Here is a 268,982-nt window from a genome sequence, read left to right as displayed (position 1 = left end):
CACGAATTAAATTGCAAAAGTCCTAGTAATAAATGTTCTAATAATTTCAAGATTGAATCCAGATGGAAAATCCAAGATGGATGATGATTATGTATGCTGTAATCTGTACTGTGTTGTTTTTACAGTTCCTTGTAGAAATACAAATAATGACACTCCATTGTTGGAAATCCAAAATAAATTTGTAAGCAATGTCTTTCCAAAATTTCTGTGTGAGCACTCCTTAAAATATTTCCAGAGAAAAAAGAATTAATCCTTTTGAAATCCAACTGATCTGAAGAAAATTATAACTCAGAATCTGGCTACAGCAAAATAATTGACATCAGTGTAAAAAGCCCAAAACAGAAATCTCTCTCTACGCATGTCTATTAAAACAAACAAATGCGCAGTAATGGAAAAACCAGAATAGCGAAATCAAAAAGGGGGTCACATGATCATGTTTATGTCACATACACCGAAAAATGACCCTGACAAAAAACAATCATTTTAAAATAAAATAGAACTTGTTTACAAAGGTTGCTACAAATTCTGAAACAAGGTCAAGATTTAGATCAACACCTGGTGTTTACAAAAGAATGATTCAGGTCAAATGATTTTCTGGAAAAATATCTCCAGTGAATAAATTTACATTATAATAGCATATAATAGAATTAAACAATTTAAAACTGACAAACAGTTAAATTAAAATAAATATGAATTAAATCAGATATATGTAACATTGTCTTAAACTAGGTAACAGACAAAGTGAAACCGACAAGTTTAAAAATGCTGATATACCAATATCAACTTGATGTATCAGTGTTATAATCCAGAATGTTTTTTGAATTAATTCACAAAAATCCCCGAACAGTGTTTTAGTCCAGCACATTATAATTCTGATGGTTAACTGAAATAATTCCTCTCAGAATTATGACTGAACACAACTAAAAGTGATTTCACACTGATATTAAAATAGGAATTACTTGGTGTTCCTTATATACAGACTCTCATCTGACTTACAACTATATACACACACACACACACACACACACAATATATATATATATATATATATATATATATATATATATATATATATATATATATATATATATATATATATAGTTTAACAAAATTCAGTGTAACTTGAATTGCACAGTAAGGAACATATTTGTTTAATATAGAGGATATTTGCTTGTCTTGAGCAAAATATATCTTTCATCAAGTGGGTGATATCCATGATTCGCTCAAAACAGGCAAATTTTATTTTTATTTTATGCTCAAATACAGTGGTACCTCGGGTTACGAACTTAATTCGTTCCAGAACTCGGTTCGTAACCCGAAATGTTCGTAACCCGAAACATTGAAATCAATGAAATAGAGACAATCCGTTTCAAGATGAAAGAATCGTTCTTTTTTATTAACATCCGGTCGTTTACCTGACAAAACGCAAAGAATACATGTACTTCACGTATTAAATAAAGAGAAAGAAAACAACCAAATAAATTAAATGTAAAATAAAAAAAGATTTAGTCCATCTTTCTTACCAAGAAAACGATCATGGGAAATTTGTCACTTTGTTTGCTATTCTGAATCATTAGTTTCAGGAGTTTCTTGTCGCTGTTTCTTGGCAGCCAACTGGGAATCTTTTTGCTCCAAGAAACTATCAAGGGAAATTTGTCGCTTCCTTTGCTGGAGAATCTTTCTGAAGTGGGCCATCACGTTATCATTCATCAGGTTTACTGCCCTGTTAGCAACAAGTTTGTTTGGATGATGGTTCAAATTGAAGTCTTCGACGTCTGCCCACTTGCTGAAAATTTCTTTAATCCTGGCAGCTGAAACGGTCACTGGCTCCTCATCATCGGACGACTGCTCCTCCTTTAATGTCTTTAGCTGTTCATTCTGAAGATCCACAAGCTCATCTGTAGTGAGCTCTCCACTGTGGTCCTCAATCAGTTCCTCCAAGTCGTTGCCATCGACTTCCAGGCCCATTTTTTGCCCAAAGACACAATCTCATCCACTACAGTTGTTGCGTCTGCCTCTAATCCTTCAAACTCTTCTCTCTCTGGTACACACGATGGCCAAACTTTCTTCCAGGCAGACTTCAAGGTACGGGTGGAGAGATCATTCCAGGCCTTGTCAATGAGGTTGATGCAGTGGAGGATGTTGAAGTGGTCTTTCCAGTAATCTCTCAGAGTCAATTCGGTGTCATTAGTGACCTGAAAACACCTTGAGAAGAGCTCCTTTGTGTACAGTTTCTTGAAGTTGGAGATCACTTGCTGGTCCATGGGTTGAAGCAGAGGAGTGGTGTTGGGAGTTAGTACTGCGTGGCCTTCGTTTGTACTGTACGCGATCGTTTGTCTCCAACGTTATACCTTGCTCTCTCTCTCTCTCTCTCTCGCCTTCGTTCGTAACCCGAGGCAATGTTCGTTACCCGAGACAAAAATTTTTTGAAGTTGTTGTTCGTAACCCGAATTGTTCGTGACCTGAGGCGTTCGTAACCTGAGGTACCACTGTATGTTTGCTATCAATATATATAACAGATTAGCATATTTCTTAAGGAATCCACACAATAATGTCATCTGTTTACTGGTTAGATTCAGATTTTTTGTTTATATTCACACAGAAAACATCAGTAGTAATATAACTATCATGCATAATTCAAGGTATAAAAAAGGCACATTAAAAAAATGAAAATATTCCTTAAAGATAAGCACATTGTGAGATTTAAACTGGAATCTCCTGCATGATATTGAATTACATGTACCACTAGACCATACCTACATCCAAATTGTAAATCAAATTTCTTTCAAATATGTTTATCAAGGTCTACTGATTACGGTGAAAAATAGGTTTGATAATTTGCCCATGTAAATAATCCCATGTATTTCTCTTACAAATCCAGTAATTTATGGTCCAGCATATGGGACTTTTCAAGAGATGAGTCTATTTTCAGTAAGAAAAGCAGGACAAGATTTTGAAGAAATTGTCCCTTAAATTGCAGTGAAAGTAAAGCAAATATCCAAGTATTCAAAACCGGAAGATAAAATTACCAAGTTAAAATTTAACACTTCAGATTGTAAATCTTATCCTTGCACGGTTATGTTAGAGACCTAAATGCTTGAATATTGACTGTTATCCTGATTTATTCAGTTTGATGATTTATGAACCTGATTTTGTTTCATGGCTCAGTTTATTTTGAGGGTGCTGTGGAATGAAAGAGGATGGTTGGGGCTCCACCAGATCATACAAATTAAAATTGAAGGTTTACATAACCACAAGTCCAGCTGGACAAGATTGACATGTCCTGGAGGGCCACGCTGCAATGCTAAGCTGCAGTTAGGTGATAAAGAGCTCCATGGGTGTCATCCTATTATGTTGATGGTCACCCAGACCAAGCACTTCCAAGTAGCCTGCAAAGCCAAGCACGGCATATACTTTTAATCTAATAGTTATGGAAAAAGAACATGACTTTTTTATTTACTGTTACCTCTTCTACCTTCCCTGGCAGTTATTGCCAGTATGGCAGTAATCCCATCCATAATGACTGCAAGTAAAGCAGTGACTCTAGGTATGGCTGGTAACCTGGATGCTACAAATGCATGGGAGATGCTGTCTCGAAGGTCAGAGCTTCCAATGGTGGTGGCAAGTGTCCTTTCAAATTTTGTCCTGCTTCAGCTGTCCAGTTGTATAAAGTTATCCATGGTTGTCAGAAGACAGATGAGTTTCAGCATCTGCCTGGGTGCAATGGACATGAGACCAGCATCGTTAACACCTCACAGTACTGCAAGACTCATTCGGTAGCATTCCGGGCAACCTATTGACTAACTGCTTTACTTTGTCCTGTATCTGCTTGTGTCACTACCCGAGGTCGTTGATTACCTCATTGTGTCAATCTATTGACCCTTCCAGACACTCTACTCAAGCCTCCCTACCTAGAAAAAAATAACAGGACAATTTGGGGCCACACATTCATCAAGGTGTGGAATCGCGATCCATGCACGCAGCTTGATGCCACGCTGCCACTGACCCATTGGTTTTGTTTAGTAACAAGCTGGCTGTGGTAATATACATCATGCCACTAGACATCTTCAGACATTCACAAAAAGACGAAGATGTACCCAGGGACTGTATGCCACCAAGGCAGAGCTGGCTGAAGCTTACAGCAACTGTGTCAGTACCTCTGAGCAGAGGGGACCCGAGTGGTCTGTTACAGATCACTGCCATTTCACCTTTGTCTGCATGGTTTCAAGTTTCGGATTCAGCCAATGTGGGTATGTGAGAAAGCTTGTCAGCAGCTTCTTGTGGATCAGTGGTTCTTTCTGGGGTTTTCCCGGGTTCTTCCTCCACCATTAATACTGGCCACCATGTATAGCCTGAAGGTAAAGATGCAGAGACACCCAACAATCAGGGTTCACCCAGGTCTCACTAAACACCCCAAGACTCTCCAAGAATACATTAAGACTTTACAAAATACTTAAAGTTTCAACAACAAATACAAACAAGCATACAAAAAGTATGAATATATCGTGATTGTTTGTGTAAAAGGAAAAGTAGTGAGGTCTAGAGTTGCTAAGGGAAATAACTCGCGTTTTGAGGAAGAGTAGCAGCAGGGAAGGCAAACGCACCTTTTTTGTAGGAGCATCCAAAACCAAAAATAAACCCTTTTATCTTTATATTATATCTTAAGCAAACATATTTGAAACAAAAAGTATTAACCAACTCGAGGAAGCCTTGAATTGGTTAAATATAATTTTATCCGTGTTGATAGCAATCATATTACAAAAAAATTGACTCAACTTGAGGTTGCGTCCTTCTGCTGTTATTAATTTATCCAAATATCTTACCAAGACCTACACGATATCGGGATCTAGGATCATATAAATTTATTGTTATAAATCCATGTGGAGTAGCTTGCGCTTGTGAAAAGAAATTTCTAAATTTAATTATATCCATATCTCCGTTGCACCAAGTTTGATGAATATTGCGCAACGTATGTGTGTCTACGCCATTAAACACAACTAAAACATTACAGTTATCCCTGATTACTTTCGGAATCTGTACGTATCGCTGAGTAACATATATCACATCAGTGTTTTTATGTCTTCCTCGAGAAAATATTCTAGCTGGATTTGATTTTTTGTGTAGCATCACATCATCATATAGAACTAAATTATTAATAAATCCATCTAGATCATCAACAGATGGTGCTTCATCAATATTGGTTATAAATTTAATGACATCGACATCCAGTAATCGCGCGTTTTCATTAAAATCTTTAAGCACATCGTAGCATCGTTGATCATCAACTGATGGTGCTACTAAATACAACTTATCCCATTTCAACCATCTCATTATAAGATTAAGTAATAACTGTGTCTTACCTGATCCAGATGGTCCTATTATTATCATTCTGGTCGAATTTGGCAACGCAGGATGGTGTTAAATTGGCTCTTGTTTTCGAGTCTCTGAGAAATCAATTATATATATATTATATAAATACATGAATCTATATTGTTTACGCTGTAGAACTAAAACCCCAACTAATAATCTATCCACGGTTACAACAAAAAATGCAAGAATAGCATATGGTGGAAGATGTGCAGTATGTAACAGAAAAAAGTTTTCTTTTTTACCTATAAAAGATGGTGGTGATATTGCTACATTAATGTCAAATTTCCCAGGAACTCCGTGGGCTAAATACCAAGGAGAAAAACATCTACCAGGATATAATTATTGTGGTCCTGGTACTCGACTTGATATCAGACTTGTCAATCAGGATCAACCAAACCCAGGCGAGGAACCAATAAACACTATTGATAAAGCGTGTCATGTTCATGATGTAGCGTATAAAAGCAGAAACCTACAACACAGACATATCACAGATGTGAAATTAATTCATGCGTTAAATTCTATAAAAAATAAAAATATAAGAGAATCGCTAGCTAATTGGTTAATAAGATCCGCGATGAAAGGTAAATTAGCGATGGGTGCTGGTAATTAATTATAAATGGAAAAGATTTATTATTCCCCAAGAGGATACTGGAAAGGTAATGCAGCAATTAGTAAACTCGCTGATGCAGCAAAAGTCACACGTGTTACCACTAAAAAATGGTTATCTAAACAGGCAATATGGCAAATTTACCTACCACCACCGAAACAAATTCAGTACATGTATTTCGATGTCAGCATCCCTAATGAAGTTTAACAAGCAGATATCTTATTTTTACCACATGATACTATACGTAGAAAAACGTACAAATACGCGCTGTCGTTGATGTTGCAAGTAGACATAAAGAAACAGAACCATTATTGACAAAGCTGCAGCTTCTGCGTTTAAACGAATTTATCAACGTGGACCCGGACCACAAGGTGGTCTACAATGGCCACAGCTGCTACAGGGTGATCCTGGCAAGGAATTTCTTGGTCCAGTATCATCGTTGATGAAGCAATGTAATGTCAAAATACGACGAGGACACACTGCAATTCATCGTGATCAGGCAATTGTTGAGCGATTTAATCGAACACTCGCTGAGCGGTTATTTGGATATCAATACGCGAAGGAATTTATTCAAGACATGAGATCTCGTGAATGGGTTGCAAGATTACCAAGTGTGATAACTGCGTTAAATAATGAAGTAACTCGAACGACCAACATGAAACCTATTAATGCAATTAAAAAAAAAAAATATACCAATACAACGACGTGATTTTTCAATGCAACCAGGATTAGGTAATACCACTGTAAGGTATTTATATGAACCCGGTGAACTCGAAGGTGGTAAAAAAAGAGCGACTTATCCTATTTGGAGTGTTACCACACATAAGATATCCACTGTGACAAGATCCTCAGGTAGACCTACAATCTACAGATTAGATTCAACTGCTCCTCAACGTGGATTTACACGTGAACAATTACAGGTGATTCCTGAGGATATGCAATTACCACCGCGATCACTTGACTAGCACCCCTACGTCGATTACACTGGTCAACAGTGAAATCATTACTGACTTGAAAAGGCCCTAATCTGTAGTATTTTGGTGTGCCGAACACGAATATAACCGTGAAAAATTTGTATTGGCTCTCGTTTTGAAGATATTCATATACCTCATTTTCTATGTTTCACTGTGTAAATTTCTCCAGTAGGACTGCAGCAACATCCGGAATAATGATGTAACATTGCATAATACCATCATGCTCACATCATCCACAGTTGATTGCATCATTTTCTGATGCAATGCAATACTAATGCCATGCGGCTGCTGAAGTAAGTTGACGTCAGCAGTGTACTATACATGTGTAGGCCTATTATACTAATGCCAGGCGGCTGCTGAAGCTGACGTAAGCAGTGTACTATATAAAGCCCAATCAGATAGGTTCAGCATTTAAAATGTTTTAGACGTTGTGCGAGACAGTTCAAGCTACTGTTACATAAAACTTATTATTTTATCCATTTACGTACAATAAAGAACAGTAATGCCTCGAAAGTGTGTTAATACCGCGGACAATTTTTGCTATATTTGTGGGGAAGTGACATTTGCCAACCAGAAGAAAAGTATCAATTCTCAAGTGAAGAAGGCATATCATCTTTACTTCGGATGCAAGGTTGGTGACCAAGACAAGCCTTGGGCTCCGCATATATGCTGTGCTACATGTACAACACAGCTTTCACAGTGGTTGAATTGCAAAAGGTCATCAATGCCGTTTGCAGTCCCAATGGTGTGGAGAGAGCCAAGCAACCACCTAAATGACTGTTACTTCTGCTTGGTTCCTCCTCTTTCCGGCGGAATAACGAAGCGAAAGAAGTCGAGAATAGTCTACCCAAACATTCCGTCTGCATTGAGACCAGTTCCACATGGTGAGGGACTTCCTATTCCAGAACCTCCAGCAGAATATTCTCTTGATTCATCTGACGAAGACAAAGGTGAGTCGACCTGTTCTTCTCCTGGTCCATCAGCATGCAGTGATCCAGATTTTCACTGTGGTGCATCATCAACCCCACACAGAATAACACAGGAAGAACTAAATGACCTGATTCGTGATTTGGACTTATCAAAGAACAAGGCAGAATTGCTAGGATCAAGACTCCAACAATGGAATCTTCTAGAAGAAGATGTCACAATTACTGCATATTGAAAGCGCCACCAGCAATTGGAGCCTTTCTTCAGAAAGGAAAGTAATCTGATATTCTGTTCCGATATTGAGGGCCTCATGAATGCTTTAAAAATCACTCATGACCCACAAGAATGGAGACTATTTGTGGACTCTTCGAAACTGAGTCTCAAGGCTGTGCTTTTGCACAATGGAAACATTCTTCCATCTATTCCAGTAGCGTATGCTGTCCACATGAAAGAGACATACGATAACTTAAGGCAGCTACTGAATTCCATTGAGTATAACAAGTACAGCTGGCACCTCTGTGGTGATTTGAAGGTAGTTGCCCTTTTAATGGGACTGCAGCAAGGATATACAAAATACATGTGTTTCTTATGCGAGTGGGATAGCCGAGCAAGGGAAATGCACTACATGAGGAAGGAATGGACTCACAGGCAGAATGTAGCCATTGGAGAGAAGAATATCCAACACCCAGCTCTGGTTGAGGCTCAGAAAATCTTGCTACCACCCCTTCACATCAAACTAGGTTTGATGAAGAACTTCGTGAAAGCCATTGACCGGACTTTGCCAGCATTCCGATACCTGCATGAAAAATTCCCTCGACTCAGCGAAGCAAAGATTAAAGAGGGAGTTTTTGTGGGTCCTCAGATTCGAGAGCTTTTCAAAGATGACCGGTTCAACAACTTGCTGGAAGGTGACGCGAAACAAGCATGGAATGCTTTTCGCCTAGTTTCTACAAACTTCCTCGGAAATGTTAGGGCAGAAAACTATAAGGAACTAGTAGAAGACATGTTGATGAAGTATAAGAAACTTGGCTGCAATATGTCTCTAAAGATTCACTTCCTTCATTCCCATTTGGATTTCTTTCCTAGCAACTGTGGTATTGTTAGTGATGAACACGGCGAACGTTTTCATCAAGATATCGCAACAATGGAACAAAGATACCAGGGAAAATGGTCCACTACAATGCTGGCTGACTACTGCTGGACACTCCTCAGAGATGCTCCCGAACAGCTGTACAAGAGACAGGCGAAGAAATCTAAGATGTAGTCAATGACTTGATTTTTTATAGGTAGGCTATTACAGTTGACCTTTTACTATTGGAATGCATTTCGTTATGTAAACATTAATTTCTTGCAGATTACAAAAAAACTAGAGCCAATTTTGCAATTTGACTGTCATATTCGTGTTCAGCACATAAAAATTGATAAGAATTGACTAATTTTATTTCAGTAACATGACTTTTGTAAAAATTTGTTGTCCAGTGTTACACTCAAGACAGGTCAACATTACATTTTCTCGTGTATGACCGCGACTGTTATCTTTTCTATCCACGGTAAATTGTCTTGGATTATTATTTGAACATCTTCATAACATCACACAATTACAACTTGTACAATGATTATTCTGCTGTTGTGTCAACGTGTTGATAAATTCAACGTCGAGATCAAAATCGCGTTTATTTTTTTGTCAGATTGTTTATAACCAGCTAATATTTTTCTTATTATATCATTGTCAATATCATCACTAATCACTGACTCGTCCAAGACAATTCTTCGCAACTGAGATATTCTTCTGACTCGAGACACTGCGAGATAAACTAAGTTTGACGACTCGATACGATAATCTATAATCGAAACAACTGTGTCAGAAATAGTTAATCCCTGAGATGAGTGAATCGTCATTGCATACCCTAGTGTACACGGAGATTTGTTCAACGATAATGCATCTTCAACAGCGTTGATATCAACTGTGATAATATCATTTAATACTAAATTCTGTTTCTCGGTCTGTCCCGGTATATCAACGTCATTATTTTGCCGCCGTGTATCAGCTGGTCGATAACATAACGGAAATGGCAATGTTGGAAATTTTTCTTTATGTAAATGAAACAATTCCCGTTGAAGTTTATCACGAACTATTTTTCTACTCGCAACTATCAGATCATTCGGTTTCCACGTCTGCAGAAAGTTGATCATAGAGGTTTCTGGAATTACTCCACGCATTACTTCACATTGAATTTTATTCGGCTGTAGTCTGATTAATTTTTTAAATTCTCTTAATTCTGCATCAAGCGCTCTATGATCATCAGTTATTTCTTTATAGTAATCAACGAAATTTTTCAACCAATCATGTGGAAATTATCCAACAAACTGTGGTGGTTGACCGTGATCGCCACACATTATTACAGCAGTATTTCTTGCCAACAAACAATCGAGAAATATTTTTAATGTTTCTGATGATACTGTACACATTTCATCCCATATTATAATCCTTGGAATATATTTTTCTCCCATCCTCGAAGAAGTCCATGCATCACCCTTCCATCGGAAGGAGCTATGATAAGTACATGATTGTACTCCTCGTTGTTTCATCTCTCGCGCGAGTCTATGTGTAGGTGCCAGCACGATCATGTCTGAGCTCTGAAATAGTTCGATCGCTCGAGTGGTTTTACCAGAACCCCAGGTCCGTTTAGATAAACCGTTCTATTTCTAGTTATTGATCGTACACCGATGGTGCAGATGATCTTAAATGAGTATACTGAGGTGACTCACCGTCCACATAACTTACAATTGTACCTAATTTAGTTCCATTTGACAAGAAAGCTATTTCTTGACTTATAAACGTATTTCTGTTCGTTGTATCAGCGATTATAAAATCTAACTCAGCATCATCCATGATCAATCTTGTACAATGTCGTCTGTGATCATATACCCTTCCCTGAGTGAACTTACCGATTATTTTTCTACCGAGATCTTTTGTAATTTTATTCTCGTAATAGGTTATATCGGGATTTTCATCATCAGAATATTTGTTTTGTTGTGGTAACCAAACTTCGGTTTGTTTCCGGTATGATATAATTGCTTCACTTACAATCAATAGTGTTAATATCGCACAATCGAGCATATACCGAAACAGTACTGTTGATGCCCACATTTTTTCTGAAAAATGTTTTCCAAACCAAGTATAACAAATCGCATGGAGGTCTTTAGACATTTCAAATGACTCGATACAAGCAAATCCAGTTAGGTCAAAATCCGGTAATGGTCCATTTATCGATACTCGTGTCATGTCGTGCGTCGGATGACCGAATCGCTCAAAATACATAGAACAATCTCCGTATCCAAGAAAACTTCCAGGATAACATGCAACCATATCAACTGAAATAACATCTTTATGATCGTATTTAGTATTCCACAATCCACCGTGTCCGTATTCGACACAACTTGATATTATATCATCAAGAAAATTAGACCGAGTTGGTTTCCACGAATTTTTCTTTCTAGCAAAATGAGCCGCAACTGAAGGAACAGTAAAACAGTTGCTCAATAGTTCGTCAGTATCATCAGTATATTGCAGCGCAAGATTTTTCATTTTTTCATGGAGAAGATCTGTACGGTAAATAACACCATTTGGTCTTACAAACTTATCGAACTTGATTTTTTCTTCCATATCTGATTCGTCGTTAGAACTCTGAAACAACCATACTGACACAGGATCGTTTTTATTTATCTCGTTAATAAAATCAAACATGCCTCCATCAGAATTATCTGGGGGGTAAAATCTTACAGTTCGATCTCGTGGAAACACTGTTATTGCGCTGGTCCACGAGTGAGCGTTATGATCAATGATATTTTTTGGAGCTCCTCCTTTTTTATAATGTTTCGAATAATATAAAATCTCCCCTGTTATAGTTTTTACTATTATTGGGAATTTTAGTGTTTTTTCCAACTTAGCAACATCGTTTATTGTAGCTCCAGTATCCTTCACTAAATCAGCCATTTGTTTATTTTTTCACGTCTTTTATCTGTTAAACCGCTTCCGCGCATCGTGTTTGTAAAATGCTCCGTTACTCGCTCGGCTACACAATTTATTTTTGAAACTTTCATTGGCGCCAGTTTATTAATGCTGGGTTTTTCATTTATCACATAAATTCCATAAATAACCGCGGTCACAGGATATGCTCGTTCATAATAAGGTTTGTCAATACCAGTCAGCGCTCCTGGCTTGGAATTTCTACTCAGTATGACAATTTTTTTTTATTATGGTGGACAGGATCATATTTGTCACGGATAATTCAGTTATCTGCTTCTGTTAACACGACAAATTTTATTCTGAAAAGATAACTTCTATATCGAGCTGCTCGGTAATAGCTGCCGCTCGTTTGTCATTCATCGTAGCGTCGATGATATCTTTTGTCGCGTATAATCTTGAACGTTGACCAGACATGAGATGCACCATCTGCATGAAATGCTCTCTTGGCGTCGTGAATTTTATTGATCAAACTTTTAATTTTCTTACCAACTAGATATTTTATTGGTAAATCAGAAGATATGCTGTCGAGGTTGAATTTACTTGTTTTCCAAGGCTTGATTCTGGATAATCTCTCAAACTCATCTATATTATATTTCAGACAAGTATTTAAATAAAAAATATTGTATATACAATGTCTCCACAGAACAAGTACAAATGGTTGATGATCGGATCATTAACTCCCTGCAATAAATCCTGCAGGAAGGAATTATGCGGGATTCACTTACAGAGCGTTCGTAGAGGTTGTTTAGGACCAATACCATGTCTGCCATGTGGTGTTGGAGTACGAGATAAAATAGAGTTATGTGCGCGTTGTGATGGAAAAAATATCGCGGGCTTAAAAGATACTATGATAAAAAAATGATGTCAGTGACGGAGCTATAAAATCCGTGGAGGATTATTTAACTAAGTTTTCAGACAAATTGTGACTTAAACAAATGATATCATTATACAATGGAGCAAATGAATTTGTCCCACATCCTATAATAACAAATTACGAATCAAATCGTGATGGTATGATCAGAAATTGTAGGTTGAAAAGACCAGTTGGTTTTGTTACTAATACTGGCTATCTAATGTTCACGTTTGGTGCCGATGAAAAGAAAAGTTATCTCTGTCACCGTTTCGTATACGAGTGTCACAAGGGGTTGGTCAAAGATGGTCTTGTGATCGATCACATCAACGGTGTGAAAACCGACAATAGTTTATCCAATCTTCAAGCTGTTACACAGAGTGATAATTCTGCACGGGGAGGGACTGGTAAATATGAAAAAGCAATTGCAAGGAGGGTAGTTAAATCTACATAGAAACTGGTGAAGAGAAAACGTTTCAATCAATGAACGCGGCTGCGAAATACTTTCATATTAACTCGCGTATGGTAAAAAACATCGCAGATAATATAACAAAATCTACCTTATCAAAAAATATAAGCAAAAAATTATTTTCCAATATTGTTAATGAGATAAACTATCATCACTAGCAAGTAATTACGTAGAATTATATTTATTAACTATTTATTTAATTTTATTTATTTTTGGCTCTGTATTGTACTCGTATACTACTTATTTTTTCGATTTACCTCATAATTAGTCAATTAACCATCTACGTCGTAATAGAGGTTCATGTGGGGATTATATGTTGTGCTGTCCCTGAAACATCCTCCTGAACTCGCTAAAAGACTCGATTAGGGTTCACATGGGGATATATTTTTTTGATTTAAATAAATATATACCGTAAAATAATGAATCACGAAAATATTAATGATATTATTTCTGCTATAAAAAAATTGGAAAAAATGGAATTAATATATCTGATGAACTAAATCCTGAAAAAATAATTTCTGATTTTGAAATTTTACAAGAACGTAAGAACCAAGGAATACACACACTATCATCCGAATACAGGTTCATAAAACGAATTCAGGCTGCGATGTTTCAGTCGCTAGCTGCTATAGAAGATGATGAAGTGAAGGAATTCGTTCCTCATTCTGCTGCAGTAGAAAAAATTAGATCGGAGTTATCCCACGAATACGAGGCAAAAAAATAATTAGTACTCGTATAAGACAATTAAGAAACATGTCAGCGAGTAACTTCCTTACTGATCAAACGACCGAGCACGTGTAATATTTTATCAGAAATATCTTTTTCTGAAATATTTCATTTTATATTATTCAGAAACATTTTATTTTGTTCTGAAATATTTTATTTTATTTTATATTATTCAGAAACATTTGATTTTTTTTTGAAATATTTATTTTTTTCTGAAATTTTTATTTTATTTTATCAGAAATATTTCTTTTATTTCAGATCAAAGATCTATGATCAAAATTCATTACTATAAAAGTCTTTAAGACAGAAATCTTAAGATGAACATCTACGATCTTACATGTAGATTCACAATCAATTCTCCCCACGCAGGTCAATTAATCGTCCTTTGTATACGGTGAGTTTGAAATTGATTCGTGACAAATACTGATGATGTGTACGTAGATAAACAGGATTGGTTGGCTGTTGCACGATCAAACTCACTGGAGATACTTGTGGTGTGAACGTGTATAAAATATATCCTTGGTGAGCCTGATTTGACTTTCCAAGATCGATTTGATAGCTGCCATCGATTACGTCACAAACAAGATTGCGATCGTTGATGTTATATTAACGATTCCTGGTGAAACATGTCCACCACCTCCGTACGGGTCATTGTTGTGTCTGAGAACAGTTGCTGGTGATATCATCTATCTCCATGCCTCAACAATTTCATGAAAGTTTTCGTTAATAAGATCATTGAGAGATTTTTTTAGTTCATCCACGTTATATCCAGGGAATTTATAATTCGGTAGATCAGCCTCTTTTATTGAATATTTATCTAACCATTTTTTTGTATCAGATCCTTCAGGAAATTTTAAATTAATCATCGCCTGAACTATTCGGTTGTTAAGATATTCCATGTCTGATACAAGCTGATTTAATATTTCCACGCGCGTGATAATTTTTTCGCGTGACATTGTTACATCAGCGATATGTTCTTGAAAATATTGATTTAGTTGATTTAGTTGTTTTCTACATTCTTGATTGATTTCCTGAAACTATTCAATAATTTCACTTCGATAAAAACCTAAAGTAGTTTTTTCTCCGGGATTTTTAAAAGTCCATGACTCAATTTCATCACCGATAATGACAAATCTACTAAACAGTGATTTACTTTTTAATTTACGTAGATGTTCCCGGTATGATGGGGTAATTTCATGATATGATTGCCTATCCGTGACGTAATCAGACTTTTTCGGTTCTGGTGGTATCGGTGGAGGAATTTCAGGCCAACCTAGTACGGATCTTATCGAAGATTGATAAATATCAACGGCGTAATCAGGTGAATGTATTTCAATCGTTGCTGATAAAGTTGGCTCATGAACGTTAATTGATATTTTTGCTTCTTTTCCTGTTATTGATTTTATTCTACGTTGAAATTCTTCATTGATTTCCTCGACCTCATTAATGCCAGTTGTTATTTCAACAACGACCCAGTCAGGTTTTCCATCTGGTTTGTTCTTGTTAGCAAATACAAGCGAATTATTTGCTGGTGTTCCATTAAATGATTTCGATCTGATATTTGGCCAGCTGCAATATACTCGTAATTGTGCTAACGCGATTTCATTTGCACGAATCGCAGTTGGAAAATTAACACTAAATTCAGGATTAGTCGAGCTTACCGAGATCATCGTGGTCTTGTGCGTTATTGTGTTTGTCACGATCTGTTGAAGTAGCTCTACCGATGTCATTATTAATACTCGTACCTTTAACAGCACTGTTATATATTTTAATCACTTCTGAAAACTCAAAATCAGAAATTATTCCATCGCTGAGACTCGCTGATAACAACGAAGATAACTTGGAATATGCGACCGTCGCTGTGTGTAATTTTATTATGTAATCGGATAATTTTTCATTCATGCAGGTGCATATTTTTTTTTGGCTACGATATTAAGAACACCTGCAATTGTTGTTGCTGCTGAAATACAGATTGTTACGGCTACTGATGCCATCATTGTCATTGTTGACAATATAACACCTGTCCCAGCAACAACAGCGGCTACTGAATAAACAATCACGTCGACGATAACCAGTCGTCGTCGATATTTTTTTACTTTTAGTGTATATTGTTCGATGATATCTTTCAACGCTGCTTGCCATTCACGCGCTTGATTGTACCTGTATTGAGATGCATCGTCGATTGAGGTACTCATTATATTTTATGCAGTAACCAATTGAGGTGTTTCAGCTACAAATTCCAAACACCACCAGTAAGATTTTGCGGTTAATTTCTTATCAGCTGCTTCCAGAATAAATATTTCTTCGGTTCCCTTGTTTAATATGATAGTTACAACTCCAGAAAACTTACCAGTTGAATGACGCCATAGATACGTTGTAAATATCTCGAATTTTGCAGCACTGAACACAGATAGCCTGTACACGCCAGTGACTATTGCGGTATATTTATTAGTTTTATTCTGCGTTGACCATGTTGCAAATCCCGATGCCCGGGAGTTATTCCAGGTGGAATTTTAATCAAACTAATTTTGTTAACGATCTCAGGAATTCCCGCTACGATGTCTTCGAGTGTTCGTTTGATCGCGTCGATGTTAGTTTCGATATCAGAGAGTTTTGCATCAACGGTGGGCAGAGTACCAAAAAATTCCTCTGCGGTTTCGTTAATTTTTCTAAAATTTCTACGGAGATTTTTGAACGCGTTTACGTAAACATCATACTCGACCCGCAACGTGCATAATTTACCATCTACAGTGTTATAGTTGACGTCGACGTATTTTTTCGTTGCTGCGTCTTCGTCGGATGTTGGATCCCTCAACACTACTATCTTATTCCTGTTCATGCTGAGTTCTCCCGTCATTGTGTCGCCAGTGTTTCTTAAACGATTAGCAACGCTTCTTGCAATTTCATTTCTGATGGTTGCAAACAACATACTTGAATCCCTGATTTTTTCGTCATTAGTAAACACAGGGATGTTATCCGTGACCGCACCGAATACTCGTCGAACTATGTCATTCCATTTGATGTTACTCGTTTTTAAAACACCATATCGGTCCTGAAAAACAACAACTTCATCTCGGTCACCTCCAGCCAGGTTCATAATATCAGTGAGTTCATCTTTAGTTGCGTACTTTGACAAGTCGATGTCATCAGACTTTTTCTTACTTTTCTTACTTGTAGAGGAAGATCTTCCGTTAATATCAACTATTATATAAGATCCTTGATCTGTTTAAAACACCTTGCGCGCAACGAAGCGGTTACTCGTATAATCATGCACGACTTTATGTGGCGGTTTGGATGATTTTGATATGGTGTTAAGTACATTAATTGCTTCACGGCCGCATATTGGCGGATCTGTCATTATTTGTATTGGTAGCGTTGAATACCAAACTTTTTTTTGAAGTGGCTCGACATACTTGATAAATTCAACGGGTGGAGCTAATCCGTACGAATCGAAATAAACAATTCCACGTGGATCAATTGCGTATGATACCCAGTGAGTACCGGGTCGTGAATTCGAGTCAAGATTAATAATACCCGTTTCAACGCTGTTTGGCCGTTGTGGTAATTGATCTCGCAAGAAAACACCTCTAAAGGCAGATACTTTTTAGTTGTTTAGCAGCATTAAGTAAATCAAAATTTGATGCTGGAACGTCTAACGGATTGTTCCTGGAAGCCTCAGACCTCTTCCCCAACGAGATCCTGGTAATCTTAGGCCGCGTCCCTTTTTTTGTATCCTTTTCCTGTTGCTTTCTTTAGAGCCATTTCAGCAGCGGTTTCAACAGCACCTAACGCAGCCGCTTTTGCTACGGCTGGAACAGCAGCATCTATTAATGCCGGAATGGCCGCGAGAAGTGGAAAAATACCACCCATTTTAACCATGTCCTTGATGGCGCTCGGAGAAAGATGAAATTGAGCTCCTGTTTTTGATTCTAGGGCTTTATTGAGATGTTTAATCTGGTTATTTGTCAACGATAATTTGTTTGGACCGCCACCTGAAATCTGATCTCGCTTTAGTGATTTTTTTGTTCCGCATTAGTTGGCGTTTTTTGATTGTAATTTTTTCACCTGACCGGGAGTCAGAGTGACATTAACGTGATTGTATGACATTTTTTATATAAATATCTTTTTCTAAATAACACGATTATAGATTTTCCACTGGTGCATCAATGACTCTCATTCGACCACTACCACCTTCAAGTAACATTGCTTTGTCACTAAGTATGACCGCGATTGCTCTGTAATCACTATAAATAACTGGTGGACCAGCTACGGCAACAGGAAATTGTGTTACCTGAGCTCGAAAGTGTATATCAACGACAGATTGTTTTGATAGATCAAGATGCTCCAGCGAAAAATAATAGGATACAAAGTTCTGAAATCATGTTGTGATATTTGCAAACCGGTATCCACATTTTGATCACGTCCCATGAATGACATCAAACGATGATATACACGTCCTATATGATTTTGTCCATAATTTAACGATACATTTTCGGATGGTTCTTGTTGTCCGTTTATCCGTAAAGAAGCCTGAGTAACGCCTAAATTGTCAAATATCATATGTGAACGTTCCTGACTACCTATCCGATTTTTATTTTGCAGCGCAATAAAAATATGCCGCGATGCAGAAACACCTTGTTGTGATGCTATATGCCATGTAAACTGACTGTTAGCGTTACTTTGTATACTATCCGTGCTTGTTGTTAACCATGACAACAGGGATTTACCACCTGTGTCCATGAAAGAAAGTAATTTTTATTCTTCTTCGATTGTTGAAGTCATTAACGGCATCCACAAGGAAAATTTTGTTAATGCTACTTTACCAGAATCACCAGCAGGTCTCCACAGATAATCGTTATAATCACCCTTTCTTACAAAAACAACCGTGTGTCTAGCTCCAAAAATAACTTTTCTAACATTCCTACAAAATCCAAAAATATGCGATAGTGGAATTGTATATGAAAAACTTCTCTTGGTTCCTAGCAACATATTTTTACGCGTTGCAAATCCCAAGTTGAAATCTGGATTAGAACCGTGAACCACCGGCGCCACATCAGCATCAGCATCAGCGGCAGTGTGTTTTTTCGGTCGTATTATATTATACGGATTATCATCGAGTTTACCAGAATTATCTTTTACAAACAACATCGTGGGACCTGCTGATCTTGTATAATCATCAGAATATCTTGCTAATCCTATTATTGTTGTAGCAACGTCGACATCTTTCTGAATCGATTCAATATTTTTTCCATCAATCATATAAGTGGCGCTATGAAACAGTGCCATAATACCATTGTTGACAAAACCAACTTTTACTACATTTTCGTAATCATTATTATTCGTTTTTACAATTGTACCTTCTACCTCAATAAAAGCCTCAGCGGCTAAAATGTATCTACTTGTATCATGAACGTGTAGTTCAATTGCTCCACGTTGATCTGGTAATCGTGCGTCATAAGAATAAAACTGATAATCGCGTACAGACTCATCTTTAAGGACAGGTGCTTCCATGTCAAATGCTGTGTCGGACATGCGCTTGAACATTTTATTGTAATTATTTTTCGTCTAACACGTTTATTACCGCGTTCGGGAAATTCCACTTCGAGAAGTTCCACTTCTGGATATTAAACTTGAGATATTATTTCCCGATTCACCGAGTCCTTGATCTGCTAACGCTGCCAGTTTTTGATTTGCAGCTTGATTTATTATTTTACTGACATCTGCGGGCATCACTTCAGTACTTGGTAATTTTACTGGTTGTCGTTTTCGTCGTATTAATCGTGCTAGTCTATCTTTGATCGCCGAGAACGCCTTACCAGCAAAATTGATAATTGCATCAGGAGCTTTTTCACGAACAACATCGATAGCTTTCATCGATAATTGTATTGCAACAGGTGCTACTTTTGGGGCTATCCTTGTAAATAATCCCCGTACAACATCACCAAGTCCATCTCCGTAAATTGCTCCGTAGACTAGTAGTCGTGAGTTCACTACTCTGACCGGCACAGGTCTGCGATAATTATTGTGTATGATCATCTTATCTTATTTATCATTTATCTAATCGCGGTGATTAATCATCAACGAGATCATCGATTAGTTCTCGGTAAACGCCGATATCCATAATACCACCGCGAAATAATCGTTGACAAATATCAGCTGATTCATTAATTATTTCTGGTGAATTATTTCCGACACGTTTTCCTCTTATGAGAACTTCTAACCGTGACACGTCATTGAGAATATTATCAGGACAAATAATATTACCTCCGAAACCACTACCAGTAGTAGATGCATCATGAAATTCTTCTTCTGGAAATTGTGGTCGAGGAGGTTGTTGTTTTTTTTCTGTCGTTGAGGAATCTGTGATTTTTTCTGTTGCTGCGGTGGTGGAGTTTGTGGTTTTTGCTGTGGTAGGGAAAGTTGTATTTGTGGTTGTTGCATTCGTTCATGATATATATCTATTGCGTCTAATAAGTCAATTAATCTAGGATAAAAGTTTTAAGCTTGATCAAGATCATAGTGTATACGAAATATCCATCTTCGCCAGTTATCACGACTTATAGCATCATCAGCATACTCGGATTTTAAAAAATTTCCTCGCTGATCATAAGATCTTACGATAAACTCAGCTAATTTATTTACGTCTCCAAGTCCCTTTATAGCATTAATACTTTTTCGGTAAATTTATCTTTGGCATCAACCCTATCCCTTGCTTGCTCTGTTTCTGTTTCTGGTACACGATCTTTTATATCACCTATTTCAGCACGAATTTTACCAATACCTTCAAGTATTTCTTCATCGACGGGTGGAGGTTGAGCCGCAGTTATATCAGTTGGAAGATCTCGTAAAATCTTCTTTGTCTGTTTAGCTCTCGCTGCTATTTTTTCAGTTTGTTCTGCGGTTTGTTTTAATACTGGAAAAATAGCCTTTTTCCTCTCCTCCTCGTCCTCCTTAATATCTCCCCATATAGTTTTTTCAACAGTCGCTGAAGCTTTTTCAGTAGCTGCAGTGACTGGTTTAAATAACTTTTTAGTGTCTTCTTCGTACTCAACTTGTGCTTCCTGCTGCGCTCGTAAGTTTTCTCTAAATGAGTCTCTAACAGGAAGAAATTTTTTGATTGCTTCTAATCGTTCTAGAGCTATTCTTGCAGTAAGAGATTCAGAGTGAACCATTATTTTGATATAACAATTTTTTAATTAATAGCAGCAGAAAGGGCCTGACCTCAAGCTGAGTCGATTTTTTTGTAATATGATCGCTATCAACACGGATAAAATTATATTTAACCAATTCGAGGTTTCCTCGAGTTGGTTAATATTTTTTGTTTCAAATATATTTCCTTAAGATATAATATAAAGATAAAAGGTTTTATTTTTGGTTTTGGACGCTCCTACAAAAAAGGTGGGTTCGCCTTCCCTGCTGCTAGAGTGTTTGGGCACAGTAATATGAATATTTATCAACATTTGTCAATAAGTTGCATTACCAAAGAGGAGCGAGACATTTCGATCCCAAGAAAATTCCCAAGACTATCTACCCTCATCTTCGCTAGCCAAGGTTCCGATAACCATACCTACACCTTGGCGGATCGAACAGCTATATTGGTGCCTTGTCCTAGCGACATCTATTGGATTTGATGTGTTGCCTCCCTTAGTATGTAATGCCAAGCAACCAATAGCGTGGTGCATTGTACATCGGCCGAAATGGTGGTGGCAATCACAGGCACTTGATTCCGGGGTAAGCTAATGTGTACACTCACCAATTAATTCGATAGTGTACACATTAGGTTACCCTGGAAACAAGTGCCTGTGGTGGCAATCGATCTAAAAAGGATGCTTCATAAGTTTAACATCGAAAGTATGAGTATGTACAAGAGCGAAGCCATTACATGTGCATTTGAGTGAAAGTTATTTGTGCAAACACGGACCGGTACTGGAAAATGGCTTATCAATCAGTCCATTCAAGTTGAGTGATCACCTTGTCTCGATCACTTAGGAACAGTGTTCAGATTTGAACAACTTAATTTTGATTAAATGCGGTGGATTGCGGCCGCATCTAATGAAATTAACAGACCCAAAGCACAAAAATATCTGCTCGATATCCTTGGCTAGCGAAGATGTTCGACCCCAAGACATTTCAACTCCAGTCATGGGACAAATTCGACCACAATTCGTACATATTTAAAACAATAATTAGCACCATTGCTAATAGTAATTTCCACTAATCACGTAATTATTCATTGATGACAGCTATTACAGAAGATACAACACATCGTTATGTCGCTGAAAAAGATGTCAACAGTTAACTATAAAGTCACTTTTATTAAATTAATGAATTCATGCTAATTTGAATGAAAAGAATTCAAATTTACCGCACACTATAAATTTATGTAAGAAATCCGATTTTTAAAACAATAATTAACACCCTGTTAATGGCTATTCCCACTAATCACACGGTTCTTCGTCGATGTATGCAATTAAAGATTTTAAAAAAAACCGCTAAATCGTCAAAGAAAGATGTAAACAGTTAATTATAATTAAAGTCACTTTTATTAAATTAATGAATACACGCTAATTTGAATGACAAGAAATCAAATTTACCACACAATGTAAATTTGTAGTAACAGGAATCAGATTTTTCAATAACAGTATGTAGCACGCATACAAACCCCAAAATCTACTATACACACAAACGTACGCGAATGCATACAAACACACACACACACCAGAGGAAAGAGGAAAAACAAACTCAAAATATACCATCCACACAAACATACGCAAACGCGTACACACACACAATCTACTATCCACACAGAAGAGAAGGGTAAAACAAAAAACAATATCTACTCTAAAAATTCTCCAATATTTACTATTAAAAACCCAATATCTACTATCCACACAAGCGTAGGCACACACATACAAACACACTATCCACACAGAAGGGAGGGGATAAAAGTCATTATCTACTATCCACACAAACGTACGCGCACGCATACAAAGACAATATCTACTATCCACACGAAACATACGCGCATGCATACCAACACTGTACTATCCGCACAGAAGGGAAGGGAAAGAACAAAAACTAAATAATATCCACACAAGCGTACACACACACACACATAATCACACACACACCACAAAGGGAAGAAGAAAAAACAAACCCAAAATATACTATCCACACAAACTTACCCAAACGCATACAAACACATACTCTACTATCCACACAGAAGGGAAGGGGAAAAACCCCAATATCTACTATCAAAAATACCCCAATAGTTACCATAAAAAAAACCAATATATACTATCCACACAAACGTACACGCACGCATACAAACCCCAAAATCTACTATCCAGACAAGCGTACGCGAACACATACAAACACACACACATACCACAGAGGGAAGAAGAAAAAACAAACCCCAAACATACTATCCAAGCAAACGTAAGCAAACGCATACAAGCACATACTCTAATATCCACATGAGGGGACGGGTAGAAACCTAATATGTACTGTCAAAAATATCCCAATACTCATTATCAAAAGACCCAATATCTACTATCCACACAAACGTACGCGAATGTATACACACACTCTACTATCCACACAGAAGGGAAGGGAAATACACACACACACACACACACAATCACACCAGGAAAGGAGTGCGCTTTGATAGTCCCACTACTCCGCACTTATGGCAATTTGAATAGTCTCTTTTCTAGAGATCAGGGTAGCCCTGAAAAGGGCTGTTTTTTGTGATTGATTAGATATATCCCTTTCGACCTGTATGAAAGGCTATCTCGAGTGGGATTGGACCAAACACGCACTTAAGGTAAATAAATGTCTGTGTGTCGGTATAACTGCAAGACAAGACGTATCACATGATTAGGCACTGGTCTTATGATGTCACCCCGGTTCCGTGCGTACAAGCTCATCGGGGAACCTGATTTATAGACGAGTGGGAATCGGCCCACACGCTCGTCTTTTAATGTCCGAGCAGGGAGGGAGGGGAGGGACTCGGATGGGAGGTCCAAATGTTGCCGGAACATACCTGAAACGCCAAAATTAATATTACAAATTCAACCAAGTTAATTGTTTAATGGGTATTCCCTATTACTAATTCTGTGCCACAATCATAATTAGAGTCTCGGATTTATTTTTAAATCTTAATTAATTCCAAAAGCACGTAGTGTGCATTAACAATTTAAATCAAAAGAAATTTAGATCTGAGAGACCGTAGGAAATTTTTTATGTCAAGTTAGGTATTGTGTTTTTAGTTTAGAAAGGATATCAAATGATCATATTAGGTTTACAATAGTATTATCAAGTCGAGATTTCAAGCCAAATTGAAATCTCTTAATAAGAGGCAATGATTAGACAGCCCTGAAAAGGGCTGAGGTTAATCCTCATCAGGAAATAGTAGACCCATCAGATGCTTGGGTGGTGAAAACTCCCATCTGTCATCTTCTTCTGTCGCCATGAATTTTGGGTAGATGATATCCCCAATGGCCAGGTGTTCAAATTCAGGTGTTCCCTTGAATTTTTGGGTTCCCGTGATATGTACCTTAATCAATTCATTGGCAATCAGTATCACAAGTGGCATTGGAGTCAGATGGAATTCAACATTTAGTTGGTGATGGGAACATGCTGCTTGCATGAAAGGTAGTTCATGTGGTGTAATGAACCTTCCCTAACGTTCTGTATTTTGGTATTTGTCTACCACCCGTGTTAGGTGTTCAATGGAGTTTAGTTTACTAATTTGGTCAGTCATCATATAGCCTATTCCAATTTGTTCTGTCTGGTCAAATATGTAGTTGACCACCTCTGCACTTTGGCTGCAGGTCGGATTTTCCGTCTTTATTGTCTTTTGTTATTGTTGCTTGTGGTGATGGTGGTGCTGCTGCTGTTGCAATTGTCTTGGATTGGCAAGTAGAGAAGTAGGCAATTGTTCTTGGGTTTTCTTTATATTTTGCTGCCCTTTCGTTGTAATTGTAGCTCCATGTGCTCTAGTGGCTACATCAGCTTCAGTAGTTGTTTTGGATGTTTCAGGTTTACATGGTGTAGGTGTCTTGACATTATTTGGTGCCACATTTTCGACTGTTTTTGTTGTTCTTGAGATCATATGTGACTGTATCATTGTTACCCTCGAGTCGACATTAGGTTTCTCGTGTAAATTTTGCCTTGCCATGGCCATGATTGGTTCACCTCAGTCGATGATGATGATGGTGTCATTATTGGAATAGGTAAGTTTAAAGCTGGAATTACTGAAGGAAATGTCCTTGATTCCTTCGGAATGTCTTTCGGTTTTTCGTTCTTATTGTATATGGTGTTTCCTTTGATCCAGGTATCTTCCATTGTCTCTGCCCTGTTAGTTGCTTCTGCTGTTTTATTTTTAACCTCCTTGTCCCCTTGGGGTGCCTCTGCTTGTTGAGTATTGTTTGCGGAGTCAGTTGATGTTGTTGTTGTTACTGGCAAGTTGAGGCGGGCCTCCATAATTGTTTTCCCATTTGGTTTATTGCATTTCTGTTGTAGCAACTTTAGTATGGGTTTAAGTGGTGCTGACGTTACTAGTATATTTGTTCTGCGAATCCCTCATTCGCTCCAATTGTTGAGTATTTGGTGGTCTTCTGTACGTCGGTCTTATCTGTAGGCCACTTCTCCAGTTATTGTTAATTGAACTTTCGTCCCAAATTAGCAGGAATGTCGTCCTTCTTGCTTGGGCTCGAAGGCTCCATCCTGATGCCATATTCAGTCCTAGACCTCGTATCGCATTCAAAGCTTTTTCTGGGATGAGTATTTCCATATCTAACGTCACGTAATAATTGCTGTGCTACTCGCTGCTGCCTTGGTTGAAACTATTCTCACTAGTCAATCAATGAATAAAATTATAGTCACTTACGCAAACTAAGTGCTTTTTCGACTTGTTAATTCCTAATGAGCAGGATACTTAATTGGTAGAGGTTGTAGGAATGGAGCCACTACAATCCCGCGTTCATGTGTGTCACACTTCTTAATTATGATGTCCGGAGGAGGCAAGGGAGGATAGATATCTTCAGGGCGAGCCAGATGCCACCGGAAAGCCAGAAACGCTAAGATCTATTTAACCACATTTAGCCCAGTTGTACTATTGGACAAGAAAGATATGTTCCAATACTGTGTGAGCCACTTGTGTAATTAACATAATCGATTGAGTTTTGTAATTTTGTTTATCGTCTTTTGTAGTAGTTGGAATTTTGTGTACAGAGTGTACTCAGGTTTCGAAAAACAGTGCCAATCAGCTGGGTGTTAGTCGCCCGATTATTTTTAGTCTCGCATTTTGAGATGAAATTGTTAATTTTGAAGACGACGTGGAAAGGATCATGTCTGATTAGGGCCACATAAAATAGAGTTATCAGAAAGAGGTCTTAAATAGCCAAAGGAAGAACCCCCATGTTTTCAGGCAATTGTGGAAGTCTTTGTTCTTGTTGTGCTTTCTTCTATTCTTGAGTGCTCTTCTGGGTTGTTACTTCGTCCAAAGTAAGATTGATTGCTGATGACTTGACTTTCGGGTCGCATCAAGCTTGATGATTGACGACCTTTATTCCTTTGATAGTGTGCTCTTCTTTGCTGATTTTTACCACGATAATGATGGGGTTTTGTTTGTTGTTTTTTCTCGAAAAAGAACATTGTGCCCCCCCCCCCTTTTATGAGCAATTGGTCTGAGGTAATTGCTGAATGGCCATGACATGTGATGTGTTAACAGATTATCGTCTTTGTGTATTTTTCTTTTGGTTCCGCCTTGTGCGGAGGGGCCTGATGACTGGGCTTGAGTCACCTTATAACTCTTAAATGTAGAGGAGATATTAGTGTTTACTAGTTGTTGTAATGTATTTCCCATGGGGCCTGATGGTGGGGTTAGGCACCTTTTAAGCTTTAATTGATGGGGACGGTTGTGATGTTCTGATGTTGTGTTCAGACCTAGGTTAGTGCAAATATTGTTATGGTTAGTTTGTTAGCCACAAGCATCAGTCTGGGGGAAAGAAGAGCGTGAAAACAAATTCTCTCGTTTCTATTATGCATATGCTTTTTTCTACTGAAATATGATTGTTTGGGCTTTTATTGATTGATTTATTTATTTATATATTTATATATTAATTCTGAGTATTCTTGTCCTGAAAGACTTGTCAAAGGCGCCCGTTCTCTTTGGTTGAGACCTAGGTTAGGACTATTTTAGGAGGGTTTATTGGTGGTAGTTTTGTTATTTTTATTATGGTTTACCAGTTATATAGTAATTGAAGGTGGTCGGAATGAACGACCAGCCCGACCCCCCTGGGTTTGCTCTTCAGCTAGCAGCATCCTTGTTTTATCTTGCCACTTTGACTCCAGGTTCAAGCACGGCTTTCATCCTCTCATGTATATTCAGATGTTGTTGTCAAATTTTGCTGCATTTGTCAATTTGTTTTAAGCATGATATTATGTTTTTATATGTTGTTTCTATATTGGTGTTTAGCTTGGTGTCTAGGAAGTCTCGGTATGGGGGGGGGGGTCCAATCCTATTTTGGTATGTCTGAAATTCCAATCTGTGGGCGTGGTATCTGGGACAGTTGTTGATGATATGCTCCGAGGTTTCGATTGCAGTGCAGTGAGGACAGTTCGTATTGTCATTTGGTTCATTACAGAGATGTTTCCCAAAACTTCCCTTTAGTAGGGTTTTTCCGGTTCTTATTCTATTAATAATTTTAATGTCAGAACTTTCTAGGTTCTTTGGTAACGTGATGTTCCTAGTGACATTTTTTGCCATCGATAAAGATATCTGCCTTTGGTGGTATTATTCCATAGTTCTTGCCATTTGTTGTTGATTTTATGGGTAATTTGACATCTCCTGCACACTATACTGTATGGGCACTACTGTGTCATTCATGAGGCTGGATGTTGCGCTTAGGTTAGCTTTGTCATTCCTTGGTAGATTGATATGTGATGGTACCCAGAGGAAGTCGATTATTTGTTGTTTGGTTTCTATTTCCCTGATGGTTTGTAGTGCCTCCTCCATTAGATTTCCCCTGCTTCTGGATATGCCGGATTCCAAGGATCTTAACACACTTAGGGAGTCGGTTATGATAACAAATTGGTGTGCAGTCTGGGGTTTTATCCATCTGAGTGCCTCATGTATTGCCCATAATTCAGCCGTGTAGATTCAGCACTCATCTGGGAGCTTATCTCGCAATTCAATATGGTGCTCCGGGATGACCACTGCCGCACCCGTTCTGTTTAGCTCTTTGGATTTGGATCCATCCGTATAGATTGTTATGTGTGTTGGGTATGTTTCAGCGACGATCTTTTGAACTTCTGCTAAAATTCCTATTGGGTTCTGAAGCTTGGATCCAAGCTATCGGGCGACTAGGTTGACGTTTGCGGTGCTGTTTTTCCATGGAGTGGGATCATTTAGTTGGAGTTGTTCTGCTTGTATACCAGTCTGTCCCATTTCATCACATAGTGCATAAATCATTTTAGCTCCAGGGGCTTTGGGACAAGTTTTATTCTAAATGGGCTCTAGCATTTATTAATCATGGTTTTGTCGGGTTGTTTTCCTTGTGTATTGAATGCCTTGTCGCACACTTGAGGAGGTATTCTTCCCGTCTTAGGTGAAGGGGAAGATCCCCTGTTAAGAGCTATAGTTCTTCTATTGAGATGTTGGGCAGGGTTCCTGTGCAAAGTCTTAGCGCTTTATATTGGATTTTATCTAATTTGTAGAGTAGAGTATTATTTTCCGATGCATATACTTGGCAGCCATAGTCGAGATTAGCCCTAATCATTGACTTGTAGAGCATTAGCATAGTTTGTTCACGAAGGTTATTGGGGTATTTTGTTGATCTAGTTTGGGGTATACTTTGTTGCCCTTGATGGGTGGAGAGAAAAGCATTCCTACTGTTTTAGTATTTGATATTTTAAATCCCCAGTTGTCACCCCATGCGTCGATAGCATTTAGGTTTTGTTGCACTTGATTAATGGTGTTTTGGCTGGTTGGGTTGACAGCTTTCCAAATTCCACTATCGTTTGCGAACTGTGATCTGTTTAGTATCGATACATTTGCTGAGTTTATTAATCCTGATGTTGAACAGAGTGGGGCTAATCCCACTTCCCTGTGGTGTTCCATTGTCCAATGTATACGTTTCGGAGTGTGCGTCCCCTACTCTGAATTTAATTTTGTCTCCCTGTTAAAAAGTTGGAGATCCATCTATGCATGCGCCCTCTTATACCGTACTGGTTTAATTTAGAGATTAAGCCTTTGGTGCAAACCAGGTCAAAAGCTTTCTCAAGGTCTAAAAAGATCGCAACGAGATGTCTATCCCTTTCTCAGTTTGCGTTGAAGGCAATCTTAATGCTAGTCTCTAATCGGATAAGCTGATCTATGGTAGATCGTCTAGATCTAAATCCGCTTTGGGTCTCAGAGATAAAATGATGTTGTTCTAGATGGCGTATGAGTCGATTGTTTATCATGGTCTCCATGATATTTACACATGGTGTTGGTCGGGGACATTGGTCGGAATGATCTGAGGTTTTGGGGGTCTTTTCCTGGTTTGGGTATGGCAATAACAATTGCTTGTTTCTATGATGTTGGGATGCTTCCAGTTTGCCATGTCAGGTTAATTAGATGGAGTATTATTGCTATGTCAAAGCTAAGACAGCAGCAGAGAGGGAGAACAATCCACGCTTATTAGAGAAATTGAGGCTTTCTACGAGAAACTTTGCGCAGGAAGCTCCCAATTTCAAAAATAAAGGCTGCTACGGGACGTTATTTATGATACAAAAATCAACACATGACCACGTGTGTATCACAAAAATATATGTGCGCAGACAAATTTGTTTCGTCATTTAAAGCCTCGCATTGGGGTCCTCCCCCTCTGCTGCTGTACAAGTTAAAATATTTGGTCAGAATTTTTTTATCATTATGAACTAAAATATTTTGTATACTATGAGCGTTGGAGAACCACATTCAGCCAGATTAGCGCGAGAGCAATTAGCAGCATTAAGAAAATATATTCCTGTGAGAGAATCTGTCAAAAGAAAAATACAAGCATATGAGGATGCAAAACTCGGATTTAAAGATTTTTCAACGGAATTATTTGAACCTGTAACTGAAACTACCGAACGAGTTTTGCTTGGAGATGTTAAAGATCCTGATGTGAGAAAACGAGGTATTCTTCCAGTGCTAAAGAAAATTGAAGAACAAACTGCTATACCTGAGCCTGCACCCACGCCTGCGTCTGTAGCTGCAGCTGAACCCGCACGTGGATTCGATCAAAAATTTAGTCAATATGGAATGGCCAGAATTAATCAGTATCTAGTTAATGATCAGGAAGATCTTAGAAATTGTGGTTATGTTGCTTACAGATTATTTGCAGATAAAGAGAAATTTTTAAATCCCGACGTTGACGTTAGGGGACGTGAAAAATTTGCCGAGTGGATGTACAAGGCGAGGTTAGGTATTAACAGAATAACAGATAAACAAAAGGCAGGCAGTAATTTCGATATTTTTATGCAAGGATATAATGAAGCAAAGAGAGAAGCTGCTCCACGGGAGTTTTTACAACAACCAGCAGAAGAATTACCACCTGGTGCTATGTTTAGGGTAGATGCTGCTAAATCTTTGAAAACTTTTTCTAGAACAGCTGAAATTGCCACGTATGATTATGATCAGCAAAGAAAATATCTATTAGAAAGATATGCTAATGAAGTCAGCAAAGAAGATTGGCCATACTATTTATATTCTTTTTATAAAAGCACCAGGACTGATCTAAGTGTTCCAGATTATGATAAATTTCTCGGCGAAGTAAATAGATTAAGACAACAACCTGAGGAAGAACATGCCGTTTCACAAAAAAAACTGGACCTCCATCACCAAACGAAATATTTACCGAAGAAACTCTCAGTAAACTTAAAGATAAAAATAAACTAATTCATATCGCTATTGCTGGCTTTGAAAATAAAGATAGATATTTAAAAAGAGAATTCATCGAAAAATTTGGACAAGGCGACTGGATCCAAGCGGTAAGTTATGCCAGCAAAGGGACAATTATTAATAAAAAAAGATCTAGAATATAAAAAATTTCTTAATGAGTTATCTGAGGCAAGAAAAAGTCAACAAGAACAACCTAAGGAAGAATACAATTTATTTGGTAAACAACCTGGCGCTACCGGCAGCGGTTATAATACAATCTGTCCCGATAGCGTTGTCAACTATGTATCTCGACTAGAGGTTCTTATTGGGGGAAAACGAGCCGGAAATAACTCACGCGAAATAACTAACGAGGCCGCTGATATTTGTCAGCGATTATTTCGCGGTGGTATTATAGATATTCATATTTACAGAGATCTCGTCGATGAAATTATTGACGGATATAGCGATTAGTTGTTAGATAAATAAGATAAATAAATATGATCGTGCATAAACATCATCGTAGACCCGCTCAGGTTCGTGTTGTTAATTCTCGGTTGCCCGTATACAAATACATTCACGGGAACGGACTTGGCGACGTTGTCACGAGTTTTGTTACAAGAATAGCCCCTAAAGTCGGACCAATTGCTAAACAATTAGCGATGAATGCGATGGGATTTGTTCGTGATAAAGCTACCGCTGTTGTTGGTGATTTAGCTGGTAAAGCTTTTAGTGCCGTTAAAGATAAAATTGCAAATTTAATACGCAAAAGAAGACCACCTGCGCCTAAATTACCTAGCACCGCTATAATGCCTAGCGATATCAGCAAAATAATTAATGGCGCGGCTAATCAAAAGTTAGTAGAGCTAACACAGCAGGCAGATAAATTAGTTAGCCAACCGGTAAATACCAGCTTTATATCAGGTAGCGGTCTTCGTTTTAGAAGATAATAATTATTATAAAATGTTTGCACGGACCACCAACGAGGCATTTGACATGGACGAACCAGTAAGCAAAGACACGTCATTGCGCGATTATCAATATTATTCGTATGACGCGGTGACGCCAAACAGCAAAAATCGCGATGAAGTTCAGGTTCATGACACGACCAGATATTTTCTTCCATCTGAGGCGTTTATTGAGGTTGTTGGTGAAATTGTAAAAGAAGATAACACTAATTACGGCGCAGATGTAAAAGTCGGATTTGTAAATAACGGTATTATGGCGTTATTTAAGAGCGCCACATATATGATTGATGGGAAAGAGATTGAATCAATTACTAACGATGTTGATATTGCTACGACAATTATAGGCTTAGCGAGATATTCAGATGATTTTACTAGATCAGCAGGCCCTAGCATGATGTTCGCCAAGGATGATACTAACAGCGCTGATCATGTGCAATTTATTTCTGCTATACCGAGAAACGCTGCTAACGATGCTCCTGCTACTAATGCAGCAGTAGTTACAGGGACTAACGCCGAGTTCAACCTGGGATTTGCAACAGGAAGAGCCATGCTGATAGGAAATAACAGAAGATTTTCATGCGCGATTCCGTTATCTCATATATTTGGATTTTGCAGAAATTTTAGAAAGGTAATTTTCGGAGCTAAGCACACGCTAACTCTTATTCGTAATGGTAGTAATAATGCCATCTGGCGACAAGCTGGTGCTGACGCTAATGCTGATGCTGCTCTTAACGGTAAAGTTTCACTAATAAAATTTACCCTCTGGATGCCAGCGTTAGTTCCATCAGTAATTGAGGAAGAAAAATTACTGTCTTTCATGGATCACGGCGGTAAATCAATAATGTCATGGCTAACAGCAACAACTGACGCTACCACCACCAATATTAATGGTGATTATACCTGGCATATCGCAGCCCAACAAGGTGTCTTAGCACCTAGACACATTTTTATTGCCTTTCAAAATAATAACAGATACAGTCAGTCAAATAGTCATATGATATTTGATCCTGTTGGCGCTACTAATGTATCGTTGAGGATAAACGGACAACAAGAGCCATCTGAAGAAATATCGATAGATTTTGCAACTTATTCAACAGCTCGTGCATATCACCGCTTGCTAAGTTATATGGGGCGAGATCAAAATATTGACACGGGATTGCAAATATCACAGTTAGATTTTAATACTCATTATCCGATCTATTATTTTTCACTAGAACATCTTGATTTGGTAAAACAATCTGTCGTTGATATTCATTTTAAAGCAAGAATTAATAATGCAGCTGGAGTCGACCACAAAGTAATTGCGGTGATACTTAGCGATAGAACCATGCTTTTGGAAGGCATTAGCGGCCGAATGAGAGTTATTGACGCGCCGGTAGAAAAAATGTGAATTTAAATTCAATCTCATAAATATAATGCCATATGATCATGTTAGTGTGACTCTGACTCCTGGTCAGATAAAAAAACGTCAATCGAAGAAAGCCAACTCGGTAAAATTAACGTTAAAAAACGCTCAAATTCATGGTGGGCCAAATAAATTAGCGTTAACTAAAACTCAACATAAACGTTTCAGTAAGGCCAAATCGGCTAATACTGCAGTTCAAGTTAATCTTAGTCCAGGCGCTATCACAGATATGGTTAAGGTTGGTGGAATTTTTCCATTACTAGGATTAATTCCCGGAATAATAGCAAAAATAGCTATTATTGCTGCTCCGTTAGCGGCAAAAGCAGCAGCGGTGGCTCCAGCTATAGCAAAGGCTGCTGCGTTAGGTGGGGTTGATACGCAGGTAGCAAAGTAGCACAAAAAATATCGGGAGGACGATATGGTGAAAAAAAGGTCGCGGCCTGAGATTACCAGGAACTTATCTGGGATACGGCAGCGGTCTGAGATTGCCAGGAACCCTGTAGCAATGTCAAATTTAGATTTATCTAACGAAGTAAAAAACAAGAAAATAAAAAATTTTAGAGGTATATTTATGCGAGATCAATTACCTGCCAAACCAAATTCTGCAGAGACAGGAATAATAAATCTCGATGACAGTGTTGGCCCAGGAACGCATTGGGTTCCTTACGGAATAAATCCACGTGAAGTAATTTATTTTGACTCATACGGATTAGCTCCACCGATTGAGTTTATCAATTACGCGAAACAGTTAAAAACTCCGATTTGGTATTCGACGCTACCAACACAAAAATTAACTGATCCACCGATCTGCGACAGTGAGGTAATTAATGTTCTTAATGCGATATCAAAATCGTCGCTGCCGTATCATAAGTCCGTACTTAAATATACGTCCGATAAATTAAATCAGTCACAAATGAATAATGGTTGATATTTATGGACGGTCCTTAATAAGGGAAGGAAAAATACCAACCGATATTGATTTATCTAAATATGCAACAAAAGATGATCTTAATAATTTATTATCAATATCAGGAATAGATCCTGACGAGGTCGTTATTTTTCAAGATCAACATGGAAAGTTAAAAACAAGCAACGTCAAATTAGCTGACGTAATTCAGCGAGACGAACATCTCGCACACGTAAATGACTTTTCTGGCTTGCGAGAAATTGTTAAAAAAGTTAACGAAGAGGTTACAAAAGCTAACGAAAATATTAAAAATTCTCAAAATGATTTTACTGGTCATATAAATGACTTTACTGGCTTGCGAGAAATTGTTAAAAAAGTTAACGAAGAGGTTACAAAAGCTAACGAAAATATTAAAAAATCTCAAAATGATTTTACTGGTCATATAAATGACTTTACTGGCTTGCGAGAAATTGTTAAAAAAGCTAACGAAGATATTACAAAAGCTAACGAAAATATTAAAAAATCTCAAAATGATTTTACTGGTCATATAAATGACTTTACTGGCCTACAGGAAATTGTTACAAAAGCTAACGAAAATATTAAAAAATCTCAAAATGATTTTACTGGTCATATAAATGACTTTACTGGCTTGCGAGAAATTGTTAAAAAAGCTAACGAAGAGATTACAAAAGCTAACGAAAATATTAAAAAATCTCAAAATGATTTTACTGGTCATATAAATGACTTTACTGGCTTGCAAGAAATTGTTGAAAAAGCTAACGAAGAGATTAAAAAATCTCAGGGTGATTTTACTGGTCATGTAAATGATTTTACTGGCTTGCAAGAAATTGTTTAAAAAGCTAACGAAAATATTAAAAAAGCTGACGAAGAGATTAAAAAATCTCAAAATGATTTTACTGGCCATGTAAATGATTTTACTGGCTTGCAAGAAATTGTTAAAAAAGCTAACGAAGAGATTAAAAAATCTCAAAATGATTTTACTGGCTTGCAAGAAATTGTTAGAAGAGCTAACGAAGAGATCACAAAAGCTAACGAAAAAATTAAAAAATCTCAAGGTGATTTTACTGGTCATGTAAATGATTTTACTGGCCTGCAAGAAATTGTTAAAAAAGCTACCGAAAATATTAAAAAATTTCATGGCGATTTTACTGGCTTGCAAGAAATTGTTAAAAAAGCCAACGAAAAAATTATAAAATCTCAAAATGATTTTACTGGTCATGTAAATGATTTTACTGGCCTGCAAGAAATTGTTAAAAAAGCTGGCGAAAAAATTATAAAATCTCAAAATCATTTTACTGGCCATGTAAATGATTTTACTGGCTTACAAGAAATTGCTAGAAAAGCTAACGAAGAAATTAATAAAATTAAGGAGCGAACTAACCAGGTTGCCAAAAACATCACTAACGTAGTTCAGCGGACCGAATACATCGCACACGTAAATGATTTTACTGGTTTACAAGAAATTGTTAAAAAGCTAACGAAGAGATTAAAAAAGCCAACGAAAATATTAAAAAATCTCAAAATGATTTTACTGGCCATGTAAATGATTTTACTGGCTTGCAAAAAATTGTCAAAAAAGCTAACGAAGATATTATAAAATCTCAAAGTGATTTTACTGGCCTACAGGAAATTGTTACAAAAGCTAACGAAAATATTAAAATATCTCAAAATGATTTTACTGGTCATATAAATGATTTTACTGGCTTGCGAGAAATTGTTAAAAAAGCTAACGAAAAGATTACAAAAGCTAACGAAAATATTAAAAAATCTCAAAATGATTTTACTGGTCATATAAATGACTTTACTGGCTTGCAAGAAATTGTCAAAAAAGCTAACGAAGATATTGTAAAATCTCAAATGAGTTTACTGGCTTGCAGGAGATCGTTAAAAAAGCTAACGAAGATATTACAAAATTTCAAAATGATTATACTGGTCGTGTAAATGATTTTACTGGTTTACAAGAAATTGTTAAAAAAGCTAACGAAAATATTAAAAAATCTCAAGGTAATTTTATTGGTTTACAAAAAATTGTCAAAAAAGCTAACGAAGATATCGCCATGGTGGATGAAAAAATATCAGAAATTATAAAAGGTCTTAAAGAAAGTCTTAAAAAATCTCAAAGTGATTTTATTGGCTTGCAAAATGATTTTGAAATAACCAAGAGAGAAATTACTAAAATTAACGAGGTTAACAGAGATTCGGCTAAGGTCGTCAAAAACATCACTGACGATATCAAAAATATTAATGAATCTGTCAAACGGATTAATGAATCCATCAGGCAGATTAATCAGATAATAACCGAAGAAAAATCGACCAGAACGTTTACTATTGCGCGAATTGATGATGATATCACCAGGGTGGATAAAAAAAATATTAGAAATTGAAACAAAAATTAATAAGGTTAGTACCACTGTTGGTGAATTAGGCTCAATAGTTTCTGCGAATAAAGCGAATTTTAGCAAACTTAAAGCCATCGGGGAAGCGGCCAGCGCAGCTATTAAGCGAGTTGATGATAATATCGCCAAGGCAAATATAGAAATATCAGAAAATAAAACAAATATTAATGAGGTTAGTACCACTGTTGGGATAATTATTAACAAAATTCCACCTTTTATAGCACCACACATTAAAAATTTAACATTTACGATAGCGTCAGGTTTAGGGACCTGGACGCCAGAAAATAACAGCTTCTCCTACACACCGCTGGTTAACGGCATATATCAATTTCATTTTTTCTCCAGAATAAGATTTAAGATATCAACCAGCGCATATGTGCGATATGACAGCGATAAATTTCTGGTTTTTTTAGTTTTTATATGTTTAAAGACTTTACAGAAACGTTTACGCTAGAACCACCAGATCCAACAACAATAAAGCCAATAGATTATTCCTGGTACCTGGAATTTATCGTTGAAACACACAAAGGCAATTAGTTGAATGTAAAATTAATAATGACCGCGTCCGAGTATAGATATAATCAAGCGCGATCATGGCAGGATTCGTTAAAACTCACCATAGGCACGTACCAGGCAAAGATAAAAAAATATCAACGACGATTAGTTATCATTGACGTTGTTGTTTATTCGGTAAGTGCAGCTGTTGCTGGCGCCGGAATGATATTATCCGCGATAACGATGATGGCACCGGTCGCTGTCACTGTCGCCGTTTGCGCAACAACAACCGTCGTTGGTGTTCTTAATATCATTGCAAAAAAAATATCATCGTGCACGAACGAAAAGTTATCTTCGTACGTAAATAAACTCAACGTAGTAACGATCGCGTATACAAAATTATCTTCGTCGTTATCAGAAAGTCTCAACGATGGAGTTATATCTGATCACGAATTTTCCGTGATGGTTAAAATTTACAACCATGTTGAAGTTATTAATAATAATAATATCAGAGCTGGCACAGATCGTGACGAACACGAATCCGCGCAGAACAACAATGATCTCGGCAAGCTCAACTAAACCAGAATTTAGCATTATTTTTCCTATTCCGATCTTCGTCGACGAGATCGCGTTATCTCAATTGCGAGTCTATCATAGCTGGCCCAATATCAGATCAAAATCATTTGGTAGCTTATTGTCAAATAATTCGTTTGTTTTTGCCAATAAAAACCGCGCCGATGGTACTCCAGACTGGTTTGTCATTGGATTACCAACAGGTAGTTATCAGATTGAACAAATTAACAGCGAATTATTACACAGAATGAAGAATATAACAGGCGATAGTGAGCCCGGAATAAAAATATCTGCGCACGATCCAACATTAACCTCAATTATCGAGTTAAAATCACCATATATTGTTGATATTTATCAATCTTCGATTAGAACCGTGCTAGGTTGGCCTGAAATTGCACCAGTTTATCCGCCAGCGTCAACAGAACCTAAAAAATCTGATTTCGTCACAGATAAGAAAAATTACCATGAGCTGGGAAAAAAACACGAGCATATAACATCTGCCTTAATGGCGGCAACAAATATTAAGTTTATCTTTGGAAAAAAAGACGACATAACTTTCCATCTCAACTGGTCAAATACATTTACTGATTTTACTTTAGATTATTTTAATCAATTAACAGGTGCGTATAATGAATTATATAATACATCGCTGCTGAAAAATCTCCGACGATATTTTCAGGAGTGCATAATTGATGTATTAAGCTCGTGTGAAAAAATTATCAGGCAAGTTGAAATATCAAATCAGATTATATATAATATAAATTATATGCATGAGAAAATAATCAAGATGATAATTGATGATAAAACTGATAATAAACAAAAATTTATGGCCGCGTACGGACTAACCGATGCGACGTTGCCAAATTATAAATTTCCCAGCTATAACGTACCTGAATTAAGAAAATCCGTCACTGATACCGTTGATGAGCTATTTTCTCAATTACACGCCGCATGGAGAAAAAAATTACCACCACCATCTATACTTAGGCACAATAATGATCCAGAAGGAAGCGGTAGGCATATTTCTCCAGATATTGTGAATATAACTGACGTCATCGCGGTAAATCTTCACGCGGATATCGTTGACGGTAGTTACAGCGCAGATGCATCAGTATCAAGTCAGGTTCAACAAGGATCTGTTCTTTATTCGTTTTCGCCAACAACACCACCGGGGTCTTTAATCGTAAAATAACCGATTAATCCAGTCTATCTTCGGTGTCATAATCAGTTATTGCCAAGAATTAATTTTAGATTAACTAATCAGCGCGGGGATTTGCTTGATATTCGCGGAGAAACGTTAAATATTAATTTGCTGGTAAAATTCTAGATTAAAAAATTCTCTCCACCGTAAAAAAAATGACAAAAATCAGCAAAAATTAACATTTTTTTAAAATCTTAAAATTTATTCATTTTTCAGATTTTCTAGATTTTAGTGAAAATTTGTTAAATTTCAGTTTCACTTATTAATTTTTTTAGTTGCCTCGTTCGAGTATTAATAATTTTTCGTGATTCGTATTCGTCAGATAATTCGGATCAGATTTTCTCAATGATGTTAGATAGAGCAACAAAATCTTTAATTTGTTCCTCGCTGACAGACGCAAGTGACTGATACATCGCTGTTTGAAGTTTCTTTACGAATTTATATTCAGATGGCAGAACATACCTGCAATCGAGTTTATTTTGCGCTAGCGTGTCAAAGTCATTAATAATTCTGTCAGAATCTAAATCTGCTGATAATTTTATATTTTTCTGCTTTAATTCTTCGATAGCGTCAATCATGTTGTTTATATTCTCTTCGTTCATGTTATAGTAAATATTATATCTTCAATATTTGGTAAAAAAAATATATTATTGCTGGAAAATAATTGCTGTAAAATTTAATCATCTAAAATTAGTGGAATATAGGAAAACTCGATCCATTAATCAAATTTATAAGAAAATGCTGATTTGTAAATTTTATCTGCAGCAAATCGTACTGAACGAGGGTCAATATTAAAATATTTACCAGCAGCGTTCATTGACGCAAATATCATCTCTTCGTTCGTTTCCACGTTAACTGATTTAACAGCTTTGGCGTATTTTGGACCTTTACCGGTATTGCCTCGTAAATTATTTTCGCTTGGTGTGACTGCTTGAAGATTAGATAATTTATTGTTGAGTTTATCCCCGTCGATATGGTCAATTACAAATTTATCTTGGATCGATTCGTTATAACATTCAAATATAAATCTGTGGTTCAGATAATTTTTTTCTCCGGTTCTGAAATGAAAATAACCAGCATTACCAACAGTACCAACTATTTTTTTCGTTCTGATGTGTCTAACAACACCGTCGCATGATGCTTCGTAGTTATTAACGATCGGATGAGTCTCAAATATCTGGCTCATATACAAATTATTATTTGTCTAAATTGATGTTTGCTTGAAATCTATTAAGATAATCCTCTTCGCATTTGATTATTCGATCATCAACGTTAATTTTTTTATCATAATGTCGCTTTAACTCTCGACAGCGTTTACCACCACAACTTAGGCACAATCGAGTTTTTCCTCGTAATCCAATTTGACATTTTATACATCTCTGTGGCCCGTAATTATTCCTGCGTACAGGTTGCATATGCTCGCCGCAATATTCACGCTTGCACGATTTATCGCAACAATTTAACGAACCAACTAGTATCCATTTGCACTCATTCATTATAATTTAAATATTTGTCTAAAATATAATATGAAAATATTTGACATTGACGAGATTAACTACGTTATTCCTGAAACCATCCAAGCGAAGAAAGATTTTACGACGATGGAGCTATTCATGTTTGGTCGACCTGGAAAACTAACTTGATCGATAATACAATGACGGACGAACGAGCCAGAGAAATAATTAATTATATTCGAAATAATCACGGCGAAGAGCAATTTATATTTGGAATAAAATTTATCGCACAAATGAACGATGATGTATGGATTATTCGTGATAAACGTGACCCTATAGTTAAAGAGAAAAAAAATGTGATTTTATCTGCGGGTAGTAGGCACGGATTATTAACAGGCATAGATAAACCTTACTATGCTAGATCTTACCCGGTCAGAGCTGTTGTTTATGGAATCTACCGGTTGAATAATAAGCCTGATGTTGGAAAACTAGCTTTAATGAAAGTTTCTTCAGCGATAAACTGCGTAGCTGAGCGAGTAATGGAACATTTAAAAAACTCGAAACGCGGATCAGGATTAACCTCGCTAAGATTAGCAAAAATAAACAATTGGGCTGAATCGGTTGTTGATGGCGCATCAATAACTGACGTAGCTGCGTTATCGTGCAAGTTAAAATTTCCTATGATAGTAAAGACCATAACAGGTGAGATTTTATACGAATCAGCATATAAATCACGAGGTGCTCCTATAGAAATTATTGATCATAATTCTCATGCTTGGTCAAATGCGGTAACGATATTTCCTCGAGATCGTGTCGTTAAATTTTATCCGGAAAATTCTCTGCTAGATAATTCATTAAACATGTTCAAATTTATTCACGATATAAGTAAATCCGATCCTGTCTCGGTTTGGTTATTTAGCGGCGAAGATAAATATGATCAATGTGTGCGACCCAACAGTGATATTTATCGAATAAAATTTTTACATGACTCAATGACAGAATTAGCGGATAAATATTCGATAAATTCTGAACAATTATTGATTAATTGTTTCACTGTTCCATCTGTTGCTGCTCACGCTGCTAGAGAGAAAAACTCATGGAAGCCAACGCGAGGTGAATTTCTCAAAGATATTCAGGTGAGTTGTCTCGAATACGGCCATGGCGGATTATGGAATACCAAATACGATTATACGAATATGATATCTGTCGATATGGCCGCGTGTTATCTTGGAAGTTTTTTAGGATATGGCGATTGCGCTAAATATTTTGCTCAATTTGGCCATCCCACTAACGAAATGACTCGTGTTGCGATTAAAGGACCGTTACCAGATTTTCCCTTAACAGGATTCGCCCGTGTTGTATCATTTAAATTTGCTGAAGATTTGCATAAAATCTGTTACATTTGGGTTGGGAAACATTTCTCGTGTCAGCGTTGAGTTCATATAGCGTTGCTGCGATATATGTTAGATTCAGCTATGTTAACGTTGCTGACGGTCAGTGAAGCAATTATTTCATATAAAAAACAAACATTAGTTTGGTTGCCAACGAACGACGAGAACGCAAAAGATTTAGGTAGAAAAATTATAGGTAAATTTAATCAAGGTGGCGCTTATGATCACCAACGACATCATTCTAGGTTAATTATGGATGATGCTGAGTTAGATTTTATAATTGCCGATACAACGTTGAAAGGTACATTTTGCGGCCGTGAAACTATCCACGTCAACAATATAAAGTTAGGTACCGTAGTTAACTACGTTGATGGAGAATCACCGCAATATACTCATTTAAGATCATCAATGCTGGCTTACGTAAGCATAAATTTACTTTCAATGATAAATAAATTTCCCAAATACGCGGTCAGAGTAGCCACGGATTCATTTTATATCGATCGTGAAAACGCGTCATTGCTAAAAAATTTAACCGGAGATGGTTGGGGCGCTTGGAGAATAAAGAATGAAAATATTTTAGATTATAATTTATCTGCCGACATTGCTGATGCTGATGAATACCATCAAAATACAATGCCAGATAATTCTTTAGCGCCATCTGTCTTTGATCCAATTTCGCGACATAAATTCGTGTATATAAACGGACCTGGCGGTAGCGGGAAAACAACCCAAGCGATTGAACTATTAAGAAATTCTGATTTAATCGTATTAACGCCAACTCATAGATTAGCAAAGGAAATGAAACAACGCGGCGTTAATTCTTGCACTTATCACAGCTTTTTCAAATACAGCGGAGGCAAGTGGAGTTGCTCACGAATGGGAGAAAAATATATAAACAAAAATATAATTATGGACGAAGTTTGCACGATAAATTTAACAACATTAAAATTATTCCTCGAGTGGTTATCGCTGAAAAACACCGCCGTGATAATGTGCGGCGATCACGGTCAACCAAATCCTATTGATGAAGAATCACCGCATGATTGGTGAAAGAATTTTGTTGATTATTACGAGGAGGTTGATACTGATTACAGATCTCTCGATGAATCACTAACTGAGTTTAAAAAATTAATTCGATTACAGCCAGATAAAATTCAGTGCGACGTTATGAGAAAAATAATCGATGAAACGTCGATGAAAGATTTTTTAAATTTGTGGCAACCAACTCATTTAGTTGTTGCTAGCAGAAAAATAATTCGCGATGATCTTCAACAAAAACTTTTACAACATCATCGAGAGAAATTTCCAACGCTGCCTGTGCCACTTTGTTATCGACCAGCTGATACGCGACGACAAAATATTGACGTTATTTTGCCAGGAGGAGAAATAAAAAATCTGGTTTTAAATGATATTGTCCCCGTTGATATTGATCTTGTTGATGACGCGCTAAATGCGGAAAAATCTCCGTGGAAATTAGGTTACGCCATGACGATTCATTCATCGCAAGGGTTAACTATTGATAATGTGTTTTGGATTGTTGATGACCGAATTATGTGGTCAAATTTAGTTTATTTAGCCGTATCTAGAGTTAGAAAAATATCTCAATTACGACGAATTGTTCTTGATGAAGCAATAATTAACGATGAAACGTGTGAAAATATAATCAAGAAAAAAATATTTAGTTATAATCGATATGACAGGAAAAATAACTATGAATCCGACCTTGATGTGGATTTTATAATGACACTTCGACGACAACAAAATAATCACTGCGCGATTTGTAATTGCGTAATGGCGTGGAAATATCAGAAAAATGATCCTCGACAATTCACCGTTAACAGGAAAAATAACAATATCGGTCATTTACGAAGCAACGTTACATTGGCGTGCCTAGAATGTAATAGACGAGTTATCTAAGTGATTCTGGCGGCAATTGAGTATCAGATGGAATTACCTGTAATTCCTCACGAGTAAATCCGATTTGTGCAGCTAACGAATCAAGAATATAAATCGCGTGTCTTCCCGTTGATCTTGTTACGGCAGAAATTTTATGTGATGTTACGCTCCAATTTGGGTCAGTTGCTCTTTTTCGGCCACCTTCAGCCTCGCCTTGTTTATACAAATATCTAACGACTATACTGCCCAATACAAGCCTTGTTGAAAAATCGCGCCTAATTATCGGTATGGTTGATTTTGTAATTGCCACAGCAGGCTTCATTTTTATAGTTCGCGTTGGCTCATTATTAATCGCGCTAATAACGTCAGGTAATCTTAATACCCATTCCTGAGATCGCTCATCTGAGATAAATTCTCTGGCATATTGATATCCAAATAGTCGCTCAGCTAATGTTTTGTTGAATCTTTCAACGATAGCCTGATTTCGGTGAATTCTAGCGTGACCACGTCGTATATTTGTGTTATTTTTTTTCATTAACGATGAAACAACGCTGAAAAATTCTCTACCTGGATCAACCTGAAGTAAATTTGGCCAAGTTAATGGTCCTTGTTGATAAATTCTACTAAATGCGTTTGCAATCTCGTTGGAAGTTTTAGTCGCTAACGGTTCAGCTTCTTTATATCTGCTAGCGATATCAACAACAGTCAATACATATTTGTAAGTTTTACCTTTAACGGTGTCATGAGGCAAAAACATAATATCAGCTTGATGAACTTCGTTAGGCACGCTAACGTCAAAATGTGCGTGCTCAGTTTTCTTAGGCGGAGGAAGATAAATTTGCCAAACAGCTTGTTTAGATAGCCAGGCCGCCGTTACGTGATTTTTTACTTTGGCAGCCTTGGCTAGTTTGCTAATTGCTGCCTTTCCTCGCCAAAATCCAAGTGGAGAATAATATATCGACTCCATATTAATTACCTTCGCCAAAGATTAATTTGCCTTTCATTGCTGTCTTAATTAACCATGAAGCTAATTTTTCCTTGAAAGATTTATCAGGAATAGAATTTAACGCGTGAATTAATTTTACATCAGCAATGTGTCTTCGCGCTAAATCTCCGCTACGATAAGCTAAGTCATGAACATAACACGCGTCATCGATAGCGTTTACAGGAATTTCATCTTGTTTTGGATTATTATTACCGTTGAGTCTAAGATCTAATCGAGTACCAGGACCGCAATAATTATATCCAGGTAAATGTTTTTCTCCGGGATATTTTGCCCAAGGTAAACCAGGTAGCGATGCTAATCCTGCGGCAATGTCACCGCCGTGCTTTTTTTTCGAAATAAATTTAAATTTTTTTGCTCCACATATTTCACATTTTCTCGTCATCGCTGATCTGCCGTTACGTGTTGTTACTTCATTTAGATCTAATCCTGAAGTTCGTGAACGACATTTAACACAATATAAATCCATAAATATTAATCTATCATGAATGTAATTGATTTTTCAGCCACAAAAAGACGTGAACAGGTTAAACATCACTCGGTGTTACCAAATTCGATTAGAATGATAATAATTGGCCCATCTGGTTCTGGTAAGACTCAATTATTGTTAAATTTGATAATGAGATGGTTGAAATGGGACAAATTATATTTGGTTACGCCATCTGTTGACGATCAGCGTTGTTACAAGGTTCTTAAAGATTTTAGTGAAAATGCATCAGAAATAAGTGAAAATATTATAGAATTTATCACAGATATTGATGAAGCGCCATCCGTTGAAGATCTTGACGGAGAAATTAATAATTTAGTCGTGTATGACGACGTTATGTTGGATAAGCAAGCAAATCCCGCCAGGATATTTTCTCGTGGGAGGCACAAAAACACAGATGTTATTTACGTAACTCAGAGGTACACGCAGATACCAAAAGTAATTAGAGATAATTGTAACATTTTGGCTGTATTTAACGGCGTTGACACGCACACGCTAAGAAATATTCACCAAACCTGGTGCAACGGTGACATGGATATTGTGAAATTTAAAAATCTGTTTAGTCGCGCTCAATCAACACCGCACGGATTTATAACGATAAATTTGCATGATCCGCGATCACGATATCGAATTGGACTTGACCAAATATTTTAAATTCTACAGCAGCAGAGAGGGAGGACCCCAATGCGAGGCTTTAAATGACGAAACAAATTTGTCTGCGCACATATATTTTTGTGATATACACGTGGTCATGTATTGTTATTTGTATCATAAATAACGTCCCGTAGCAGCCTTTATTTTTGAAATTGGGAGCTTTCTGTGCGAAGTTTCTCGTAGAAAGCTTTATTTTACCAAATAAGTGTGGTCTGTTCTCCCTCTCTGCTACTGCAGAGACAAGAATATCTGTCTGAAAACTAAAACAGACTATTGCGAGCTCTAGTCATCTCGGTCTTTTTGTACTCATGCGAGGCCTGGACCCTGACAGCAGAATTACAACGAAGAATCCAGTCACTTGAAATGAGATGCTACAGAACCATCCTTGGCATCTCTTACATGGACCACATCACAAATGAAGAAGTGCGTAACACAATCAGGTGCGAAGTAGGCCACTATGAGGACCTCCTCACCACCGTCAAAAAGAGAAGGCTGAAATGGTATGGCCATGTCACTAGAGCCAACAGTCTATCTACAACAGTCCTGCAGGGCAGCGTCCAAGGTGGCAGAAGGAGAGGTAGACAGAGAAAAAAGTGGACTGACAACATCACAGAATGGACCAAGAAAAGTTTTGCGGAGACACAGGCATTGGCACATGATCGAGACAAGTGGAGGGAACTGGACAGATGTTCAGCAGCACAGTGCCTCGACGGCTACACTAGGTCATGAGACTGATGATGATGATGATGATGATTTGTAGATATCATACCCTAGTTTGTCTTCGCCAGGGGATGTGGGCTTGTTGTGTATTGCTTTTCTCCATTCATTTACGCTAAAGTGATCATGAGCTGCGTGTAGTTGTTAAGTTCGTCTTTGAATAGATGAGGGAATTCACTCTCCAGTGCATGTCGTTGTTGTATAAATTGTGGTGAATGATTATTGTTACTGTTGGAGTTGGCAAAGTGTAGTGCCAGTTATTCGGCTTTGTCTTTTTTATTGTTAGCTCCGGATATTCTTGGTAGTGATATTTTGACTTTTCCTTTCAATGCCTTAACTTTTACCCAGACTTGTTTAGAGCTACTGCCGTGGTCATGTGTGGAACAGTATTTTCGCCATGAGTTGGTTTTGGCCTCTTTTGTTATGGTCCCAGTTATGGCCTCTTTGTGTTTGTAATCTAAGAAGTCAGTAGCTAATTTTGTGCGTTTCAATCGATTTAGGGCTTTCTTTTGTGTTTGACTGATATACGGCATTCCTCTGTCAACCATGGTATGTGAGTTTTATTTATATTGTTTAATGCCGCCTCATTGATTGCCTTAGTTATAGCATTGTTGTACAGGTTGGTGTCATTGTTTTGTAGGTCTGCCAATTGTATCTTAGTATTCGTTGAAATGAGTCCCAATCAACTTTTTCAGTTTTCCACTTTTGTGTGTGTTTTAGTTGTTCGTTTGCACTTTGTATATAGATTTTGATACATATTTGGAAGTGGTCGCCTCCTAGCGTGCTTTGTTGAAGTACTTCCCATTTGCTAATGAGTACGATGCTAGGTGGGGCAGTGTACCAGTGTTTAGTATAACTAGTTGGTTTTCCATGACGTATTTTTCGAGATTTTTCTCTCTGGTATCTATGTGATCACCTCCCCATTCCATACTCTGCGCACTGAAGTCCCCACATATAATGTTGTTTTGTCACCTTTCTTTAAATATTTCTTTATAGCTTTGTATGGGGTTTGCACTTATACTTCCTGGATCATATATATTATAGATGATTATTGTTTTGTACCTAAACCTAATGTTGACTATTTGGTATTCTATGGGGCTCCTATTTACCTCTGTTAGGGTTGACTTCTGTGGCTTCTATAATGGTATTATGGATATAGATGGCTAGCCCCCCCCCCCCCCCCCGACGCCCCTTCTTCCATTGCTGCTATTCTTAAGGAATCTAGTATCATAGCCGGTTATTTTGGGTATGCCTTTGTTTGTGCCGTTTAAATGTGCCTCTAGCAGACATAAGATACTTGGTTTTTGATTAGCATTATTGATATTTGCTATTTGTTCACCATGGCTTTGTTTCAGTCCTCTACAGATCCATTGCCAAATGAGTATCTTCGTTTCATAGTTTATATCAGCGTTTATATCCATTAATATTCGCTATTGTTTATTTATCTGTGTTAATGTTGCGATTTTAATTGGTACTGGGGGAAAATTTGTCCTACTAGTTGGATAAGTAATAGGAAGAAGTCTTGCTTTTTAATTTGACTGTTATTGGTGATTTGTTGAATTCCTTCATGTAATGCACTAATGTAATTGGATATTAAATAAGATCAATGTTGGCATTGATGTCTTCCTCACTGTTATGTAATCCTGTTCCTGTAGTGTAGCTGGTAGTAGCGTTTTGCTTAGTATCATTTGTAGATTTTTTGTCATAATGTTGTTCTCGGTAGGTGTTTGTTGTGGCGTATTTTGTTGATCCGTCGTTCCAAGGTTGCTTCCGTTTTCAAGAGGTGTACTGTTTTTTGTTGATGTAATATTATGGTCCTTTGTTTATTTGGTTGATGTTTGGGCAATAGGTGGCGAGTTTGTTTTCCTAATGTCCATATTCTCTGCTGGGGTCGATTTAGAAATCTTAAACATTTTCTTTGCTTCATTGTAGGAGAGAGCTGGTTCTCATCCATAAGTTGAATAATTTTATACTCTGTTGTGGTATGTGCACATTTCTGAAAGTAGGGCGGTGGTTTCCTCTACAGTTGGTACATTTTTGTGCTTTAGCTGTGCATTTCTGTATATGCTTGCCTCCACATTTGTAGCATCTAGCATAATAACGGCAGCGTGAGGTGAAATGACCCCCACCGTTTGTATTTATTTCAGAATCTGTGTTTGTTCCTGTATTTCTCCAACTTTTGTGTTTTGGTATATGGACCTAGTTTAATGAATTGGGGGGGGGGCATCGAATTCCAGAAGGACTGTCGAGGTTTCATTACCCTAGCTGTTTGTTTTTGACGTATGGCTCGTTTGTACTGTGCTCCATAAAACTCTAAGTCGCATTCAGTATCAGATATGTTGAGCCATCGTTGAGCACCCGTTAGTTTTAGTATGGCTTTGACACAGGTCATAGAATTTCCGCTGGCTTGTTTTCCGCCAGTTGTGATTTGTTGGCCGATATTTGTAATTGTTGTTTTTACGGGTTCTTGCTTGTTTTTAATGTGTTGGTATTGGTTTTGTTGACCGCCTGGTGCCTTCTGACAGCAATTAGAAGTCCTGCAAATCTGCTGATCTGCATCTATTCTGCGAGTTGGTGGTTGGTATTGCACCAAATGACTATATAGTCGGCGTGCGGGCGTATGATTCTGAAGGTGCATCTGTGTTGTTTTGTTAGCAGTGTAGCCAGATTTTTATCGCTGATTAGTAGGAATTTCGGGTTTTTGCTTGTGATGTACAATGTAGCTCGACTGGGTGGTACAGATGTTTTCTTAGTTGTCCTTCCTTGTTAGGGCTTTCTTGAGTTGATGTTGTGGTTCTAGTTGAGGCTGGTTTGGATTGAGCGTTGGTTCCTTATTTCATTTTTGTGTTGTGTTTATATTAGTAGTATTGTTGTCTTGATTACCTGTACTAAAGTTGTCTATCTTATCTGATATAACTTCCTGAGGTGGTTGCATTCCCTTTGGGACATTATGTGTTGTGGTTATGTCCCTTGTTGGTTCGGATTGCAATTGTGGGTGTGTATCTAGGTTTTCTTTTTGTGTTGTGCATGTGTTAGATCTTTTGACTAATTGCTTGTCTTTGATTGGGTTCTTTCCTTTAGTTGTAGTTATTTCTTCAGTCGATCCTACTTCATAAGTGTCTTTATATGTTGTTTCCTGTTCTAATTATCTGTCTCTTGGAGTGCTGTTTCTATATGTGCCAGCTCTGTCAGTGATATGTGTGTAGATGGGCCTGCCTGTTGGCTATCATGGATTGTGTATTGGATTGCTTTGTTGGCTGTTTTAGCAACAGTTGCCCGTTTGGCGGTAGTCGTTGTTGTTGTAGTAGTAGTTGTTGTTTTGGTATTTGATGGTGTAGTTTTGGTGTTGTTGTAGGTGTTGTTGTTGGTGTCGGTGTTGGTGTTGTTTTGTTGTTGTTTTTGTTATTGCTGGTGTTGAGGGTGTTACTATTGTTATGTCAGCACTTTCTTTCCCTGCTATTTTGTCGTTTAGGCTATGATTAGGAGACATTCATCCACCAATACTATTATTTGTTGTGCCGTTGCTATGCTCCATGTCCGTTTGGGTCGTTTGTGTTGGTGGTGGGGTTGGTAACGGTGATTTGTCTTAGATGGGCTCCTGGTGATGTATCATATCTTGCTCTAGATTTGTTTCTGTTTCCAGCTGGATTTTGATATGTTTTCCCCCTTCCGTTTACTGCTTTAGCTTTCACAGTATCATCAATAGTTGTTATTTTGGTTTCATTTTTTATGGATGCTCTTGTAACTCTATTTGGATTGTCTTGTGGGTTGTTTTTGTGAGTCTGTGATTGAACTTCTAGTTCTTGTAGTCTGATTTCCTTGGATGTAGGAGAGTTGAGATATATTCCCATGTTCGTTCCGTTGTTGGGTTTCTATCTGCAATTCACTTGGTCTCGCTTTTGGGGTTTAGATCCTTGACCTTTTCCATTTTGTTTGTACGTCTATTTTACTTGATAGCTTCTTGTCTATTTTTATTGATAAGGGCTACATTACTCCTAGTGTTTTGTGACATTTCGTTAGGTTGGTAAGCTTATTATGTTTGAACACTATAGTATTATATACTTCACTGTTGTGTATTTATTTTTATAAATTTGTTTTGTTGTTGTTATTGTTATGTATCGGCATCCTTTGGATTTGTTTTAGTTTCTCCGGTAAAGCTAGTGTAAGGTCAAATTTGATTGGTAGATAAATGGTTTGGTTTGGTTTATGAGACTGATTTTGTTAATTAAGTAGGTTGATTTTGATTGGACGTTGAAGTTTTCTGTCGTATTTAGTTTGTCCAAGTAGTTTTATAGTGGACTGAATTTGACTGGTGGATGATTTGCTTGATTTCGGTACTTAGTGTTGATTGTGTGGTTTGAGAGAGAACGATTTTGCTTGGTGGTTGAATCTTTCGGCTGTTTTTTGTTAAACCAGCTAAAGTTGGAATTTATTGTACAGAGTGTGCATTCGATATACTAATTAAATACCAATCGGTAAAGTCGAAATGACTTATGAATAGTTTGTATCACGCATAAGAGAAAATAGGAGAATAAAAATATTGACGGCGGTAACGAAACAGGTCAAACTAAGTTATTAAAATAATGATATTATCAAAAACGGTTTTCAGCCAAATGAAAACTATGTAAATTAAGGCAATGGTAGAAATCTTTTTATCCCTCTGTCTTCTCAATGACTGCTATTGAGGTGCAGGCGTCTACCGGATAATTGGTATAAGAGGGCTTCCACATCATGTTTCTCCGGTGGTGTCCCTGGAATTACGTCTTCTTCTTTAGAAGTTGACCTAGTGGTACGCCGTCCAGTTAAACTCCTGTGGTGCCACATCTTTCTTCGGTACAGCTAATATTGGTCTTCACCGGCTAGCAGACATGGATCTGGTGGTGCGGCGTTCACTGACTGCCCTCCTTTTATGTGGGCTGCCAGGTATATACTGCTTCGTACCGTCTCTCTGTGTCAGTTTCGGTGAATTCTATATCAGCAGCATTTGGTGAAAGGTCGTACTCGAGCTATCTTACTCTTTTGCTCATCATGTACTTACCCCGAACTACTGTTATCAAAATAATCATAACCCCAATCAAGCAAATGAGGCCATGCTAGTCTTCTTCAGGGAGATTGATACAATTGGCAAGATATAACCCTGCCTATAATATTCAGACCGGTTTGACATTTCATAAACTGTTTATACCCTATATACCTACATAATGACCACTCATTCAAACCAAACATCCAACCGCTAGTTTCATTCACTGAAACAGGTGGAGAAGTGGAAGCGGAGGTAGTATACGATTTGCCGCCCAATTAGGAGTGTCTACCGCCAAGTGCGGACTGATGCTGCACATGCACCCATCACCCATTACGGCATCCTGGGTGGTTATATAAACAATGCATTATAGCGACAGCTAGAAAAATAGGTCATATCCCAATCCCCACTTATACAACATCTGGTCACTTCATCACCGGACGCCCCTCTTGGAGTGACTGGGATGGTAATTACTTGTGGGGGTAGCATACGATTTACCGCCCAAGTAGGAGTGTATACCGCCAAGTGCGTTCTGATGCTACACCTGTACCTATCACAAACTGCAGCACCATGGGTTGTCCGGATGTATGACCCACTAAGCAATGCAATAGGTGATTGGTAACCAATTAGCCATCAATACTTATACTAACAACATATATCTGCTCTCACCTCCCACTTAAGGCATGATAAATCATTTAAAGCATAAGAATTAAACTGTCCAATAAACCTAGATATTATAAGGTGGCTTAAACCCTAGCCATCAGGACCCGCTGCACAATGCGGCAACGATTTGACTAATAAACTTGTTAAAACTAAAGTAAGAACTTAAAAATTAGATCTATAAGGTGGCTAAAAATCCAAAGCCATCAGGACCAGCTACACAATGTGGCACCAAATTTACATAATTAGGAAATATGTCCCAAAAATTTAGAATTATAAGGTGGCTTAAACCCAGCCATCAGTACCCACCCCACAAGGCGGAAAAAAATAATAATTAGATTTTAAGATCTACTTTATAGCTGCCATGAATTGCATCACATACAAGATCGTTGATGTGATCTCGACAACACCTGGTGATATATGACGACCTCCACCATGAGGATCATTGTTGTGTTTGACGATGTTTGCCGGTGAGGCTATTTTCTTCATGATTCTAATATCACTGGAAAATATTCATCGATGATATCGATGACGGCTTTTCCCAACTCGCAGAAGTTAAATCATGGTATTACAAAATTCGATAATTCTTCTTCGGTTATTTTATAGTGTCCGAGAAATAATTGTTTAAGTGTTGTCGTGTGGAGAGCTCTACCATCAATATCCCTATCGTCGACAATCACTTTTTCGACGATAATCCGATTGACAAACTCAAGGTCTGATTCAACTTGGTTCAGATGTATCGCTGCAATGATCTGTTGTTTTGTATAAACTTCGTAGTTTACCGAGTACCCGTTGTCATTCATTGCGTTGAATAATGTTTTAATACATTTTTCGTCGAGGATCGGACTTCAATTATCATCTTAAATATATAGAGTTATTATTATCTCATGAAGCCTTGTACCATGAGACGCAAAAAACTAAGATTTTCATCGTTTACCCGTGTACTTATATACGATCACGGGTCAGTTTTCCAATACTCTAGAAGTTTTAAAAATATTCGTTTGTCTATGTAGTAGTAATCAGCTCCTTTAGGCCGTGGTATCGCTGCAGTTGCTGGTGGTTCGGATCGACGACTGATATATATCGACGGCATAATCTAGCGAGTTTATTTCTATCGCTGCTCATAACCTTGGTTCGTGAACCGTGATAGCGATCTTGGATTTAATATGTGCTGAAATTCATCGGTGGTTTTTCGATCTGAAAACTGCTCGTTGGTATACGAACAACTTGCCAATCGGGAGTTTCATCGGGTTTACTTTTGTACAGAAATACCAGTGAATTATTTGCTTGCAACCCACCGAATAACTTTGATATAATATTTGACCAACTATGATATATTCACAATTGTTCAAGTGTTATTTCCTTCGCTGAAATCGTAGTTAGAAAGCGAAAATTACACTCTGGATTGGTTGAGCCTGCTGATATGATCGTGGTGTTTGACGGAGTTGTATTAGCGACGATCTGTTGTAGTAATTCTTGCGATGTAGTCATTAGCGATATCATTATTTTTAAAATCCCGATTTTAAATCAGGGGTCTAATATCGTTTTTTGTAGCAATGACTGTGTCAAGGACGTAGATTATACCTTGTCTCATAACAACTGCGTCATTACCTCATGGTAAATCCTAATCATTTCTGTAAATTCCTGATCTGATATTATTCTATCGTTGAGACTTATGCGAGTGTGTTACCGTGTGCAACTGTGTTGTATATTCATGTAATTTATCGGCCGCACACGTGCATATTTTGTTCGATGTTTTTAAGGATACAAGCAATTCCTGTTGAAAATGAAACACCAATTCCTATCACTGGTGCTATCGTGCATGACGCTGACAATGCGCCGATTACCGTTACTGTTCCAGGGATGACCGCGGATACAGAGAACACAATTGTGTCAGCAACAACGACACGTCAACGGTAGAGTTATTTTTGTTTTTCTGTATACTCACCGATGATATTTTTCAGTTGGTTATGTCAAGAACATACCTGATCGTATCTATAATGTTGCGCTTCAACATCGATTGGGGCGTTCATTCTATAAAATGCCAAATTTTAAGTAGGTGGCAGGTTGGCGATGAATTCAAGACACACATAGAACAACACAAGAGTGCCCTTTTCTTCGGGTTTCACCACAAATGTTTCCTCGTCGTTTTCATCCAGTACTATTAACATAGATGCAGAAGATCCGCCTGGCGGAGTTAGGACTGGATAAAGCCGATAAATTGTTGTAGATATTGTAAATGTTTTAACGCCGATTACTGAGAACCTGTATATACTGATAACCTCAGCGCGATTTTGATGAATTTATTCAGTTGTGTCCATAATGCTGATCCAGACGCTACTGTATCAATAATATTTTTTTATTTCAGAGAGCTTAATGTCAGTAACTGCTGGATTTCCAAAAAACTCATTAATGGTTCTACGAACATTTGAAACGCGGTCACATGATTGGCATGTTCAGATCTGAACAATATCAGTCCACTATTGATTGCAATTAACGAGTTAATCATCGAGATGTTTTTATTGTCGACTTGTTTCTTTCTTATAGCGTCATCGCTTGATTCTGGTTCTCCAAGACCAGTAATTTTAGTATTAGCCATAATGAGAGAACCTGTCATTGTATCTCCGGTGGATAGTAAATGATTATTGATCTCAGTTCTGATCGTGGCGTTGTTGCGGTCTACATACGTTTTTGTTGCCACATCATCGTCTGATTTTGGTTCTTTCACATTGGTAATTGTATTTTTACTTATGTTGAGATCGCCATACATAATATCTCCAATTTTTCTGATATGCCCAGTAATCTCTCCTATCAGTGCTAGAATTGATTCCAACGAGTTTAATTTTACCGTTTTTAGCAAACACCGCAACGTTATCTTAAGTCGCCCACGGAAATTGCAGAATAATATATGTCAACGGCATATTGTTCGTCTTTGGTCCACATTTGCGAGACTCGAAAGACCAGCGACTTCATTCTTGACATGGTTTAGGGTTGCATATTTGGATAAATCACCTTGAGGTTCGCCCTGAGCCTTACTCAGAGTAGATCTTTCGTAAATATTTACCATTGTATATTCACTAAGATCTGTTTAAAACGAAGGTGGACCGTCTACTTGTATAACCGTGTACGACTTATAAGGTGGTGTCCCAGACGATGTCAAGGAACTTAACACAGCATTGCGTACAACAATTACTTCACCTCCACATTTTGGCGGATCAGTTATTGTCATTGTGTTGGCCATGTTGAATACCATATTGAAATGCTTTATTTTAAAAATTCATTCTGTGGCGCCAGTCCATATGAATCGAAATAAACAACTCCACGTGGATCAATCGCGTATGCAACCCAATGAGTACCTGGCCCGTAACTTCCATCGGGATGAATGATACCGGTTTCAACACGGTTTGGTTGTTTGCTTTGGTAATTGATCACGCATACAAGCACTCAGAAGTTTTGATGTTTCATTTCTTATTAGCATTAAGTAAATCAAACTTAGACATGGAAAGCATCAACGATTTGTCCCGGACAGTCTTAGACGTTTGCCCGAGGATTGACCGTACCACGAATGAGGGGTTCCTGGCAGTCTTGGACATTTCCCCTTTTTTGGAAGTCTTGATTCCGTGACCTGTTGCATTCTTTAATGCTATCTCAGCAGTTCCAACAGTACCAAGTGCAGCTGTTTTGCAACAGCTCAGGCTTCAGCGGGTATCAACGCTCGGATAGCTGCAAGATGTGGAAATATACAACCCGTCTTGACTACATCTGTAACGGCACCCGCAGAAAGATGAACGCTAAAGCCTGTCATTGTTCGTTTGAAGTCAATGAAGTGGCTGAGTTGACGTTTTTAGTTATGGTTTATTTGTATCACCTGCGATCTGTTCTGATTTCAGCAATATATTTATTCCACAGTTCTTTTTTAATACAGATTGTAGCTTTTTAATCTGACCAGGAGTCAGATTGATACTAACAAGATGATATGACATTATAATATCATGAGCGATTTAATTACATGCTTTCCACTGGAGCATGAATGACTCTCATTCGAACACATATTCAAGCAACATTGTTTTGTCTGAGAATATAACAGCGACCACTCTATAACCGCCAGGAATAGCTGGTGGACCGGCTATGGAAGCAGGAACACGTTCTACATGAGCTCGGAATTGCATGTCAACGACTGATTGTCTGAGTAAATCCAAGTGTTCCAGTGAGAAATAATAGATCGGATATAATGTTGTGAAATCACGCTTAGATATATGCAAACCAGAATCCACATGCTGATCACGCCCCATAAATGTCATCAACCGATGATAAAGCACGAGCAACATGATTGTGTTCAAAATTCAGTAGTTTTGCGGTCCATTTATCCTCAAAGAAACTTCACTAATCCCAAGCGTGTCAAACACTATTGGATTTCCTTTCTGCGAATCCACTCTGGCATTTTCCTGAACAACGATGAATATATGTCATGATGCTGTCACTCCCTGCTGTGATGATATCTGCCATGTGAATAAACCAGCAACATTACTTTGAATACTGTCTGTGGTCATCGTCAACCATGACAATGTTGATTTACCACCTTGATCCGTAAAATAAAGTAACCACTGGTCTTCGGCCAGTGATGGAATCATTACTGGCATCCACAACGAAATTTTTATTAGTATTACTTTACCTGCGTCAACGGCAGAAGCATGTCATATTGCATCATTGTCGGTGGCTTTTCTAACAAATACCACAGTGTGTTTAGCACCAAATATAACGTTTCTAACATTTCTACAGAATACAAATATATGTGATTTTTTGGAATCACACATAAAAATTCTTCATCGCCGTTCAACACTGATTGATGTAATGCGAATCCCAAGTTGAAGTTTTCATTCAATGATGCATCTTCAGTTCCAGCTGCATTAAATGTTACGCTTTTGCTTTCTGGATGATCAGTTGTATCATTTGCAAACATCATTGATGGACCAGCTGATTTCGAGTACCCATCGCTGTATCTTGCCAAGTATCGTCATGGCAACGTCGACGTTTTTTTTTACTCATGATTCAATATTTTGTCCGTCGATGATATACGTGGCACTGTTAAATAACGCCACGACGCCATTATTAACAAAATCAAGTCGAAACCAATTCCGTATGCTGTATCATCTGCTTTCAAAAATCTACCTTCTATCTTGATAAATTCCACAGCAGGCAAGAAATATCTAGTATCCTGAACTTGTAATTCGATTCTTCCACGTGCGTTAGGTACACGTGCGTCATAAGAATAATACTGATAATCACGCACCGATACACCCTTGGGGACTGGCAAATAAATCTTATATATTTACCATCCCTACTTTAGCGTTATTGATGCTTGATTTTTTGTACCATCAGTAGGAAGCTTTATTTCGGTCTGAAAATCTGGTCTGTTCACCCACCCTGCTGCTGGTATGTTTTTTATGGGTCCTCGGGCCCTCAATATTCCATACATTCTTCCTTAAAGGGCTAAAACAAAAAAGAAATTTGCACTGGGTAACTATGGAAGAAGGAGAAATGGAATAATGACATAGTACAAGTAACGGGTATAGGGTCCAACAGTTTCGACTTGGAATGAAGCAGCAAACAGCTCAGTTGTGTATCTCGATTTTGAGACATTTGTAAGGATAGAAATGTAAGTACTTACGTTACCATTAGTAGCGGTAGGTACACACAATATACTTAAATGTAAACGTAATACCTGACCTCGTGGACCTACAAGTCACTAAGAATATATAGGCAAAACAGCGAAACAAACGCATACAACACAGGGGACAGGAAATATTGGAGAAGTATCTTTTTTCTATTACATCAGGGTGGCCTTTAAAAGGCCCATAGAGGGTTAACAATTGTTAACACTGATGACACCACTTCAGTATTCTTCATAACAAGCTTCTCTACACCGCACGTCCATCCTCCACCTTTCTCTTCCCCCTGAAAACATTCGTAGACAAATCTATGACTGAAATAAATGTTTATTCCCTTTAGATGAGATAACTGGTATTAGTGACATTACCACCTGGTTTTTAGTTGACATTTTCTGATAATACCATCACGAGATACTTCATATTCTTGATGATAGGATGTTTTACAAATGTCTTTTTGTTCCTTTTATATAATAATATTATTTGTTTAAATGATTATTTGTCGAAATGTTTATTTGAATTCTGGCTAGGTAATCTTCTGCGCTTTTATAACTGTAATTATTATCAGTGTTTTTTAAAAATCATAATATCTTTTCAGTTCTCTGTATTTTTTACCACCACTTTGCACACAACTGCGTTTTTCCTCTAACGTTTCAAACACGAGTTAGGTCCTAAACTTCCTCTCCATACACTTTGTAATTGAAGTCCACATAATTCGTTTACGCAAGCTTTGTTACGGGGACTTATATTATCTATTATAAGGCATTTGCATTTATCTTTGTAGATTGCAGGTCTACCAATAAATCTTACCACAATGGAAATTGTATGTGTCGTAATACTCCAAATAGGATCGATCGCCCTTTTCTACCACCTTATAGTTTATTAGGTTCATATAAATATCTTGCATTAACATTACCTTGCACTGGTTGTTTTGAGAAAGAGTCAAGTCATTGTACTGGTATATGTTTTTTATAAAATAATTACATTAATGGGTTTCATAGAAATTGCACGAGTATATTCATTATTTAACGCAGCTATCACAATTGGTAATCTTGCAACCCATTTCGCGAGATCTCGTATCTTTCTGAATAATTTCCTTCGCATATTGATATCCAACTAACCGCTCAGCAAGTGTTCCATTAAATCGTTCAACAATTGCCTGATCGCGATGAATTGAGTATGTCCTCGTCTGATTTTGACGTTATGTTTTTTCATCACAGATGATACTGCACCAAGAAGTACCTTGCCATGATCAACTTGTAGCAACTGTGGCCATCGCAAGTGTCCTCGTTGATAAATTCATTCAAAAGCAGATACAACTTCAGCTACTGTTTTAGATGATAGTGGTTCTACTTCCTTATATCTGCTTGCATCGTCAACGACAGTCAACGCCTATTTGTATGTTCGTGATTGACGAATATCAATTATAATAGTATCTTGTGGTAAAAATAAAATATTTCTTTGATGAACTTCATTAGAAGTGTTGACATCAAAATGTGCATGCGGAATTTTGTTTGGTGGTGGTAAATAAATTTGCCAAATTGCCTGCCGTGCTTACCAATTTGCAACAGCAGAACGTGTAACATTTGCTGCATCAGCGAGTTTACTAATCGCTGCTCTACTCCTCCAATATCCTCTTGGGCTATAATAAATCGATTCCTTTATTTTATAATTATCGGTTGAGTAATTGCCAGCTCCTAATACTAGTTTACTTTTCATCGTAGATCTTGCCAATCAATTAGCTAATGATTCTCTGAAATATTTATTCTTTATGGAATTTAACGAGTGAATCAACTTCACATCTGCAAAATGTCGTTGTCGTAAATCTTTACTTTTATAAGCTACATCATGGATTTGACATGCTTGATCAGTCGCGTTTATTGGATACTCTCCAGGTCTTGGTTGATCTCACTCGTCAAGTCGGATATCATAAAGTCGGGTTCCAGGACCACAATAATTATATCCTGGAAGATGTTTTTCTCCTGGGTATTTAGCCCATGGAATTCCTGGTAATTTTTCAAATGAAGCAGCGGTTTCACCGCCTGTCTTCATACGAGATGAAATAAATTTATATTTATTTGTAACACATTTCACACATTTGCCTGTAAGTGCACGCTTTTTGTTCTTGTTATTATTGTTGTTAATCCACTTGTGGGGGGTGGATGCTTTAAATCGAACGCAATATAAATCCATATTATTTATTATATTTGTATAACATGGATGTCATTGATTTCTCAGCGACACGAAAGCAAGAGCCAGTAAAACATCATCCAGCACTACCAAATTCGATCAGAGCAATTATCATAGGTCCATCTGGGTCTGGTAAGACACAATTATTACTTAATCTGATAATGAGATGACTCATATTGGATAAGTTAAATTTAGTTACGATGTACTTAAAGATTTTAATGAAAATTTAAAATTGTTGGACGAGGCTGGTAATGATATTGTTTTTATCACCGATATTGATGAAGCCCCATCTGCAAATGTCCTCGATGTATTTATTAATAATCTGTGGTATACGATGATGTAATGCTGGACAAACAATCAAATCCAGCTAGAATATTTTCTCGAGGCAGACATACAAACAATGATGTGATTTACGTTACTCAGCGATATACACAAATACCTAAGTGATCAGAGATAACTGTAATATTTTAGTTGTGTTTAATGGAGCCGATACACAAACTCTGCGAAATATTCGTCAGACTTGGTGTAGTGTGGACATGGACATGATTTAATTCAAAAACTTCTTTTCAAAAGCACACTCTGCTCCACTTGCATTTATAACAATAAATTTACATGACCATTGATCACGATATTGTAGAGGTCTTGATAAAATCTTTAGATAAAAAGACAGCAGCAGAGAGGTTGCGACCACAAATAAGTCTCACTGTGGGTAAACAAAATTTAGAAAAACACGAACGACAAATATAAAGTAGCAAAAACACTAGCCCAATTAGAGAAACTCTCGATTTTAGTTAGACGCTTCGGTTTGACGTCATTGACCTTTTATTTTCATTTTTCATAGGAAGCTTTATTTTTCAAATATGGACCTTCCAGCAAGATGTCTGTTCACCCTCTCTGCTACTGCGTCTAATAATTACAATGTTGAGTCAAGCAAAGGAAAATAAAGACAATTAAAATTTCCCTTTCACGTGGATTTAACAAGCGATGTAATTTCTACGTATATGTGTGCCAAAGACATAACTCTAAACTCTCAAGAGGATGGTAATTTACGGAATTATCGAATAGGATGAACTACGTCACAATGTTGTCTGAGCAAATCAGCTTACTCATAGTGTACGCAACATGGTGGCGTGTTAGTATTGAAAGTCAGTAAAACATGAAAGGCACAGATAACGCTTGCGTTGGGGTCACTCTGGTCAATTTAGGTTAGAAATTATGAAATAACAAATGAATTGACTAAGCTTTGTGGACTTTTTATCATATTAACATTTTCCGTTATTGAAATCGGTCAGGGGTTACAAACAAACGCGGAGGTATAGTCAGAGTCTAATATGACTAACTCTGGTATGTTTTTGTCTAAGAAATGCAATAAATAAATAACACAACCAAAGGTTACCATCCACACGGTACACTTTAGTTGAGTCTGTCTCAGTGTGATGCCAAACTTTGATCTGTATCTCTTTATAGAGCCATCACTGACACTTAGATAACATGTACAAGTCCAGATGTTTGACATGTGCTTTATGGGGCAGAAAGTTATGTCTTTAACAAGGACAACGGTTCTTTTGAGTTTCCTTAAATGTTTTATTTATTCATATTATTTAATGCACGATGTTAGTCTATAGTTTATAACTGGAATTGGATTTTATTCGGTAAGAAAAACCCACGGAATCTCTATTAAATGTTTTTTTTTCATATTCACATTTAGTTCTCTGTTTTTAATTTGTGTGTTCTTGATTCTGTTTGTGTCCTCCGTGATAAGAGCAGATCAACATAAATTCCTTCCCACATTCTACGTATAGGACACTGCAGATCTGATTTTAATCAGACTGGAGCTTCTGTGTTGAGAGGAAATGGCCACATCCTGTTTCAAACAAAAATGGGTGTAAAAACTATAGTTACTATATCTTTTGCATTTATCGGCATTTATGAAGTTAACTATAATGTCAAATAAAGTAGTGACATTGACGATGAATATGCGGCTCATTTTCCGCATATTTTCTTTAAGTTATCCCAATAGATTGCAATATTTTCAAAACATTAGAAACATTTGAAAATTAATTTAAGCAACAGAGGCATGAATTCTACAGAAGTATTACCTTTAACAAATTCCATTTTGATTACGTTTATCCGGAGCTGACCAAAACCCCACATAATGGAGAACAAATTTATACATTCTGGTCACTGTATACAAAGCAAGAAATATTTCATCTCATGTGCAACGTATGCTAGTGTCCTTCAGTGGCGGATTCACCGGAGATATGAGGTTTTTGAAGAGTGTGTGGCTTGCTTTCTTTATCTTTCCGCTGTAACATAGAGCAGTGTTCAGGTTCTGAATAAGTTTTCCGTGCTATTTGTCTTCCTTACTATTTGTCTGCTCAAAAAGTAATTTATTAACTGATTATACTCTGCCGAAGCTGATTGTATGCCTTTAGAGGAATCTAAGAATAGACCTTGAAAAATGTTTAGAACATGACGCATGACTAATCATATATATATATATATATATATATATATATATATATATATATATATATATATATATATATATATATATATATATAATGACATAATTTAACTTGAAAGCAGCAGGTTGGTCTAAACGACATATAAATCATATATGGATCCGATTTTGTTATTATCCAGTATAGTAATATACTATTATTTTTATTATAGAAGATTTTGAAATCTAAGAAAATAAAAAGACAAAGAAAGAATAATTATATACTGAAGAACTTTTGTTTGCACAGTTATTTTGCTTGTTTTAATATCTTATCATTACTTCTTAAATATAACTTTTATAGTAGTAAAACTACACTGATGTTTAGGGACCACTCCATCGGTTATTGTCGACATGTTGGCTTGCTCTAAAGTAAAACAAAACCTGAAAAATCACCTTATTTGTTTAGTTGTTGCTTGGGGTTTTACATGTACTACAGCAGCACACCTATTAAATAATCAAAAAATTATACGCAAAAGGAATTCGTAATTTGTTGTTGCTTTCTCTTTCGGTCCAAAGTACTCTCAAGAGGTGTGTGAAATGGGGTCCTCCTATTGTATATCATTTGACAGAGATGTATCTCTCCCCTTAAATACCTCTCCCACGTATCTCGATGAAATATAAAGCCAGTCTTCATAAAATATTGATACCAAATATTGATACATGGTCTGGCGTCAAAGCGAACTCCACTATAAGGTTAGAGCACGAATGCTTTGCTTGAGGTTAACCTCCTCATGTATGTAGATTTACAAGGTTTTCCTAAGATATGCAACGCGCGCGAGCGCATGTGTGTAACACGTAAGGGCCGAACATTTGAAAATATTCTTTTTTTTTGGTTTACTTTTCGATTTTTATGATCTTTTTAGAGGGTCTAAAATATTCAAATTTTAAAATCTGTTAAATTTTACAAAATGTGCGCACTTATTTCCAGCAATGTAAACATCAAGATCTTTGGCAAGTCAAGATGAGGAGATCTGATAAGATCGAACTTAAAAAATATAAAATATTAAAAAATATAAAAAAATCAAGAGCAAGTTCCAGATTTTATATTGGTAATAACTGACAGTATTATATGAGGTACAGAGAATTTGTCTTCAGCATATATATCTAATGTATTAAAAAAATCTCGTAGTCCATCTGCTGCTGTTACCTTAATTTCCCTGCACCCATTTTCATTATTTACGTTTAAAAACTAGGAAAGAACAATGGTTCGAAGAATGCGAGTCCTCATTAAAACCAAGGGCACCAACAGAGTTCCATCCCTTTGATAATTCATCACTACAAAGTTACAGACGGTCTTCAAACCACGTCACGGAGAAATTATCGAAATCGAACTGTCACTTGTGTTCTGTGTGTAATACAACCATGTTTGCTTGAGATAAAAGCACCAACAAAATGTTTAAGTCTTGATTTACGGTGTAAATAGTTTTCATGCAAATAAGCAGGTAAAGTATTCTGCCGAAGAAAAGCGACTTAGAGAACTGTCATATATACTGTACTGTAATAGTAATGATGTTGTCATTCAGTTGTTCACAGTTAACGCTTTTTGTAAGTTGTAAAGTACTGCAGTGTCTTTGAGAATAAGACAAAGAGTTTATAATTTATAGTTTCAGAATGAGAAAATAAAGTTAGACTTAAGATATTGTCGAGGATTGCCTAGTTGGTCTAAATTCCATTTGATTCCCTTTTCACATTTCATACACGTTAACACCCACACAGCATATTACAGCATTTGATGCATTAATTGCTAAATATCTTAAGCTTGAAGGTTCATCAAACAACCTTCGTAATTACGCCATTATTTTCGCCATATGTCATAAAATAAGCACAAAAAACTATGCAACTCTAACTGCTGTTAGTACCTAGATTACATTATGGTAATTGCTAGTCGTATAATATAAGACATAGCACATGTTGTTTTTGTTTTAGTGCTATGTCTTACTATCCAAATAACGGCCTTGTATAGCCTGTTCCGATGTCGGTTGACATTGGAATGAGTAGTCAAAGTTTTAGGTATATCTCACAGACTTGGCCACTCTTCCACTAATTTATGTGTAATTAATATACTTACTGTGCTGTATTTATCCTGGTGGAATGCTGAAGTATGTTTAAGTAGGTTCATGTGGTGGATATATTTCTTGAATGAAAGGAAATGTTGCTTACAGTTCCAATAGGCATAATATATTTTTATTCGTTAAAGAATAACATTTCAACTTAACCCGATTAGGGCATTATTGGCTTTCATTGCTTTCCAGCCAACTGAAATATAGGCCAATGAAACTTAAAAACAGGTCCATTTCTTTTGTGAGAATTTGAATTTATTAGTGAAAAGACATCAGGTTAAGTCAAGTTTGTATAAAAGCTTAGTCATTGGTTGCCAGTTGTGCGAGATATTCTTGAAATTTTGTTACACTGTTAGTTGACATCAAAACATGCTACACAGTACCATCAGTAAGACCCTTCCCCCCCCCCCCCCCCCGAACAAAAATATCTTTTGATGTGTCTTACGTTGTAGGACTAGGTCATTACTGATTACAAATAGGTAAAAATATTTAATCAACTGCCACAAGAACAGTCAGTTTTGTTTTTCATTCTAAAACTTCACTCAAAAATTGTTTGAGTCAAAAACATTTAAATACTCTTTTGAACTGTCCTCAAACTGTAGTTGTAAAATACCCTGACATATGTGAACACTACTCAGTATGGGGCCCTGAGTGGTCTAGAGTGCTCTCTGTTACGAACCACTGCCATCTCACCTCTGTCTGTGTCAGTTCAAGTCTCAAATTCAGCCAATGTGAGAATGCTTGCCAGTAGCTTCTCGTGGGTCGGTGGTTCTTTCCGGGGTTTTCCCGGGTTCTTCCACCAATATTAATACTGGCTGCCATGTATAGCCTATCGTGTGCTGAAAAATGGTGTTAAACCCCACAACAACAACAACACACGCAGTATGGCCTGAATTATAGTAGAAGTCACACAGATCATGTAGGCGTTCAGCACCAACTATTTAAGTAATGGGTGTCATTTTTTAGAATTTGATTCTATATTCCTTTAACTGGAAATTATTCACTTCATTTGGATTCACATAAGTCCACATTCGTTTGGAAGGTCATTATTTAAATGCCCCAAGAAGTGGATACAGCAAAATCAATGTTAAAGTATGTAGATATTTTGGGATGAAATGAGCCTAAAGGTGTGATCAGGTACAATTCAGACTGAATGTCACATGCTATGATGTCACAAGGAAAGCTGCGCATATTGATAAACATATTTGTACTACCCTATATTGTGATGGTTCCACTTGAAGTGCCCTTTTCTTGACTGAAGTTTAGCACATGGCCATTATTGTGAAAGACCATAGAAATCGATAATTTTCATCTGGAAGTTTCTTGATGACAGTTAAATCGCAGAGCATTCAATAATCAGGATTGAATAGACTTTGATTAAAGATAATTAGTGTTAAAATTTAAAAGTATTGTTTATATTTAATTTAAAATGAGTAATTGTGCATACATGACCCATGTGACTTGTACTATAGACAAGTAGTGGTGGCGAACTTTGCTTGGCACTATTTGCGCTGGAGTTTTTCACCCAAATGGTGTCAGACTATCTGCCATTCGCTGGTAATTAATACATTTATTTCCTCTCACCTTTGTACGTGCAGGGTAGGTAAAATCCCTCATCATTTCACCAATGGCATTAAATTCTTATGAACACCAACTTTTTAGTATGAATCCCTGTTGGAACAGAACACATCTGTATCCACCATTTATTGACCTGAAACATTTTTATTTGCTGATGTATGCATGGAAGCAAGTGGCCGGTTAGTCCATTTGAGCCAAAGGCTGAAAGCTCCAGCACAAATAGTACCAAGTATTGTTGGTCTCCACTACCAGTAATGTCAGGAAGAAAAAGGCAGGGTTCGCAAAATAAAAGGCAGGGATCACTTGTTAATCTAAGCATAAGTGCATTACCACTAAGAGACTTGTACATGTACTCTCCTGTAAATTTTGATAGGGGTTAAACAAGTATTTCAGTTTGTGACTCAGTAATGCAGAGCTGTAGTTATCAACTATATAGATCATTTTCTATATTCATTCTTCTGTCTTTTAGAGAATGAATCCACTGTATTTTCTATAGGTTAGAGCTTCCTTTGAGACAGTTTCACCTGTGTTGATTTGTTCAGCTAAGTACATTATGAAGTCACAACAGATATATTTTTCAATCCTAAATAAAATTTCTTATTAGAAACTATCAATGTCCGATTGTAGCATTTTATGATTAGTCAAAAAGGAGTCCTTTTTTTGGACATATCTAACATATATGAATGTTTGGAATTTACATTGTTTCACTGGTTAGTATCACTGTATTAGCAAGAAAAGAACTATTTGGTTTCAGATGGAAGCTAGGAGAAAAATTCTAAGTAGTTATGGTTCACACAAGTTTTATGGAATTACTGATTAGTGTTATTAATACAATGAGAGCATTTGTTAACTATACATCCTCTAATTGGGTCCCCGAGTGGCCAAGTGGTCTAAAGCACTCACTGTTACGGATCACTGCCATATCACCTTTGACTGCATGGGTTTGCATATCAGGCTTGGCCTATGTGGATACGTGAGAAAGCTTGCAAGTAGCTTCTCATGGGTCGGTGGTTCTTTCTGGGGTTTTCCCGGGTTCTTCCACCACCATTTATACTGGCTGCCATGTATAGCCTATCTTGTACTGAAAAATGGCCTTAAACCCAATAACAACAACATCCTCTAATTATTTATACTATTTAGTTGCCTCACACACACACAGTGGTGCATGGTTCTCTGCCAAGAAAATATAAAATGTGTAATCAGTGTCTCAGATATTTCTTGTTTAATATGCATTAGTGTAAGTTGTTGGCATCTGTAACTGAAAGCCATAACTTTGTACCCCTGCCCCACCCTGCAGTCTCGTATAGAATAGGATATACACATGTAGTATTTTCTTTGGTCTTAACTGACTTGTCTCAATATTGCATGGTGCATTACATAATGTAGTGTAACTTTGTGGACCCCAACTATTGTGTTAAGTGGTGTTTCACTGTAGTATTGTTTCTATATTAGGTGATCATACATAATCTATAGCTGGCATATAATTGTCTGTGACCATGTTGTAGATTTCATCCAATTGGACCTTTATTGACACAGGGCTAGAATTATTATGATACAGCATGTATTCTGAGTGATCAGTAAAAGTCCCAAGGCAAAACAAATATGTTTTAACTGGAGAGATGCCACATTGTTTCTGTTCTTCTCTTGCTTGGTGAAGAAAATCCAGGGGACATTGTGTAATATTTATCTTAAGAAAATCTCCATTTGATAAGAGCCTGCCACTTGTTTTTCATTCAGAATTTATTGTTATTGGATTGCCTGAGAGACTACCCACTAGGCTAGACATATTGTACACATCTTTAAATCCCATGCAGTAGCAAAAACTTTACTTCCGTTTATTTTGAGGGGATCTCCCATTTGGTAGAGGTGAAAGTATTGTCTTTGTCCTTCATGAAATCTTAAACTTTATGACCTTATTTTGAAATAACGACTATTTTATTTGCCCCCAAAAAATCTTAAGATATTATTAAATTTAAAATTAAATAATAATAAAATGAGCACATTTTGGTATACATAGTAATTTGGATTTGATTTCAAAATTGTGGTCAGTTCTTTTGGGGAACCAAGCTTCCATGTCAAGTCCATGTGAAATTCTCAGCTGATGGACTGTTTCTACAGGTATTATAAACCATGAAAGTAATCGAAGCATTCTCAGATCTTGATTTAGACAATGCTATGCAATCATTAATAATAATAATAATGATAATTGGTACATGTACTTCTAACCAGTTCATGTGATTTCGACTACGTCATTGCAGTATGAGTAGACCTTATTTAAAAGAGAGCAGAAAAGTAATTTATCTCATAATAGTTAGTCTGCAGAATATATTTTTGTTTTTTGGGAAATGGTCATTGTGATGAAAATAATGCAGATGCTAATAAAAGGTCAAAAAATATGTGAAAGTGAGAGCACAGCTGAAGACAACAGTGAAAACTAAAACTTGGCATGTGCATTTAATGCTGACTTCTTCTCAGCTACATTGGATGGTACAAATTATGGCAGAACTATGAACACGAGAACTTAGAGACCCAAGTGGAAGATGCAGTTCTCTTGGACTGAAAAAGTGGAATTAGATGGTATATTAAAAGCAGTTTGTGAGTGGTGCAAGACAAAATCCTTTCAGACAGAATGAAAATACTAACTTGTCGATATCAGCCTTGAGCCATATTGCCATGCTATGCAAGAAAGACAGACAGTGCCATATGCTGTTGAAATAACTCTTGAAATTGGTGTGAATAAAATGATGGGTGCTTTGAGTGGCATAGTGGTACATGTATAAAGCACTCACCTTTATCAATTTCTTCCAACTCATCTCTGTCCATGTGGGTTCAAATCTTAGGTTCAGCCAATGTAGGTTTGTGAGAAAGCTTGCCATTATTGTCGCAGGCTGATGGTTCTTACCAAGGTATTCACAGGTTCTTCCACTAGATATACACACAGGCTGCCATGTGAAGCTTCATGAATGTTTTATATTTCAGTCACAGAATGAATTAAAGTTTAACAGTGTGCATGTAAGAGTGCAAAAGCAGTGAAAAACAAATGGAAGGTAACTGAGATATCCTCTTTTCCATTTCATTTAAATCTGAATTTTGTCCAGCTGAGTAGATTATAATGATTAAAATGTATTCATGAATACCTATATTGGAGACCACTCCTTGTATCAGCAGTCTGTTAAAACAAGTGGTCTTGTAATAGTTTGGTGCATGAAAGCCATTTTTTTTTTCAGTGAGGAAATTCAGCAGTGTTTAAAAGAAGGAACAATACCCACAATGACCATACATATAGTAATATTGTTTCATAGGTTTTGTTAAAATATAACATGTAATCATCTCAGAATAAGTTTATATAGTAATTATGGCACAGCTATTGTGAAGACATTCAGATATCCTTGTGCTAATGACTGAAGCAGTTTTGAGGAGTTGTTTCTCTAACCCTTTGACTCAAATTCTTGTAAACATCTTGTTTACTACTTATAAAGCATGACAAAGTTCAGGTATGCAAAACTCCATTCACAACCCTCAATCATAATCGTGACAGAAGGCAGGTATACAAAAATTAATCCACACACATCTCAAGTCATAGAAAAAAAATCAAACATGCCATATAAATTAAATATCACAATTTTAATTAAAAGTCAAAGTTAACTTGACCACAAATGCAAGCAAAAATATTCAAAGATAAAATCTAAATGCTGAATTTGCCCATAGCCTAAATGGATTGACTTGATTTGCCTATCACATAACTTGGTTAACTCTATGAATAAGGGATGTAACTGACTCAGCTTTCCATTTGGTTTCAGGTTTGGGTTTTAATATTCTTGTGTATATTGATTTACTTTTTATTTGATTTAATTGTTTGATTGTTAGTTTTATTTTTTTATATTCCATTACATGTTATAGTAATGTAATTTTGTTTAAGAGAATTTGACATTTTCCAGAAATTAGTTTGACCTGACTGTTTTTTCGTAACCACCTGCTAATAGAACTTTTTATCTAAAAGCTGACCTTGATACGGAATTAGTAACAGTTGAAGTAAACAATCTTTTTTTATATCTTTTTTATTCATTCTTATTGTTGATTTATAAGGTAGAATTGGGTGTATGTGACTTTACACATTTCAAAATTCTGGTTTTACTGGAATTGCATAGTATTCAGCTAATAATAGTAATGTATTGAGAAATAATTTTAGTTGGGCTTTTAAATACATCGACGTCATGGTGGTGTTTTTTTCTGTGACCATTTGGAGTTTAATTTTTCTTCAGATGTTTTGGATTCTAATAGATTAGTTCTTTTCCTGTGATTATTTAAGTGCTCATACAGAATTTTTTTACAAAGACATTTATTGAAATTTTATTCAGAATTTAAACACTGGAATATTATTGTTTGTGGATCAACAAAGAACTTTTGACATGTCAATAATATACTGGCTACAGTATACGTCATAGTCTTCCATTTTGGATTTTCTTCAGGACTCAAACTCAAATTCATTAGAAATTTTATTATTAGGACTTTTAATTTTTTATTCTTGGATTATTTTTGGATTTGATTCTTAAAACCATAAGTTCTATTTTTCATTTTTACCTTGTTTCTATGGAAATAAATTAGTTGTTAAATTTTACTAAGCTTGTTGTCTTCACTTTTTTCTTGTTACTGTTTATAAGAGTCTAAACATGTAACACTGTAATATCAGTAAGGGACAAACGGTTTGATCATTTAAATAGATAGTTGAACTATTTTACCTAGAAAATGCTGGTAACTTTTAAGAAGAAAAAGGTCTCATTCACCCCAGGCATTATTATGTATCAAGTTCGAAGACCATAAACAGCAGTATATTTGAACAATTAAAGCTGAAGGAGATGTACTCTCATTATCTCATTACAACAATTCGAGCATTCTAGTAGGTTTTCACAACAGATAAGGAAACAAGATAAATCACTGAACTGTGTATAACTTTGCTTCCTTTAAAGAATGAATGGGTAATTGTAGTGGGGTCAGCTCTACAATGGTAGATATTATATATACTTCAGCCTGGTTTACAGTAAGTAGTATACAACACTGTGTTTAAGGAAACCAGGAGCTAGACTGAACTCCTTTTTTATTTGTGTTCAGAACAATCTTTATTTTAACTGCAGACTTTCCTCAGCTACAACAGTAATCGTAGATGAAGGCCATGAGTGTTGAAACATATTTTGCTTGAACATTTGCAGCTGCTTTTTGCATTCTTAGGTTGTCTCTCACAACAGTGCATTAATATAATTCATCGGTGAATGATGATTTTGGTCATAAATGATATTTTGTTGTAGAGGCCATTCAGATCAGTTTATAATGTACCATCAGTTATCAGGCTTGCCTGTATTTCAGATAGCTACTTTGCATGAATAGCCTACATTGCAAAATAAAATAGGAAACTTAATATACGTTCTTGAAATTGTGATGACATTTACAGTTTGCTCAGATGTCAAATTACAGTTGATAACTACAAATCTGGCAGTGTAAAGAAAATAAGATTATACGTTCTGTTTCAAATGCCGTATAATGTGTGAATGTTGTTGTAATATTCTTTCGGGTTGGTTTTTGTTTACTTGATGACATTGAACATTTGAATTCCTTCAGAATGATCTTTTTTTTTCAAACTTGTTCTAGATTTTGATTATTTTACAGCAGGTATGAATTCTCTAAAGAATGGAATCTTCATTGTCCAGGGAGAGATCTCCCTTGTTGTCATGGCCATGCGACGGTCTTCACGATGGACTTCTCATGGACATCAGGTGAGCCAAGTTTTTGCAAGAAATCTGAATAAATTAGAAAATAGGGTAATATTTGCATTTTGAATAGATGGATATTGTGTTCACCATAATGAGATTACAAATAGCTTTTGGAAATGGTTTTTGTTTTCTCTTTTAAGTTTCATAAGCTCATTTGTGCACCAGAAATCTGACTGCTGCAAAACTAAGTATCATTTACATGGAATGGGGACAATATGTGGCTAATGGCTATGATGACAAGCAGCAGCTTTAAGATTTTGTGTAAAAATCTGAGAGTCCTGTGGCACACACACGCAGATATACTTGTTGTTAACATGTGATACATACACATATTATTACAAGTTTTAATGATTAGATTTACTAATAATGACAGTCCGATCGAGAATTCTAGCCATGCATGTATTTTTACAGCACTGAAAAATGGAGAGCTCCAAACAGATTTGTATCTATTTTTAAGAGTCAAGGATGCTCACTCTGTTAAGTTAAAGATTAAAAAATCTATTGTTTTATCTTTTCTTTGGTATCAATTTCTTTATGTCGGTGTCAATATTGGGGGGGGGGTAAAGGACATTTTTGCAGGTACTTGAATTCATGCATTTGCCATTACAGATAACTAACATAAAAAATATACAAAAAAGAAAACTGACCAAAAAATCATGGTCACTTACATGGTTAAAACAATAATATTGCCAGCATGAGCACAAATTAAACGCCTGTCATACACATTGGAATAGACCCATGTTTTCGTTCAAGTGCTTAGTATTAAATGGAGTTGACATGGTCAGTTCGCTGGTACCTAGCATGAATTGGCAATCCAAGATAAGAGGCAGGTAACTAAAAAATCTGTCTCCTGATTTGTCATGTAGAGGTATGCCAAGCAGGAAGCATATTAAACAGGGAACAAGTCTGATGGGCATATTGCATCATGGGTAAATAATGTGGCTATTCAGTACTAAGATGGAGGTTACTTGTTATCTACAGTTTGATGAACACCAGAGGACTGATGCAGTTGTCAATGAAATGCAGCCAGCAACACCATGTCTAGCAGTTATTGAAACATATATCTATGATCTTTTACTTAAACCATACGACCACTCCAGTGGCCTAGTGGTTAGAGCTTCTGCCTCGGATGTGGGGGGTCATGGTTCCATCCCTGGTTGAGTCATACCAAAGACTTATTTAAAAAACGGTACTTACAGCAGCCTCGTTTGGTGCTCAACATTAAGAGGCTAGTGTTAGGACTGGTCGGCCTGGTTTCAGGATAATGTGACTGGGTGGGACATCATGCCACATGTTTGTGGCATGATGCCCCAGTGCTAGACATCACTATAAACTGCCACACTGCAGACATTATAGTGACATGACTGAAAAATTGTTAAAGCTACGTTAAAAATCTAACTCTCACACACACATTTAAACCATACAGTTCCACCATCATTATGTTTTGATGATCATGTTGTGTGGATAATGTTATTATTATATTGTGAACCAAACACATGACCAACTGTCCTTTGTTCATTTGGTCAAAAATGGATGGATAAAATGTGAGGAGGATTTAAATCTTCATTGAAATGTTTTCTGTTTGTAATTTAGAAGCATGCGTTTTTCATTCATCCATGTTTTCCTCCAAAAAAAGTTTTGAGTTACAGTTACCTGTCATTACATATTTCTTTCCTTCAAGTGAAAGTTTTGAGGTACAACCACCTATGATGATATCATTGCATGTTTCTTTCCTTCAAAATGAAAATTTTGAGGTACAACTACCTGACAGTGTGATGATGTCATTACATATTTCTTTCCTTCAAAGGAAAGTTTTGAGGTAAAACTAATTGTGATGATGTCATTATATATTTCTGTCCTTCAAATGAAATTTGAGGTACAACTACCTGTGATGATGTCATTCCATAATTCTTTCCTTCAAATGAAAGTTTTCTGGAACAACTTCCAGTGTGATGATATCATTGCATATTTCTTTCCTTCAGATGAAAGTTTTGAGGTCCAACTACTGGTGATGATATCATTACATTAATGGTAGTTATTAAAATAATTTTTCATCTTTTTTGTAGTGAAAAATTCCAAGATATTGTAAAGAATCTGATCCTGGAATTTCATGCAAAAGGGCTTGGAACATTTAGCGGCAGCCTGAAATACATGTAGATTTTTAAATTGATTTTTGTTATTTGCATTTCATTTTCACTCATCATTCATTGGTCTGGAATTTTTAGTTGTTTTTCTTTTTTGTTTAAGTTGCATGTATCATTTCATTCTGTGTTAATTTATAGGCATTTCATTTACATTCACTCTTCATTACTATTTTATATTAATTATATATTTTTGTATGCATTTGTACTGCATTCTGTTGTTTTTAAGTTTTAATTGCACTGGTAAAATTACCTGTTCCAGGGACTTATTGGTAGATTAATTGACTGATTATTTTTTTTTACAGCTTGATGAATCAGATCCACTGCTTAGCAGCTTTTCCCAGTTGAAAGATGTACTGAACAACATCTCAGGTGATAATGCTTGAATGCTGTATACTGTTATAAAATATGGATTGGCTTTTGTTATCTACTTGATGTATTTTGATTAGTCAAGTTGTTCCATGCACCTGAATTCTATGGGCACAATTGGGATGGGATGATTATCTTTTTTTATGGTGTTTGAAAACAATGGCTTTAGATCATTGGTACAGCTCCATGGGGATGAAATTTGGGGTCATGGGTCAGTAGTCAACAGGGCATAAATAATTTTTAATTTTGTTTGTAACCTGAACTCCGCCTGCATTTTTTGAGAGAAATTGGTTATATTTTGGTATGATGGTTTGATAAGATAATTAAAAAACATTATGGGTTTTGGATCCTGGATGGATCCTCACATGGATGTAAGGCTTGGAAATGGGGAAAGTATCTGCATAACATGCATGACACTAAATAGTGCATTTCAACTGAAATGTGCTCATTTATTTTTATGTTAAAAAAATGCTAATTGTTTGCTGTCACTTAGCTCCATATAAATCCATCAGATCATATTTGGACTTTGTATTGAATATATTTTGTTTCAGTAAAAACCAAATTTTTAAATAATGTTTCCATTATCACGTAAATAATAACTTAACATTTTTTGTACAAGTTTGGCTTCCAATATAATATCTCATTATGCAAAATGCTTTTGTCAGGGGTAGTTTTTGTGGTTTATTACATAATGACCTGCATGTATTGTGATGTATTATGTAATTAAATTTAGTTCATCAATAATATTGCCATAAATTTATTATTTATTGCAGAACTTGACGAGTTGGAGCCCAATGCCTTTTTAAGTCCTTTCCTGGAAGTGATAAGGTCAGAAGATACAACAGGTCCTATAACAGGACTGGCTCTTACTTCAGTCAACAAAATTCTGTCCTATGGACTTGTTGGTGAGTATATGTGTGTGGCTTGGCATTTGTTTTACAAGCACCTGGAGGATGGATTGTACATTACTGCCCACCCACCTTGTGCAAGGAGATTAAGTACCTTGAAAAATGCAACTTGAGATTAGGTGGTTGTCCAGTCAGCAGGCTTTCATGTCAACATTGAATGGAATTGTGAATTCACATTATTTGTGATGCACCAATACTTGCAGATGTTATGGTTGTTTCAGAACACATATTTAAATATGTTACAAAACAAAGGATCAACCTAAAAAGAATCTGAGAACTTCTCCCCTATGGGGTGTATCCTCTAAGATTGGTAAAAAAATAAAGTGACTTTCTACAGACACATGACATAATGACACCCAAAGAAATAAACAATTAACTATATATACCATATTTTCCCCTAGAATTTCAGTAGTAAATATGCCGCTCTCAATACGTGTAAAGGTGAGATACTACTATGGTTTTTATAAGTGTTTTAAAAATTATTGAAATATCAATTTGTTTCTAAGAGACCAACATGTATCAATTCCTTGCACCTTTCAGTTTGAAAGCTCCTTAGATGGTCTTAAATATCTCAGGTAAGCAGCTGACTCAGTGCATTTGTGTCAAATTTAATTAGGTATATGTATGACCTCCCCTTAAAACAACTGCCACCACCCATAATAAAAGGTGTGCAGAGTAGCAATTGAAACTCTTAGAAGGCTGTACACATTCTCTTACTTTCAAAATAACTTATAAGTAAATAATGACTTTTATTCACTTGATACAAGCACACATTCTTTGTCTTTGAAATCATGCAAAGTCATTAAAATAAAATTTGTTTTTAACTTTATTTACTGACTGTTTGAAGCAAAACAAACGTTTGAAGCACTTTAAATATATTTGCACCATTAAAAAATTCAGACTTATGCAACAGCTGGGCAAATGCAGTGTTAATTTTTCTGGTTGGATCACTAGACAATTGCATGTGCAGTTGCTGAGGAACAGGTGCTTTATCCTAAAGCTAATCCCTTGAACAAGTGGTTTTGAACACTGGCATAGCCCTTTGATTTTTTAGCCTCACCAAAGTAATTGTTCTAAATTTAAAAAGTCTTTAACACTTATTTAAAGGTAATAGCTATTATAAAATTGTAGGCCAAAATTATGTAGTTTGTGTTTCAATTGACTGGCTTTTTCGTTTTTTCAAAAGGTACATTTTGTAAGTGGTATTGGAACTCAACGAGTACATTACAAAAGCCATTTATCTGTCAGACAGGTCCAGATTTTCAGTCCTTTTGAATAACATATTATGTTTCAGATCCACGATGTGACTTAGCAGCCCTAGCCATAGAAAATATTGCAGATGCTGTTACACATGCACGCTTTGTAGGCACAGACCCTGGTTCTGATGAAGTTGTCCTCATGAAAATTTTACATGTAAGAAAGAATTGTTATAATTTTGTTAGAATGTGCATATTATCCTTGTATGTCATTTTCTGTATTTCTTTGGTTTGGTTGTAGAGTCTTAGGCAGTTTAGAGTTTGCTTTGCAACACTTGGCATTTACTCCAAAACTTGGTATAATGAAAATATTGCATCACACAGCCCATTCATTTTGTAGTTGTTTTTAGGATTCATATAAAGATAATAAATTTAAGTTTGTAGGAGTCATAAAAAACATGAATTACTTATTGCCATTTATAGCATCGGGCAGAATGACTTGAAAATGTATGGGTCTTGTAGAGATACATCATCTGTAAATTACAGTAGTCATCACTCCCTCTCCTGCTGTGAATTGCAGTTGTCATGTCTTGCTGTCCTGTTGTGAATTGCATTAGTCCTGCTCTGTCATGCTGTGAATTACAGAAGTCATGTCTTGCTGTCCTGTTGTGATTTGCAGGTTATGTCCCTGTCCTGCTGTGAATTGCAGTTGTCATGTCTTGCCGTCCTGTTGTGAATTGCATTATTCATGCTCTGTCATGCTGTGAATTACAGAAGTCATGTTTCTCTGTCCTGCTGTGATTTGTAGGTTGTGTCCCTGTCCTGCTGTGAATTGCAGTTGTCAATTGCATTAGTCATGCTGTCATACTGTGAATTACAGAAGTCATGTGTCTCTGTCCTGCTGTGATTTGCAGTTGTTGTGTCCCTGTCCTGCTGTGAATTGCAGTAAATTTTCTCCATCCTGCTGTGAATTGTAGTCCTGTCTGTCTGTCCTGCTGTGAATTGTAGTAGTCATGTCACTGTCTTTATCTTGCCATAAATTGCAGTAGCCATGTCTCGAAGTCCAGTATGTTTGTGAATTGTGAAAAACATTGTGGAACTAGTCCTGTTTGTGACCATGAACTGTGTTAAAACTTGTCAGTCACAATTGATGAACATGTGCACATCATCTTATTTTGACACTCACTGGATATTTTACAGTGTTAACTTGTTTCCTTTATATCTATAATTTTTGTGTGAATTGCACAAAACTTGGCATACAGTATGGATTGTATGAACATTTGCATACCATTCATTGTTCAGAGTTATGTCCCTTTCTTAATTCCCTTGCTAATGTTCTTTGATATACATGTGTCTAGTCTGTCAGAGTTATTGCCATGTTCTACTTGCAGTACTAAGTTAGGTTTGTGTTATCCAGTAAATATGTTGTGAATACAACTACTACATTGCAAAATCAGCCTTGCTTCCCTAGCTTGTTTTTAGCATCAAAAAGTGCAAGCCGTTATTTCTCATAGTTAGATAAGAGTTATCTCCTAATGGTTAGAGGGATTTCACCAAATCCCATTTGTAAGTCAGTTACTATTTATGCATTTTAGAGGATACAAGCTCTTTTATTGACCTTGTTCAGTCTACTTGTGCCTTTATATCATGCAAGTGATTCTGTGGAATTTTCTCACAGGCAAGTATACTCCAGCTGTTGCTATCATAGACAAAGCATTTATACTTCATTTAACTTTGTCTTCCATATTCATGCTGGCACCATTTTAATAACATGCCCAAAGGTCTATTGTACCTCATTTCAGCTCAGTACTTGAGCTAGTGTATGAGTAATGTCAAGTGATGTCTATTAAAATGTACAGTAAGGTTGGTAATATAATTATATTAGACAGATGTGGGGTTTTTTTTGCTCCCTTCCAGAGGAAGTTCAAGTAACACTTGACAGTTTTCAGCTGTGTATACCTTGTTTTTCCTCTTTATATTTCCTGGATTTCAACAAGATGGGCAAGATTTGGTGCATAAGGTGGAAACATTTGAAGCAGGTGGTATACAAACCTGCCAACTCTTGCGATTTTTGTCAGAAGTCTTACGAAAATTACCCTTAAAATAGGGACTTACAGGATACAAGCAAATACTACGAGAAAATGATCATTGGCGAAAAGCCCTAATAATTGGTTGGTACATGTTTGATTTGCATCCGGGTTTCATATTATAATTAGTGAAATTAGTCGGGGAACCAGACTAACTTTACAGCAGCACCTGAGACGCTTTAAACTGCACCTGTTTGTTCATGTGAAGCATCTGCATGATTAAACTGGTTTTTTTTTTTAATGGCATCCAGAAAGTGATGCATGTTAAAGATGAAAGGTAAAATAAGCTTCTAGAAAAGTGTTAATAATCAATACAGATGAATAAAAAGGAGTATTCAGATTCTTGTGAATGAAAGCTGGAAAGGACACAGTCACGTTTATTGGACATCACATGCTAATTTGAGTATGTCTCAGGGTCGGATATATGATTGCCATTGTCATGTGAAATGAAAAAAGAATTTACATCAAGTTGAGAGACAGCAACAAGCCATTGAGTTGCATTGGGTTTGGAACTAAAGTTTGTGCAACTGTACTAGTGGTAAATAAAGTATACGCGTACTTTACAACATTTTCAGTTGAACATAATGTTTATCGCCGCAGCATCAAACTTTTAATTACGTTTTCCAGCTTTAAAATGGCAGTTTTTGTTATTTTTTTACACCTTACTGAAAACTGGTCAGTCCTGTGGGGAAAAAATCAACTGCCTTACTGAGATGGACTTGTCAGGGTTGGCAGGTCTGGGAACATAAACATGATGCCTATCTCATTTGTATGGGGTGCTGTTCAGGCTATACTGGTCATGTATGCACAGGATGGCCAATTTGTCTTCTCCAAACAAATTGATCAGGTAAGAGAGAAAAAGTGAGGAAACATACTTGCCAAGATGCAGACACCATCAGTATTACAATCACAAAAGTCTTCAGCTGACAGCCTCTAATTAGCAGAGCTGTTGAAGGTGAAAATATCCAGAGGAAAATTAAGCAGTCTAGGTCATAACAAGCTTCACATATAGCAACAGCACTGTCTTTGCCTCCATTACCAGAAAAAGTTTTCATGGCTGTATTTCATGGGCCATTATCATCTTGCTACAGAGTCCCATCTGTACCAGTGATTCGGGTTATGGTGATATTTCCCAGGATAGCCAGTATTGGTTTTTGACACCAGACGTAAAGTGACTACTGATAATACCAGCTCTTAAATGGCCTAAATTTATGTCTGCTTCCAGAATCATATATGCTAATCTTGTTTCCTGTACTGGCTTCAGGACACAAAAACTAGTCACAGTAACTGGCTCTGACTTAACCATGTATTGCTGGCTGATTTTGGACAGACATCTGCACCAGCCTTGGATCTGCAATGAGCAGGTACCATATAAGGCAATGCTCCAGCCTTGGATCTGCAATGAGCAGGTACCATATAAGGCAGTGCTCCAGACTTGGATCTGCAATGAGCAGGTACCATATAAGGCAGTGCTCCAGCCTTGGATCTGCAATGAGCAGGTACCATATAAGGCAATGTTCCAGTCTTCCTGGATCTTCAGTACCACAAGGAGACCATTGATTTGCCCAGTGAAGTTCTGGAGATGTCATATCTTGGCAGAATTCCCAGTCTTAGTTACCTTCTGTCACAGCTAGCTTTGCCAGCTTTATCACATGTGCTGCAGTAGGTGTCATTTCAGTTCCTTTGCATCGTCTTTGAGGACTCACACTTACACATGCCATCTTTCCTGCATGATCGGATGAGATACAGAGAATGCTCAGGCTTCCATGTATCAATAAAACAAATATTTTTGCTTCTGTTACCCAAATATTCTGAGATTTGCCCTCCTTGTCCAATATCTCCATCACTGAGAAGCATGAAACTCCTGCATCTGTTGATCTATTGGCCAAGAAAAACATTCCAACAGCTACCAGAGACTGGTTTTGTTGCCAGTTTATTACACTGTTAAATAAGGAACTTCAATAGACCTTTTGTTTTGCAGCAATGAGTACCGTAAAATTTTAACAAGGACTTTTACTAGACTTGTATGTTTTTCACACTGAGGTCCCAGTCATCAGCAGATTTTGTGGGTCTGGGGATGTTAAAACACTACTGTGTTCATATGGACTGAAAGTGCTTCCTCAAATTTAACAACTGGATTGAAACCCATACTCAGGCTGGTAACAATGGCTATATTTAATTTTTTGAACAAAGCCTAAAATCTTTGATTGATCATCCCACTGGTCATGCATGGGAGTCATTCTCACAGATGGCATATGTTTTTATCTGAGCAGAACAACACATTCTTGCTAATCCATATAATCATTTACAGCTTGTGAAATGAGATGGCTTTTTCAGCATCCATCTTCCCTAAGGAGCACATCATAAGACCACACATAGATTACAGCCACTGACATGCAACCTGATCATCTATGGTCATGTAGATGAAATCAGAAACAGGCTGACAGAGCTATCAAGCCTCATTTAAGTGGAGAGACAAGTGAAACATGAAGGATTTGACAAATGGGAAATGGTCCAATCAGCCTTTTCTCAGATGAGTTCCCAAGGGTCACTGATGACAAAATACCTGGAGATATGTATCATTTCCATCTCAGTTTCTGTCTTCATTGTATTCAGTATAACAGAAAATGATGCAGTCCTCATTACACCCTTTTCAGACATCCAGATGTGGTATAGACTAAAACATGTCACCATGGAAATGGAAAGACTTTGCCCTAAGTACTTGTGGGTCATGAAAATCATCCTGGTATTGACCTACATGGGCATGGATTTCAAAATGTATGTGAACTGGGTTTGCCTCCTAAGAATCATTTTGATGTTGTGTACAGTTCTCTCAGAATCACATCTCAGCCCAGAAATTTAATTTCATATTGGGTCTCATTGTGGTAGTAGATCTAATCACCATGGACCACCTATTTACAAGACTACTGCAGATGATTCTCATGTCCCAGAGAATGGAGCTCTGCCTGCTAGACGAAGAGTTGCTAGTTTCTGGATACATAAGGCCCCATCTTAACAAATGGGAGGACACCACCTGGTTCACAGCAAGTGTTCCCATGTAGGTTCAGTTTCAAGAAATTGTGATCGGCTAATGACCTTGGCGGGGGCCCCGAGTGGCCGAGTGGTCTAAAGCGCTCTTCGTTACGGATCACTGCCATCTCACCTCTGTCTGTGGTGGTTCGAGTCTAGGATTCAGCCAATGTGGGTATGTGAGAAAGCTTGCCAGTAGCTTCTCGTGGGTCGGTGGTTCTTTCCGGGGGTTTACTCGGGTTCTTCCTCCACCATTAATACTGGCCGTCATGTATAGCCTATCGTGTGCTGAAAAATGGTGTTAAACCCTACAACAACAATGACCTTGGCCGCTCCAATCTCGGATCTAAATGTATGGGCAACTTACACTGTCTGTAAACTGTCTGGTTCTGATTGCTCCCCTAAAGTGGAAAAAATCATGGACTTTTCCTTACCAGCTCAGCCAAATACTAATGCAGGTGTTCCATCCAAATCTGGAATTGTTTAACCTATATGCTTGGTTTACATCAAGTGGTCTCTGACTGAAAATAGTGCTCAGAACAAATGGTGGACAGATTCATCTGGGCAAGATGGTCCAATACTTTGAAAGCATATGAAAGTATGTAGAGAGTTTTCTCCCAGTGTTTCATACAGAAACACATTGGTACTACAAATAGCTAACTTTCTTCTATTGCTCTTCAAAGAGAAGAAACTAATCACAATTACGATCAAAGGCTACTATTCCATGATCAGAAAAACATTTTGTAATCATGGAATGGAGGCTATAGGTCAAAACAAAGTCATCTCCAATTTTCTCATATGAACTATGATTAGTCTTGGCAGACAGCTTTGATTTTGTGTCTGGAATGGAATCTTCAATATTTTTCTTAAGTCACTGAATAAAACCTCTTTGGAGCCTATGTATAGAACCTCTTTGACTCACCTTTACAGCAAACCTGCTTCATAGGCATTCTTGCTACATCAGGCAGAATTAAAAGAATAATGCCTGCCAGTTGATCCAGACTATTTTCAATTCCACCATAATGGTTGAATTTCATGTACATATACTTTAAAATATTGATATATATTGATTTTGCATTATTTTCATTTGCAACATATAATATTGATTCTTTATGCACCTCTTGGTTTTTATGTATGCTCTGTGGCATACCAACTTGCTTAGGGTGACTACTGAACTAGTCACATTTTGTCAAAGGAAACATTTTGGTCCTTATTGTTTATCTGTTGCTATCAAGATTCTGAAGTTATTTTATTTTCTGGAAGTTTTGTGTAGAATTGCAGTCAGCAAGATTTCTAAACTACTTTGAGTCAACCTCTGTAACATACGTAGAAGCAAATGCACAAGAGACTGCATACCATACTATTTGTAATAATTTTATTGTGCAGTTGCTGATAAAATATTATTGTAACTACTCACAGACAACACGCTGATGCATTAGTCATTATATGACTGAACTAGAGTGAGTGTATCTGTTTTTAGAAAGAACGATTTCTTAATATAACCATTCACTTTCTAGCTTCCTTACAACAATCCATTAATAGGATTTCAGATTTATGGTTTTATTTTTAGCTTACATACTGGTAGTAATGACATGCATTGGTGAAATCGTATCTGTTTCACTGTCTTTTTCATATTTTCACAACATGAATGGTGCCAGAAAACAAACTTAACAGCGGTTTTTAGAATTCAACAATATAGCATTTTTCTATAAGTTTCTGATTTACATGATTTATATTTAGGCTAAATCTGCAATCACATAATATTTAGACTTTATTTTCATTGAATTATATACTTTCCTTAATCTTTTTTGCCCAATTATTTATGAAAGCAGACAATCTAATGATGTTGTATTTCATAGAATCAGCAATATGTGCCATTACAGGTTCACTTATGGTTTCAAACTGATTTTATAAAGAAAATATAGCAAACATAGCTGCAGTTAAAATCTTTATTTAACAAATATTAAATAGAAAGTGCTCTTCACCAATTATATTCTTAAAAAAGTTACTATTTACATACCAATGTTTAAATTTTGAAACAAAAGTTGGTACATTTTCATCACCAAATAGACAATAGTCCTAGGAATCAATCAGTGATATTGCATGGGAAGGGGTTATAATGGTCAGTTAGCTATTAAAACATGCATGTGAACTTGCAAAAGTTTGTGTAATTGGTTTCAACACCACTTTTTGCCTTCAGCTACAACACTGTCTTAAATTCCTGGCCACAGCAGGGGAACATCTCAAACGTCATAAACTACTGTCATTATATGTCTAAAAATAGCAGGGCATAGCCATTTTCACTTTAACAGAAGGTGAAATTTTACATTTTTCTGGCAGCAGTGTCCCACTGCACCTGGTAGCACAGCCTCTGTAATTTGTGTTAAGTATATATGCTACCCATTTAAAGAATTCTCTTATTTTGTCACATATCATGTGACTTACTGGTTCATGTAACATCGTTACAGAATCCTTAGCAAGCATCCTAATCAACTGTTAACAACTTCTGATCAATTCCATAATTTTTGCAACATAACAGTTTGTCTATAAATTCGTAAATTTGTCAAATGTTGAATATATAAAAATATTTAAGTTTCCTTTATTCAGACTCAATATAAAAGGACTCAACAATTAACATCTTACCATTTAATTTACTGAAAGTATTATGACAGGGCAAGTCATTAATCATCATGTAACCAGTCAGACAGACACATCACATGTGACAGTTGTTGATAAAAATTAAATTGTTTAACATTTTTCCAACCAGCAAGACAATTTTTACAGGTTAGAAATCAGAATACACAAGTTTGTACAACAGAGCCCTATTTTTATGTACTTGCAATGATAAAAAAATATATTGTAATCTTTTTTATGTAGTTGAGTAATGTCCCATTTTTATCTGTTTGGAATATAATGGTTTTGGAAATGACAGGAAATTAATAATTAACTAACACATATTTTATGTCAAATCTGCCATTTGAATATCACATTAGCGCATGAGCATATATAAAAAGTAATATTTGTGAGAAATTAAGGTCTGAAATGCTTTTCACAGCCTCTTTTCAACAGCACTATCATCTGACAGTAGACTGTAGACACGGCCACACTTTATTTTAAAGAAGACAGTGTTGATGAATCCAGCAGTTATGAATTTTTGCATGGGACTACTGTTGTGCCACATTGTAGATCAAGTTGTGGATAAAGTTTCAGCAGATTAGTGTTGGAAGTAGTTTCTTGCTAGCAAATAGGTCATTTTATAATGAATTTTAAAAGAAAGGACTTGAATGCTAGAAGAGACAGTGATAGAATAACTGATATACATGCACAGTTTAAATAATGTATCCCAGTATCTGTTTTAATTCTTCAGGTGTTGAGGACTTTACTTCTGTCTCCAGCTGGTGTCCTTCTTACCAACGAGTCAGTCTGTGAGATTATGCAGTCTTGTTTCAGGATCTGCTTTGAAATGAGGCTCAGCGGTAAGTGGTAGTGTCAAGGTATGACACCAGATTCAGTGATTTTAAGTAGTGTCCAGTTTGAGTATAAAGTGGTGCGTTGAGCTATACCTTTGTTAGCATCTTCAGTTGATCTTCATCAGATTTTTCAGTTCAGTTCAGTTAAGTATCTAGTTGCCACTACTGTGATCCAATCCAAACCAAACAAGACAAGTATCTCCAAAATGTCATCATTAGCTCGCCTCTTTGAAGTGGAAGAGAGCTATTGTACTGCCAGCAATATACACATTTTTACACATGAAAACATATCCCCAAAAATAGTCTCAATCCATTTCAACCAGTCTGTCATTTAAGTTCCTAGGTCTTAGACAAAAGTTTGGAATTGGTTTCACAGTATCTACCACATGGGAAAGGGGCTAACTATGTTCACATCTTTGTGTCCCATATGTCTTGCTATGCTAATATTGGTCACTTTTTGTTTTAAGTTTATTTCTCAGACTTCATCAAAAACTAGATGATTGTATGATCTTTTTACCACATCTTACAGAAAGGTGGTCACTGTGACCTGCATAGCACATTTTGTTGCCTTTGGTTAGTTTTTGCATTAAGCACATAACCACATAGCTTTTTTGTAGTACATATTATCCTATTTAGAATCCTGAAACTTGGTGACAGAATTTATCTGGATAATCAAATTTTCTGGGTTACACGTTAAAGAAGGTCATGGAGTGAGTCTTCACGTTGCCATTTAGAAATCACATTTTTTTATGTGCATTTCGAGTCTAAATGTGGGATATATTTGTACATTTTATGAATATCACATTTCTTAATTATTATATGATTGTTCTTTCTGGATACAAAATGGATTTTTGACCCAAAATAGCACGTGATCAAATGTTTACAGAAATGACGTATCCTTGCACAGAATTACCTGACGCGCAGAATAGGCCAACATGGCAGTAGACCTTTCTTCATCTACTCAAGAAACCATGACAGGCATTTCACTTAAATCCAGAGCTGTTGAACCTTCATGTCAGGATCATATTATACAAACTCTCAACATCTAATAATTAGCAGAACAAGTCTTGGAGAGAATAGCTCAAGCAAGAAGACCCTCCACTTTAAAAGCTTACAAGCAGAAGTAGAGAATTCTCACAATTATGTGAGCAAAATACTTTTCTCTGCTTAAGGCATCATTACCACAGATGGGGGGGGGCCAAGTGGCCGCGTGGTTTAAAGCACTCACCGTTCCGGATCACTGCCATCTCACCTCTGTGTTTGTTCAAGTCTCATGCTAATGTGGGTACATGAGAAAGCCTGCCAGTAGGTTCTCGTGGGTCAGTGGTTCTTTCCGGGGTTTTCCAGGGCTCTTCAACAGTTATACTGGCTGCTATGTATAGCCTATCTTGTGCTGAAAAATGGTGTTAAACCCTATAACAACAACAACCACCTCAAATAGGTAACTTCTCCTTTGGCTTTTTGAGTAAAAACAGCTCTTATCACAATAAAACTTCTTACTATTCCACATTCTCAGACACACTGCATCATGGGAAAGAAAATTCTCTCAGATCTTTGGGCAGATTTTGATTTCATCTCAAGGCTTCTACAGGACCAGGTGAGAGCTCTGAAGTTGTACATGAAAAGAAATGACCCAGTGTGGTGAGGGTGATCTTATATATTCTTACCTATGAGTGAGGAAAAGGCTGACATCTCAGTGAGGGGCCCAGAGGGGCCGAGTGGTCTAAAGTGCTTTCCGTCACGGATCACTGCCATCTCACCTCTGTCTGCGTGGGTTTGAGTCTCGGGCTCGGTCAGTGTGGATATGTGAGAAAGGTTGCCGGTAGCTTCTCGTGGGTCAGTGGTTCTTTCTGGGGGTTTTCCCGGGTTCTTCCTCCACCATTAATACTGGCCGCCATGTATAGCCTATCTTTTTCTGAAAAATGGCGTTAAACCCTACAACAACAACAACAACGACATCTCAGTGCAGGCTGTATTGTCCTAGATAGGATAGGTTATCTGTTCTGCATATAGAGAATTGACCCAAAATGATATGAACTTGTTACACATTTTGACTCGTGAAGTTAGGGCAGTCGCTACAGTTGTTGAATTCAAGAGAAACTGTTTCCAAAATGACATTATACAAGCTATGAGAGGGAGGTCAGAGACAACTTCCTCTAGCTTTTTCTTTAGGGATATCTCATCCAAGAAGGCTCATTTAGGCCAGGTGGAGTATATTGCACACTGCGCAGCATGTTGCCTTCGTGGGTTATTCAGCAGCATCTTAAGGTTGTTGCATGATAACTTTTCAGTTGAATTTACAGGATGGAAATTTTTTCCTGTTCCAAAAGTCATGTCTTGGCTTACAGAGTATATGGCCTAGCTGTTCTCAATCTTAAAGCTGCCCTACATGCCTTCGGGGACTCGAGATATTCTCTCTAGGATAAGGGGATGGAACTCCCTCCACTTCTTACCTATTCCTCTAAGATATTGCAATCAGTTAATGTATTTGAAGAAGAAACTAATTTTTCTAGTAAAATATGTTTCTTTGTAATAATTATCCAATCATAATATGGATGCACTCATCCAGCCTCCCCATAGTTACGTGCTACAAGGAGAGCCTCCACTCTGCTGTAGTAGTAATTGCTGGTAATACTTATACCAAGAGAAGATCACTCAAACTACCACATGTGGCCAGACAACATTTAACTCCCATAGCTAATAGGTGTAGCATGGGGAACTGGATTTGATGGGTAGTGGTAATACTCCAAAGGTATTATGACTAAGCAAGTATTATTGAAATAAAAACATTTTACAAGAAAATTTGTATTTTCCAGGTTATGGCTAAGGTCATAGAATAGAATGTCATGGCCTTGGAGTTGGTAGAACATTTGCCACAATTTAGATTGTAAATCAAATACTTTTTGCTATATCATTTTCAATATTGGCAGATATCATTTTGCTGTATTTGAGATTGTCTATTCTTTAGAATGCATCTGTCTTTTAGTGGCATATCTATTTGCATGGAGCACAATTAGAAATCTATCTGTTGAAAGATAAAAAATTTAAGTCAGTCAGGTTTTGATTTGGGAGGAAATTTGTTGCTGATTAATTCAAAGTAGAAAATATACATTGTCATTTATTGTGAAAATCTCATCTGGAAATGTATATTTAATACCTTTTAAATTATTATTTTTTAGAGCTACTGCGGAAATCTGCTGAACACACTTTGATGGATATGGTTCAGCTCCTTTTCTCCAGATTACCACAATTTAAGGAGGATCCAAAATGGAGTGCCAACATGAAGAAGGTAAACATCTCTCTCATATACAAATGTTCTCACACTGTGTCACTTCTTTAGCATTGTGTCAGTTTGATCATATAAACATTTTAAATAGAAACAAGTTTTCATTTTGTTTGCCTGCATATGGTATGACAGGTGTCACTTTTCATGCAGTGTTGGGTTGAATCATGTTAGGTTCCTGTGTGAATTTTTTTAAAGATGTATCTTCTACATCAGTACTGTATTCAAGTGGCACATTTATTTATGAAAAAGCTCTATAGCAATAATGTAAGCAGCCACAGAGCAAGGTGGTCATTCAGTCAACTGTAATAATGATGGCAAAATCAACTAAACAGATGAAACATCCTCACTTCTTTAATGTTATAAGAAGCAAATCAAGGAAAGATGTTACCAGCTAGCAATCAGATCAGAAATCCAGTTGTAGTTCTGAAGATAGAGCTAGTTGTGAATCTGCCCTAAAAATGAGCTAAGTAACTGGAAAGTATTAATGACTTGCACAAATCCCTCCAAGCTAGTATTTACCAACAGATTGCATGTTTGCCTTTGCTGATATGCAGACAAATTTTATTCAGCAAATAATGGTAGGGTACCAGTTCTGATCACTTATCACAATCCTTCTTAGTAGTAATGACATCAGCTGATTACGATATTTCCTAAAGAAGGATAACATCATAAACAGGCCACTCCTATACATTTTTTATTCATCCATGCTAGTGTGAACATCGAAAAGTGATTTAGGACATGGAATTCACTATGTCCAAATTTTATTATTTTCATGTGCTTTTGAAATGCATGTAATCCAAGGGGATTTTGAGAATTTTCCCCAGAACTTATTAGACACAAGTGCTGGCCCAAGGGGTGCAGTAGATTAGAATTTTGGGGACATAGAGAAAAAACCCAGGGTAATCTGCAGGCCCACACTGATCTAGGTGCAACACTGTCTAACTTGACTCCAATATTGGTTTTAGAAATAATGTGGTTGAGTGGTATCAGTATTCATCACCAAAACAACTAAGCAAGGCAGGGTCTGATTCCTAACTTGTAAATGGGCTTGAAATAACAAATAAAATACACTGGTTGTACCTGCTGAAAATGAACTTGATTGGGGAACATGTGGTCTGGTAAGAAGTCAGTGTTTCTTTCACTAGCTTTGAAATTGGTAGGCAGATTAGTATTGCATCAGCAAGTCGGCTAGGCTAATTGATAGAGAATGACTGTAAGAAGCTTGTGTTTTCTGGTGAAATCTAAGTAAGATGCAATATTGTACTTTCATTGGAATTTTCAAACCTTTTTTTGCCACAGATATAATTTTATTATATGCTTATTGTCTGTTCCATAATACACTAAAGTTTATGGGGGGAGTTGAATTACAAAGAAGTTAACAGTTAGTTTCAAATGCAGTTGAACAGCATCCAATCATTCTGATTTTTTGAAAATTACTTTTGATAGGGTAAACAACACTGACTGGTGGCAACTTAAATTTTTCTAGCCATTGGAGCATTGAAATTATGAAAACTACTGATCTGTCAGGAAATTTAATTTTCCTGCTTTAGGGTTGTGGATTACTGCTAATTTTGAGTCCACAATGCAGTATGTGTTAAAAATTTATTCTTTATGAATTCCATATTCAAAAACTTTCTTTTGCAAGAGGTTATATCTTTTGAGTAGTGTTTGGAATTAATGACATTAATATTTTCCATACATTCCTTTTAAGCTGATGAAAAAGGGAATCAGCCTTGTCTGCATGTGTAAAAATCTAATCTGTTCATAGTTTGGTGCCTATGAAAGGTTGTTACACTCCAATTTTCTGTTGAATATATTACAATCAATATTTTATTTATTTTAGTTGAAAATGAGGACTGGTCGTGTAGATCCCTCTCATTTAGGAAAAAGAAAGAAATCTCCAAAGCTTAAACAAAAGAAATTCAATCCTCCATCCAATCTTCCCACTAACCTCAAGTCTACAGCTACCATGGAGTCAAACCTACCAGAAGAGGACAAGAATGTACTTGGGGCTAATGAAGGTGCCGAAGTTTCCGATGGTTGCAGAGATTCAGATCCTTGCATCATCATAAGTGAGGGTGGAAAAAATGAGGAAGACGGTTTGGTGGATAATGGTATAGCTTATGTCAATGCTAGTCTTGAGAGTATTGCTACAACCCCAGTTGAAGGAGGTGGTATCATTGATATCACAAAAGGGTTTGAGGTGAGAATATTTGCATACAATTTTCTTTCTTCTTTTCAGGGCTATGTCATAGTTAAAAAGCAGATGGAAGTTATATTTTTTTCAAAAATTCCAAGAGCCACTTGATTTTAATTGGTCAACTTAAAATATCCACCTTTAGGAACAGTCCTCATTAGAACTGTGTTCAGAAAATTATTAAATGTCAGGTTTTGCCAAATTTTAGGAAGTAACATTTCTGAAAAAAACATCATCAAAGCTATCATATTAAAACACATTCTGTTTGTCATTTGGATTATTAAATGTTGATATAGGGTTTAACGCCATTTTTCAGCACACGATAGGCTATATATGGCGGCCAGTATTAATGGTGGAGGACAAACCCGGGAAAACCCCGAAAAGAACCACTGACCCATGAGAAGCTACTGACAAACTTTCTCACATACCCACATTAGCCGAATCCGATGCTTGAACCCACGCAGGCAGAGGTGAGATGGCAGTGATCCGTAATGGAGAGCGCTTTAGACCACTTGGCCACTTGGATCCCCATTATTAAATGTAAAATTGTTGTTCAATTATGATTTTAGCAACTACTTATTTTGGATAGAAAAAATCCCCGAGTTTGTGTAAAGATGAGTGGTGTTACTGTTCTTAGCTTGATGTCATTAATGCCACTCTTCATTTAGCAGTTGTAACTGTTTATCACAACATGTAATAATTTACTTCCAGGACTTGTATTGTAAACAATACTACAGACTTAAATCTGGGCTCTCTTTTTGCATGTACTTTGTTTATTATTAATATATTCTGGCACAGTCACTGTTAAAAGGAAATGTCAATATAACTTGTTCCTTACGTTATTTGAAATATGTGCAAGCATTCACCATATGTGATTCACAGTTTTACAGCAGATTGCTTGTCAGAATTACATCCATGTGCCTTATTCTTGACAGTTTACTATCAATAAATTAATTCTATTTATATCATATCCGCACATGTAGTCTTTTCGCTATAGGCTCCTCGTAATGATAACTTAACCTTCATCACTCCTGTAAATTATGTTGCAGTTGTTGTTAGGTGTAATTTTATTGTAGATTGAAAAATTATTATTAGAAGGGTTTGAGAATAGTGTAAATCGAAATTTATTATATAATTAATTTCTTGTTTTTGGTTGAAGCTGCTTTTCCTTGTTGTAAAATGGTTGTACTTGTGTTCTTCAATGTCTAAAAAAGTCCTTATTATGGCTTATGGATGTGCTGCCAACAAATGTATCTGTTTATTATTATGCATAATATAAATTTAGGCTGGATTATAATAAGTCTGTGTCGCAGGTTTTATTGGAATAAAAAGGGCAGTCATGTAGTAAATTTAGTTAATTTCACATCAAATTAAGTTTTGTTCAGTTCTAAAATAGAGGAATATTGTATTCTTTTTATTTTGAATGAAGAAATTGTTGTAAGTCAAATGTATATGCTTTAGGAATGGACTCGTCATTTATCACAAAGCTATGTTTGTATTATTTAATTTTATTGGTTAACTATCATGGATATTGCAAAATTTATGAAGGAAATTTTGTCTCATTTCAATTAGAGTTCCACAAAGTGTGAAGAAGATGCTTTTGAACAGGATTGTCAAGGGGGACAACTCCAGCCTAGCACTTCTCAAACTGACCTGTCTGAGGGATATCGGTCATCATCAGAGCACCTTTCATTGACCATTCCTAATTATGACATCTACACACATTCAGGCAGTGAACTTGAGATGAATACTGAGGGTGACTCACAGAACCCTCCAGGAGAACCTGTTGGAGCTCACGAGGTTGTCCATGTTCCTGCATCACCACAAAATTTCGTAAATCAGCAGGGGGTCAAATTCATACCCCACCCACATCATAGAGAGGGTAACATTTCACTCTTTTTTTTATCATAAGTTATTCAATGAGAGTTTATATATATTGAACTTTTAAATATTTATGCATAATAATTGGACTGGTCTTTGTTTCATGTTGTTTTTTTTTTAAGGCTCCTGCCAACTTCAATTCATTGGGTATATAGTGTTGTCCATGTCCATCTGTTTTATTATATCATGTCCATCATGAGTTTTGTACTTGATAACTTTTGTTTGATGCCAACTGCATGACTCTTCAGTGCTCGTGTGACTTCAGATTACTATGAGCTGCCATCTTTGTGAAAGTACAGAATCTCCATACTTTTTCATCCATGATGCACCACTCTGATGTGAAGCTACCAACCGATCACGGCATTAAAGTACATTTAAGATTCAATGTTTTTAACATCATAAAATATACACACATAGAACACTTAGAAATTTAGACAAAGATGAAAGACTTGCACTTTCATAAATACATTTCAGATATTACACATTGAATAAATGCTCCAATTTTTTGGAAACTTTTATTTTCACAGGGAGTGGCCCACTAATACCCTACAATCTTCCATGTGTACGAGAACTGTTCCGCTTCTTGATATCACTTACCAATCTGCTAGATCGCCACAATACTGACGTGATGATCCATATGGGTCTTAGCTTGCTTACAGTTGCTTTGGAGACTGGTGCTGACTATATCAGTCAGTACAACTCTTTGCTCTGCCTTGTTAAGGATGAGATGTGCAGGAACTTGTTTATGGTAAGAAGAAATTGTTCTTAGTTTGAGTATATGGTATAAAACTAAAGAAAGAGATCAATTGGTCCATGAATTATTTGATAATATGTGATGACAACATGTATAGACAAATATGCTAGGCATAGTCAACTCTTCTAAATGACTTGTGTATAGAATGCACTTCTTAAAATTCAGCACACGCCCATTAAAAGATATGTATCATAAGAGACTAAATTTGCACTTATTCCAGAAGTGGTTAGGTAAGTTTGATTGTAAATTTTGTGTTCTTACTTTTCTGTCATTAAGAAATCTGATGATAAGTGAGATTATTGGATAAATGCATACAAGATTTACACATGTGGGGGCATTCTGCTTCATAAACATTCCTTGTAAATTAAAAAAATGAATATAATAATTCAGTTCATTAACATTTAACTTTTTCTTGTTGATAAACTACTAATAATAATTAATTTGCTTGGGTTCGAGTCTAGGATTCGGCTAACGTGGGTATGTGAGAAAGCTCGCCAGTAGCTTCTCGTGGGTTGGTGGTTCTTCCCGGGGTTTTCCCGGGTTCTTCCTCCACCAGTAATACTGGCCTCCATGCATAGCCTATTGTGTGCTGAAATATGGCATTAAACCCCACAACAACAGCTAATAATAATTCATGATAAGATGCAGCCAAGCATGACTTTAGAGATCAACCCTTGTATCAATAAGATATTATCTCTCAGAGGATGGTCTTTTAAGAGTTCATTACATGATATACCACACTTGATCCATACCTTAAACAGCGCTATTCAGAAATGTCTAGCTGTAAGTTCAGACACTTTTTCTAATTACAGTGCATTACATATCAGCATTATAGTAAGTAGATATCATTTCTGGGTGAAAATTTTATAACTAGAGATTATTTACAGATGTTTTAAATATGATTTGATCCACCCACTTAGTTAAAAGTAATGCACAGGAGCTACACAGGATAGTATAGTCATGTTTTGGATCATACCCACTATATCATAAAGGCAAGGATGGACTTTGGCTATCTTTGCAATCCTATAGTCATATGGGCAGATAATTTTTTGCTTATAAAGTGTTGCTTTCACATTTTTGTTTGTTTGAATTTTTGAATAAATCCAAGGAGTATACTTTAATGGCTCATTTAATTGGCATTTATGCAAAATGCAACTGAAAATGATGTAGTTGTTGTGAACAATGCAAGGGGAATGAAAATTCATGACATTTAATTGTTTCGGTGTTACTGCAATGGATTGCCTTCATTTTATTGACAAACAAATGTAGCAAAACTTAGTACCATAATTTTTAATGATAATTCTGCTCTGAAATATAGGCCACATGAGCAGCTTTTAATCATTTTGTGAGAAAAAAGAACAGATTAGCTGTTGCAGTAATAATTTCTCAAATAGGCCCGGACAATCTCACTCACTATAAGACTTAATGCCCAATATGTGATAGATCCACTTCTTAGAGAAGCCAGTTTGTATTCAGTGTAGCAATTAGAAACATTAATCAGTTTTTAATGCGTCGAGGTGCAGTGCATTAATCACAGTTCATAAAAGCTTAGTAGGTGGCTGTATTTTATTTATTATTAACTAATCTAAAGTCACTGAAATAGCAAGCTGTTGCCATTAGTAAGTGGTTGTAACCAGTCAAATGTCACTAAGGGAAACCATTTATTAGGGCATGCTTGATGATACTGTTATCTGGTAAAAAGTCAACAGTGTTGCATTTACGGAATAGTGAAGAAAATATATTTTCGACTTTAGTTTCTACACATTTCACAGCTGCTAACAGATAAATACTTATGTTAGAGACTGCATGTGACCCAGGCTGATATTTTAGTTAAGAGGCAAGTTTTCTCTTTGCAGCCTTGGATATAAAATGCAACCACACAGTTTGATAGATATTTCCAGTGCTGCTTTTTATTTTTTAAATTTATAAAGATTAAATTTGTCATCCGTTTGTGATATATATCAACTTAGTTTACAAGATTTGTTGATATATCACTGATAAGAGAATTACATGACTTTGAGAAATATTTTTCTTAGACATGGAAGCCACCATGTGGCTTGCAGGAATTTTTTCAAGATGTGAAACTTTCATTGTGACATCGGATCGTGACATTCAATCTGGTTTCTACTGGATCACACCTTTAGGTTGACTGCATACAAAATGTCCTTTGACTTTAACATTGATTTTTGCCATATGTTTTACTTGGGGAGTGTAAAATAATTACCTTCCAAATGAATATGGATGTATGAAGATCAAAATAAGTGAATAATCACCATTGACAGGTACCTGTAATCAGAATTTAAAAAATTAAACTCATTACTGAAATAGTACTGAACACCTAAATGATCTGTGTGGATTATACTATACACAGTGTTTAAACTGATTACAATAAACAAGTACCTGACTATTTCTTTGGGTTGGATTTTGTGGTTTAACACCATTTTTCAGCTCTAGATAGGCTCTACATGGCAGCCAGTATATTTTGTTTAAGAAAGAACTTGGGGAAAACCCATGTAAGAACCGCCATGCCACAGGTAGCTACTGGCATGCTTTTCACATGGCTGAGTCAAGACTGGAACCCACATGGACAGAGGTGAGATGTGAGTGTTCAGTAAATGCAAGTGCCTCAGATGACTCGGCCACTGGGGCTCTAACTGTTTCATTGCTTTATTCCTGTCAATAAGCAGATCCTGAACGTGACCAATAATTGTGTAAAGATACCATAAAATAAACAAGGAAAAAACAGTGACAATATTGAAATTATATCTCTCCATTAATATGGTTGGCCTTTTAAATATTTTAAGATTTACTTTGTCTACCAGGTATTAGATATAATTTATCATTTCTACCCATGGGATAAAATCATGCAATGTAAGTATTGTTCACAAGTCACTGCTTTTGGGTAGTTTTGTGTGCTTTACCTATACTAGCTTGTTACTAATGTTGAGTCACTTCCCACATTATGAGTGATTTTTTTCTGTCTATCTGTCCATCTGTCTGTTACCAAATGTTTCTTAGTAAAAACTGCTATAAGCAACCACCTGTCATTTCCGACCACAATCATAATGTATGGATCGATTTTATTATATAAACGCTCTGTTATGAACGACCATATATAAACGCTCTGTTATGAGCAGCCACCTGCTGAACAAGACCAGTGACTGTGACGTCTTGGCAAAATATGCACCTCAACACTGCTATGAATGACTGCATCGCTAAAACAAGGATAAACTCCACTGACCTTTATTTAATCCCCATAAAAACGACCGCTCATACCGTTCTAAATTATATTAAAAAATTTTTAAAAGATAGGCTGACTACTGATGTCTGAATATTTTTGCTTTGCTTATTGTGTTTTATAGTTTCTGTCGTAAACCAGATAAAAGTATATGTAGATTATTTTCTAGTCTGGTCCCCTGCTTCGTCTGCTCACTGCGTTGTTCTCTGCTATTCATATAGGGATGAGCAACACTGGGAGCATAAAAATCAGGGAACCAGACTAATCATTCCCATACTTAACCTGCTTCCCGGTCTCATCGTAGGGGATTTCATCCCTGTCAATGACTATTGTGAGAACAGACACCAATGACCTATATGTAATCAGTTGTTACAATAACCGCTTGATTAGTAATGATTGTTCTGATCAAAAACAAACATGAAAGGAATTTTAAAAAAAGATTTTTACTACCGGTGATAGATGCTACAGTCTGTAAACCAGGCTAATGTACATGTCACGAATTGTCATTGTAGTGCCAAAATTGACGTAGTGGTCGCATATATTGTTTGCATATAGAGTTAATCCATATTGCAGAGGGTGAATAAGGTCATTGTCTATTAAGCCAGCAAGAGAGAATCATTTGCGTGATTCGATTGACAGTGTTCAAGACTTGTGATGTTTGATGTAATCCCCCCACCCGATGTTAAGTGATTAGATCCCAATCACAAAGCTGCCGGGGACCCCGAGTGTCTGAGTGGTCTAAAGCGCTCTCCGTTATGGATCACTGCCATCTCACCTCTGTCTGTGTGGGTTCGAGTCTAGAATTCGGCCAATGTGGGTGTGTGAGAAAGCTTGCCAGTAGCTTCTTGTGGGTCATTGGTTCTTCCTGGAGTTTTCCTGGGTTCTTTCTCCACCTTTAATACTGGCCTCCATGTGTAGCCTATTGTGTTTTGAAAAATGGTGTTAAACCCCACAACAACAACAAAGCTGCCGTCTATTCAAGTTGGTGTGACTGGGTTACACACTTTGCTTATAGAGTTAATCCCTGTAACCATTGACCTTTGTTTCTGAGTAAATGGTTCTGTTTCTGGATGAGATAATTGTTTCTGTTGTTGTTGTTGTAGGGTTTAATGCCATTTTTCAGCACACAATAGGCTATACATGGCAGCCAGTATTAATTGTTTCTTCTTACTTCATTAATTGTTAGATATGCAATGCACATGTATAGATTTTTCGTATTTTCCCACAGCCCAGTCAAAACCATCATTATGTTTGATATTACAATTGAGCACTAATAATTTTAACACATAGAACCTTAATAACAATGGACAAACCTCCAGCTAAAAAGAGAAAAGTTTTAAGGCTGGAGAAAATAATTATTGTAACTGAAAGAAGTGAGAAAGAGCAGACCAGTCACAAAAAAGTGGTTTAAAAAGAAAAATGAGTAATTCAGAAATGATTTCATATGGTAAAATTTTTAAAATTGTGATCTTCCAATGTAAATGTGATTTCATGTTTAATGATAAAAGTATATTATATTGCTATATAATTTTGTTTTTAGATAAATGCATACAATATTTTAGCAAGAACTATTAATAAAGAACAGAATATATGTACAGTGATCGTGTTTATTTTTCTTGAAATTGTTCTGAAACTGTAACTTGGAAACTGGTCATTTTGTACAAATCTGCTGTCTTGATAGACCAGCTGTCTTGATAGACCGTTTTTTGGGGCAGAAGGGGCGGTTTATCATAACTGGTTTTACTGTACACTGTACCATTTACATTTACCAAACTTTGTGGTTGACTTACACTTGATAAGGAAAAAACCCATAAATTTGGGGATAAAAGATCAAATTTGTGACTGAAAGAAGAAAAAAAAACATCTGCACATTAGTTCCAGTTCTCCACCATCTACAGTCACCAGACTGTGTGAAAAGCTTGCACCTGGGGTAAGGAAAAACCTACCAGTTGAGGAATCAAAAGTTTTAAGGTCAAGGTAACTGTGCCTGAAACAATCAAGATGGTTTCCACACTGACATTAGTTCTGCATCACATACTGGGACCAAACTTTGTGACAGGCTTAAAATTGGTGTATGGAAAAGCTTATTGATTTTGAGATCAAAGGTAAAATTTGCAGTGACTAAAAGAAATTAAATGGTTTGCCACAATACTATTAGCTCTATATCACAGACCTGGACAATAGACCACTCCGGTGGCCTAGTGGTTAGAGCATCTGCCTCGGATGCGGGAGGTCATGGGTTCAATCCCCAGCCAAGTAATACCAAAGACTTACAAAAATGGTACTAACAGCTGCCTCGCTAGGCACTCAGTATTGAGAGTTTAGTGTTAGGACTGGTTGGCCTGGTGTCAGGATAATGTGACTGGGTGGGACATCATGCTACATGTATGCATCATGATGCCCCAGTGCTAGACATCACTATAAACTGTCAAACTGCAGACATCCTAGTGATATGACTGAAATTTGTTTTAAGCTATGTTAAAAATCCAGATCAAACACACAGACCTGGACGAAGCATTGTGCATGGATGTCACTTGTGATAAAGAAGCCCATTGATTTTAGGGTAAAACGGTGAAAGGTCAGAGCCATTGTAACTGATGTTATGTATATCTATATTTTGTTAACTTCTGGTATATGATTTTGTCTAATTTTTATACTTTTTAGTCAGTGTTGTAAATTGTAGTTATTATCTGTAGCTGGATTTCATCTGTGCATAGTGTCTACTCTAACAGAAAATAAAATCGCATAGGATCTATAAAATAGATGCTTACACGTGTCTTGACAGATCGGTCAGGTGGTACCATAGAAGAATTAAGTTAATTTATGTTGGATAAGTTAGATTACATGAATTGGTATTTTGAATTATTAGACTGAGTAGTAAGATCCGTCTTGTAAGAGTATATTGTGACATAATAGACTCATCAAGGTGTAAATGACTTTCATTCTTTTGGACTTTAATACAACTTTTTCAGATTATTTGGGTTTCACTTCATAATACAAAAAGTTCCTTTCACATTTTAATTTATAACTTTGATAATTAGATTATTTGTTAACTTCTGCAAACCTTGTTGGTTCTGCTTCTTTCTGTAACTTAGTTTATGACCATAGAATCACAACAGTGAAAGAAAATAAATGGTTTCAGCACACAATTTATCTACATACATACTAGTAAATGTGCGGCAGGAAATAATGTGCAGCTTAATGTAATCTTGTTTTCATTGGATAAGATGCTGCTCTGTGCAGAGCTTGGGGATAGATCAGTTAATGGTAGGTTTTAGGAAATAATTTGACATGCAATGTATTTTGTGGATTGCAACAATGTTAATATAATATAAAACAAAAATGCAAAATAGAAATTACCATAAGGTATTTATCAGCTGTTAACTACTGCTCATCTTTCTTTCTTTCTTCTGGAACTGGCAGATTAAATCATTTACTGCATGCCACAAGTGAAATAATCTTATATTTATCAGAGAAAAATGTGAAAGTAGGGCTGTATAAAGGAGAATTATCTGCCATAGTGACTATGCATCCTATATTTATTATGTAGAGGTTATAATCCTGAAATAAAATGCAGACACCAGACACTAGCAAACATAATGCTCATGTGTGCAGATATTATAGGTACTCCTAACAATGAATTGACAGAACCTACTGTTACTCTGTTTATTCATTTGTTAAAATCTATTCTCTGTGAAATTTAATTTAGCAGGAAAGTATATACGTTGGATTGCATTCTCACATTACAGATAATCCCATATTTCCCTACAGAATTTGTTTGCATTATTAACTGTGGATCCTGAACATTTTTTTCTTCTCTTTTCAGATTTATTATAGTTGGCTAATTAAGTTTACTTTCTATTGCAGCTATTGCAGTCTGAGAGATTGTCCTTGTTTGCAGCTTCACTACGAGTTTGCTTCCTTTTATTTGAGTCACTTCGCAGTCATCTTAAACTTCAATTAGAGGTATAATATGGATTGTCTTTTATTTTGCAGTCTATACATTGTAATTTAAACATTTTTTCATTGTGTACTAATATATGAGGGTTTTGTTTTGCTACAGACCACAAATTTAAAGACCAAATTACTATGATTCTTCTGTAGAAACGATTGGAACCCTTCCATTAATTTTTATCGCAAGATCATTAAATAAGTGAATTCACATCATTTCAGCAAAGACACATTAGAAAGTGCAGTGTGACATATTCAAGGAGCCACCAAAACAATACAGTGGTCTCCCTCTTATATGGCCACCCCTTCTTCACTGGGAAAGTGACCTTATAAAACTAGTGGCTTTTCCAGAGGGGGACTAAATTTTTTGTGAGAAGTATATGTAATATACATAGTAAAAAAGCTACATACTTCAAAGCATTTAATATCTTCATTCAATATCTTCATTTAAAAGTAACATTAATTATTAAAAGGTATTCTTGTTACAATAATATACTTATTTCAACAGAATATACATTTAAACATCTTATTTCTGGTGTAAGCATGATATGCGAGCAGGTATTGTTGTCATCCACATTGCAAAACCATTCATAAACATCATTTAAATCTTGGTACATATATAATTCTTTTTCCATTTGCTCCATTTTCCCACTGCTGATGAATAACCTCCTTATCGGTTATGACATTGTTTATTTGAGTCTTTTCTACATAAAATTGTTTGGCAAGTCTACCCTCCCCACCTCACCCGATGTTGTTGAGTAGAATATAAAGAACATGACCTTTAAACAAAGTTGTACTGTAAATTATAGGAGTCCATCAAAGGGAATGATATGCTTCTGGTCACAAATATTTTGTAGGAAATCATGACAAGCCTGTTTATTCCTGCCTTTTGTTTGTTTTAAATGTAAAGTAATGAAGTCATCTTGCATATTCTTGAGAAACTCCAACATACCAGAGTAGGTAACCAAAATGTATTTCTGTCTGTTTTAAATTGTCATGTTGACAAGACAGGTGCAGTATAAATATATTGGTTTTGGCCTTTGACCATGATCTTGATATCAAGGATAGAATATTATAACTTCTCATTTACTCTCACGATATACCTCTTTACTAATTTTGGTTTGATTCATAATTATACTTTTACCAGATCTTATTGGATGGCCTGTTGTTTGTCATCCATCTGGTGTCCATTGTCCGTTATTATCCATTAGCATAAATTTGTTGTCACTACATATCCTAAACTACGTGGAGAAGTGCTGTGAAACTTTGCACACACATTGATCCCAGGGTCTTGTTGGTCCTATAGTAAATTAGTCCTGTTTGGATATCCAATATGACTATAACAACAGCCATCTTAAATTATGTTACTGCTGCAACTCCTGAATGGATGGTCATATTGACACATTTACACTAAAAGACTTCTTATGATGTCTAGAGGTCCTTGAGTGAAAATGGTGCGAATATTACATCCAATATGGCTGCTGTGGTCATCATCTGGAAAATCTTGTTACAGCTGCTTTTACAAAATAAATGGTCATATGAACATGGAGTTTCCACCACAAGGCTTCTTGTGATCTCTTGTTGATTGTACATGAAAATGGTGCCTATCTGACAATTACTATAGCAGCAGTTTCCAAAGTGTTGTTATTGCTACTTCTCCTGAACGGAAAGGCATATCGTTATGGGGTTGTCACAAAAAGACTTTTATGACATCAAGAATATGGCTATCTGAATGAATGGTCATCGAGGGTTGTCCCTTCAAGACTTATTATGAGCCGAAATGAAGAAGGTGCTGAATTGACACCCAGTAATTCTGCCAAAATGGCCAACTTGAAAATCTCGCTATTGCTACTTTATTGGAATTAATTGTCTTTTTATTATGGGGTTTTCACTGAAAGATTTCTTATAATGTCATGTTGGTCTTAATGAAAATGTTTCCAATGTGACAACAGATATATCCACCATAATGGATATGTTGAATATCATATTGCAAGTTCTGTTGAATAGATGGTCTTATTGACACAAAATGACTTCTTATGATGTCTAGTTAATCCTAAATAGACACTATGGCCCTAGGACATCAATTATAGCTGCTTTAGTGAAGTCCTGAAAATAAATCTTGTTAATGCTGCTTTGCTGCTTTTGAGCAGAAGGTAATATTGACATGGGGTTTTCACTCAAAGACTTCTTATGAAGACTGGTTGGTCCTAAATATAACATTGTTGCTGGTGGATGGTGGCCATCTTGAATACTTGTCATCACTATCCCATTTGAAGGGATGGTTGGATCAATATGGTATTTTGACTTAAATAGTTGTCACTATGTGTTGTTGTTGGTTTTAATTAGAAATGATACAGATGTTACCTTTCAAAGCTTGAGCAGCTACTTTTCCTAAACTGATGTTGTTACCAACAGTTTAAAAAATAATTTTATGCAAGATAGTTATTTATTTATTAAAATGGTGCAGATCTCACTTTCAAATGACTGCCATCTTGGCAATCCTGAAAACCTTTACATCCCGGTCACCAAACTAATCAACAAGGGGTTTTCACTTGAACACTATTATAGCAGTATATAGTTGGTTCAGAATGAAAATGATGTTATTCTGACACAAACATGAGCTGCTACTATTGTATTGATTTTCCTTTACTGAGTATCATAATCCACAGTCTAAGCTAATTATTCCCTCCTCTCATTGGTATTGGAAGGCCAGAATTGAAAAGAACATGATCCCAGTCCGAATCTTTTGTCATAGCTAACATACAGAGTATGTTTCTCTTATTTCCTTGGATGATGTGTACTGCATGTACTATATTGTTAATCCAAATTTGATGTCCAGTTTGTTGTCTCTGCACCGACAAAGTGTGGTATTTTGTGGAAAGTCAACACAAGATGTCCCCATCTACTTTGAGGAATAGGATCAGGTATATACCCCATCCATCATTCACCCTGTAGTTGATATAGAAAGGATTGGCAGTCCCATTCACCTAAGGGGACTGCTTTAAGTTTTGTCCCATCATCCCCCTATGAGCAGCTTTGGGATGATGCCAATCCCATTTCAATGTCTCCCTTTCGAGAGATAGATATTGGCAAAGACAGTTCTGTTTTACCTCCAGAGCAGGCTCCATCATGGTGGCCTTGGCTTTCATTGTCTAGCTTGGCCCCTTAAGCTCCCACCTTGGACTTCGATGTGTTAAGGAAGGGAATATTAGCTATAGCCTAGAATTACATCCCATTGAAAGCTTAGGAGGCCTTGGAGCTCTGCTTGCTCTATAGGGAAAATCACCTTAAATGCCAATCTCTTTTTTCTGCATCCTCCTCCATTTTCTCAAAAAGGAATCATTGTCTCCAGCATTGTTTCAGCACTAGCTAGAGGCAGTAGTGAAGACAAAACATCATGTACTCCCATGTCAATGGTGCTCATAGGAGAGCTCACCTCTACAGGGATGCTGCCTCAGAGACATCTAATTTCTTGCTGGACAACAGCAAGAAGCCTTTTGTGGTTTGCACCCTTTGAGGTGGAGACACTTTTTCAAGACCTGGTGCCCTATGATTTAAGACTAGCAACACAAGTCTGTAGCAGTGGCATCTGGGTTAATCAAAATGGGCCAAGAAGTGTAACTGCTCCTTGGGATCTTCACTCAAATTCTTCAAACAGGCACCACTTAACAGGTTCAAAAAGCATCCTCAGTTCAAAGCTCCCTCCTGCCCATCATTCACTGGGTGAGGTGTTCATGGAGGCCAGGGAGAAAGTCATTGGACTCTGCCCACTTCCCCAGGGAGAGAGGGGGTTGGCTATAGCGATTTGCACCCTATCTGGCAGTATCTTCCTCTTTTGTGCCCTGTAGGTGCTTGTCTTTTTCTTTTTTACAGCAGTTTGGTTGGGCATCACAGATGATGAGTGGATCTATTCCACTTGAATGGATGGCTACCAGCTTTATTTTTGGTAATATATCCCCCATTGCAGGCCCCAATCTTCTTTCACCAGTCCAAAGTGGCTTAAGTAAGGGAAGAGGTTATGCACCTTTCTGACGAAGGATGCAGTCAAGGTGGAAAATGGCTTTCTATTCTGGGATCTTTATGGTATAAAAAAAGGCAGAAATTTCAGGCTTATAATTGACCTGTACATCTTTGTTTTCCTCAGGAAGAATGTTGCAAGATGGAGACTACTGCCTCAGTCAAGAGCACCATGAAACCCTGTAACTTGGCAGTCTCAGTCAATTTTCAGGATTACATACCTTCACATTTCCATTTTCCTGCCACAAAAAAAAGCTTTCGGTTTTGTCTCGATTAGGAGGTACTATAGTATTATCAGTTTTCATGGGGAACCAATTTACATGGTTTTTGTTGCTGCTTCAAACCATGAATTTAAATCCCCAACGAAAAATGAGCCACGTAGGATGATGACCCCCCTCTTGTTTTCTTCCAGTGTTTTATTCCTAGAGATTAACACAGCTACTAGTATTCTATAAATCAAGGTCAATACTGTTATCTGGTAATTAAATAGTAACTTTTACATGTGTTTGTTTTATTTTTTATTTTAACCTTTGGAAACAAGAATTGTAAATCATTTTATATTGTTTCAATGCACACGTTCAACAAGGTATCCGATAGCCGTAACTTTACACTGACTGCCTTAAATTGATATGTGAGGTAAGTAAAGATAGAGAGAAAATAGAGAAAAACCATAAGGTATTCAAACAATAATTGTACTGAAAATGAAAGAAAAAATAATTCAAAATAACAGTATATGAAAATTAAGTTTAATACTTATTCAGATTGATCCTGTGTTCCAGTACAACTGTTGTTGAAACATTTAAATCCTTCTGAAAGCACATTTCATTTTATCCATGCATTTTTAATCCAAAAGAACAACAATCCTGCAAAATACTATAACTATTTCTTGAAACACTATCATTAATGGAACACTATGTATATACACTAATTACAGCAGAGTATTAAAGCTCACACTTCACCTATTTTTGGACAAAGCCACTGTATCAGCATTGTGTCAATCAAGTCTAAGTCGAATCTTAGGCCAATGTGTTAATGTCATGATCGTCAGAAAGTACTGATGGTGCAACTTGATGGACAGTGGTTTAAGTAAGACATCATTCATATGTACTTTAATAACTGATTGGCCTAGTGTTGTTCTCTGAGACCACCATATTCCAGGCAAGAGGAATATCCAGGCAGTCTGTCCAGAAGGGTCTGTGCAATCCCAACAGAAATATATCTGCACCAGTCAATAGTAGAGTACCTTTTCCAACTGAGGGAGATACCCATTTTAGACTTGTTAATGACAAGACTGTACAACAAACTACTATTTTAGGTCTCAACAGATCAGAGGACCTGGGCAGTGAACACTTTAAGTCTAAAGTGAGATCATATGTACAATGCTGTCGGGCATTTCTGCGCACCTGTGGTTTCCATCACCAATACTGAAGCAAAAGGCGTACTGAATATGGCCAATTGATGAAAATAAAATACTAATTTTGAACACACTGAATACCCCCCCCCATGTTTTCATGACTCACGATATGTTGGCCTATTCTGCGCACAGCTTTGAAAAGATGTAATATTTATCCATCGGGCTATAGAAATAAAATACATTACTTTGGACTGTTTCTTTCAGCAGTTCAGTTGAGTAATTTGGTCAATTTTATTGCTCGTTTTGCAAAATTCATCAAGCAATATTAAACCATCTAAACCGAACTGGTAAAAAAATTAGTAAAGTTCAACATCTTATAAAAAATAAGCTTTTATGTGGAAGAGAAACCACAATGAATAGGGTGGATTGTGTTTACAATGTCTTGTTTATGGGGAAAAATTATTAAAAATTTAGAAACAGACTATAAACTAAGGAATTTTTTGAGAATCCCGTTCTAGCGGCACGTTGACACATTAGGTAGCAGACAATTTTGTACGTGTGGGACAACTTCTTGCAAAATTGGAAACTTGGATTAAAATGCAGAATTCTTTTAAGGTGTACATTTCCATTTTTGAAATAATGTATTTATTTGTATGATTCTAAAAGATGCATAGCAAATAGTATTTTCTGGGTTACAGGTTCAAGAAGGTCATGGAGTGGGTCTTCATGTTGACATTTTGAAATCACATTTTTATGGAGATTTTGAGTCAAAATGTGGACTGTTTTTGTACAGTTTATGAATATCACTTTTCTTAATTAAAGTTTGACCGTTCTTTCTTGATACAAAATGGATGTTTGACCCAAAATAACACATGATCTAATGTTTACAGAAATGACATGGTTGCCCAGAATTACCTGACACTCAGAATTAGCTGATATGTTGGTATATGTATGCCTTCCTCCCTTTGAAAATAATTATGCTGGAGCACCAACAAGTCATGATCTTCAGTTCTTGGCTGATCTGGTATCCCCAAACAAACCTGGTGGTCAAGGTTCAATGATAATGTTGACCTTTAGGTAGACAACCCCAGTGGAGTATCAGAGAATAGACTGGCAGCACATGTGAGGTTTGGAGGTCTGTCCTCCACAACAGCCTGCACATTTTCCATCTTCACATTGGTCTTATCTCAAGCAAGCAATCCTCCAGGATCAGTTTTTATGTAAGGATGCCAACTGATTGTCCAGACTAGGAGGCGATATGCTTTCAGGCTTTATAATGCATTGTGGAGAATCATCTATTACTAGTTCAGCAGGAAACATTGTTTCCAGCTGTCCCCCTTTAAACACAGTTGCAAGTTTTCATTTCTTCCTACTTGATTGTCCAGACTAGGAGGCAATATGCTTTCATGCTTTATAATGCATTGTGGAGAATCCTCTATTACTAGTTCAGCAGGAAACATTGTTTCCAGCTGTCCCCCTTTAAACACAGTTGCAAGTTTTCATTTCTTCCTATTTGATTGTCCAGACTAGGAAGCAATATGCTTTCATGCTTTATAATGCATTATGGAGAATCCTTTATAGCTGGTTCAGCAGGAAAAACATTGTTTCCAGCTGTCCCCCTTTAAACACAGTTGTAGGTTTTCATTTCTTCCTATTTGAGGAAAGAAAATGTTCTGTGTCCACAACCCTTTCTACGTTTTCTGAGGGTTTCACTGTTAGGTCAGACTCAAATCATTCTGTTCTCTTCAGGTATTTTGAGCATCAAAGACTGGTGTCTCCCTTAATAATGTCTAGATGGAATATTTTTTGTGTTCTTTGGGTATTGTACCTTTGAGTGAAGCACCTTCGAAAACCTTACCCTTTAGACTTTTCTCCAGCTTTTATTAGCATCATTGAGCAGAAGGAGCCAGCATTACACCTTGTAAATGGAAAATGGTTGTTTATAATTCAGAGACAATTGTGATTTGCTTTCGTTTCTTTGCCAACCTGGGTTTATGTCTAAGAATCGGCAACCTTCAGTATGGGAGAAGGAAAGGTCAGAATCATCTATTTTTTTTTTTTTGAAGCTGTCACATAATGTACCAGAATGTATTATAGAAATGCATGTTATCTGAAATTTCACCTAGCTTTGAAACAGTTCACAGCACTTTGCTGTGAATCAGCATTTTTTGATTAAGTTTCATCAAACATTTCAGTTTGAATCATCTGAAAGTTTTATCCCATTATGAAATCTTAACACAGTTAAAGACTGTTCTGCAATTGATGTGATTAAAACAATAACTGCTTATTATTTTTTTTCCTATTTTTTTGTGAATACTCACTTGCATCTTTTGATTTTGTAGGTTATTTGTTACAGTTTTGTATTTCCCAGGAAAACTCTGAGATGAAACTTGTTTAATTCAATTTGCATTTCCATTTTATTATCAAATAGCACTGTTTCAAGAGACATAACTGTTCTGAGTGTCGTAATATTAAAGTATGTCAGTGATGTCATGAGAATGTTACATCATAAAATATTTTACTGTTGGTGTCATTAATTTACCTCATTTAGAGCTATCTATTGTGAAAGATAGCTACTTCTTTTTTCAAAACGTAGGAGACAAAATGGGTTCATGTTAAAATCAATACTAGGTATAAGCAAATACAGAGTGTTATTAGGCACTTGCCTTTACGGATCACTCACATCTCACCTCTGTCCATGTGGGTTTTTGTCATGGCTTGGCCAAAATGGATTTTTGGTAAAGCTAGCCAGTAAATTCCCATGGGTAAGTGGTTTTTCCAGGGTCTTCCTTCACCTAATATACTGGCCACCATGTATACCATGCTGAAAAATTGTATTAAACCCACAAAAGACACAAATGCATGCAGTTGAATGGAAAAGTATCTCATTTTTATTTTGGAACAATACTACACTCCAAAAAATGATGTGCAATATTGGTCAGAAAAACTTAATAAAAATGTACTAATCTATAAAGACGTGCCAAAAGCTTCTTGGAATGGTACCATATATATCTGTTTATAAGTCAGATCCAACTGTAAACAGCATAGACCCAGGTCCAGTTGGGGATTTGTCCGATACTTAAAATGGATTGCATGACTGTTTGCTAGTGTGACATACAGTGTGCTTACTAGTTTATTTCTTGGATATTATGATCTAAATGCATGTGAAATTTATGAATTTGTTTATATTTCCTAGATGTACCTGACCAAATTGTCAGAATTGATCACATCTGACTCCCCTAAGGTTACCTACGAGACCAAGGAGATTGCCCTGGAGTCCATTGTACAGCTTTGGAGGATCCCCGGACTGGTCACAGAGCTTTACCTCAACTACGACTGTGATCTGTATTGCTCCAACCTGTTTGAGGAGTTGACAAAACTACTGTCCAAAGTTAGAATAAGAGTTGTTTCTTTGGGTTGGTGGGGGAGGGGGTGTCCAGGTTGGCTGCCTCATTGTGTCTTTGGGAAAGGCACTTAAATCAGATTTTCTCCTCAAGATATGGCCAATATTGTGTTAAAGTGTAATAATAATAATAATCATAATAATAATGATAATAATAATATTTTTAATTTTCCCATATTGCTGAACAGAAAATCATTGTATGTATATAAGCATGGTGCGACCTACGGACATAGTCTATATGTTTTTCCCACTTGACTTATGTCAGTGATTACTCCTAATAGCTTCACAACTCATGTTTTGAATTTTCAACTATCTTATTAATGTACAGTGATATATCTTTTTTAACTATGAAACAAACAAAATTATTATGTAAATGTACAGTGATATATCTTTTTTAACTATGAAACAAACAAGATTATTATGTAAATGTACAGTGATATACTTAATTCTTTAATTTCGAAACAAACAGAATTGTTTTTTTCTAGAAAGATTCTTTTTACATCAGATATAATTGTTTCAGGCCATTTAAGGAGTAAACAAAACTACTTTTAAAGGTAACAGTTATAGAGTTTGTGTTGATTTGAAGAGTGGTCAAAATAGAAATCCTACTTAGTATATGTACCTGGGTGTGGGTGTGGATGGACCACCATCTTAAAGTAGACCAGATGTCTTGACAGAAATGAAAGCCCACCAGATATCCTTATAGATATTACATTCTGGGTAGGATGTTATACAAAAGACAAAAAAAACAACTGTTTCTCTTGTGTTGACTTTTCACACAAAGTGTGAATAGGTCAAGGTAAAAAAAGAAGAAAACAGTGGAAAACCCAATCATTCATTTAAATCTATTGTCATAAGTTCAGCATTTTTTCTCATTCATTTGACAGTTTTAGGGTTGGGAGTACATCATTCACACTGATTCTGGCTATAAATAAAACCAGTGTGTCTTCTGTCATAAGTTGTGTATTTTGATTAAGAACATAATTAAGGGCTTATCTAAATGTAAAGGCAGTTGGAAGGCTTTTGTTCAGGGACTACATCAGCTGTCAAAGTTTATTTTGCATGGCCAACAGACAATGCATTCAGTAAAAATAATTATTTGCTTCAGCAATCACATACATTTTTTGCACAAATAGAAATAGTGTAAATACATAAGAAGAGTTGTAAGTATATGTTTTAGCTTTAAAATATCTAAAGTGAAAGTATACTCTTATTTGCAACCTATCTTTTAAAAAAGTAGTGATCTGATGTTACATTATAAACTTTAATGTGTGCTTGTTTCATAGAATTCATGGAGTTATACCCCACTGGAACATCAGTCATAACTTTGTATCAAAATGATAAAACAGCCATATGCATTCAACATGTATTCTTGAAATATGGAAGATCTCAAAAGCTAGATATAAAGGGCACGTAGAACTGAATTGTTTTGGGCCAATTTATAAACTTAAAAAGATTTTTATAGATCATTTTTAGCTCTATTCTTACTGCATCTCTTTCTACTAGAATGCCTTTCCAGTGTCAGGACTTTTCTCCACTCACCTACTCTCCCTGGATGCACTCTTGACAGTTGTGGATGGAATAGAGCAGCACTGTCACAGCCGAATTCTCAGTGCCACCAAGTTGAGAAAGGAGGAGCAAGATGCACAGGAGGATGGTAAACAGATTATGCTTCTTTCAAGTCTTAATGAACCCATACCCATATAATCTTACATGATTGATCTGATGTTTGATGCAGCTATTCAATCCATAATTCGATATCACACACCCAGATTTGAACTACTTAGGTTTCTTTTTTGGCATCCTTGCATAGACATTTTTAGATGCAGTGAATTAAACATAGACAAGTCCCCATTTGTTTTGAATTGCATTCATACAGTAAAGCTAAAAATAATTAGAAAGCGGAAAAGATACAAAACTACACTCGTGTTTTGTTCCAAGTTTCAGGAAAGAACTCATATGTTTTATAAATACTTCTCGGCCTGACAGCCTCAACATATCCCTGTGCTGCATCAAACTTGTTCTTTCCACCAACTCAGAATACAACATGTATGCAGTTTTGTGTATATGTGAACAAAATTTATTGCCATATTCAAGTCATAAAGTGAGTGTACGCAGCTTTACCAAAATGAGACACAAATCACTCAGTGTCACGGATGAAAACCCCAACAAATGTTGGCACCCTTTTTTAGTATGATTGAACAGTTCTTCTAAACTGGGGCCACCAATACATTGCATTTGAACCCCCATTGGAATATGGTAGACATTTAACAGATTGACTTTAATAAGTAAAGTTCACAAGCCATGCTGTTGGTGTGGCTTCACAGCATAGGCAGGATCTGAATTTGAACATCCAACCCTCACATCCTGGGTATTCACTGTCTGTCATTAGACAGTGTCTGTAGAGAAGAATTTTATGCATTCCATCATTTTCATTTCTCAGCAACCATAAGAAATTATATGTAATAAGTGTCTTAAATATGCCATAGGGCTAGGATAATTAATTATACATTAGAGTGATTTTGCTTCCCATTTTTTCTCATGTGTCATGCATATGTGCAGACTATTGAAGCATTAACATGGCACTGGTAAAATTATTTAAAATCTGTTTGATTATTTCAAAGCTTCATAATCCTAAACCATTTCTCTATTAGCCTCCCGATTTGTATTCAGGGATGTCTTTAAAGTAAAACAAATTGCTTGTGAGATTATTAACTGTAAAATGCACTAGAAAACAATGTACTTACCAAAGTTTTGTTTATTGGAACACTGGTAAGAGATAGTGTCTCTCTTTCTTTTCTGCATTTGATACTTTCCTGATGCATTGTATGCCACCAAATTTATAAGCATTAATAGTCGCATCCATGATATTCCCAAATCCATTTAAGTGATAAGTTGTCAGTTGTTTGAAAATGATCATACAGTGTGGTCGATTTAAATTCAGAAATAATTTGGTTTCAGTTTGATTCAGTATTAACAGTACGTGTCCTAACAATATCTGACAGTTTCTTGACAGAATTTGGAGTTTATGTAGTGAATCAGTAAAAATTATAGTTAGCACACCACCATTTTCATCCAGTATATTGTTTATCATCATTATCTTTTGTGACTTCCTTCTACAATTCCTAAATTTCTTTTGCAACTTCGAAAAATTAGACCAATGGTGATAGAACCAACATAACTTTGTGACATCACAACTAAATCCATCATGATTACTCTCATAGGCCGGGCTATAGATTCAGTTGTTTGAAATTAATATATCGGTCAAATGGTGCAGTAGATTTGAATAAAAGTTTGGAACATATTTTCATTTGCTTAGTACATTGATTCAAGGTACAAACAAAAATGTGTCTTCCTTTAATCTTGAGATGCTTTTGAACTAATAGGTATTGTAAATTGAATTGTGCCAGTTCCCTGCTGTTTTCTAATAGATTAAAGAATCTGTTGATGAAGATGTGATTATGGATGAGAAGTATATTGTAGCCTCTCATAAACATCCATCAGATGGGTATAAATGATTTGGCTGCTTAAGGGTGGTGGCTGTTGAGGAGAGGTTAAGTATGTTGCTGAAATGAAGAGAAGGCAACATGAGATACTAGCTGGATATTACAGGTTTTCGCTTTGCTTAAAGGACAGGACTGTCATGGGAGGTCACATGTAACTCAGAATTCGTTGCATGTGATTTTATTTGATATGACCTGATTCATATCCCAGTCATATACCATAGATCTTATTCATATAGTACAAAAAGGAAGTTGTCTTTCCCAGAGATAAATGTACATTCTTAAATATATAATGTTTGAACTTTGCCTCGGATATGAGATAGTTTCTGTTGCTCCAGCTGTTGAAAATGAGCATTAAAGTGTGAAGAACAGTTTTTAAAAAAAAAAACAAAAAAAACAACAGGCTGTAGGCATAAAGTTCTTTGACCAGAGAAGAACCACAGCAGTCTCTTTGGGCATGATTTGAACCAACAGCATACAATGGCTTAGCCACCATGTCTACCTCTTAGCATATGTAAATAATCATGTTACTGAATATTCCCAAGATAGCATAGTAGCTCCTGCCACTGAGGAAGGATACATGTTTTTTTATACAGAAGCAGCAAGCATGATGTGAACATTGCATCTACCCATTACAGTAACTATCAAGTTATCTGCTACCATTTCAGACCGAGCTGAGTGTTTGTCTCTGCTGGACCAATGGAAGACTTTACCTTCCTTGATCAACCAGAGTCTTTGCTTGTTGGTTATTGTCCAGGATTAGCTTCACTTATTATATAAAAAAACTCTTTTGAAGGCTGGCTTGTGCACGGTTCCTAGTCACTTGTGTCAAAGCCACACCATGTAGTAGACAACTATGTTCTTACGAAGTGGTTTTATTTACCAGCAATAGCCAGTATAAATACATTCGTACCCCTTTTTTAATAATATGGATATGTACCACTTCTTGTGATCAGTTGTAAGATCTGTGAATCATGCTCAAACTGTACTTAACATGTATGGGGGAAGATTGCCTGAAGTTGTCGATTTCACATTTGATAAAGGCAGCTGCTGCTACACTCAATACAGAAACAATAAGTTCATTCTGTTGTCCAAATCTTGAGTATATGATTATATTTTATTGATTTAATATTCTTAATCTTGATGCTGCAGCATCTGAAGTGAATAAGGCAGAATCAGAAGGCCTCACAACATCTGAGTCAAGAATCACAGGTCCACCTACCAGTGGTTTCCTTACTGCACAGAGAATTCAACAGTGGAAGGATGGTCCACCAGGTACACTTATTCCCTAAATTACAAACAATATTCTAGCTTTATTAATCTGTTGTGGATGGCTGAAATGGAAAGTGTCATACAAAACTGATGGATAAATGGATTGATTTATTTCACCATTAGATATATTACTCTTTCATAAACTCCTCTCTTTCTGAAATCATCTCTCCCTGAAAGATGAAAAAATGTGTTTCCATATATATATATATATATATATATATATATATATATATATATATATATATATATATATATATATATATATATATGTGTGTGTGTGTGTGTGTGTGTGTGTGTGTGTGTGTGTGTATGGAAGTAGCTCTTACAGATTACCTACCCTTGTCTTACGAATGGCCACCTCTATCCTGGATGTGTACAGAATTATTTCAAATTTAAGTTTTTTCTCAGTCCTGTTTTTAAAAAATTGTGTTTTAATAAGTCTGATGGCTGATATACTTTGAGTATACAGTGTCTGTAAATTTTTCAGTGAATTAATATTTTTGACAGAATTTGTGTTGTAAATACTGGAATTGATTTATCCATTGCTGTTATAGGTGTTCTCAGTAGGCAAGTTTTTCCTAATTATATGTACTTTGTATATATTTTGTATACTATTTGTCCTTTCTCTCTAATGTTTCATTTCCTTGGCATGATGTTATCAATAATGTGGACAAAGTGCCATTAAATGAATAAAAAACCCCAAAACTATTTTTTTTAGAAAATGTAAAAGACATGCAAATGTTTTAAAATTTCAGAAGACAACTATGACACATGCCTGGCTTGCACAAAATGCCTGTCATCACATTCATGTAGTGCTTGTGCTTCTTGAACCAAAGGAATAAGGTACAATGCCTTCATAAAAAACAACTCAAAGGCTGCACAATTAGGTGATTTCAAGTTGTCAAATGGAGATGTATTGAGTCTCCTTCAAAATTTTGAATTGCTAGCAAACCTAATGTAGGACAAATTGATGTCACCCACACCACTGGTAGATCCCTCAGACAGCACCAGTGGCAACAGTTGCATCTGACCCCACCAAAGCCGTTAGCACTCAGTCATTCATGGAGTGGCATATGTGACATCTTGCACAACAAGCTACATCAAAAATGTTGGCATATGAAGAGCTGGCCAGATTGTTATTATGGATGTCATCTGGTGACTTCAAGGATACAAGGTTGGATTATCCCCATTTGGTAACTCACTGAGCACAAGTTCCTTGCAGCATGTGCATTGCCTTAGCACCAGTAAAACAGCTTGTGGGAATGCAGTCTGACTTTACAGGACAGCTCAGCCTGCAAGTCCTATACTGTATGCTGTTTGCCATCCTGGTTGCTAACCAACCAGTCCAGCAATCTGGTTGAAGTACAGGATATCCAAAGGTTCAGACATGGACAACAGGCTATGTCAACCACTCACGGTGACAACACAGTGTCATCCTTAAAGTTTTGCTTGTTATACCTATGTATGCATGGCATGAAGGAGGACTACCCATATGGATGAGGGAAATGACAGACACTTTCTGAAACACTCTGATCCAACTGGAGCAGGTAGTATTCTTTTCTCTCTCTTATCCAACTTCCACTGTTTTTGTCTCCCCCTTTATGCTGGAGAGCCTAAGCAAAGGCAAACATGTTAAAGTAGATAGAATGTTTGCTCATAAAGCAGGCAGTAGAATTAGTCCTGAAATTAGTTTTCCCAGACTTTACTCCAGGCTTTTTTCTGGAAACAAATGCCATTGGGAAATTGAGTCCAGGAATAGATTTTAGCTATTATCTATTGCTGCACATCAAAATGGAGACAGCAAAATTTGTACTGTTGTCAGTTGGGCGAAACAAATACACAGTCAGTCTTGATTTGTCCAAAGCAAATGTCCATATACCAATTCACCCAGTATCTTACAAGTTCCTTACGGCGGCCATGTAATAGGTATCAATTCTTGTAGGGTTGTCTGTTCATGTGACCTTTGCAGATAATTATGTTGCCGTATTGGGGAATGATGCTTTGCCTACTGAACAAACAACCCCACTTTCAGGATATGCAAGGTCACATTTCAGCCAAATAAAAGAATCTCATTTGGCTTACTCATACAGGTTCCAACTCTGGGAATTGTGTTTTATATATGGATGCCAGCTTGATGGGCTGTGGTGCCCATCTCCTTCCCTCATCTCAGAAAGATGGCTGATTGTGGGCTTTTCAGGACTAAGTATTGCAAATCAGTCTCCTTGAGATGAAGGCCATAGTGGGTGCCTTTTAATTTCTGGCAGGAGACACTGACTGAAAAGGGTTCACTCATTCTGTCCGATATTGCCACCATGATGAATTGTCTCAGCAGGCAAAACCTTTGCCTCTTGGTTTGGGATTTTCTCAGATGGTGTCATTATTAATAAATCCACATTCAGAGTCATATTCCAGGCATACACAGTGTATTGTTGAACTCACTGTACCAAATGAAACAGCTGATTCAAACCTGAAATGAAATGAGCTGGTACTTTCATAGCTTGCCTATTTATGATTCACATTATTATTTCATTCTCTGAAGCGGTTCACCCTGAGTGGCCGAGTGATCAAAAGCACTCACCATTATATATCATTGCCATCTCACCTTTGTCTGCATGGGTTTGAGTCACGGGTTTGGCCATTGTGGGTTTGTGAAAAAGCTTGCCAGTAGCTATTAGTGGGCCGGCTGTTCTTTCCAGGGTTTTTCTGGGTTCTTCCTCTACCATTAATACTGGCTGCCATGTATAGTCTATCTTGTACTGAAAAATGGCGTTAAACCCTACAACAATAACAGCTGAAGCAGTTCATCAGAGTTCAAGATAGCGACTTCATATATAGCAGAATATAGTCTGCAAAATGATTTAAAACAATAAATACTATTTAAATGGTCATTGTAACAGGATTTGACCTGAATGGATGCTTGGATTAAATGATAACACAACACAAGATGTGAAAGATGGAAGTTTATGAAATGAATGAATAAAAATATGTATATCCTCTACAGATACAGTGTGATTCATTCAAGCTCTAAACATGACTCATTCAGTTACTTTACACAAACGTTCACAGAAGGGAAAACAAAAATGTGATTCATATATTTATAATGTAATGAAGGTAAGATTCATATAATCTCGTGTAATGAAAGTCAGATTCATATAATCTCATGTAATGAAAGTAAGATTCATATAATCTCATGTGGTGAAAGTAAGAGTCATATAATCTCATGTAATGAAGGTAAGATTCATATAATCTCATGTAATGAAAGTAAGATTCATATAATCTCATGTAATGAAGGCAAGATTCATATAATTTCATGTAATGAAAGTAAGATTCATATAATCTCATGTAATGAAGGTAAGATTCATATAATTTCATGTAATGAAAGTAAGTTTCATATAATCTCATGTAATGAAGGCAAGGTTCATACATTCTCATGTAGTGAAAGTAAGATTCATATAATCTCATGTAATGAAGGTAAGATTCATATAATCTCATGTAATGAAAGTAAGATTCATATAATCTCATATAATGAAAGTAAGATTCATATAATCTCATGTAATGAAAGTAAGATTCATATAATCTCATGTAAAGAAAGTAAGATTCATATAATCTCATGTAATGAAAGTAAGATTCATATAATCTCATATAATGAAAGTAAGATTCATATAATCTCATATAATGAAAGTAAGATTCATATAATTTCATGTAATGAAAGTAAGATTCATATAATCTCATGTAATGAAGGCAAGGTTCATACATTCTCATGTAATGAAAGTAAGATTCATATAATCTCATGTAATGAAGGCAAGATTCATATAATCTCATGTAATGAAAGTAAGATTCATATAATTTCATGTAATGAAAGTAAGATTCATATAATCTCATGTAATGAAGGCAAGGTTCATACATTCTCATGTAATGAAAGTAAGATTCATATAATCTCATATAATGAAAGTAAGATTCATATAATCTCATATAATGAAAGTAAGATTCATATAATCTCATATAATGAAAGTAAGATTCATATAATCTCATATAATGAAAGTAAGATTCATATAATCTCGTATAATGAAAGTAAGATTCATATAATTTCATGTAATGAAAGTTAGATTCATATAATCTCATGCAATGAAGGTAAGATTCATGTCATCTCATGTAATGAAAGTAAGATTCATATAATCTCATATAATGAAAGTAAGATTCATATAATCTCATGTAATGAAAGTAAGATTCATATAATCTCATGTAATGAAAGTAAGATTCATGTCATCTCATGTAATGAAAGTAAGATTCATATAATCTCATATAATGAAAGTAAGATTCATATAATCTCATATAATGAAAGTAAGATTCATATAATCTCAAGTAATGAAAGTAAGATTCATATAATCTCACGTAATGAAAGTTAGATTCATATAATCTCATGTAATGAAAGTAAGATTCATATAATCTCATATAATGAAAGTAAGATTCATATAATCTCATGTAATGAAAGTAAGATTCATATAATCTCATGTAAAGAAAGTAAGATTCATATAATCTCATGTAATGAAAGTAAGATTCATATAATCTCATATAATGAAAGTAAGATTCATATAATCTCAAGTAATGAAAGTAAGATTCATATAATCTCACGTAATGAAAGTTAGATTCATATAATCTCATGTAATGAAAGTAAGATTCATATAATCTCATATAATGAAAGTAAGATTCATATAATCTCATGTAATGAAAGTAAGATTCATATAATCTCATGTAAAGAAAGTAAGATTCATATAATCTCATGTAATGAAAGTAAGATTCATATAATCTCATATAATGAAAGTAAGATTCATATAATCTCATGTAATGAAAGTAAGATTCATATAATCTCATATAATGAAAGTAAGATTCATATAATCTCATGTAATGAAAGTAAGATTCATATAATCTCATGTAATGAAAGTAAGATTCATATAATCTCATGTAATGAAGGTAACTCAACTGTACTAAATTGAAACACACCATATGTTCCATGTACTCAGTTGAAACAACATAAACAATTGAAACAAACATGATCCATTGCAATCAACATAACAATGGTACCAACATAGACTCGTGACTCATAGTCATTTATACAGTCCTTACGTTTCATAACCATGTGTGACTCATTTAAATACTTGTGTAAACTTGCAAATGAAACATTTTGACCTGGTTCATATGTCCATTGTCAAACCACACAGTTCTCCTGAATTCTTGGGTTGGCCCACACTTGTATTGGCCACCCCACCCCCCTTTATGGATCCACCAAGTTTACAAATCAGCACTTCCATCCTTGTATAGCCTTGATTGTCACATCTGTTTCCATCCCATACAGACAGCCAGACTGACAGCCTGATATGACCGCACATACACAGAGGCACTTCGTGTCTCTTGCCGCAAGCAATCTATCATTCAATACATGCCAGTTCAGTCACTTAACTAAAAAAAAACATAATTATCCACCCTAGGCAATGTTGTACGCATGTGTGACAAAAATGATTGAATCATTCTAAGGCAGAACCAATTTATTTCTTGCCTTATTCTGTGACAGTCATGTATGGAAAAGATGTACTGTATTATTATTTCTGTCATCATTCCATTATCTTTCAGATCCTGTTAGTAAAATAATACAATAAGCTGCTTATTGTTGTTGTTGTGGGTCCACTTCCTTTGTGTGCTTCTTCTGTATTTAACTCTATTTTCCCAGTATTCCAAATGTCCCAAACACAATCCAATAAAGGCAGAAATATTACAAATGACTGGCAACATTTGATTGTCAATTCTTTCTTTTAAGCTAAAAAGGAGTAAAAGGCCATTTTGTGATACTTAGTACTTGAATTGTGTGGCCCATATGGCAAGGGACATAATGGTGAGCTAAGAAAATGGTTTGTTTTATTTGTCTTTTTGTTAAGGAGGAGCACAAATGAGAATAAATTTGAAATCTGCATATGTATTAAATGATTTTAAAAATGTGTCTTCTGTAAAAAAAAATAAAACACGTTCCCAGTTGTGCTGGTAGTTCATGAGGTCTTTTGAAGATGCAGAAATGTGGCTAAATGTATGGGTTTTTACAAGCATATGCCCATTTACTTAAGAACAAAATTAAATGTTTATTTCACAGGGTTGATGCATTACCATATATATGGTATATGTCAAAATTATTTTATGCATTCATCATAGCAGAAATGTCAGTGTATAAGTAGCTAATACTTTACTGTTTTAGATGTGTTCTAGTAATATATTATTGATGCATATCTTAAAATTCTGTACAAACATTTATCTAGTTTCCTCACATGGATTGCCTTAATTGTTTTAAAATTGTTCCAGTTTTAGCACAAAATGCTACTTTATAGCCAGATGTGACATCATGAGCACGTGCCTATGATGTCGTACCAAATAATTTATAAAAATCTCATGAGATTAGCTGATATATGCATAGTCCTGCCTACTACACCCATATTGGCTCACCAGTTAAAGCTACATTTTTATGCCTGTATGCAATTCAATTATGGAAGAAATGTCAAAGACATTGTATGTAATGATTACATTGATGGAAGAGAGGAAGAAATGATTGATTGATTGATTGTGGTTTTATGGCATACCAGCACCCTACGGCTTTACAGCGCCACATCAAAATTTATATGATAAATAATTTATGTATGGAAATTGGTTCATTAACAGTCAACTATAAAAGAACAGAAACAAAACAACTTGGAGTGTAAGTGGTGTGTATCGATGGTAATTAGACAGTAACAAATAATTAGTGTGATTGATAGTACACATGTTGGTTAAAATTACTTGAATGAAGTAGTTTGCACACAAGATATATTTTAAAATATTAACATGTTTCAAGAAATTTAAGATACAAATCACATTACTGTATCAGAAAGCTCAGTCATTTGGTGAACATTGTTGTAATGAAAACATGTAGGCTGGAGATCGAAATAGTATATTAGAAAGTGCTTCATTGTAAAAAGTTTATTTTAGGAAATGCATTTGGTTGGATCTACCCTTACAGATGTAGAATTTGGTTACATTAGAATGACCAGTTCTGATTTGTGCAGTGATAATCTCATCCTTATTGATGAGGAAGCAATGAAGTTAGTAGAAAATGATAAACACAGATCTGTTGATGACCTTGTTAATAAATGTATTTACCAATGAAACTTGGTTTCCCTTCCTTATTCAGAGACCAGTAAAGCAGCCAGAGGTACTGGTAGGGAAGGCAGGAAGGGTCCACAGATTCGCCCCAACAGAATGAAAATAACAGGGCAGATACCAACTCAGGATGAACTTGCGGCTATCAAGCACAAGAAAAGGGTACTTTACTCTGTTTCGATATCTGTTTCATTATGTCTCGTATTGTATTCTATGACAATTTCTGCCTTTAATTTGCAGTTTTTCTAGCTCCACTTTCGAGACCAGAAGAGCTTATGAAATGATATGCTCTTTCATCAGTTGGACATCATCAGTCCTTTCATTAGCACACATTTGTTATTGTTACACCTAAACTACTTGGAGGATTGCCATGAAATGTTGCACACACATTCACTCCTAGGTCTAGTTGGTCATAAATGCAAATGTTGATACTCAGACATCCATTGCAGCTGCTGCTGCAGCAATCTGGAAAATGTTATCACTAGTTATACATAGATAGCTAGTCATAGCAACATGGGATTTTCACTAGATCCCTTCTCATGATGTCTGTTTGGTCCTAAATAAAAATGGTGCTGATCTGTCTAATATGGCAGTCAAAGCATGCATCTGGAAAAGTTTCTTGTGACTGATATCGAATAAAGAAAATTTATATCATCATGAATTTGTCACCAGATAAATTATGATGTCTAATTGGTCCTAAAATAGGCTCTGTTCAGATAACCAGTAAGGCCACCATTAGCAGCCATCTTGAAAATGTGTATCACAACTTATCCTGAACAAAGAGGCAGTGTGGTTTGGTTGGCTGATTTATCTTTAGAAAATGCTTGTAATGTAAAGAATTTTTTTGTGGACATTCATTTTTTTGATCTTGCAAAATCATCAATGCTCAAATTCGTAGTTTGAAATAGGGTTCTGTTATCGTCACAGATTGACAGTAAATAATTCCTTGGATATTCCGATTCATGGATAGGAAAAGAAGATTCAGTTATCTTTACAGTTTGGTGTAATTAGTTCCATGGATATTCAGTAGTTTGGGGAAGAGGGTTCTGTTATTTTCAGATTGACAGTAAGTAGTTCTTGGATATTTAGATTCTTAGATTGGGTGAAGAGGATTCTGTAATATTCACAGATTGACAGTAAGTTGTTCCTTGGGTATTCAGATTCCATAACATTCACAGATTGACAGTAAGGGCTGTTCCAGTAAAACATATATCCCCCTGGGGACGGCACTTCAAAAAAACTTCTGTAGGAGGTTGTGTTTCGAACTATTTTAATTCTGACAGTGGAAGGTTGGTTAGGAAAATCACTTCTGTTGTGGGTTGTGCTAACAAAATGAGAAATCGCTGGTGGGTCTGTCAGAAAGAAGAAAGAAAAAAATCGAATATATATTTAAAATCGCATCTACCCCCCTCCTAGCGGTCTAACATGAATAAAACATTGGGTCAGAAAATGATGCCAGTACGTGCGAGTGCACGTACTTTGTACGAATTCGTGTACTTTAAAAGCAGTGATACGCGTTCGGCAAATTACTTCAACGCCGCGGATATAAAAAAGTTTCTTTGCGCAGTATGCAATTTTTATTAAACTTTTAACTTTAACTTTAAAAGTGCATTTCGCAACGTAATTCGCGCTGCCGCAGATGTCTCACAACGCTTGATGCGACATCCAGATATATGGATACTTCGGTTAGACATGAATGGCTGTTAAACGAAATTTGATTCGTTCATTGACCCTCGAACAGGCATTTTGTGGAGTTTTAGCCTTACTTTCATCGTGGAAGTTTTACAAATGCGTGTTTCCAATAAGGGCCACACAGGAAACCAAAATGGTTGAATCACAACGATGCTTTTTCAGTCGGCAAATACTGGCTGGTGATAGCTATGATGACAATGAATTTCATGTATATCGGTCTGTTGGACATTGGAAAAATGTCACTGAAAATACCAGTGTGTGATTTTGAGCCCAAAATTAATGTTAAGTGTGAGTCTGATGTACGTGTTGGATGGAAAATATGCCGGTTATATTTATTCAAGATACCCATGTCTAAACAAGCAGACTATGGGAATGCTGGACTTAAAACCCTAATACAGCATTATGGAAGAGAAAAATCTGGCATAAGAGGCAGCAAAACACTGATTCAAGGAAGTGAATCTTTGGCAGGGTTCATGTTAGTGAAATCTGACAGAGGTCTCGGAAACACTTATAATCACGAGTATTTGGACGCCAATATTTTTTTATTTAGGCGGGCGGTAAAATTCAAATACTTGCCAGTCCTGCTTCAGTCACCTGCATGGTGGGGAAATGTGTTGATCAGTTAGCTGTGATGATATTTACAATGACAGAATGTAGTGGTTGAAAGCCCCCCCCGTCGTCACCATTATAAGAGTACATCAAAAGAACATGCTGCAATAGCTAAGCGGCGAGATCAAAGGCTTTAACTGGGTGGGAAAATCTACTGATATTTACAGTGCTTGAATTTAGAGGCAGAAATACCCAGAGATGTACATGTGGTCATTTATAGCAGTACATCAAATAAACAACTTTAGCTTGCATTCTTGTGTTCATTACCGAGTGTAACGGAATAAGCAGTGCATGTGACCTCGGAATCATGACATGTTGAGACATAGACTTGAATGAGCATTTTGGGGCTCAACGGCAAACTGATGAAGATTGAGAGATTCAGGAGAGGGCTAAAGTTGCTAGAACTGATAATTTGAAAGGGACATTAGCCAAGTGTATGAAAGTGTGATGCCTAGCTTACTGCTTTGAATAAGACCTTCATTGGATCGAAAAAATTCAGACTTACTCTGATGGACAAGCAAGAGCTATGTCAGTGTTATAAAGAATGAAGAAATTAAACTCTATGGCAACCAATAGTTACTATAATTGGCATAGTTTTCTGAGAGGGGACTGCAACTTTTCCTGATGGGACTCATATTTTTACCAAAATGGGAGCCATGGACTCTTAGTTTAAAAATCCTAACGAGACCTCTGGTTCAAAACTTTTCTTTCTGGGACAGAGATATCCAAGAGAGAATACCCATGGGGCCATACATGTGAGATGTTGAAAATTGCACAACAATAAAAAACTGTAACTTGTTCAAGCTAGTTATGCATATGCGTTTCAGACAGCAGGCAGTGAAAGGAGTTCACAGCACAGAATAATATTTGTACATCGAGGAGGAGGATCATATTAAATTCAGAAACAATTAACAGATAATGCTCATAAGGAACATCAGAGAATCCCCATACAACATAATTAAGTGTGTGTAGATCTCAAGTTGGCAGAACCACTGAGCAACAAAAGAATAAAAAGAAAAACTTTTGTATCATATGCAGATGTATGACCAAATGATGTACATGCTCTCATGTGCAAAAATTAAATGACATTAAATATAAGAGACTGACTCATCTGTGTAAACTCAAAGCAAGATGGATCAAATTTGACCTGTTTATGTTCGGTTCTTCCATATATATAGATCATGGTGGTATTTTCTGCAGACCTTTTGGCACTTAGTTCCAAGCCATCATTTGGTATTTGTATTGCAAAATGGATAACTAAAAAAGTATATTATCTAGTACAATACATTTTTAAGTGGTATCATTAACTGATGATGAAATTGATGAAAAAATACTTGATGTCATTCTGATATATGGATTCTTACTACACTACTAAAAAACTACTAATCTGTTCATCCTGATTCTTTTTTTTTTTTACCATCTCCTTTAGTCTTACTGGTACCAGTGCTTTTAATAAAATTGTAACTTCTATTTTCTTGCATCTAAATATTTATAATGATGTGTTATTGTCAAAAGGTAAAATGTGCTTAGTGTTGTAAAATCTAAAACTATTAATTAGCAAGGGACTAAAATAAAAAGTGGACAGAAATTATTGCCATATTACAGTGCTGTTAGAAACAACAGAATAGTTGTACAAGATGTATTTTGCACAAAGTTGTAGAACTAGTGCTCATATTGTCACCACATATTCTACTTAAATAATTATATCATTATTTCAGTATATTCCTATTAGTATTTTCCCAGTGATAGTAATTTTCTGATCTGATGTTCATTTCTTGTGCAATTTTTACACATCAAAAATTCTCACCGTATCATTAAAAAACAATGCAATCTGCACCAAATTGAGTTGTTTGAGAAGAAATTAATTTTTTTTAACCCAAAAATCACTGAAGCTACGAGTTCTTGCATTATAGTCTCACATTAAATAACATCTGAAGTAGCCACGATAATAGTTTAGGAAGCAACTGTACCAATTTCACCTTTGGTATATCCAAATCTTGAATGTGATGGAGGAACATAGCTCCAAAATAAACACATCAATATTAGAACCTGTTCATTGACTATGAATCAAGTATCCAAGTCCAACTGAATTGCTAGAAATTTTTTAATTCTTTTGACAACATCATAATTAGCTGTCAAATATGGAGTAAGCCTATAGTCTTTATGCCATCCCAACCAAGACCCCACCACAACCAGGTGACCATGTCCAATGACCTCACAGTAATAATTGCTATACAACTAGAGATGACATCTCTTTGAGAATTTTAATTTCAGTAGAGCTGTAACAGAGTGGAACAGTAAGAAAGAGTGACAGATATTTAATTGTTAAGGAGATATTTAACAATGGCTATTCCCACCACCACCACTTCCTCATTGGAGATCACACACACACAAAACTTAGAGTACATCCTGAAATCCTGGCAGCATCCCTGCAGAGGAGATAACTTGACTATTCAATTTTATTGGTCTCTGATTATCCCATGGTATTTCTGCTACTTGAAAATTATCTTACAGTGTGTCCATTCAGCATGGTCGAAAAAGGCTTACAACCACTGAGTTGTTCAAGGACTCCCATTACTACAGATTTGAAAGAACGAGAACCATACTATAAATCAGTGAAGATAAAATATAGTATATATGTGTTTGACTGTCCCTGATTGGTTGATAATGAAAGTAAGATTTTAGTAAAAACAATCTTTTGAGAGCTTGTCCTCCTTGTAACTGAAAAAAGTGAGGGACATTGTTTTATTAACATATTTTCCAGACCCGTGTTTGGACGACTCATTACTGAAATCAGCAGCTGACTCTTTGGTGCAGTATTGAAAGCACACATTTCAAATTTGTATAGATCCAGAAAATGGTGCGGCTGTTATGGGTTTTTTTCTTCACAAAAGCTGTCATCATAGATGTGTCTATACTGATATAAATTTGAGCATGAGCACTCAAAATTTTAAGTTACTAAATTTTAAAAATCGTGGTGTTTGCACAAATTTACAGTGGGAATTGAATTAGTGCAGAGTCCTGAACTCTTGAGTTTTATGCAGAAATATGGAATCCAAGCAGAATATATCCAGAAATGTAGAGGTTTTTAATCTTGGATTTAGTCTCCCCATTGTGTTTCACACTGATATGCATATTCACAGAACATTTGTATAGTAGTAGGAAAAGTGAGAAATTTAGATACATATCATAAACAAGACAAACAGTATGTGGGGGGAGAAGATCATTAGAACAGGCTGGAATGGAGAAGTATAATAAAAGCAATAATTAGTAGAAGTGTGCCTCTTTTTTTTATGTGTGCAACATTATTTTCTTAGCTTCAGTAAGAAATTTCATCAAAAGGAAGACAGTAAAGGGTGTACAGTTAACTAAACCAATATGAATTTAACTACTTAAAAGCTGTATGAAATTGATTTTAACCTTCTGGTCTGTTTCTGTCCATTCTGGTGATATGTCCACTGAATCAGTATGGTTGGAAAAAATATTTAAAAAATTAAAAATCTTTTGGCAGATTATGATTTTACCTTACTTCTGCCTGAGAGATGTGAATAATTTAATTTCTTGGTTTGTTGATTGTGGTTATTGCTCAATTCAAATGCATCATTGAAAAACATTGATGCATTCTCATACTTTGTTACAAATATTTATTAGATGCATATAATCAGATATTGGTAAATATAGCTTGAATAAATTGTAAGAGTTCTAGTTGGAACAATGAACATTGTTAAGAGAAAATTTAAGTGAGCTAAAATGTAAACTTTTTGGCAGTGTGTGATGCAGGATTGCTCAAGACTTTTCCATCTCATATGCTCACCATGAAAAATCCATTTGCACCAACTGATGATGACTTTTAGGTAACTGTCAGAAAGGCATAACTGACGATATTCTATTGTCTACAAAAATTACTCGAGTCAAAAGTTGTAAACTCATACAGCTGTGGCAAAAATGATTGACTAGTACCTTTTCTGCTGTTGCTACAGTTGATTAGTTGGTTGATTCAGTGTGGTTTGATTTGGGGTTTTTTGGTGATTTTTTTTACAATATATTAGGTGGAGGAAGGACTGCGAAAGACCACCAACCTAAATTGGTTGATCTGTGACACAAACTCACTCTGTGAGATGTTTAAGTGATATAAAAGCAAGCACCTTAGTACACTTGGGCATATGGAGCCTCTGTTGATTTGACGTTTATCTCCAACAGCTGAAGTCATTTAGACATGAGCTCTCAGGGTTTCAGTAGATCAGTATGGCCTTTACACCATTTTCAGATGAAGAGAATCTATATATGGCAGCCAGTTTTACTGCTGAATAAAATCCAAGTCCTTTTAAAACACCAAACACCACTTATGTAGAACCACTGACCTTCCACAAGTAACTGGCAACATTCTCATTTGCACATTGGAGGCAAGTAATCACATGACAAGCATCTTGTACCACTGCCATGGAAGCCCCTCAGATCTGTATCACAAGACAAGCATCTTATACCACTCTGCCATGAAAGCCCCTCAGGCCATAGGTATAAGTCTCATATCAAAGACTAGAAGTGGGAGATAGAACCTGTGACAACTGGATTGAAAGTACATAATGTTACTGCTAGGCCATCAGTGATGATGATGCTGTTGACAATGCAGTTAACTGCAGTGACATTAATTTTATGAGTGCTCTGGGAAAAATGATTCCTAGACTTTCATCCATTTTTTAAAATCTGATATAAAAATATTGCTATATTTTGTTATAACTTTATATTAGTCTTGCAACAAGGTGTAAAAATAAGACATTAGTAACTGAAAAAGATGTTCTTACAAGAACTGATATGGTGTAAAAGTAGACAAATGATGCAACATCACTTCAACAGGCATCATTGTTTTTTTTCTCTCACAAATCATAAAAGTTTACCAAAACATTTATTGGAAAAAATAATAACAATGAATCATAGAATCTGACCACACATTTAAAGCAATACAAGATTTAACTATTATTCTAATCAAAAGCAGCATGCCTGAGAACAAAGAAAAATAGCAAGACATATTGATCACTTTAGGAAACACAGAGTTTAGTAAGGATACAAATTCATGATTTCTGTATTAGAATGAAAGTATCTATTATAAAATCTGTATTCATGGATGTTAAATTAGTAGGTATTAATGGACTGATCAATGACATCTACAAATAATAAGCCACCATGAAAATCTGGGATTTCACAGTATCAGAGACATACTTGGTTGCCACAAAAACGAAAGGACAAAAGACTGATTATAATGAATGAATATAAATAAAAATATGCAGTAGATTATATGATGTATATGAATTCAGTAGATTACCTCCAGCCAGCTGTCATTTAAATCGCTTCTGTCCCCAACCCAATATTAAAATCGCTTCTGCCGCCCACTAACCCATAGCCAGAAATTATGTTAAAAAATATACTTCTGTAGGGGACAGTGTTTCTCGATTAAAACACATCTGAAGGTGGATCATAATTTTTTTTAAATTGCTTCTGTTGTGGGGTGGTTGAATTTGAAAGTGCCTTCCCCCCGGGGGGTATATGTTTTACTGGAACAACCCTAAGTTGTTCCTTGGATAATCATATTCCATAATATTCACAGATTGACAATAAGTTGTTCCTTGGATAATCATATTCCATAATATTCACAGATTGACAGTAAGTTGTTCCTTGGATATTCAGATTTTTTAATATTCGCAGAATGACAGTAAGTTGTTCCTTGCATATTCAGATTCCGTAATATTCACAGAATGACAGTATTTGTTCCTTGGATATTCAGATTCCGTAATATTCACAGATTTTCAGTAGGTTGTTCCTTGGATATTCAGATTCTGTAATATTCACAAATTGACAGTAAGTTGTTCCTTGGATATTCAGATTCTGTAATATTCACAGAATGACAGTAGGTTGTTCCTTGGATATTCAGATTCCGTAATATTCACAGATTGACAGTAAGTTGTTCCTTGGATATTCATATTCCGTAATATTCACAGATTGGCAGTAAGTTGTTCCTTTTAAGTTGTTCCTTGGATATTCAGATTCTGTAATATTCACAGATTGACAGTAAGTTGTTCCTTGGATATTCATAGTCTGTAATATTCACAGATTGACAGTAAGTTGTTCCTTTTAAGTTGTTCCTTGGATATTCAGATTCTGTAATATTCACAGATTAACAGTAAGTTGTTCCTTTTAAGTTGTTCCTTGGATATTCAGATTCTGTAATATTCACAGATTGACAGTAAGTTGTTCCTTGGATATTCAGATTCTATAATATTCACAGATTGACAGTAAGTTGTTCCTTGGATATTCATATTCCGTAATATTGACAGATTGACAGTAAGTTGTTCCTTTTAAGTTGTTCCTTGGATATTCAGATTCTGTAATATTAACAGATTGATAGTAAGTTGTTCCTTGGATATTCATATTCCATAATATTCACAGATTGACAGTAAGTTATTCCTTTTAAGTTGTTCCTTGGATATTCAGATTCCGTAATATTAACAGATTGACAGTAAGTTGTTCCTTGGATATTCATATTCTGTAATATGCACAGATTGACAGTAAGTTGTTCCTTGGATATTCAGATTCTGTAATATTCATAGATTGACAGTAAGTTGTTCCTTGGATATTCAGATTCCGTAATATTCACAGATTGACAGTAAGTTGTTCCTTTTAAGTTGTTCCTTGGATATTCATATTCCGTAATATTCATAGATTGACAGTAAGTTGTTCCTTGGATATTCAGATTCTGGAATCTTTGCAGATTGACATTAAGTAGTTGCAGCCATATAATCCATGATATTTGACACACCCCACAAAAAAGTGAATTCACAGCAAGTGATATTTCTTTCCACAGGTTTATCACACAGGGACAGAGCAGTTCAATGCCAAACCAGCCAAGGGAATCAAGTATCTGCAGGAACAGGGGTTCCTCAAGACACCTCTAGATTATGGGGAAGTTATCCTATTGCTTAAGGAGAATCCAAAGCTCGATAAGAAAATGATTGGAGAATATATCAGTGATAGGAAAAATGACACAATATTGGAGGCTTTTGTCAAGTAAGTTTTAATTAGAATTTTATTTATAGTGTTACAAATGTTGCCATGAAAAATATCAGGATGTAAAAATATCAGATGTAAATATTGGATAATTAGATAAATTAATTTTGAATGTAAATGATTTTCTACAGATCATTCCAATTTTTGGTTTCAGCACAAACCAAGGGAGTTAACTCAAAGATAATCAACAAATACACAAGAGTTTATTTCTGGTAAAACAATGATACCACTGCTTTCTTGGATCAAGGGATTTTTTACCCCTTATATAGCTAAAATGGGAGTGCAACACCAGTATTGGGGGGGTGCACACTGTGAAGAAAATAGAATAGTATCATTGACTTGAGTATAGCAACAAAAAAGAAGTAAATAAATTGGCAATTAAATTAAAAAATTGACAGCTTGTCTGCATATAGTACTTCAGAAAAGTATGTCCATGTATGACAGATTTAGTAGTAAGTTATTTAACAGCTTGAAATATTATAAAAGCTTCCTGTTCTTTTTTTCCTCAGAATGAAATTAGCATTATTTTTTCTTTAATAAAAATAACACTAAGGAACACAATTACCACCATTAATTTGTAAAACTGGAACCACTTATGCCACTCCAGATTTTTTTCTCTCTCTATTTCTCTTGGGATTTGTACTGTGCATTTATTAATACAGTAGAGAGGGGGCAAGTCTGCCCTTCATGGCCAGTGTGACGATCATAAAAGCTTTACCACTTGTGTGTCATGCAGATTGCACACATCATCTGTGATTATCCCATCTTCTTAGCTATCATTAAGAAATAGGCAGAATTTGAATGACATCGATACCCAGCTGCAGGTAGATCTTAGACTTAATTTAGTGCATGCACCAGGGTTTGATTTCTGTAGATAAAGTGAACACATTAGGCCAGTATTTTGTAGAATTATAAAACATGCTCATAAGATTGAACCTGTTCAGATGAAGAAAATGGGTTAATGATTGGTGCATGGTATATATCACTTATAATATAAATAGCCCTCTGACTAGTAGTCCATTTGGACTAATCAGACAAGAGTATGCAGTATACATATGTTTATTTTCTTGCACTGTGTCGCTCTGATGCTAAACATGTCATTGAGGTGATGACTTTCAGTGTGGAAAGGTGGACATACTGGAGTTAGACAACATTTGTCTATGATTCAGGTGTTGAAAGACAATTGTGGGAAGAGGGAGTTTTAAAATGGATAGTGCATCTTTTCTATAATGGAAAAGTGTTTGGATGTAGGGGATACCAGGGACACAGGCTATAAAGTAGAACAATTTGATCCTGGTAGCAACAGTGAAAATGGACTGTGATCTATTATCTGTTAATTTTATTCAGCATGTGTGATAAATCCTTGGTTCGGCTTAAGAGCAGGAGAATTTACATTGAATCCATTATTTATTATGAGCTGTTGTGTTATGGACTTGTATAAAATATGTCCCACTATCATTCTGCAAAAAGTGCCCTTATATAGAAACTCCCTATAATGAAATGACACAGATGGAATTTCCAGGTTTAGTTGTGGAGCTATACCAAAACAATTAATTAAATGGAATATTCACTTGTTGTAAAGGTTATTATTGTTTGGACCACAGTCATATGATATGTAGACACACTCATAGTTGAAAATCATTTTAGTGATTATTTAGGCAGTCAAGATAATTATATTTAGGTCACTGTCTTATAAGGCTTACCTTTCTGCATAATGCAAGATTATGAAGATGCCTTTTCTTTAACTTGACAGATCCTTTCTTTTTGAGGAGTTGCGGATCGATGAAGCCTTAAGATTATATTTGGAAACTTTTCGTCTCCCAGGTGAGGCTCCAGTGATATCGCGATTGTTGGAGCATTTTGCTGACCACTGGCATGTAAGTAGAAAAAATATGAGTGATTTTTACAGTTATACAATCATAAATGATTCAATATTTATAGATTCAATATTTTTATTGAGAATTTTTATTTGATGTCATTATGCCCAAGCATAAATATGGCTTGTTATGTTGGCAATTCATCTATCTTCCCACCACAAGGATGTTTACACAAAAACTGTGTAACTTTGGAATGAAAAGATTTTTACTTCATAACATTAAGTAATCTGGAATTATGTCGTTCATGCTTTTGTTTCCACTTTATAACTTAAAATCCATTTGTGATTGAGGAATAAAACTTGATACAGTTATACATCATTATTAGGAGGTGTGTTGCATGTTACTTTGAGGGTTCTGTCTTCAAGGTCAGGGTAAAATCTCATTAGTTCTACATTTTCATTGCACTTTCCCTTCCACTCTGACTCTAAAGCCAGTTAAGATTAAGGGATGAAACTTGGCATACATGTACATTATTAGTAGAAGATGTGTCATGCACCATATTTGGGGTCCTGTCTTCAGGATAAAGGTAATTGATTAACATTTTAAGTTTACCATTACACTTTTCCTTTTCCTTTTCAATGTTAGAGTTATTAGTGATGAATGGATGAAATGTTGTATACTCAAGTATCCACAAAGACATGTAGTCTTCAGTCTTCAAGGTCGAGGTTATGACTCAGTAATATAATTTTTCATCACATATTTCTTTTGGCTCAGTAACTTTAGAGCCATTTAAGATTAAGGTATGGATTTTGAATGCTTATAAATATCATTAGAAGGGATTCACATTGGGGATTCTGTCTTTAAGGTCAAGGTCATGGGGCAATATTTCAGTTTTCAGTCTCACTTTCCCTTCACTCTACAATCAGTCATTTGTGACCTCATCATGGTAGATGGGGGACAGAAATTAATTGGATTTGTTAATTATTAGCATTTTATTCATTTCGTATGCTCTGATAGGTTTTCCTCATGGGACAAATGGCTGTTTGTATGGGTATCCAGTTTGTATGGTCATATCAGTTGACACTAAAGGCTTCATAGATTGTTTCAGGGTCCTAAATAAACTAGTGCCAGTCTGAGAAGCAAAATAGCTATCATGGCTGCCACTGTAACAATCTTCTCACTATTTCTGATGGGCAGAAGGTTGTATTGACATGGGATTTTCACTACAATTCTGCTTATGATAAATCATTGGTACTAATTGAAATGGTGTCAATTAAAGCTCCAACATAACCATAGTGGCCATCTTTAAAATCTTGGTACTACTACTTCACTTGGATAATTGGTCATATCGACATGGAGTTTTCACTAAAACACTTCTTACTATATGCTCTTGGGTTCTGTTTTCATATTGTTACTGATCTAATGGTATAATATCCACCATTGCAGTCTTGATAATCTTGTTTTAGCAGCAGTAATACACTGATATCGCGTTGCTGTAGTTATTCCAGGTACTAGTCTAATATACAAGATGATTAGTCCCTCTTTCAATAAGTAATTGAAGATAAAGAAAAAAACGTATAATCGCAATCTGATACCTTAATCAGTTTCCAACTGTTTGAATATCATCCTTCCTTTTCTTGGAATTCTCATGTGTTCCTTGGATGCTTTACAATTTCAATCATCTTTTGGCATTTTTGCTGTTGAATAAATCCTTTTTGTGTTGTTTCTGATGTTTTCTCACCAGTCTTTAGCAAGTTTCATTTATCTATAACATATGAGGGTTTTGATTGCCATGCAAATGAAGAGTTGCTTTATTTTTTTATCCTTCTTTTAGTAAGTGTTAAGAGTGCTACAAATAAAATTTTTGTTCCAGTTCATTTTGTTGCTGCATGTATTTCCGTTCAGCATTCACTATTTCTCAAGTTGTGGATAAATCAGTCATAAAAGACTGCTAGGAACACACAAGAGGTTGAGCATCAAATGCAGGTGTACATATGGAAGCCTGTCCTATTTATTGTCTTTGGCCTGACAAGGTATGGGACTTAGTGGAAAGTTACCATGCCTATAGGTCAGGAAGAATTATCTACTTATTTCACTTCATCTCTAGAAGATCCCCTCCATTTCCAGCAGGATACTATGGCACTTATCAATTTAGAGAAGTCTTCAGCTAACATATGGGAGGGGTCTATGTTTTGTTCTGGAGTACAGAAATTACCTGCTCTGTAAAGATGGATGACTGACACATAGAAGGTTGTTGTCAGCTACCATGAGGGAACGATCCCTGGCACTTATCAGTAGAGGGAAGTCATCAAGTCCCAGCTGCCCATGTAAGGGAAGCACATAAATTGGTCTGTCCCCTCCTCTACTTTTCAGTCCCAGGCTTCATTCTCTAGCTACAGGGTCCATTAGCCTGCCTGGCAACATAAGACCTTCCACCTTGGACTCCTGTGTTTCCCAAATGAGGCTTTTGGATGGGACCTTGGCCTAGCTCCTAATTAAGTTGATATAGCTTTCTTGAAGCAGGAATCTTCATTTCCAGCTGCATTGCAGAGATTGTTGGAGGCTATTACCAAGACATCAAGGCACATGGTTTTTATATCCATAAAGTTGTCTGCAGATCTTTTTGACCTTCATACAGATGCTACCTTGCAGACATCAAAGGTCTCACTGGAGCATAGTGAAAGCTTTATTTGTGGGCTTCCTCATTTGATGCAGATATATTATTCAGAGAGCTTATGTTGCTATGGTATGTTGTTACTGTAGATCTCCATTGGCTCAGTGGACCCTTTATCATGCTGGACTTCTAACTAAATTGGTGCAGGTTCAAATATACCAACGGATCATTTTGAGTCAGCTACAGTGTTGTGTCCTTGTGCAAGGCACTTTACTCCCATTGTCTCTACACTAAATAACCTACTTGTGTTTATGTGCTGTAAAGGTCTAACCCAAACTAAAAGACTTCTTATGATCTCAAGCTGGTGCAGAATAAAAATAGTGCTGGTCTGACATCCAATATGGTTGCCTTGGCAGTCATCCTAAAACTTTTTACCACAACTCTGCTTGAACAGAAGGTCATAATGTTATGGTGCTTTCACCAGATGACTTCTTATGATGTCCAGTTGTCCATAAATGAAAATGGTGCCATTCTGACATCCAGTATGGCTACCACAGCAGCCATCTTGAAACTCTCCTGAATGAAAAGTCGTATTTCTACTCCTCTCCAAATGGATGTCTATATGAAAATGGTGCTCATCCAATATGGCTGCCACAACAACTGTCCTAATCTTGTCACTGCTACCCTTGAATGAATGATTAGTATGACATGGGGTTTAACTGGGGGGCACTCTACATATATTATGGACCACTCTGGTGGCCTAGTGGTTAGAGCATCGACCTCAGATGAGGTAAGTTGTGGGTTCAATCCCTGGCCAAGTCATACCAAAGACTTACAGAAATGGTGGGGCTCCGAGTGGCCAAGTGGTCTAAAGCATTCTCCGTTACGGATCACTGCCATCTCACCTCTGTCTGCGTAGGTCCAGTGTGGGTATGTGAGAAAGCTTGCCAGTAGCTTCTCGAGGGTCAGTGGTTCTTTCTGGCGATTTCCCAGGTTCTTCCTCCACCATTAATACTGGCCGCCATGCATAGCCTATTGTGTGCTGAAAAATGGCGTTAAACCCTACAACAACAACAACAACTACAGAAATGGTACTAACAGTTGCCTTGCTTGGCTTTCAGCATTAAGAGGTTAGTGTTAGGACTGGTCAGCCTGGTGTCAGGATAATTAGACTGGGCGGGACATAATGCTACATGTCTGCGGCATGATGCCCCAGTGCTAGACATCACTATAAACTGTCACACTGCAGACATCATAGTGATATGATGGAAAAATTGTTAAAGCTATGTTAAAAATCCAAATCACACACACACACACATATATCATGTACTTCTGAGAGAGTGGCAGGTGTAAGGTGAAGTTGTTTGCAGTTGTGACATGCACAGTGGATGGAATGTTGGCATACATTTATGTTAATTTAATGTACTGTGGCTGAAATTTCTTTGGATATTGTGCTTGTGGAAATTGTAAATGATCTAAGTACACATAAAAGTTAGCCTGAATTAGTCTAAAGTACACAATGTTTGACATTTATTAAAATAGGGAAAAATAAATTTTGCCAGACTAGACAATACCAGCTTTTTCTGACAGTGCAATGAATAAATTAGAAACTATATAAAACGTTTTTAAAAAAGTTATCAGCTCCATTAATTTTTACAATTTACCTCTGAACTCCAGATAGTGAAAATAACAAAGAGAAGCTACCAGTTCTTTGATAGGAGCACATTTGAAGTAAGGTCACGCTTTATACTTTATAACCCACATTAAATCATTTAATATATACAAAAATGAAGGAAATCAAAGTTGTTTTAACATTACCTAAGATATACAAAGTTTTATTTAAATATCCAGCATATGTAGTAAGGAAAATCCTGGAAATTCTTCTTTAAAAATTTGCCCCTATGCAAAATATGAACTTCAGAGTGCTGCCTCAAAACAATTATAAACATTTTTGCAGTTCTTTTTTCTTATTTTTATATCAGCCTGCATGATGTTCTAAGCAAAACAGTACATTAACATTAATGCTATGCGTGAAAATAAGTTAATTATGTGTAAACTTAGTGTGACAGTACCTGAGACTAGTTAAATATCTTCTATCCATTATATTGGGTCCAGGGTCCTAGACTAGGTCGAAGAATATTTGCTGTTGTCTCTGAAAATTCTTATTTCCCATATTCAAAATTCTTGTTTCCCATGTTCAAAATTCTTGTTTCCCATGTTCAAAATTCTTATTTCCCATGTTCAAAATTCTTGTTTTCCATGTTCAAAATTCTTGTTTCCCCATGTTCAAAATTCTTGTTTCCCATGTTCAAAATTCTTATTTCCTATGTTCAAAATTCTTATTTCCTATGTTCAAAATTCTTATTTCCCATGTTCGGGGCCCCAAGTGGCCGAGTGGTCTATAGCGCTCTTCATTACGGATCACTGCCATCTCACCTCTGTCTGCGGCGGTTCGAGTCTAAGATTCAGCCAATGTGGGCATGTGAGAAAGCTTGCCAGTAGCTTCTCGTGGGTCGGTGGTTCTTTCCGGGGTTTTCCGGGTTCTTCCTCCACCATTAATACTGGCCGCCATGTATAGCCTATCGTGCTGAAAAATGGCGTTAAACCCCACAACAACAACAACAATTTCCCATGTTCAGAGAATATTGTGCTGTTGTATCTGAAATGGTTTCAATACTTAGCAGCTACAAATAATGAAGCGACAGAAGAAGGTGACTTTATTTATTGTGGATTCCTGGAAATTCTTTTATGCAGGTTGAACTTAGGTTCCTCCATATGACTCTTCTCCTTAAGTCACCACAGTGTAGATGAACAAATAGACCATGTACATGACAATAAACCTCACTTTATCAATTCAGAATAATTGCAGGTGATGTGCATGTGTGATGAATGCACAGTATTTCGTAAAAAACTAGTACCTCTCTCAGGGACACACCAGCAGAGGCAAAAACAAAAAAATTGTTTTCTTCATCTGTATTGTGGCATTAGGGAACAATGATCATAAAAGGCAACAGCTACTCATGCCCTAATATGGCACTCGTCTGTCACTTTGTCTTCATATATAATAACTCTTATGTGGAAATTTCAGATTGGTTGCAAGATATGTTTATCAGTATGCAGTAATGGAGGCTAATATTTACATTAACAAAAAGTACAATGTGTTTTATGTATCTATTTATGTTTTATGTATCTATTTTGTGTTTTCACGTTTGGCACGTCTCAGTAGATTGCGTATGAAGTATCAGTAGGTGTTGACAAATTGTTTTAAAATTGATCATAATAGTGAACCTGTGTACAAGTTGAAGGTGATTTCCCATTAGATAGATCATTGAGGTGGGTTCTGTTGTGATGTGGGGTACTGGGACATAAGTCATGGTAGGAAGTACTGTGACATGGGTTAGGTAGGAAAATATTGTGATGTTGTGTTGCAAGGGTGTATATAAGGATGAGAGTTGATCAGCTAATTCATTCTTATTTCCCATGTTCATATTTTAATATCAGTCTGCAGATGTGTTTCATGTTGTGTATAGATATTTGTTTGGATTATTCATTGGAATTACAAAGTGTTCTTTGACTTGAGACTAAAATAATATTCTAGGGTAATTTGTTCACAGTAGTTCTGGACAATGCCATTGTGATACATAGCACATTCAGTGACCTGGAATTTATTGTGAACACGAAGTTCTTTTGGACTTGCAGAACGTTTTAGGATTATTTTGGATTGAATTGATAATACTGTAAGTTCCTCTTAAATTTTCATTTTCTAACTTAGAGAATTAAATTTTTTGTTTAGTTTTACAAAACTTGTTGGTTTTGCTTTTTTCAGTTACTTAAGACCATAAAGTCATAACAGTTGTTCAAAATATATTAAGTGGAAGGAACTAAAATTCAGTTGAATTGAGTTGGCTATCCTGTCTTCAAGTGCATTTATTTTGATGATCTTTTTTTCATGCGGTATAAAAGTGAGACATTTGTTATTAACACTTAGGCATCACTTCACTTGTTGACATTATTTTATATTAAAATTTTTGTCTTAGTTTTTAAATATTACATAATAAACACTTGTAACTTTGTATATGACAGAAATCCAATGGAGAACCCTTTGTTAATGCTGATGCTGCCTTCACACTGGCCTATGCTGTCATCATGCTGAATGTAGATCAACACAATCACAATGTCAAGAAACAGAACATTCCCATGACTGTTGAGGTAAAGTTAAAACCATTAAAGCAGCTTTAATACAGGCTTTTACATAGAGTTTTTTTTGTCACAGTTAAATATATCATCCTTTAAAGCAGCTTTAATACAGGCTTTTACATAGTATTCTTTTGTCACAGTTAAATTTATCATCCTTTTAAGCAGCTTTAATACAGGCTTTTACATAGCTTTTTTGTCACAGTTAAATGTATCATTCATTAAAGCAGCTTTAATACAGGCTTTTACATAGTTTTTTGTCACAGTTAAATGTATCATCCTTTAAAGCAGCTTTAATACAGGCTTTTACATAGTATTCTTTTGTCACAGTTAAAATTTATCATCCTTTTAAGCAGCTTTAATACAGGCTTTTACATAGTTTTTTGTCACAGTTAAATGTATCATTCATTAAAACAGCTTTAATACAGGCTTTTACATAGAGTTTTTTGTCACAGTTAAATGTATCATCCTTTAAAGCAGCTTTAATACAGGTTTTTACATAGTATTTTTTTGTCACAGTTAAATTTATCATCCATTTAAGCAGCTTTAATACAGGCTTTTACATAGAGTTTTTTTTGTCACAGTTAAATGTATCATTCATTAAAACAGCTTTAATACAGGCTTTTACACAGAGTTTTTTGTCACAGTTAAATGTATCATCCTTTAAAGCAGCTTTAATACAGGCTTTTACATAGTATTTTTTTGTCACAGTTAAATGTATCATCCATTAAAAGCAGCTTTAATACAGGCTTTTACATAGAGTTTTTTTTTGTCACAGTTAAATGTATCATTCATTAAAACAGCTTTAATACAGGCTTTTACATAGAGTTTTTTGTCACAGTTAAATGTATCATTCTTTAAAGCAGCTTTAATACAGGCTTTTACATAGTATTTTTTGTCACAGTTAAATGTATCATCCATTAAAAGCAGCTTTAATACAGGCTTTTACATAGTTTTTTTGTCACAGTTAAATGTATCATCCATTAAAGCAGCTTTAATACAGGCTTTTACATAGTATTTTTTGTCACAGTTAAATGTATCATCCTTTAAAGCAGCTTTAATGTAGGCTTTTACATAGTGTTTTTTGTCACAGTTAAATGTATCATCCATTAAAGCAGCTTTAATACAGGCTTTTACATAGTTTTTTTTGTCACAGTTAAATGTATCAGTGGTCTTCACTAAAACAGTTAGAAGGTGCATAATTTTAGCTGGTTTAAGAAAAACTCACCTACTAGTTTTTTCACATTGTGTAATTTTCTAGCATGCTCAGAATGTCTTGCATTATCTTTGTACTAATTGTGAGATGGCCACATAATATTTGTGATCATAACCCCAAGAAAAATTATAAAGGAGGTAATGTTATATTATTTGCACAAGAGTGGTATAGCATAATCGACAGAGATAAGAGCAAATTTGAAATGTGGCAGAAAACAGTAATATTTAGGTTTGGAGATTGAGTTCATGCTGGACAGATGTGGCCTTTTACCTCAAATGATTGCATCCCATTTCTTTTTAGTTAAATGTGGATTCATGATATTGTAGTGTGATAAGTGTTAAGTGCATATAAATGTATTAATATATGTAAATTAGTACATACACCACATTTATTTATTTTAGGAAAACATTTTATATTTCCCAAAATAGCATTTGAATCTTTGCACTGACTTGTTTCTGTTGGATTGATTTCAAAGCTTGTTATCAGTTGCCCAAAGGGGTCAAAATTCAAGTGTTCATGGAAGAATTGTTAATAAAATTTTGAATTTCTTTGAACAGGAGTTCAAGAAGAACCTCGCTAAGACCAATGGTGGTCAGGATTTTGAGCATGAGATGCTAGAGGAAATATACCAAGCAATCAAGTGAGTTTATTGATAAGTTGTACATAATTATGGGAACAGTAGAACTTCTTAAATCAACACTGCTTTGATATAAAATTGTTGTCCATTTTAAAGAGTTACCAGTTACCAGAATATAGAGGTTTATTAGTATTATAATGGTTTTGTTGTTTCCAAAATAAGGGGTGAATCTGAAAAAGAGAGCCAGGTTACAGATAGTTATTGTTTCAATCGGGATGAGCCCTTGTAGAGTTTGTCAAAACAAGACAATAAGTCCCACAGTTAAAGATATCTGATGTTCCAAAAATGTAACAAAACAATGAAAAAGGAAAATTTTGTTTCTGTTAGAAATGTGCTAATTAATAAATGTCTGAATTGCTGTTATTTTTTTTTGGGGGGGGGGAATCAAATCTATTAAGTGATCTTGTTTGAATGCACAGATAGTTATATTCATACTATGTTTTACCGCACTGTCCTAATCCAATGCATGGCAAACCTTGGAATCTTTTGGAAAAACTTGTACACAGTATATCAGTATTTCTTGGCTAAGCAGTTAAGAATATGATTGGCATGTGACTGAATTGAAATAGAATAAAAAATTATGAAGCAAATTCAAGTGACATATTGATTTGTTCTAGTAGTCTGTTTTATTGATAATTAAAAGAAAACTTTGTAGTCTTGGGAATTGTTGTTAGAATGTTTTTTCAGTCACATGATATTTAGCACCATTTGTCATGTGTAAACTCTAAAGAGTTTTGCTAAGAAGTCTATATGGAATGATGGATAGCTGATTTCTTTGCGACTGTATCACAGTCAAAGAATAAAATTTGATTACACAGTGACAGCAACAACAAAAAAAGAAAAACAGTAGACTATGTAAATAATGTCTCATTTAATAATAGACCCATTATGGTCACACCATTGTCTCACTGTTTCAAATGAAGGGTGCATTCGGCCCCTTTATTGTCAAACCTGGCTGAAACACAGTTGAGGTAACAGAGATACCAAGTTATAGAGGGTTGGATCAGAGAGGGTCCAGGTTGCAGAGAAGTTGAGTTACAGTGAAACTAGGTCTCATAGGGCTAGGGTGACAGGCTATAGAGGGACCACTTTACAGAGGGACCTGGTTACTGAGGGGTAAAGTTACTTGGAACAAATACAAGCCAGTCATTAGTAATCATCACTGCAATTTACTGACTGTCACATGATAGGGAAAGGAGCTCACTCCAGTCACACTGGCATATTTCCTCCAAAGTCACTCAGATTCAAACTGAACCCAAATAAGTTTTGCATTGAGAAAATTTACTTTGAAGTTTTCTTGGAAATTTGTTTTGCAAGCAAAGGAAATTTTCTGTCAAAAGAATGGTGCAAAAATAAATGTTCATATGAGGAATTATGTCAAGAGCATGTAGAATATGTTTGATGTTGTGATCTAGTTTGCACTCAGGTACCTACAACAGTAGTGGCTTGTAAACATAAGATGGGGAAATTAGGTTTTAGTTAATTATAAAGCCATAGTCAGAATATATCACACAGCCATTTATGAAATGCACAATCACACTATCGCTTGATTGGCTGGTGACCCAATCAGTCAGAATACATCACACAACATAGTCCAGTATCACATGACTGGCTGGTGACTCAGTCAGAATACATCACACAACTATTTCATTGCACAGTCCAATATCACATGACTGGCTGGTGACTCAGTCAGAATACATCACACAACCAATTCATTGCACAGTCCAATATCATATAACAACCTGGTGACTCAGTCAGAATACATCACACAACCATTTTATTGCACAACCCAATATCACATGTCAGCCTGGTGACTCAGTCCGAATACATCACACAACTATTTCATTGCACAGTCCAATATCACATGACTGACTGGTGACTCAGAATACATCACACAACCATTTCATTGCACAGTCCAATATCACATAACAACCTGGTGACTCAGTTGGAATACATCACACAACCATTTCATTGCACAGCCCAGTGTCACATGACTGGATGGTGACTCAGTCCGAATGCATCACTCAATCATTTCATTACAATCCCAATATCACATGACTGGATAGTGACTCGGTCAGTCAGAATAAATCCAACAACAATTTCATTGCAATCCCAGTATCACATGACAGGCTGGGGACTGCATGCCGTTCTTATTGTACTTTTTAAATGTACCCATTCAGTATATCTGATGTTGCAAGAATACACAAAAATTACATTTTATACAGATTTGTGGAAGTGGATTTTCTAAAAATAATGGACATGTTATGATTGTCTTCATTGTAGTAAATCCATATGAAATTCAGAAATAAAAGAGTAGTTTTACAGACTGAAGATGGATTGTTTGACATTTGCATTTCTGGCCAGCCACTGGACAAATGACTCTCAGTTGCCAGGCATATTTTTGAAACTTATTTGCACTTTCCAGTAATAACTCTTGGTTACCCGTTATTAACTTGATGCTTTCATCTGTGTTATATTTTTGTTTTTTCAAATATGTTTGACTTTGGCTGAAGAAAGTTTACTTCAGATTTTAGTTGATCATTGCATCTTCAAAACTTAAAATGCAGTTCTGTATTTACTTATTAAGATGATTTTTCTTTCAGAAATGAGGAAATTGTCATGCCAGCTGAGCACACAGGTCTAGTCAGAGAAAATTATTTATGGAAGGTAATTATCTTAAAGTTCACATCAGACAAAATACAGCAGAGGGCACCCATCTAGTACATAGTTTGGTTAGAGACATTTCTATATTATGTCTTGTGGAGGGGCACTTTCGTGTGTGAGTTCAACAGTTTGTTCCACTAACGTTACTAAATTGTGTATACTAAACAAGTCCCGTTTGCAATAACTTTGTTGAGGGACTTTATCAGATTCAGTGCATGGATTTTGTTTCTGCTCATTATGAAATTACAAATCTATAGTGACTGCTCTTGTGGTTAGAGATAACACCTCAGATTTTGGAGGTCATGGGTTCGAACCAAAGACTTATAAAAATGGTCAACCTGGTATCAGGATAATGTGACTGTCTCCTATCAGTCAGTTCCAACAAGACAAAAACATTTTTTTTTCTTTATACAGTATATTACCTGATCATATCTTTCAAGAGTCCTTGTGATTAATATGTGTTCAAGTGTTCACATAAGATTGGTAATCTTTGTTGGGATTTTCCAGAAAACAAGAATGCCACAGCATCAGATGTGCATGCTGTAAGTTTGAATTGCAAACAGAGTTGAATTTGTTGATTTTTTTTGATATTGTAGGTGTTGTTGTGAATTTTCATATTTTGATTTGTTGTTTCCTGGTTTTTCTTTGTCATTCTTGTCTTTTTAGAAGCAACAATGACAAAATGTAATAAATATCAGAGGTACAAAGTTTGTGAGAATAATCGTGAGTCTTGCCTCACCTACATGAAATATACTTCTACAACGTCATGTAACATGTGCAAGTCTTGGACAGTGGGGGTGTTGTCCTCTGTTCTCAGAATGTCAAGATGAACGAGAGGAAGACAAAATTAAAGTGTGATATGATTTTTCCTGAGTGCAGTGTGTTGAGTCTTCATGTAAAATAATCATCGTCAGTGTAGTTTGGTACACAGACACATCTACACATGCACAGAGACACAGACACACACATTCTTCCTCTGCGAAAGATACCCATAAAGTTTCATCAGCTATCATCACAACTTGTCAGAGATTGATAATGCAGTGCCTTCAGATGCATCTAAATGACACCAGAACAATATCTTCATGAAGTCAATAATTAGGAGTAAAGATGCCTGTGGTTACCCAGGTACTCATCTACCTGCCTATTAATAATAACCCTGGTTATAAAATGAACAACTGGGTACCCATTATAAAAAAGTATTCCAAGTTCAGTTTGAGACACAGAATAACGATTATGGTTTGAGGCACGTGTCGTGTGTGCAGTTATTCGTCAGTACAGGGGCTCATAAGGTTGCTTCTCACACACTCATTTTCATTTTAAAAATGTACCATATTTCTTGTGGTAGAATTTTGATAAATATTTGTTTATTTGTTTAAAAGCCACTTCTGTACTTTCAATTGGGTCCAGAGGGCAAGTCTCTCTTAGCTTTTTCCATGCGTTCTAGAAGGCTGTATCACAAACATCAGTCCTATTAAGTGTGGGTGAATGTTAGGCTGTTGGGTTTCTTTGAGGCTTCTTGAAGAATGTTGTTCCAGGCAGTGACGAATTCAGGGCAATTAGTGAATCTTGGGCATAGGTTGAGTTCTAATTCTCAAGAAATTTTCCCTTTAAGGCCACACTCTTGGAGGTGGTCAGCCACTCTTTTTAATTTCACAGATTTGGAAAGAAGTTTTCTTGCTTCTTTATAAAGCAGAATTGATTAGGAAGGTAGTGGCAGACATTTCACTTCTTGGTGTTCTGTAATTGGTTCTTCCAGTTTTCTCTTTTTGTTCGAAATCTCACTTCTACTGACAACTGTATGTGTAGAAGAGCTGGGCAAGAGTACTGATTCTCACTAGTGTAGACTCATTGGGCTTTCATTGGTTTTGGGATCTGTTTGATTGGATTCCTGCAGAGTGTCTTCACTTCCGTTAGAATATAAATGTAGGGACGATGATGACTGAGTGGATATGGAGGCATTCCCTCCAGTTTGTTGGGATGTCCTAGTCACCCACTGTCCTTGACCAGTTTTGTTACTATAGTAACTTCTCAGAGGGAGTAATTTGCGTTTATTCGTTTGTTCAGCTAATCACTTTGTTATGTCGGTGAGCAGTTTATACACCCCTTTGTTGCCAGTATTGCCAATTATGCCGCTGAAGTGGGTATTGTTACTGGTAAGGTCATATGACCATGTTGTCACGACTTATTGTTGTAGCCTCTGGGTTTTGAAACAAACCATTGTCTCGAAGCTGGGTTCTGGATACACAAATAAATATGATTTTAAAGAGGGGTATAAATAAAGAAATAGCTAGATAACTATTATGGATTTTGTTTTTGATTTACAGACACTCTTTTCTATATATTATAGAACCACAAAGTTAATTTCTTTAATGCAATACACAATCCTGCCATGTTATTGTACAAACTATCGGTTGAAGTAAGGCTGCAGATGTGTCAGATTGATCATTGATTTTAGATCCCTGTGGAATTATAAGATTGTCAGAAATAGGTTTCAGGTTGCAGAACATGTTCAGGCCCAACTTGAAAGTCATGCGGATTGTTTGACTATATTACAAGGATGATGGAATCAGTCATCGTGAATTAATCTGACACTTGTTATGTTCAGTAATGGACATGCATCGTGCATTTTTCGACCTTGCATTTGTATAATTCAGGTATTGTAGCTTGAATTATCTGGAAAGTGTGAAAGAGGGGATAGGTATTAAATACAGAACCATTTCTAGTAGTTGGGTGGGTGGATGGAGAGAACTTGTCTGATATGGTGTATGAATACACAGAAAACTCCTTGAATATTCTTTCATATAAAGATCATTGGTCTCAAGAAGATAAAATTGTCCTCGACTTCACTGTCCATTTTTGGACAGGTTTAACTGACAATTGATGAGTGAAGAAATTCAATTTTTTATGTATTATCAGCAGAATGTCATTCATTGAAGGTAGCCAGAAAGTTTCACATGACAATATGAAAGTGGATGACTTTTGACATTCTAGTTTGTTTTAGGCACAAAAACCCTGTTCCTTAGATGTCTTTGACCAGAAGAACTTATGGGATGGTCTGTTGTCCATCATCAGTCTGTCCATTTGCACATATCTGTCATCAGTGATCCTCATAATCCACTAGGTGAATTGCCATGAAACCTTACACACACATTCATACCATTGTCTAAGTGGATTGCCATGAAACCTTGCACACACACATTCATACCATTGTCTAAGTGAATTGCCATGAAATCTTATACACACATTCATACCATTGTCTTGGCGGATTGCCATGAAACCTTACACACACATTCATACCATTGTTTAAGTGGATTGCCATGAAACCTTACACACACATTCATACCATTGTTTAAGTGGATTGCCATGAAACCTTACACACACGTTCATACCATTGTCTTGGTGGATTGCCATGAAACCTTACACATACATTCATACCATTGTCTAGATGGATTGCCATGAAACCTTACACACACATTCATACCATTGTCTAAGTGGTCCTGAATGTAAATAGTGTTGCTTAGAGATTCATTATAGCTGCCACACCAGCAATCTTGACATTTTGTTATTGTTACTTCTGAATTGATGCTTGTATCAACATGCAGTTTCCCCTTCCAATATGTTCCCTGATCACGTTACATTAGGAATATTAGCCAACTACCTCACGAATCCAGCTCTACAAAAGATGAAAATTGTCTTTCTCAAGTTCAGTAGACAAAGAGCAGTAACTCTTGCCCATAACCATCCATTGACACTGTCAAGTGTCACCATTTTTTTGCTGTACTCGGCACACATTACATTAGGATCTATTTTTTTAAAAAAAGAGGAAAATCAGAGCATATTATTTGTTGTTTTATAAGACCTACTAGCAATTTTAAATTTATGCCAGTAGAAGAATGCACTACATTTGGGTCGTAAAAATTACTTAAATATGATTGTCCACTTATGAAATATCATTGAAGATTCTTACATGATAGGCTTGTTTTAGTTGAATGACATGCAAGATTTTCTTGGCATAACAACTCCAGAACTTCAGGCTTTGTATTGCTATTAGTTAAAGTCTCCCCAAACCCACTAGTGGTTAATCTGGGTGATGTCTGCCCCAGTCCATTGCAGGTAAACAACCTCCTCGCCCCCAGATGTTTGTGTAGACATCCAGATGATTATATTTGATTTGTATGTATTCCAGGTGCTACTGAAGAGAGGAGCCACAAAGGAAGGGCTCTTCCTGCATACACCCACAGGGATATTTGACCACGACCTGTTCACCCTCATTTGGGGCCCCACTGTAGCTGCCCTATCATTTGTCTTCGACAAAAGCGGGGATGAAGCCATTATTCAGAAAGCTGTGTCTGGCTTCAGGTCAGTCTTATGTATATCATTATATGCATGTGGGTATACACACACACATGTAGACACAGATTAAGATGTTTTACATTCATTTCTCCTTGACTAAGTGTAGGTCTCAAGCAATTTTCTTCCTTACATTCACGGAAAAGGGTATTAGTTAGCCAGAGTCCATGTACCTGCATGCACATTGTCAGATTAAAATCTACCCACTGTAATATATTATAGTGCAGTAATCAACATGTATATATTTTGTGCTTGTAAGAGGATGGGAGAATCTATAAATTAAATGTTTGCATGTATGCTATGTGTACTAGCTTCCAGTATAATGGTTGTTGTTGTTGTTCTAGGGTTTAACGCCAATTTTCAGCACATGATAGGCTATACATGTCAGCCAGTAAAACTGGTGGAGGAAGAATCCTGGAAAACCTACGGATGAGTATAAATGATATGCAATTTCTACTTGCTTCCAGTGTAATGATATCCAGTGTTTATTCAGTGATGGACAGCCTCAGAAAATGACCATAAATTTGGTTTATTTTGAGACCCTATAACTGAATTTATGGAATGATTTTGTTTCATAATGTAGTATTTAATTGATCAAAAAATAAAATGTGGAATACCACATTTTGTTATAATAAATGAATTTGTGCATTTTACCAGGAGACCATTTTCACCTCCTTTAAAAAGTTTATTCACTGCTTTAGTTCCAATTTTGTAAACAATTCTTCATATATTAAACTTAAAAACTGATATAATATACACTGATACAGCAATACAGTAATTGGTTTTTGAAGTAGGTTGGACTTATTTTTTCATGTTGTAGTCTGGCCACACAAAAACATTTTGTGAAATGCAGATAGTTTCAGGTTCATAGTTTTTTTTAGAGAAAATATAATTTTAATCATTTTGTTTCTGGAAAAGGTAGAGCAGACTTCTCTTGAGTGTTAGAAAATCTTGTAATAAATGGAAAACAGTACTCCAATTTGTGACTGAACATTCCGAATTTGCAAATGAAAAATGGCAATTGGTTGCCCTCTGGTTATGTTCAGAATCATAATGTGGCTACTAGAAAATAACAACAGCACTTTCTGATTACATGTATGTGCTATATTTTACACTGAAACATTAGATGCAATTAACAGTCTAATCCTTTCTGATTGCAAGACTGCTGGTTCCTACATTAAGTTGCTGTTGTTACATGGGGCTAATCTGGATTACAGGCTATGATAGATCACTCTGATATATTTGTTATCTTTGGAATTGACTTCAACTAATGATATTGATCCAGGAAATGCAGACATGGAGACAAATATGGGAAATTTACTTGGCAGTTAAATAACTGTCAGTTGAACTACGATAAACACAGATATGGCTAGGGCTTTATTAATATAAACTATCATCAGAAGATGAAAATAAAGGTTAAGGCCCCTTATCAGTGAATTTGATGTCAGACAGTATGTAGAAGAATAGTTTAGAGATTGTGGATTATAATGACTGATTTTTAAACAGGTAGTGACTGCTGACAGTTCAGTGAGAAGATCTAGGTTTACAGTTAAGAAACAACAAAAAGACTTTTTATTTTATAATTATTCTTTTATTTGCTTTAATAAAATCTTCAGTTTGTCATCTTCTGATTCCCCACTCAGTTAATCTCTATGTCAGATGGGTTATTACGACTTAACAAAGACTTGAAATGGCCATGAACATAATGTCCATAATTAACATACCTGCCATAACACAATGTTGTGTGGAAAAACGTTTTTTGACTCCCACCCCACTGCACCCCTTCACAGTCATGTTTTGAAAAGCACAATTTTCAATAATCTTAGTGGGGAAAAAAGAGAGACATTTTTGGACCACCTCTATACATATCAGAAGCATGTAGTCTGTATAAACAGTAAACAGTCTTTGCTTAGAGACCATGTAATACTATCCTGTGGCACTTTATGCAGCTGAGTATCATGGTGTCAGTTAAAAGGTAAGGTGATAAGACATAAGTAGCCACCATTTCACAGACTATTTTATTTGCTGACAGTTGCTAGGATGATCCAGTGTCAAATCCTTTGAACAACAATCTGGGATAGCCCACGTGGCTAATTCACATAGGTAATGTACACTAGGTGGAAATGCATAATTCATTTGAGTTGCGTAACTTCCCAGAGGAACTTGTTGAGGAACAACACTTATTATTACACACAATTTCCATGATTGAGAATGTTCATGCCATCATTGTTGAAGATTATTGAACTACTGAACTATTGAGAGAAGCAATAGACTGCATCAGAATCAGAAAACATTTCACTGTCCAGAAAATTTGTATAATTGTTTTATTTAATGTCTATGTGGTTGTGTTTATATGTGTGTGGGCATGTATGTGGTGATGATATTGGATGATGCTAAGTTTACCTGCTATTTGGGGTTTGCAAGTATATTGAATGCTTCAGAGACAACAGATATGTTATTTTCTTTTTTATCAGACGTGAACTTGTGGTAATTTTATATAGGCTTATATGAAAAGATAACTTATTCTCAGTTGGAAAATGTCAATATTTTAGGTCATGTGCACTGACCCACCTTGAAACACACCTTTTTGTGTCCTCAAAACCCCCAACATTGTCTGGGATTATGGCAGGTGTTTATTATAAAAACAGCATATAGTGCTTCTTTTTTCCATCACTAGATGGGATTTTTTTGTTTAAGTTACATTTGTATGTGCTGTCAGATGTTGAAAATTGCTTAAGCCTTAGGTCTGGGGTCTTGACAAATCAAATTGAGGCCCAGCAACTTTCCATAGGTAAAAGTCTTAGGACTCAATCTGGAGAAATGATAAGGCATTAATGTTTAATAAGTCGTATTCAAGTGTTCAAACCTCTCTGGTGGCCTAATGGTTAGAGCATCCATCTCGGATGCAGGAAGTCATGGGTTTGAACCCCGATAGAGTCATACCAAAGACTTATAAAAATGGTACTAACAGCTGCCTCGCTTGGCACTCAGCATCAAGAGGTTAGTGTTAGGAATGGTCAGCCAGGTGTCAGGATAATGTGATCGTGTGGGACATCATGCTACATTTCTGCGGCAAGATGCCCCAGTGCTAGACATTACTATAAACTTCTATGCTGCAGACGTTGTAGCAATATGACTGCAAAATTGTTAAAGCTATGTTAGAAATCCGAAACACACACACACACTCAAGTGTTCATACTGTGTATCATTAATATTTTGACCAAAGTGTTTTAGCTCTTGACCTAAATTAAATTTGGAACAAGTTTCAGACTTGGGAAATGAAAAAATCTTTCATTTTTGTAGCTGCTGGCAATGAGTTCATACTCTTTCGTGTGTTAAATTATGCTGAGTAACAACATCATCCCACCAAAAGTAGGGCAGGGTCTCACATGCACAGTTTACTGTTTGATCTTGCATTGTTATAGATACACCTGAGTGAGTACATTTTCCTTTGCCCAAAATAAGTTACTGAGACTTACATTTCATGCTTCAGTTATTTTTAAGTGGTGTGTACAAAAACCTTTCTCATATTTACTCCATATATATTTGCAGAAAATGTGCCATGATCTCTGCTCATTATTGTATGAGTGATGTTTTTGACAATCTCGTCATCTCCTTGTGTAAGTTCACAACCCTTCTCAGTGCAGCTGAGGTGAGTAAACATGCATGGCATGACTATGGTAAAGAATGCAATTTTTTAATTGTGTTAATGAGGACACACACAACAGGACTAGGTTTATATCAGGTTGTTTTAAAATAGCTGGGAAAAAATCCTTGGGGCTCTTTAGACAAGAAAATCAGGCTTTTTTGAAGAAAAAACATTTCAAAGCCTTCATGACCTAAGCATGTGTGGCTGTGTATAGGAAATGCTAAATACTACAAGTTTTTTTTGGCTGTGTATTACTAGAAAAGGGGTATTTTGCTAAGCCCCACAAAAGACTACTTCAGTTTCTTGTGTGTGTGTGTGTGTGTGTGTGTGTGTGTGTATGTGTGTGTGTGTGTGTGTATGCAGTTAAAGATTCAGAAGGAGAGAAATGGTATTCAGTCTTTTAAAATACTGCCTGTAGTTTCTTTTCATTTCAAGTCAGACTTTGGGAATTAAGAGAAGTCCATGTTTAGCCTTCCTTGTAACTAGTTCCATTATTTTAATATTTTTAGGTTTTCTTTCTTTCTATGAATCATTTTGGCAGTCATATTCAGAATTCTGTTTTTCTAGAGTCCAGAAGCCATTCCAGTTTCCTTTGGAAGTAATTTTAAAGCTCAGTTAGCTGCACGCACGGTGTTTGGGCTTGCCCATCGACATTGCAATATACTTCGGGAAGGATGGAAGAACATCCTTGATTGTATGTTACAGCTTTATCGGGCCAAACTACTGCCCAAACCTATGGTAGAGGTGAGCTCTGAAATTCAATTTGAAATTGTCATATATACTTGCTTATAAGTCGAATCCAGCGGGTCCATGCAGTTTGTTGGAAGTTACCAGTAGAACAAACAACATAGACTCTGATCAGCTGGTGCATTTTGCAATGGTAGATTAGGGTCTATGTTGTTTGCAGTTGGAGTTATATGCAAGTATATCAGGTATATAATATTTAAAAAGACTTTTATAACATTGTTTTTGGTCTTTATTGATATGTACATCAAAATGTTGCATGCATAAATTTATGTGTGGATTCTGATTTTCAAAATCCACCAATCTGGATAAGATATTATATTGAAAAAAAATGGCCAAGATTTTTTAAATAAAAACACGAAATGGATACTGCTTCGTACACCATTTATATGTAAGATTTGTTTGTTTGTTTAATGCCATTTTTCAGCAGATGACAGGCTATACATGGCAGCTGGTATAATTGTTGGAGGAAGAATCCAAGGATTTATTTAGTTGTAAAGATGTATAATTTTATGACAAACAGAAAAATTAATTATTAAAGATTTGAATAGGTATACTCGACATGTACACAGCAAGATTTTATGTTTTAAAGATTTCTTTGTTATTATATTTGCCACAAAATCATATTTGGCAGATAGCTGCTAGATTTGCATCTACTTTTGACTATCACTGGTTTTGCACTCCAATTTAGTTTTCTAAAATAATGCAGACAGAATTTGTAGAAACTTGTGTTGAAAATCAGTTATTAAATTCTGTACAAGTTCACACATTATCAATAGTTAGAGCATTTTGTATTTTCATGCAGCATTTGTAAGCTGAGTAACATCTTAAAAGTTGGGTCCATCTTCAGACTGCACAGACCAAGATCTATTGTTGCATAATGGGTCTGTGCAATTTTATTTGGAGTAATTGGTTGAACAAACAACATAGACCATGATCTGTTGGCATATGTATGTTTATCAGAGGACATTTTATCTTATATATTTTGGTATTTTTTCAGGCAGAAGATTTCGTCAATCCAAGTGGAAAGATTTCCATCATGAAAGAAGAGATTCAGACCACTCAGAGGTAAACTAAATTATATTTTCCAAACAAACAAAAATATTTTATGAAGTAAACTGCATTACTTATTACTTTCATTGCCCTTGTTGATGTGTATTCATCGAAGTACATTTCATAAAATGCTGAAGCGCCGTGGGTCCCCAGTGTTTTCTGAGTTTTGAATAGTTTCCTAGGTTACATACATAAGCATTTTCAACCTGATTAAAATCAAAATCTCCATCATAATGGAGATGTCATGAACACCAATACAAGGTCTTGTTCTCTTGATCTTTAATTTCATCATCAGATTACAGCTTTCATGTTCTTGAAAGTAAAAAAAATAAATTCCGAACAGTGTTTCAGACAGTAACCTTTCTTAACATGAAATGCAATGCTTTGTCTGATCAGTTACTGAAAAAAAGAGGACTGGGAATTTCAAAAATTTCTACAACAGGAGCCTTCATCAGTACCTGTCAGATCTGCTTATTATCTCAGTTTTAATCAGTTTGTAAGAGTACTGTATACTAAAGTGGAGTGACTTAAGAAATGACAAGCAGTAATCAAGTGACTGATGCATTAGTCATTGAATTTTACTGTATAATTATATTGAAACTGCTTGTTGTAATGGGATTTTAACATTGACATAGCACATGATATAAAATATAACTATATAGAATTGTATTCTTTACGGTTAGTTAATTTCTCACCCCATGTGATATTGTATATGCAGATTGGATTGGGATCTGAAAATTTCGAATGCAGATGGTTGCCTTCTGGGCAAGCATTGAAATAATCTGGAAGCCCACTTTAAAATTCAATAGCCCAGAAAAAGAAACAGTGGTACTTGATTGTTAAACTATTAGGTTAAAGACTTATATTACCTTCTTGTGTACAGTATCAATTATTATCCTTTTTAAAGCATTTTTTGTTTTGAAAATCAAAGAACAGTTCATGGTACAATATAGTAACCCACTAGGCTACATGACTTTCTACTAACCCCTGGGCTCCAGTCACAAGATCTGTTTGACACTGATGCATGTAAAACTCAACAAATGTCCTATAGTAGAAACCATGTAGACCTTAAGTGAACCTTTAAATAGTGCCAGAGATTTTGATATTGTCAGCCAATAAAATTTGTCAATGGTTTTGATTTTGATAAATAAAAATGCAGTTTTTCTGTCAAGAAAATATCATGAAGGTATTAAGTGATTTTAACAGGAAGAATCCAACACAACAGATTTAAAGAAAGTCTCATCTAGATAAAAGGATTAAGGGATCTTTAAAGGAAAATGAAATGGTTTCATATTATAATTTATCACCGCTCCGGTGGCCTAGTGGTTAAAGCATCTGTCCCAAATGCGGGAGGTCGTGGGTTCAAACCCCAGCCGAGTTATACCAAAGACTTATAAAAATGGTACAAACAGCTGCCTCGCTAAGCACTCAGCATTAAGAGGTTAGTGTTAGGACTGGTCAGCCTGGTGTCAGGATAATGTGACAGAGTGGGACATAATGCTTCATGTCTGCGGCATGATGCCCCAGTGCTAGACATCACTTTAAACTGTCACACTGCAGACATCATAGCGATATGACTGGAAAATTGTTAAAGCTCTGTTAAAAAATCTAAATCTAAATTATAATTTATCAGGGATAAATTTTGTTCATATGGTTGATTTAAGATTTGCTGGATTAAATGAGGAAGAAAAAATCTTACCTAGATAAAAGGCCTATGAGAGCCTAATAAAACGTCTAGATATGGTTCAACTTAAACTATTTCATCATTTTAATTTTCGGGGATTAAGTTGTTCTCATGACTGATTCAAGTATAAGCGTCTCTAGCGATACCCAGACCTATGGTGTCATTGCGATACCCAGACCTATGGTGTCATTGCGATACCCAGACCTATGGTGTCATTGCGATACCCAGACCTATGGTTTCATTGCGAAAAAGGCCCTGTTATTTTGCCTTGAACTATAATTTTGTATCCTTTGGGGAATTAACATAGTCTAGATAATCCTTTAAGAGTATGTTTTTTTAAAATCAGATTTGGTCTGTTTTAGGAACCTTTTTAAAATGACAGAAAACTATCATTATGTATTGGTTCTGGTATACACCTGACTTTACAGACCTTACCAGAAACATTTACTAAAGATAAAGGCAGATGAGGGCATTACTTCGGTCAAGTCCATACATTTTCATGTTAACCTTATCAAAAACAAAACTGAAATCTTATAAAATTGACAGGGTAGTCAGTTATTATTTTCATTTGTCCATATTGCATAATGAAATTTCATGATCATATTTTGTTTGAATACAGGATAAGACCTGTTTATTTATTTTCACTTTTTGCACAATTATTGTTTTTTTTTGTTGATGATTGCAGCCTAATTAATAATACAGATTTTACATTGCATGCTATGAGCTTGATGAGCAGTTATCTTAATACACTGGATTTATTGCCTTAATGAATCCTAATTTGTTAGAAATGAATGAATCTGGTTAAAGTTTCACTATAGTCTGCAACGGTTCTATTCACGTTGGAAGTTTATTTTATCATGCATGTGATATTCTTAACACCAGTTGTACAATAAGGGGCCAGTATGTTGTTTTTTAAATGCTGCTTTAGTCTCATACTGTAAACTGCCAAACTAGGTCTATTGTGTATTTTATACCCATGTTAATTAAACTAGTCAGGGTAGGCTAAAGGATGAAGATGAATCATCAACAAATCAAATCAGATAATTCTGTCAAGGTCTTCAGATGTCTGCCTGCAATACCAGCAGTAAGTATCCAGTAGGATCATTATAATGGGTTGACTTGTTTGGTGAGTCATGTTTCATTGTTCCACTTCACTTCACATCAACCCATGGCATATATATTAACGAAAACAGTGTTTTGAATAGGGGCCTTTAGCAGGTAAGAGTTACTGCCTTTAGCAAGTAAAATCAATTGACCAATAAAAGATCTTGGTCCTTTTACTATATATTTAGTACTAATAGGTTACTGCATTTGCATGGGAAAATATGAACAAGTTTTTTGGATGGAATACTGCATGACCTTGGGAGTGCAATATATCCATCCAACAAAATGAGTTCATATTTTCCCATACAAATGCAGTAACCTTTTTATTATATGCTCATTTTCTTATTCTACTTAAAGATTAATTATATAATCAAAATACACTGCAAAAAACAATGTAAATGAATGGATGCCATATTCTAAACTAAATACACAAGCGCAGATTCGTCATTACACAACAACAACATTATTAATGCACACATAACTCTGCCCAGATAAATTTGAACTTGTCATGTGCTAGACATAAGTTTAGAAAGAAAATGGCGTTTTTGTCTACTTAAAATTGAAATTTGGAGTCCTATTGTGTATGAATATGCATTACAACAAGTTTTCCATTTGATCTGGAATGAATAGATTTTGGTATTTTTGTTGATTCGGTGAAATTTCGTGATTTTGGACTGGATTCATCTGTGCAAATTGTACATGAAATACATTGGATTGAAGCGTGGGAAAAGCGTGTTTACATCTGCAAGTGTGTTTGTTCTGTCATTGACTATGTGAAATCATAATGTGGGAAAAATATGAAGTGTTTCAATTGCAATTATCAAAAAGGCGCTATTGAATTTAATGTTTATTTCATTTTGAGTGCAGTAAGGAGGATGTAATTGCACTTGGATTATAGTCGAAATTACAGTACAATTTCGAAATATGTAATCAAGCTTGAGAACTCATGACATGGCTCATGTAATTCGGATTTGCAGAACTAAGAAAGTACATTTTGAGGAAATTCAGAATGTAAAACTGTAAGTATATTATTTACCATTCTTATTACCAGCTAAAGGAGACAGTTTATGCCTTTATAGCTTGCATATTATTTGTAGGTACCAAGCTATTTTATGAAATCTGGCGTCTATTGCCAAAATCGGAAACATTGTATCAAAAAAGTTATTGTGGAATGTAGCAAAGCAGCTGGTATGTGGTAGTCCATGAAACATCTGCTTTAGTTCATTCACAAACAAATTTAATCAACCAAAACATAAAGCATCTGCTACACGAGAGAGTACATGATTTGTTTACAAAGTAGTTCCTAATACACTATTGGGCATGTGTCCTGCGCGTGAGTGCAATATGAAGGTGTATAATACCGTGAAATACTGAACAATTCTGACAATGTAAAGTTAATGGAGAAAAAAATGAGCATATAATAAAACAACATCCATGATGCTTTCTTACATTGATTCCATAGGAAACACTTGTAAATTATTTAATCTAAGGAAAGTAATATGTAACATTTAAAAAAATGCTGCATCAGCCTAGGTACAAAGTAATAAAAACAGACTGATTGGATCAGTTTCTTTCTGACAGCTGTATCCAATCCAATAGCAGAACTATGATTAAGCTACATACCTTAAGGATTGATGCAGATTGAAGTGGAAAGACAGCCCATGACTAGTGAAGATGGGGTTGACTGGGAATTTCCAGTCATGCATTTTTTGAATCTCTGTACATCATTGGAATCTTGGTAAAGATACAGTTATATTGTGTATCACAAGAAATGTAAAAGTGTCAGTATATTCTTCAATAGTGCAAGGAATTTTTTATGCCGTGAATTCATAAATTTTCATGGGGTGCCAGTTTTTTTTGGATTTTGTGGTTGCTAAAAACCGCAATATTCAAATACCCAATGAAAATTAGCCTTGTGTGAAAAGAAAAAGACTCATTCTCCAATCCATGAATTTAAGTCCTGACAGAAAGTTCATTTTTCACAAAACTACAGATATTGAAAAATAAATGAATTCATGGTATTCAAAAAAAATATGAGTGGAAGAACTCCATTATGAATAACACCTAAACTTTTACTCAGAAAATAATGCTCTGTAAAATTATTTAAAAGAATTAAAAATCTTAAACTTCTTTTTAATAACTGTCTTCAACCAAGACAATGCAGCAATAAAAATTCAACATGTTTTCTTTAGGAAGACAATTTAATATAGTTTATAAAAGAGCAGCTTAAAGTAATGAATGGGTGTAATTCTTTCTTCAGTGCTGAAAATGCAAGTGTTTCCTTAATTATGTGATAAATTAAACACCAAGAATGTGATCGCAGTATAGTCTACTTAAGATGGGGCATTTTAATGATGCACACATACAGTGTTCTAATCAGTCTATTTACCACATGAATAATGTTTGGGTTCACATGTTTTGAATGTGCATTTGAACTTTCTAGGTCTGAGTCTGGGGTACTAAGTAGCTTTTACTCATACTTCACAATGTCGGAGCCTGCCAATACTAAGGGACCAACACCAGAAGAGCAGGAAGCAACAAAGGTTGCACAGGCCTGCATTCGTGATTGTTGCCTTGAACAACTCATAAATGACACCAAATTCCTGACAGAGGAGTCTCTACAGGAACTTGTGAAGGTACCTAAATACACCATGACCTGTATATTAAGGACTTATAAAGAAATTCAGATGTTTTCCCTGATTGATGGGTGTTTCATTTTATGAGATATAACACTTCAGTGAAATTAATGAAAGGAGTCTATTAATGTTCCTTTGTAAGCAGTTTGTCTTTAATAGAGTTTATATCAGTGGTTCCCAAAATAATCGGTACCGCCCCCTTGGGGCAGTGGGATTAACAAGGGATGTGCTAATGCTGAATAATGCTTGTTACGGTGTAAGGTAGTGGGGTGCTGAGGATGACCAAGGGGGCAGCGGACCGAAAAAGTTTGGGAACCACTGGTTTACATAAAAACCAGTTTTTTGAACTGGCAAGGATATAGTTTTAATATTTTAGGTTACAATTTAAAATACAGATGTTAAACTAGATTTTTTTACCAACCTTGTTTTTTTTTTATTGACTTGTTTCTCTACCAGTTCATACATGAATTAATTTTGTCATGATTTTTTATTTTTATTTTTGTCCAATACTTGTATCATAAACATCTTGCTGAATTCTAGCTAAGAGCTCTTGGTGATATGAAATTTTTTTGTTTGTGAGTTTTGATGGGACTTTTTAAACATTTTTGGCCATTGTCATTCACTACAACATTGTGGGTGTTAATGGAACTTTTATCATTATAGACTATATCATACACAACTGCTCTGGTGGCCAAAGTGGTAGAGCATCCGCCTTGGATGCGAGAGGTTTCGGGTTCGAACCACGGCCGAGTCATACCAAAGACTTTTAAAAATGGTATAACGGCTGCCTTGCTTGGCGCTCAGCATTAAGAGGTTAGTGTTAGGACTGGTTGGCCTGGTGTCAGGATAATGTCACTGTGTGGGACATCATGCTACATGTCTGCAGCATGATGCCCCAGTACTAATCATCACTATAAACTGTCACACTGCAGACATCATAGTGATACGACTGAAAAATTGTTAAAGCTACGTTAAAAATGTAAATCACACATACATCATACACTATAATATTATGGGTTTTATTTTAACATTTAGCACATTATTGGGTATATTAGACACTGATAAATTAAATACGGGTTTTAATGAGAGTTATCATTGTTGTTATTATCATACACGAAGACATTGTGGGTTTTAATGGGACTTTTAGAATTATTGGCTATATTACACACTGATATTGTGGGTTTTAATAGGACTTTTATCAGTATTGCCATTATCATATACTATGACATTGTGGGTTTTAATGGGACTTTTAGAATTATTGGCTATATTACACACTGATATTGTGGGTTTTAATAGGACTTTTATTAGTATTGCTATTATCATACAGTATGACATTGTGGGTTTTAATGGGACTTTTAATACATTATTGGCTCTATATTACACTATGATACTGGGGATTGTAATGGGACTTTTAATACATTATTGGCTACATCACACACAGACATTGTGGGTTTTAATTGGACTTTTAATACATTATTGGTTATATCATGTTTTATTTATTTTCATGATTTTTATGTGCCTATCACATGGTGGAGCACAGTTGTGTTAAGATATTCTCTAAGTGACTTACCAGTTTCATTCCACACAGTAAATCAGGTAGTACATTATTTGCAGTTAACCAACTTTGTGGATGGTTTGCAAATAAATAAAAGAAGAACCCTATCGATTCTAGGTAAACAGGTCAAATAATAAAGTCACTGGGAGAAGAAAATGGTTTCCATACAGTAACTTGAAATCTTCTTCATCAGTGAGCATCAATCTTTGTGGATGGCTTGCACTTGGGGAAAGGAATAAGCCTGTTGATTTTGAAGTCAAATACTAAATGGTCTTGGTCATTATGACTGAAAGAAGAAACATGGTTTCTGCACAAGAATATCAGTTTTACAACACAGGTCTGGACCAAACTTTATAGTTGGGTTACACTTAGAATAAGGAAAAAGGAGACAAAATGTCAAAGGTCACTGTCACTGAAAGGAAAAAAAAGTGATTTTTTACACAAAAACTTATCTGCATTATCATTAAACATGGGATGAGTGTGTAATGAGTTTATGGCACTCATGTTTGCATGAGTCAAACTTGCAGTACATCATTTCAGATTTGTTAGGCTTAATAGAAGAGAATAAAACTATTGTAGAGATAGTGAGAGTTCAGAATGTCATAATAACGAAAGAATTTTAAGATTCTATAGTATTTGCTATCTTCAGCTTCATTGTATTGCAGGCGCTAGTGTTTGCCTCGCAGGGTCCAGAAGGACATGTTCACTTAGGAACAGTGTATGATGAAGATGCTGCAGTTTTTTTCTTTGAATTGCTAGTCAAATGTGTTCTACAAAACAGGTACATAGTGTTATTTGTTAATATAACAATTGCATAGTACTTCCAAATGTAGATGGCTATTTGGATATTGGATTCTTTTTCTCAGGATTTAGGAAGTTTTGGGATTAGACAGTTCATGTTTAAACTAGATTTAATTGATCTGATATAAAATAAATTCAGCCTATTGCTGAGTTGTAACAAAATTTCATGTTTTAATGAAGGAAGATGGGGCTCAAGGTGCAACAATAATTTTTATACATTTAGTTATATAGTTTAAACTAAGTGATCTGACAGTTTGACATTGAAAATTCATTTAGAGCCTAGTGCACTTGCGAAATAAATATTAAACATTATATGAATGTATAATTTAGGTCTGTTTTAAAGAAAGCTTAGTGAGCTCTACATCGTTTGATATTTCTGGCATTTAACTAAAGTCCTGTTTTTATTTTCAACCAGTATAGTCATACTTTGGAACTTGACCTGATAGAGACACTATCAAAGTGGGGATCATTTTAATTTGGGGGGCGGTGCTACACTTTAGTAGATATTCTGTTTGAGTTGTAAACTAAACCTTGAATTGCTTTGGAACAGTACAGACTGCATTGAAACGTGTGGTCATAGCCATTACTATGATAGCATTTTAATGTTAACATGACTTTATCTGATCTCCACTAAACCAGTTATTGTGTTCGTGCAGGAAAATATTATGGAATGGCCCCTTTTTCATTTGATTCATCAGATGCTACAGATTTATCTAATAGTCACATGTTCTGACTACAGTGTCATTTGGATATATATTTGTTATGAATTCATTAATTGGATTTTATTATCATTGGCCCCATTTTTTTAACCAACATGATACTGGGTTATATGGTAGTTAATGAATGGACCGCTCAGGTGGCCTTGTTGTTAGAGTGTCCGCCTCGGTTGCAGGAGGTCGTGAGTTTGATCCCTGGTGAGTCATACCAGAGACTTATAAAAATGGTACTAACAGCTGCCTCACTTGGTGCTCAGCATTAAGAGGTTAGTGTTAGGACTGGTCGGCCTGGTGTCAAGATAATGTGACTGGGTCGGACATCATACTATATGTCTGCGGCATGATGCCCCAGTGCTAGACATCACTATAAACTGTCACACTGCAGGCATCGTAGTGTTATGACTGAAAAATTGTTAAAGCTACATTAAAAATCCAAATCACACACACACACACACAGAGTTAATGAATGTTACATTAATTTCAGCACTCATTAATCATAATTAAAGGTCTCTCTAAAGTACTTCCATGTCTCATTCTTGTTTCCACACATGTATATCAATCTACATTACAAAGTCTGTTGTCAGTATTTGTTTAGCTCTCGGGTAAATCTGATGATTTTTATTTAAGGGATGGATGTTCTCTGACAAATGCACATGAATCTGCATTACAAAGTCTCTTAGAGGTATTTGTTTATCCGTTAGGTAAATTTGATGACTTTTTTTTAAAGTGCCAGACATTGTCGAGCATGTGGACTTGAATCTATATCACAGATTCTGTTGGTAGTATTCATTTATCTCTTAGGTTAATCCAATGACTTTTTAAAGTGACAGACCTTGTAAGACAAATGTACAAGAATCTGTAATTACAAAATATGTTGGTAGTATTTTTTTTTATCTGTCAATTAGGTTTATCTGATAATGTTCTTAACTGACAGACGTTATGGACAAATAGGAGTTCACTGTTGCCATAAAATTGAATCTCTGTAGTTTTACACGAGAGATATGTACTTATAGATTTGTCACTAAGTTAATTTATCCAGAAAGACTGAATATGTCAGATTAAGTACCCAGCATAAACTGTTAAGCTTCCTTGATGTAAGAGTATTGTATATCAGAATATCAAATATTCCAAAACGTTTTTCAGTTCAACATTTCAGAGGAAATATGATTCAAGTAAATCACAAGATTTAGGACATTGATAGCAAAATTACTTATTGTATTAGAGGTTCATTTCAGTTTGACATTTCTGTATTTTAGGGTCTATATTTTATGTGATGACCTTAGTAATGCATGTCTAATAGTAAATAAACTTTTGTTTGTCAGAAATAAATTTATTTACCAACAATAAATGACAAAATGCATTTGATGTTGTTAGAATATTTTTTAAAAAAAATATATGCCTATTTACAACAGAAAACTTATTTTATTTCCAGGGACCGGGCAACTCCAATATGGCAGCCAGTGCGAGATCACATATATAGCCTTGTTGTTAATGCAAATGAACATACATTCTTAGTGGAAAGAGCCACTGTCGGACTTTTAAGACTTTCAATTCGATTGTTACGACGTGAAGAAATAGCATCACAAGTTCTTACTTCACTTCAGATTCTCATAATGATGAAGCCACATGTTGTACATAGTATATCTCAACAGATTGCATATGGACTTCATGAGTTGTTACGGACTAATGCTGCTAATATTCACAGTGGTCAGGATTGGTATACATTGTTTACACTTTTAGAAGTGGTGGGGGCAGGCGCTAATCCCCCTCCTTTGTTACAGGTGTGTCAAGGGGTGGAAGATGTTACAAAGGATTTGTATGAAGCTGGTAAGTGAAAAATAGTCTCTATAAAAGAGATCCTATCCAGTTTTCTAAAATGAAATGTTTACATAAATCAAAAATTAGTTCACTCTCTGATTCCTGAATGTCTCAGAAAATATATTAACTAAGAAAATTAGTACAGTAGTTATTCTTACTTATTCACTTGCCAAATAAGTAAATGGTTATAAATTGCCTACTGAATGGAGTTTTTAAAAACTATACCTTACCTGATCAAAGCAATTGCACAAAAAAGATTAGTCAATATCAGGTTTGCCAGTCCTCTGTCTGTTTGATTTAAATGTATATTCTGATAGGTTACAGTTAGAATTTAAAGCCACCATTACATGCAAAAAGTCGAATATGCCAGATCATCTCAGTAATACTGAATCTTGAAAGGTGTTGGTCCTAAACAATGTTGGGTTCCATTGAAACCAGGTAATATCAATGTGTCATGTGTCATCACATTATAAGCCATGTAATTTCTCCCTCAAACTGAGAAACCCATCCATTTGTCATGTGTGCAGATTAACCCATTTGAACAGTGACATCCGTGGGTGAACTGATTTCATTTGAAAGCTGGAACACAAGATTTGATGAACTTCATTGTTCTAAACATACGTAGCTAACACCATGCTGTGTTGAATTTTCAGCAGCTTAAGTTTGCACTTAAGTGCATTTATGTGTCCTAGATGATCACCAATATTCACCCAAATAGTATCTTTATCTTCTCAGATCCTCTAAAAAAAAAGCAGACCTGCCTCTTAATTCCCTCTCAAATCAGTTTGTGTGCCACGTGAAACTGATTGCTCTCATTAGATTATTCAATAATGGATTTTGTCAAATGTATCACATCGCTGCTTTTAAAACATTCCTGACAAAGAACAGAATTATGAGCGCCTTCATTGACTGTAGTGGAACTTCTTAATTCTAAACTGAACATTTGAACATTGTTTAAATCTAACATTTTGATTATTTCATAGAATGGTTTATGTCAGATAGCTTTGTTAAGAAATCATTTCCTTCTTTCCAAACTTTAGTTAGATGAAGAGTGGTGAAATTTAAGGTAAAGGACTGCATTTGTGCTTTATCTTTTTGGCAGATAAGTGGGGATATTTTTAACACAAAAACACACATTTCTAGTTTGTATATGATTATAATATTTAATGTTGCATAAAACATCATCATTTGTCCAATGGATTCTCCTGTTATGTAACAGTGTGCCATCATATTGTGCATACACTGTACACAGTTGCTATGAATAATTTCAATAGGCCTAAATGAGAACTTATTTGTTTGTCTTTATCGACTTGCCCTATCAGAACTGGGTAGGTAGTTAGGTTAAATTTTTTAACAGTTTTTCCAGACTTCCATTAAATTGAATGAGGATAATATCTAGCTAGCTAATTTGGAAATTGCAACAAAGCTGTAAGATAAACATTGTATTGTTAGTACAAATGCATTTTAGCACCTACATGCATATTATTATAAAAAGAATCTTGAAATTTGATGAGGGATGTATTTTGATGAGTAATACGTGTTAACACAGAAGTAGGTCACTGTGACCCATATTTAATGCTTGTATGTATCCCTTTTTAGTACCACACCCTTACAACAGAAGAAACTCATTGTAACCTACAATTAACATTTTACTGGCTTGTGTTGATTTTGCATTTAGCATTGATATTTTATCCACTCTATAATACTGCTATACCTGGAATTATGAAACATGCATGAGCTAAGTACTGCTAGCTGTTACTAAAGCCTTACCCAGTAAAATCTGATTTCTAGGGGTCGTCAATGATAACTTCTCAAGTGGATTTTACGACCATATGATTTAAAAAATTAATAAATCAGTCTTAATCTTTTTCTTATAAACTTATTACCACTAACTTGATATGATAGGCAGTTGTGTTCCTTTTTATTATTTTTTTGAGTTTTATGCCCTGTTACAGTTAGTAGTTACATACATCAATGTGTTTGTGTGTGTGTGTGTGTACATATGTAGGGAGGTAGTTATTTGCAATATGTCAGCAGAATACTGCCTGTATAATGCCACTTAAATGTTTCAATTCCTAATTTCAAGATGATTTAAAGTCCAAACATAGAGATAATAGATTGCGAAAATATCCTTTTTTAGAAAATAGGCCAAGATCATTTTAGTCAGAATATATTTTCTGCATGATAATGTTCATAATGGTATAAAACAACAAAATATTGGATAATTGTGGCCAAGTCTGGTTATTGTTGTTTTGGTGGTGGGTTTGTGCTCTGGATCCAGATTTTCATATTAGATTTGTTGGAGTTGGTCGGGGAACCAGACTAACTTAACATGAGTACACAACACACTTTTATCTGCCTATGTTTTTCATGCAAAATGCCAGCATGGTCAAGCAGTTTCCTAAAACATTTTGTAGAAATGTCATCCAACAAATAGCAAAACATTGAAGGTGAATGGGACAGTCAGCCTCTTATAAAGTTCAAACAAGAATAACAAGATACATTCAGATTCCATGAAAGAAAGAAAGAAATTGTCTATTGGACATTATATGTTTCAGTTTAAATATATCTTGTGGTGGGAACGATGATTTGAAATTTTAAACAAATGTCAAGTTGTGACATCTAGCAAGAAATCACTGAGCTCAACGGGGTTTGGAATTGAAGTTTCTAAAACTGTACTGAAGGTCTTTAAAGCCCTAGTTTTCTTTAAAACTTATTAGTTGGACATAATTTTTGCCTCTGCTGCATCAGATCACACTTTAAAATGCTTGCTTTACAAGTTGACAATATCAGTACATGATATTTGATTTCATCTTGCTAACAATTTGTCTAACTTATGGGAAAATATTGACTGCCATGCTAAAAGTTCTTGATAGGGTTGGCAGGTTTGTGCTGACCATCATTTCATGCATTATCTAGCATTATACATCATTTCATGCATTATCTAGCATTATACATCATTTCATGCATTATCTAGCATTATACATCATTTCATGCCTTATCTAGCATTATACATCGTTTCATGCCTTATCTAGCATTATACATCGTTTCATGCATTATCTAGCATTATACATCATTTCATGCATTATCTAGCATTATACATCATTTCATGCATTATCTAGCATTATACATCATTTCATGCATTATCTAGCATTATACATCGTTTCATGCATTATCTAGCATTATACATCATTTCATGCATTATCTAGCATTATACATCATTTCATGCATTATCTAGCATTATACATCATTTCATGCATTATCTAGCATTATACATCGTTTCATGCATTATCTAGCATTATACATCGTTTCATGCATTATCTAGCATTATACATCGTTTCATGCATTATCTAGCATTATACATCATTTCATGCATTATCTAGCATTATACATCATTTCATGCATTATCTAGCATTATACATCGTTTCATGCATTATCTAGCATTATACATCATTTCATGCATTATCTAGCATTATACATCATTTCATGCATTATCTAACATTATACATCATTTCATGCATTATCTAGCATTATACATCATTTCATGCATTATCTAGCATTATACATCATTTCATGCATTATCTAGCATTATACATCGTTTCATGCATTATCTAGCATTATACATCATTTCATGCATTATCTAGCATTATACATCATTTCATGCATTATCTAGCATTATACATCGTTTCATGCATTATCTAGCATTATACATCATTTCATGCATTATCTAGCATTATACATCATTTCATGCATTATCTAGCATTATACATCGTTTCATGCATTATCTAGCATTATACATCGTTTCATGCATTATCTAGCATTATACATCATTTCATGCATTATCTAACATTATACATCATTTCATGCATTATCTAGCATTATACATCATTTCATGCATTATCTAGCATTATACATCATAGCATTATACATCATTTCATGCATTATCTAGCATTATACATCATTTCATGCATTATCTAGCATTATACATCATTTCATGCATTATCTAGCATTATACATCATTTCATGCATTATCTAGCATTATACATCATTTCATGCATTATCTAGCATTATACATCATTTCATGCATTATCTAGCATTATACATCATTTCATGCATTATCTAGCATTATACATCGTTTGCTCTTCGGCCACTTAATCTTTAGTGTTGGTGCTCCACAGTTTTTTATTTTGCTTAGGGTCAGATTTTTGAAGAAGAAGAATTTCCCAGGTTTTCCTCAATGGTCATTCTGGCTTTTGGAAAAGACCATGTATTAATTGGGTATTATTTGAAGATCTTTGAATTCCCTTTAGTTTGGTGTATGATTGATGGATATAGTTAGGGTTATAGAGTATATAGCTTGGCCTTACTTTAGATGTGCACCTGTCGAAAAACTGATAGCTCCACTTGGTCAACTTCAGAGGGAAAATAATTTTAAATTGACTTTTTTTAACATTATATATTTGGTAATTGATTCATTGCTCTTTCAGAACCTGCTATTGTCTAGTTTGGCAAAGTTAATTTTCCCTATTTTAACAACTGCTTAAGATAGTGTGTTAGACCTATTCAGGCTGATTTTTTGAGCACATGAGAGCAGTCATTTTGGTTAAATGTGTGCTTTTCTCTATTCTCTATTTTGTGGATGTTGCATAGGCAAACAACTTCATCTTACACCTGTCACTCTAAGAAGTTCATAATATCTGTAGAGTGCCCCCAAAAGGAATATAAAGTATATGACCATCTTGTACGGTAAGAATGCTGGAATATAGACATTTCATAATTTGCATTCTGGATACATCTGAATTTACACATATACAGGTGCTCAGAGTGACAGTGAAGTACAGAATTCCTCCGCAGTCACAGTTGGTAGCAGCGACCGTGGATATCTCTCGGACAGTGAGGTCTATGAGAGGGTAGGACAAAAGTTTGAAGAGTTTGAACTCAGACCTGTACCAGACAATGGAAGTTGGTTACTGGTATGTGGCAATTTCTTTAAAGCCTTCAGAAATTATTATTTTGATCACATTAACTTCCAATGACAGCTTCCTCACCAAAACAAAAAACCCTTGTCCTGAATCTAGCCCACTAGAAAAGAAAACAAGTTGTTCAGTCCACATAATATATATTATCTAAGGGAAGTAACTCTTACATATTGTCTGTTGCCTCAATTAGGTGGTCACCAGTAATATGGATATTTAATTAATTAAAGCTTTCACTCAACACTATAGTTTCAGTTCAGTGTTTCTCCTGAATCAGTTTCAGTTTATATAGAAATTGTTATTTTGTTGTCAACTGTAGCACTTGTATTTATTTTGTTTACATCTGATTATAATTCCATGTTTATTTTAACCATTATTTGTTTTAACGAAACTGGTTTATTACAAACTCGACTGCTCCTGTGACCTAGTGTTTAGGTCGTCTTCCTTGGATGTGGGAGGTCATGGGTTAGAACCCTGGATAAAGCCGTACCAAAGATTTATAAAAATGGTACTAACAGCTGCCTTGCTTGGCGCTCAGCATTAAAAGGTTTGTGTTAGGACTAGTCGTCCTGGTGTCAGAATAATGTGACTGTGTGGGACATAATGCTACACATCTGCAGTATAATGCCCCATTGCTACACATCACTGTAAACTGCCACAATGCAGACATTGTAGCGATATAACTGAAAAATTGCTAAAGCCACATTAAAAATCCAAATCACACATACTTTATTACAAACTCCAAAATGTAATAAAAAATAAACATCTTGTTTGGTTTTTTAGGTTATTTAGCAGTAAGGTTAAATGAGTTTCTGGTATTGTTCTTCGCCTGTCTGATGCCTATGTCCTCCGTCAACACTTTCTCTTCAAAATTGCTCAGCAGAATTGCACAAAATTTCACATGTGGCAACCTGGTGAAAGTCTCTTGGATGTTTACAAAATTATACTGATGTACAATGAAATATAGCAACCGTTAGTAAAATTAAAAATAAAAATCTTCAAACAACTGTTCTCAAATTCCATTTGACAGAATGTTAAAAAAATTGACAGAAAATATCCCTGCCTGAAGGGCTTTGCTTTTTTAAACATTGATGCCCAGATGAGATCAGGAATAACCACCATTACTAAAAATAGAAAAACCCATGAGTTGCATCCCTATTATAGAATAAATTGCAGAGATGAGGTGGTATTGTACCAGTCACTCATAAGACACTTGCATGCCTCCAGAATGGTGAACACCCTGCTAGTGACCACCAGTAGTGGAGCACATTATTGTCAAATGTGTCTGCTTCCACCCTGTGAGATTCAAAACTTGGATGATATTTTTTTATACTCTGTTTACATAGTTAAGGCAAGAGACTTGAATATGGTTTCATATTTATTGTCAATTTTAGGTAAATCAGGATGATGAAGGAAAACAGCAGACTAAGAAAATAATCCCAGTCAATCAGTATAGCATAGAGCTGCCAGAAGAACTTAATTACTGTGACATCAAGTCCCTTCTTAAAGCCTCCGAGACTCTCTCATTCCTTGTTAGGGATGCTGCTCATGTCACACCACTCAACTTTGAAAGCTGTGTTCATGCCATACGTGCATTTGCAGAGGCCAGTTTAAATGGAGGTATGTAATAAGTAATTCACTTTATAGTATGTGAAATTTATTGAGTTGTCAATGACTAATCTCTGTTATTTTGACATATTTGATGAGCAGAAGAATAAATTCACTAAAGCATTATAATAAATTTTATATTATATTTATATTAACTAAGTTGAAATGTTTTTGTTGCCAATAATGGTTTCCCAGTGAGCGTTTGTAAAATAGTTTCACTAGACTAATTTATATGGTAGTATTGTAGAATGGCTTGTCAAGAGCTGTGTGTGATCTTAGGATGGCTAAACTTGAAATGGATTGTCATGATTCAACATAATGCCCATTCTTCTCCAGATACTTTACGGAATCATAATACATAATTGGGGGGATACATCCACTACCTTGCAGCTATCCCAAAACAAGAAAAAGATATTAAATCTATCTTCAAGTAGTTTGCTTGCTGATAAAGGAATTCAGATGAAAATGTGTCCTTGGATATGGGCTTGACACAAAAACTGCAGTTGTCATCATTAACTACTTCTGCTCCACTTTCATTCATGATGAATATTTATCACCTTGTTTGTCAACTTCTTCATGGAGTGATTCAGTTGGTGCCATTTTAATTGCTTGCATGGTGACTATTAATAAGTATTCATTGCTAGACTTTTCTTTGAAATTAATAATTAGCATATTATTCATAATTTGATGTCTTTGTAGTTCAGTATAGTGCATTTTTTCTAATTTTCCCTGTCAATTACACTGGTTGGAATTTTTTTAGCCCTACTGGTCATAGACCTGAAGAATTTACGTGATGGTTTTTCATCCATTGGCCTGCTGACCATTAGCACAAGTTTGTTTTATGTTTCGTTGATAATATTTACTGACCATAATGCAGGCACACCCTCCCAGCCTCCCCTTAGTTTTGTTTCAGAACATGACAGTGTGCATATATGCTTCAGCAGTAACCAAAGTATGGACAAGATATAGAGCCCAAAACCACCAAAGGGAGATAACTTTCTGCCATCTCCCTGCTATGTCAGCAGTTGAATTTTAGTACTTTCATGGCTAAGAACAGCTTCGGAAGGCAAGATTTGTGAAGTAGTGGTCATACTCCTTAAATATTATGATGAGGTTAATATTGTCAAAGAAACAAAGTTTAATCCGAAAATAAACTTCTATAATTGAATACAAATTAAAATTCTTTCTTAATTTGAAACATAACAGTAGCACACGCACACACACACACACACACACACACACACATATAAATAATAGATAATAAAATTACAAAGCAGTATTCATTTTATGACAAATCAACACATTTTAGTTAGACCTGTTAAGGGGTTCAATTTCTAGTTATATTTCCCCATAATAAATTTACGTGATGATTTAAACTAAAACAGTTAGCATCCTGGGTAACTCATTTGTCAAATTTCTTGATGTAAATATGTTATATTCTTCTTTGACTGTTTCTTTTATGAAAAGAACCATCAAAATAAAATAAAAATTATTTCCAGAATAACTCCATGAGTGTTGTTGGTAATCTGTTAACTTTCCCATCTCCATTTAGGTCACAAGAAAAATCATCCAAACAACAGACCTGGAAAAGATTGGAAGCTTCAGTCAAAACACAGGCAGTCACGTAAGCAAAGTAAAATAAAAAAGTCACGATCTTCACCAGGACACTTAAATTCCCATGGTTGTTCTGATGATGAGGATGAAGATGGTGCCGCTGCTTATTCCCCAGAACTTCACTCTTTGTCAGTTCAGCTTCTGGATTTAATGCATACACTTCACATTGGTGCAGCCAAAATATTCAAGTCCTGGGCAGAAGAAGAACAGCAGCAAAGTCAAGAGTTGGAGGTCATAGATGCAGGGACAAGGTCACTGTGGGTCAAGTGCTGGTGTCCATTGTTACAGGGTAATTTATGCCATGGTAGTACATGGAATTTTGGGTTAGCTGAGTCTCAAGGCAGAGAAAATGTGTAACATTAGCCAGTCTATATAAATCTTGTGTTTTTAGTATTCTCTGATTAGGACTGAATTTTCTAGAATAATCAAGGTTTAAATTTCCTTTACAGAAACAGACTGTTTTTGTAAAATCAGCACTTAGTTGCTTGTAACTAATGTGATCTTTACATTATGATGTAATTGTTATGATATTGCTTTTGGGTGTATCATAATACCGTGAACTCGGGGAAAGATTTAGGCGTAAATTTTTTACATTGCAGCTTATGTTTCATATTAAACAATGACTGTAGAAATTCTTATTCAGTTTTAACGATTGCAGTGACAGTCCTTTGAAAAGACAATGAAAAATATGTGGCTTTTGGAAATCTTCAGGAAATTCTCCTGTAAATTGACGGGATAGGCTTTTTTGTTGTGGAAACCAGTATTATCTCAAGAATTGTATCATACAGAAAATATTCACTGACTGGCATACCCTTTTCTTTATGTATTTGTTAAGAGGAGCGTGTGTATTTCTACCAGTACAAAAGGTGAAAAGTTTGTATAAGCTTGCCCCAAGGCACACATCTATTTGTTATTTAACTATTTCGTTCTTTGCATAATAACTCTCTCCATCAACTACTATTACCAAACTTTGTAAATAGCTTGCATTCAGTGTAAAGAAGAAGCCTTTATATTTTGGGGTCAAAATGTCAGAGGTTAAGTTCACCTTGACTGAAGGAAGGAAAATGGTTCCTGTACAATAACATTAGTTCTACTTCACAGACCTGGACCAAACTTAGTAGACTAGTTTGCAAGCCTATTGGTTTTGAGTTAAAGGTCATTGAAATAAGATTTTCTTTTTTTGTGTGTGCTTTTCAATGCATTCATCAATCATGTTAACCTTAGGAAAGAAATGCATGTATCTTTTGAATCCAGTAATCATGAAAAGACAAAATATATTTGTCTTGACAGCTTATATAACATATTGACAAAGTGAAGATTCTCTTTCCCATTACCTCCCCTAACCACCATTAGGTGGCTATGTTTGTTTTCAGAGCTTTAGATTTTGTTGGATGCAATCAACACTGTTCCGTGCCTTTCAGATTTAAAAAAAAATGAGGATTTTCAATTATCCAGCAACTTAGTCAACATTGTATTGAGCATTGAGTATAAAGATATTTGCCACATGTTGCAGGGCCCCGAGTGGCCAAGTGGTCTAAAGTGCTTGCTGTTACGGATCATTGCCATCTCACCTCTGTCTGCATGGGTTCAAGTCGTAGGCTTGGCCAGTGTGGGTATGTGAGAAAGCTTGCCAATAGCTTCTTGTGGGTCGGTGGTTCTTTCCAGGGGTTGCCTAGGTTCTTCCTCCACATTTATACTGGCCACAATGTATAGCCTATGAGTGTATTTTCTCAATTATTTAAGGATCAAGCATTGATTATTTACATATATGAAGATTTTCAGATTGTTATTTTCTGAATTTTTCATTCATGTTTTGTCAGAAAGTGATAAATAGTGGCAATAAGCCAATGCTCAAAAAAAACATTTTTTTAGGAACAGGCCCAGTGCTGGTGACTTAAATAAACTCACAAGACCTGACTGAAATTCTACAAACCCGGACTCCAATTTCCACATGCCCAAAAGTTCCCCTTTTTAATATTGTCTCACAGCGTTGCAATAGCTACAGTCCGAATTTAATTCAGTAGGGTTCAAAGGGGTTGGAAGGTAATGCAAGTGTCATTAGTGTTCTTCTCTACACTCACTAGATACTGGATGGCCCTGTGGTGTTCAAACTTTTCTGCTGGATTCTCTAAGTGAATCCTGGTCAGAACCGAGTTGACGTATGTTGATGTGTTGTTTGCAGTATGTGCAAAAGATTAATAGCACCCTGCACCCACCAATCCCTCATATTTTAAATTTTTCTTTTTTTGCTGGCGTACTTCACAAAGTAAAAATCTATCAACCATGAGTTATCAAATTTAATTTTTTTGAGCTTTGCTGATAGCTAATTGCTTCCTAAATCAGCTTCAGAAATTAATTACATCTGAACACTGTTCTGACAAATGAAATGATCATGCTTTAGATTCTATATATGTAGTAAAATTCAATTTCAGAAAAACATTACTGTTCATACACTTGTCAATTATGTAATACATATGGCTTAAACATTGTCAGTCCAGGCAATGATATGTAATAACTTTTGTTCTTGTATACGCATTTAGAATCTTTTTGAAGTACCTTTAATGGGTTGTTCCACTTCCTGATCCTACCTATTCATATTAGCACATTCGACTCACCAACAGCAGCCTTCAAACACATCTCACATACTATTGTCAGTCAGTTAAGTAATATGTGAAATGGTGCATTGTACCTGACCTCTTTGCTTTTAATTGCTGCTATTTAAACTGCCCAAGGGATAGTTCTACATCAGCTCCAATCAAGACTGTATATGTTTATACATGCTACATATAATGGACATACACTGAAAGTGTTGTTTTTTCTTCTTCTATTTTTGAAGATTACTGCAAATTGTGTTCTCTCAAAATAAGACCTTGTCAGTGAGTCTGAGAGTAAACAATTGTATTAATAGCATGGCATGCCATGCTTCAATTTGAATAAAATCAGATCTCAATTTCGTATAGGAAAGTGATGATCTGATTTAGATTGCACCGTGTTATGGCATGTATATCAACATCTTGAAAATACATTTGCACATTTGATCAGCATGATCAAAGTTTCCTCAAATTTGAAATTCTTTTTTACAAGCCCGATAGGCACCTCACTTAGTTTACAGGACAGGCCTGATCTGAAATTCAAGGGTCCCATGGCTATCAGATTTGTTTGAGTACTGCATGCATTCAGTGCAAAAGGCTTAAAGCACAAGACATGCCTAGCTTATACTTTGCAGCACAGTGTTAGTGTCTTGGTCTGATGGAATGGTTCACATACTGTGAAGGAATCTTATGAGCAAAGATTTTGCTAGTCCAGAATGATGGAATGCAATGTGCTGAGTCTGCACCAGAGAACCTTGTCGCTGGCAAATATAGCTGGGGACATCATGATGTTTTACACACACACATATATGCACACATATGTCAGTGAAAGTAATGTTACCAGTACTAATGGCAACCATTACACCTGGTCAGCTTGAGATGGAAGTGTCGGGTTGTGGACCCCTTATTAGTCACAGGCATTGATGGAGTAATTGATGAGACAACTAGTGCAAGAGGCAACAACTAGCCTCTGGTAAATTTGTGCTTCATAGTAAAATTGATGATTGCAGACTTCGTTGGAATTAGCAGGTCTGACAAGAATTAAACCTGCACTGATTCCTCATTACATAACACTTTATGCATTTGTTTACCTTATGTTCCCATATCTGCACTTCATTGTTTTCTGTGTTGATATCTGATAAAATATATCATTTGTTCAAATGGCTAGATATTATAAAAACACTTAAGGCATAAATGATCTGACTAAAATTCAGGTAATTTGGGTAAGTGACATAATGACCATGTGCATAATTTAATGGTGCACTACCATTATGTGTCCATTGTGTAAAATGTTGACTGAATTTATTTCCTTTCAGGAGTAGCTTTTTTGAGCAGTTTGCAAAACTGCCATTTGTTTTAGGTATTTAAATTTAGAGTAGATACTACAAAACCCATGAAAATAGGTGTCCCATGAAAAATGAATTCACGTGTTTGAAACCATATTTAAATGGCTACTTTTGATATGAGATATTTCTTACCATCCAGGTGACTTTGAAAGAGTTCTTCACAAATAAAAAGCACTCTGTATATTAAAAAAAATCTGAAAAAAACATTATATTTTATTGATGTGTACTAGAGGTTAATGAATAAAACATAGTGACATTATTCTGTACTCTTTTACAGGGATAGCCAGACTTTGCTGTGATACCCGCAAACAAGTCCGCAGTCAGGCTTTGACCTACCTCCAGAGGGCACTATTGGTACATGATCTACAAACCTTGTCAGCAGCTGAATGGGAGGCCTGCTTTAACAAAGTAAGCAAACTAGGTATCAGTGTTATCACCTTCTGTGATAGAAGCTATAGCACTGAAATTACAGTTTGATGCCTTTTCTGACCTGTCTTAGAAAATTTTGTAAAACTTGAGATGTCTAAATGTTCATGATTTTGGTCTATTGCAGTCAGGCAAAGTGTAAAATTTGTAAGTCATGAAATTTAATTATATATTTTGGCATGACAGTGGAAGAGATTTGAAATGTTCTTGATATATTAGAAAAGTGACTTTTAATTTGGATTTAGACTGACATTGAACAAAGTACGAATTCCAGATAATTTTTAACTCATAGACCAGTTCATTGTCATCCATCCATCCATTAGCACAAGTTTGTTATCACAACTCTAGCTAAACTACTGTGGTATCACTAATTTTCATGGGGCATCAATTTTCATGGAATAATGTTGTTGCCCTAAACCACAGATTGAAAGACCCAGTGAAAAATTAGACATTTATGATAATAAATATCACTTTCATTTTTTTTACCATGTTTCATTCCTTGAGATCAACAAAGTTATTTGATAAATCAACATTATTTCTGTAATCTGGTTTAAAATATTACCTTTCACACACATTTGTTTTATTTTGCCCTTTCAAAATGAAGAATTATTAAGCATTTTATATTGTTTCAGTGTACACATATCTGTATGGTATCTGGTAGCCACAATTTCCACTCAGTGCCTCAAATTGATATGTTCTAAGGTAAATAAGGATAGAGAGAACAAGAAAAATAAGGTATTCAAAAACTGTTATTACTGAAAATGAAAAAAAGAATAAGAAATAATACTAAAAATGAAAAATTAATCCTTATTAATACTGGCCGCCATGTATAGCCTGTCGTGTGCTGAAAAATGGCGTTAAAACCTACAACAACAACAACAACCTTATTCAGATCGATTCTCCCTTCAAATGAAACTGTTGTCAAAAAATTTAAATCCTCATCAAAGCACTTTTTTTATCCATGCTTGTTTAAACTCAATGAACATTGAAACTATCATTTGAGGCACAATTACCAATGAAACACAGTGTATATACACTACAGTGGAGTATTGAAGGTCACACATTACTGAACAAGTTTTCACTCAAGTAAACTGGTACACACAAATGTTTGTGCAGTAAATAATCCTACAGTTATTGAATTTAATAATTTAATAATAATAATTTTATTCTCGAGGCCTGTAATAATTAGGTCTAGTCCGTCACACATTTTTGTGTGAGCCACATTATCCATTCAGCATAGTTGACTTCATGGATGATGTTTTAAGTAAAAGAATAGTGGCTGGAGTTGGTTTGTACATGAGCCAGGCTCAAACAATGGACTGATTCCATTGATTTTCAATTTTTTTGGCATCTTCACACTTTTATGGGTTCTGAACACATGAAATGTTGACACTGATTGCTAATTGCATTGAGAAAGGTGCAGCTGGTCATGTGTTTGGTGCACTTGTGATGACATTATCCAAAGCAATGGGGATTTTGTTGATTTTTATCTCTCATGCCACTAAGTTAACCCCATGTTTGTCACAGAAAGTAATTGTTGTTGCATCTTTATGGACAGTGTTTTAAGAAAGAAATCTTGATCTTGATTAGTTCAGTGCTGCATCATTACTACAGGATTTGGCAGATGTGATTCATATTTGTGTTAATGAATTCCAGCCTTTGGTTGTGGGGAGGGGAAGCTAAGTTTTTAGCCATCGGTTTTTGTGTATGGCATCATGTAAGGCTATGGCAGGGCATTTTTGCTCTTTTTTCTTCAGGCCTTTGTAGAAAAATGACCTTGCTAGAGGCCTAGTGGTTAGAGCACCACCCAGGACAATTCATACAAGAAGACTTATAAAAATGGTACTAACAGCTGCCTTGCTTGGCACTCAGCATTAAAAGGATAGTGTTAAAACTGCTTGATATGGTGTCAAGATAATGTGACTGGGTGGACATCGTGCTAAATGTCTGAAACATGATGCTCCAGTGCTAGATATCACTATAAACTGACACAGTGCAAGCATCATAGTGATATGACTGAATTTTGTTTAAAGCTTCATTAAAAATCCATCTCACACACATTTTAGACAAGTATTCATCTGTTTTGGAGTCTGTCTTCTTAATGGTTTCCAAGACAATTTACTCAATATTGAGGTCACACTTCATTGAATAAAAGAGTTATCAGATGTAACAAATCTGGCTGTTCACTTTTGGATTTTTTTCAATTTCATCTTCTAAAAACTGTTAGGAGGGTTCCAAATTGTACAAGCATATTCTGAAATAGGTCTGATGAAATCCTTGTAAGACAATTTTTTATCACTTTTTGGGCAAGATGTCAGGTTATGCCCTGATAGGCATAACATACTATTTGCTGTGGCACATAATTCCTGAATTTGAAGGTTCCATTTCAGCTCTCTTGTGATTGAGGTTTTCCAGAGCAGTATCTTCCAATGAATATGACATACTAGTTTTTTGGACTATCTATCTTTTCATTGGATTTATGTTGTGTATGTTAGGATGGAATCACATGCCCCATTTTCTTACTCACAGACCTTGTTGATTATTGTCATTTTCTAATGTCTCAGTATCATGCTGGGTTTGGATTAAGCTGTATTATACAGAGTCATGCAGATTTCCAAATCAGTTTCAATCATGATTTATGAGCCAGGAAAAGAGCACTGGTCCAAGTATTGTGCATTGAGGTACTCCTGAAGCTACTTCAGACCAACCAGATTTGGAACCATTTATCACCACACATTGGTGGCCTAGTGGTTAGAGCATCTGCCTCGAATGGATGAGTTTGTGGGTACTAACAGCTGTCTCACTCGGCACTAAGCATTAAGAGGTTAGTGTTAGGACTGGTTGGCCTGGTGTCAGGATAATGTGACTCGGTCGGACATCATGCTTACATGTCTGCAGCATGATGCCACTGTGCTAGATATCACTGTAAACTGCCGTTAAGAATCCAAATCACACATAAACACCACCACACATTGTTCTCTAAAACAAAAAGAGTCTGTCCAGCATGGAATTTTGCTTTTAGTTCCATGATGAAATAGTTTACTCTTTTGTCAGTTCATGGGAGGCAGTGTCAAATGTTTTTTATACTTGGTGACTCGACAAACCTGCCATCCCTTACAATTTTGGTGCATTTCTTAAGAAAATGACCCTTAAAATACAGACTTGTGGAATAAAGCAAATACTATGGAAAAATGATTGTTGCTGAAAAATCTGAATAGTTTGTGCATCTGTGTTTGATTTGGATCAGGTTTCATATTAGAATTAGCAGAAACAGTCAGGGAACCAGATCAACTTTACAGCAATACCTCAGATGCTTGAAACTGCACATATTTTGTCATGCAAAGCATCTGCATGATCAAACCGTTGATTATAGAATTTGTATTAAGAAAAATGGCATCCAGCGAGCAGTGTATGTTGAAGATGAAAGGGACAATAAGCCTCTTAATATATTGCTAATAATCAACACAGAAGAATAAAAGGAATATTTAGATTCTTGTAAATAAATGCAGGAAGGGACACAGTTGCATTTATTGGACATCACATGCCAATGTGAATATGTCTCGAGGCGGGAGATACGTTTGACAATGTCATGTGAATTGGAGAAAAAAAATCTGAAGAGTTGAGAGATAGCAAAAAGCCATTGAGTTGCATAGGGTTTGGAACTGAAGTTTGTGCGACTGTACTAGTAGTAAATAATGTCTACATATACTTTTCAGTTAAGTGTTTACCGTCACTGCCTGTTTTGAATAACGAACTTGTAAATATGTTTTCCAGCTTTACAAATGCAGTTTATGATATTTTATTACACCTTACTGAAAAACTGGTCAAACTTACAACTGCCTATTTACTGTATATGTTGGGACACTAAAAATTTATTTTAAAAGTAATTTTTTTTGTGCACTGTATGTTCTGGGACATATCATTATTTTCAAATCATAAGTTGTGGGACACCTTTTAAATCATTAGAAAATTACATGTCAGAAAATGCACTAAAAACAAATTTTATTAAAGAAAACTTTAAAAAAGAAAACGCTGCAAGTGTAGTTTGTTTACACTTTCTTCCTATATGCAAATTTGCTAAGAACAAGAGCTCAGGTAAGAATGAATCACTTGTGTATATGAGAATGAGTTCAGCTTTTTCTGTTCTAATTTATGCTTCAACAAAGTTTTAAAAAATAAATGCCAAGGTTTATTTGCATTTCGTGATCGTTACACGACTTATTTTGGCAAAATAACTATTGATGAGCACAGTATAAACTATTCACTGTTATTATGTTAAAAATATATTCAGTTAGAGAAAGAAAGAGAGAGAAATGCCGGTAGATATTGACGGTACAGAGTGATTGATAAACACACTAATTCCTAAACCTAACATCTTTTATTTACAAACTTGAATGCCACTAATATATTTAATTTAAATCCTTCAATCTATCCACATTCTCAATTGCCCACTCAACCTCCTCAGGCTCAAATCCATCGAATTCATCCTCTTCACTGTTGCTGCCTTCACATTCAGTATCTCTTACGATATTGTCCTCACATCCATTCAAGTTCTTGTTAATACCACAGACATTAAATGATTTTCGGATCAGATCTGGCTTGTCCCAAAGCGATTTGACTGCTTTCACAATCCAGTCCACAACTGTATGTTTATCTGCACTCTTAATACAAAACTGTTTATAATTTGTCCAGGTTTTCCTCATGTCGGACTTGACTGGTCTATTTACACTGATGTCAGGTGGCTGTAGCTTGGAGGTGCGTCCACCCAGAATGATTGTAGGCACTGTGTTACCCCTTCTCAAAGCCTGTTTTACAACATCTGTATTATGTGCCTGGAATGAATCCATTACTAAAAGAGATTGTTCCTTTTCTGTATACTTGAGATACATCCTTTTAATCCACTGCAGCATCACCTTCTCATCAACCCAACCCTTCTCCAGCACACATACAATCCATCTTTTTGGTGCCTGAATATCTTTTAGCTTCCTCACACGACGAACAATTATCATTGGTGGCGACACATCTTTTGCTGCAGAAACTTCAAGTACTACGGTTAGATGCTTTTTATTCACACCAGTCATGCAAATTCTCACTCTTTTAACACCTTTAACTTTAAAATTGCCTGGGAGTTTTCCCCCACAACGTGACGCCCGAAACAATTACTTAATTGAGTCATAACTGAACGGATTGTGAGTTTAATTTATCGATTTCTAACCAGAATATTAGGAGGTTGCAATATGGATCATTTGGGTGCTCACCATAAATGTATTTGTTCAGACAATCCAAACGCCCAGTGGATTAGATTCATCTAGTAGACTTTTTGTTTCACAGATAGCTCAATATCCATATTTTTTAATTTTTTATTATGGTAGGTTTGAAAACCAGTCTAGCATCACAATAGGCCAACATGGTGGTGTTAAAGCATAGCCCCTTAGCAGTTGGGCTAGCAAACTTAAACATTGTTAAATCGAGTTATACCTGCATGAAATTGGTATGAAAATTATTTATTTTCTCAGAAATTGCGAGAGTATTAAAATCATTCCGTCTTTAACCTGATGAAAGACGATGAAACTAATGCATTGATGAAATTTGAGCTGGTACTAGCAATTTCGATAGCATGTCGCACAAGCACACAGAATCTCACAACCGTCATTTTCAAATATTGTAGTTGTAAAAATATTAAATGAAAGCCTTATACTGGTTGTAATAAAAATACAAAAACGAAAGAGCACAAAATTCTCTTTTCCGAGACCAACTTCGGAGTTTTGTTGTATCACGTGATTACCACGTTGACATGTGCTCTTTCACAAAGCAGATAACCAGACTACTCTGCTTGACAAATCAGACTGGCCAAGTTTCTTGTAGTTGTTCTCGAAATAAATATGTTGAGAATTATTATTTCTGGTTTTTACAAAAGGTATCAGACTTTCATTTAATATAATTGAAATTTTGCACAACAACATTAAAAAGGAGTTTGTTGTTGATATCACGTGACTATTGGACTTCCAATGTCATTGTTTGAGATATGTGAAGTAATGTGACTATTAACGCAAATGGCGAGTACCGGGTCAGGTTTCATCTATGCTGAGTTTCGTCTAGTCTGTCACTGGGTTAAAGACATTACGATTATAATACTTGCAATTTTTGAGAAAATAAGTAATGTTCCTATTGATTTCATGTAGGTATAAACGCTTGTAATGCCCTCGCCAGATATCATCATTTTAGTAGGCATCATCTCTCTCCTGACTGGGATCTCAAATTTTGTGTCTTTTTGCAGCTGGTTCATTTTCTTTTACATCACTCTCCTCCTCTCTAGCATGCTTATTTGGTCTACCTATGGGCCTCTTAGGTGAAGCTTTCGGCAACGCATTTTCTTTCCATGCACGAGGCAACTACATGAGTATTACACTACAAACTTCTCCATAATAGCGGAGATCTATAATGTGGTTTATTTTATTTTTATTACCCTTATATATGCTATGTATGCAATAACAATGACTGCGAGGATTAACTTTTTGTATAAATGTGTGATAAGTTATCGTTTCAAAGTGTTCCATTGTTTCTATTTATTTTCAAAGTCCCAGTGAAAATCGGTAGAAAGAAATCAAATTTGGCTTCCCCATGTCAGCCAACTTTGTATACATATGTATAGTTTTAAAAAATCTCCACGCTAAAAGGAATCCTAACTCTGCTTCTTGGGGTTGGCTTGCTTTGTAATAAATTTTCCTTTGGATCTGATATCCTACCAGTAGGTTCAAACAATGAGTTTATGGGGGTTACAAGGTGTGTTTATTTAACACCAGGGCATTCATTTATATGCCATCTGTAGTTATAATTGACACAAACGGATTTTGAGTTTTTCATTGTAAATAGAATACACAGCATTAACTTGCTTTAATAATACTTTTTAAAACCCATGGAATCAAAATCATTGTTCTTTGTACTCACAGTGAATGTATTGCTAATAATGATTTTAGATTGCAAGATATTGTCATATTGTTACCCTGGATATAATACACTCTTGGTTATTTTGTACCTTACACTGTGTCACGCATGAATGGCAGGTGCTTTCGAGCAATGGAGTTGATAATTCTCACTCTCACTCTCTCTCTCTCTCTCTCTTATTCGTATGTGATTTTGCAGGATCCAGTTTTCATTCACATAACATTCAAACATTTGAAGACAACCAAACCTGATTCGTTTCTCAAAATTCACGTCAGTGCGCTACTTATACGGAGTTTGTGGATGTATTTTTCCTTTAATAAAATGTCGACCAAAAGAATGAATAAATGGTAACAGTGCAAGGTTATTTTCTTTCATTTTATTATCAATAAGCATTTTTTAAATTGTTTTTATTATAACATGCCAAATGGCCAGTTGCGATGTGGGGGGGGGGCACAAATTGAACACAATTTATTTCATTTCCTAAGTCTTGGAACACATGATGTAGGTTAAAAGAATTCACCATAAGTTCTGGGACACAAAAAAATAATTATTTTTCGTGTCCCAACATATGCGGTAAATACAGTAAATGTTATATCCAATCATCATCAACACAACACATTTGTGTTTCTTAGCTGTGTAATCTGGGAATGGCATGTTGTTTATTAGTGCTTCAAGACATTATACTCAAGCACTTTGCAAAGAACACTGGCAAGAGAAATTGAGCAGTAATTACTGGCCATCACCTGTTCACCTTTGTTGAATAGTAGGCATATATTTGGTAGAGACCAACCCTTTGGGATGTTGCAAATTTCTAATGATTGTTGAAGAGATATGTAAGCATTGGTGCCAACTCTGAAGATAGTTCCTGAAATATTTCTGAATGTAAAAGCCTTTGATTGGTTTATGATGGTCCTAAATGCAAAATGATGCCAACCTAACATCCAGTATAGTAACCTTGGCAACCATTTTGAAAGTCTTGTTAATTGCTACTCTCCCCTTAAATAGAAAATCATATCAACTTGTGGTTCTCACTTAAAGTTTTCTTATGGTGTCTAGTTGGTCCTAAATTTATAAAATGGTGCAGATTGGACCTGAAAAATGTTGTTTAATCCTGTTGCTTCTAGATGGATGGTCATGTCAACCAAAGGTTTTCCCCAACAGGATTTATTTCATGTCTGGTTGGTCCTAATGAAAATTATGTCAACCTAACAGCCATTATGATGGCAGCCATCTTGAAAATCTGGTTATGCTATTTTCTGCTAAACAGAAATTCATATTGACATAGGGCTTTCACTTGAACAAATGTTACGATATCCATTTGGCTCTAAATGAAATTAGTGCCATTCTTGCATCCAGTATGGTTACTACAATGACCAGCATGAAAATCTTGTTATTATATCTACTCCTGAATGAATAGTCATATTCATGAGTGGCTTTTTACAAAAAGATTTATAATCTTCTCCTGTTGGTTCTAATCTGATATCTGTTTTCAAAATTTTGCTATTACTCAAGAATATCAGACATGATTTCAGCATTCTGCAGTTAAAAATAAGACACAGTCATATCTGGGACTTCTGGAAAATCTTATTGGGCAGTAGAGAATCTGTCCTTTTGAGGGACTCTTATTTTTTGTTTAAATACAATTACTTGTTGTTTTGCAGTCCAGACTCCTCCAAATATTTCCATAATAGTAACCATGCTGATTCTGTTTTAGATAAATGCTTATTATTATACTTTACTTGTTCAAATACAAGTTATTCTGTTGCAATATAGGTCTTAATTTTTAAACATCACTTTGTAGTGCATCCTTAAAAATGGACTCTTCAGTCTCCTACATTGAACACAGTTGTGCCATTGCAATTACCAGTTTCTGAGTTTTTTGTACTGAGGATGGATCATTTTCAGTGAAGTCACCAATTAAATTGATTATGATGTTTGTTGTCAGTTTTGTCCAATTTTAGTTCTGCACCATTCTTGATGTTAGGGACTGAAGGCTTTGTGAAAGTTCTAGTTTTTGGTAACAGATATATATATTTAATGATATTGATTGGTTAATAGAAACGGACAATTGATCATAACATTTTGTCTGATTCCCAACAGTTTTATGAGAAGTTTTCTGTGATATTTGAATTGTTGCTTAGAAGAATGGTTTTGCACCTAACAGTTTGGAAAAGACTGAAATGTAAATCATATGGAGCAAATGTTTTTGTTGTGCTTGTACATATAATAATCAGCTTAATATTTGGTTGACTTGCCAGAGGTGCGATTAAATTAAAATGAAGTTCAAATACACATCTTATAAAATATTCAAACATATGTGCATCCAGCTGATTTCAGAACAGATGCTTTTGAAATTTAAGAGTATTTGACATTTTTGAAAGAAAATTTCAGGGATTACTAAAAGTAAGAAGAAAGTAAAATACGGGGAAATTCATAAGTTGATGATCAGTTTGCTTCACATTGTTTTGATAAATGTTTCTTCCAATAAAATAATAATAACATCGAACAGTATAATAAGTGATACCCTATAACCATGATAGGATCATGTATTCCTCTCACTTTATGCAACAAGAAAAGTGTAAATGCAAAGTAAACCTTTCTACTTCATTGCTTTTCGTTAAGAAAGCGATGACATTTATGCTAGCTTGTAAATTCATGATAACAAGATTCCCTTTACATTTAGTCTCTTTATTCTTTTTTTGTTATGCATTGATGTGATTCTTGTTGTACATTTGTATTATATGATAGCGGAATGACTTTGAATTTATAGCCCAGTTGTCATGAATTACATAATGCCAACTTTACAATGACTTGATTACATTGTTTGTGCCATAAACACAACTTTTTCAGCCAACTTCCCAACCTTTATTTAAACAATGACAAAAATGTTTTCCTGACTTTGGACAAAGAATTCTTTGAAGGTGCAAATTTTCAAAATCTTGTGAATAAAATTCCATCTATATCATTCATGAGTACAGCTTCACCAACTACAGTTTTCTAGAATTTACCCAGTGTATTATATTGCCTCGTGTTGTTTAGCATTAATATAGGATTTGGTTAAACTATTATGAGCAACACAAATACCTTGTACCAGAGTAGAATGAATGCCATTTTAATAGCAGCAATAACTTACCCATCACTGTTGTGCAGCTTTTACTTTTTTGTGTCAAAATCTTGTCCAATTGACGTAAATACATCCTCCAACATAATGCAGAATTGTCAGTAAGATACGGTTCACCCATGCACCTCACATGACCTTGCGCTGAACAATAATCCTTTTCAAGGATGCCATCATAGTGGTTTTGATTTCATAATGTGTTAAGAGAAAAATTGCTAGTTAAAGTAAAAATCACATTTGGTTCTACCTTTATCACAGTACCATACAACGTTACATTCATCCATCTCATCTACTGTTTTATGCCTTTTGAGTTACTATCTTCTGTCACACACTTTATGGGTTAGGGTAGCCCCCTCTTATTCTCAAAATATAATTCTTTAACAGGTAAGTCTTGTGTGTTAAGTTATAATACAGCATTGTAATACAGCATTGTATTTTAATACAATTAGTGATGTGTCACATTGTTGTTGTGTGTGTCTACATGCTTTTAGAAAACATTAAAGGATAACAAATGAACATCTTTCTTATTAAAAAAGAATAGAGTGAGAAGAAATTTTTATCAAGTAAATCATTGTTTACATTGTGCAAATATTCTGGGGTGTACATAGCATGTAGTACATAAAAACAGGTGAGTTTCACATGTGAAAATAATGTGGTTGTTATTATTGTTCTCTTTCAGCTAGCTTTTTTTTCTTCAGAGAACATATTTTAGGAAAGTCTGTGAGAAAGTGTGGTTACAAGAAAGGGCCTCTGGGATATTCACCCAAATTGCCTCTTATTTTCAAACTGCATACATAAGAAACATTGTATTTTTTATAGAGAGTGAAGGAAATGTTAATCCCCATCATTGTCTGAATTTTCAGGTTTTTCTCATACAGATCCCCAAGAAGAAACCCACCATAAGAATAGTTCTTCAGTTCAGAAGAATATTTCTGTCACTGGTAACAGTCTTTTTGGAAACAGATATTGCCCATCCTGTAGGAGGGAATGAATGTTCAAGGAGTAGATTGCCTTCTCCCAAACACCCCTCACATCCAGAGTAGTACGATGCAGCAAGGAAGGCAGTGCATCCCTCATCTCAGGGTAATGTGTTGCACCCTTCATAGTGAGGGGCTGCAGTGCAGTCACCACTTCATGGATAGTGTGTCACACCCTCCCAAAGGTCAGCCAAAGCAGTCCTCATGGAATGGACCCCTCACCTCTCCATCTTACACAACAACCCACACATTCTCCACCTTCACACCTGGCCTATCTTGGGTGATCTATTTGCCACAACAAGTTTTCAGCTGGGTTGCCAGTTGCATTATTCAGGGCAAAAGAGTTTTGACATCCAAGGTCTATGATGCTAGGTAGATAATCTTCGATGATTGGTACAGTAGGAAACACTTTGATCCTAGCTGTCTCTCTGTAAGTTTGCTAATTTTCTACTAAAGCTGTTTAGTATCAACTATCAAGAGCTGTAGAGCTAACACTTCCAACACAGTTAAATTCTCTCAGGGCTCAGCAGTTTGTTAGGATTGGCACCTTACTGGCCTCATTAAGTATTTTGAGTTTCAGAGACCTGTCTCCTTCTCTCTTATGTTTTATGGTTCTTAAAGCCTCAATGTGGCCATTTTTCATAAATTTTAACCATTCCTCCAATTTAACATTTGAAAGAAGGGAAATGATTTGTTAAAAAAAAATCAGACATTAACTGCTTTTTGAAATAATCAAGATGTTAGGTATAAATGATATTCAGATATTCAGTTTAAAGTTAAGAGGTGTTGCCTCTTAATTCAGTCGCCAACCTTGCTCATAATTCTGTTTTGTTTTCGGGATTGCTTTATACATAGTCACATGCATCTGACAAATTCTGCTAGTGACTAATCTATTAACAACATTCACACATGGCAGACAAATGGTTTCAAGTTGAAAAGAAGAGAGGCATGCCAGTTTTTTTCAGCGGATCTAAGAAGTTCAAAATTAAATAAATTTGTTCACATAAACAGTATGTTTGACCTTTTCATTAATATTTTTTTACAAATTATTTGGGAACAAAATAAGAATAATATCACATAAGGATCACTTACTGTATTCAACAGTGCGTGGTGTTGGCTCCATTTTACAACAGTGATATTATGAAATCTTTTGTTTCAGCTTTCGGCTGAAATCGGTTGACACATATCACTAAACTGCATCAGTTAATTCATATGCATGTGAAAAATGGCAGTGTTTCTCAGTTTGAGAGAGAAATTACATGGCTCATAATGTGATGACTCATCTATACTATCTAGTTTGAAAGGCACCCAATGATGTTTAGGACCAATGTATTTCAAGATTCGGTATTATTCAGGTGATTTGGCATATACAACTTTTTGTATGCAATGGTGGCATTTGGGGCTTTAACCAAAATCACCTGTGAACCTTCGAGTCAGACTTTCTTTGAGGACCTTGCACTCAAGACTGTTTTTACATGTTTTGATGTCTGCAAGAAGACACTGGCAGATTCATGAATTGTCAGTTGGCACTGGCAGTCTCTGATTTAATCGCAATTATGATTATGTTTCTCTCCTTTGTCAGCCAGGAATTTTAGCCAAAAATCAGTTACCCTCTGAAGCTCCATTGCCTCTAGAGATTCCTAGTTTGTTGGTGATGATCAAGATAGGCTTTTATATCAAGTTAGGGCATGGCATTTCTATCTAAAGGAACAGTAGGAAATGATTTTTCCTTCCTCTTAAGGTCTTCGTTGATATTTCAGCTTCCACTATCTCACAGTGGATTATCAACACAAAGAGCTTATCAGTCCCTTACTGATAGAGACCTCTCTTTTAAGAAGCTAAGAGCCCAAGAGGTTTTTGCTATCATTGCCTATCTGTCCGACTTGGATCATTTTTCCTTCGAGGACCTTTTGAATTCAGCATTTGACTGATCCCATACATCTTTTTTCCCTTCTACTACTGCTTGTTAGCACAGTAAGTGCAAGCATGGTCCAGAGGGATGCCAACAATTTATAAAGTGGATCTCTCTTTCAAATGGTGAGTATGCTTTGTTTTTCTGTTTTTTATCAGTTTAACACATCAACCTGTTTACCTAACTGAGGGGGCCCCGAGTGGCCGAGTGGTCTAAAGCGCTCACCATTCCGGATCACTGCCATCTCACCTCTGTCTGCATATGTTCGAGTCCAAGGCTCGGCTAGCGTGGGTACGTGGGAAAGCCTGCCAGTAGCTTCTCGTGGGTCGGTGGTTCTTTACTGGGTTTTCCAGGGTTCTTCCTCCACCAGTTATACTGGCCGCCATATATGGCCTATCTTATGCTGAAAAATGGCGTTAAACCCTAGAACAACAACAACCTAACTGACAAATTCTGCTGCACAATAGCTATAGGTAAGTTTTTGCTGCTATTAAAATGTATTATATTGGCAAGGAAAAACTAATTTATGTTATGCAATACTTACCCATTTCTACTAACAAATGCCATCATCCTACCCCACTCTGACATCTTGGTATAATGACATTTATGAAAAAGATGAACGTTTTGTGCATGGTCATGCAAGGTGCATCAACAATTCCTTATTCTGTCACAGGACTTAATCACAACAATAAAGTAATTGTGACATGTACGTATTGCATGATTAAAATTAGTTTTACCAAAAGACTACATATTGCTTTTATCTTGTATGAATCAAATAGCTCTCAGTCTCAACCTAAACAAGACCTTCAAAAACATTGAGAAGGAATTAACCAATGTTTAGCAGTCTTGAGAAAGTTAGAATTTTGCTGGGCAAGTGGAATTTATTGGAGATATGTTCTGTGATGTAACAAATAGAAAGGAAAACATTTTTGCATTATTTTCATGAAAATCTCTAGGTAAGTGGAGAATTCTCAGATCTTTTGCATCCAAGTTTAAAAAATCCTATTAGTTACATGTGAAATATGCAACTATTTCAGATCTTGTTCCCACTGCTTGTAAAACTTTTGGAGAACTTAAATGAGGTGGAAGCCACAGGCTTGGAGGAAACCAGGATGAGAGCTGCTACATTACTTTGTAAGGTGAGTAACTATTCTCTAGACTGATATTGCATTTGTCGGTGAGTCATTTAGTATCTTTAAATGGCTAAGAATTGTCTTCAGTTCAACATTGTATTATTATCTTCATTTAAATATTGTATTATTGTCTTCATTTAAATATTGTATTATTGTCTTGATTTAAATATTGTATTATTGTCTTAATTTAAATATTGTATTATTGTCTTCATTTAAATATTGCATTATTGTCTTGATTTAAATATTGTATTATTGTCTTCATTTAAATATTGTATTATTGTCTTCATTTAAATATTGTATTATTGTCTTCATTTAAATATTGTATTATTGTCTTCATTTAAATATTGTATTATTGTCTTCATTTAAATATTGCATTATTGTCTTGATTTAAATATTGTATTATTGTCTTCATTTAAATATTGTATTATTGTCTTCATTTAAATATTGTATTATTGTCTTCATTTAAATATTGTATTATTGTCTTCATTTAAATATTGTATTATTGTCTTCATTTAAATATTGTATTATTGTCTTCATTTAAATATTGTATTATTGTCTTCATTTAAATATTGCATTATTGTCTTCATTTAAATATCTTCATTTAAATATTGTATTATTGTCTTCATTTAAATATTGCATTATTGTTTTCATTTAAATATTGCATTATTGAGAGCCAGGAAGGTAGAAGTAATCTTTGAAATTATTTGTGTCATCAGTATAGTTAAATCATTTATTTTTTTAATTTATCAAAGATTCAAATACTCTGATTATTTTGATTTTAGGTATTCTTACAGCACTTGAGTCCTCTGCTATCCCTTAGTACTTTCACTGCCCTTTGGCTGACCATACTGGACTTCATGGACAAGTACATGAAAGTAGACAAGAAGAGTGATTTATTAGTAAGAATTTATTTATTTTTTTGTCTGTCTGTCAGCAAAAGAGTCCCTGTTGTTTACCAAATACATTTTTAATTCCTGCTTGCAGTATACAGCTCTCTGTAGTCCAAAAATGTAGACTGCAAGGGCACAAGTTAAAGAGGGACTAAAACATAAATTGAGAAGGGGATGTCAAGAAAACCAGAATAACTATCAGTAAAGAGTTTATAACAATGAAGTTGTTCACTTTTTCTTATAAATTACCTTTATTTTCAAGATATCCAACCTCTAAAAGATCGTTAAGAACTTTACTCCATGAACTTTCAACATGAGGTTGTACATGAAAACACTTCTTTTTGTTGTTGTTGAGTCAACACCAAACAAGATTCCTTTTTTTCAAAACTAGGGATATAAATTTTGTGAAGCAGCTGTCAACACTGAAACTTGATTTGTTTAAAAATTGCTCCATTAGTAAAATGCCATGATTTATTTGAGAGTAATACTTGAAACTTCCCATCCTTGAGAAAATCTCTGAGTTCCAATTCTGGAGTGTTAAGTTCACTCCAGACTCTGGTACTCACTTGTCCATATCGGACTATATCTGTGCAACAAAGCTTTTTATTTACCAAGTAGTCATTTCACTTGGTAACTTTGCTATCTTTGATCATATTTGTTAATGAGTAGGCTAATTTAAGGTAGTTTAATTATATTACTTATATATTCTTTATAACTGTTTGATTGATCAGTTTAAATGTGTTGACACACAACCATGACTGCTAACTCTTACACAGGTAGGAGTTGTGTGCCTTTTAATACTTCTTTTATTCCACCCCCTTTACTTGATTTGATACAAAATTAATGTGATAATACAAAGCAAATCTGCTTTTAGTTGAGTGTAACAATAGAATGACTATTTCAGAGAGAAAACACTGTTGGCAGTTCATTAGGTTCTTACAGAAATCCTTGAATAGCTGTGATGGTAGAATGAAATTTTCTCACTTTTTTATACAAAAGAGTATATTGCATTTATTTTTATTACACTGAAACTGAATTAGAAGATAAAATTAAAACTCAAATTTCACTTAATAAAACTTATTTAAATTGGTATTTATTTATTTACTAAAGTGTTGTCACCAGTAGACACATTAGTGACATTTTCTTTGATCAAAATTTCATCAAATATTGTTATTTACAGTGTACCAAGAATGTTTCTCATAAAGAAAATTTAAGAAAATGTATGACTGTCTTCAAAGTTGAAAATTTCATAATGTTGATTCAAATTTCTGGGTACTAACCACCGTTTATGACCTTAAAAAGAATGATATTGGATTTCTTTTACCAATTTTGATAGCACCTTTCTTTACATTCAGCAAATTTTCATGCATTTAGGCTCATATCGTTTAACTTTGTGAGTTCCTACTCATAGCTAATACTGGTCTGTAAATATTTATAATCTAAAAGTATTTGAGAAAAATCAGTTGAAGATATAAAACTTGTTTCTTAAATCAGTCTTTTTCTTTCTTGATTAAATTTTGAACAGTTTACAGTAAGCTTTGTTGATAATGAAATTGTAAAATAAAATATTGGACATTATCAAGCACATCACGCAGAATGTTATGACTGTCGTGAACCCAGTAGAATCTTTGCCCAGGGTGTTTGGGGTTCAAGATGGTCATAACATCTCACACACAACAGTAAACTAACATATATTAACATCATAAACCTTGTATAAACTTATTTGTTAAAAGAGTAACACATAAGAAAATCAGTCACGACACATTTTTTGACCAAAATGTTATCATTATTTTGCATTGTGAATCTGTTTGATGCCATTGCCAGCAATGCAGATGATTGTTAACAGTGCATTAGTTGTAACAGTTGCTTCCCATGTGCCTCCCTCCAAACCTGACAAATGGCTGAGAAATCAGCATTGTTTAATTCAAATCTGTTCTTATTTGAGGAGGATAATTTGCTTGTTTCTCTGTCAAATATATTATCCAGTCATAACAACATTAGGAAATTGTTCTCTACAACCTATGAATCCAGCCCTAACAAAAAGTAGAAGAAATTCCTTTCCATATATACAATATATAGACAAAGGGTAGTAACTCGTATATTAAATCCACATGTTCCGTCTATATGGCCACCTGTATCCTGAATTCTTACAGGTTTAAACTTTGCTTTGCAAGTGTGAACAGTGTCATCAAAAAATTAAGTTGAACAATTCATCATTTATTTTCAATGTCATAATACAAGGGCTGATATACCTGGTGTATGCAGCATTTTGTTTTTCCCCGAGAAATTATTCATCTTCATGCATTCTATTGACCGGTTGACATTATCTATGTGATATTGAATGGTAAGGCTGATGTTGTCACCAATGTGATTGCATTATGCAGCTAAATTTCTTCTCTATTATTGCAGATATGTCAGTCAAGTGCAGGTGCTTTGACAACCTCAAGATGTGCTTTGCTAGCACAAATATTCATCCCTGTACTCATTTTATATGTGTGCAATGATGGTAGAAGGTGTTTAAAAAGGCAGTTGGAGGGCTGCAAAAAAGGACATGCTCAAAATTTAAAAACATGAGGTATTAAGCATTCATCGGAATTTGGTATCATTAACCAGTTCTGTCAGGGATATTGAGATACTGCCCCTTTCCATCTGGAGAAGACCGTTTCAGATCAAAGCCATACCAAGCAATTCCACTGAAACTATATTAGAATTCTGTACAGTGCACATACTTCAGTAAAGCTCTGGCATTCAGAATGTTGATAAGTGAGTCAGATGAAACTATGACCATTTTTAACCCACTTTGCCAGCCCACTTGGCATAAGTCTCTATCTCCACCCATGCTTGGACATACAAATATTGAAGCTGGATGTGCAGGTTTACCTTCTCATTGTGCTGGCTGAATTGGATTGCAACTTAAATATCATACACCATCTTAGCTGCCCAGATATTAAATTTAGTTTTTGCATTCAAATCTGTCATCTCAGACTGATAGAAAGCATGTCACTCAACAGTTCCTAGAGCGATATCATTCTATAACCAGTATACCACCATAAACTAGCAAGGATCACCTTATTATTGCATTAGGAGAACATTTGGAACCATTTGGCCTTGTCAAACTGACTAAAAAGAACTTATAATCTCCATTGTGGCCATGTTTCATGCTGGACGTGACTCGGCCCAACAAATAGAACCTTACTTATGTAGCTGTACCCCTGGATGCAGAACATACAGAATGAAAACAACCCCCCTGTCAATGAGGGGTAGTGACACGGACCCGCTTAATCACTCTACTTAAACCATAAATTGTATACCTATAAACCATATACATATTCTATGGCATTATGGAAATACCTTCACTTAAGCTACCACTTGGGGTAGTGTACCAATTTTACACCCTTCTGTTTGGCCTCAGTGTCTGCACTTGGGGCTTCACCAGAACATTAGACTACACCATAACCCACTAAAGGATGTCATCCACAGCAATGGTGGTGTACCTGTCTGATATAGTGCAAAAACATTCAGTAGGTTTAGTTTTTTAGTTCACAGTATTAATTACCTTCTCTACTGTTCGCAGTTTACAGTGGATAGTCAGTGGAGAAATCTGATATTGTCTCTTTCAACATTTTTTCATCTAGGTATTCACCTTGTGTCAACCTGTTTTGTTGTCCTTTCAAATGCATCAACAGTATTGTTCGTGCATTAGAGAAGGAATGTGCCAGGATGTTCATTTTGGAGAGGGAGTTCCCTCAACTCCTCATCCTGTTCAGGGCAGTGATGGATCATTATTCTTCTGATGCCTTTACATATGCCCTATGCAGATCGTCTTTATGGCACAGCTGCACCTGATTTCAGGTCAGTATGATTACCAGATTACAATCTCGACCAAAATCAAACACTTCCTGCTTCATTGTCAAGACAGGGAGTGGCTAGTGGCAGGAATGACTTTGGAAGCCCCACAACCAAAAATTGCAATCTGTTTGAATACCAGTTGGCTGAGCTGGGGGTGAGGGGGAGGCACACTTGGTAATGGACTCTGTGATGGTCAGCAGCAAATGGACATTGCAAGAGAAGGCTCTTCACATGTCTCCTGGAAATGAACAACGTTCTCAACACCTCAAACACTTGGGTGGAATTCATCTAATGGTCAACTCTGATAATATTGAACAATTATGTCATGGTGAACTACCTCTTCAAACTAGCATGGATGAAATCACTGGACTTTTTCATTATGGTACAGGAGTTCCTTCCTTTGTGTGCCTGGTAATATATAAACATACAAGTCCAGCATCCCTGACAGGATCAGTGTCTTTGCAACTCATGACTCACTGATTCATACAGATTAGTCTTAATCTGTTTGTCTTCCATGGAATCTGCACCCATTTGGGGCTGACCAGTGCCAGACCTATTCACAGTGAGTTGGAATAACAAACTGCCCTCCTTCATCTTTCCTTTCCTGGACCCAGAGGCATTGGCCATCAACACCCTTTCAATCAGCTGTGACAGAGTATGGGCATATGCTGTTCAACCATTGCTAAAATTAATCCAGAGATTGACTTTTGGGGATTGCAGAACAGAATCCAGAGATTGAGGGGTGGGGCTTGCAGAATAGTTCTGATGGACAGATCCTGGATCAATGATTTGCTCAATCTACCAATAGGCATACCCAGAAAAAAATGTTGCAACCCCATGCTTAGGTCACTAGTATTCTTTCTTTGTCCAGAACAGAACTCCTTCACACTCTGCATGTTCTGTCCATGGATCCAAACTAAAAGCAGAGTGATTCTGATAGCTCCATTGTACTAATAGTGCAACATGTTTTTTTAAACAAAAAACAGGTTACTGCAGATAGGCAACCGACAAATAGTCAGGAAAGAAAAACATAACCCCAATAGGTGCTGGCTGTTTGGCTAAAGGGGGTTATTAGAGTTGCGTACTGTGAACTCAGTATTAGGTACAACTTGAAGATTTCAGCTTATGAAATACAAGCAATTTCTATAAGCTTGACTTTCAAAATCTAATGTACGGGGCCCCAAGTGGCCAAGTGGTCTAAAGCGCTCTCCGTTACGGATCACTGCCATCTCACCTCTGTCTGCGTGGGTTCGAGTCTCGGATTCAGCCAATGTGGGTATGTGAGAAAGCTTGTCAGTAGCTTCTCGTGGGTCGGTGGTTCTTTTCCGGGGTTTTCCCGGGTTCTTCCTCCACCATTAATACTGGCCGCCATGTATAGCCTTTCGTGTGCTGAAAAATGGCGTTAAACCCTACAACAACAACAAATCTAATGTACCAGTTTGAAATTTAGTGGAATCATTTGACTGGATTACACTGTTCACTTTCACCAGCTGCTTTTTTTGCATGACATGGCCTTACAAGGAGGGATCTAAATCATGTTGAGCCACTGGTAGATGCCTTGACAGTTATCACATTTACACCAGCTCAACCCAGGGCATGACCTTGCAACTTTTGCTGGATTTGCACGGGAAACTTATCACATGAGGGCAATAGTCATGTACAAGATCCTACAGGGATTGCCCTTAGTCTTGCATAAACACAAACTCTTTGATTTTGTACTAACTTCTCATTATTTTGAAGTTTGTCCTTCCAGTAGAATAGTCATTGTACTCATACAGAGTGCCATGGGTAGAGGTTGGATGCCCAAGCATTTCCTTCACTCTCAGTTTTTTTCTTCTAATGTTAATGTGATATGGTAATGTATTTGATGGAGAAAGGAAATTGTTGTCAATTATATTTCTCCAGTCAAATTCCTTTCCACCTTTCCCAATAAATGCAAAAACCTTTACAGGTTTCACTCAAGCTTAAACTGGTAAACATCCTGGCCACCTTGTAGGAACAAGGGGCGTTAATCTGTAATAGTTACTTCCCTTCACCTATAAGATATGTAGATGGAAAGAGTTTTTATCGTCTTTCACTTTAAGTGAGGACTGGATTCAGAGGTAGCAAAGAGTAATTTCCAAATTTTATTGTGATCATGTAAGTAGTTTGGGAGAAACGTTAACTAAAATGTTTCCTTGATATGTATATACTATAAAATATTTCCTTTCTATATATTATAAAACAGTTTAATATATTTTGGATAAAATATGAGATATTTGCAGGTTAAATTTAGAAGTAGAGGTTTTCTGCCTTTTTTGTTTTACCAGGTTGAGTATTGTTAGTGATCATGTGATTTGCTTACACCTTGCTTGTAAGTCACATGATCTAGTTATGATGTCAAAGTTTTTACACCATACTAGAACAGTGTTTAACAGAAATACTGGACATTACACCCTGATAATTGATAAATCACATTATTATATGCTCATTTTTTTCTCCATTAACTTTACATTGTCAGAATAGTTCAGTATTTTACAATATTGCACACCTTCATATTGCACTCACTTGCAGGACATGTGCCCAATAGTGTATTAGTAACTACTTTGTAAACAAATCATGTACTCTCGTGTAGCAAACGCTTTATGTTTTGGTTGATTAAAGTTGTTTCTGAATGAACTAAAGCAGATGTTTCATGGACTGCCACATAGCAGCTCCTTTGCTACATTCCGCATTAACTTTTTTGATACATTGTTTCAGAATTTGGTGATAGACACCAGATTTCATAAAATTGCTTGGTACCTACAAATAACATGCAAGTTATAAAGGCATAAACTGTCTCCTTTAGCTGGTAATAAGAATGGCAAAAATTATACTTACAGTTTTATATTCTGAATTTCCTCAAAATGTACTTTCTTAGTTCTGCAAGTCCGAATTACATGAGCCATGTCATGACTTCTCAAGCTTGATTACACATTTTGAAATTGTACTGTAAAATTTCGACTATATTCCAAGTGCAATTATGTCCTCCTTACTGCACTCAAAATGACATAATAAATTCAATAGCGCCTTTTTGATAGTTGCAGTTGAAACACTTCATATTTTTCCACATTATGATTTCAAATAGTCAGAACAAACACACTTGCAGATGTAAACATGCTTCTCCCGCACTGATTCAATCCAATGTATTTCATGTACAATTTGCACAGATGATTCCAGTCCATAATTAGGAAATTTCGTAGAATCGACAAAATACCAAAATCTATTCATTCCAGATCAAATGGAATACTTGTTGCAATGCGCATTCGTACACAATAAATATGACTCCAAATATAAATTTACATTTTAATTCCAAATATAAATTTACATTTTAAGTAGACACTTATATCTAGCACGCGATAAGTTCAAATTTATCTGAGCTGAGTTATGTGCGCATTAATAATGTTGTTGTGTAATGATGAATCTGTGCTTGTGTATTTAGTTTTGAATACGGCATACATTCATTTACGTTGTTTCTTGTGGTGTGTTTTGCTTATATAATTAAGCCTTAGGTAGAATAAGAAAATGAGCATATAATAAAAAGGTTACTGCATTTATATGGGAAAATTTGAATTCTTTTTGACTGATGGATATATTCCATCCAAACAGTCATTCATATTTTCCCATACAAATGCAGTAACCTATAATTCCTAGAATTCTGTTTATGTGGTAGCAAAATATTTGTTTCCTAGCTGTTATGAAATATGAATAAAACAATATGACTTTTGGGATCTGCCATGATTTGGTATATCCAGAGTTTACTTTTTATCACAAGCTAATTATTAACTTCCAGGTCATAACTTGCCTGGATTATGCTGTGATGACTTTTTTATCCTGTTTTGCAGACTGAAGCTATTCCCGAGTCTCTAAAGAACATGTTGCTAGTCATGGACACAGCAGGAATTTTTCAGACTGGGGATGGGATGGAATCCCAGCTGTGGAAACTGACTTGGGACAGAATTGGCACATTCCTACCTCACCTGAAGGACGAGCTATTCAGAGCTCATGAACCACCAGGTGAAATTATGTTGCTAGATGCAAGTGTGAACAGTCTAAAAAACTGACAGTTTTGTGAACAACTTCAGCTATTTGTATTTTTGTCCATTATTATTGTCAGCCAATCCATTCTGAATTGTACCCCAACTTTCAGTCTCAGAAAGTATTTACCTGGCACAGTTACAGTCTAGATGACAATTATTTAATCTGATCATAAGTTTAAAAATTTCAAATCATACCTTACTCTGTCCATGCAAACTTTTAGTTGGAAAAATGTACTTGTTGGCAAGTATGATGTTAAATCCATGAAGTTTTTGGAAGGTGAAGCAGTCTGAAATAAGGGACAGGGGTGTGACACACTCACACAGGTAGAAAAAGAGCAAATACATAATATTGTATGGAGCATTCATGCTGCTAATGGCTACATTGGGTACAATTAAAAATCAGCTGTAATTAGAGTATAGATTTTTATACAGTCACTAAACCTAAGGTGGAGCGTATGATGATATTGTTCATCCATCTTTCCATTCATCTGTAACTTGTTTCACTTCTGCACAATAGCTATAGTTGTCCACAGTCTTAAGTTGCCATGGTTTGTGGGCAGCTTGCACTTGGGGTTAGGATGAACCCTATTGATTGTATTCTAAAGGTGAAGGTCACTGTGACTGAAAGAACAAAATTAGTTTCCATCATCAATGGGTGCCATTTTCTGTGGATAGCTTGCGCTTAGGTTAGGAAGAACCATACTGATTTCAGGGTCAAAAGGTTTAGATCAAGGTTGCTGTGACTGAAAGAAGAAAAATGGTTTGTGCAAAATAACTAGTCTTAACCATCTATTGTTGCCAGTCTTTGTGGATGGTTTGCAGGAAGGAAGAAAAACCCATTTGATTTTGGACTCAAAAGGTAAAAGCTTGTGGTCACCCTGGCTAAAAGAAGAAAAGTTAAAACAACTTGAGTTCTTGATCATCTACAGTTCTGAAATATTGTGGATGACTTGCATTTTGGTGTATTCATTTTTGGAATCCTAAGGTCATAGGTCCTGGTAACTGCGACTGACAGACCCTACATTTTTATTTTTTTTAGTCAGTGACCTGGACCTTACGATTCCCAAATTTTGAAAAGTGACTGAAGTTTGGTGGTGCATGAATGGTGGTTGCATTTGGATTGACTCCAAAATGTCCTGGAAAAGTGCTTGAAAACAACCAAATGTTGAATTAGATTACAAACATATTTGATTGGAAAACATTACTGATTTAAATGTCAATAAAGTAAAATTGAAGCTAGAAATCTGATCCTCCGGAAATTTGAATATATTAAGTTTTCTGGTTAGGTCATTAAATACTCATTATTACTGAGCATTATTTGGGATTGAAAGCACCACATGATGTAAATGAATGGATGCTGTATTGCCTTTTACATAGATAAAAAGTCAGGTGGTTTGTGAGGGGAAGACATTTTCAAACAAAAATAACCAAAAGTGCTATATCTGCTGCACATAAACAATATGTTGTTTTTCTCTAAAGTTTGTTGATCATCTTATATTCGACTTATGGTAGGAACAATGCTACCAACTTACATGGCAGTCACAGTACTTGGAAATCGAAGTGTCAAAATGGAATGGGTCTGGAGTAGTATTGTTACTGAATTAGATTTGATGAAGAAATACAAAATAAATAGCTCCAAGTGCCAAATCATTGGGATCTGGCACATCTGCTGAAAGTACATATGCAATTGACCATAGCTATAAGGTCTCCACCATCAGTGTATCTAGGAATTTATAGAGAGCTACAGTAACCTCAGCTAGATCAGTGAGTTAAAGAACTTTCAGGTCTCAAGGGAAATGTATAACGTATTCAGAAATGTCCACAGTAAGATTGAATTTGGAATATATTTTGCTTAAACATAAAAAGTCAAAGAGATATAAACACTGATAAATAAGTGTGATGACACTGCCACCAAGACCATCAACATCAGTATTACAATGTCTTCCTTCTTTAGAAAACAATAACAAAAAAAAACAAAACAAAAATACAGATGAGACAAGCTACACCCTGGGGCCCCGAGTGGCCAAGTGGTCTAAAGCACTCTTCGTTATGGATCACTGCCATCTCACCTCTGTCTGCGGCAGTTCGAGTCTCGAATTCAGCCAATGTGGGTATGTGAGAAAGCTTGCCAGTAGCTTCTCGTGGGTCAGTGGTTCTTTCCGGGGTTTTATCGGGTTCTTCCTCCACCATTAATACTGGCCGCCATATATAGCCTATCATGTGCTGAAAAATGGCGTTAAACCCCACAACAACAACAACAACAACAAGCCACACCCCAGAACCAAAAAATAAGTTTTTTTAATGCATATTCATTTAAAAATCATGGCCACATTTTCAAAAGTGAGTTCATCACCCCATTTTTCTAGTCAGAATTTGGCTGTCATTAAGATAAAAATCTTATCATGATCTGATTGGCTGTAAGAATTTGGAAACTACCTGAAACATGTTTGACAGTTGAATCAAAACACCTGTAAACATAGGCCAAAGTGATCAAATTATGCATGTTCATAAGTTTAGAATTTTCTCTAAAATACCTTAAACATGGTTTTGTTTTGATATTTTATCACTTGATAAGAAACCTATTTTCTGTTGGTTGTAAAAATTCCTCACATTGGGAATGAATTTTTTTTATTATGCTGGTACATTCAATTCATTCTTGTTAAATTGTGCAAGTTATCCAGGGCAGCATACATCATTTTAGTTAGAGAACCTCAGCACAATTGGTGTTATTACATAACAGATCAGTGTTGTCCGGGATTAGGTTCGGTTGAAGTTGATTACAATTTTGTAAAAGCAATTATAGACAGACAATAGCTTGGTGATTCATCAATTATTAACCTCAAAACTATTCACTCAGCTAAGAGAGTAACCATTGGGTGTTTTCTAGTTGCAATTGCTTTGATAAGGATAGTTTTAAAACTTAAGATATTGTTTTATGGCACAGCTACACTTCAAAGATTGTTATGCTGAGGGGACCTCAAGTGGCCGAGTGGTCTAAAGCGCTCACCGTTACAAATCACTGCCATCTCACCTCTGTCTGCGTGTGTTCGAGTCTCGGGTTCTGCCAATGTGGATATGTGAGAAAGCTTGCTGGTAGCTTCTCGTGGGCCATTGGTTCTTTCCGGGGTTTTCCCGGGTTCTTCCTCCACCATTAATAATGGCCGCCATGTATAGTCTATCTTGTGCTGAAAAATGGTATTAAACCCTACAACAACAACAACATGTTATGCTGAGGCCACTAGAATAAGGTGTTTTCCTACAAATACATGTGGTATCCAATGCAAGCTGATCCGAAGATGGAATTGAACCCACACCAACTCGGTCATGAATCCTGTGCCTTAACCACTGGCCATTGTGACTTAATTTGATAGTTAAGTCCATATGTAGGCTATGCTACATACCCCTTTGTAGTGACTGACCAGCTTACAACTTTGACATTTAAGAAGTGGTCACAATACTCCACAAATATATGAAATTCATCAAAATATTTCACATTTCCAGTCATTTGTTGGCTCTTTTTGGTATGAAAGATGCTAAAATACTTTTAGTTACTGGCAAATCAGATTAGCTATAGATAGAGCTTAGGTGCAGTTCCAGCTTAAATTTATCATTAACATGTAATATTTAAACTTTGTAGACAATTTCCTAAAGTTATTGAAGGCAGTAACAGACATATATATTTTACAAATCTTACATTGCAAGTCTCAGGTGATGTAACTTTCTTTACATGTTGGTACATGCACTAAAACATAATATGGAACAGTGTCCTGTCAGCTGTCCTTCCCCCACTCCCCTCTCTCTTGTTATAACCCAAATCTCTGTATGAAAGCATCATTCACAAATAAAGGTCCCCACTCCTATCCAGCAATATTCCATTATAGCCAAATCCTTATGTGAAAAGATGATTCAAACCTTGAGTTTCTACCCTTCCATCACCATTGTCTGCAGCTATGACCTAAATCTCTGTGTCAAAACATCATCTCTCTCTCTCATATTTTCTCTTTTTTCTCTTTCTACTATACAGTACTATAGTATCTTTAAAATTGGGGCCTCCAATGTCTTAAGTGCTCACCGTTACAGATAACATCCATCTCACCTCTGCGTGGGTTTGAATCTCGGATTTGGCCAATGGGTAATGTGGGTATGTGAGAAAGCTTGCCAGTTGCTTCTCGTGGGTCATTGGTTCTTTGCGGGGGTTTTCTGGGTTCTTCCTCCACCATTTATACTGGCCGCCACATATAGCCTATCTTGTGCTGAAAAATGGCGTTTAACCGTACAACAACAACAAATCTTTAAAATTATCTTAAGAAATTTTCCTATTAAAACTACAATGTGCTTGACATTTTCCACCTAAAATTTATCTTGCCCTTGTAATTGTGCCTTCCCATTGTTTTAAAACATTTTTATGGCAATTTAAATAATTTCCCACTCAGAGGATTTATTTATGATTGAAAAGTTCCAATTAAAATTATGTTTTATTTGTACATTTCTCAAAGTTCCCCATATGAAGTTGTCAAGAAAATTTATATTCAGATATATGGTTGAAAAAGTTCCAGTTAAAAACGTTTTATTTGTAGATTTTTTAGAGTTACCCCTTTGAAGTTTTCAAGAACTTTTTATGCCCAGATATATGGTAAATGAAGTGGCTAGTATATTGCAGCTGTTTCAGTTACTTTTGAAATAACAGACATAGGCCAAACATAGGAAGCACATTGACTGATGATAGATCACCCTCATTCAATGGCTTGTGATACTTTGAGTTGCACATATGTTAAACACTGTTCCCATCATGCTTACATTGTCATTATTAGCATAAACTACAATCTGACAAAATATCACAATTGGTCATGCATGCACTCATGTTAAATATTTTCCCAAATGGGTTTTTTTGTGGCTAAAATGTACTTTTCAGCATTCCACAAACATTTTGTCACATGATATCATGCCATCAGCACATTCATGTCATGTCATACTCATTTGAACTTTTATTTTCTATCATTACATTTTTTGGCAGATAAAACTCTCCACTGAAATTTATGTTTTACTAGATTTTAGGGACATCTGCCAGGTAAAGTGAACCTTTCTCAGGTAGAGACACATGTATTCAGACAGCATTATTGTAAAATGTTATGTTAAAAAAAAAAAACAGGGATAAATTGTTTTGAAAGATTAGCTTGACTTACGAGACATTTTTATGATCAGAACTTTATTACCATTTTCATTTGTATTATAGCCAACTGAACATTGCAGCTGTGGTCATTTTGCATGTTGTATATAGTATACATGTCCTGACTTCTTGTTTTACCTGAGCAAGAGTGCACATCAAACCCATGTGCCATATTTTCCACCTCAGGCTGCTTGTTTCTCCCATACATTTAGGGAATTGAATATTGCAGTTGCTGCTGTCAACTTCATTTTTCCAAATTACAAAAGTATGAGCAAGGTATGGTTTGAAATTCGTGGTATATGATAGGATTAACTAATTCTAAGATAGATAATTCTAAGATAGATATGTAATTCTATCAGATAATTACATTTGCAGATTGAAAGTGGGTCATGATTCCGAATAGATCAAAGGCTGATTATAGTTTTTATCATCAAAGTGCAAGAAATATGTACACTTTGCACACAGATTACTTAAGGATATTTTGTTCTTAAGAGAGATTTGAAAATAATAGATATAAAATCGTCACAAGTCTATCCTATTTTAATTTCTTTTGCAGACTGAAAGGGGTGTAGTGAGGTGGGTTTGTTTGTAGAAGGAGAAAATAAATGAAAGATAAATAAGTATACACATAAATCTTATCCTGTTCAACTTATGATCACTTTTTTATTGAAACTTTTTTCTGGGGCCATGTAGAACTACTTTAAAGTAATAACCTTATACTGGTGACTTTATAATGCAAGTCTAAGTAATAACCTTATACTGGTGTCTTTATAATGCAAGTCTAAGTAATAACCTTATACTGGTGTCTTTATAATGCAAGTCTAAGTAATAACCTTATACTGGTGTCTTTATAATGCAAGTCTAATTAATAACCTTATACTGGTGACTTTATAATGCAAGTCTAAGTAATAACCTTATACTGGTGTCTTTATAATGCAAGTCTAATTAATAACCTTATACTGGTGACTTTATAATGCAAGTCTAAGTAATAACCTTATACTGGTGTCTTTATAATGCAAGTCTAAGTAATAACCTTATACTGGTGACTTTATAATGCAAGTCTAAGTAATAACCTTATACTGGTGTCTTTATAATGCAAGTCTAAGTAATAACCTTATACTGGTGACTTTATAATGCAAGTCTAAGTAATAACCTTATACTGGTGTCTTTATAATGCAAGTCTAAGTAATAACCTTATACTGGTGACTTTATAATGCAAGTCTAAGTAATAACCTTATACTGGTGACTTTATAATGCAAGTCTAAGTAATAACCTTATACTGGTGACTTTATAATGCAAGTCTAAGTAATAACCTTATACTGGTGACTTTATAAAGCAAGTCTAAGTAATAACCTTATACTGGTGACTTTATAATGCAAGGCTAAGTTTTAGAAAGAATTACAGCTTAAATTTTTATGGAGTTGCAATTTTTTATTGTCTTTCATCAGAATATTTGTATTTATTTATTTATACTTCGCAGTTACTCTTGACCCATCTAATGAGCGAAGGTAGCTTGAAAATTAAAGTTCACTGTCTTACAGCTGTTTTAATTCTAAGAAATTATACATTGCAGAGCAATCCAGAATAGACAGGCAAGGTGGATCAGATACAGTTCCTACAGCAATCAGTTCACAGCCAGTGTTGTCTCCACCCATTCAGCAAACCACACTCTATCCTCAAGTCCCACCTCTTCATATTCAGCCCACTTCACAAGCATTCTCCCAAGGGGCAGATCCTTTTGAAGGAATCAGCATGCCAAAAGATTCCAATGGTATCAAAATTTAATTCACTTCCTGCGTGCACTTTTGATTACTACACTCTTTGAATGGTACTTCACATTAACATACCTCATCAAAACAAGTTTCTAGATATTTCTATAAAATCACAGTATATCCTAATGGATAAATACATGTAAATAGAACACCATCAAAATACAGTAAATTCTAGTGGACAAATACATGTAAATAGGACACAATCAAATTACAGTAAATTCTAGTGGATAAATACATGTAAATAGAACACCATCAAATTACAGTTTATCCTAATGGATAAATACATGTAAATAGAACTGCATCAAATCACAGTATATCCTAATGGATAAATACATGTAAATAGAACTGCATCAAATCACAGTATATACTAATGGATAAATATATGTAAATAGAACTGCATTAAATCACAGTATATACTAATGGATAAATACATGTAAATAGAACACCATCAAATTACAGTAAATTCTAGTGGATAAATACATGTTTAAATAACACACAATACATAGGTTCAGTATAAATTTTATTGTAAATATAAATAATCTTTGGCATAATGGGGGCAAATCCTGTCACAGCACACTGCACCAGCCGAGCTCTGAATTGTTTCTATAGAAATACCTCAGGAAGAGAGACTCTGTGGAGTTTGTAGGGTTGTGCAGAGTGTCTGACACCTGTATGTATAGCTGCAAGGGGCTGATATGAGGTATAGAGGGACACTGATAACCAAAACTTGATAAGTCTGATCCTGAGGATTGTTATGATAACAAACATCTGCCAATACTCCATACATGCATCGTAGGAAGTGGGTATGAAGTATATGGGCATAATAATTGAGTACATTTAAGTACTGACACAAATTGGGGGTCAAAAGTAAAGCTGTAAATGCATGAAACTTGGCAATGGCAATAACATTAGCCAATTTGATAAAGGGCCCCTTGAACAGAGCTGGAATGGTATGCTATACAAGAAATGTCCCAAATGAACAACATGGTGGACGGAGGGGAGGCTGGTAGTTCTTTCCACAAATATTTTTAAAAATTAAATGCAGCATCTGCACTGAAAGGAATGCATCTCTATTGGTGTATCATTTTTATGAATGACATCAAACTGACAATGTTTGATCACATGCTTCAACTTAGTCATCTGATTGGTTAAACATGACAAGGTATCTAAATTTAGTTACTAGCTTATTAACATATATTGGCTGCAATGACATCATGTCTGAGCAGAGAACCATAGTAGACAAAGAGGGGCCCAGCAAGGAGCTAGAGAAGGATGCACTGTGTATTAAACTACATTTAACCAATTAAATTATAATAAATAGAACACCATCAAATCACATTAAATTCTAATGGATAAATACATGTAAACAGAACACCATATTATACAACTAATACATTCTGTCAAAGAACAGTTCTTTTACCTGAATTGTTTTGTATTAAGGAACTCCATATGAATATATGAACATAGTATTCCCTTTTCTAATGCACCAAGCACCTTCTCTTTCTAATTTGGTTTATTTTGTTCTTTTTTGTTGCAAAAGCTGAAAATCTGTTTAGCAGTAGTTGAACCATTGTGTTTTTTAAGCTTACATTGCTTTGCTGTGCTTTAGTATCTTGCTTCGGGAAATTTTTAATGGTTTTACAGCTCGTGTTAATTAGTCAAATACTGCAAACAATGACTCTACTGTATTCAGTTGCATTAACTTGTTTTCAGTACAGTAAACATACAGACTCTCCAGGCTGAATATTATTAATTTCTGTTTTATTATTTCTCCTTCGAATACATTCCCCAGTCACATTACATTAGGAATATTAGACTGCTACCTGGTGAATCCAGCCCAACTAAATGACGAAATTTGTCATCTCTGTCTATATCAATAAAGGGCAGTAACTATTGCCCATTACCTCCCCTTGGCACTGCCAATTGTTAGCTTCACTGCTGGCTTGAATAATTTATATTTTATCCTCTGACAATCCAAGCCATTTTGTTCTAATAGACTCATTAAGCATTCCTTTTGAACTGTGTCAGTTAATCATTTTGCTGCAGGTTGTATACAGTGTTTATACAATTTCTGCCTGATTTGAGTGATTTTGTCACCTTTAGGGACTTTGTCCTTTTTAGACCACATCATACCATACTATCGTTGACTTCTGCAACGTCATTACAGGTTAACATGACTGACTTTATTGCTTACTAGGTTTGGTATGGAGATGGTTTTAGCAAGTTTTTAACATGCTGCATTGCTCATTTATGCTCAGTTTTTCCCTTCTTGTGTAGTTTCAGTAGAATGGTCAACTAAATTCTTGAAATGTATTAGTTCGAAGTATAGTAAGTTTAAAATGTGACATTGACTTTATCAATTCCCTCATTAGTAACAGGGAATATGTTTATATTAACGAGATAATAACTTGATGAATTACTAATTTATGATTTGCTTTCTTGTGTCATTTCAGCAGAATCTCATTTAAATGCTATTTATGCAACTTCAGAGCATGGAAGTCTACCATGACTTTTGTATTGTTTATACTAAATATACACCATCAATTTGCAGCATCTGTAATACATGGTCAGAAGAAGTCTGGGCTTCCATATTAGCTAGTTAGTCAAACACTGATGTGCTAACCTATGCTTTGAGCTAGTTAGTCATACCTATGCTTTGTTTTCTTCTAGTATCGTTTCAGGAAAAGTGTTTACTAAATGCACGAAATGCACATTCAAAGCTATAGTCATTCATCATTGAAGGGAAGGAAAGATGGAATAACTGAAGGAAGACAATCTCTGGTTCATTGTTGGTTATACCAACTATTAGTGGAGTATTCCCCAATTTTCTGCAGCCCAGTAGGCGTAAGTCCCCCTGCATGGTCTTTGGCTCTATAGGTCCGGACACATGGGGTTTGTACTTGATAAATTGGATCTAATGCATAATAATACTGTACCATCGCCAGCCGTCACTGCAATTCAGCCATTCCAACACGGGGACCTTTTCATTGAATCGGTCACATGTCTATGATCCACATCTCTCAAACCTTGTCGTACCCTCTCATTTTGGATGACTCTGTTCGGGTCACCATCGCTTTTAAGGAAAAATAGATTGAGTTCAGAGGCATGCAGCTCAAGAATTGCCGCTCCACATTTCCACCCAACCCACATGGGCATTTGGAACCACTCAGCCCTTGCTACTGTGAAGGGAGGTTAAGCAGCCTCAGGATGGGATCTTCTCAGTCACATGTGCACCAGCATTGATCCCAAGGAGCAATTGTACAGAGGTGGTAAGAACCAAATTTTGAGCTCACTAGTTCTCCCTATTACCTCAGAAAGGGGTGGGGTGGGATCCTGGTCATTTGGAAGTGCTAAGGTCATTTATCAACAACCCCTCCCCTCTCCTTCCCTTCTTCGCAGAGACACAGGCAGATTAGGAGAAGGATAACTTTCTACAACAGTAGATACGGTCACTCATTAAAAAAATGGGTGATATAGCTTGTGCAAAGACCACAATTCTCAGGGTTTTAGTCAAGGCTGTTTCCTTTTCCAAAAGCAAACAGCAAGTTGAGACCCATCATCAGCTGGAGTCACCTCAGCCAATTTAAGATGGAGATAGCGAGTTCTCTCTGCCTCTCCATTTTATGTGATGAGTATGCCTTCAGTCTTGATACTTTCACATCCCTATCCAACCCATGTCACAGACATTTTCTATGATTTTGGTTACTTTTTGACACACTATCAGTTTGGAAATCTCCTTTTGGCTTCACCATCAGCCCTTGAGCTTTTACTAAGATTATGTATTATGTTGTTTCCCTGTTCCAGCTGACATCATCTGTAATGATGGCAGTGTACCTGGACAACATCCCCCATAAACATATGGTAAGTTCTAATCTACCTAAGGCAGGAATGATCGCCTAACTTTTAGATCATCCAGGATTTCTAGTGAACTCAGAAAAGTCAGCCCTCCATCCATCCCAAGAATTTTGTTCATATGGGCATGAAATTTGTACCCCACTGGAATCTGGTGCGACTTCCATGTGTTTGCATAATCAGAATCATCAAGCTCATTGAGTGTTTCCAACAGGGCTTGGATTTCAACAAGAGAGTGCTTACAATTCCTCAGATTATTCAGTGTTGCAGTGGACTAGATCCTGCTCAGCTGGTTTTTTTATGCAGGTATTGTGAGCACAATGCCACCCCATTTCAAGTCACCTTGATCAAACAGTCATGGTAATGCCCAAGGTTCGATTATTCCTGCTTCAGTGGTGCAACCTAGGTTGGCTGATCATGGAATGCCACTGAAGAAGCCCCAAGCAGAAATATCAGTTGTACCAATGCCAGTGCTCATGGTTGGGGTGCCCACCTGTTTCCAACCATAACTACTATCAACAAAACATGGAAGCCAGGGGAAAGACATCCTCATATCAGCACCCAAGAAATGAATGCTGTCATCAACACCTTTCACTTCTACAAAGATCAACTCTGAGGCAAAAAGCAATCCTCTTTAACTCAATGGTGGTAACCTATCTCCTCAAACAGGTAGGCACAAAATCACCCGACCTGGATGTTCTCATTTGGCAGTTTCTACACTGGTGCGACAGTCTCCATATCAATGTACAAATCAGAAACATTCCCGGCAGACTCAGTGTCTATTCAGAAGAGGTCAAATGCTTCACACAGAATGGTCTCTTCATCAATCAGTCATCACTCTGATTTGCACACTATGGGCCCTCTTTACGATGAGGTGGAATCACAGCTACCCACTTACATATCCTTAGCTATAGACCCAAAAGCTTGGATGCACTGTCATTCATTTTAGAGGAGTTGGGTGCATTTGCGTCCCCTCCCAAGTTGCTGAGACCAAAAATAATCCAGAAGTTATGTGGTCAGAATGGCAAGATGATTCTGTTTGCCCCTCTCAGATGAGAGAAGTCCTGGGTCACAGGTCTATTCTTATCAGGACAGCCTTGTGAGACAAACGATTCAAACCTTTGATTGTAGGGGGAATCTCGAGAGCAAGAAGGCCCTCCACTCTAAAGGCTTACAAGGAAAGTGGTGTATTTTCAGGTTCTGGTGCTATACCAGCAACATTGTCCCTCTGCGTGCCTCAGTCCTTCAACTGGCCAACTTTGTTTTCTCTGGCTTTTTGAGGAGAAACAGTTGGCCCCAATTCTATCGAAGGCTACCATCCCATGATATTGGACACATTCTGGCATCATGCAAATATGATTTTGGGCAGGATATAGACCTATTGGCTCTTTTAGACCTTTTTGGACTCAATCGACCATAATCCCTCACTTTATTTCCAAATGGAACCAATCCTGGATTTTAACATGGCTCAATTCGAATCCATTTGAACCTCAAGCCCACACTTTGCTGAAGTCACTATCATACATGTCATGTTTCCTAATAGCTTTCTCTTCTGCAGGGTAAACAAGTTGCATGCCCTTTATTTCTACCTGAACTTTCTTCAGATCAGGTTAGGGGGTTTGGAGATTCTCTTGACACAAGCAGGCTTTATAGCCCAAAATGGGTTACCACCCATCAGTAACTGAAGAGTTGTCACTCACTTGCTTTCTTCCACTGATAAGTCAAGAATTGCAGCCATGCAAGATCCTGTTCACACTCTCAAGTATTACTTGAAGCGCACAGAGATAAGTCATGGCACATGCAAACACCTCTTCTTTCTGATGTGAGCGGGAACACAGGATATCACCTCTCAGGCCCATGCTTCATGGTTGAAGTGGGTTGTATGCTAAGTGTACTCTGACATCGTACCAGATCAGAGTCACCTCATGAAGATTACTGCTAAAAAGCTTCGAGCCATCAGTGTGAGCCTAACATTTGAACACATTGTTTCGATCTGAGATATAACAGAAGTTGTTGGCTGGCTTTCAGAGTCAACCTTTTCAAGCCTTCATCTCAGAGACTTAGCATCACAGAGGCAAACCTTGAATCTGGTAGGTCCAGTGGTAGCAGCACAGATGGCCACTAGACCCAACTAGATCAATCAATACATCCTGTTAGCTTTGCTGAATTCATCACTGAAATTTTGTAGGTAAGATTTCAGTATTCATCTTGTTAACCTTTTGATAGGGTCACAGGTGAATTGCCCCCAGACTGTGTTGCTTATGTAGTAAGAAAAACCAGTTATCATTCTTCCCTAGAAGGATACCCGAGGTAGAGGTCAGATGCCCAGCATCCCCTTCTATTACTTATTCTCCTAACATTATGTGATTGGGGAATGTATTGGAAGGAGAAAGCAAATTTTTAAGTAAATAATGTTTCTTCAGGAATACTTACCAATCACATTACTTAAAAATCCTCCCAACCACCCTACCATGTGAGCATCCTCGTTAGTATTTCGCTCAGCTATAAACTATTGACACCTTGTGGTGGCAAGGGGATGTAAACTGCAAAAGTTTCGCCCTTTGTCTATTGATTTTGACAGAAAAAGATGATTTTTGTCTTTTAGTTGGGCTGGATTCACAGGATATTATTCCAAACATAATGTGATTGGGTAAGTATTCTCAGAGAAACATAATTTACTTAAACATTTGCTTTTCACATAGACGCTGTAATTGAAGTAATTTAAGTAGGTCATATTTATATTAAGCTAACAGGAATGGCTGCAACATTTTCATTCAAGTTTTCAGTATAATATGATCTAGATGTACCGTATTTTCCGGCGTATAAGTCGATGCGGAGTATAAGTCGAATTGACCAATTTTGTAAATTTTCCTTCCTTCGTCCATATATAAGTCGATTTGGAGTATAAGACTAGACCAGGTCAATAACTTGGCTTTGTGTTTTATACTACCGGCAGTAACTTCCGGTTGCATGAATATTGATGGTATCGTTGTATGATATTCCATATTACCGGCAATCGTGAAATTGCATTACCAATGCTAACATGCTTGTGATATTACTTCTGAACTGCTATATTTTGTTATCAATTGACACAGCTGAATAAACAATCCATGCTTGTCTTATTATAACTGAAAGCACATTCATGTTGTAGTTCATTTTATTACCTGTAGTTACGAACGTAACCTATACAAACTTGTCATTTTCTGTCGTAAGTTTGAAAGTCACGGACTCTGTTAAATCGATTCGTATATATATATATATATACATATACTATTTTTTAAGTGTTTGTTCTGTTTGGACTTGGATATAATTAACATTTTATTACTAATCTATTCAGTGCTATACCCCACTATTATCTTTATCGGTGAGTTCGAATACAAAGTAATGGGTATGATCTCTTGTCCTTATAACAAATTTTGTATGGACAATGACTTCAATAAAATGTTGACAGATTTTCATTTCCCTAAAATAAGCCTCATTTCCCTACTGGCAGCCTCGCTGATTTGACCTATTCTGTCGATTCTTGCCCTCAATCTGGTTTCAATTATAGCCAAAGCGCTAAGCATGTTTAATTACCGTGTAAATAACACTGCATAGCCATGTGGTTGTTGTGACAATGTACATCGTAATTAAAACAAGAATGAATTGTTGATTTAGAGGTGTTTATTGATAATGGAATATAGTAGGCTCATAATACATGAGGATTATCACAATCGTCAGGTAACTCAAAATGCCGTCTTTTTTTCTCTTTGCAAAAGCTACAAATAAAAACCGCCCTGAATAAAAGAACGATCTTGTACACGGACAATTTTTTTCATCTCTCACTCTCTCTCTCTCGTGTGCACACACACAAGCACACGCGCGCTCACAATATATCTGATTTTATTTTAGTTTAAACCATATTTGTTTTAATTATGATATCCATTGCAACAAGAGCCACGTGGCTGTGCATGCTATGAAAAGATTGATCAAAATATACCGAACTCACTAAAATGTGCCCGTACTATAGCAATGAAAACAATGCCCATGGCTAAATTCATTATTTACATCTAGAGAAAGGAGTGGGCATCATTTCCTGTTGTACTTAATCCCATTGATATTAAAAACGGGTAGCGTAATTGATGCGGATTAATGATAAAGAACAATGGGGTACTGGCAATATGGTAACTAGTATCGGTAGCTAAAGCCAATATCAAGGTCTAAACAATTGCAGCAACTGGCTTTGATTGTTGTTGGAAACCAAAGACCAATTTATCAACAACCATTATAATCAAAGAGAGACACCGAATCGTCAGCTGGTTAAGAACGAATATAGGTGAAGTGTTGACATTACAATTTGCTTTAAACTGAATTGCGAAACTAAAAATCATGGATCACTGATGATCTATGAGTACTGGTAGTCCATCTGAATATCTGATTTTAGTGTAGTTTAAACCTAATTTATTTGAGAAACTTTGTCAAATACAATTAGAAACATATGATTCGGGGGATTCAGTAGAATGCATGATCTACATTATTTTATAAATAATCATAGAACGCTCGAGTTAATATGGATTACATCCCTTTGTAGAATCAATTGGATCAATTAAAAAGCTATGCCGGTAATTGCTCACGTGTGTCCAACATTATACCAGAAAATCAAATATTAATGGACCAGTTATTTCATATCTTTTTTTTTAGGAACAAACAATATGCTTTGAAGTAGTACAGTACACTATAGTGTATAGACTGTAAGTGTGCTATGCGGCCCGGTGAAGTTTTTACCGGTATGGTAAATTGTTTTCTTTTATTTTATGTTTGAGAAATAAGAAAAAACGCGCAGAATGCAAAATAAATAATGACAAAACTTACAAATATAAACGCAGTCATATTAGTTTATGACAATTTATTGATATAGTAATTTAACATGAATTTGTACTTCTATGTGACCTGTTTTCGATTATGCCGATTATAGAGCAATGTCAATAGCATACCGGATACTGTAATCCATATATAAGTCAATGCAATTTCAATGACACAATCCATATATAAGTCGATTCGGAGTATAAAACGAAGACCGAACTTTCAAGTCAAAAAGTATCGACTTATACGCCGGAAAATATGGTAGCTTTGTGTCTGGTTTGAATGTTATGGGCAGAATTTCATTACTTAAAAAATTTGTTCCTGTTTGGATATATTGTCCACTTTAATAAACATAAGTTTTTATATAATACCAAACATTCCTTGCATGAATTGCTGCAGATCACTGAGTGATGCCTGTGATATCTCAGAGTGAGGAAAAATCAAAATTGGCCCTAGTTATTCACCTTGTTGCCCAGATGGAACCACTCCTGGGTTCTGACACGGCTCAACCTCAACATGTTTAAGCCATTGTCTAGAACATCATTGAAGCTACTATCATACAGTGCGTGTTTTTGATAGCACCATCTTCAGCCTGCCAGATAAGTGAAATGCATGACTTTTCAGTTTATTTTTTCTAATGATGCTAACGGGATTCATATATATAAACAGGTTGCTGTCTGTATATAAATAAAAATACTATTTTCTCATTCTCCTTGATCAATCCTTTGAGAGAAGCAACTCTGCAAGAACTGGTCCATGCTCTCAGGTAATTATTGAAATGTACAGAAAGCACAGGAATGGCCCAGTGATGATTCTTTCTTTGTAAAAGCAGGAAAGCATGATCCTTGGCAAACCCTATTATTTTGTCTCTAGTGGGCCATCCTCTCAGCATACTTGGACACGTAACAAAGTGCCTTATGAAAATTTCTGCTAATGTGATATGAGTCATCTCTGTGAGCATCACATCTGAATGTAGCATTTCTATGTGAGACATCACTAGGTTGTCAGCTGGTATTTGTAGTCGACTTTCTCAAGCCTCTTCCTTTGTGAGCTAGCATCACAGAGAAGATACCTGAATTGAGTGGGACTGCTAGCACAGGGGTCAGCAACCTACAAGAGGTTTTGTGTGGCGCACAAAGGGGAGCCAAAAATCTCAATTTCAACAGTGTTACTCTCTTACTGGTGCCACAGGCTCATTCATTTTGCAATTAATCCAGAAAATGTGGCAGACTATGTAAAATAGGTTGCCAACCCGTGATAGCAACTGCCCAGATGGTCTCCAAACCCCATTAATGATAGTTCAGCCTCCACATTTCACATTGAATTTACAGCTTTCACTGGATCTGACTGTAGCTTTTCTTTGGCAATTAACTGCCACCCAATTTCACATTACCTTTGTGTAGACATCAAGACTGTTGTGTCCCTCAGATCTACTGCATAGTGATAGGGGAATGGTTTTCATCCTTTGCATAGGTACAACAGTCATACTTCCTGTGAAAAATAATGGGCAGAGGTTCCATCTTCATGCATTGTCTCCTCCAGTTACCAAAGCTTCTCATATTAATATGATTAGGTAATGTATTTGATGAAGAAGAGAATTTTTTTATCATAAACTTTGTTTCTCCTGAGAATACTTACCCAGTCACTTTATTATGAGGCTGTAAACCTTAGTGCAAATTCTAGTATCACTGTTGGTGTTTCCCTCAGACTGAAACTGAACATCCGATTTACAGGTAGCCACCTTGTGGTGGGTAAGGGAGATAATAATTATGGTATCTTGGAAGAGTTTCTTCAGATAAATGCTGTTTATGGTTTATATGATATGGACTATATATAAGCTTATAATATCTGAATGGATTAATTTTCACAGGGCAGTTCTTAAACATAAATGTCTACATGGAACTGCACCAGAATACCTACAGAATTTATTCAGGCTGTATTCAGCATTTTACAAGTCGAAATCAGCATCACATAGAGACCTTCATCCCATGAAACAAGGAACAGAGCAAATTAACAACTTGCAATATTCTGATATGAATTATGTGGAATAAGCTTGAACTGCATGTAAAATCTTCAGAAAAGATTATGTATGAGTATGTGTTACTGAGTGATTATAATATAATCTAATATTTATGATACTGAATACATATTAAACTAAATAGTAATACTATTAACTTTGGTAATATGTACCTTTATATTTCTTCTTAAGAGGGCCTCACAGGAAGTAGTGTATAAATGAGTCACCAACTAAAGTTGTAGTAGGAGCAGTCATGGTATTATTATTATTATTAATATTATTATTATTATTATTATTTTGTTGGGAAAGACAAAATTTTTGTATATTTCTCTAATTGTTAAGTATTTTTGAAGAAACATGATTTATAAAAAAATGCCATTTTAAAGTAATCCTATTGAATTTCTAAAACAAAAATCATTGAGTATTCAAACAGAAAAGAAGTCCTTACAAAAAGACCCAAATAATACCAAGCAACTAGTTCAGAACTGCTGTGAATAACTTTATTAATAATAATATAAAACTCCATGTAGTATGGTTTTATACTTATCTACAGATACAATGGCATCACAGGTGTCTGATGTTGATGTAACAACTGGCATTAGCACCACTATAGGCCAGGGGAGTAGAGAGCAAGAGCTCCCCATGGCTTCATCTTACTTCCTGCGTCCCCCTCTCCAAAGTCATGAAGGAACAGGGACTGGTGGGTCCAATAGCACCATGACAGTTAGCACAAAATCCTCCTTAGTGCCCTTGTTACTAAGTCCTGATATCATGAAAGGTACTACAATTTCATTCGTTGCATCTCAAGTAAGTACAGATGACATTTATGACTGCATGCTTCAAGCTTGGTAAATCTGCAGTTGTAAGTATGGATTACATGTAATTGCTTCTTTGATATCTCTCAGTCCATTTGTCTGCATCAGCCCCCTACTCTGCCTTTGGCTTTGCTATATTAGATATTTGTTTCTCCTTACTCCTCCAGCATGCTATTTTTTTTCCATTTTCTTTAACAAAGGAAAACTCATAATTCAACAAAATGTCTCTAATGGTCAATAGTATTCGCCTATCACCTACTCCAATACCCATCCCACCCATAACCCCTTTATCCTTGTTAGCTAGCTATGCTATATCCACATAATAATGGCTGATAACTGATTCTGTGTTGCTTTTATTGGTTTTAACAGCATTTTGACCACATTATTGGCTGTATCATGCCAGCCTAATGGAAGTTGGATGCCTTTCCCATGGACATACTGAGACAGCTGACCAGGACTAGCTTGTGTGGGTGTTGAACCCACAACTCTTGAATTACAGGTCCAGTGCTCTAGCAACTGAGTTTCAGCAGCTTCCCACTGATAACTGATACAGAGCCTAAATGATGAATCAGAAATTCTTTTGAGGGGATAATTAATGCTCTCTGTATTATCAATTATTTTTTGCATGGGTAAATTGTTGGATTATTACCTCAATTGAAACAAAAATTACGTATCTACAAAAATCTTCAAACAAAAAGAAGAAATAAAAATCTCATTGTATAGTACAATGAATGCTATATATTTCCTTTGTGTAGGTTCACTTAATCCCAAAGAAATACTCAGTACTGTGCAGCTGTTTCAAATGCAGATGGTGTCATGACTTACAATGATCATATATTTTAATGGTACAATCGTATGTTTTGCTATTAAAAGTTGACCCGTATGATTCACATTAGAGCTGGATACTGCAAACAATGTTGTACTGCAGTCTACTGCAGTATTTTTCAGTGTACCACAATATGTACCATGGTATACCACAATTAGAGACCAACAATTCAATGTTCTGGGTCTGGAGCATGATATTTTTTTGGTTTAATTCAATCGGTCAGTAATTGGAAAAAATATCTTGCTCTGATATGGCAAAATAATACCATATTATTTATGTGATGTTATTAGGAAAAATATTATCATGAGAGAAAAGAAAATATTTTAGGTCGAAGGAAAATCTCAGCCCCCCCCCCCATAAGTAAATGTCCAGTACCTTACAGTAGATGAATTTGCTGTGTATGTGCTTAATGGTGTATAAGATGCGGTTGAAACGATGTGGGATGATTAAGCTTACACTGTAGCAGATTATGTGAAAGACAGTGCTGACATTAGAGAGACTATTGGTACAAATATGAAGTATTGACACTGAAGCCTACAGTTTTCCTGCCACACTATTGATGTAATAGGCAAGGAAACTTGGAGAAGGATGCCAACACCTGGGCAAGACATTTTGTAATGCTGAATCCAGGCTACAAGACTTTTGGGTACTTCTGTCTGGCTTACGATTAAAAAGAATAGTACAAGAGCATATATAATAAATGTCAAAAGTATTTGTGAATTCCCTTAAGTACAAGAATAGATGAACATGCAAGTACTGAATGTGGATACAATTACTTATATATATATATATATATATATATATATATATATATATATATATATATATATATATATATGATTTAACACTAGACTTATATAAACCAGATAATCACAGGAGACAGTGTTCTGCTGCCAAGGGGGACTGTGCAATGGAGTTTCAAAGATAATTCACCTTCTCCACCACTCTGAGTGTATTAAAGATTATATTTGAAATGATTTATATCATTTAGAATAAAATTTGTGGAAGTATAAGACATGAATTGCTTAAGATGAATTAAGTGAAGATGAAGTGTTAACCTTAAGGTACTGAAGGTGATAAATATTGTAAAGTGAATGTGCAGTGCGAGTTCACCTTCCAGTGAAGGTGACAAGAGGTGGTAAAGTAGCAATTTAACACTACTGAAGTAATATACTTGTATGTCAATTCCTGAAGGAACACTATGTTTCCTAGAATTATCTAACCATCACGATCTCTTGCCTTCATTTAAATAAGTTAATTATGGTGATAATTCACTGAAGGTGAAATTGTATCAACTAATACAGTAGCAGACATCACCTCATGAATAATAAATAAATTCTGTATTCACTGTAATGTCAAGCAAGCATATCAGGGACTAAACATTGCAACTTGACTGCATTTATCTAACATAGCTTGAGACATTATAGAATAGATGACATTAGTACAGTGTCACACATTGCTTTACTTCATCTGCTCCAAACACTGGACAACATAACTGTGACACTCCACAGTTCACATACATGGTGCTATTAATAGAAAAAGATCACATGACCGTTAGCCAATCAGACTGCATAGTGCTCACTGACCAAAAGAATGCAAATGGTGGATTAGTATGTATTAGCAGTGCGTGCATGGCAAAACATTGGAATTACGGAATAAATTGACCTGGCTAAATTATATATGATACAGGATAATTTCATTATAATTTTATGACTAGCAATGAGAAATATGCACAAAATATCCCCCCCCCCATTACAGTCTGTTTATGCTATTGAGTAAAAATATCACAGTGCCACAATGCACAATGCAGGTAACAAAATTCACTTGCTAAGACACTGAAAGACATGTCCTATATAAGTACATTATAAATGTTGTTATATATAAAGCACATTTTTGATCTAGGAAATGAGGCATACTAATTACATTGTTAAGTCAATGGGTAACTGAGGTAATGTTCATTTCACTTGATTAGCGAGGACCAGTAAACATTAAATATGTTTACTCCACAAACAAGAAGATATTTAAAGGACTTGAGAAATGACATATAGTTCAGACAGAAAATAAGTGCACTCCTGAAAATTGTAGAATGATTCAGGCTTACAAAGGAATACATATACTCAACACATTTAGTACATACAATTATAGTAAAGAAATAAAACATGTTGTGTGTTTGCTGGAAGAGAGTTTTTTTAGAAAGTTGGATTTCACCGTAATCTGTTTCACGATCATTTGGCATCCATATTGGCATATGTGACAGGTGTCAAACATGTTATTAAGGATAAATATAATTGTGTCACTATTAGTTTATGACAAATACAACCGTTTTGTTAAAAAAAAGATAATTTTTAAAAATGTATTTTGTTGTGAATAATAAAAACACTGTTAATATCATTTAAGTTGAAACAAGATTCATCAGGAATTTCCTTGCATTTTTTATTGACATAAACTACCGATGTACTGGTACAGTGAAAAAGTACCATGGTACATACCATCATACAAAAAATACCATGGTAAACTGGTATACTGGTAATACTCCAATTCACATAGACTTCTGTAATGAACAAAGATGGTATTGTTTTGACTGGGTCATACAATAAAAGAATTTGACGGAAGGATGGTCTTCCCATGACTGATTAACAGCAGTCTTAACTTCATATTATACTTAACTTTGACTTATTTATCAGTTATAAAATGAAGTGATAAAAATAGTCCCCATCAATTTCTACTTGTTACACCAAATTTTCAGTCTAGTGAATTTTCTTGGTGTGCATGGAGTATCATTTTTCACGGATTTTGTGTTGCTTCAAACCACATTGAAAGACCTAATGAACAACATTTCATCTTTGCAAATTATGCGTCACTTTCCCCAATCCACAGATTTAATTTTGAAGAAAATATAGACCAGATGAAAAGTACAAATAACAATGAGTGATGAACGAAAATTTAAAGAAACACAAATGCAGTTCATGAATTGATTTAAATATGAGTTATTTTTAGGTTGCTGCTATATTTTCGTAGTCAAAAGCCCTTTTGCATGATAGTTCAGGATCAGGTTCTTTACACAGACAAAACAGTTTTCACCCCGTGACATTCATCTTGCTGAGGAAGACATAAACAACCACCATTGATGAAATGACATCGTCATCAATGATTGTATCTCCAATATATATTTAAACAAAATTAAAAAAGAAATAACATTACCTGACAGGTACACTTCAGCTGCATATTTACTATTATTACATGTGTGGTTATACTTTTATGTAGCATAATTTCATTGCTGTCATTTTATTTAATGCATTTCCAGTTTTATCAAAGCACACTCTTGTTAGAACTAGATCCATCAACACTAGACCCATTAACACTCTCAGATACAGAAAATTCTTATTAAGAAATGGATGTTTTTTTGTGCTCAAACAACAACAAAAACAATGAACTTCAGTGATAAATGCAAAATTAGAATGAATTTTGGAGACGATAAACCAAAAAATAACAAGAAAATAGAAGAAAATTCAGTGGAAATCAATTCTGACTACAGTCAGATGCTGAAAATAAGATGCATTGATGGTAAAATTATTTGTTGCATGGTCTATAACAACTTGAACTTAAAGCATTTCAGATCTGGACATTGAGGCAGTGAAGTACATACCACTGAGTAGGGTCCATGATAAAAAAATGGTTTAAGGTATGGTAGGCAATGTCGTGAGTTATTCTAAAAAATGATATTGATTTTATTTTCATTGCTTGATGACAGCATGACGGAGCAGTTCTTTTTCTTTTTAGAGCTAGTTTGTTTAACAATGGAACACATCCAAAATCTGATTTTCCATCTCATACATACAGTAACTGTTAGTTTTCTTGGCTCTAAAGTCAAGTGGGCTTGCAGTAGGGCCTGCATCTGGAATATGTTCTTCGTGCATCATCTGTCAGCTGTCAACATTGGAAATTTTAAATGTCTTCTTAATTTTAGTAGAGAGCATCTAGACATGACAGAATTTTAATTTAAAAAAAGAAAGGTGGATTTGCTATTAAATATGACCATATTTGATAAGAATATGTGGAAAAAATTGATTATTGTCTTATAAAACGAAAATAATGCTCAATAGAATTTGGCCAGTTCTGAAGTGAGATAATAGTATAGACCTACACTAAGTATAGCTTGTTCTGCATGCGTATTATGTTGTCAATCAGCGTTGGGTATTTTTAGAACACCCAAAAAAAACTGCTGGACAGGTTTCAACCAAATCTGGCTGAGAGCATCTTGGCATGAAGGGGTTTCATTTTTTATAAACAATTCTTATCCACAATTATATCCACAATTACACAGAAAACATTTTTGGCATGAAAGCCTTTAAGATTTAGACCAGTGATCTCAGTCCAAAGCCAGATATTGGCAAAATAGACAAACTTTGATTGGCTTCTTTAAATAAAGTACTTGTCAGAATTGGGCCAATTTTGGAGGAAGTAAAGGTGTAAAGGACTTTTGAGATTTTTACAAATGATGCTGATCCACCATCAAATATGGCTGTTGTTGCTAAAAATAGAAAATCATTTAGCAAAAATTGCTCAACAAAATTTGACCATCTTTTACTGAAAGAAAACTAGCTTCTTCTTCCAAATTATACTAATTTTGCTCCACCGTCAAATACAGCTGCACATGCTGAAAAAGAAAACATTTAAACAACCTAATTTGAAAAACCTCAACAGAAATTTATCAAAATTTGATAGCATCCAGGCATAAAGGCCTTCAAGTATTTGACAAACAATGTTGATATATGCAAACAAAAGCATTGTGATAAATTTCTACTAAAGCAGTATCCTAATTTTTCATTTTCTGTGCCATCTGCTTTTGCATGTAGTTATTAAGCAGATGTCAGCCAGGTGGGTGATCTCAGGTTCACATGAGCCTCTTGTGTTGTTAATTCAGTTTGATTGCATGTGACCATGCCTTTCGATGCAGCAGCACAGTTGCCAGTAATTTAAGGCAATTACACTTGAAATATGCATGACCAAAAATAAAACTATTAAGTGTATTTAATGGAAAGGATTTAGTACAGCTACAGTACATGTATTGATAATCATAATTTTGAAGCCAGTTCTTCAAATATTTTGTTTGCCTTATAGGAAAATAGTGGCTATACCATGTCAGCCAATTCTGTGCATTCGGTAATATTGTGCAACAATGCGTCATGTCTGTAAACATTGGATCATGTGCTATTTTGGGTAAAAAATCCATTTTGTATCAAGAAAGAATGATCATACTTTAATTAAGAAAAGTGATATACATAAAGTGTATAAAAATATCCCACATTTTGACTAGAAATTATATGAAAATGTGATTTCTAAATGTCAACATGAAGACCTACTCTATGACCTTCTTAAACCTTTAACCCAGAAAATTCTATTTATTATGTATCTTTTAAAATTGTACAAATAAATACATTATATAGAAGATGGAAATGTATGCCTTAAAAGATTCTACATCTTAATCCAACTTTCCAATTTTGCAAGTTGAACCCCACATACAAAATCATCTGCTACCCTGTGTGTCTACTTGCCGCTAGAACAGCATTCTTAAGAAATTCCGAGTATAGTCTGTTATTAAATTCTTTAGTAATTCTTCCCCATAAACAGATGTTGTAAACACATTACATCCTATTCATTGTTGTTTCTCTTCCACATAATAGCTTTTTTTTTTTTTAAATGTTGAAACTTTACTAATTTTATTACAAGATCGGTTTATTTTGCTTAATATCTCTTGCCATTTATTGGCATTGTTATATTGAATTTCGTAAAACTAGCTATAAACCTGACCTAATTACTCGACTGAACTGCTGACAGAAACTGTCGTAAGTAATGTATTTCATTTCTATAGCCCGATGGATAAACATTACAACTTTTCAAAGCTGTGCACAGAATAGGCCGACATATTACGAGTCATGAAAACACGTGGGTGGTATCCCGTGTGCCAAAAATTAATATGATTTTGAACAGAATATTCTGGTGACAAATGCCTATTTTCAAATGGTAAACATTGCAGCTTTTTATTTTTGTCAATCGGTCGAAGTCAGTAAGCATTTTGCTTCAGTATTGGAGATGGAAGCCTTAGGTTTGCAGAAACGCCTGACAGCATTGTACATACATATTTTTATTGTTTATTCTACATTATATTGTTTATTCTACATTATTTCAAACTCGATCTTTATACTTTATTCCCATGTATGTAGTCACAGAAAAAACACACAGGACATGATTTGTTTTGTGTTCCATCAGTTTGTCAAGCCTGCCTTGATGGAAGCTCCACATAGTGGCAACTTTGGGAAAACTGTGTCTTTACAAACATCCAGTCACACCCTAGAATTTTTATTGTTTTTAGCAGCAGGCTTGACAGAAAGAGAGTTGTTTTTTGCTGTTTGTAGTATACATTTAAACTTGTATTACTCCAAAATATTCTATATCTCCATTTAAGGACCCATTGATGTCCAAAGCACCCAGCCGTCAAGCAGCCAGGGTCCACAACCAGTGCCCTCGATAGCAGTAGGGAGTCAGCTACAGATGCCTGTCTCCCTAGCCACACCAGCTTCATTTCTGCCTGTATACCCTGTTCATGATATATAATATATTCAGACCTGAATACATGTATGCATTTCTAAATACCAGGGAGACCTCTTCAGCCTATCAACCCTAAATGTGTAAGATTTCTACTCAAAGCAGGGAATCAGCTTAAGCCACCAATGTCAGTCTAGAAATATTTCTGTCCCTTCAAGAACTAATTGCACAATTATGCATATAAAAACTGCAAGCCAGCTTTTGACACCCTCAGAAGACAAGAAACAAGTTCCTGTGTACCCTCAAGTTTTGCCTGCATATCCAGTCCTTGATATATGAACAACCATCAGCATAATTAGTCTTGTTTTTTCCTGTATATCCAGTCTGTCTTTGATGTATAAACCTTTTCACCTTCATTAAGATAATGCAAGTCTTTCAGTAATTGAGTTATCTCCAGCCATCATTGTAAAATAAATAACCATCTACCATTTGTCCTAGCTGCAGTTGTAATCCTATTTCTACCTGTATATCTAGTCCATTATATTTTAACTTTTTCACCCTGATGTATGAGATTTAATGTAGTTGAGAGCAGTTTCCCATCTGGCAAGTGAACCCCGCTTTTCCAAATATGTGTCTACGCATATTGGGTGAGGGCTTGCAGATGTCAACAGTAACATTTTATATTTTCACATCTATTGTATTTTCCATCTATTTATTAACATTCATAAGTTTACCGAGCATATGATGTTCTGACATTATCTCTGTCCATCCATTTGTCCTCTGTCTACAGTTACGAAAATCCTGTTGATTTTAAAGCCAAAAGCTCAGCGGTCAAGGTTACATTGGTTTCTACACAATAACTACATTTTCCCCCAGTCTGCAGTTACCAAAATGTTTGGATAGTTTGCACTTTGGGTAAGGAAGAACCCTATCATTATTAGATAAAAAGGTCATTGTGATTGATAGAAGAGATTATCTTGATTTGTCCACCCTCTGCAGTTATCAGCATTTGTAGTGTACTTGTGGTAAGGAAGGACCAATTGATTTCAGACTGAAAAGCTGAATGGTCCAGGTCACCTGACTGAAAGAAGAAAAGTTGTTTCAGCACAATAACTTGAGTTCTCCATGATATACAATTTCCAATCTCTGTGGATGGCTGGCGCTTGAGGTAAGGAATTACTTTTGAGTCAAAGGATGAGGTCACTGTGACTGGAAGATAAATGGTTGCTTTGCAATAACATTAGTTTTATATCACAGACTGGGACCCAACTTTATCAATTGTTTGCCTAAAGGCTACAGAAGACACCTGACAGTTTGGAGGTCAGAAGATTAAAGGTAAAGGTCACTGACTGGGAGGAGGGCTAAATATGGCATATAATTGTGTTGCTCACAGAAGTCTTGTTATTCCTGCTTCTGTGTAATGATTGTTGAAAGGTCAAACTACCTGGTCATGTTTGTTAAGCTGTGGCTTCATAAAACATTTTTTATAGGAATCAAAAATATATCACTCTTAAGTGAAACATTCTGGAGAAAATTCTTGTAGAAATGAAGCTTTCCGTTTTCTGTTGTAAGCAAATAAAAGAAAATACTTGACATTATTTTTATCAGTTGTTCCTTTCTTAATAGTATGATTAGGATAGATTTTTGTTGAATCATTCACTGTAAAACTGTTGCATATTTATCCAGATAAACTTTTCCTTCATTCACAACTTTATAGAAAGGTATAAATATGAATCTAGCTGAGCTAATTTGTCTGTCTTGCATTTGTGGTCTTCTTAAAATGTGTCTTTGTTTGCGCTTGAAAACTGTTAATATTGTACGTCAAATAAAAGTTGAGAGTAGATGTTTGCACTCGCTTTTTTATCTCACTTAGGAACAAGAGAAGGGTACCATATTTTGGGCAGCAGTTTTGTTGCCAAGGTAGATACTTTGTGTTTACATTTGTGGAAACCATTAACATTCTCAATCATTTGCTGTATTCAGTGGAAACTTGGGTTTTAAATGTTACATATCACTTTGATGACTGATATTTAAGTCTTACTAAAAATTGATAAATCAGCGCTTTATTTCACCAACACAAGCCTCAAATCAGGCCTTGACTTAAGACAGCAGGTTGGTCATTTCTAGGTCATACCTAACTTCAGTGAAGTTGAGGCCAGATCGGTAGGATTATATCAGATATGGTCCTATTTCATCCAGTATAATCCCATGCCATGCCACTAAGGTACTGTGCAACTTATTTACCCTAACGATGCCTAATTGTTAAAAGATTATTAAAATGTGTGCAGCTGATAATAACAGCAGTATTTACATGTGTATATTTTCAAATTGAGAACCCTGAAATATGTTCACAGAATAATAAGTCATTTGATATTTTATGTCAGAATAAATTAACAAGTGATTTGTTAACAAGCATTTTGTCAGATATGGTAATATAAGGTGTCTATCATGTAGTTCAAAATTCACCTTGAAAATCTCCCTCTTTCACTAATAAAAACAGCTAAAAGTAGGTGACATGCTTGTGTTCAAGAGTTTTTCCCATTAGCAGTTTGAAATTCATGCTAAGTCTATATTGATATTGAAATTGAATGTTCTAATGGCATTTCCACTTATTAGAGGCATGTGAATGTAATTTGCATGATGTTTGAATTTGTATTTTTTTTAAATTTGTGGAGCATCAAAATTTACCATATAATTTATTCAAGTCTACACAAGCAGGTGCTCTGTCATGACTGTCAGAAATTTTAACAATCATATTATAATTTGGGATGCCTGTATTGACATTGTGATGAGTCAGAGCTGAACAAAATATACCAGATTGGAATGAAACATTTTCTTTTGATACTTTATTTCTTCTCATCATTTATCCAGTCAGAAATTTTTTGTTCACATGTGTTGATTACTGTTAGAAATAATACAGACTTGTAGCAAGTCATGGACATAACTTATGCCAAGTTGAACATGCCTTTTGATAGTATAGTAGCTGTGGTTGCCCTGATTGAAGAATTAGTATAACTGTATGATAGTTTTCAGTCAGTTGGGACATTAATTCATGACTCAAGATTTACAGTGCAATATAGCATCTCTTTCATTGTTAGACCCCTTTGGCCATTGCTACAGACTTGAATTGTTGGGGTGAAGTTTGCTAATATGATCTAAAGAGACAAGAGAACAGAGTCAGTGGGAATTCCAGAATAATGCCCCAACATGATTCAGGGTCATTTTCATTGGGATTTCTTTTATAGTTATTGATTGTTTTATTCACATATTTTAAGCTAGTTTTTGAGGTCCATGCACACTTCAAATGTTCTCTTAAATATAATATGCATATTTTCATTGGCACATGTGCATAAGTTGAATCTTCCATCTTTGCAATTTATTAAACAATATACAAGTTATGTCATTCTTAAAATGTACAGAGAAAAGGAGCTTATTTCTGTCAGCTTCGTTTATAATTGGATTGTGATCAAGGCTGCCATCTCCCAAATGTTTGATTTCTGCATTACAATCCTCAAAGTTTTCATTTTGCATCAGTAAAAGTCAGATATCAGATGTCATATTTTTGGCTGATGGATGGACTAAGATGCATGGGGCAATTAAAGTGAATATCTAATATTTTTTAACTTTGAAACTGATACCATCAACTTTTTTTGCAGATCCACATACACGTGCTTGTTGTTTCATGATGTTATTCTCTTTAAATACTCTGACTGCAAATTTGAAGCCAGTTTGCTAGTTCTTATAATCTCTTCAAAGTCAAATTTTTGTCATTTCGCATCTGTTTCATCCACCAAATGGTCAACAAACTAGTGTTGGACAGCTGCCATTTTTACTGTCTTTGATATTCGGACAAGGGAGGTAACCATAACTAACCTGGTGTGGGTGGTTACTAACCAGGCATGGTCTCATACCTGGTTACCATGTGATTTGCTCAGCCAACAAGAATTTTAAAAGTTAAGTCTGAGATGGGTTAAGATATTATATGCCTAAAGTTTGTACTCTGATATACTAAAGTTTCTTATCTCGTCTGCTTAAGCTGAAAACTAAATCATTAGAACACTATTCAGTTTTTTTTTTGCCATATATTTATTGCAGTCAAACAAGTAGTTTGCATCCTCTATTTACAAGTTTCTCATAGTGCAAGATGTGGAAATTAGTAAAATCTTTTCCTCACATAATTCTCCTTCTAATCTTTGGGTGTATAAATGACAAATTTGTAAGTTTCATGCAGGATTGCAGTGCTTGAATGAAGTTGGTAAACTGGAATGGCATCACTTGCAAAAGTAAATATTCAAAACTTTAATAAAAACTATGTGGATTAATGATTAATACATGCTTACAGTGTTAGGTTTTTTAATACAGTCAACTATGATAAGACATAATTACACATTTACATGTATCTGTAAGCAAAACCTTTTTTCCAATTTTGAAATGGTTCAAGCTAGATGAACAAGAGTTGGTGGCCATAAATAATGATAAAAAATATGGTATGTTGTAAATAACTATTGACAATACAGACATATGGTGTTTTGGTTCTCCAAGATTTTACTGTTGATAGTCTCAGATCTTTCCTCTGAATATAAAACATAGACCCTATGTTTGAATGTTTGTATGTTGTAAAATTTTAACATCATTCTGCTTCTTTTACCAGTTGCGATTTTGGCATTGTTATGTCTTGAATAGCTTTATTTCTGTAATTTTCTAAATGATACATTTAGTAAGGTTCAACTCAACTATGAAAGTTGCAAAATTAACTATGTGGACATTTTCTGTAACACAGTATTTACTTTATAAATTTTGGGTCAGTCTCTTGTAGAAGCATTTGCTGAATCTTAAGGTTGCCATTAAGACATGAGCTCAAAATGGCGAGGGTTGCATCACAGCCAAGGGATGCTACAAATGTTAATGCCAGATAATAGAAAAATATATGATCGCTGTTCTTGCACAGAAGTGTGAAAAAATAAACTTGGAAATTTTCAGGTGCAGATTAAAATTTCCTTAGTAAAGGTGCTGATCGGTATATTGGTTTGACTTGGTCCTTTTCTGGGGGTTGTGCACTCTTGATCTACAATAGTCAGTGTTAGGATAAGTATAATGACGTCATGTGAAATGATACATGGATACTGCCACATTCATGTACCTCATCTAACAATGTTGTGCATGCAGTTGTTTGTAAGAATAATAATTTAAATATTGTAAGAAAATAAATTTAGGAATTTTCACTTACATTTGTCAGTTGATAAATGTCTTAAACATGGCTTTTTACTGTCATAAATATATGTGATTTCCAGCAGTTTAATTGTTTTTATGACCGCTTTTTCTAGTGTTGTCCAAAGCTTCTTTTTTGGGTTGGGTGGGGGTATAGTTTGTACCTGCAGTATTTAAAACTTTGTAATTAAACTTGGGCTGATTTGCTCTGAGACATTTTAATTTTCTTCTTAAGAAATATCCAATCAAACTTAATTTCTTTTGTGTTGGAAAGAATTGTAACCATGATGGCAGGTGTATGTTAAATACAACATGAATTAGAATTTGCTTCACAATGTTCTTATTACTACAAGGCTATCAGATGACCGATCTAATTTAAACGTCTGGCAGATCACACACATGAATCAAGCATGACTTTCTTGAGAAATTTATTTCCTCACACAAATACAGGGCCAGGATTAACTGGAACTGAAAAATGTTCTTACATGTATGAAGATAGGATATTATTTGGAGCTTGTATATTAGGTATAATGTTACATATAGTTGATGCTATTTGATTACTTCCACATGTGTTTCTAAATGGAAATTAAGTATGATAATTTCTTTTAAATGACAGTTCATTAACATTGTACAGTGTTTTTTATTTACTTCATTTCAAATATTAAATTCTTCACTTTAAACATATCTTACATTTTATTTTGAATTGCATTTATGTTAGACCAAGACAATTCAAGTAACATTGTGAAAAATATTTTAAAATCTATTTTTTACAAATCTCTGTATTATTGTTGTACATTTGAAACTTGTTGAACTTAAAATATTTATTTGAATGTAAATGCAAAAATAAAGGCAGTTAAAGGGATCTGGTATGATTTGCATTTGTTCCACATTCGTTGACCTTTAGACTCGATACACAAAACAGAAAAACTAATGAGATGGCCATCATGAGACATGTATTTAGTTCTTCAACAACACTATCCAAGTGGTATTAAGAAAGCTCCCAATACTACTGCGCTGTCCAACAAAGTTAATTATTAGTGAACAGTATTTCATTGTATCCATGGACACCATCTCTACAAGCTTTTCGCAGTCTGATCATCCTTAAATGTCATTTTGCGTTTATATTTTTGTGTGGTGCTCTTGCGCTGGAAAAGTGCATGTTCAGTTGCTTGGCAGCTTTAGAATTGTCTGCCCTTCAGTGAATATTTCCCAACGGGATTCAGCCAAAACTCAGTTGAAACTAAATCATGGCAGTATCAAATTATGTTCTTCCAGAAGTGTGTCAAGATGGAAGATCTATGTGCCGGTGCGTTGTGATGGAAATGTTGAGTATTTCTGGTGCCGGTACGCGGAGGGGTGGTTCGGTAGTGTTCCACAATGTTCGGCAACTTTTTGAAGGCGGTTGGTCTTAACCTGGCAATGGTGTGTTGGGGGGTGGGGGTAGAAATCAAACAAAATGGAGGAAAATGGAAGAGTTTTATGCAAAGCGGAATCATAAAAATATTCTTGTTTTTGTGTACCTTTGAAATTAATAACTTGAATATAAATATCGTGTTTGTTATAATCGAGATATTGTAATACATTCATTCTTTAATCGTTTTGACTCTGATTGAAATAACGGTTATTTTTGGCTTCAAGGACATTCATTATACAAAAATGATTCATTACGTAAATGTAAATGCTGAATGGAATTATTTAAACTACATTTTTTCTAAAATTTTCCAACTATTTAGTTTTATTTACCTCAACCTTAGTGCAAACTTATGTTTATTTGATTGTTAAAATGCAAACTTCAGTTTATTTGATTATTAAAGGTCAAAAGCAATCGCTTTCAACGCTGTTGCTTATTAGCGTTTCTTGCGAACGGAGAAATTGGCATGCGAAATGAATTATTGACAATAGTTACTGATTCACAAGTTACTCGATCAGTAAAACCATGAAATGTGAAAAATGAATGATCCTGTTCGACTATGGTGCTTCATGGTATATTTCTGTGTTATTCCTTCGCCAAATACAGGGGCTGCCATGTACAGCGCATGGCGTTCAGCCAATAATAACCAACAAACTGATTGCTAATATAATCTTAATATTTAATATAATAACCCTAATTTCTATTTGAGGCGTTATGATCAGAACCCGTGTCATCTGCCTTATATTCGCAATAATCTTTAAAACGATGAAACCACCTCAAACATTGTATGACATGACAAAGAATTACGTCTGTAAACTTCATCCAGGTCGGCCTTGATATAACTCGGTGAGTACCAATAGAAGTCCAGCATTCACATTATACTCTTTGTTAGTACTGGAATTGTTTCTCCTCTGACATTTTTGCGTCACTGTTATTTACCATTGTTATGTCACTCGCATATATGCAGTTGTCTGGCGTTTTGTATGTGCAGCTCCAGGTTATATTATATAACCATACTTTGTCTATTGATCACATTAAATTTATTGACAGGTGCATTGAAAGAAAACAACCCAGTTACAACAACATATTCAGAAGTTTTTAAATACCACTTGTAATGAAAATTTAAGCATACAGAACCCAATTGTCAATATTGCTTGTTAAACTTAATGTCAATGTTTCAGTTTTGATGAACTTGTACATGATTTTTTACGGTGTCAGACTTTGTGTCCTAGGTCTGAATTTTACGCATGTCATCGGTAACAGGTCACTTTAGCTTTATGCACAGGCATGCATGTACAGTGCACGCACAGTGATGCAACAAAACATGGACAAAACCTGTTGTTACTCAAAGGGTCGGCCAGTTCGTCAAGTTCATTGTTATAGTTACACCTTCTGCTTCCTCAAATAATTTGCTAAGTAGACAAGATTAAGGTTATTTTGAAAATTTTGGTTCAATTAGACGAGTATCCCCCATTTCATCCAAGTATAAATAAATTATGTTTGGTGTGTAAACACTTATTACGATATTATGTGCGTGTACGATACAAGAGTCAATTAATGAACACGAGCCTTGTATGGTATTCTGACGATTCACTGAAATGTTTGGTTGCTTTTCTCTCTCGTGATATAAATATTTGATGAAGTATTTATATCACGAGAGAAAAAAGCAACCAAACATTTCAGTGAATCGTCAGAATACCGATGAAGTATTTATATCACGAGAGAGAAAAGCAACCAAACATTTCAGTGAATCGTCAGAATACCATACAAGGCTGGTGTTCATTAATTGACTCTTGTATCGTACACGCACATAATATCGTCGATGTTGTTGGGTTCGCAAAAGTACTGAAACAAATTCATCTCTCTCTCTGTTTGTCTCTCTCTCTCTCTCTCTCTCTCTCTCTCTCTCTCGTAATAGTATTTCACAATAAGTGAAACTAATGTAATGCACCACCAAATAATTATCTTCATCTACCACACTGCAAAAAGTGCCTTTATGCAGTTCTGTAAAATGTCCAAGCTTGTAAAAGCGATGTTTGTAGTGTACTGACTCGTGCAGAAAATTGGGTGTTTGACTCCAACACCTGCCATCTCCAAATATACCAAGGCACTAATGCAGTCGAGATAATAAAGCTTTAAAGATTGCACTAGTTATTTGCCGTTCTGTTTCGTTGTCCAATTTTATTCCGTTTCGTTTTCACTTCATCATTTTACTGATTTCCGACCATCCATCCGTTGCGTTGTTTCGTACCAATCCAGATGTTTTCCAGAGTTCTTCTACCTTTGCCTTGTCTGAAACATTCCGTTTCGTACCACTGAAATGTTCAAGAATGTTTTTGTTTATCGTAGTGGTTCCCAACCTTTTCAACTATGAGGACCCCTTCGTAACTTCACAACATTTCGTGGAACCCATCTTTGATATTAATTTTACTTTCAGGCTCTGTTAATTGAGAAAATACTCATTGGAATAACCCTGCGGCCTCCCATGGAATAACTCCGTGCCCCCAACTCTCCGAAGGGGGTGGGGGTGGCCGCGGACCACAGGTTGGAAACCACTGGTTGATCTCGGCCTTTCATCTTCGTATTTGTTTCAGTACTTTTGCGTACCCAACAACATCGACCCGTATTTTTATGCTTTCCCCACCGTATCCTGTGTTATGAAAGACTCCTCAAAATAATGCACTATACAATCGAAATGTCTTATTTTCACTGATTAAATACTGTTGTTTATCTGGTCCGCTTTCATAAAAGTTGGACTCTGATTAAAATCCTTTCTGAAATCTTGCATATTGATTATTTTTTTACATCGATATGATAATTATAACGAAGTTTAATTTTGAAACAAGTAGGCCATTTGGGATTTAGCAGTTAAATACTGACCTTATATTTGACTTCGTGTGCGTTTTAGTGGAGGGGGTATCAATTGAGTACGATCTTGTTTTTAAAGTATTATGAAAGCCAAGCCAGACTTCGTGCAAAGGTTTTACAGTTTTTTATGTTTCCGTTGAGTTTTTACTCGGCGTCTGCGACCCCCTTCTGCAAATGCAAAATTTACGTGAGACTTTCACTTAAACATGCCAGTTTTCAATTCCACTATGCCAAATGTTAATTCTAAAGTTTGTAGGTGGCCATCGAATATGGATGACAAGTCAAGACAATGTTTGTTTCCTAAGAGGAACAAACAGTTCGAAGAGGATTGGAAACTCCAAATCTTAGCCTAATCCGCTAATGGTTCTTAAGCCCTGGGGTCGACCTGTCATGATGGCAGAGTTTTTCAAATGATGGACGATTTATTGGGATAAAGTACTTGTTTAAAGATCACGGAAGGGCTTCTTTATATAGCTTATTCAGCTCATGTTACAGTAAGCTATGCTCATAAATTTACCCACACGTTGAGAAATGCTAATTTCAACAGCGAGCAAATACTTATCTTTTTTGTGAGATCAGTATGAAGTTTGTAATTGACATGAGTGTGTAACTGAACCCTTATGTCGCTAAGGGCCTGAGAAAATATCAGCTAAATATTTCGTAACGAAGTTTGCTGTCGAATGTTTTTAAATTCATACAATATTTGAGTGCAAATTGTGACAAGTCACTTTAATATAAGTTCATATTTTTAAATTGCATTCATATTTTACAACGTGTAACTAGCCAATGTTTTGAAAAATGTTCTGATTAAAATCACAGAACTTTATTAAAGTTAAAATTATGTCTCTGCTAACGAAAGCAAGCACAGATAGTCAAGAAAATGAGTTTACTCACTTTTCTTTGTAACTCGTTTCTTACATCCACAAAAAAGATTTCCATTCGGCGACAATTAAAAAAAACGCAAAGTTTTAGGTGTTGATTTTTGGCCAGCTTCACTTAAAATATGAACTTTTTCAAGACGTTTTTTTTTATACCTTTTTCTTTGAGATGCTATATTTTTCATAGGTATTGACGGGTTGGTGTTCAAGGCACTTAAACGATGACGCATACGAAATCCGTAATTAATTAACCAACATAACTATTTATAATACACCATCCTAGAAACAATGAAATTAACCTCTCGTCACAATAATTTGTGACTTAGGGTAAAAAATATTTTCTTATGGTATGAAACACCTTAGAAACAAACTCAGAGATAACATACTTGTCAACAATGCAGTAGAGGTGAAAGAGTTATGAGCAAAGTTTGAAAGGATATAAATCAGCTTTGAAACTTTGTTACTTTCCTTTGAATTTTGCATGCTTACAGGAGAGCTGCTAAGTTTTCTTTGGGGAATAAATGGGGGTCGATTTGAAATATGTTTTGAGATACTGCCTTCATTTTAAAAACACGAGTACTACGTACTATGCAGTACCTTTACGCCCGCCCCGTGTTTAATAGCTGTTTAATAGCTCTTGTCGTAGGCACTATCTACGCCCGCCCCGTGTTTAATAGCTCTTGTCATAGGCACTATCTACGCCCGCCCGTGTTTAACAGCTGTTTAATAGCCTTTGTCATGGGCATTATCTACGCCCGCCCGTGTTTAACAGCTGTTTAATAGCTCTTGTCATAGGCACTATCTACGCCCGCCCGTGTTTAACTGCAGCTTAATAGCTCTTGTCACAGGCACTATCTACGCCCATCTCGAGTGTAATGGCTGTTTAATAGTTCTTGTCGTAGGCACTATCTAGGCCCGCACCGTGTTTAACTGCTGTTTAACAGCTCTTGTCATAGGCACTATATACGCCCGCCCCGTGTTTAATTTCGTAGGTACTATATATGCCTGACCCGTTTTTAATAGCTCTTGCCCTTGGCACTATGAATGCGTGGATGTCTCTGGAGATTATTCATAAACAGGTCTCATTGACCTGTATAACATATGCGGTCCTGAGTTAAACTAACCGGGCAAGAAACATTATTTTCCTAATAGATTTACCATGACTGTGACCTTAGACCATTAGAACCCAAAATATTTAGGTTTCTGTCTTACTTAAGTAAGGGACGTCCATACTTGTTTCTAGGAACATTCGAATAAACTTCATTGCGCAAAACCCATTTTTGTTTCAGTCACAATAACCTTGAAACTACACCCCAAAACTCAAAAACCTCCTTCGATATGTTAAGTGCAAACCCTCTTTAAACTCTGATCATGGTACGTCGTCTGGAACTACAGTCTGTGTGCGTGTTTTATTTCCTTAATTCTTTACGAAAAAGGCGTTCTTCTCTTAATAACAATTATATTGACCTCCAAATCAGGTCGCATGTTTCTTACCCAAAGTGTAACCCATCTACCGACATTTGCGAAGGCATAGACGTGACTACTGATATATATGTACAGAAAACATTTTTATAATTCAGCCAGTGACCTTCATCTTCACATGTCTTCCAAATCAATATGCTTTCATTTTGCTCTATGTTCATGTTAATCCCAATGCGTTGTCCAGTTATGTTATGCAGAATAAAAGTTATCGCGCAGAAAACTTATTCTTCTTTCAGTGACAATGGCCTTGACCTTTGACTTGTTCACTCAAAAAATGACAGGTTCCTTTCTTATCCGAAGTGGACGCTTTTCACATTTGGGCTAGGTTTATGTTGTAGAGCTAATGTGTGCGGAAATAGTTTCCTTAATTCAGTAAGTGACTTTGAGCTTCGGCATTGTAACCCCAACTTTGATACGCTTCTTCCATACCAGAAGTGCAAGCCCTTCACAAGTTTGGACCAGGTCTTACATGTAGAACTAATGCTATTATGAGAAGATCATTTCCATCTTTTTGTCATAGGCACCTTGAACTTTGACTTTGGACCTCGACATCGTTAAGCTTCTTCACTACCACAAAAGGAAGCTATTTGTAACACAGGTTACGGTAGATGGTTGAGAACTATTTTTATTGTGCGGAAATTAAATTGGAAATGGACGTACGGAATGAGGAACATCATACCATTGTCCTTTATAGTGGCATGCAACAATGTTTTGTGTCAAGTTTTGCAAAATGTGACTGTTTCTGCCATTGACATATTTGTTTTGAAGAAGCCGAATAAGAGAAAAAAGAATTTTCCTCGGACAGTATTTCGGTGTTGATGTAATGAATATAATAAGTACATAAATGCATAACAACACAAATAAGAAAGGGGCCCCGAGTGGCCGAGTGATCTAAAGCGCTCACCGTTACGGATCACTGCCATCTCACCTCTGTCTGCGTGGCTTCAAGTCTCGTGTTCGGCCAGTGTGGGTATGTGAGAAAGCTTGCCAGTAGCTTCTCATGGGCCGGTGGTTCTTTCTGGGGTTCTTCCTCCACCATTAATACTGGTCGCCATGTATAGCCTATATTGTGCTGAGAAATGGTGTTAAACCCTGCAAAAACAACAAATGAGAAAACCTATCAGAAACCAATTCCTTTTACAATTGTTTTATTTTAGTAACCTAAATGTCTGGTCGTGTAGATTAGACATAGCAAAGGGTTTAAATGAACGGAGTTTTGAAAGTTTCAAAACTTGGAATTAACTTGACATCGCGAGACACTTCACATATAATTATTGTTATTACGTAAACTTTGATATATTGTTTCACTGAAATAACAATTATCATATTATTTCATTTGTTCGGTCAGTGTTTTTATTTTTCGTTTGAAACCTTATTTTCAGCGGCAAATATTTGTTCCAATTTGTATACATTATTTTATAATTGATTCTAGGACACGAAAAAAGCACACAACGGAAATAGCTATATAGAAAAAAGACTGAATGTTTTTTTTAAATATATTTCCTCCTCTTCAAAACTTGGTGTCAGTACCGTTTCCACCTTATTATCTGATGTAATTTAATTTTTAGTTGTTTTTTCTTTTAACCTGGCGTAAAATGGCTATATTGGAATTTATTTTAAACAAATGCTCAACATACACTTGGCCTGTACAGCAGGTTCTGTCTTTATACGCCCGATGGACCTTGGCAATCGCTTCTTAATCTCAATTACGGGTCTCTTACATTATTGATTAATCTCTTACTGCCATCGAACTCGTCCTAAAATTATACCCAGATGTATTGTCATGTTTGTTTGTTTATTGCATGTTCTAACCCGCTTTTTCTAACAATTGTTCCTTCTAATGTAACATCTTAATCATTTTCCTCACACTTTGAAGGGAATTTTTGTCATTTCTATGTCTTTTTAGATGTATGTATGTATGTATGTATGTATGTATGTATGTATGTATGTATGTATATATGTATGTATGTATGTATGTATGTATGTATGTATGTATGTAATTCTTATTATATGATACGAAGTTGTGAATACTTGTATTGACTTTATTTACTCCATGGTCTTGTACTTTTGCACCTTTTTAAATAAAATCTACCACGTAAATGCAGACCAACCCCCATATGTATATCAGTACCAATTTCATTCGCCTCGCACATACTTGTGTTCTAAGGCTCCGCTGGTGACCGAGAGTGAAGTTCTATTTGGCGTCTCAGAAAAATATTAATTCGTGAATTATTTAAAATTCCCTAAGTTAAAAGATTCGCTGCAACACGAGGGAACAATTTTAATTTGGGGGCGAAGCCTTTGAATTCAAATTCCTTCCTGAATATTACAATCAATGTTGGTGATTCGAATATTCCGTGCGATCATTACTCTTGTATAAATTGTTCATTTCAGCGTGAAAAATAAATTATCTGCAAATTTTCTATAAAAAGTGGGTTTACTAAAAATTAATTAAAAATATATTTTAAAATGTATGTGATGTCATATCATGTACAACCCGTTCGATCTCACTTGATGACGTATGCTGAAGCAGCAAAAACGAACTTGATTATATAAATATGTTTCAACCATTAACGTTTGTGTATAATGTTGCACGTGATTGAAACTGGGACCCAGTAAATACAAAGCAACGCTCAGTTACTCTGATAAATCGCAACGCCTTTTAGCAACGTGTTCCCGAACGTCGGAAATTCAACCTAGTGGCCGACGTAGGGATAGAAGTGAGATATTTAAATCACAGGCTTCAGTAATAGTCTGTATGATAATATTGACGCTGTCTAATCCTAGTATATTTAGGGTAAATATTTTGACAAAATTATATACTTGGTATTGGACAAGTACTTAATGGACGGTTTACAAACATGTCACTGCTCCCTAATCCCGCACTTAAAGTGTTTCGGTTTGAAGCCGCGATCCGTTTCTTGCAGTCGAAATGCCAGACGCTCTCGGTTCCGCGACCGAAGAGTGATATTTGAAGTGGCTGCCGATATCGCTGTATTAACAAGTTTACAAGAAAAAAGTAACAATAAAAACAACAACTGCTACACACTAGCTGTTCAACCATCACGTTACCGGCGAAATGGCCACGCTTTCCAGTGCTTTCTAATCTTGATTCCACTTGAGACGAACAAATCACTTATACCTCCGACTACGTAACTCTTAATTAAATATGGGGTTTCATAATCCAGATTGAAAAATTTACAAATTATAATACTCGGGTATGAGTATCGTTTCTCTCATACAGGGTTTTGCCGGTCATTGAAAAAGAAACTTTCAACAGAGAAACCGAGTCTTTGTGAAAGGTGAGTTAGATAACTGATTAAAAATAACTACTTATATATTTATTGATTCAGTACTATGCATTTAAAAAAGTAATTTTTAATATTCTATTTCTGAAAATATGTTTATATGCTTTTTCTCTATGTTCATTTTATTCTATTGTTTTAATTTACGTGAGTATAATAATGATGCACTAAAGAGATATTGGGTAAAGACTGGTTTTTGAAAATGAATTTCCATAAACTTGATTGAGTTGCCTCATCTCTCTCTCTCTCTCTCTCTCTCTCTCTCTCTCTCTCTCTCTCTCTCTCTCTTGAAAATTAAGAATTAACTTCACGGCGATTTATTAACTTAATTTTCATCTCCCTTTTCACTATCAAGTGCCGCGTTTAGAAGTTTTGTCAATGTACAACTTTGTAATTCTTATCCTGGAAAGCTACGTTTTGTCAATGTACAATTTTGTAATTCTTATCCTGGAAAGCTAAGTTTTGTCAATGTACAACTTTGTAATTCTTATCCTGGATAGCTAAGTTTTATCTTGCACTTCTCGAAAAGTTTCTTTGTAAATTAAAAAGAAAATAGTAATTTAAAAGCAAACAATATTTTTCTATGTTTTCTTTCTATGCACGCTGCATCTAAAACTATTATAGAAGTCCTTAGACATTAGCTGAATATACCTTACACCTTTATAGAAGTCCTTAGATATTAACTGAATATACCTTTCACTTTTATAGAAGTCCTTAGATATTAACTGAATGTACATTACATATTTATATAAGTCCTTATACATTAACTGAATGTACCTTACACTTATATAGAACTCCTTAGACATTAACTGAATATTCTTTACACTTTAACAGAAGTCCTTAGATATTAACTGAATATACCTTACACATTTATAGAAGTCAATAATGTTCTGCTTGGATGTACAGATCTACTACTGAAATACTACTACTACTAATAATAATGATAGCAATGCTTGTTAAGTCTTGAAAATATGTAGGTGTCGTTCTGTGTATCTAACATCTTTGTCGTCCCAAATTAAGCATTTTCGCTTTAAAAAATAATTTAATTTTTTTCTTCTTAAAATAAGCTATACTGTTGTCTTAATGTCATACCTTATTCATCCGTGCTATTTTTTTGTAAAAGGAAGTCAACTTACCTGTAATTGTCAATTACATTTCGATGCATTTAACCACCAATTTTGAAAACGTTTTACAAACCGAACGGCACATTATTGATATTTATATGTCGTTTTAATTAGTATTAACATAGTAGTTGACTTCATCCTCGTGAAATGACATATATGCCCGATTTTATCTCAAAGTGGATTGCACAATCTTGCATTACATCGAATAAATAAATACTTGAATCCAAAAGAAAAAATATTATTGAATATCTCTGAATGATTTTTCCTTCATTTTCATCATAGTCACCTAAGTTATTCTCTTCCTCTTCTTCTGCTCCTCCTACCATTCTTTCATCATCATCACCATCATCATCATTATCTTCTTCTTCTTCTTCTTCTTCTTCTTCTTGGGGGCCCCGAGTGGACGAGTGGTCTAAATCGCTCTCCGTTACGGATCACTGCCATCTCACCTCTGTCTGCGACGGTTCGAGTCTCAGATTCAGCCAATGTGGGTATGTGAGAAAGCTTCCCAGTAGCTTCTCGTGGGTCGGGGTTCATTTTTTTTTTGGGGGGGGGTTTCCCCTGGTTCTTCCTCCACCATTAATACTGGCCGCCATGTAAAGCCTATCGTGCGCTGAAAAATGGCGTTAAACCCCACAACAACAACAATTCTTCTTCTTCTTCTTCTTCTTCTTCTGTTGCCTTAAAACGAAGAGGACGATGCTGGTGGTGGTCTTAACAGTGACGAGACACACACATGCTGTAGCATCAGCATCTGTCATAAACAAGTACCAAAACGTAAAAAATAACCAGCGAGTTTGTGTGCGTGTGCGTGTGCGTGTGTGTGTGTGTGCGCGTGTGTGTGTGTGTGTGTGTGTGTGTGTGTGTGTGTGTGTGTGTGTGTGTGTGTGTGTGTTGGTGTGTGTGTATGGGTGATGATAGGGTGGGTTGCTGTGTTGTTGAAGATCCAAATTGTTAGCTACCGGTTGTTAAACTCAATAGATCTGATTGTACTGGTTTATCTCACCTCTCTGTAACTTGATATCAATACTCGTTGTGTGTGGATAGCTTCTTCAATCATTACCACGTCAGACTTTCAATGAGAACTCAATCATGAAGAAGATCAAATACGAAACGTTTGACTATTCGCTGGGCCAGTAAATATTCTTTTTTCATCGGACACGTCAAGGGTCCGTGTTAAACAGATAAGCAAATAAGGTAATGTCAATTATTCACCAAAACTGGCCTGATGTTAACACCTAGACAAACAGATTAGTGAGAAGAAATACTGCTAAAACTTCCTAAGTGGCATATGCGAGTTTTATTCGTGGGTGGTAATACTTAACATGAAAATAGAAATGTGAAATGAATTGAAAAGTAAATCTGACGAATCCTTAAGCTATCACGTTCTCAGTGTCTTTTTTAAATTTCGACAAGATTTTATTTGTTTTTAAATAAGTTCTGCGCTGAATATATATATTACAATTTTGTTAGGTTTCCTTACCCAGAGAATTAGTATGTACATGTAACATCGGCCAAAATAAAGTAGAAGGCAGCGCGAAACCATTGAAGACCCAGCTTACAGAACTAGCGGCAGAACTTACTACTTGGTAAGTGTGGGAGGGGGAAGGGATAATTTGCATCGTGCTTGTTTAGCTGTATGTTTGCTAACTATTAGATAATCATATAATTCTAAAAAATGAGGGGTCTCAGATGACTGTATTCAGTCAAGTCCCTTTGATGTTTTACTGTTGGTTGGAATTAAAGAGCTGTGGACTAAGAGAAGAAACCATTCCAACCAAGTTGCCAGATTTTGGACGATATTACACTTAAGGCTGGTTTGGCGGTACTTCTGCGTTCAAATTTTACCAAATTATTCAACCATATATTTGTTCCTAGTGAAATATGCACAAAATCCTACAAGTCCTGCTTCATGTTTTCTACCACGGTCAATAAGTTTACCGATCAAAACCACTTCATGCTTTGTAAATCTCGTGTTAAGTATGTCTCTAACCATGATGCACTTTAGAAGCGCTTGGTACTAGCAGATTTTTTTTCTGCAGTTGCAATTGATATTTTGCTTAAATCCGTTCACAAAAAAATAGTTTGCAGTGCCAGGTCAACGGGATCTGTCAACTCTTTGAAAATGTTAATATATGCAGTTGGTCTTAGCTGATACTAGTGATCTAGGAACTGGTGTCGATTACATTTCACCTAATATTTACTTATTTATTGTTGTATTTTCTCTGGCCGAGTTCAGTGATTTAGAGACAGTTATACTAAAAATGAATTGCACATTTCAAACGAAATGGTGATATACTACATTTTTCATGAAAGAAGTTAATGTTATTTATTAGCTTTATAAATCCTTATTTCTTTGTGAATGACGCGATGAAACTGAATTTGATATCTGGATCACTTTTGATATTTCTGTAACGACTGCGATGCTTGGGTATATATTTAAAAAAAAATAATAAATTTAAGGGCAAGCCATTTTAAAAGATATACCTTTAAGGAAAAGTTTAGAGGATTCCAAAAACTTGCAGTATGTCACTTACTGATAAATATCAGATACCGTTTCAACTGAAATAAGGTCAGATCATCATCTATATCAAGAACAAAACCAGGGTCTGGCTTCGAAGTATATGTGAGAATAAACTGCAGATATTTGTAAAATTGTAGACTGTTTTTAACATTTCCTTCAAACGTTACACCAAGTGATGTATATATCTAAATAGTTATTCTTCTAAATTTCTTGAGATAAGTAATCTTAACTAAATTTATTATTTTAGAAATACCAAAGTACGGTTGTTGGTCAAACAATGCACGAAAACGAGAAGCCAATGTAGCTATTTCTTCCTTGTTTATAAATGCTGAGTGTAATGTTAATTCGGTCTCTTACTTTATAATTTAGCATTCAGGGTTATATTTATTTTGTAAATATCATTTTCCTGAAATCATCCAGAAATCTTTAGCATAGCAAAGAAATACTATAGACCTTACCAGATTCGTTTGTATTCATCAAATATTTTTTCTAAAAGAGCCTGCATGTGCATAAAAGGTTAAAACTGATTATTAATTAATATCGCTGACACATCCCAAATTTCAAATTTCATTACCACTGGATTTCGTCCAATAAAAAGACGCAATCTGAATTTGACAAACTGCTTTCCTGTGGGGTGGGTATGCAATGTCTCTGCCCGCACAGATTCTCTGATCCATGGGTAATTTCTGAAGTGACACATTGTAAGGATGTTATAAGTAGCTGTTGCTCTTTGTTCTTATTCTGACATAACATTATTAATTTCAGAGTTCCAATTACATTGATTAAGATTTAGTAATTGAAGAGCAATGAAACTAATCCATATTTCAGATACTCTTCTTCAAATTGAATATTATTTTGGTCCGTGCATTTACTGAATTACTCCTACATCAGTATTGTCATAAACGACTGCCCCTAATTTTATTTAGTTATGATTACATGTGCCTCATGCCTTGTGGTCTAAGTTTAATAATTTCTGTTTTAAGAGATGGGGCTCTCAATAAGTTGTGATAATATTAGTCATAATTATTTCATTTTTTGTAATAATGACAACATAAAATTTCGAAATAAATTGGAGTATCAAGATCTTAATTTTAAAGATTTCAGATGATACAGGACTGAGGAAATGCAAGCTTTTGATGGATCCTCGTCGCCCTATCTTGGACACTCTTCCATCATGAATTTTTCCCATTTTCCTCCCTCAGTGCAGACGCCATTTTATTATCCTGTGCAAGCGCAGATGGCACACTTCGCACCTCCATTCCATCCGTTCACATGGGCAGAAAGACTTGCAGGTTAGTAGGAAAATACATACATAACTAACTAACTAAATAAATAAATAAATACATTTTGCTGGATTTATCTCGATCAGATTGGAGACTTGTAAACTCGGCAAGAAAATATTTGCAGTTTATTTTATATCTGTATGTTTTCAAAGGAAGTAAAATAAAGTTAAACAGATTTTCCTTTTTAATTCACAGATTTTGAAACGAAAAACCAAGCAGATAACGTGTAATACATTTTATCCAATCAGTTGATGTATTGTAATAACCCTAAAAATCAGTGTAATAAAATGTATACTAATTTTATCATTTCGCAGACAAATGCTGTTGGTCTAGTGCCATTTTTAAATATTATCTTCTGTAATAGTAATTCCATACATTGACAATAAATGATTAGAACTTAGTTAATGAGGTTGTAGAAAATATGGGATTACAATTTATTCAGTATTGTTTTTCTCCTTCTCTCACTTGCTCACGCAGTAGTTTTTCTTTCTATATTTAAATATGTAATGTTATAAAATAATATGATATTCAAGCAAATTATTTAACTACTTGCTTAAGTAGTTACATCTTAGTGTAATTTTGTATTTGCATACCATGATCTTTGTAAAATTAATGTCGCGTTTTCAAAATTGTCTGATACATTTGTATAAATATGTTCAAACATGTGAGAGGTTAGAAACGTTATATTTATTCTCAGTTCTTCTGTTGAGATAGGTAATATGTGTTGATTTAAAAGGGGTAAGAACTATTTAAAAAAACCACAATATGTGCTATAATATAAATTGTCTGAAACTAAGGACATCTTGAAACGAGAATGCGGTCAACCAGTTGATGATATATACTTGCTCTCGAGTATGAAATTAGCTGGACACAAATGATTCAAGTATTTTTGACACATTCCTGCACAATTTTTGTGTTGTTGTTGTTCCTTATATTCAGTAAAGGCCAATATAAATACAGATATTCATAGTTTTTACATGTGAAATGAAAATTGCAAATATCAGATAATTACACACACACACACACACACACACACACACACACACACACACACACACACATATATATATATATATATATATATATATATATATATATATATATATATATATATATATATATATATATATATATATATATATATATATATATATATATATATATATATTTTTTTTTTTTTTTTTTTTTCTTTTATTTTCTTCTCTTGTAGATATAATATTCGAAGCAAGGTATGGCCCACACCGAAAGCAGAGACGAAGTCGAACAGCATTCACCAATCAGCAACTCTCAGCTCTGGAGAAAACGTTCCAAAAGACGCATTACCCGGATGTTGTCATGCGCGAAAGACTCGCCATGATGACCAGTCTTCCTGAGGCTAGAATACAGGTATCAAAACGCTTCGAAAAATCTTGTAATAATCCTTAGTGAGAAATTATAACAAAAGTGTTTAGATGTACATACAATGTTAAAAATATTATCAAACTTTAATTACGATTACGGATAGGCAGCAATATAAAAGCAGCATAATTTCTAGAAATAATCTAATTTGATAACATTACCTTTTTAGAGATTGGAACCTTTTGGTTTCGGGTGAAACCTTACAGGTCAGCTTTGAATTCCTGTATAAAAGTCCTGTGGCTTTTAAGGATGTAACTTCAGGAAATACAAATAGGTTTAATTTTAATGCTCTAGTTAGAATTCGGTGCTTCTTTCTAATCAATATAAGTACCAGTAAACGAGTATTTGGAAGATTTCTGTTTTATGACGAATTAGGTTAAAAGTTACGAATTAAGTGTGATATGGAAATTGTCGTCACAGATAATATACTAGTGATCTTTGTCTGCAGATGATGAAGCTAAATGTTTTGAAACTATACGACCATAGCAACAACAAATTAATACCACAGATTATTTTAATAATTAAACAGGAATGGAAGTCACTCGAACAAAAATAAAGCAAACGAAAAATGTCTTTCTATACGGAGGCTTTTGGAGATATTATGAACGTTAGCAACATAGGAGTAAACCCATTGAAACGGTTTCATTTTTATACATATATGGGACTGCTTTTCACCACAAGGTTGAACTGGACTAAAACTAACAATATGTTGGAATCCCATGTTTGGACGACAGTATCTAGAATTTTCTGGTATCAACATCAACAACTATTTCGCTTTTACAAAGAATACATTTGCTGCTATTACGAATCTAATCGTAAGTTACGGTTCAGAAATATGAGGATCTTAATATTTGAAATAAATAGAAGCAATCCCTCAATGATTTTGTAAACGATATCTTAGAGTACCATCTACTCGGAATAATTACATCGGTCTCGATGAATATCGCAAAACCTTTTAAGTATAGCTTTTGTATTCAGATATGTAAAGTACTGGACTAAATCTATACCTTTGTCGACAAGTCGATATTATGTTAAATAACTTGGCTCGTGCCGGCAAAAGCACATGGACCAGGAAAGTTAAATCGTGTTATTTTCTCTTGGTTGTGACTGTTTATGGATATCGCTAAAAATGGGCGTCATAAGAATTTGTCTAACGATGTTAAGACAACGTCCATTTTATGCCACGTTACAGATCTTGTCAAGTAAGATAGGGGATTCTACAATAGAATGTATGTTATAATCGGACCAAGTCTTTATTGGACATTGGAAAAAAAGTAACATTAGCTCTACATTTCGTTTTCAGACAAAAAAACATTTGCATCTCGTCGATGATTTGTCATGATTTAATGATTTAAAGAGGAAGACACGTTCAGATTGAAAAAGATCGCAGTTTTGCAAACTTTGTCTTAAGGAAAATATCAAGTGTGTAGAATATGAGTGCCAGCTTTATACATATATCTTATATGTACCAATTTAGGACAGAACTTTTTCGATAAGATGTAATATATCATCCTTCAGTGGATAAATTTACAAATCCAACTTTCAGTCAAAGAATGAGTCGATTTACAAATGTTTCTCAGATTCATATATTTTGCTTCTAAACTTAGAGATCACCTGTTACAAAATATGGATTCAGCACCTATCAATCCTGTTTATGGCGCACTGTAAATAAAACTCTGTTCGATACGTTTTGTATCTTGTGTCGGACGCCCAAAGTACTGAATAAGCCTTCTGTTACGTTCTGTTCTGTCTTTTGTTATCTGCTGTAAACATATATTGGTATTTACTTGTATTTACTTAACATGTGGAAGGCATGAAAAGGAAAGAAGGGTACAACAATAGCACAATTATTTGTTGTGATTGCCTGTATTTAACAAATTGGTATGATATTAAATCCCAGTACATTTTTATGCCAATGATATCGGCAAGGTCCAAATGGAGTATGGAACATTTACGGATACATTACGACCAAACTGAAAATGGATGTGAGTGCAAGTGTCAGATATATTCGATAGTGAATGTAATCCTTTCTGTCACATCGGAGGGTGCCGTGGATGTTTCTCGTTTGGCAGAGGTTTCTCTAACAGCATATTCGCTGAAGAACTAACTGAGAAGATATTGCAATGTCATTCTTCAGAAACAGATAACAATATCGTGGCAAAAGATGGAATACAACGAGGACCATACTGTATAAATACATCCCTTTCCTAAATATTTCAAGATCTGTTATTTGGTCTTTTGCAGGTCTGGTTCAAAAACAGGAGAGCTAAATTCCGTAAGAAACAGAAGGGGTTCTCTTCGAAATCAGATAATCAAGCAACAACTTCCAAGGAACAGAATGGTACAAAAGAAAATTTGGCACAAGAAAGCGACATTTTTGTTTCTAAAGAGATGTCCATCAAGGAAGAATCAACTAATTCTGCTCTTGGATCCATTTCCGAAACTTCCGACATTGAAAGTGAGACGCATATCGACGTGGAGTCGCTTTCCAATGAATTAAACGCTAACCATGAAATATCTGACCCAGTTTCACCAGAGGAAGCAAAAAGTATAATTACTTGCTTAAACATTACTAAGAATCATTCAGTGTGGAACTTTGTTTCTTTATTATGCGAAAAGTACAGCTAACTCCTAAGCTGTATATTATTTTTATATTCCGTAAAGGCCAATATGGAATAAAGCAACAAGGCCAATGAAACCTTATTTCTTTGTATGCGAACAAGGCAATGAGATGAAAATAATAGTGAAAGTGAACTCTCTCTCTCTCTCTCTCTCTCTCTGAGAATTTAGGGATGTGAGAAAGGTTTTATACGACTTCCTCGTGTCGTGAGAGGAATCAGGGTGACTCAATGGTTAGAAGCCTACCATTGGATCAGCCAAGATCGGCTACTGTAATGTATTCTTGGTCAAGACACTTTACTCTAGTTGGCTTGGCACGAAATAACCTACTTGTGTTGCTGTGCCGCAAACACCTAACAAAAAACAATTCTCCGATTTATATTTCTTAATCAGATCTGTTAGAAATTTTAAAAATAAATAATAATGATAGTACTTTTAGAAATATTCGTTTCTACTTATAACATAAACTACAGACTAGACGGTTATAGTAGCGTAAACGCAGATTACAACTAATCAAAACTGATACATCTTTAATAAATTTTATGACATCATAACTATATTTATTTAGGAATTATTTTATTGCAATTGATAAACATCAACTCAATTCTTATTTGTTATCAATGCATGTTACTACTTTGAAACGGTGTAATTCATTTCATCCCCTCCCTGACAATTGTCGTAAATGAATGTTCTGTTCAAAGTGCGAATTGCATATACATGAGCTTTGAAAGACTGTACAATTTATATTATGAAACTTCATCAAATCGCTTAATCAAATTAAAACGTGAAGAAGTGAGTTTAAATAAATAACAATTGAGAACGCATGGTCAGTACCAGAGACAAAAGATATGCTGCAGATACTAAAGGCTTTAGTTTGAACATTATAATTTCTTCACAATGAATATTAATCACCTGCCTTAAAAAAAAACGCATAAAAGGTGCATTTATAATTATTTTCCATAGTTATTCTGAAATTACAAACCTTGTTCCATTACAATAAAAGTTTATATGATTGTGTTTATTAAACATATCACTTTAATGTAACTTTATTTAATATACATTTTATATTAAACTCATCTTTACATTTTCTCCATTATCTTATTTGATCACGTTTTTACTTTTATTTAAAAACGATTATCTTCAGAAAGCTATTTTAAAATTGTTAACTTTACATATTTTAAGCTGAAACTTTAATCTGCGCTTTATAGCTAGTACTGTGCAGACGTACATTCATGCTCTCATACATGCATGCATGCATGTATCCATCTATCCATCCATTCATACACACACACATACATACATACATACATACATACATACATACATATGTACGTACGTACATATATACTTTCATACATACATACGTACGTACGTACGTACATACATACGTACGTACGTACATACATACGTACGTACGTACATACATACATGCATACTTTCATACATACATACGTACGTACATACATACATACACACACGTACGTACGTACGTACGTACATACATACATACATACATACATACAGTTTCAGATTAGTTCATTTCTTGTCAATAGTACCCATCAGAATTTCACAGATTTGAACCTTTTCAGCATCAGCTTCTGAATTTGGTATTTATTTTGGTTTATTGCGCATTTCGTTTTCACTCATGTACATTAATATAAACGTTACCTTGAGCACAATGCCATGAGGGTATTAATTTCTTACTTTCTCGATCAAGGGGACACAGCTAATGATCCAGAGGAGCAATCATCAAAAGGAGGCGAACCAAAGATTGAGGATAACATATCAGTGGATAATGAGATCATAGATGACGATTTATCGTACAGTACAGGTACAATCTTTTAAAACCAGCTTTATCAAATACCATTTTAATCTTACATGGTTGACCACAGATATCCAATCCTCAGTTCCGTATTTCACACACAGATTAGAACTATTTAGATGTTTTTACTGATGTCAGCACGTCGATATTCTCAGATAAGTACAGTCCAGCCTCCATAAATCCAAATTTATTTTGAATTTCATGTTTACATTGTGTAGATACAAAAACTATTTGGAAAGCGTAAATGAACCGTTATGTAAAGATATGTTCCGAATGATGTGTTTCACTTTCAGATATAAAAGTTGTGATTCGATCGGCGAAACACAAGATCAACAGAACATGACCCATTATTTGTTTCCATCAGATTTCCACGTAGGACTGTGGATACACGATTTTGATCAGATTGGCCTAAAAGAGGCATTATGTAATAATTATAAAACCACATGCTTGTTTTGTTTCGAGTCTTGGTAAAATATTAAGCTTCATATGTCATCTGAGCAATTCTGGGCCCAAAGGCATCTATATATAATCTATATATCTAGCGTGCTCCCTCTGCCCTCTGTTACATACATTGTATAATCTATATATCTAACGTGCTCCCTCTGCCCTCTGTTACATACGTTGTATAATCTATATATCTAGCGTGCTCCCTCTGCCCTCTGTTACATACGTTGTATAATCTATATATCTAGCGTGCTACCTCTGCCCTCTGTTACATACGTTGTATAGTCTATATATCTAGCGTGCTACCTCTGCCCTCTATTACATAATTGTATTATATATATATATATATATATATATATATATATATATATATATATATATATATATATATATATCTAGCGTGCTCCCTATGTCCTCTCTTACAGACGCTGTATAATCTATATATCAAGCGTGCTTCCTCTGCCCTCTGTTACATACGTTTCCTATTTTTGTCAAACATCTGTATTTAGATTTCATAAAGTAATTGTTGTTTTAAAGCATCCTTCATTCGCATGGAGTAGAATTAGCTGAATTGATGTTATGCAGCTTTTTCTCTATCTACTTTCCATTTTTCTTTAATTGTACATTAGTTCAAAGGAAGTTCCCATGATTTTTCGTTATATGTTATGTTCTTTTCTTAAAACTGCTTTTTATCGTCAATTAGAGCAGTTATTAACTTCAATTTCTTATAAGAGATATTATCTAAACTGTTAACTATTTTTTTCCAGATATGAAAGTGACGTCTGATCAGACCTACCAATCGTTTGGGTTCAATTCTTTATTAATTCCATCAACAGGTGGCGCTCAAATGATGCCGTCTCTGTTTGGCGCTCCAGCACGTCTAGACAAGCCCATATCTGGCTCTACATTCCTACAATTCCCTGCTATTGATAGATGCCAATATCAGCGTCACTTATCTCCGTTCGGTTCCCAGAGACCTTTGTTTGATTTCCAGGCTTCATCGCCTAAAACATGTGTTGTTCCTTCACACTCGACTGTTATGTCGACTTCGAGCATTGAAAGCTTGCGCATGCGCGCCAAACAACATGCAGCTTCTTTTGGATTGCAAAATGTGTTGTAGTTCCCCTTTGTGTTTCGTTGTACTTACAGCATCCTCGTTGGATTTACACCAGAAAAACTAGTTTGTTTCGGTGATTTATTGAATAAAATTTATTGCAGCAAAACATTGTGCATAGTCTTTTCTTACACTTATTTCAGCTTCCTTATTCGCAAAATGGTGTAATTTAAATAAAAGAAAAAACATACTTTCGTTTTCGTAAATATATTGTTCAGATAATAAGCTATAAATAATAATAATAATAATAATAATAGATAAATAAATAAATAAATAAATAAAAAAATTTAAAATGTGGAAAATTCTCTCTCTCTCTCTCTCTCTCTGGTCTGCATTAAATGTTTTGGCTATAATGAAAACTTTTTTAATTGTCTTTAATGACTTTTTGAAGAGTGGCCATTCTACATTTATTTAAAACTACAAGCGTTTCAAAAAATATTGGTGCTTATCAGAGACAGGAATGCTGTACAAATGTTCTTTATCTGAAAAGCTTTAGCACGGCAGATATTATCCAACCAGTAGAAAATAAAGTCGAGATATAGACGAGTAACATAAAGGACACAATTTATGTTCTATGTTGAAAATTTAAGACTGATTTGTGAAGCGACGCATTACGGGGGTAGGATTTAGCTCATCGGGAGAAATATAAATTTCCCAGGAAGCTCCGTGTTCGGGGGGTGGGGGCATATATCTGAAATGTATAAAAGGCCTCTACTTCCCATGGGAGGTAGTGTATCTTGGTTGTCAGTCCAACCCTGCATATTATAATTTATATCTACGGTGCATGATGGCAAGGTAACTGCAAGAAGAGTGTAATCCCGTTTGCTTCATTATTACCATGCGCCGCGAATGGCCGATTGGTCTAACTAAATCTTGCCTTTAAAGATCACTTACATCTCACCTCTGTCCGCGTGGGTTCGAGTCTGGGCTCGGCCAGCGTGAGTATGTGTAAAAGCTTGCAAGTAGCTTCACGTGCGTCGGTGGTTATACCCAGGGTCTTCCCGGATTCTTTTTCTACCAAATAAACTATTTACCATGTATCGTGTTCTAAAAAATGGCATGAAGCCCACAAATGTGAAAATAAAGTGACTTAGTATCCGAATCAACCGAATTATTATTTCATGATTTAAGGCTCCCTTTTTCCCACAATTAGGAAATCTGAAATAATCGTACGCCGTCTAAATAATATTTTTACAAATTAGATGGCACACATGATCAAGAAGAACGAACATGAAGGATCAGTTTGAAGAGGTAGCCTAAAGAAATTGAGTCAAAACTGATTATCTGTCATAAATAAGTCAATTCGACCATCCAAAATACAGTTATTTTATTTTATTTCTCTGTCTACATGCGTATGTATGTATGTATGTATGTATGTATGTATGTATGTATGTATGAGTATCTACATCTTTAAACTGACCTTTGAAAAATTTAAATTTTTTCTTGGACCCGGAAATGATATCTTTAAAAAATAAATTTATGTTAGCTATCTTATGTTCATCATTCTATAATCGTTTGCATGAAAAAAGTGTGATTTGCCTGGCGTTTAATTTCACGTGTAAGCCTTAATGAACATAAATACATATTAATGCTGGCCATCACCCAAGAACTTGAAGTCACTTTATTTGTACAAAATGCAAATGTCCATAGTAGCTATCAATAAAAATCCTCAGCATGTCTTTGAACGTATTAATATTAAATTCATTAAATTCTCTCTCTCTCTCTCTCTCTCTCTCTCTCTCTGAAAGAAAAAAAGAAAGTGTTTTTGTTGGCGGACAGAAGGATACAAATACCGATAATGTTATTGTTGTTGTTATTTATTTATTTTTTTGTTTCTTTGTTTTCTTTTAGTAAGACGAGGCTGGTAATACTAGTGGATCGAATCTTCTTGGGGTACCAATAATCACCGGGGCATAAGAAATGCAAAGTTTGAGGTCAAAGATCAATTGAGTGCAAAGTCCCATTTCTGCTTTATGGGGTGATCTGAAGCTCGTCATCCATTGTCTAATTAGTTCAGTTCAACCAAGAAATGATTTAAATTTACCCAGGGAGATTATATCATGTGTTGAACTCGTTACATACAGCTTTGTGTGTGTGTGTGTGTGTGTGTGTGTGCTCGCGCGCACATGTATGTGAACAGAATTATGATGAATTTACGGAATATGAAATCTCCATATTTATCCAGGTTCTAATACTGCCATAATATATCACTGATTTCAGCTTGCAACTAAAACTGCATTTTAGTTATGGCCACTTTCCAGCTTAAAAAGTTACCATTTCTGAAAAAAATCAAAGCACTAAAATTACTCAAATGACTGGTATGCCTACAGTGGATCTAACTGCTTATTCTTTACTTAAAGTGGCAAACAAATACATACGAATGTTTCAAAGAGCAAAATATGGCAACCCTTTATCCTATCAATTTGTCACCCTATAACCATGCCCTAGTACCACAGCGGTACAAATAATGCGTGCAGCGAACGTCGCCCGAAATAGTTTGTTGAGCCGTACATGTTTTTTTTTTTTTTTTTTTTTTTTGTACAGCCGAATGAAACAAATTCCACATGTACAACATGAATACATTTAGTACAAATCATTTGTTGAGCCCTACAGGGTTTTTTTATACAGCGGAATGAAACAAAATCCACGTGTACAACATGAATACATTTAGTACGGTCCAAACCATGCTCAGTTATTCAGCTCTTATTCAAAAGCGAATTCTGGTTATCTTATAGCCTATACGCCAAATCAGCCCGTAACAACGTTCTGACCAGATTTTAACTCTTGATACTTAAATTTAATAACATCTCTGCTTGATGGCAGCTGGTATAAAGCTTTCCGGGCGACAGTGAAGAAAAGGGTGTAGAGTAATGGGTTATTCTAATGACGCCTTTCCAATGAATCCCATACAAAAGAACGCAGAACCTTTAACAAATTTCGGGAAGCAGATAAGAACTCCTTTCCATTGTTTTTCATGGTAAAGAAAAGATGATGATGAATTATATTTTTCGAACGTATGAAATTAAAGAATATTCACCCTTACAAACAACTGCCATGTAAAATGTTGTAGGAAGGAGAGGATAACGGAATAACTGACCAATACGTTGCCTGCTGGACACCCGCTGTCATCAATTAGGCCAATGTGATGCTCAAAGCAACTTTAAAGAACTCACTGAGTAATTTTACTTCCATCCTAACATTTTCATGCCGATTAGGTTATCATTTTTTATAATTAGAATCATATAACGTTTATGTTAAAGTCTGCATTTATTTGATATTTAACCTCAATTTAATTTTGTCCCTCAACATGCAAGATCTAGCTATAAACGCCAGACATTGACTGTATTCTTTGATTAAATAATTTCATCTTTTATTAAAAATACTTTCATGCTATAATGTGCCATTCTTCTCGGTGGCATAGCTTTTCAGGATTTATAGAAAATATTCATTCAAAATAGCCTAGCTAAAGTTATTCAACGATGTAATTGGATGCAAGAAACACTGTAATCAAAGAACCGACTCTTCGGTTGTAAACTCGTACACTAAAAGGTCCGATATAAATTTTTGTGTACTTGGACACTCAAATGTCCGATATTATTAATTAATTTCTATTACAATCACGTGTCCGATTTTATAATTTGTGTGTGTACTCATACACTCGCATGCCCAATATTATTAATTTGTGTATACTCGTACACGCAAATGACCGATATCATTAATGATTTCTCATGTATCCACCAGCGCAAAATATTTGACACCAGAAGAAAAAATCGCAGTCAGGTTGCTATGAAAAGAAGTTGTATGGTTAACAGCTCATTATCAGATTGAGGGAAGTTGAAACTAGGCTATTGGTAAAGATCACTCGACATTTCACCAAACCTGTTGAAATCCGACTACGCGACGAAAGAGTTCTTAAAAGAGACAAAATCCACTTATGCAAGTCGGGAAGAGGACTTATCAGTAATTACATTATTTTCATGTTTTTGCATAACAAAGCTATCATGCTTGATTCCATGTCATTCACGGACCCAAAGGGTCAAAACCATGCCGGGGTCTCCAGCTCCGCGAGATAATGTTGTAATCCCGCTAAATGCAGGTGGAGAGAGCGCTTCTCGGAGAGGAGAGAGCAGCCCGAGAATGCGCAAATATGGAATTACGCAACAGGAGGTATCTATAACTATGAGAGAGATATTTATTGATCGGATTAATTAGTCTTGTCATTTGTGAATAGGAATGAATATTTTGGTCCATATATTTGGAGAGGGAAATGAAGTGGTTGTGTTATTGTGATTGTCCAAGGACAAACGTTATCTGTGACACGCTGAAAAAGTTAATTTAATTTGAAGAGGCGGGAAACCTTTTAATTGATCGTTGTGAAATCTCATGTAATGATTTGATATTTGATAAACATAGGAAAGAAAATATACAGAAATGTTGGCAAGTTAAGCAAGCATTTTAATAACTATTGTGAGTGAAATTTACTTACACATGACTTTGTATTAAACCAATCTTCATTCAGATATGCAAATTTGTATTTTGTGTGGAGTTGATAAACCCATGAGAGATTTTAGACGTCAATATCAGGACTGGTGCACAGTACACTTTCAATGGGATTTATTTAAATCTCAAACTTGGTGTACTTTTTTTGTAAAAAAATCAATAATATAAATATTATAGCAATTGAATGTTTCATTTAAAAACAAACTTTCTAATGCTTGACTTTTTCGGATTTTATGATGCAATATATCACGTGACTGGAAACAGAGACTAGTTCTAAAACTCTGTACTTTATAGGCAAGGAAATAATGATCTTTTTTTAAAAAATAATTATGTTCAACAACCAAACAATAGAATTGACACAGAAAAGTCCAACTTAGAGAATATCTTATGAACCTATACTATTCTGCATGTTTAACATTTTCATTGAGTTCATCAAATACAAAAATCAGTGAGTCAAATGAAACCTGTTAAAAATAAAATCAAGGCGATGAGATAAATATTTCCATATTTGGGTTACGATTGAAAAGAAATATGGCTGAAAAATTCCTTGCCATGGAGACTTGATCAGTATAACTGTATTTCGTTTCCAAGCTAATCGACATACTGGTTTGTATAAAATCAAAGGCTCCGATTATTTGCCAACCTTTGTACCGGCATTCTCGTAAAAGAGATATTGCATTTAAATTAAATTTGGTCCAGTTGACAGAGTAAACATTACGTCAGTCTAACCTTTAATTTCATGTTAAGTAGCTATTGTAAGATATACTCAGTTTTTTTTTATACCAGGTCAGTTTGCTTTCTCAGTTCATGTAATGGAACAGTTCATTAAGGCATTCTCAATTTTTGTTTAATCCGTGGAAAATCAAACTCAAATTGCAAGATCTATTCTATAATAAATGGCGAGGTTTGACTATCATATTAAGAGGATTACACTCTTATATTCGATGATATTAAGACGTTAAAGAATATTTTGCAATCAAAACATTTGGGTATTCCTCGCCAAACGTCAGCCGCATTTAATATTATTCAAACGAGGACAGAAAGTAAAAAAGTGACCCACGTCGTCCCTCCCCGACGCGTGAAGAAGATGGTTAGCAAAAGATCTAGAAGGTCTGCAAAAATAAGGTAACAATAAACATTTTCGTATGAATGGCATTGGACTGAAGAGAGAGACATCGATACTTTATTTTCATGTTTCTCATTCGTTAGTTAACAAATTTGTCTAGAATGCACGATTTCGTATTGTGTACACAAGGGGACGATTGTAGCGCAGAAATACATTTCTGCTAACCGGCTTCGAGATTATGTTTTTACCTGTGATGCGCAAGAGTGTTTGCACATTTTCTTCTAGCTTTGCATTAACCATAATTGTCGGTTAGAATGATATTTTGGGGAAAACATTCTCTTCATGGTCCACTTTATCAACTTCATTAAAGTAATACCTAGGATACAATTGTCTCAGCCTTATATACGAAATATCTGCGACTTTGTTTAGAATAGATTCCTTATTGGTTTCAAAATCGCGAGTTTCAACGATATTCACGTGTTTCGAGAATGGTAGGGACTTGATAGAACATCAGTTTGCTTTTGACAATCTTTATATTTTTCGGTTTCTCAATTATCTGACTAGTATTGATACACGTTAACTATTATGGTCCATTACTTTGATTGCAGGTGGCTAGAAAGGTGCGAGGGTAAGTCATCAGCCTAGGGCACAGACTGTTTCGTGCTACCCAATAAACCTATTCACATTCTCGTGTATCGTGCAAGAGTTGTCTCACACCCGTGCTAGGATCGCATCGATAACGAGGCTAACCAAGTTAAGTCATTGTATGGCACCACCGTGTCACAAATGATATGGTGAAACATTATAGGTTGTTAAATATTTAAATGCATTAAACTTCCAAATAGTAAACCATTTTGTTAACTGACTTGTACGTTTTTCCACTTTGCAAGGCATTTTAGGTAGAAGATTATTGTGCAGTTCTCTATTTCTGAGGAATTAAGTACAGACTATATATATACAAACATACATACATACATATATACATACATACATACTAATATAATATAATATAATGTAATATAATATAATATAATATAATATAATATAATATAATATACAAACATACATATATACATAAATACATACATGCATACATACACGAATATAATATAATATAATATAATATAATATAATATAATATAATATAATATAATATAATATAATATAATGTAATGTAATGTAATGCAATGTAATGTGTGTGTGTGTGTGTGTGTGTGTGTGTGTGTGTGTGTGATTTGGATATTTTAACGTAGCTTTAACAATTTTTCAGTCATATCGCTACGATGTCTGCAGTGTGGCACTTTATAGTGATGTCTAGCACTAGGGCATCATGCCGCAGACATGCAGTATGATGTCCCACCCAGTCACATTATCCTGACACTAGCCGACCAGTCCTAACACTAACCTCTTATGCTGAGCGCTAAGCGAGGCAACTGTTAGTACTATTTTTGTAAGTCTTTGTTATGACTCGGCCGTAGATCGAACCCCCGACCTCCCGCAGTAATGTAATGTATGAAATATAATATAATATAATATAATATAATATAATATAATATAATATAATATAATATAATATAATATAATATAATATGATATGCACATTTTTTTATCCGTTAACTTTACATTGTCAGAATCATGCAATGTTGTACGATATTGAACAGCTTTATATAGTACGCACGTACACGACACGTGTGCCCAAAAGTAGTATGGCGTATTAGGAACTACTTTGTAAATAAATCATGTACATTAATGTAGTAGACGCTTTACGTTTTGACTACCACATACCATCTTTGCATTGCAATATTCGGCGTAAAATATTTTGATACATTGTTTCGGATTTAGGCCAGCGATATATGCCAGACAGGTCATTCAATTGCTGGGGTCCCTACAAAGAGCATGCAAGCGACAAGGCATAAACTGTCTTCTTTAGCTGCTAATATGAATGGCAAAACTATACTGACAGTTTTACACCCTGAATTTCTCAAAATGTACTTTCTTTGTTCTGTAAATCCGAATTACAAGAGCTATGTCAAGGATTCTCAAACTTGATTACACATTCCGAAATTGTACAGTAATTTCGACTTCATTCCAAGTACAATAACATCCTCCTTACTGCACTCAAAAGGAAATGAATATTATATTCCATAGCGTATTTTTTGACAATTACATTTCCAAACATGCACTGACAGAACAGAAACACACATGCTGATGAAATCTGATGTACTTGATGTAGAACTGACACAGATGAATCCAATCCATTATCACGAAATTTAGTCAAATCGACAATAATACCAAACTCAATTCATTCCAGACCAAATGAAAAAGCTGTTGCAATGCGCATTCATTCACAAAATGACTCTAAATTTCAATTTTAAGTAGATCAAACGACACTTTCTTTCGAATGTGATGTCGAGCGCGCGACTAAGATCAAATTTCTCTTGGCGGACTTATAAATTCAATTACTATGTTTTGTTTGGTGCATTTTTGTTTATATAAATAAGCCATTGGTAAAAGAAGAAAATGAGTGTGTAATGAAAAGGTTACTGCATTTGTATGGGAAAATATGAACTCCTTTTGTCGGATGGGTATACTGCGCTCACAAGGTCGTACAGTATCCATCCGAAAAAAACTCGTTCATATTTTCCCCATATAAATGCGGTATCCTATAAATATAAAATAAAAATTAAACTATAGGTCTACATGAAATATTGCAAGTCCATTGAAGACGATGGTCTCTATAAAATCTCTTCTTTATCGAGTCAACTATTTTTCCTTTCAAACAATATTATTTCCAGTCTCATTCTTTGTTCATACTAGGTTATGCACCCCACCCCCCCATAGGGGCTATACTTTTAATTTATTTCCCCTTAAAAAATGTTTTTAATTGACTGTATACCCTAGTACTTAAGAATAAACAGTGAAAACAGCTGATAAAAATTAGATGAACTAATTTGCGTTCATCATGTAATTGTTTACCTTTGTTTACAGATACCAGTACATACCATATATGATTTTTTTAAATATAAAAACCATCTGGTTTATAGTTTTTGCTATTTAATGGTACATGCCACATTTGCTCGAGTTGTTACAATTTGCCTCGGAGATGGACTCTTTAGCATACACCTTCCAGCTATTATAAATGGATTTATTATATGAACCTTTTAACATGTTAATTATTATTTATTTATTTGTTATTTTAAATACTCTGAATTCGAGCAAATTATTTTCCATAAAAATTTAAACAGACTGCTGGACAAAAGTCCACCATTATCTTTGCTTGTTGACATAAGCAAAAAACCCCAAACAAATGGGATACCTTTCGATAAACGAGACAATGCGAGAACCACCAGTACATTTAAGAATCGGCTAGTGTGAAAACTCTTTCATGTGTCTTCAACAAACACCCTCTACATATGACACATATTAATAAATACCTTAGCACACATGGGAGTAGAAAATTAATATTTATCATTTAATTTTTGCCGCTTGTATTCACATACAAAAATGTTTTTGTTTTGGAAGTGACACCTTGCGTTGTTCATACAAAAAATTACATTAGAAGAAAAAATAGACCGAAATTCATCCTATATTCTATTTCTCCTCTGCTACATAATGCACATGTACCTCTCATGTCTCGGTATTTCTTCCAAACGTATACTTTCTACAGAAAACTTATGATTACTTGCTCGAAAGTTTGTAAGTACTTTCTGCAACATTCTTGGAAAGCCTACTATATAATTTTCGAATTCCAATTCAAATTGAAATAAAGCATAACTTGCCTCTTTTGATGATTCAGTCATATCGCATATCCATATCTGTCTTTATTGGTCAATTGTTTGGCATTGTGTTACTAAAGACATGTTATCAGAAAAAGGAATGTGTTAACTAATCATAATTAGGTCCTACAATTTCTAGAGCATTTTGTATACTAAAAACACAATTATTTGCAAAGGTGCCAGATGGTAAATTGCTTAAAAAGCATCTATATAAAATACATCAAATCGTTTCCGTTCCCAGGTTATTAATGTTTTCCAAAAACTGACTATCGGTGTTTATTTCGTATATAAACAAAATATATCAAAATAACTCTCCACAAATCATACATTTTACAGTGCTTTTATCATACATAGAATAGACCTTAAGAAATCAAGATGTACGTTTTCAAAAATGTCTATATTTTCATACCTCTAAATTTCCCAGCCGTATGTAAAAACCGGCAGTATAAACTTATAAAATGATATCAGCCGTATGTAAAAACCGGCAGTATAGACTTATAAAATGATATCAGCCGTATGTAAAAACCGGCAGTATAGACTTATAAAATGATATCAGCTCACGGTCAAGTTGTAAATTCAAATTCTAAATGCATTTGTGTAATAAAAACAACGCTCTGTTTGGATCATGTAAAGGTATCATTTATGGAACTGATACAACCCAAGTATTTGTACCCGTCCATCACATGTATGTTCTTATTATGAAATACAAAATTATGTTTTTCCGCCTTATCAAAAACTACAATTATTGTCTTTTCAACGTTAAAAGCCAGTTTCCAAGCTTTACCGTAATCATAAAACAATTAATCGTCTTTTGCGTGTCATTCTCATTGGTAGCAATTAATAGTCTCATTTGTATAAAGAAACAGCAAGATATTTAAATATGCGAAAATCACATTATCATATAATTTGATATCTTTATAATTGCTACTTTATATATTTAAATATGCGCAAATCACATTATTATATAATTTGATATTTTTATAATTGCTACTATAAACAGTTCCCTGTGAGTCCAGTTGATAACAGTTTGGTACCGAAAAAAAGTCTCCAAGCATTATATAATGCTTTATAAAAATCTATCAAGGGGCAAACATTTTTCTTGTTTCTAAGTTGAGCAGCAATCAGTGACTGTGACATTTTCCAAGGACGGGTAACTAAAACATTCCTAGACCTTTGATGCTATTTTTTTTTAAAACTAGCATATTTTATAAAGCCAAAAACAGTTATCCAAAACAACTTCATGATGTTATAGGTCTATACTTATTGGGATCCAATTACAACCTTTACTTTCATATAAAGGTTTTAGTATTCCTACTGACCATTCGTCATGAATGATTGTATCAAAGATTATGGTGGAAAGTTTCACATATGTTGTTGACATAATTGATTCATTGGCTTAAATATACTCATTGATAACATCTTTTACAATGATGTTTTATTTCATCTTCAGTTATCTTCTCATTTAATGATCCGGTCTCAAAACTGGTCAAGTAGGTCATGGTTATTTACTATTTTTTTAGACAGACTAAATACTGGACCATATGCAGAAAGCTAACTGAGAGAAATGTATCGTTTTATGCTGCTATTGTGTTTTTTAAATGGCAAGACAAACAACAATTTAAATTCGATGTCTTTCCCTGTGACTAATGGTGTGCGTCAAGGAGGTCTTCTATCCCCATCGGTTTAAATGATTTAAATAGGTTTTATATTGGATGCAACATTAGTTGTTTGTTTATGAAAAACTTTAGTTTTGCTGATAATATATCTGTTCTTAGTTAATATATTGGTAGATTGCTAAAATTATTAAGACTATGTGAGCGTTCTGCATTGGCAAATTATATCGAGTACAACACAAAGAAGACCACTACATGTATATGTTTCAAATCACAAATCTGACAAAAGTTCCATATCTGATTTTAGACTTTGCGTAGAAGAGCTACAGCTTGTCAATGAGCATATGTACATAGGGCATGTAATTCATTCTGATTTATTAGATGAGTGTGATTTAGAAAGATATTATCATTCTCTTTGTCTACGAGTAAATATGCTTTTAAAGTCTTTTCAAACATGGTCTACAGATGCAAAAATATTGATTTTCAAATAATATTGTATAAATATGAATTGTGCTCCTCTCGGGAAAAATTTGTCGTTTTACAATGACGCAGTTGGATGTCTGGTATAACAATGGATTTAGGTTTTAAATGCATTATGATACGCGCCATAATGCGTCGGGAATGTTTATGAATCATAGAATGCTAACAGCCTTAGCGTTTTGCTTAGGAATAGAGTGTATTTATTTTGAAATATATTCGCTAGCAGTAATAACAGAATCTTGAAGGCGGTGTTTCACTTTGAACGCTGGCAAAATTCATCCATAATTGATCGTTGGAGTAAATTGTTATATTAATATTTTTGGGTCAGACCTTGTGTGAAATTGCTAATCATTGCCCATGTGCTTAATTCTGAAATAAAGTTATTATTATCATTATTATTATTATTATTATTATTATTATTATTAATTTCACCAGCAATGTTTTTTTTTTTTTTATAGATTCATTTATATTTGCACTTTCAAGCACCGTATTCAAGAGTTCATGTCTCTGGTTTAAAGAGACTCTACCAATATTATTTATGAAAAATTGGGTTTTGTCTGGAATCCACTTTCTATAGCTTTTATTTCATTATACCCAGGCGTGTTTAAATTAATTTAAAATTGCAAGTGTATATCCGACAATATTGAAGACAAATATCATATGTTAAAATTATTTTTAAAAATAAGAAAATCACTTACTGGTGATAATAGATCATCTATGACGCTTACATCGTGGGTAGAACATTTACAAATGCCTTTGTCACTTCCAGGTCTTCGATTACATGTATAAATAATTTTTTTATACATTGGCGTTACAGACTTTCAATGACACGTACACATGAATAAACAGTATTATGAATCTCAACATTGTAGAACAAGTTACACACGAATAAAGAGTATTATAAATCCCAACATCGTAGAACAAGTTACACACGAATAAACAATATTATGAATCCCAACATTGTAAAACAAGTTACACACGAATAAAGAATATTATGAATCCCAACACTATAGGACAAGTTACACACGAATAAAGAGTATTATCAATCCCAACACTATATGACAAGTTACACACGAATAAAGAGTATTATGAATCCCAACACTATAGGACAAGTTACACACGAATAACCAGTATTATGAATCCCAACACTATAGGACAAGTTACACACGAATAAACAGTAATATAAAACCCAACATTGTAAAACAAGTTACACACGAATAAAGAGTATTATGAATCCCAACACTATAGGACAAGTTACACACGAATAAATAGTATTATCAATCCCAACATTGTAGAACAAGTTACACACGAATAAAGAGTATTATCAATCCCAGCACTATAGGACAAGTTACACATGAATAAAGAATATTATGAATCCCAACATTGTAAAGCAAGTTACACACGAATAAACAGCATTATGAATCCCACCACTATAGGACAAGTTACACACGAATAAACAGTATTATCAATCCCAACATTGTAGAACAAGTTACACACGAATAAAGAACAGTTTGAATCCCAACACTATAGGACAAGTTACACACGAATAAACAGTATTATGAATCCCAACACTATAGGACAAGTTACACACGAATAAAGAGTATTATGAATCCCAACACTATAGGACAAGTTACACACGAATAACCAGTATTATGAATCCCAACACTATAGGACAAGTTACACACGAATAAACAGTAATATCAATCCCAACATTGTAAAACAAGTTACACACGAATAAAGAGTATTATGAATCCCAACACTATAGGACAAGTTACACACGAATAAACAGTATTATCAATCCCAACACTATAGGGCAAGTTACACACGAACAAAGAGTATTATGAATCCCACCATTATAGGACAAGTTACACACGAATAAATAGTATTATCAATCCCAACATTGTAGAACAAGTTACACACGAATAAAGAGTATTATCAATCCCAGCACTATAGGACAAGTTACACATGAATAAAGAATATTATGAATCCCAACATTGTAAAGCAAGTTACACACGAATAAACAGCATTATGAATCACAACACTATAGGACAAGTTACACACGAATAAACAGTATTATGAATCCCAACATTGTAAAACAAGTTACACACGAATAAACAGTATTATCAATCCCAACACTATAGGACAAGTTACACACGAATAAACAGTATTATCAATTCCAACATTGTAGAACAAGTTACACACGAATAAAGAGTATTTTGAATACCAACACTATAGGACAAGTTACACACGAATAAACAGTATTATGAATCCCAACAGTATAGGACAAGTTGCACATGAATAAAGAGTATTATGAATCCCAACACTATAGGACAAGTTACACACGAATAAACAGTATTATCAATCCCAACAATATAGGGCAAGTTACACACGAATAAACAGTAGTATCAATCCCAACATTGTAAAACAAGTTACACACGAATAAAGAGTATTATGAATCCCAACACTATAGGGCAAGTTACACACGAATAAACAGTATTATCAATCCCAACACTATAGGACAAGTTACACACGAATAAAGAGTATTATCAATCCCAATATTACCCGGAAAAAGCTAAACAACCTGTGCAAACAGTAAAATCACCAACTAAATGTACAAATCTGGCGTCAGTTTTGCAATTAGTTTTGATTATAAATCGGATAAACTATTTTCATCACTTAAATTTCAGGACTCAAAGAGTATATACACAACACCAAACACTACAATTCCAAGTATCTATTTTTTGATCCGAAACCGAAGTACTTAGCCTGAGTCACATTTGAATGTTTTGATGTATTTAGATAATTTTTTTTGTCAAATACTACAAATATACTTCCAGATATTAAGCGAAACTTAGAACTGTTTTTGGTTATAATTTCTTAATCTAGGATTTTAACGCTGTCTAAATCAATCAATTTCGTTTCAACAAGGCGAATTATATATATATATATATATATATATATATATATATATATATATATATATATATATATATATATATATATATATATATATATATATATATATATATATATATATATATATATATATATATATATAAACTAACACAACAGTTTAATTCGGGAAAAGTAACTTTTGTTTCAAGCCACAAACATTGATATAAACAAATCATTTTTTAGAATCCATTATAGTTATCTAATTTTTCAGTGTCATTTAATGTTTTGTTTTCACTAGATGACTTGGTAGCTTTTATCCCTGTTTGACCTCCCTAATCATTATCACTCAGTAACACACACTGAAATGGTTTTGAATCGAAATATTTGTTTGACTGTCTAGTGTGTTCGTTATCTCATCATCGGCCATCAGACTGACTGATTGCTCTGCTATGCGTACACTCGTGCTGGCCGAGAGTGGCGTGGTCTCATACATGTAGTACTGCCCGTGCGTGTTGAGTGTGGTAGTATTTATGCTGAGTTAACCCAGTCAGGCTTATGTAGTGAGAAGGGTATATTATGTTCCTTTTGAACTGCATACTGTTTTGCTTCATTAAATGAAACCAGTAGTTGATGTAGAACCTGTCCACAATGAAAAGGGCAACTTTGTTCGAGTCGCATTTTGCAACACGATATAGTGGAAGTAACACTTTCATTTTATATGTATCTAGGTAGGAATATTGTTCATTGACGCCAACTGTTTATCGTGAAACTTGTTTGGAGGCTGCAATTCTCACCAACTCCCGATCTTTAAACTTTGAAAATTGGGCAATGATTTTTTTGCTGTCGCAAAGGTCTCGCAATATTTTGCTCATTCCGTAATAATCAGACCATTTCCTGCCCTTGACCTACCCTCTTTAGATTTAATCCTATGAACACGTTCCAATTCGAAACTTTAATCATCAATTTGTAAAGTTTCTTGGATGAATGTTATCAAGATATCTTCACACTGCTTTCGTTCCTTTTCATTTTCTAAAACCCCCGAAACACGAAGTGATTCCGCATACTGCGGTATTGCTGGTCACTTAGACTTGATTTTAATGTTGTATTTTTCCATCAATATTCTGAAGCCTTTATCAACAGTACAGTTTGCTTGACTCTGAGAATCGTAACCTTGGCAGAAATTGCAATTGTTTTTCAAGTTTTTCAAGATGTCCATATTGTCAATTAATCAGTTCACCCTTCAGATCCACGAAGTTTTGTTCGATCACATACACATTTGACTACCTTATTTATAACGAAATCTAGTTTCATATTTAATTCGACAATATAAAAAGGTTCGAAGAGGATAGCAAAGATGTTTCCACGAACGCTCTAGAGAGTTAGGGCTCTGAACCCCACTACCATTCATTCCTATCAATCCTATATTCGAACCCAAGAAACCGGGTGGGGGTTGAGGGGTTGATATTAGTGTGGCAGTATTGCAGGTTGTCAACAAATTTGTTGACGTGGGTCCCCATGTAATACAAAATAGTATTGTCCAATGAACAAAAAGTCTTTTGGACTACGAGTAATTTGCAGGCTTAAATATGTAGCAGCGGAAGACGAAAAAGAAAGTATTTAGATGGCCGACTGAACTGGGTGCGGCTGGATAGAGCGCGAACGTGTATTTTTTTTGCTTTTTTTTTTACATTCATCATTTTGGGTGTGGTCTCTTAAGATTTTCTTTCTTGCCAAGTTTATCTGGCTTAAATTTGCCAAAAACAGCGCGGTGCAGAATTAACGGCTAGTTGAGTCGCTTCGATGAGCGTTATCTAACACCCAGAGTAAGTAAACAGAATTTATAAGTAACTTTCCATTTAATCTTTCTCAATGACATTGGCCTGATCTTCTGTCAAAGATACTTGACTCAACTTATCGGGATTTTTGGATTTAGCTGAAAAACGTGTTTGTTCAGAAACATTTAGAAAGATTAATTACATTGTTTGGTCAATCCTGGACGACTGACTTACTTACGTATACTGTTGTTGCTTGACAGTCTGTGAGAGGTATATCCATCATATTATCTAGGTATGCGGAATAAGTTATATCTAACAAGATATATCACATCTGATTTTAGTACATAAATCTTTGTTGTCATTCTTATATTATGATCCAGGAAGTGGCAGACTCCTAGCT

At 35.5% G+C, this 268,982-nt stretch overlaps 2 protein-coding genes across 9 annotated transcripts; both read left to right on the top strand.

The window, feature by feature from the left end:
- Positions 1 to 63,773: 63,773 nt before the first annotated feature.
- Positions 63,774 to 231,067, top strand: LOC149803373 (Golgi-specific brefeldin A-resistance guanine nucleotide exchange factor 1-like). 7 transcript variants are annotated; one of them, XR_016420209.1, is made up of 38 exons: positions 63,774 to 63,911; positions 69,087 to 69,154; positions 71,769 to 71,875; positions 74,319 to 74,385; positions 75,156 to 75,287; positions 76,585 to 76,703; positions 84,971 to 85,079; positions 88,253 to 88,362; positions 90,203 to 90,562; positions 92,129 to 92,438; positions 92,965 to 93,185; positions 100,297 to 100,395; positions 108,948 to 109,142; positions 110,661 to 110,811; positions 113,810 to 113,932; positions 121,137 to 121,267; positions 130,263 to 130,465; positions 132,219 to 132,342; positions 138,980 to 139,105; positions 140,864 to 140,946; positions 143,547 to 143,610; positions 147,794 to 147,966; positions 151,510 to 151,609; positions 152,174 to 152,350; positions 153,351 to 153,418; positions 158,635 to 158,827; positions 161,048 to 161,163; positions 163,332 to 163,726; positions 168,533 to 168,690; positions 170,088 to 170,313; positions 171,854 to 172,204; positions 176,130 to 176,260; positions 190,268 to 190,369; positions 191,146 to 191,262; positions 198,966 to 199,137; positions 205,901 to 206,098; positions 215,193 to 215,355; positions 217,364 to 217,498. XR_016420209.1 is itself a non-coding variant. In XM_089953085.1 (38 exons), exons 2-38 carry the CDS (start codon positions 69,148 to 69,150, stop codon positions 225,064 to 225,066), a joined length of 5,889 nt encoding a protein of 1,962 aa, XP_089809211.1. In that variant the 5' UTR covers positions 63,774 to 63,911; positions 69,087 to 69,147; the 3' UTR covers positions 225,067 to 231,067. The 7 variants fall into 7 exon arrangements, 6 of the variants coding, with proteins under 6 accessions (XP_089809211.1, XP_089809210.1, XP_089809213.1 ...); XM_089953085.1 differs by lacking the exon at positions 215,193 to 215,355 and adding an exon at positions 224,918 to 231,067 and having other exon boundaries at positions 71,772 to 71,875; positions 217,364 to 217,588; XM_089953084.1 differs by lacking the exon at positions 215,193 to 215,355 and adding an exon at positions 224,918 to 231,067 and having other exon boundaries at positions 217,364 to 217,588.
- An 11,704-nt stretch (positions 231,068 to 242,771) lies between these two features.
- On the top strand, positions 242,772 to 252,548 carry LOC149803372 (diencephalon/mesencephalon homeobox protein 1-A-like). Of its 2 annotated transcripts, none has more exons than XM_089951386.1 (6): positions 242,772 to 242,862; positions 244,895 to 245,089; positions 246,291 to 246,466; positions 248,723 to 249,026; positions 250,815 to 250,928; positions 252,200 to 252,548. In XM_089951386.1, the coding sequence occupies exons 2-6, from the start codon at positions 244,921 to 244,923 to the stop codon at positions 252,481 to 252,483; spliced, it is 1,047 nt and encodes a 348-aa protein (XP_089807512.1). In that variant the 5' UTR covers positions 242,772 to 242,862; positions 244,895 to 244,920; the 3' UTR covers positions 252,484 to 252,548. The 2 variants fall into 2 exon arrangements, with proteins under 2 accessions (XP_089807512.1, XP_089807511.1); XM_089951385.1 differs by having other exon boundaries at positions 252,131 to 252,548.
- The last annotated feature ends 16,434 nt before the right edge of the window (positions 252,549 to 268,982 follow it).

This window comes from Sinohyriopsis cumingii, chromosome 3, assembly GCF_028554795.1.
Source record: "Sinohyriopsis cumingii isolate HCF-2022 chromosome 3, ASM2855479v2, whole genome shotgun sequence".
NCBI classification, from domain to species: Eukaryota; Metazoa; Mollusca; class Bivalvia; order Unionida; family Unionidae; genus Sinohyriopsis; species Sinohyriopsis cumingii.
The sequence above is the reverse complement of the archived record's forward strand: the minus strand, read 5'-3'. Positions and strand labels throughout refer to the sequence as shown.

Bases quoted from the DNA above. Each gene is read 5' to 3' on its own strand.
- LOC149803373 (XM_089953084.1), top strand. The intron at 153,419-158,634 runs GTAAACTAAATT...TGAACTTTCTAG, and splicing joins GAGATTCAGACCACTCAGAG to GTCTGAGTCTGGGGTACTAA. The intron at 158,828-161,047 runs GTACCTAAATAC...ATTGTATTGCAG, and splicing joins CTCTACAGGAACTTGTGAAG to GCGCTAGTGTTTGCCTCGCA.
- LOC149803372 (XM_089951385.1), top strand. From the start codon at position 244,921: ATGCAAGCTTTTGATGGATCCTCGTCGCCCTATCTTGGACACTCTTCC. The intron at 245,090-246,290 runs GTTAGTAGGAAA...CTTCTCTTGTAG, and splicing joins ATGGGCAGAAAGACTTGCAG to ATATAATATTCGAAGCAAGG. The intron at 249,027-250,814 runs GTATAATTACTT...TTCTCGATCAAG, and splicing joins TTCACCAGAGGAAGCAAAAA to GGGACACAGCTAATGATCCA.